At 38.3% G+C, this 288358-nt stretch overlaps 5 protein-coding genes and 1 pseudogene across 10 annotated transcripts in view; 3 read left to right on the forward strand and 3 right to left on the reverse strand.

Annotated features, from left to right (window-relative positions):
* Nucleotides 1–201: 201 nt before the first annotated feature.
* On the reverse strand, nt 202–29974 carry dnai1.2 (dynein, axonemal, intermediate chain 1, paralog 2). The gene is made up of 18 exons (XM_079848041.1): nt 29800–29974; nt 29484–29552; nt 29287–29382; nt 29099–29179; nt 28748–28993; nt 28447–28506; nt 28181–28309; nt 27962–28046; nt 27729–27846; nt 27582–27625; nt 27248–27495; nt 25690–25779; nt 25524–25605; nt 23939–24015; nt 12030–12178; nt 9909–10008; nt 6836–7018; nt 202–481 (listed from the first exon to the last, which is right to left on the reverse strand). The coding sequence occupies exons 1-18, from the start codon at nt 29839–29841 to the stop codon at nt 401–403; spliced, it is 1980 nt and encodes a 659-aa protein (XP_079704167.1). The 5' UTR covers nt 29842–29974; the 3' UTR covers nt 202–400.
* A 1663-nt stretch (nt 29975–31637) lies between these two features.
* stx2a (syntaxin 2a) lies at nt 31638–35770 on the forward strand. Its single transcript, XM_079847194.1, has 9 exons — nt 31638–32084; nt 32346–32411; nt 32554–32653; nt 33025–33099; nt 33261–33334; nt 33430–33538; nt 33918–33991; nt 34076–34213; nt 34457–35770. The coding sequence occupies exons 1-9, from the start codon at nt 32055–32057 to the stop codon at nt 34628–34630; spliced, it is 840 nt and encodes a 279-aa protein (XP_079703320.1). The 5' UTR covers nt 31638–32054; the 3' UTR covers nt 34631–35770.
* A 2035-nt stretch (nt 35771–37805) lies between these two features.
* LOC307144771 (dynein axonemal intermediate chain 1-like) lies at nt 37806–54016 on the reverse strand (annotated as a pseudogene). Its single transcript, XR_013824106.1, has 11 exons — nt 53962–54016; nt 53739–53856; nt 53602–53642; nt 53260–53502; nt 52497–52586; nt 52331–52412; nt 52123–52142; nt 49829–50041; nt 48500–48675; nt 47370–47532; nt 37806–37919 (listed from the first exon to the last, which is right to left on the reverse strand). The product of XR_013824106.1 is annotated as a dynein axonemal intermediate chain 1-like (transcript).
* A 3352-nt stretch (nt 54017–57368) lies between these two features.
* Nucleotides 57369–125465, forward strand: rimbp2a (RIMS binding protein 2a). Of its 5 annotated transcripts, none has more exons than XM_079846798.1 (27): nt 57369–57588; nt 62416–62442; nt 62513–62641; nt 67979–68122; nt 86438–86521; nt 93255–93344; nt 94763–94885; nt 96628–96732; nt 98404–98454; nt 98960–98980; nt 101946–102123; nt 102882–103030; nt 103914–103993; nt 104469–104578; nt 107518–108318; nt 109557–109708; nt 110266–111156; nt 112561–112689; nt 112818–112964; nt 113055–113163; nt 113989–114114; nt 116914–117083; nt 117166–117334; nt 118229–118326; nt 119892–119963; nt 120039–120188; nt 121819–125465. In XM_079846798.1, the coding sequence occupies exons 3-27, from the start codon at nt 62516–62518 to the stop codon at nt 122005–122007; spliced, it is 4464 nt and encodes a 1487-aa protein (XP_079702924.1). In that variant the 5' UTR covers nt 57369–57588; nt 62416–62442; nt 62513–62515; the 3' UTR covers nt 122008–125465. The 5 variants fall into 5 exon arrangements, with proteins under 5 accessions (XP_079702924.1, XP_079702925.1, XP_079702926.1 ...); XM_079846797.1 differs by lacking the exon at nt 57369–57588 and adding an exon at nt 62162–62178 and having other exon boundaries at nt 113055–113178; XM_079846799.1 differs by lacking the exon at nt 113989–114114.
* A 6502-nt stretch (nt 125466–131967) lies between these two features.
* Nucleotides 131968–159793, forward strand: LOC307144969 (transmembrane protein 132D). The gene is made up of 10 exons (XM_079847746.1): nt 131968–132137; nt 132364–132470; nt 136259–137132; nt 145164–145310; nt 147667–147841; nt 149916–150059; nt 154801–155006; nt 156210–156480; nt 156681–156872; nt 158071–159793. The coding sequence occupies exons 2-10, from the start codon at nt 132428–132430 to the stop codon at nt 159487–159489; spliced, it is 3471 nt and encodes a 1156-aa protein (XP_079703872.1). The 5' UTR covers nt 131968–132137; nt 132364–132427; the 3' UTR covers nt 159490–159793.
* Nucleotides 159794–185933: 26140 nt separating this feature from the next.
* Nucleotides 185934–288358, reverse strand: part of LOC307144304 (transmembrane protein 132C) — a 130239-nt gene continuing 27814 nt past the window's right edge. The window contains exons 2-9 of the mRNA XM_079846571.1: nt 273420–274326; nt 239692–239835; nt 213817–214003; nt 202035–202178; nt 194228–194436; nt 189813–190080; nt 187996–188187; nt 185934–187284 (exon numbers count right to left, since the gene is read on the reverse strand). Of these exons, the coding sequence (XP_079702697.1) occupies nt 186166–187284; nt 187996–188187; nt 189813–190080; nt 194228–194436; nt 202035–202178; nt 213817–214003; nt 239692–239835; nt 273420–274326 (3170 nt within the window). The 3' untranslated portion in view covers nt 185934–186165. The remainder of the gene's footprint in view (nt 187285–187995; nt 188188–189812; nt 190081–194227; nt 194437–202034; nt 202179–213816; nt 214004–239691; nt 239836–273419; nt 274327–288358) is intronic.

Raw genomic sequence — 288358 nt, forward strand, 5'->3', positions numbered from 1 at the left:
TCTGCAGGTACATGAGCGCTGGACGGCCGCTGACGGCCTGGAGTTCGCATCTGCGAAAGCGCCTCAACAGATCGTAAAATAGGCATTAAGATTATATATTAGTTACATACTTGAGGTCTAAATAACTACATTCTTGCCTAAAAAACTCTTAAAACTACATTTCGTGACACAAACAATAGTATTTATTAAAAATATGGTGGATTTGCTCGACCGACATGATAGTCGCTGCAAGTAGAGCGAAACAAACGGTAAGAGTGCTGTTACTGCGCGAATATTGCACGGTTGGAAAAGGCTCTCAGCCAATCAGATTCAAGAAACAGAAAGAACCGTTGTATAAATATATATATATTTGCAGTCGTCCTGGTCTCACTCTGCCTCAGTTCTAATGACTCTTGCCAAGTTATCTCAGCGAGCTCAACAGTTGCTCCATCTTTGCTATTTCCACCTCCGGTCCCTTCGGCAACTCCTGACCCTTCTTCTCCTGCAGAGCCAAAGAGAAAAATGAAGAGAATGAGATGAGTCAGCTGCTGGTAGTGAGAGAACTGACCCAGGGGTGCCAGTAACAATCACAAACACTTCTCAGTGTGAAGCTCTCATTTAAACGTTTCCATCTCGACTGGGCTGAGGTAATGAGAGAGGTGTTAGCAAGGTGTTATTTCCTCTGTGTGCTGTGGCGGAAAAAAACCCCCGTTAACGCCACCATCAGAGACCCGCTTTAATCTCACATGACATTTGTCTGAGATGATTACAGTGACACATTGTTTCCTCGGAGGAGAATAATCAAACATCACTATGTATGCTGACCATACCAACACCGTAATGAACTAAACCAGACTAGACCAGCTTCTCAACAGAGAAATTCACTTGCACTAATTAAACACTCTACAGTTCCTGTCAATCATTAGGCAAAATTTCAGCAATCATGAGTCTGGTAATCACTTCAAGAACATCTGCTAAATTTGCTCAGCAGAATGCTAATGTTCAGATATCCACAGATCTGTAGTGGAGGGATCTTCAATGAGCTCTAATAAGTAGCTCAAGGTTACAGCTATTCATAGAATCCATCAAATCCTAACCAGGAAGCGCTGTTAGGGAAATACATTTGAGAGAGTGAGATATGTCAATCAAAGGGACTTAAGCATTTAGGGAATAACAGGATGTTTTTTTGCTCCAGAGAACTTGTCTTCATGCTAGTCTTTGCCTTAGTTTCAACAGAGGAAAATATACAATATATAACGGGAAAAAAAGGAAAAAAACAAAAAGACCTTCAGACCATCTTTGTTGACCTCATTAGCTTGGAAAATGTTCAGCCTTGAGGTGCACAAATATGTATAAACTCAGAAAAATGCTTTTTTTTCCAGCAAATGTCTTAACTTGTGTAACTATTGGAATAAGCATAAAATATTCAACAACTAAGACACTGAACAATATCAAAAGTAGCAGTCAGTATTCTGGTGTGGTCACCAGATGCTGTTGGGAGTCTCTGGTGACCCAAAATGAAACAAAGTAAAATAAAAAATTATAAAAAAGGTTCCCTTCAACTAAATGACATTTACTAAACAGGGCAAATTAGTGTGAGAGCATGCCTTTTTTTGGTGTTAAATCATGGCACAAATACCAGTAAATTGACTAGCGCAAACCTTAGTCAATCACCTTGCGTGATTCATTCAAAATTACTTCTCCCATAAATTTTGCATCTGCAAGGAAAACTCCTACAAATGAAAATGAAAAAAGGTCAGCTGCAAAAATAACTGTCCACGCCTTTGCAGTGCAAATTTTTCACTGCGTGTCGTTCGTAAATCCTGACAATAGTTTTTTAAAGGCAAGAGAAGGTTTGCTCTGGCGTTCTCAGTAAATCTGGCCCTAAATGCCTTTGTTGACACTTGCTAGCTCTACAAACAAACAAAAATAAATAAAATTGAAATGATATCTGGTTAAATGTTACTGTGGGAAAAAAGTCACACTCAGGCTGTTCGGGGTCTCCCCGGACCCCACATTAGAAATGAATGGGGAAACGATAAAATCAATAATTTTTTTTAGTGTGTCAAATACACACATCTGCAGTTCTCATGCCTCCTGCAGCAGGACTATGGCATGTTCACACAGGTGATCAGGGACCCTAAGCATCTTTCTTCTGGTGTTTTTCAGAGTCAGTAAAAAAGTTCTCTTTAGTGTCCTAAGTTACGGGAACTGTGAATTGTCTAGCGCATGTGAATTGTTATGTCTTATGGACTGTTCCACAGGCGCATTTACAATAACTGTTCACGGTTCACTGAACAAGCATGTTCTAAATACATTGTTCAAGCCCTTTCCAATAAAGATCTGTAAAGCTTATTTGTATTTTACAAAATGATCTTTAAAATACAGTATTCTGTAAAAGGGACGTTTCTTTTTCTTTTTTCTCTTAGTTTATATGCATAGATGAAAGAGACTTTAATTTTTTATTTTTTAACTTACAGACCCCCAAATGGTTGTGTGTGTGTAATGTATACAGTATAAACAGCTCTTCATTAATTCTAATACAGAAATTACTTATGAAGTTGCACAAATGAGTCTCATTTCCTAATGAATGTGGCATCTGAAGTAGATTATTGTGAATCAGCAGAGAGTTCTTATGTAAGTGAAGAGGAAGATTTTATTGCTATTAAGTGGCTCTCTTGCCAAGAGGACTTCTAATGTTTATTGTAATTGTGGTCAATGTCTGATGCAAAACTGCAGAGTTTTCTGAGAAGTGGCTGACTGTTAAGACTGTTGTGGACTGAAATAGATTAGAAAATAAATCAGCAGCTGAGACAGCAAACTGTGGGCTCAGGAAAGAATACTGACCCGACTATACATGCGGTGAATCTAAAACAGTCTGTAAATAGAGAACTGACTACAGGATTATTATGGATACTGTGATTGATAAGTCACCGGCACAAAGAGACATGGTGGAAAAAAAGCATTTTGAAGGCTCATGTGAGGTGAGATATGTGTCGTTAATATAGTGTCCTGACCTGGGAAACAGCTGACTGATTCTATTGAGTTTGGAACATGCTGCTCTCAGTCACCGTTTCAGACGCCACCGCATGGGTCCTACCATTGCTTTAACATGTAGACAGGTATACATGTCTGGCTTCAGTGAGCATTGACCAATACTCACATTAGCACAACTGGAAACCTGAAAAGGTCAAGCACTTTATAGTCTAGATGGGAAGTGCCCAAAAAGTGAAAGTGAGGAGCATTTATGGGTACAAGTCGGGAACCGGCCTACCTTACATATTTCAAGGGTGCTGAGTCCAAAAAAACTGGTTCCCACGCGAAATTTTGAGTTTTTTACCTTCTAATTTGCATATCAAAATGGCCGCCAAATTGCCTATCTTGCTCAGTCGTTGGACCATTTTCCCCTAGTTTTTTTGTAAGTAGGCAATCAAGATGAGGAAATTAAGTTTCTAGATCGATAGTCAAGGGTCAGAGCAAAGATATAATGGAGGCTCACTGCCTTTTTTATGTATATATTTATGCAAAATACCAACTTTTAAGGTGAAATTAAGCATTATTTGTGTCATTTTTTAAGGCCGACATACATATTCAATCAATATCACTCTTAAATGTTCCCAGTGTATATATGATATGTGATGTATTCCATATTACATAGTAACTAAGAAAAACACCATTGCAAGTTTTTTTATGCAAATTAAGGCGAGACACTACAGGTGAATAGGGTAACATTTTTAACTAGCAGATATCACCATGAAACTTTCACAGTTGATTACCTACATTAAGATGAGAAAAAAAATGTATTACAAGTTTTCTGTAATTTAATGTTTAAATATGCAAATTAGGCAATATCTAATCAAATGTGCACTAATTTGCATATATTTAAAACAACGAAATCTGAGTATTGGATAAAGCCAGGTTAAAAATGATTTTTTCATTGTGTTCACATATTAGATGGGAAAAAAAAATACAGAGGGATTTATGGATATCTACTTTTGTTATCCTGTAAATCAGAAAATACTGTCAATAGCCTTAAAAAAAATGATTTTCGCCATGTTTTTTGGAATAAAATGTTATATAAATCAGGCTAGGAATAATATATTTACAAATCCCTCTGTAAATGTCTTCATAATATAACTAGGTACAAGACTGGAAAGTTTGGTGTATAGGTGCTACTGAAGTGGAGCGTCATCCATGTGGTTTCCTTAGTCTGCTTCCGAAGCCTTCACCGGCCCCAAGCAGAAACCAAACTTTTGTACTTGTACCTAGTTATAGTTATATTATGTTATATTATGAAGACATTTACAGAGGGATTTGTAAATATATTATTCCTAGCCTGATTTATATAACATTTTATTCCAAAAAACATGGCGAAAATCATTTTTTTAAGGCTATTGACAGTATTTTCTGATTTACAGGATAACAAAAGTAGATATCCATAAATCCCTCTGTATTTTTTTTCCCATCTAACATGTGAACACAATGAGTTTTTTTTTTTAACCTGGCTTTATCCAATACTCAGATTTCGTTGTTTTAAATCTATGCAAATTAGTGCATATTTGATTAGATATGGCCTAATTTGCATATTTAAACATTAAATTACAGAAAACTTGTAATACATTTTGTTTCTCATCTTAATGTAGTTAATCAACTGTGAAAGTTTCATGGTGATATCTGCTAGTTAAAAATGTTACCCTATTCACCAGTAGTGTCTCGCCTTAATTTGCATAAAAAAACTTGCAATGGTGTTTTTCTTAGTTATTATGTAATATGGAATACATCACATATCATATATACACTGGGAACATTTAAGAGTGATATTGATTGAATATGTATGCCGGCCTTAAAAAAATTACACAAATAATGCTTAATTTCACCTTAAAAGTTGGTATTTTGCATATATATACATAAAAAAGGCAGTGAGCCTCCATTATATCTTTGCTCTGACCCTTGACTATCGATCTAGAAACTTAATTTCCTCATCTTGATTGCCTACTTACAAAAAAACTAGGGGAAAATGGCCCAACGACTGAGCAAGATAGGCAATTTGGCGGCCATTTTGATATGCAAATTAGAAGGTAAAAAACTCAAAATTTCGCTTGGGAACCAGTTTTTTTGGACTCAGCACCCTTGAAATATGTAAGGTAGGCCGGTTCCCGACTTGTACCCATAAATGCTCCTCACTTCTTATAGAAGGCCATTTTTCAAAAATCCGTCTAGACTCTAGACTATTATCCAAATAATCAATATCATCACAGTCCTTCACAAAGGTCTGTATTATAGAATTTGTTTTTGTTTCCTTTATTTTGTGATACTATTTTGAAGTATTTGATTTGTATTAAGGTGAAGTGTGTCATCCCCCCTCTATTTGTGCTCATGAAGAAACATATATATATATAAGATATTTCAAATAATTTCATAAAAATAAAATATATATTTCAAATAATTTATCCTACCTAAATATTTTGATATCCAGCGACAACTATAAGTAATCCATTCATATTGACTTATAGAATGTAAACTGGCCCTGGTTTGCCTTCAAAACTGGCAATATATAACCAAAAGCATCGTAAGCACAAGTACATCACGGAATCCTTTGGCTCTAATGGTCTACAATTTACTCAGACTTACAATGTGTTTGGGAAATGAAGTATAGGTTGATTTAGCAGTTTTGACTATCTGAATTGAACAGTTTTGAATATTTGCATATATTTGCTCTTCCCCAGTGTAGAACTTAGTCTTTGGGGGTTGGGATCATCTGTAATATAGTGAGGAACTGACTAGTTCACCTGAACAATAGAAAATGGGAGTAAACTGTTTGGAAACAATTATTAGCATTTTTTTTGCAGTTTAGTTTTGTGCAAAAATAATTACTAATATCAGATGCAAATAAGCCTCTTGATGAGGCAAAACAGAAATTTATGTCAGTTTTAAATTCATTAGCCCAGCCATCTAAGATCAGCCACTGCATCAGGGGAGTAAGTGTGCTCTTTCAGAGGTAATAATGACATTAGGCTGAGGAAAGCTGGTGCATTACTGATGCTCAAAAGTCATATTAAAACACATTGCACTCCAGCAGGTAAGTACAGCCATGGCAGCTTCTTACTTATCAAAAGCATTAGAGGACAGCAACTCAACCTGTGACACTGCATCATTAGAATGAACCATTTCAGTCAATCAAATATAATCACAAACAGAACATGTCCACACTAAGCACTGGCATTGATTGAAATCTCTAAACAACAATTTAAACATTTCACAAGTCGAGCTGTCACAGACGACAGTTTGTCTGTGAGGCCAACATTTTTTAATTACGAGCTGCCATTGTTATTTACTATCTTACTTAATAAGCTAAAGGGCTCGATACATGATCAGTCAATGGATTGGTTTCTTTAGATGCAGAATGGAAATTATGAAGAACACAAAAGATGATAAAATGTGAAAAAGGGGCTGCATGTATTAAAGACAGACTACAGCAAATACAGAAAGTGGGAAATCTCATCAGGATAATTAGGTCAAATATAGCAAGAGGTCAAGTTTTCGCTAGGAAACAGTTAGCCCCCAAATCCCAAAAATATTTTTGAACAGTAGTGTACATTATATATTTAAGGTGAAATGTATAATTTCTTGGTTGCTGAAATGTGCAGAGACAATTGGAAGTGTAAATTCAAAATGTCTGATTCAACCAATGGTGTGAGTTTGGGGGTGGAGCTACCTGATTACCAGTCACAAAGATGCAGATATAGCAATTCAGCACATGAAGTATTATTCAGCAAAGCAGTGATTGAAACAGCACTGATCGATTAAGCATGTGATTTCATTGGAGGCCTATACATAATATTAGTGCTTCACTTACCTTAGGCTTCTTGCGGAGGTTGGGCGAGAGCTTGAGGCTGATGACATGGCCGCGGTCATCACCCACGATGATGATGGGATTGACAGGATTGAATTCAATGTGCAAGAGCCTGGTCTTCTTGGACACCACTTTTTGTTGGCAGAGAGCCTCATATTTGTTGATGCTGAGGTCGAACACATGAACCTGAGAGAAAAAAAGAAGAGGAACAGGAAGATTTAGTCTTTGTCATTAATATATGTGGCATCAGTTTATGTTTTGATGTTTTCAGTGTGAAGCAGACATTAGCACCTCTATAATTTATTCTCTTGCTTTGGCTCTGAGTGTCAGAAAGTCTAAGATGCATTTGAGTTTGTGTGTGCGCGCTTGCATTTCAATATATTCATATGTATAAGCACAAGAATGCGTGTGACTGTGGAGGTGTAAGAATGCAGACCATCTGCTGTGGAGGATCGTATTAATTGTGTGATAGTACTGTATGTATAGCGAGGTAGTATAAATATGGAATAATAGATATATTTGTATCATTAAATAAATTATTAAAATATATTGAAATGTATATGTCTCTCAGAAATGCGGATTAAGAATAAGTCTCTCTGAGGATGACAGTGCCCTAGGCGACAGATGAAGTCTGTGGATGATAGTATTTCATCTTCTGCAATATTCACTAGGAAAAATCCAAATGATACAGAGAGAGGAGGGAGTGAGGGATGGGTGATTATAATTCCCATCATCCTCATTGTCATTCATCATCTATCATGCTGCCCACCTAAGCATGGTCTCTGCTCTGGCAGATGAAAGACAAGAGATGGGAGATTGGAGAAACAGAAAACAGGTTTAGATACTCATTAGTAAATATTTGTCAAGCAGATTGGCTCATAATTAGTCAGCGAGTGCGAATCTATCTTAACAGACCGATGATATTCTGGGCAGCTGACGCAGCGATGCAGAGGACACACACCACGTCAGGACTAATGATGCCATCTGTAACTGCAGGAGTAACACCAAATCTAACACAACATATTTGGAGCAAAGAGCTTGAAGGAAGGAAGCCCCATTAGCAATTGAGCATTTTGGTCCGTGTTCTGTCATTTCAAGATATGTCAGCAATGTTTATTTTTGTAGGTTTGCCTGTAATTAATGTCTTTATGGCATTTAGAAATAGCTGAGACAGCCCACTGGCAGCAGAGAACTGGGGCTTCATTTATAAAACGTGCATACGCACAGATTTGATCTTAGAGTGTGCGAACACTAAAATCCAGACAACGTTCAGATTTGTAAAAACGGTCTTTGACGTGGAAAAGTGCTTAGCGCCACGTCCGGTCCCGGTTGTGGCAGAGAGTCAAAGTACTGCAGCCTCGCCATTCTCAAGAAAAGGATTTGGACGTTGTCTGTTGCTCTTTCAGTATATGCTAATGAAATTAATTAGGGGGCGTTTGAAACCATTCAAACCATTCAGGTGCACACAATGTCAAGATCATTTGCGATTTCTAGATTTCACATCATTTTTGTGCTTATACTCATTTCTCTGAATCACAAGTACACACATTTGTAATTTATCTTAGATCAAATGTAGGACAGTTTTACAAATAAGGCCGCAGGGCCCATACCAATACTAGTGCTATACTGGCATACATCAAATCACACAGAAGGAAGTCCAAAGCAAGCCAGATCAGGTAGGATTACATTTAAAGTCAATGTCAGGGCAATAGAGCAGATGGTAGCACACATGATGCTCGTGACATATATTGAGCTGTTGTCATTATGTAATGGTTATGTAATCCTTTCATTCTTTTACAAAAATTAGGCTTTTTTTTTACTATATTTAGTTAGTTTCCATTGGAGGACAGATATCTACTATTCTAAGTGGAGGACATTTCTGCATTTTTTATTACATTAATGATAATAGCAACAGTAACAGTTTCTGTCAGGACCTGACTAATATAGCCCCCTCCCTCCATGTTCATATTATAATTATTATTATTATTATTATTATTATTATTATTATTATCATATCGATTAAAAATTTTACTTTTGGTTTTATGTTTTTTTAAATGAATGAGTATATGTTTGTTTACCATTATTGTTTGTTTCTAGAATACGACAACCCGACACATTTTTTTTCTACATAACAATCTAAAACAGCACAGGATATTCTTCCAGCCATTAATAAATACAAATAAATGAATTAAAGTAAGTAAATAAATAAACACACTGTACTATTGGAATGGCTGTAAAGCAGCATTCGAGTTGTTTGGTTTTGCTGGGGAACAGAGTGTGGTCTTTATTGGATCACGCTCTAATGGGCTTCCTGTAGAGGGCAGGTGTAATTTAGCTTGTCGGAGTAAAGGTCCTTGCACACTGAGTCCGAAAATTTCACATGCGTTTTTTCGCATTCGTGATTCAGTGGCTCTGAAATGTCAAAACACCACGACATGGTGTTGCAACACAGTGTTAGCAAATAACAGCAAAAGCCACCATGGCACGGCAGTTCAAACCATTCAAGATGACAGGTGACAGGTGATGCCTGAAGCAGCCTTAGACAAGTGCTTGAGACCAGCTGTGTGTTTTGAAACTAATTGCTAATGATGGGCCACAGGATAGATGTCGTGGTTTTTGTCTCGCACAAGCAGAGTGTGAGTGTTTGTGTGTGCTGGAGCTTACAGGTGCAGTCAAGCACTATTGGAAAGACGTCCCACTGTCAGCCTGCCACTGTGTTTTATTAGCAATCATTAAATTCCCTCATAAGGGGGCGTGTGTGTGAATATCCCGTGTGTGAATCACACACTCCAAAGTTGACTGTTGATTTTTATGCACAATTGACAGACAATAAGACGTGCACTGTGTGCCATGACAGTTACGAAGTTTAACTCACTGAAACTGAGACCGGTTGGAAATCGGTTGCTTCTGGAGGAGGTGTTAGTGAGGCTAGTAAAGGGGCCTTCTAATACTTGTTATTATTAGAACAAGCGAACGGATGGATGGATTATTATTTTTTGTTATTAGCATTAAAATATGATTTGAAGCCACACTTTACCCATTGTGTTTGTATTTGAGTAGTCAGTTGGCTGTTTACCTTTCCATCGTTGGTGATAGCAGCAAAGATAGTGGAGGAGTATGGAGCCCAGGCCACATCTGTCACTGAAGTTTTCAGTTCAAAAGTGAAAATGGGAGACCTGTGAAAGACATGCATAGACATGTATGAAGAATACTTCAGACAAGCTACTATTCAGTCAAAACAAAACTTTAACAGAAACTACATTGCTCCCATTCTGAATTCATCTGTTCAAATGTTGTCAGTTGTCAGTAACTGATGTCTAAAGAAGTGAAATATAACAGTGAGACATCTTTAAAAACCTCATCAGGACTTCCCCGGGCAAGACTGTCACAATCAGTAAGAAAAAAGAGAAGGGGGTCTGAATCAATAGTTCCACATAATGCCAATAAAAGGAGTCTGCTTCTCATTTTGAGGTGACAAATGAATTTATCTCCTGGCGTTTGTCTGAGCCCCAGACCTGACAGTACTCTTTATATCATATCTGAGATCTTCATTTTTAAGATTCTTTGATCATTTGAAAAATAAACAGCATTCATTTGAAATAGAAATGTATTTTCTGTCACTTTTGATCAATATAATGCAGTAGTGTAAGTGCTTTAACAATAATACACGCTTATAAACCCCCTGGAATACCTTGCCCTATAGACTTTCATTGTAAATATTTGTTTGATTTTACAAACTGAAGGGGAAAGTAAACATTGTTGTCTGTGAAAAGAATGAAGTCACAGATGTTGAACAATCTTTTGTGAAATCTGTTGTCTATCCAGGTTTGTTTTACTGCCATAGAGCTTTACATCCCGAAGTATTCAATTATTTTAATGGCAGAATAAGCTATTAGAAATGTGTTCATATGACAGAAGTTGAGTATGATTGGAAAAGTAAACCGAAATGTCAATTTCTATTAAATGAACACATTTCTAATTGCTTGATCTGCAATTGGAGATCGATAGACAACAGACAGATTTCCATTGCTGACCTAGGTAAGACCTGTTGTAAAGCACAAGAGCTCTCTGCTGGCAGTTTAGAGATACTGCATATAAAAACACCACTTAAAAGGATAGTTCACCCAAAAATTAAAATTGTATCATCATTTACACACCTTCAAGTTCCAAGAGTTTCTTTCTTCTGTTGAACACAAAAGAGTATATATTTTTTCCTACAATGGAAGTCAGTGGCTACCGTCAAATGTTTGATTAACAACATTCTTTAAAGTATCCTCTTTTGTGTTCAACAGAAGACAGAATCTCATGCAGGTTTGGAACAACACAGAACAACACAAAAATTATACTTTTTTTATATACAGTACATATGCAACTAAAACCGCCAGTAGGTGGTGTTAGTAAGTGATTCAAGTGTGAATGTTGCTGGGAGAAGCAACTGTTTTGTTTTGTTGCTATATTTAATTGTCAAAATAGAGCAAAACCGTTAAAATGACAATATTGTGTCTAAAAAATTGCTTATTAAACTGTTGTATAAAATTAACATCACATTTGCAATCGTGCTAAAATCATGAAAATATATTGGGGCTTGTGTTAAATTGCTTAACTACTTTATGTTATAAATATAAAAAAACAACTGAACTCTGTAACAGAAGAAATGTATTCTTCAACAGAAGAAATGTAACCAATAAGGTTACATTTATTAGCATTAGTTAACTACATTAGTTAACATGAAATAATAATGATCTGCACTTCTACAGCATTTATTAATCTTTGTTAATGTTAATTTCAACATTTACTAATTCATTATTAAAATCAGAAGTTGTATTTGTTAACATTAGACATGCACTGTGAAGTAACATGAACAAACAATGAACAGCTGGATTTTTATTAACTAACATTAACAAAGATGAACAAATACAGTAACAAATGTATTGCTCATGGTTAGTTAATGTTAGTTAATACATTTACTAATGATAACAAATGAGACCTTATTGTAAAGTGTTATCAAGAACTCATACAGGGACAATTCATATCTTTTGAGGGGCTTTCTTTATTTATTTTGGTGGCATTTCTGACCTTGTAAAGCACTACTTTATACCAATGCCAGCCTAGCTGGCTTGTTGTGAAGCTTAATGGAGAGCTACTGCCAAAATTATGCTGCCAGTAGATATAGTGCTGTAGGGACTAGTGCTCCTACTTAATTGTCTGATCCCATATTTTCACCATCCAGTCCCAGCCAGAGGAAATGAAGACATTGGGATGAAAGGGATTCCACCTCACACGACTAACTGTCATGAAGTGTGCATCATACATCTCCAGAAACTTGCTAGAATAGTATTTGGAGCCCTGTGAAAGACAAACATACACTTATTATTGGTTACATTTACATTTAAAAAAAAATTACTGATTTGTACAGTGGGACACTTGCAGACGTAGTGACATTAAAAATATTTTTCCTTTAAAACATCAGTGAATCCACAGTGACTTAGATTAGATTTAGATTAAAAACTAGCTCACCTTTACACCATCTGGAATTTTTTTTGTTTCTGGTTTACTTGGCTTGCTTATTGTAGTCCATCATATCCGAAGATTAATCTTTTATCTCTTCTTTCAAGGCTATCATTTGAGTTGTACCAGTCCAATTGGAGATGCACATGATTTACTGCATTGCGGTGCAAATATGGCAGGAAAAAGATCTAAGCATGTTTTAACATCCTTTTTTGTATAGTATCCCCTTTAGTGGAGAACTATACCATCACAACAGAGCTGGTATGATCAGCAGCAGTACTTTCTTTGGGTTTTGGATTCAACTTCTATTTCTTAAACAATGTTTTCTGCTTTTTCTGACAATCTGCCAAGCGCCAACCATGTACCAATGTAACTGGCCATACATTTCTTAGTAAATCATGATACTTCCTAACAATATGCCCAAACCAGAGCAGTTGTTACTGTTTTACAATGGCCTCTAAAAGTTTTGGCAGTGACATAAATTGTGTGTTTTGCAAAGTTTGCATCTTCAGTTGTGTGCATCAAAAAGGCCTAACATTCAAGGAAATTGCTGCAAAGAATATTGCACCTTAAAGAACGTTGCTGCAAAGAATATTGCACTCATCAAGAACTTCAAGGAGAGAGGTTCAACTGCAGTGAGGAAGGCGTCTGGACGTCATAGGGCCCTATTTCAACTATCTAAGTGCATGGTCTAAAGCGCAGGTCGCAATTCCACTTAGGGTGAGTCCAAATCCACTTTTGCTAGTTTAACGACAAGAAAAATGTGCCACGCGCGGCGCATGGTTTAAAAGGGTTATCCCTATTCTCTTAATGAGTAATGGGTGTGTTTTGGGCGTAACGTGAAATAAACCAACCAGAGTATCATCTCCCATTCCCTTTAAAAGCCAGTTGCGCTCGCGCCTTGGCGGATTGCTATTTACATGACAAAATTTGCTGACTGAACGCGTCTCCAGAGCGCAAACGGATCTGCTTGTGGACAAGGTTAGAGCGCGCAAGCAGACCATCTATGGGACAAGCTGAATTCCACCATATCTTTATGTACACAATATTAATCTTTTACATTGTAATCCTTTTATTTTTAATATTTGGCTAGTTTGTGTTTTGTGCACATTACTAACACGCTCCTTAAATAACAAAAAAAATATTGTGCCATTGACTTTAGATCAGGTTTTTGTTGGTCAATGGCGCAGTCTATTTCAGTTGCCTCAAAATAGCATTGCGCCAACAATGCGCCTGAACACACCTCGTTTTCAGACCAGCACGCCCAAAGTCGCCCATGGGCGCATAAATAGGCGCAAATGCATTTGCTATTTAAACAATGTGGCGCAGGACGTGAAAATGATAACTGCGTTGGGCTGAAACTAGCAAAAAACACTTGCGTCACGCTTGGCTAGGGCCCCTAGAGTGTCCACCAGGAACAAGAATCGTCTCCTCCTGAGGTTTCAGCAACGAAATTATGTCACCACCAGTGTAGAGCTTGCTCAGTATTAGTAGCAGGTAGGTGTGAGTGCATCTGCATGCACAGTGAGGCGAAGACTTTTGGACAACAGTCTGGTGTCAAGAAGGGCAGCTAACTTCTCTACAAGACAAAAATCAAGGATAAACTGAAATTCTGCAGAAGTACTAGGATTGGACAGCAGAAGACTGGTGCAAAGATATTTTCTCTGATGAAGCCCCCTTCCGACTGTTTGGTACATCTGGAAAAAATCGATTGTCCTGAGGCAAGGCAAGGCAAGTTTATTTATATAGCACATTTCATACACAATGGCAATTCAAAGTGCTTTACATAGAAGAAATTAAAATAATAAAAAGAAATAAGAATAATTAAAACAGTTTAGAAAAATAAAATAAAATACAGTACAGTACAAACAGTCGGACGAACAGCGGCACAGTGCTCATTCAGTAAATGCATAGCTAAACAGAAGTGTTTTGAGTCTGGATTTGAATGTGACTACTGTATGAGCACATCTGATGTCCTCTGGAAGCTGGTTCCAGCTGCGGCTGGCATAATAGCTAAAAGCAGACTCGCCATGCTTAGAGTGAACCCTTGGTATTTCTAGCTGATATGATCCTAATGATCTGAGTGATATGTTGGGTTTATATTCAGTGAGCATATCTGCAATATATTGAGGTCCTAGGCCATTGAATGATTTATATACCAGTAATAATACTTTAAAATCAATCCTAAATTTAACTGGGAGCCAGTGTAAAGACCTGAGGACTGGTGTGATATGTTCATATTTTCTGGTTCTGCTCAGAATCCTGGCGGCAGCGTTCTGTATGAGCTGCAACTGTCTTATGGTCTTTTTGGGAAGGCCAGTGAGGAGTCCATTACAATAATCCACCCTGCTGGTGATGAAAGCATGAACAAGTTTCTCTAAGTCTTGTCTGGAAACAAAGCATCTTATTCTTGCAATATTTTTGAGATGATAGTATGCTGATTTAGTTATTGCTTTGACATGACTACTGAAACTAAGGTCTGACTCTAGTGTCACACCAAGATTCCTGACTTGATGTTTAGTTGTTTGACCCCTAGAGTGAAGGTATGCGTTCACCTTGAGAACTTCATCTTTGTTTCCAAACGCAATGACTTCAGTTTTGTCTTTGTTTAACTGAAGAAAGTTTTGACACATCCAACTGTTGACTTCATCAATGCATTGGCACAGGGAGTCAATGGGGCTGTAGTCATTAGGCGATAGGGCTAAGTAGATCTGTGTGTCGTCTGCATAGCTGTGGTGAGCAATTTGGTTCTTTCTCATTATTTGGCTCATTGGGAGCATATACTGTACAGGTTGAACAGGAGTGGCGCAAGAATTGAGCCTTGAGGGACTCCACATGTCATGGATGTCCACTCAGACTTATGGTCTCCTATACTCACATTATAACATCTCCCATCTAAGTATGACCTGAACCATTTTAGGACTATCCCAGAAAGCCCCACCCAGTTTTCCAGCCTGTCAAGAAGTATGTTATGATCGACAGTGTCAAATGCAGCACTGAGGTCGAGTAGTACCAGCACTGATAATTTGCCTGTATCAGTATTTAAGCGAATATCGTTTATTATCTTTATGAGCGCTGTCTCTGTGCTGTGGTGCGGTCGGAAACCAGATTGAAAATTGTCAAAGGATCCATTCAAGCTCAAGAATTTGTTCAGCTGATTGAAGACAACTTTTTCAATGATCTTGCCTATGAAAGGAAGATTTGAGATCGGTCTATAGTTGCTTAATATGGTCTTATCCATATTGCTCTTTTTCAGGAGGGGCTTGACAACTGCAGTTTTCAGGGAGTTTGGAAAACTCCCAGAGAGAAGTGAGGCATTTACCACTTCTAGAAGATCTGCTTCTAAACTGTTTAACACACTTTTGAAAAAAGATGTGGGAAGTGTGTCAAGGGCGCAGGTTGATGTTTTAAGGTGCTGTACGGTTTCTTCCAAAATTTTGCCATCAATTTCTTTGAAATCAGACATAGTGACTACTTTCTCAGGTGGTCTGATCTGTCTGACCTCAGTGCAACTCAAGGATGTGCTGATCACCTTTCTGATATTATTGATTTTCTCAGAGAAGAAAGAAGCAAACTCACTGCACTTGTTGTCTGAGAGCATTTCACTGGGAATCTGGCTTGGGGGGTTTGTCAGTCTCTCTACAGTAGCAAAAAGAGTGCGTGTGTTGTTTAAATGGCTGTTTATAATATTTGAGAAGAAAGTCTGTCTAGCTTTGCCTAGTTCCATATTGAAAGCATGAAGGCTGTCTTTGTAGATGTTATAATGGACTACAAGTTTTGTCTTCCGCCACATGCGCTCTGCTTTTCTACATTGTCTTTTCATATTTTGCACTGCTGTTGAGTTTCTCCAAGGTGCTTTTTGTCTGCCACTCTTCTTCCTGACTTTCACAGGAGCAATATCATCAATTACACTTTTAACTTTTGAGTTAAAAGAATCAAGGAGAAAATCAACAGAGTCTGCAGATATGCTTGGTGTTAAGGATATAGCCTTCATAAATAGTACACTAGTGTTCTCATTTAAGCATCTCTTCTTGACAGACACAGATCTAGCTTCAGTGGCAGGAGAGATCAATATATCAAAGAAAATTCAGAAATGATCAGACAGTGCTACATCCTTAATAACAATCAGTGAAATGTTTAGACCCTTACTGATAAGTAAATCTAGAGTGTGCCCACGATTGTGTGTGGGTCCATGTACATGCTGAGTCAGATCAAAAGTTTTTAAAACAGTTTTGATTTCTTTTGCCATATTGTTTTCTGCACTATCTATGTGGATGTTAAAATCTCCAGCAATGGCAAAACAGTCAAACTCTGAGGTAATTGTTGATAACAGTTCTGTAAAGTCCTCAGCAAAGGCTGGAGAGTATTTTGGAGGCCTGTAAATAATGATAAGTAAAATGCGTGGAGCACCTTTTAGCACAATACCCAGATATTCGAAAGAAGGGTAATTCCCAAATGATATTTGCTTACATTGATAGATATCTTTAAAAAGAGCAGCTAGACCCCCACCTCTCTTAACAGCTCTGCAGACACTCATAAAAGTAAAGTTAGGAGGGGCTGTTTCATTGAGGATTGTTGCACTGCAGCTGTCTTCTAGCCAGGTTTCATTTAGAAGCATAAAATCCAGGTTGTTTGTGGTTATTAAGTCGTTGACTAGAAGTGATTTATTTTTAAGTGAACGAATGTTTAAAAGTGCTAACTTAATAGTCTTACTTTTTGTCCCCACATCAATCTTAGTTTGACGTGTAATAGGCACCAGATTAGTTGGGTTTGCTGTACGGCTATTTAAGGCCTTAGACTTTCTATCTTGTAATAGAACAGCAATAGAGAAAGATACAGGCACACTGGGTTCCCGCTTGTTCTGTAAACATTTGAGAAAGTTACTGTTATCATAGCGGGGACCCAACACATATCACTGAGGGCTGGTATCAGTTGTTTTTGGTTCACCTCGAGCAGATGGAGGAGGGTGTGGGTCCTGGCGTTGTGGCAGAGGCCGAAGAGCTCTCACAGGAGGGGGAGGGCGAGCTGGGCCCGCAGGCTTTGGTGGTAGCGGTGCCTGTCGTTTTTTGGTTGGTATCTGGGGGCTTGGTTGGTATCTGGGGGCTTGCAGCAAAAGAGTGGGATAGTTTGGTTCCAGCATACACCAGTTCTTCCATTTTCTGTGAGAAGCACAGAAGTGGCGATGCTGGAGAGAGGGGAAAAGTGTCTGGTGAAAGGGCCTGTTGCTCTGGTGTTATCGGAGGCTGTGATATGCTTCCCTGGCTGTTTTCCAGGAAGTCGTCCTTGGGTGCTGAATCTTCGAGCAGTTCTAATATGTCTGTCTGTGGTGAGCTCTGTGGGCAGGGCTCAGCTGAGATTGAGTCCGTGAGCAGAGGTTGTTGTGGCGGAGTGGTGTTATCATTGTCCTTGTGTGATATGTCAACCGCATGTCCATTTTGCTGCTGAAGTGAAGTCCTGTGGTCATTCATACTGTGTCCAGGTGTGTGTGTGCCGTTCAGATTGAGTGGATTGGCACACACTGCAGAAGGATGATTGAGGGAGAAGTAGATATTGTCCTTTAACACTCTTGAACCAAGTTTGTTTGGGTGATGGCCATCCCAATGAAAAAGTTGTCTCTGACTCCAGAAAAGATTGAAATTGTCAATGAAGTTTACTCCTTTTATATTGCAGTTTTTTTGCAGCCATGTATTTAGCCCAAGCAACCGTGAAAACCTGTTTGTTCCTCTTGCTGGTAGTGGTCCACTGATGAATGTTTGAACTTTCAGTCTTTTAAGTGTTTCAAAAAGTTAATTGAAATCCTTCTTAAGGAGTTCTGACTGCTCTTTATGAATATCATTCTTCCCCACATGAATGATGAGTCGATTTGCAGTCTTATGTTTCATCAGAATGTTCTGAAGTTCTCTGTTTATATCAGAAGTTGTTGCTTGTGGAAGGCAGCACATAGTTGTATCCCTGCAGCTAATGTTTCTGATTATGGAGTCCCCCACTATCAGAGTCCTGGGCTCGGCTACGCTCTGAGCTGAGTGCCGCTGTCTGCTCGACCTTGAGCGCCAGTTAGCATCAGTGTTAGCTACTGGCCCATTCAGTCTGTTTTCGATCACATTCATCACGTTTGGGGATTCCTCATTTACATTCATTAGTACTTCAAATCTGTTCACAAGATGTATAGGCGGTGATAGGAGACCAGTGTTTGCAATCCTTGTCAGAGCTGTATCTGGGGTAGAGGATGCTACTGTGGCAATATGTGATGCTCGTGACAATCTGATGTCTCGAGTGCCTTTGGGTCTCGCTCCCTGTTTGTGCCATCGATTTGTAAGTCGATCGGCTTGTTTCTCTACCTGTCGAGGAGCACTAGTTTCATGGGACTCACTGGTATGCTGAGGGTGTCCATGACGAAGCTCTGTTGTGTGCTCCGTCTGGTTTGGTGGTCCCGTAAGTAACTTTGTTTCAAGAACTGCAATGCTTTGTAAAAGTCTGTGGCAGTTGGTGCAGCAAGTAGGTTCTTGAACCAGAAGAGGCATTTTCTCTTATCCTTGTAGGCAGTTGTGTTTTCCTTTCCCGGAATATAAGCTGGTCGGGTAAAAGAATTCTGCGTTTTTGTAGTAATCCAAACTTTGTCGTATGAGCACTGTGCTGATTTGCTGAAGTTAAAATTAGGTGATAAAAGGAAATAAAATATAAAAATATAGGAGATAAAATGTAAAAGCGATAGAGCAAAGTGCGGAGCAGTAAGCAAGGGCGGAGGCACATCTTCTCGAACAGAGAAGAAAAGGTGAATCCTACCATGAGTCCAGTGTCATCCCAACAGTGAATTAGAATTAGTGACCATCCGTGTGTGGGGTTGCTTTTCATCCAAGGGAGTGCCGGGCTCTTAATTCCATAGAGCAGGGGTTTTCAAATTGTGGGTTGCAGAGTGGGAAAAGTTGGGTCGCGCAAAGTCTCTTGGCTGCAGCTAAATTTACGTTTCCGTGATTGACACACACACAAACAGTTGAGGTTTTAGCCCTAGTCTAGGGCTGCATGATATACCAACATTAAATAGAAATTGTGATATTGCTTAGTGCGATTTTCAGCTGCGTGTTTTGAGACACAGGTGTGCGACTTGTAATAGCAGTGTTTTCAGGGTCTCAGAGTGACTCATTATTAAGTGGCTCGGTCCACATTTTTAATGACAAGTAGAAGTAACTCCAATCACAATTAGTGTGTCGTTTCGTTCCTTAGTGTGCATTTGGCTACCTACAAACACATATGGAAACTGTCTGTAAAAAGTATTTCACATGTACATGAAACCCTTCCGGTTCTACTCGCACCGCTCCAAACGGGATTCAAACTGCCGTTTTCCGGCATGGGAGGCGGGCGCACTGACAAGGACGGAAAATGGCAGCCTCTAGAGTCAGTCGCTAGTGTGCCTCTTGAGGCCAGGGCAGGGAGGTTTACTGGCACAGCTCTTACTAGCTGGCCTCCATTACACTCACCCCCCTAAACCTTACTCCCATCCGGGTCACGGCACCAATGTAACCCATCCGGTTCTACTCGCACCGTTCCTTTTTGTAGCAGTAAATGAAGAGATGTCATATCGATCAAAAGTTCAGTATGGAGTACCACAAGGCTCAGTACTAGGGCCGTTGCTGTTCACTCTGTAAATGCTACCCTTAGGAGATATCATTAGGAAGCATGGCATTAGTTTTCACTGTTATGCTGATGATACTCAGCTCTATATTTCTTCACACCCTGACTTACCAATTCACAAAATTAACGGAATGCATAGCTGATATAAAACATTGGATGACTAGTAATTTCCTACTACTTAATTCTGAAAAAACAGAGATTCTAATTATTGGACAAAAAACTTCCTCACGTAATAACCTAGAATACTGTCTAACACTTGATGGCTGCTCTGTCAAGTCTTTGTCGTCGGTTAGGAACCTGGGTGTGCTCTTTGATACCAATCTTTCATTTGAAAGTCACGTGTCTAGTATCTGTAAAACCGCATTTTTCCATCTTAAAAATATATCTAAATTATGTAATATGCTCTCAATGACAAATGCGGAACAGTTAGTTCATGCGTTCTTGACATCAAGGCTAGATTATTGTAATGCTCTTATGAGTGGTTGCCCTGCACGCTTAATAAACAAATTACAGCTGGTCCAAAACGCAGCAGCTCGAGTTCTTACCAGAACCAGTAAGTATGACCATATTAACCCCGTTCTGTCAACACTGCATTGGCTCCCTATCAAACATTGTATAAATTTCTAAATATTGCTGATTACTTACAAAGCACTAAATGGTTTAGCTCCGCAGTACTTGAGCAAGCTTTTAACGCATTATAGTCCTTCACGTCTGTTGCGATCTCAAAATTCTGGCCAGTTGAGAATAACTAGAATATCAAAATCGACTGCTGGCGGTAGATCCTTTTCTTATTTAGCACCAAAACTTTGGAACAGTCTTCCTAACATTGTCCGGGAAGCAGACACACTCTTTCAGTTCAAAGCTAGACTAAAAACACATCTCTTTGACCTAGCATACACATAACACATTATAGACTTCTATTATTCAATATTAGGCTGCATAGATTAGGTCAGCCGGAACCAGGAACACTTCCCAAAAATCCTGATTTACTCGTTACATCTTAAGAAGAATGGCGTCTACACTAATATTAGTCTCTCTGTTTATCCCGAGGTTTACCGCAGTCCGCCAGATCCAGGCCATGTCCAGATCTGATGAAGGACCTGCGCCTGGACGCGACGACAACGCAGTCCTAAAGTGTCAACTAGTCTCTCCCCTGTGAAGGACACCTTCCCTTCCCTTTACCTCTGTACAAATGAAGCATTGTCGGGATAATTCCAGTTAGCGTGGCTACGCGGAAGCGATGAAAATTCTGTATTATAAATTTTAAGGCCAGACAGGTGGTTTGTTGAGGGTTGGTTTGTATGGAAGGACTACACGCCTGCGCACATATATTCAAACACGCATACCTATAGACTGAACTCGCCATCAGCGTTCTCACAGGTTCGCGTTTGTAAAGTTTGCGTAGAGAGAACTTAAGAGTTTTCGGCGTCATGTAAGCGGGACGTTAACTTTATTCTAAAGCTGCTATAAAGCCAAAACAATCTCTGTTACTTTAATTTCCTATTAATAATTTGTTACATTTATATAGCGCTTTTTCTGAGACCTCAAAGCGCTTTACATAGAAGGGGGAATCTCCTCAACCACCACCAATGTGCAGCATCCACCTGGATGATGCGACGGCAGCCATATTGCGCCAGAACGCCCACCACACACCAGCTTACTGGTGGAGAGGAGACAGTGATGAAGCCAATCAGTATATGGGGATGATTAGGAGGCCATGATGGACAGAGGCCAAGGGGCAAATTTGGCCAGGATGCCGGGATTACACCCCTACTCTTTTTTCGAAGGACATCCTGGGATTTTTAATGACCACAGAGAGTCAGGACCTCGGTTTAACGTCTCATTCGAAGGACGGTGCTCTTTTGGCAGTATAGTGTCCCCGTCACTACACTGGGGCATTAGGACCCACACAGACCAGAGGGTGAGCACCCCCTGCTGGCCTCACTAACACCTCTTCCAGCAGCAACCTGGTTTTTCTCAGGAGGTCTCCCATCCAGGTACTAACCAGGCTCAGCCCTGCTTAGCTTCAGTGGGCAGCCAGTCTTGGGCTACAGGGTGATATGGCTGCTTTATTATCACTGTAAAGCTGCTTTGAAACAATCTACATTGTTAAAAGCGCTATATAAATGAAGATGACTTGACTTGACTCCTAACGGGATTCAAACTGGCGTTTTCCGGCATGGTAGGCTAACAAGGATGGAAAATCGCAGCCTCTAGCGTGCCTCTTGAGGCCAGGGCAGGGAGGTTTACTCGCACAGCTCTTACTAGCTGGCCTCCATTACATACACACACAGAACGAGCATGAGAGCATTTTCTGCGCTGAACACCGCAATGATTTCAACAACATTCACAGCACAGATTATAGCAGATCATAATCAGACTGGAGCATGTTTCCAGTTTTTATGGACATATCGAAATTTTACAGTTAAACTATATTTAAAAAAATATAATTTTTTATTAAGTACTCGATTTCTGTCATATCAAACTTTTGATTAAAAATTAAGCTTACAGTAATGTAAAACATTTTTTCTAATCTCAAATATTTTGGTGGGTCTTGAGATAAATTATACTTGTCTAGGTTGGTCCTGGAATGGAAAAGTTTGGGAACCCCTGCCACAAAGAATCTGTGGTCAATCCACAAAAAAGTGAGTGGACAAGCAGAAGCCCACAAATTGTGATCAAATTCAAGTGCTAATAAGGCAAGAATGGATCACCATCAATCAGAATTTGGCCCAGAAGCTGATATTCAGCATGCCAGAGCAAATTGCAGAGGTTATAAAGATGAAGAATCAACACTGTAAATATTGACTCTTTTTTTGCCAATAAAAGCTTTAAAAACTTATGAAATGCTTATAATTATTTTCCAGTATACCATTGAAACATGTGAAAAAATTATCTACAAATACTGACCTTTGCAAAACAAAATTTGTCACTGACAATACTTTTTGCCATGGCTGTACAACAGGACAGCAGGTTTTAGTAAGTATCAGAATACAGCAGAAAGCAACATCAGATAGCGTTCTGATAGTGAGTCGCTTTAGTTGACCTGTGCTGAACGGATTTTGTAGAGACATGCCATTTTTATATGAAGGCCAAAAAGTAGAAAGTGCGCCTTGGTGCTTTGACCTTAAATCTCTCATTAAAGTTGGGCATTGTGGGAATGTGTGATAGCACAGTCTGCTTACAGACAGAGAAGGTCTGCTAATGTCAGGGAGAAGATAAATCATAAATCCTTCAGCGTCTGTATAGCTTTAAGGGCTTTTGCATTAGCATGCCACATAGAACCTTATTTCCGTAATTCATGCACATGGCAAATACCTCTGGTTTGATAAGTGGAATTAACAGAAAATTGTCAGAAAATAAAAAATGCTAATTTTAAGGTTAGGGTGTAACTAACTGTATAAACAAACAATAGAAGTCTATGGAATGTCCCCATTTAGATAGCTAATTAAACGTGTGTGAGTGTGTTTTGTAGAAGTGGAGGGATGTTGGAGTCAGTAGGAGTGAAATTTAAAAGGAGAACATGTGTTTGCATGTGATGTTTGTAATTTAGAACAAAATAAGTTATCTGGCCTGTCAAAATGAATAGTTTGAATGCTAGTCTACCCCTTGCCGGCAGAGTGAAAAATACAAATAAAGAAAGAGAGACAGAGACAGAATGTTATTAGCTGGTGCCGCCCGTTCTGCTGTGATAACGGTGCAGAGACAGACAGCCAATAAGAACACTTCCTCTCTGTTTGAGGACAGGGGTATTATATAAACAGTGACGGCCCAGCGGGAGACAACCACCACAAACACAACAAGCTACTGTACTACTCCCAGATTCAAACACAGAAGAATAATGAGATGACTCAAGACTGAAGATCTTCAGAGAACAAGATGTTCACAGGGCATTTGTTCACAGTTCACAGTTAATGCGGAATATATATATATATATATATATATATTTATGTATGGAATATAAATTACCTTGTGAATCTTTCCAGCTTCAGTGGCAACAAGAAAATGGTAGTCCTTTTGTTTATGAAAGTCCAAAGATGTTCCAGCTAGAACCACAAACAAATTATCTTCAGTGAGGATAATACATTAATGCATCTCCATTTTTAATCTCCGTTTTTAAACGAAAAGGCAGTAGTGTGGACGGGGCCTTAGAAGGTTGTGGTTTAAAAATAAACATTCTGACATTAGAGGGTTGTATCGGTCAAAGAAGCCCCAAGAAGGTTGTGGTTTAAAAATAAACATTCTGACATAAACATCTGTCAGCTACACTGTTTACTTCTGAATATTATATTTTATTCACGGCCATCATTTGTAGTAACCTATTCACAAACTGTTTGCTCAAGTGTAGCATTTTTTCGGAGTTCACTGTCACCTACGCTGTTTACTTCTGTATATTATATCTATCTATAAATTACGGGAACATCTTTCTGTCTGTGTGTGAGTGTGTGTTTGTGTGTTATTTGCATCTCTAGAACCGTTAGTCCGATGGATTTCAAACTTGACAGGTGTCTTGCTACGGGGATGAGTAAGTGCAGTGCCAAGTTTGACGTTGTTTGGATTAGAAATGCAAAAGATATTGTTAAATATATATCGGTAAAAGAAACAAAAAAAACAACTGATTTTGCACGGGCACTTTGCACTGCTCCCTGAATCGACGTGCTTATTCATTTGTGGATGTTAACTGAATCTTTAAGTCAGCTATGCTGTTTACTTCTGAATATTATATTTCATTCTGGTGCACTTAAAGTTATCGCTGCTGTGTAATAGTAGCCTATGCTATGTATTCACCAACTAAACATATCCTATTCAATGTGTTCACAGTCTCTTTCACGGGCATCATTTGTAGTAGCCTATTCACAAACTGTTTGCTCAAGCGTAGTGTTTTCTCAGCGTTCACTGTGTGCTTTCTACCATGCACAAATAAAAATGTCACTGATTTTTTGCTGTGTAATTGTAACAATGAGCACTCAAACACACCAAACCAAACAATTACTAAAAACACACACAAAAACTGATTTTGCACAGGCATTTTGCACTAGTTTATTCAATTCGCCATTTTAACAGTTTCTTTCTGTTCTGTCTAATTTCTAAAAAACAATCTGAAAATAAATGGAACTGATGAGAAGCTAAAACCAGATTCAAACATTTAACTTAAGTCATTTACATTCTTTTCATGGTGAAATTGAATTATTATCTCAGCAGGCGAAATATCACCATGAATGAAGCACTGTCATACAAAATGTAAATGCTAATGTGCAGGCCGGTGGGAAAAACATCTTAACATCTAATATTATGTGCATAAAATTAGTGAATTATTGCTGATTTCTGTGTCTGTGATTACATTTCTTGTACTAAATTGTAAATATAGTCACAGCTGAAGGGGTTGAAGGCACAACATATAGCACAGCCTTTGTCCTTATACTGAGAGAAAAACCCCTCTCACATCATCATCACATTTTTTATCAACATAATTGTCCTCAAATTGGTTGTGTGAAGAAGAATGAATGTATTAAACACTTAAAAGGTGTAATGTCTGGTGTAATGTGGTTCATACCTGTAGCAATGACATCCTTAAGGTCATCAGGAACTTTGTCCGTGGCTGGGAGTTTGATGATGTCTGTGAAGACTAGTTCATGCTGAAATCCAAATGATTGGCATCAATTAACCTCTTACAAAAATGACTTGTTTTAGAATCAACTATTAGATATTTCCTTCTGTACCTTTACCAGAGTCCAAGATACCACTCGTCCATCAGCGGACACAGAGATGAAGTTGTGATTACTGTCCAAATCGTCTTTCTGCCACTTCACCTATAATGAAGACAATGAAACACAAAAACTAAATCCCACAACAAGCGCTGGATAAAAATCTGTATCTATTTTTAAGTGCACTAACATTCAAAAGTTTGGGGTCGGTAAGATATTTTATTGTTTTTGAAAGAAGCCTCTTATGCTCACCAAGGCTATATTTATTTAATCAAAAATACAGTAAAACTATAATATTATGAAATTATGAAAAATATGAAACAGCCATTAATAGCCACTATTCCAGTCTCCAGCATCACATGATCCTTCTGAAATCATTTTAATATACTGATTTGGTGGAAATATAATTAATGTTGGAAACAGTTGTACTACTTAATATTTTTGTGGAAGTATTCTTTGATGAATTGAAAGTTCAAAATCTAACTGATCCTAAACATTTGAACAGTAGCTTCAAAAATAGTGTATATTGTGTAACCATTATGCAACCATAAATGGGCAATTCCATGCAAAGGTCACCCTTACCATGGGAAAAAAAATTGGACACACACAAACAGACATGTTCTTAAAATGTTCACCTTAGGTCTATACTTATTGTATGTAACCACACTCATTATATTATTTATAGATATTTGCTGTTTTGTTACATCATATATAAGGTGTGTGCCAAGCAGTTTTTAAAATGGCTGTGTTCTACTGTTTGCAAAAAAGGGAATACCGGTAGATAGTTTTCAACTAAATTGTATCATTTGGCAATTTCCTGATTAACAAGAGTACGACAGAGCATTGTGTACACTTAGCATTAACAGCAAAGCTCTATAAGCCTCTTGTTAAATGTGTCTGTGAATTCCAGGGCCAAGTAACTTCCATAACGTTTTAGAGGATAAGTTTATGCTACACATACAATGTTGATGCAAAAATGTCCAAACGTTTCAGTGCAATGTTTACTTTTAAATGTAACTTGTGTATAAATGTAACATGCAATGAACATTTTGTGCCCTTTTGTTACTTGTAAACACTTTAATTTTACATTATGGGCGTGACGTTACAGACGTAACATTACATGAAAAAAAATTCTAAAATCAAAGAAAATTCATACAAAGAAAATTCTAAAATCAAACCCACATCTGATATTCAAAATGTAGTATGCTGAATTGTATAAGGGACATTTAAAAAAAACTTATTTAGTGTAAAATTCAATCTGAAGAGTATATTAAAAATTGCAGTTTGATATTTATTTGTTTATTTGTGGCACAAGTCAAGTCGAGTGCACTTATTTTTCTGGCTGTGTACGATTTTGGTAAGTATAGGTCATCCAGGATTTCTATGCATACAGAAAATTTGCACACTACACAGTATACAATACTGCACTGGATATAACAGAACAAGTAAGAATAGTATTCTATTCTGACCGTTATATTGAATATACAGCTCCATTGTCATATCATACAGTAGGTAATGAATAATGATGGTTTACTGATATTATTTTATCCATGAAATATATCCTCATCCATACCTGCATCACAGCGCCTCTGTGTTTCCCGGAGCTGGCTGTGCTGTTATAAATGGGCTGATCACTCTTTTTCTTCAGGTTGTACACTGCAACACAACCGTCATGCAAACCCACAGCCACTAGGTAGGACAGTTGTTCATGGATGTCTACACACATTACACCTGAGGTTGTGTTGAAGATGAATTCTGGGTAACTGGAGTTCTTCAGGGTGTAAAAGAGAAGCATGCCACGCTCCTCTTGGGTAAATTCATCTTGAGGGGTAAGATAAAACACATTTCAAATGCTTACAAATGATTACTTGTCTAAGGTTTACTTTCAAAGTAAATAGTAAACTTACATGACCCAAGACCAACAGCGAACAAATCACTGTATTTAGGATTCCTAGAAATGAACAAATACAGATGTCATTAAAAGAAGTGCTTTTTATTTTACTCAAAAAAACACTAAATGGCTGCATTTTGTTTGAATAAAGTATGAAACTCACCAGCAGAGGGCAGTCACAGACAGTCCTTTAGCTTTATCATACTGGAGTTTCCACAGCGGGAGAAGAGTGCCCTTCTCTCCTCGAAATTCATCAGCTGCATCCTCAAAGTACATGAAATCTGAGATTTGGATATAAGCTGTTTACATCAGAATATTGCTCTCTTTTTGAACACTTTTTAATATCTGTCGATCTGTCAGATATCCACAATAAAAATAAATATTTTTCATAATTACCTTGTGCAACCTCATCAAATATATTCTGATTCACCATACGCTCAATGATCTTGGCCGCATGAGCTAGTTGGGTTAAGTCATCACTCTATAAGCACAACATGTTTTTCCCCCCTTTAACTCAATCCTTCAAACAAATCAATCACACTATTGAACTAAATAAACATATGCCATGTTCTTGATTAGTGTGTATGTATTTGGTTACAATCTGTGTCTAGCTACCTGAGTCTCTGCTTGAATCATTTTCTTCTTGTTTTTGTCCTCCTCCTTATTTAGGACCTGGCCTTCTTGCTTCTCTTTACTTTTCTCTCGCCTCTTAAGTTCCTCAACGTAAAAGTCATAGATCTCCCACTGCAAAAAGAGCAGTGTTTGCTGATATTTTACAAATCCATATTCACCGTAATATAAACATAGTGCTGGTTTACTGCAGGTGTAGCACAAAAAAGTTGCTCAAAATCATTTACCAGCAAAGGCAAAGATTTTCTCACCTGATTGGCTGTAGCCGAGAAGTTTGCACGAGGAGGAGGCTCTGTTTGACAACTTATATCCTGCAAAACATAATTTTGATTAAAAAAAAAAACAAAAACAAAAAACAGTGGCTTTTGCATAAACTGAAAATGCAGAAACCCTAACAAAGTCTTTCTATAGTCTTACAAGCTATGAGCAATCCCCATTTTGCCCTGGTAAAACCTGTACAGCAAATCACTTTTGATAAAAACCATCTACTAAATGACTATGTGGTAATAAGCAGATGGCATATATAAAAGTTCAGTAACGTAACCCTCTCACTCTTGGAGGGTTGTTTAGTGTCTGAGAGGCTCTCTCGTTGAAGTTGAACTGGTTGGTGAGTTTCCGCTCTTTCTCTCCACCTTTGGCTACATTGTCTAGCTTCTCGGCTCCTTTGCCATCTTCCCTTTCAGCTTGTTTAGCCATCAATCTCCGACCTTCATCAGATTCCTTGTGAACAAGATTCCCTTCTAGTTCAAAGTGAATAGCCATCTGATCTACAAAGATGATAGGTTTATAGCAACCCTCCTGAAAAGACAACAGATTTTAGTGATTTGTTCGGCTGATGACAGGAAATCATCATGGTTAAGGATCACAATTTCAAAAAGTTGTAGAGATGCAGCAGTATTTTACTTTGAAACCGTATCTGACAACGTTCTGTGGAGCATTTGGATTGTTTGCTGTTAGTACTCTGGTAATCTCTTCATTGAGCTCCTTATGAACACAAGAAACAGAAACATGTATAAATAATTATCCCAACATCACTATTGTGACATCATGTTGGCAGGGTCAGACCACAGGTCCTCTCCAGGTTTACACACTTCCTCAGTTAAGTCCAGCTGGTCCGGAGGCTTCACAAGAGTCTTCCCTGGCATCCATTCTTCTCCTTCAGCTGTGTCTGTTGCTTCCTCCTCATCCTACATGACAAAAGAGGTTTGAAAGCCCAATATCCTTTTGAAAGATATGTAACAACGAATTCAGTTCTACATGGATGAAAAGTGATTTGAAAGCTAACTACCTTCTTCTTTCCAGCAGCTTTGACAACCTTTGCCACAGGTGCCTTTGGCTGGGTGTTAACATTTGTTGCCTGCATTTTAAGAGAGAAAATATCAACCTTATGGTCTTGACACCAGTGCATAAACTAATGTTGGCTTAAGGTTGGCTTAAGGCTATCCCAAAGGTTTAAAATGAAAATGTTAAAGTTATAGATAGAAAGTGATGATTAAGCCAGAAAATGTAGTCTCGTAATAATAATAAACGACAAAGCTGTAAACTTTAAATAGTAGATAACAATTAACGTTAGTTAGGCATTCGCTATAACATCGGTAACATACCTGTTTAGATTTCACTGTCCCAACTTTGTGAGGAACGGACATTTTTTTGTTTCACAATAAGATCTGTTATGCAGTCGAAAATACTCTGAAACTTGAGGAGCTTTTTAAAACGTAAAAATAAAGTTGCGTTTAAAATGACAAAACAAGTGTTCCCTTCTTTGAAACTGCAAACGGTAGCGCGTGTGCGCGTGTATACAGACGTTGTCATGGCAGCGTCGTCTGGCTGACGTGACATTTATGCATGTCAGCCAGTGAGTGAGACAGTTCCCCCAAAGCCATTGGAAGGCAAACCCATAAAATACCGCAGTGAAGCCATTGATATCCATTAAAAAAAACGGCCTCTTGTCTCCTTCCCTGCATACTGCCAAAGCCAGCGTTATAGCTTTAGCCGTTACGCTTTTTTGGCTAAAGATTGCAGGTTTGCCTTCCAGTGAGTGAGTAGCACGCACGCCAAATGAATTTCCGCGTCTGACCAGAAGATGACGCCCGCAGGTGACTCTTTTTTATTTTTTTACACATAAAGTACAGTGGATTATATCACAAAAATCACGGCAATAAAGTACATTTTCAAACAAGATACAATAAACAGGAATAGTTTGGCTGTTCTGTTTTACATTAATAAATAAATGTCAACTTAAGAAAATAAGGTAACACTTTATTTTACAGTGTCCTTGTTACATATGTTACATGTACTTACCATAGTAATAACAGTAAATTATGCATAATTACATGCAACTAACCCTCAACCAAACCCTAATCCTACCCTAACCCTATAATAAGTACATGTAGTTAATTAATATTACTCAGTAGGCTACTTAAATATATAATTACACTGTAACAATGAAGTGTAACCGAAAATATTTACAAGCGCTTATAATGAAAGAAACCGTCATTCTTTTCATCAATAGTGGTTTTAATCAGTAATCAACTTTACATTTATAAAGACGAAACTGGCCAGTTAGCAGTTTTAACAGGCTATCAATCTCATTTGATTAAATCAAATCAAAAACAGTAAGTACATTAATTATTTCTAAAATAAAAAAGTTTGCTATATATGCATTAAAATAATAAGTATAACTATTATTTAAATAACTCCTTTGCATGTCGGATTCAAAGAACAAGTGTGATGTTTCAACGTTAGAATTATAGAATGTGCACTGTGACGAGGTATCCAACTTAAATTTTGAAAGAAAAGAGTTACAGGGATAGTAATTATGAAGAATTTTATAATGAAGTTATTTCAACTTGTTAGGTAACATAAACTTATTAATGCCACCCCATATCTTAATAATAAGAGAAAAAGGGATAATTTATTTTCCACTTTAAAAAGCTTTGGGATGATAGCTAATTTGGATTCTTCTAATCCAAAAATTGTTACATTTGATAGTGTATCAATTGCAGTTGCAGTTTCAGGACCGCATTTCTAGGACCTTAGTTTTTTGTGACAGCGCCACCTAGCCAATTGTACGCCACCAGACATTATTCAAACCTGAAACAAAGAGGTGCAAAGACTATAGTCTAGAGTAGACCACTGAAAGGATGTTTTAAAACACGTGCATTCAATTATTAAATTAATTATATTATATTATATTATATTATATTTTCATCTAATTTTTAACGTAATATATTAAGAGCGTTATTAGGGGTTGGTTGGAACAATATCAATTTCATTTAAATAATTAAAACAGTAAATAATTTCTAATAATACAAATACAGAATTGAATTAACAGTAAGTGCTATGATACAGGATTATAGCTAAGCTAGGCCTTAAAAAAAGAGAGGGTCCTAGAAATGCTGTCCTCAAAATGCAGCCTTCGGTAATGCAGGATCATGACTCTGCCACAAGAAATAAGCAATGCTTTTGTGTTATGAAAAGTAACCTCTACTCACACTGATTTCATTTTTTATTTTATTTTTACCTTGAAGACTAAACTCGTATGATTAGCCTAATCCGGAAGCACGTACAATAGAAAATTAGAATGATTTATTCATCGCGTCTAAATGTACGGAAGTAAACAGGCGGGGCTTTATTACCTGCCCTTGGTTTTGTGAAAGTCCGACTCGTTATTCCGCCTTTTTATTCTTTTGTATAGTTCATGTACACTTCATCTGAACTGTTCAGACCGATTTTGTGAATTATTTCAACTGATTCTTTGAAAATATTCAACTTAAAAGAACGATTTGTTCAACTTCAAACCAACGAGTCATTCTGTCATACTGTGTCATAACGGGTTAGAAACTACTTTGAAGCTGATATGAAGGACCGTCTGGGCGATTTAACAGCTGTAAGACTCAAATTATTTCCTTAATTCGTGTTATTTAGATGTCAAATATTAATGATAACAATTTACGTTTCACTTACTTTCACTATCGTAAATACAGAGCTTGATTTCATTATTCGCATGCGTGCTTGTATTGGCTTATATCAAGTTTTCTATTAAAACAAAGTTTGGATACGTTGAAAATATTTAAAGCGAGTGGTTTATACGACAGAAAAGACCCAGCTGTCTCTGTGACTTCTTTTTATTTGTTTTGAATGTAACTAGCGCTGCAATGACACCATCATCGCTCCAGTGGAGTCCAATGCTTTCCTAGAGGACTTCCTTCCTAAGGTTTGTATCATGGGGTTTGTATGCGTGCACTTGTGTTTAAACATCTATAGCTGCTTTTAATAGGTGTAGAGCCATGTCTATCTTTACATTATAACTGAAAACGTGAAGAACCATTTAGTCACGTTTTTTTTAACGGAAACAGGTTGGTGAGGTTCAAAAACTTATCGAGAGAATTTCCCTCTTTGTTGGAGAAGTGAAGCTGAGGCAAAGTACCATTCTGACAGAAATCAACCCACCGACGTGTGAGTAGCCTACATTGCACATTGTTTTTGTCTTTACAGCTGTAAGTGCATTAAGCACCTAAAGTTAGGTGTCTAAGAGGGGTTCCCACAGTTATAGTAAATTAGGAAATAGGAAATTCTTTAAAATGATGATAATTTCCAGGTCATGAAAAGTTACACTCAGATACAAAATATTAAATAGAATCTCTATTAATGATTTAAAAAAAAAAAAAAAAAAAAAAAAAAAAAAAAACTAATTCATTAATCAGGAAATTCATTGTTCTAAAGGCATGGGAAGCCTGAATATTTACTATTAAACAACAGTGTTTTGTCAGTTCACTTTTTCTCTGTGTTCATCTCTACCATATTTTTGTGTCTAATCTCATTAACAGATGTGAGAGATGAAATTGAGCAGTTTAGCCATGACATCAAGCAGACTGCAGATTTAATACGGGATAAACTAAAAGGTAATTGAATTTAAATTATAATTTTTTGGGGGGTGCAGAATTAATGTAATCAGGCATGTACTGGCCATCAGGAACACCTGGCGAAACAAGGAATATAATCTTTTATAATCTAAATCTTTTGTTTCACATTAAAAAACTTTATTATTTGATTGTTCTTGTAGATTTAGAAGGAACATTTTCAGATAATGAAAATGCAAACACCATCTCTGTCTACTGTCGCATCCAAAGTACTCAGGTGAGATGTAAACCTCTACTGAATTATAAATTCAGTATTATCCTTTAGCTGTTTGTTTTAGTATTTTTTTTCTAATTTATGTTGTTCATTTATAGCACACAGTACTTTCATTGCGGTTTGCAGAAATAATGAGCATGTACAACCAAGAACTGTTATCTTTCCGAACAAAGAGTAAAGAGCGGATACAAAGACAGCTGGAGATCAGTGAGTGAACTAATACATTTACTTGACAATGCATTAACACATAAATGTCTTTTGTCACCACAGCCCATTGCTATTTGTATATTTCCACTCTATTTCTACCAGTAGTATGTAGCCTTGAAATGTAATTGGTAACCCTACTTATTTTTATTACATTATTTTAGAATCAATCATAAATGTTCACAAGTTTGGGGGCAGTAATTTCAAAAATCCATTCTTTTTTCGGCAAGGGTGCATTAAATTGATCTAAAGGCACAATAAAGACATACAGTATATAATGCTTCAAGAGATTTCTGTTTTTAAAATACATGTTCTATTGATCTGACCCCAAACTTTTCAATGGGAGTTTACTATATAGAAATCAGACTTGTTATTTTTCAAGGTGGTAGATTCATCACTGAAGAGGAGACAGAGGTTTTACTGCAAAGTAACAACACTGCTTTCTTTACCTCAAATGTAAGTTTCAGTGTTAACATACAGCTGAATGCACTTTTACACATAAGCTTCCTTAAATGTTAATGTAACTCTTTGTATGTATAGATCAACTCCAGCTCCTGCATCACGGGACGTGCTCTGAATGAAATTGAGTCACGGCATAAGGACATTCTCTGTCTGGAGGCCAGCATTCGAGAGCTGCAAAATATGTTTTTGGATATAGCTGTGTTAGTCAACAGTCAGGTACTGTCAGCTTGCCGGAGAGTTAAATAAATGATCTGGAACAAAATGGTGCAAAAAAGCCTTACACAGTTAAAAATGAAAGTTTCAGTGCTTTATCTAACATGAATAGCTGTTTAACACCACTGAAATATCAGTTATCAAATATCATTTAATTATCAGAATAATGTACATGAAAGAGTTATGGGATTTTGACTTTGGTATATCATAATTTAAAGGTTTTTTTTTTTGTTTACTTTTTTATAGGGTGAAATGGCAAACAACATAGCAAAGACTGTGATGAAAGCTGGAAACTATGTTGATCAAGGGAAAGTGAACATGGAACAAGCTGTTGATTACAAGACATCTTGGCGTATAAGATTGCCTCCCTTGCCTTCATTCAAGCACAAAGCAAAACCGAGAACCGACAAGGGCTCTTGAAGGAATCTTGAACTTTGAACATATGCTACTTGAAGGTGCTTTTGTGTTTATGAAAATGAGAGATTCATGCACCTTGTGCCTTTACTTGAAAAATTCCTACTTGTCACAGATCGTTGCACTCCCTGAATTTTTTTCTGATCAGATCCTTTTGATCTGTCTATTGGATTTTCTCAGCCCATTTATAAAAAATGGTTCTCATTTGGTTAATGATTAAGCTTGCTCTCAGATAGCACTAGCAGGCATTTTCTGATGCAATATGACTAAATGTCAATAGGTATGTTTACATGCACTCATTTTCTTCAGGCTGAATGAATCCAATCCAATTTCAGATTGTGAAAGTTCTGTTTATATGTGCAGTGGCCAGTCAACACGTTTAGAACCAGAGAAAGCCACCGCAATGTCACTGGAGCTACCCCGAGCACAATTGCCGTTTTTGCTTTGTCAGAAGAGCTTTTTAGCAAATATTCAGTAAATATTCAGTCTGCTTCACTTACTAGTTTGTAAGACATAAATGTAAACATCACGCCACTGCACGTCTGCAAGGAATTTTTAAATCCGATTTAAAAAAATGTTCAGTAGCTTCTGTTGATTCGATTATTTCAAGTCTACACCATCCTCTTTCAATCCAATTGAAATTTAATTTGGATTGAGCTCAGTTGGATTGATTGAGGTGTTTACACAAAGGCTTTTCAGTCTGATTGAGCCATCAATCCGATCATAAACAGATTATTTGGGTGCATGTTATTTGTAGCTTATGTAAAAGCCCAGTTAGAGTCTCCTACATTTAACTTTTGTTTTCTTGTGTTTACTTTTATTAGTATGTGTCACCTAGTTGGTGACTATTGCTTTTGTGTAACTCATAGTTCACCCAAAAATTTAAATTCTTTCATCATTTCTTCGCCTTAATGTCATTTTATGAATTACTTTCTTCTGTGGAACAAATGTTTTTTGTTCATACAATGAAATAGGGTCCAAAACATCATTGATAGATTATTGATGTAAAATATAAACAACTGCAGCTATGCCATTTCAAAATCCAAATGATGGGTCATCAATCTTAAAACCTATCTGATATTTTCAGTCCTGTATTAGATATTTAACCAAAATTAAATGCATTTTGTGTAGAATACTACAGAATGGACTTGCAGGTGTTTACAGTTTTTCTTAATTGCTTTGGCTCTTTTTTTCTCAAAACAATAAGTTCAGATCTCTGATGTTTTGAATTTATTATTAACTTAAAGGGGGGGTACAATGGTGTTTCATGTATTCAGAGTTGTTTACAGTGTTAAAGAGATAGATTCTCATGCTAAACATGGGCAAAGTTTTAAAAAAATATTTTGGACGAATAACGGAGAATTTCTATGCTGAAAATCTTACTTCCGGGTTGGTACAAGTTTCGGCTGGTTTTTTTTAGATCGTGGATCTAATGACGTAGATCAGAGTGGAACTCCTTATATGAGCATTTCTCTCGGAAAAGCTCGCCCGCGAGCACGTCGACTAGAGGAGAGCGAGACCGCGCACATCAACGCGCTTCAACAGGAAATCATCGGCAGCGCTGACAAAAGTGTGTATTTGGATGTGAGGGAAAGCTTACCGTGTTCAGTTTTCCAAAGAACCCAGTGTTACAGGAACAGTGGATGCAGTTTGTTTTTCCGGGGCAGCAACGGAGTGTAGGAAGTGCGGTTGTGTGTTCTGGTCGTTTCAGTGACGAATGTTTTATTAACAAGGCTCAGGTCGACGCTGGATTTGCAAATCGTTTGCTATTAAAACGTGGAGCGGTCCCAGTGATAAAAGACCCCATTCATGTAAGTACAACTGGATCAGATTTCTGTCTTTTGCTGGAAATCAAGAACTACCGCTTAACTCTATAGCTCCGCCTCCAGGACCTCGGCTTTTTCCGGAGAGAATCGGAAAGCTGTATTTTTCTTTTCTAAATATAATAAAACTAAACACTTTTTTGAGATATTAAGGATGCACTACTACTCTATAGGTACTCAAGATTAACATGAGATTAGGTGAAACTGTGCATGTTATGTACCCTTTAAGCAAAATGAATGTGCTTTGGCACATGTTTTTTGTGCAATTAATTACATTTGTCTACAATTTTCACAATAACTAAATGTACATGGCTTGTTGATCCAAACTGTTGAATTGATTCTCAATAAAACTGTCAAACTCTTCACAACTTCTAAACATTATTTTATCGTGTGAGCCATCACATGCAAAATGATCCATTCACTTATCAAAATCTGTCAGACATGCATGTATATTCCATAAATATCTGACATGGAATGTTTGTAATATCTGCTAAATTAGCAAATGGCCTGCCATTGTAATGAAATAGGAATCACAATTTTTACGAATCAACCAATCATTTTTCGAAAGCATTAATATGGAGTCTGCCCAGCACAATCACCTAGCCTGGCAAGCCAGACCTACATCAAGATGTTAGGTCTGGCAACTCACCATTGGCAAACAAATGGTGAGTTCAGGTGGTTTTGGGTGATGAAAGTGAACAATGGTAATGGTAAAAGTCATTTAAAGTAAGAACTCTTCAAAGCAGAAACCTTCTTCATGCACTTGAGTCAAAGTCTTCCTCCAACACCAAAACACATTGTGTCCTTGATCTGTGAACATAAGAGATTTGAAAAGTATAGGGCGCACTTGATTACACAGGCTCAAATGATCAGGAGGACCCTTGGGTGACAAATAATGACAGCAGCAGTAGGGCTTTGAAGCGCTGAGCTTCACAGGTCACAGATCAGAGCAGTGTCTTCTGGGGCTGACAGCTAATCTGAGAGAGGCTGTCTCTGTGTCAGTGATGAGAAGACTCCATCTCTGCTACGGGACTGTCCACCGACACAGAGGTGGCCATAGTGTGTAACATCCAGGTAGCTCTGCTCATACTGTGTCTGATATGTCCCTCCAGTCGGGAGAGCGTCCCGGTACGCAGAGGAATTAATAGGGGGACTTTCTGACAGCATGAGAGAATTTCTTTTTAAACAGTATGCGGTTTACATATTTCACCCACGGATTAGGCAACATGGTTTGTCTGAATCTGAATTGTGCTGCTTTTTGTCTGAAAGAGGAATTTTAATACAAAATGCATATGAAAATATTGAGAGAAAAATTAAATAAAGAGTAAATGGAGAAATGAATGTGTAATAAATACAAATTAAATATCCATACAAGTTTGTCTTTTTTTTTTTTCTTCAAAAAAGCTCAACAGTTGCTCCATCTTTGCTATTTCCACCTCCAGCCCACTCGGCAACTCCTGACCCTTCTTCTCCTGCAGAGCCAAAGAGAAAAATGAAGAGAATGAGATGAGTCAGCTGCTGGTAGTGAGAGAACTGACCCAGGGGTGCCAGTAACAATCACAAACACTTCTCAGTGTGAAGCTCTCATTTAAACGTTTCCATCTCGACTGGGCTGAGGTAATGAGAGAGGTGTTAGCAAGGTGTTATTTCCTGTTTTGCTGTAGCGAACTCGCTCTATTCTCACATTACATTTGTCTGACATTCCTATTACTGACCATATCAACACCGTAATGAACTAAACCAGACTAGACCAGCTTCTCAACAGAGAAATTCACTTGCACTAATTAAACACTCTTCAGTTCCTGTCAATCATTAGGTAAAATTTCAACAATCATGAGTCAGGTAATCACTGCAAGAACATCTGCTAAATTTGCTCAGCAGAATGCTAATGTTCAGATATCCACAGAGCTGTAGTGGAGGGATCTCCAATGAGCTCTAATAAGTAGCTCAAGGTTACAGCTATTCATAGAATCCATCAAATCCTAACCAGGGAGCGCTGTTAGGGAAATAAATTTGAGAGAGAGTGAGATGTCTCAATCAAAGGGACTTAAGCAGATGTTTTTTACTCCAGAGAAATGCTAGTCTTTGCTTTAGTTTCTGTTTGAATTTAACAGAGGAAATAATATAACAAAAAAAAGACCTTCAGACTGTCTTTATAATAATAAACTTTATTTTCTAAAGCGCCTTTAAAAGTTAAATCTCAAAGCACTTCACAAAAATAAAAAATAAAAGAGAAATACAACAATATAAAAGAAAAGCATTCATAAAAGAGAAGTACATTCAATACATATACAATACAAATATAAAATGTTATCAAAAGAGTTTCATAAGTAAATGGTATAGAAAAAAAAAAGTTAATCAAATAAAAGCTACCCTAAAAGAGTATGGAAGCTTTAAAAAAAAAAAAACACTTTAAAAACGCTTGCCTAATCTAAGAGGGCAGAGAGTTCCATAGTTTTGGAGCAAATGAAGAGAAGGCCCTATCACCCATAGGGACAGTTAAAAGACCAGCTTCGGAGGAGCGGAGATCACGCGTTGGGATGAACGGGATTAAAAGTTCTGACAAATATTGAGGATCCAGGCCATGCAAAGCCTTATAAGAAAGCATGAGAATTTTAAAATCAACACGAAACCTGACAGGGAGCCAGTGTAAGGATTCCAAAATAGGAGTGATGTGATCCCTATTCTATTCCTGGTCCCAGTCAGGATTCTGGCAGCAGAATTTTGAACAAACTGTAATTTGTTTAGAGTAGCTTTTGAAACCCCGGCAAGTACAGCGTTGCAATAATCAATGCGAGAAAATACAAAAATGTTCATTCATTTTTCAGCCACCGGAAATGACAACATAGGACGTAGTCTGGCAATGTTTCTAAGATGAAAAAAATATGTTTTGACTGTATTCTGGATATCAGGATAAAAAGTTAATTTAGCATCAAATATCATCCCCAATTTTTTTTTATTTTTTTTTACTCTAAATTAGAGCCATCCACATTTAAAATTAAAGACCCAGTTTTAAGTAGCTCGTGGGGTGAACCGATGAGTATAACCTTAGTTTTGTCACTGTTTAGACAAAGAAAATTGAGACTTTTACATTTTTTATCTCAGAAATACATTAAGACAGAAAGGCAACAGCCACATTATTATCAGGTTTTGAATGTATATAAATCTGAGTATCATCTGCGTAAAAATGAAAGTTAAGACCAAGTGATCTTAAAAGTTGACCAAGTGGAAAAATGTAAATGTAAAAGAGTAAAGGGCCCAAAATTGATCCTTGAGGAACACCAGATTTCACCACACCAACCTCAGACCTGCAACCACCCATAACAACAAACTGCTTTCGATCTGAAAGGTATGACTTAGGCAAAACCAATTTAGTGCAGTATCAGAAACATCAAAGAGAGTCTCTAAGCGGTTGATTAAAAGAGAGTGATCTACTGTGTCAAAAGCAGCACTGAGATCAAGAAGGATCAAAACTGAAAGACAGCCAGAATCCGAAGCAATTAACAAATCATTTGTGACCTTTACTAATGCAGTTTCAGTGCTGTGGAATTTACGGAAGCCAGATTGAAGGGGTTCAAAAAGATTGTCTGCAGTAAGATGAGAGTGCAATTGAGAAGCAACAATTCGCCCTAAAAGTTTAGCAAGGAAAGGAAAATTGGAAATGGGATGAAAGTTATTAAGATTATTAACGTCTGTGTTAGCTTTTTTAGGTACAGGGGTTACAGCAGAGCACAGGGAGTCATTTATAATATTCAGAACAATAGGAAATAAAGAAGCAAAACATGACTGAAACAGACAAGTCGGTATAGGATCAACAATGGAAGTGGCAGCTTTCATTTGTGAAACCTCATTGCTAAGAGAATGAATGTCCAGTGTAGAGAAATTTGAGAGAGAGATACCTGAAAAATCTGAAGTATTTAAAGGAGAAACAGACAGAGGAGTAGTGATAATGCATTTACAAATACACTCAATCTTCGAGCTGAAGAAATCAAGGAACATTACAAAGTTGAAGCAGGGACATATTTGAGCAGTTTGTTAATGGAATGAAACAATTGTCTAGGGTTATTGATATCATTAGCTTAAAAAAATGATGTATACACATACCTAATACTTTTGTTCAGCAAGGGTGCATGAATTGATCAAAAGTGACATGCAGTAAAGACATTTATAAAGTTACAAAAAAATTATATATTTCAGATAAATGCTATTCTTTTGAACTTTGTTCATCAAAGAATCCTGAAAAATATTAAGCAGCACAACAGTTTTCAACACTGATAATAAGAAGAAACATTTCTTGAGCATTCAATCACATATTAGAATGATTTCTGAAGGATCATGTGACACTGAAGACTGGAGTAATGGATGCTGATATAAATATATTTAAAAAAATATCAAAATAGAAAACATTTTAAATTCTACATTTATTTCACAAATATTTCAAAATAAAATAAATGCAGGCATTGTGTGAGCATAAGAGACCTCTTCAAAAACATCTTATACACAAAAAATAAAAAAATACATAAAATAAAAATCTTAGCGAGCCCAAACTTTGGAACAGTAGTGTAGATTTGGAACCTGAATTATTCATTTGACTTTGTTCACTCTGGAATCACTGCAAAGCTTCAAAGACCTTCAGTCATGTAATTTATTTCTCTCCATCTATTTGTTCTGAAAGCCCTTTTCCCACAGTACATTCCTTCTGACTGATTTGTATTCTGGAATTACAATGTTTATTGCCTGGCAAACAAATGATATTTAAATTTACGTTCAATACACTACGTTAATGTGTTCCCGAAACATTCTCATCAAAAGTCACTTAGTTAAACTGAGCCATTCAGTAACTGGGTTGAACTGCAGTGGGTTGTGCGTGTGTTGTAAATGAATGTCTGAAGCAGTCACAAAGATGCAGATTTAGCAATTCAGCACATGAAGTATTCAGCACAGCAGTGATTGAAACAGCACTGATCGATAAAGCATGTGATTTCTAGCCTGGTTAAAACCAGACCATTCTCAGTAGTAACTGAGTTATGGTCTGGCAAAGCTTCATTAATAACTCATTTCCAAAGGGGCGTCACCAACGGACGTCGCTCAAATGCCTCTGGGCGCAGTTGGATAAACCTAAAACCAATCAGAGCGATCGTCATCGTGTAAAGCCATATGCTGCGTCCCAATTCGCCTAAGTTACACTACGCCATAAAAGTATGTACTCTTTTTGTGAAAAAAATGTATTTACTTTTGAATGTGTAGCAAAAAAGTAGGCAAGCTTTGGGACATACTACTTCGTCATCTTTATCGGACGGGTCTGTCGCGTGCATCCTGTCACGTAAACTGCCCTGTCAATCATCTTGTCACAGTTAAAATCCTCTATTAAATCGAATTTAATTTCCTACCGTTTCGGAGAGAAATGTAGTAGCACGTTCATCTGCCAGTGGGTCTTTCATGGAGACTGTGTCACGGTTCATGAATCGGCTGTCTCATGCTGATGTGTCTGTGTGAATGTAATTGTGTGGGTGTGGTTACTCGTTGTGTTGATTAGTGTCTCCAGCTGTCATCAATCTCAGTTCCCTTTATATGCCCAGTAATTTCCCTCTCATGTTGTCAGATCGTTGTGGTTGTTCCTCGGTGTGTGTCCTGTTCCTGTGCCTCGTCTGCTAAGATTCTTCGTTCTGGATTTCGTCAGTTCTTCGTGTCGTTTGATGTTCCACGGTTCCTGGTTGTCTTCACTCGAGCACGCAGTTCACCGCACCACCACCGGATCGCCATCTCGTCCCTGCTTCATCACCACCTGAGTGTTTGTCCCCGGCCTGTGTCTTTTTCTGACCATCTTTAATAAACTGAGTTTTACTTGCAATTTGCATCCTCCTGTTATTTCATCACAGAACGATCTGACCAGATCATGGATGCAGCAAGCCCGTCCCAGATCAACGATTTCATCGCTCACAGTATCTCACGTATGGACCAGCAAGAGGAGAGCATCTCGGGCACAGGTCGGGCGGTGCAAGCACTCGTGAAGCAGGTGTCCGAGCTCACCCAACAGGTACAACTTCTACGGACTCCCACTGCGCCCCCCACGCCGTCCGTTCCCCCACCACCAGCGCCTGCTGCAGCAGACAGCCCAGAGCCACGCCTACCCACACCCGAGGGTTATTCCGGCGAGCCGGAATTTTGCAGAGCGTTCCTCACGAGATGTTCCATGCATTTCGCTCTACAGCCACGCACGTTCCGGAGCGAACAGGCTAAGGTGGCATTTGTGTTGACCCTGCTGTCAGGGAGAGCAGCGCTTTGGGGAACGGCGGTGTGGGAGAACGGAGACAACTGCTGCACCTCGTTCCTGGCACTCTCCGAGGAGATGAGGAGAGTATTCGATCGTGCAGTGGCGGGTAAGGAGGCGGCCAGATTACTCGCCGAACTGCGACAGGGAGAAGGCTCGGTGGCGGACTTTTCTATCCGGTTCCGCACCCTGGCCGCAGAGTGCCGTTGGAACGAGGAGGCGCAGTGGGATATGTTCCTGCATGGGCTGGCTGACCGCGTTCAACAGGAGATTTATGCCCTGGACTTACCCGAGACCCTCAATGGATTGGTGGAACTGGCTTTAAGAGTTGACGCTCGTCTGAATCGTGTGACCAGATTAACGCGTACCAGTCGCCCACAGCCCAGCACGGAGGACCATCAACCCGGCGGCGCGAGCGCGGTCAGCCCCACATTCGACCATGAGCCCATGCAGGTGGGGAGAGCTCGGCTTTCCCGGGAGGAGAGGGAAAGGCGGAGATCCCAAGGACTCTGTCTTTACTGTGGCCGGGCGGGCCATTACATCCATGCCTGCCCGGTAAAAGGGCAAGCCCGATAGTAAGTATGAGGCTACTATCGGGTGGGATCTCCGCCGAGAAGACCTCATCACCATCATCGACCCTCCTCCCGGTAAGACTGAGATGGCGAACATCGACGCACAGCACCAGCGCACTACTGGATTCGGGAGCAGAGGGTAATTTCATGGACTTTAAACTTGCACTGAAGCTTCAGATTCCCATCACTCCTCTCTCACGTCACATTACTGTCAACGCACTCAATGGTCAAGAACTCCCCCGGATTACTCATTCTACTGAAAACATCACCCTCATCACTTCGGGCAATCATACGGAACTCATTTCATTTCACCTCATGGACTCACCACTTGCACCAGTGGTTTTGGGACACCCGTGGCTGTCCAAACACAATCCCCGTGTCGACTGGAGCACTAACACTGTTTCCACTTGGAGTAACCACTGTCATGAGTCTTGTTTACTGTCTGCCTGTCCTTCTGTGTCTGGTTCTGTGTTTCAGAGTGAGGCAGCGGATTTGTCAAACGTGCCCGCGGAGTACCTCGACCTGAAGGAGGTGTTCAGTAAGTCTCGTGCTGCTTCTCTTCCTCCGCATCGTTCCTATGACTGTGCGATAGATCTACTGCCAGGTAAATCTCCGCCTAAGGGCAAACTTTACTCTCTTTCTGTTCCCGAGAGGGAGGCCATGGAGAAATATATTTCTGATTCTCTAGCCTCTGGGTTCATCCAACCTTCCTCTTCTCCTGCGGGGGCGGGGTTCTTTTTCGTTGGGAAGAAGGATGGTTCTCTGCGACCTTGCATTGATTACCGAGAGCTGAACAACATCACGGTAAAGAATTCTTATCCTTTGCCGTTGATGTCTTCAGCTTTTGAGAGGTTGCAGGGAGCATCTATTTTCACGAAACTGGACTTACGTAATGCATATCATTTGGTTCGCATCAGGAAGGGGGATGAATGGAAAACCGCTTTTAATACCCCTAGAGGACACTTTGAATATTTGGTTATGCCTTTCGGGCTTTCCAACAGTCCAGCGGTTTTCCAGGCACTCGTTAATGACGTGTTGAGAGACATGGTTGATCGGTTCATATATGTTTACCTGGATGACATATTGATTTTTTCTTCGTCTCTCCAGGAACACGTTCAACACGTCAGACGAGTGCTCCAGAGATTGTTAGAGAATGGGCTTTTTGTCAAGGCGGAGAAATGCGCGTTTCATGCACAGTCTGTTCCCTTCCTAGGGTACATCATCTCTTCTGAGGGAGTGCGCATGGATCCTGACAAGGTTAAGGCTGTGGTAGATTGGCCAAGTCCAGATTCCCGTAAGGCCCTACAGCGGTTTCTGGGATTCGCCAATTTTTACCGGCGTTTTATTCGCAATTTCAGCCAACTAGTCGCACCTCTGACCGCCTTGACCTCCCCCCGAACGACGTTCAGGTGGTCGAACACTGCCGAGGCAGTGTTCACCAAACTTAAGAGTCGCTTCGTTTCGGCTCCCATTCTTGTCACCCCTGATCCCACACGTCAGTTCGTGGTGGAGGTCGACGCGTCAGAGGTGGGAGTAGGAGCAGTTCTTTCACAACGCGCTTCCTCAGACGACAAGATGCATCCCTGCGCGTTTTTTTCTCATCGACTGTCGCCTGCCGAACGTAATTATGACATTGGTAACAGAGAGTTGTTGGCGGTCAAGTTAGCGTTGGAGGAGTGGCGTCATTGGTTAGAGGGTTCGGGGGTACCCTTTATCGTTTGGACCGATCATAAGAATCTTGAATACATCAGATCTGCTAAAAGACTCAACTCCAGGCAGGCTCGGTGGGCTCTTTTTTTCGGACGTTTTGATTTTGTTCTCTCGTACCGCCCGGGTTCCAAAAACATCAAACCCGATTCTTTATCTCGTATTTTTGATCCTTCCGAACGCCCGGTGACTCCCGAGTGTATTTTACCTGAGAAGATTGTCGTCTCCACTCTAGTATGGGAGGTCGAATCGAGGGTCAAGACAGCCCTAGAAGGGGTAACGCCTCCGCCTGGTTGCCCACCGGGTCGTTTGTTTGTTCCGGAGGGGTTACGGTCCGACGTTATTCGATGGGGTCATTGCTCCAACGTGGCTTGTCATCCAGGAGTGACGCGAACCAGTTTTTTAGTTAAACAACGATTCTGGTGGCCATTAATGGCTCGCGACATTCACGATTTTGTATTGGCTTGTTCAGTCTGTGCCACTGGTAAGACATCTAACCAACCCCCAGATGGGCTACTTCGACCTCTGTCTGTCCCTTCAAGACCCTGGTCCCATATCGCTCTAGATTTTGTCACCGCCCTCCCGCCCTCCAAGGGCATGACGGTTGTTTTAACCGTAGTGGACCGGTTCTCGAAGGCGGCACATTTCATCCCCTTGCCCAAATTACCTTCAGCCAAGGAGACAGCGGTCACAGTCATAGATCACGTCTTTCGGTTACATGGCCTCCCGATGGACGTGGTCTCTGACAGAGGTTCCCAATTCGTATCCAAATTTTGGCGAGAATTTTGTAAGTTACTGGGGGCCACGGTCAGTCTGTCCTCGGGCTATCACCCCCAGAGCAATGGTCAGTCTGAACGAGCCAACCAGGACCTCGAGAGAATGTTGCGATGTTTGGTTGCCAAGAATCCGTCGTCCTGGAGCCAACAGCTTTCTATGGTGGAGTACGCCCACAATTCGTTACCAGTGTCATCCACGGGCCTCTCGCCTTTTAAGTGTAGTTTAGGTTACCAGCCACCAATTTTTCCTAGTCTGGAATCCGAGGTCGCGGTCCCCTCCGCTCACGCATTCGTCCAGAGGTGTCGCCATACTTGGACTAGAGCCCGTGAGACTCTACTCCAAGCAGGGGGGCGCATGAAGGCCAAGGCCGATCGCCACCGGTCAAAGCCTCCCGTTTACGTCGTGGGTCAAAAAGTGTGGCTTTCTACAAAGAATATTCCGCTCCGCTCCGTGTCTAACAAGTTAGCTCCCAAATTCATTGGCCCGTTTCCTGTCACCAAAATTATTAGTCCGGTGACAGTCCGACTCAAACTCCCTCCTGCGTACAGGAGAATTCATCCCGCCTTCCATGTATCCAAAATCAAGCCTGTGTTTTATTCTCACTTTAATCCGCCTGCCCCGGTTCCCCCCCCGCCGCGACTCGTAGATGGGGAACCAACTTATTCGGTACATCGCATTCTGGACTCGAGACGGAGGGGACGCGGATTTCAGTACTTGGTGGACTGGGAGGGTTACGGTCCGGAGGAGAGAAGTTGGGTACCTGCTAGAGACATTCTGGATCACTCCCTTATCGATGATTACAATCGACAGGTAAGGGTGTCTGGGAACGCCAGGCGGCGTTCCTAGGAGAGGGGGTACTGTCACGGTTCATGAATCGGCTGTCTCATGCTGATGTGTCTGTGTGAATGTAATTGTGTGGGTGTGGTTACTCGTTGTGTTGATTAGTGTCTCCAGCTGTCATCAATCTCAGTTCCCTTTATATGCCCAGTAATTTCCCTCTCATGTTGTCAGATCGTTGTGGTTGTTCCTCGGTGTGTGTCCTGTTCCTGTGCCTCGTCTGCTAAGATTCTTCGTTCTGGATTTCGTCAGTTCTTCGTGTCGTTTGATGTTCCACGGTTCCTGGTTGTCTTCACTCGAGCACGCAGTTCACCGCACCACCACCGGATCGCCATCTCGTCCCTGCTTCATCACCACCTGAGTGTTTGTCCCCGGCCTGTGTCTTTTTCTGACCATCTTTAATAAACTGAGTTTTACTTGCAATTTGCATCCTCCTGTTATTTCATCACAGACTGTCCTCATGTGTTTGCAATTTGAATATAATAATGCATTTAAAAGTTGCTGCGCTTCACCAACGGACGTCGCTCAATGGGCGCAATTGGATAGACCTAAAACCAATCAGAGCGATCGTCATCATGTAAAGCCCGCCCCAACGTTTCTGATTGGTGCCGCGATTTCAACAGATTAGAAATGGGCTTGAATGAGCTCTTTGCCAGACTACTTGCAGAGCAAATCTAAATTTGCCGGAAGTTGTCTGGGTTTTCCCAGGCTATGTGATTTCATTGGAGGCCTATACATAATATTAGTGCATCACTTACCTTAGGTTTCTTGCGGAGGTTGGGCAAGAGCTTGAGGCTGATGACATGGCCGCGGTCATCGCCCACGATGATGATGGGATTGACAGGATTGAATTCGATTTTCACAGGCCTTTTCTTCCTTGACATCACTATTTGTTGGCAGAGAGCCTCATATTTGTTGACACTGAGGTCGAACACATGAAAGAAATAGAAGAAGAGCAGGAAGTTGTAGTCTTTGTCATTTATGTAGTGTGAAGCACCTCTATAATGTATTCTCTTGCTTTGGCTCTGAGTGTCAGCAAGCAAGATAATATATGTAAAATGTAAATAATTTAAATATAAATTAAATATAAATGATATATATATTTATTTATATTTAACTTTTAATACATATAAAGTATATTTGCTGTTGTGCATCTGTCACATTTAGAATGACTTTCCCTTGAGGATGACAGAAGGAAGTCCAAAGCAAGCCAGATCAGGTAGGATTACATTTAAAGTCAATGTCAGAGCAATAGAGCAGATGGTAGCACACATGATGCTCGTGACATAGCCTTTATTGAGCTGTTGTCATTATGTAAGTTCAAATTAGGCCTGTTATGTCCTGAACCCTTTTCTCTTTGTTCTTTTACAAAAATTAGGCTAAAAATGTTTTATTTTATTTTTTTATCTTTATTTACTTTCTTACTTACTTATTTACTTACAACAGACACTCTAGTTTCCATGGGAGGATAGATATCTACTATTTTAAGAGCAGGAAATTATTATTTTTGATTGCACTAATGATCACAATAACAGTTATTTAGTTTCTGGCAGGACCTGACTGACATTTAACTTTTGGTTTTATGTTTTTTTGTTTAAATTGACTGTATGTATGTTTTACTCGCACAAGCAGAATGTGAGTGTTTGTGTGTGCTGCAGCTTGATGCAGTCAAGCACCGTTGGAAAGACGTCCCACTGTCAGCCTGCTACTGTGTTTCATTAGCAATCATTATCATGAAAAATGTGCTTTAAGTGGAAGTATCCAGAAAGTTTCTATTTTAAGGTGAGGGATTATTAAATGTATTATTAATGTTATTATATTTTTTACTTTTTTGTTATTATTATAATATATATATATATATTTTTTTTTATCATATTGTGGATTTTACCATTGTGTTTGTATTAGAGGGGTCGGTTGGGTGTTTATCTTTCTATCAGTGGTGATAGCAGCAAAGACAGTGGAGGAGTATGGAGCCAAGGCCACATCTGTCACATCAGCTCTCAGGTCAAAGGTGAACACAGGAGACCTGAAAGAGACATGTATTGTTACTGGAATAGTAGAATACTTCAGATGAGCTAGTACTCACTCAAAACAATATAACAGTGAGACATTTTTTAAAACCTCATCAGGACTTCCCCGGGGCAAGACTGTCACAATCAGTAAGAAAAAAGAGAAGGGGGTCTGAATCAATAGTTCCACATAATCCAAATGAAAGGAGTCTGCTTCTCATTTTGAGGTGACAGATGAATTTATCTCCTGGCGTTTGTCTGAGCACCAGACCTGACAATACTCTTTATATCACTGCCCATGTCTGTACAGGGAGCCGCCTGCCACTCTCTTAGAGCTGTTAACATGAGACTAAGTTGATCAATTATCAACTTAACAGATCAAATAACATATTTATTTTAGTAAGGGAAAATTAAAACACATGGAAAATTAAATTATATATATTTATTCCTGTGATGGCAAAGCTGAATTTTCAGTGTCCATGACTCTAGTCTTCAGTGTTACATGATACTTCAGAAATCAATCTAATATGCTGATTTTGTGCTCAAGTAAAAAAATTCATTCGGTTGAAACGGTTATACTACCACATATTTTTGTGGAAGCTGTGATTTTTCTAGATTATTTAATGGGAAAAAACATGTATTTGAAATAGAAATCTTTTGTAACATTATACATTTCTTTACTAGAGATCAATTTAATGCATCCTTGGTGAGTTCAACTATTCATTTCTTTCAAGAAAATAAAACTTTTGAATGGTAATGTGAGTGCTTTAACAATACAACAAGCTTCTATACAACTTGCCCCAGACTTTCATTGCAAATGCAGTCATGTAAACAATCTATGTTTAATTTCACAAACTGAGGGGCAAGTCAAAATTGTTGTCTGTGGTGTCACAGGATGCTGAAAAGTCTACAGTAAAATCTTTTCGGTCAACTTGTAATATATGAACACACTTGTAATTGCTTATCCTGCCATTGCAGATCCTACGAACACTTCAGAAGGTAAAGCTCTATCCACCTTTTTTTTTTTTTTTATGCAAGAGTGGCATAGTCATTTGTAAATTGAATGTGTCTGGCTACTAACATATACACAAAATGTGCAGTCAAGAGATTCATTCATTATTATTAACTCAAAGTTGTCTTTTTGCGGAACATAGACAGTCTAATTGATTTGTCAAATTTACAATTAAGACATTTTAAATTAAGACAACTGAAGGATAAGTTGGAAAAGGCTGCTGTAGATATAGTGCTACAGGGAATAAGTGCTTATACTTAATTCTCTCATCCCAAATTTTCACCATCCAGTCCAAGCCGCAGGAGATGAAGACGTTGGAATAGAAGGGATTCCACCTCACACATTGGACACTCATGAGGAAGTGTGCATCATATGCCTCTAAGAAAGTGCTAGAAATGTATTTAGAGCCCTGTGAAAGACAAACAAACTCATTATTGGTTAAATTACCATGAAGAAAAATGCTGTTTTATACAACAACACTCTTGTTCATGTTATACTGCTTAATTATCTGTTGGTGCTGCTCTGGATATTGTTTGCACGACCAAGCACGATCCATCAAGTTTAAAGCATAAATCCTGCAGCATCCGTTTAGCTATTTTTAATTAAAAATATATACGTATGCATATATATAAAACTTAAAAAAGAAAATCTGCAAGCATCTGTTTAGCTTTAATGGCTGTTGCATGTCACATAGATGTTTATTTTTTATAATTCATGCACATGGCAAATGCCACTGTTTTGATAAGAGGAATTAAATTAAAAGCACTGTGTGTGTGTGTGTGTGTGTGTGTGTGTGTGTGTGTGTGTGTGAGAGTGTGTGTAAAAAGTAAATAAAGTAGAAAGTTTTCTTTTAAAGGTCCCATTCCATGGATTATTTTTATTATTTTATAATGTTTCCAGGGGTGCCCTTATAATGTTAGTATGTTTTTTAGATCAAAAATTGTTATAATTTAGAAATAAAAGGCATATTTCCTAGCCTGATTTCATTCCCTGGTTTGAACACTGTTTGAAGGGGCGTGTCTGCTGTGAGACTTCAGTGTAAACGCCCACTGCTGTGATTGGCTGACATGCTTGCATATGAAATATCTGGCATTACATGTGGAACTATCTGGAAAACTTTTACTATTACAGCTATTATACGTTTTTACTATTACAGCTATCTGGATTAACGAATCGTGAGAAGTTTTTTAAGTATTTAGATCTATTCCCATCACATAAAAGGTCGCAGTGATGAGCATTGAGCAGATGACAGTCTGTTGATCGCGTGAAAGATCTTATCATTGCAACGCAGTTTCTGCACTCTCACTAATGATTTCACCAATGCAAACATGAGGTATATAAATACAGTAAGAGCTTCGTTGTGAAGTGTAACAGCGTCATTGATTTCATAACGAGTTTTGGCAAGAGTCCAGATAAACTCGCGCTGTGTCACCGACAGCAGCTTGGGCGATTGGAAAGGGATTGTTCTTTGATCGCTTTCTGTATATTAATCACAGTTTAAGTAAGATTATTTTCATCCTACTAAGAGAAACGAATGATGTGAAGAGTGATCGCTACTTCCATATTAAATCACTACTTACCGCTTGCTGGAATATAGTTGAAATTGTCCCCTTCGTCAGTATGAAACGCTGAGAGAAGCCTGCTTGATATTATTCCAGGTTAGAAAAACAGTCCGTGGTGAAATGGACAGAGCAAACTAACAACTTCGAATTAAACTTTTGCGGTATCCGATTATAGATAAACATCAACCACGTCTGTTGACATTTCGCCATCAATACGCCTGTGTTCCTGTGGGCGGAGGTTACGGTTCTAGTGACATCACTAAAGAAGGAAGTAGAGGGGTGTAGTCCAATCCAGCCGTTTTTTGTAGTCAACTTCTGTTAAATAAAATATCTCGCTTGGCATTGAACTTTGAGCTTTATAATTTTACAGATATTATTTATACTCTAACAACAACATTACACACTAACTAAAGTTTGAAACATGGGATCACATAGAACGGGACCTTTAAGGTCAGGGTGTGGGTTAAGGTTAGGTTACAGTATTTATAACTAATTAATTAATAGAAGTCTATGGAATATCCCCATTTAGATAACTAAGTAAACGTGTGTGAATGTGTTTTGTAGAAGTGGAGGGATGTTGGGAGTCAGTAGGAGTGAAAATTTTAAAGAAGAACATGTGTTTGCCTGTGATGTTTGTAATTTAGAACAAAACAAGTTATACAGACCAACGCGTGGTATGAGATGAGAAACAAAACTGTGTGGTGTCTCAAAATAAATAGTTTAAATGCAAAATGACTCAAGACTTCAGATATTCACAGGGCATTTGTTAATGCGATATATACAGTATATATACTGTATATAAAAGCAATGTTTGGCTGAATGATTGTATGACTGTCCTTGGTGTAAACGATCATATTGGATGTGATGGTATACGACTAACAAGAAAAAAACAGTCATATTGTTTATGAATGTCCAAAGATGTTCCAACTAGAACCACAGAGAAAATATCTTCAGTGAGGATAATACATTAGTGCATGCGATTTTTACACCATTAGCACCTTTATTGCATTTGACATTTTAACTGTTTCTTTCTGTTCTATGTGATTTCTAAAAACAGATATGAACATAAATGGAACTGATTAGAAGCTTGCTTGAGAAGTATGTGTTTATAACAAATAAAGTAATGTGGTTCATACCTGTAGCAATGACATCCTTAAGGTCATCAGGAACTTTGTCCATGGCTGGGAGTTTGATGATGTCTGTGAAGACTAGTTCATGCTGAAGTCCAAATGATTGGCATCAATTAACCTCTTACAAAAAGGACTTGTTTTAGAACCAACACTTAGATATTTCCTTCTGTACCTCTCTTAGTGTTCAAGACACCACTCGTCCATCAGCGGACACAGAGATGAAGTTGTGATTACTGTCCAAATCGTCTTTCTGCCACTTTACCTGTAACGAAGACAATGAAACACAGAGCCAAGACTTTTTTTTATCAACCAACAATCACAAAAACTATTCAAGCACTGAATAATAAATCTGTATTTATTTAAATACATTACCATTCAAAAGTTGACAACACATGAGAACTGGGGTTGGTAATATATTTTAATGTTTAAAAAGCCTCTTATGCTCACCAAGGCTGCATTGATTTGATCAAAAGTACAGTTAAATATTATATTTAAATAGCCATCACTTCAGTGTCACATGATCCTTCAGAAATCAATATTAATATTAATTTGCTGATTTGGTGCTTGAGAAACATTTATTTTTATTATCAGTGTTGGAAACAGTTGTGCTGCTTATCAGTTGTTTGTGGAAACTATGATAAAAAAAAAAATTCTTTGATTAAAATAATCTGTCAAAAAAAATTTTTGTTTGAACAGTATAGTGTATACAAGTATATTTAAAAAAATAGTGCATACTGCACAAACACAGTATACAGTACTGCATATACTTCATATTACAGAACTAGTAAGAGTAGTATTCATATTACAGAACTAGCAAGAGTAGTATTCTATTCCGACCATTGTATTGAACATACAGCTCCATTTGGTCATGATGGTTTACTGTTATTATTTTACCCATGACTCCATGGTCATATCCTCATCCATATCTGCATCACAGGGCTTTTGTGTTTCCCGGAGCTGGCTGTGCTGTTATAAATGGGCTGATCACTCTTTTCCAGCAGGCTGTACACTGCGACACAGCCATTATTCAAACCCACAGCCACCAGGTCGGACAGTTGTTTGTGGATGTCTATGCACATTAAGCATAGAGTCTGTGTTAAAGATGAATTCTGGGTAAGTGTGCATCTTCCGGGTGTAAAAGAGAAGCATGCCCCCACGATCCTCATGAGTATATCCATCTTGAGGGGTAAGATAAAACACACTTCAGAGTCATTTAGCTTACAAATGATTCCTTGTCTAAGGTTTTCTCTCAGAGTAAGAGTAAATAGTAAACTTACATGACCCAAGACCAACAGCGAACAAATCATTGTATTCAGTAGGCTACTCCTAAAAATTAACGAATACAAACGTCACTCAAAGAAGTGCTTCCCATTTTACTCAAAAAAACATTGTTTTAATAAAGTATGAAACTCACCAGCAGAGGGCAGTCACAGACAGTCCTTTGGCTTTATCATACTGGAATTTCCAAAGCGGGAGAAGAGTGCCCTTCTCTCCTCGAAATTCATCAGCTGCATCCTCAAAGTACATGAAATCTGAGATTTGGATATAAAGCTTTTAAACATTTTTAATGTATGTCCATCCGTCAGAAATCCAAAATAAATGGTGTAGCAGTGAAAATAAATGTTTTCTCTAAATACCATCTGTAATGTCTATGTCTCCATGTATATTTTGAACCACTGCATGGTCCATCATCTTGACTGCATGAGCTAGTTGGAATATGCCATGTTTCTGGAAGCACAAGAGGGAATTTTTTTCCCTTTTAACTAACCTTTTAAACAAATAAATCACACTCTAAACTTAATAAGACAAATCATTTTCTTGATCACTTTTGAACAAAAGAAATAGAAACATGGATAAATAATCATCCCAACATCACTATAATGTGACATAATGTTGACCACAGACCACAGGTCCTCTTCAGGTTTACGCACTTTATAGGTAAAATTCTGAAGACCTGAGGCCTCCTCCTACAGGACAAAAGACAATTCCTTGAAAAAGATATGTGACAAAGCATTAATTACTAACTGGATAAAAAGTCTGAAATAAATAAGACAAGAAACATGTATAGGCCTAAATAATCATCCCAACATCACTATAATGTGACATTAGGAGTGAGATCACAGGTCCGAAGGTTTACGCACTTCCTCACTTGAATCCTGCCAGTACCATCTTCTCCCTTAGCTGTGCACTGTAAAAAATAATATTAATTTAAAGGAATTTGTACTGTTTTATTTTACAGATATTTCCTGTATTTTTGAAATACAAACAATTTCTAAAATGACAGAAATACTGTAAATTTTCCAATGTAAAATAACAAGAAAACCATTTAACAAAATAATCATAAAATGCTATTTTTTTTAAAGAAATTGTGTTTTTTCACATAGAAATACTGTTAAGACATTAGCAAATTTATCAAAACTTCACAAATATATATATATTTTGTCTAATAAATGACCTGTTGTAGACCTTTTACCGGAATGAACAGAGAGAAAGAAACAGTGCAGCACAGCCAACATTTATTTACCTTATTCTTAACCATAGACTGTAAAGATTGCATTTTATTGTATGAAGTCGGTTTTTGCCAAATCATTCTAAGCTATAGTTACTCTGTGTGAACCGAGCAGTTGACTTGAATGAAGGGCGAAAATAGTGCAGTGCCAAGTTTGACGTTGTTTGGATTAGAAATGCAAAAGATATAGTTAAATATATATCGGTAAAAGAAACACACACTGGCATTTGCCGCTCTAGCCGTTGGCCACTCCCCCTCTCACACTGCACACTGAGTGAGCACAGCCCAGGACCAGAGACAGAGAGGGTCGAAGAAAGCAGCGGAGCTTAAGTAGCGTTTTCACGGAGTTCACTGTGTAGCCTGCTCCCTGAATCGTGTAGTTCAATTTTCCACATTTATTGTATATCATTATGTCAGTATCAGTATTTGCTTTCTACCATGCACAAATAAAAATGTCACTGAACTTTTGCGGTGTAATTGTAACAATGAGCACTCAAATACACCAAACCAACAATTACTAAAAATACACACAAAAACTGATTTTGCACTAGTTTCGTTCGTTCAAAATGCCAAAACATTCAAAACACAGCGCTGAGTGTTTTCCTTTGGAACTATTTTTGTCTGAAATAGAACACAAACAGTCAATATTGTGTCTAAAAATGAAAGTAGCCTAACTTAATATTTACAAGTTAACAACTTATTATTTATTTCTTATTTATTGAACAATAAATTCAATGTAACATTTGCAATCGTGATGATATTCAGCAGAACAGCTTCCTTATTTGTGTTTTGTTAACTATATCATATGTTATAAATAAAAATAACTTTTTTTTTTTTTTTACCGCAGTATGTTTCTTGTGTGTGCTGTTATGCTATTTTGCTTTCATTTCTCCACGAAAGTCTCTCACTGAGACGGGCAGCGAGCCTCCCTCAACAATGCAACCTTGTTAGCAGAAATACACTATCCCTCATCAATCGCTGTTTACATTGAATGTAATAAAATCAAAATCATTCTCGTGTTTCGATGCTTCCCTAGTTATTTTTTGTCATTAAAGTTAAGTAAAATTCTCTTTCACTTGCGCCTTCAAAACATCCACTTGTCCTAGACAAGCGTTAATGTCGAGGCCATCTATACATCTATTTTCTTTGGATTACGAATTTGCATTAGCTGTAATATCATTAACATAACGTACCAGTTCAGATTTCACTGCTGCTTTTTGAGGAACGGACATTTTTCCTTTTTGCTTATTTTACCTTATCAATTTACAAAACAATTACTCCTCTGAAACGGCTAACGGTTGTAACCATAGATATACATAGTATGCAAACAACATAGACCTTATTAACAGCAACACCATCTTTGATTTTTAACAGGAATGAAAGCAAGGTTTTGAGGGATAGACATACATCTCCTCAGGGTTGTACTGTTATTTAATGTTTTTTGGATTGTTCTGCTGACAAAACACAAAATATCTTTCCAAGAAATTTTTGTAGACAAAAAATTCCCGACAACTAGCCTAGAAATCTAAACGCACCCTAGCGGCAGCAAAATTTATTTTGCAGCCAGGGTAGTCTAGCAACTCTCCGTTGACTTTCAGAGCTGTAAAAACCTAAATTGGGTCAGGCCAATCACATCGTGTATAGAGTAGGCGGGGCGGGCTTAACATAATGACGACAGAGTTGCGACGGTTCCCTGCTACTTGAAAACAAAGAAGAGCTGCTGCTGGAGAATAGTCTTTCGAATCGGCTTTGGCCGCGACTCTGGAGGACTTGGAGTTAAGTTTTTCTTTAAGAAAAGAGCAAAGAACGGCACTTAAGTCATTCTTTAAAAAGGAAGATGTGTTCATAGTTTTGCCGGCCAGATTCAAAAGTTGAATCTATCAACTAATGTTAGTTCCGCTGTTGGGAAAACGCTCTGGGGTGCGTTTCCCGAAAGCATCGTTGGCCAACTATGGTCGCAAGTTCCGTCGTTACCAATAGAGTTCAATGGACATTGCGATGAACTTGCGACCATAGTTGGCCAACGATGCTTTCGGGAAACGCACCCCTGGTTGGTTGTAGCGCTATCCTATTGTGTGCAGAGTGAATTTGAAAGACAGCCATTTATCCCGCCCCTCGGATTGAGCCGTGTCTATGGTGAGTTGCCAGACCTAACATCTTGATGTAGGTCTGGCTTGGCAGGCTACCCGACAACATGAGCCATGTAAAATTATTAGTGATCTATAGGAGCTTTATACAGCTTTTTAAAGTGGATGCCATTGTGTAGAATACTGCAGAACTGACTTGCAGGTGTTTAAACATAATATCAGACAAGTGAGAACAATCCATTGCAAAGGAGCTAAAAGTCTGTTGGTTTTCCTTATTCCTTCATTGCTCATTTTGACTCATCTCTGTCCATCTTTACTCTGCCATATGGTCAATCAGCAAGTAGTGACTGTTGTGGAAGCGGCAGGAGGGGAAGATGACTCTGTGTCTCTGCTGTTTGTGTTATGAAAAGCAGGTTTATTCTGCATCTTTCAGCGTAGATACACACCATGGAGAACAGGCAGTCTCTCTATGCTACTCTCATTTCTGACATTTTCTCACATTCACACCCTGTTAAACCTTGGAGAAAATGTCAAGGTCTTACTTGCACTCGACTCTACTGTACTGGTAACAGAATGTAACAGAACACACGGTTTTCCTCCGCACTGAGTTGGGCTGCTCTCAAAAGGGCCTCAGTAAGAGAAGAAGAGAGAACCAGCAGACATCAAAGGTAAGGAAAGGGAAAATACACCCATGAATGGGTGTGTATGTGTGTGTATATATATATATGAACTGTGGAAAAGTTTTAGGCGCGTTAGTATTTTCACAAAAAACGACAAATATCAGTTTACATGTCCAAATATTCCTTTTGCCATTAATTGTAATAATCCAGTGAGATTTTTGTATGCACAAGGGTGTCAACAGCCGGTATGATCCACACAGAGGTCTGATCTCACCATCATCGAGTCTGTCTGTGATTACATGAAAAAACTGAGGCAGACTAAATCCAGAAGAACTGTGGCAACATCTCCAAGATCCTTGAAGAAACCAATACCTGCAAAGCTACCTGAAAAACTATGTGCAAATGTACCTAGGACAAAAGCAGTTTTATATGCAAAAGGTGGTCAAACCAAATATTGATTTGATTCAGTTAATAGAAATTAAGTGAAAAATAAAATATATTTATGACATTATTTTGAAAGCAACCTCACTTCACAGCATTTTTTTCACAAGTACCTTACTGTAGTTTTGCAGGAAGGTTTCTTCAAGCGTCTTGGAGACGTTGCCACAGTTCTTCTGGATTTAGTCTGTCTCAGTTTTGTTGTTTCTTGTAATCAGACAGACTCAATGATGGTGAGATCAGATCTCTGTGTGGAGCATCAGCTGTTGTCAGACTCCTTGTGCATACAACATTTCACTAGATTATTACAATTAATGGCAAAAGGAAAATTTTAAAGGGATACTTCACCGATTTTTCATATTAAACTATGTTATTCCCTTAACTAAGACGAGTTGATACATACCTCTCTTGTCGCAGTGCGTGCACTCAATCGCTCTGGCGCGCGGCGACACTTTGATAGCACTTAGTTTAGCCCAGTTCATTCATTAGGATCCAGACAGAGATGAAGCTAGAAGCGACCAAACACCTCCACGTTTTCACTATTTAAATACAGTTACACGAGTAGTTACACGACCAAGTATGGCGACAAAATAAAACGCGGCGCTTTTCTAAGCGGGTAAAAAGGATAACTATAATGTGTGGCGGAATAGCACTTGGGACTCGGGAGCACTTCGACTCGGCGCAGTAAAAAGTCACGTTGGTTCTAATGACAGAAGTGAGAGGGAGAGTCTAATGACAGAAGTGAGAGGGAGAGGGGGAGAGGATTTTTCAGGCGTGACTTTTTACTGCGCCGAGTCGAAGTGCTCCCAGTGCTATTCCGCCACACATTATAGTTATCCTTTTTACCCGCTTAGAAAAGCGCCAGGTTTTATTTTGTCGCCATACTTGGTCGTGTAACTACTCGTGTAACTGTATTTAAATAGTGAAAACGTGGAGGTGTTTGGTCGCTTCTAGCTTCATCTCTGTCTGGATCCTAATGAATGAACTGGGCTAAACTAAGTGCTATAAAAGTGTCGCCGCACGCCAGAGCGATTGAGTGCACGCACTGAGACGAGAGAGTTATGCATCAACTCGTCTTAGTTAAGGGAATAACATAGTTTAATATGAAAAATCGGTGAAGTATCCCTTTAAGTCAGTTAATGCAGTGTATAAATGGTAAATAGTGATTAATTTAGAGGTTATTCAGGAATGTAAATGCTAGATCATGGATGTATTTAGTCTCGGACTGTACTAAGGCCTCATCACTGTCCTGGGTCACCTGTCACCTCTAATACAGTAGCTGCTCTGTCTGAGTAGGTGACGTATCAGTCTCAAATTCAATGCTGTCCGTGGTGACGTGATGAAATACAGGCAGAAGTAATGTGTCTCAGTAGGGGTCTTGGGAGCAGGGCAGAGGGCAAGAGCAGCTGTTTTCTTGTCACGAAGCAGCTGGGATCTCCCTGTCCTTCCTCACACCTAGCCACCTCCATTCATATTTATATCAATGAGTGCAGAGTTCTGAATAGCATTCTAGCATACTAGTCTACTCTTTCTATTTCTTTCTGCCACGTCACTAGCAGAAATACAAGTAATATAATTAAAATAAAGCTGAAATAAAATAAAATATAAATATTAGATGAAAAACTGAAATTAGAAATGTTGCCTTGGCAACTCAAGTAAAATAACTTACTAAAAGCCTACTAAAACTAAAGCTGAAATCAAATAAAATTAAAACTAAAGACATTTAAAAAAATCCATATATTAATAAATACTATAATAGTAGCCTAGCCTATTATATTATATATACAGTATAATTCTAAAATAACGCTGTTGCCTGTTCCAGACAGATCTCATTAGTGGTGGGTAGTGTTTTTTTCCTGAGACTTTACATGTTACTCTAGTGGGAGGCGACAAGTTACTTTTATGAGTGAGTCGAATCATTCATTCATTCAACAGATTCTAGAGTGGTGCAGGTATGACATCACTTTGTTGGCCAAAACGCGGGAACGAGTTCCATCGTCCCGAAGTCAATGGGTTTTTTGAATGGGGTTTTGGTTAAATGGTTGAAATAAAGTCTGTGGTGAACACAAGCTCAAGACACTTTCAAAATCAGTATTACCCCACTCTTGATTTTTTTAAGCTGTTACATGTCTTGAAAAATGCGGTTGCTAAAAATTGGCTAAATGGGACTACAGAGGCTGTCAAGGAGATTAAACGTCATCACGCTGAAAAGATAAGCTCAGTATATTAGATAAAAACTGAGCGTTGTCGGAAGCTTAGTGATGGTGACGTTGAAATAGTGGGACTGTGGTGTAGTTTGTTTATAGTCTACCTTTAGCTTTTTACTTCTGGCGACTGTACTTAGGCTTCAAAATTCATAAAAGTTGTGTTCATCTGTGATAATTATCTTGATGGACAAAATGTGCAAGTATCATAAACTTTTTTGTCGAGGGAACCAGCGTTATGCTAACTGCCGGTTGGCCACTTGGCCTACAAAGTGAAGTCATACTTGCACCACTCTATGAACAAAACAAGAGAGTTAATGGGTGTGTCTCAAAATCAGCTCTCTAGTTCAGTAGTCAGGGCACGGATCAGAAAGTCGGCCATTTTAAGACGTAGACGCTGATTGTACCGTGGATGCGTAGATTTACTTCACATAATCTGCAAAAGTCGTTCACAGCCATGTTCACTCCGGTATTTCGCTCGATGGTTTTGTTTTCGCATCATACATGTGTTTACAGTGGAAGTTAGATGCGGCTGAGCATGCGCATAACACACGCCATAACCAAACGTTATGTGATTGGCTTACGGGTAACCAATGATTTTAAACTTCAGACAAGCGCCCCCCGCGAGAAAGAAAATGCTTTTCAATTATGCCATGCCAGACTCTGTCTACGAAGCAAAGCGAAGTAGCAGAGTTTGGTATTACCAGGCTACAAAACTACGAGTTCACAATATGATTAGCGAAAGTGGCTTACCGGAAATCCAAGTGTACATCGGAGTAGACTCGGGGCCTGTCCCAAATGGCACCCTAAGCACTCGCGGTCTTCCGCAGTTTTGTGATGTAACGCAGCTGTGACCATAGTATGGCTGTGACTGCTGGGAAGAAGTCTGCTTTGGAGCTTGCATCAGTACGGACTCAGCAAAAGTGCGCATTTAGGGCGCATATTGACCGCAGAGGGGGGCGCTCGCGAGCACCCTTCTGAAACCTAAAATTACAAATGGGACACCCTATGGTCTCATCAGAGGAAGGCCCTGTCCCAAATGGCGCACTTCATGAGGACTTTCGGTCTCGTGGACTTAAATTGCGCGTGCTCGCCGAGTCTACGAGTCCATAGGTCATCCCATTCAGCATTTTAACGCTCTGAAGTGTGCTCAGCAGCGCCCCCTTTGTACCCTTGAAGCGGTCTTCCATGAAGCCCGCATAGATGCAGGCTCCACACACTTTAACTACCCAGGAATCCTTGCGAAAGGCCAATCAGACAACGGATGGGAGGAGATTTCGCTCATGGACAATTGTTGACATGGTTGAGAAGAAAATATTATTTCCGGCGTGACGATCGAGTCTGTCCCAAAAATACCTCTCAATGCGCCCTCGTGGACTCGCGCCAAGGGCCCTATAGGTCTGCACTACATGACGTCACCAAAGTGTGGACTCTACAAGTCTGGAGTGTGCCATTTGGGACAGGGGGCCAATGTCTAATAAGGGGAGAACTTCCACTCTCAGTAAACTTCCGGCTTCTGAACTGGTTGCAGTTCCACTCTGTTTCCATATGAGGGCGCTCACAGGACGAGTGCAGAATGAATGGAGGTCTATGGAGCTATACCCCTCAAAATCCACTTTTCTCAGGATATAATTTTTTGTCTAGTAATTTGAATGTTGTATTCGAAAGGAGATGCAAAGAAATTACACATTGCTGGGTGTTAGATTTTTTAGAGTCACTTATTTGCTTTAAAAAGGCTTTTAAAATGTCAATGACGTTACAATTGACATATTATCTCTTCTGACTGCCGTTATCAATCTCTCTTTATTTAAAAAAAAAAAAAAAAAAGTTATTTAAACAATATTGTGGAGTTTTTCTTTTGCCATTTGAGCAAAGGGGAACGCAAAAATATTTAATGTAGGCCAGGCCTACTCTCTCGAAGTTTACCCGACTAACGACTTCCGCTTGAAACCCGGACATACGAAAAGGGTCAATCAAATATATCACAACACACTCTGTAAGGAAACTAATTTAATTTAAAAAATGTTAAAGATAAAATAATAAACTTGTGGGGAACTCTTCATACACCCACTAAAAATAATCTTCTTGAGACCAGCTGGTTAAAATTAATTGCAAAAATGGCGAACAAAACGGGTTGGTTCTGAGAAAATGTCTACCGTTATTTACATTGACAGTATATTAATATTTTGTTTTGACGTTAAATATCTTATTCAATGAATTTGATACTTTACAGTTTGGGAAGTGTGACCAACGCGTCCAGGTACTTTTTTAAAGCATCATACTTTATATTTGTGCTTGTGCAAATTTTTAACCAATTCACTGTGTGGTAGGAGATGCGAGGTCAAAGGACTGATGTAGAGCGGCTTCTCAGACAGTCACAGACTGAACTGCTGTGGATCCAGCGACAGCTGTCACTCATAGCAGCACGAGATGCCATTCATCCCTGTGCGCAAAATAAGGTGAGTAATCCTGGCTCGATGGTGTTTTATGCCCCCAATGGCTCCTTAGAGGCAGCTAACCCTACCCTCAACCTTAAACCTACCCATCCCTTCGCTGCCTGGAAGGCGACGTTGGGGGCATAAAACACCAAAGACCGTAATCCTGTTACATTTACACATGAATTTTAAGATTTATCATATGCAGTAGTTGTAGTAACAATGATGGTTCTTGTGCACAAGGTGGCGCCATCCTGCTATATTTATATTTACACAACCTCACATCCTCATCTACCAATCAGAGTAAAGAATCTGTACTGTAGCCAATGCAGAGTGTGTTTGTGTCATGTGAGAAAATTACAGGTGATTCATGCAGACAGAGGGTGTGGATGCAATGTACTGTCCTATCAGGATCTTCTTGGAAGTGCAGCCTGGTCCGGGTAGTTCCCTCCCTTGAGACTAGACATGCCATCTTAAACTGATGCATTTGTAGAGGACTGCCCCAGTGCAGAGGGATTGGGTGGGGGGGAAGAGGGCAGGCAGCAGTACAGGAGCAGCTGGGGTTGCTTGGCAACAGAGAAGAGGAGACTGTAACACATTCTGTATTGGGAATCTGTTTCCTTTTTTCTTTTTTTTTGTGTGCCTCCAACGTGACCTGTTTCCTCAGCGCAAAGAGTGGCTAATGGTCAGGATGTGCCTACCACACTGTCTAAGTAATCCCTTTTAATACCCCTGTGTGCCTTAAAATCTGATGTAACTGTGTAATTTTCCGAGAGGGTGAACTTAATTTCCCTTGTCTAGTGTGGTTGCGGGATGAATGGAGCGAAACTCCACTGTTTTTTTTCCTCCTTTCTGTTCCTTGAGATAACACAAACAAATCGCAGTAGGATGAGATAGCAATACCAACATGTATGTTTCCAAGTGGCATATGTAGAACAAGATGAATTGCATAAAGACAGAGAAGTGAAAGTAGAGGACACATGTGTTGATTGCGAAGATATAAAGTCTCCATATTTCATATTTTACAAATGAACATGAGTCTTTGAGAGATAGACAGTCTGCTTGCATTCTGCAAGTGAACGGCATCTTGTGGTGCTATCCCAAAGAGGTACAAAATCACTTTCCCAGTTACCTTTACCTTGACTGTTCTCTGTTGGTGGAATAACCTGCCTAACTTACCCCGAGCAGCTAGTATTTTCAAGAAATGGCTAAAGATGCATATTTTTCGTAACACTTACTATTCTATTCTATTCTATTCTATTCTATTCTATTCTATTCTATTCTATTCTATTTCTGTCTATTTTTTTTCTATTTAATAAAAAAAAAAAAAACCTTGCTATGTGCACTGTGCTAGACTAACTGGGAATTGTCACAGCACTTACATATTGTTGCCCTATTGTTGGTTTGATGGCTTCTATTGTCCTCATTTGTAAGTTGGTATGGATAAAAGCGTCTGCTAAATGATTAAATGTAAATGTTTCAAGGTTGTGTCATGTCTAGGTTTGTTGCTATGAAATTTGCAGTTTAACCCATTAGACATAGTGTATGTCTACTACTTAAATGTGAAAAATGAAATATGCTGTTCACCTTAAGGCTCGTGAAAAAAAGAGAGAGAAAAAACCCTGGAGGAATGTCTTGCTACAAATAGTTTGAATCATATCGGAGGTGTCATAGTTGTAATGTAATAATAATAATACAGAGGTAGAGGATGAACTTAGGTGCAGGGTTTTTGTCACACAGGTAAGAGAGGGTTTCTGTGGAAAGGTTTAGAGAAACACTGTTTACAAATATAAAAAAGACAAAGAAACATAATAGTAATCAATTTAATACATTAAAAAGGGAATAATAAAAAGTAGCAATTTACAAAAAATCATAAAGTAAAAAAAATAAAAAATAATATATATGCTTTTTAAAATGATTTTTTTATATAATTTTTTACATCCACCAGCTGGTGTGCCCATGATCTCCATCTGCTTTATCTCACCATAAACTGCATTTCCCATAACCCTTTGCCTGGACTCATTAGGCTATATGTCATTACTTTCAGCTGTGTCTCATTTACCTTGTTAACTGCCTTTATAAGCCTTGTGTTTTCAGACGTTCGTTGCAAAGTCTTGTATGTATCAACACCGCAATGTTTCTTTGGTCTCCTGCCTGTTTCTTTGATTATTCTTGTCTGCCCTGTTGATATTGTTTGGATGTTTTGACCAATTGCCTGTTTTTATGGATTACAATTCTGGATTGCCCCAAATAAAGGCTGCACGTGGATCCTCAACCCAAAATTCTTGGAGCAGTTCATGGCAATAATATTTTACACATATTTTATATATAGCTGCCACAAGGGGATCATCATTTTTGTTTGAAAACCCCTGATATAGACAGTTATTAAATATAAATACAGATTAATCTCACACAAAAAAACACAAAATAGCTAACATTTGTAATAGCCAATTTTGATAATAATTACAAAAAAGAATACACATAGCGATACTAAAAATTATAAGATGCATTGAATTGGCACTTGCAGCATAAGAAATGCATGAAAAAAGCAAATGATTTACACATCAGTGATGGGAGTGGCTCTACACTTCACTGCTCTCCATGTGTGAGTGTGCAAGTGTAGGATAGAGAGAGAGAAAGCCTGTGTGCATACTGAATGAGAGCAGGAGAGCGTCTCGGGGAGCATGCGCATTTCTTTATGAGCGTGTGTGTGTGTGTGTGACGGAGAGAGGAGTAAGAAAGGGAACGCACCATTCTGTTGCACCAGTCCTAGAGAGCATGGAGATGCTCTCACACTGTCTGTCTCCTGTTCCAGCTCAGGGCCTCTGCAGAGACTCGCACGCATGAGCACAGAGCCACACACAAACACACACCGCAGACGTGTCGTCACTGCCACTCCTGGCAGCCAGTGATATAACGGAGTGGGAGCGCTAAGGAGGAGAAAGATAGGTGGAAGTGGCTACCGTTAAGGTACAGTGCACACACAGATCATATTTGTTATGAATGAGATCAGTAGCAAAGCAAATGTGTGTGAAATGCCGTGCTGTTATGTCTACATGCCGCTCCTCTATGGCTTTGAACGGAGCGTGCGCTGGATCGTTACAGCTCTGGAATACTGCAAAGCAAGACGAGAGAATATGGCATGATCCAGATGTGCCAGGAGACATTTGACCTGGCAGCATCTGGAATCAGGTGGTGGATTGTGATGATGTCTTGCTGCTTGGTCCAGAGGCTGCAAACACGCGGATATCCTGAGTAGCTGGTCAAGGTCATGGTTAGGTGTAGATATGCACATTAGATCATACATTAGGTGTCCATGTGCTGTTTTTTTCCCCATTCCTATCTCAGTTGTCATGGTCCCATGGCAGTCGGCACACAGCTGGAGTGAGAAGTCTCTCTTCAGTTCATTTTCCAAATGAATCCTGGACATGTCTCTCTGTGGGGAGGGTTGACGGTCGACTTGATTTGTTGGTCCAATGGCTCATTAGCTCCCTGGTTAATGCTTCCATCCCACTTGCAGGGCTTTTGACTTGTTGTTATATATGATAAGTTGAATATATTGAGCTGTTTGGTTTGCCAGTCCTTGTTCTCGTAACACTGCTGGCTCTGGCTGGGTTGGTACTGATGGGGCAATAGGTTGACTGGCTGTGACTGTGTCTGCTAATGTAGTGTAGCATGCAAACCAGCTGGAGAACTGGCACACGTGACCGTGCGATTGGTAGTATTTCTATTGTGATACAGCAGACTGTTCTATGAGATTATGCAAGATCCCTCAGTAAAATCCACACAGACACTCATGCACACACAAAACAGATGCGAGAGCTTTGAAACACATGAAAGTCCTATGTGTGATTGGCAACTGCTGTGTTTTTGGCATTGATTCTACAGCCCAAAAGATCGGCAGTTGAAGAGTTTAACTAGAAGTCTTGAAATTACACCCACAGCAGCAGTTTCATTTAGGGCTGCCCTTAACTAAAGAATTTCTAGTAGACTAGTAGTCGTTCATTTAAGCAATTATTCTACTAGTTTCAGGGCTGAGAAAGATAATATTATATGTAACATAGCTAATATTTTAATAATTTATTAATAAACTGGTGTTTTCTGAGTCAGTGTCAGCTGCAAATTTGACAGTGCTGACTCGTCATCTCCACAGTATAGTGGATGTGCAGAGAGAAATGCATGTTAAGTTAAACCATGCAGTAAGTGTGGTACTAACTCTGTACTAATACAGATATGGTATGGAAAAAAATACTAAGGAAGTCAATGGGGCCCATAAATTGTTTGGTTACTGACTAAATATATATCCATATTAGTACAGAGTTAATACCGCGCTTACTGCATGATTTAACTTTATATATTTTATAATATATTTTTCAAAATATCTTCTTTTGTGTTCAGCAGAAGAATGAAATTCATACAGGTTTGGAGGAAATGATGACAGAATTTTCATTTTTGGGTGAACTATCCCTTTAAGGTGAGGCCATGTTTGAGTTTTTTTATTTTTTATTTTTTTGGTGACCAACTGACTAATTAAAATTTGGTCCACTAAGCCTCTTCGTGTCAACTAACTTTTGGTCGACAATTAGGGGGCAGCCCTAGTTTCATTTACCCACTTTTAAAGATGTTACTTACACTGATCATTTCAATATGAATTTGAGATGTTTGTTGCTTGTCTTAAAATTTAAAGGTGAACTGTGTAATTTTTGCAGCACTAACAAAAATAATGAACCGTCTGATAGCTCAACTCCAAACTCACACAACTGACTGAGCCAAATTAACAGAACAACATCTGAAAATGAGTGTTTACATTTAATAGAGGTATCAGTGTACAAGTGACTTACTTAGGGTGTATTCACACCAGGAAAGTCCGTTAGTTCACTTGCTTTGGTCCGGACCAAATACAATGTTGATTTTTTGTTTTGTTTGGTGTGGTTCGCTTTCACACTGCCCTTTTTGCAAGTGAACCAAAATTTGTAAACAAAACCACACGTGAGCTAATGTCATCCATTCATTGTACAGAAATTCGAACCATACCAGAGTTCGTTTGGAACAGGGCCGAGACCACCTCTTCAGCTGGGTCTCGGTACGGTTGTTTGGTCCGCACCCGAGTGCGATTGCTGTAATCACACCTGCCCAAAAGATCCGCACCAAGGGGGGAAACGAATTTGAGTTCGAATCAATTGAACCAAACAAGACAGGTATAAATACACCCTTACTCAACACTTCTGGTATAGGTGTTGGGAATCATTTAATAATCGAACAAATGACACTTCACCTCTAACATGCAGGAACATATGCACTCTGTTCACCCCCAAAGTTTGCTTGGTAAGTCACTGCCCTGTCTGTCCTCTTCCCCTGCAGCTGAAGCAGGAGGTCCAGCCGTTGCACCTGGCGTCTTACAGAGCCCACCATGTAAATCGCTGCCGCCTCCTAGAGGACAAGAACAGAGCTCTTAAACTAGAGCTAGCCACTCTCAGACAGCAGAAACAGCAGCATCGATCCCTGGTAAGTCAGTTTGGGGTGTGGTTTTGTTGCTTATTCATCCAGGTTTTGGCAATAATCACACTTTTGGATTTCAGCATGTTGTCTGAAGCTCCTCTGCCCTGGTGAAAAGTTTAATGAGTTAAAGCAACAGTTGTTTTCTGTAAGGCAAAATGCACAGGAAGTCCCTGAATTGTCTGCTGTGTTCCAAGTGCTGTGATGCTGGAACTGTTGCCCTGGCAACAAGCCCACTGGTGAGCGAGGACAGGTTGGTAATGGAAAACTGACAGACCATAATAATGGCTTTTGTTACAAGCCTCAGTTGCAACAGATCAATTTCGTCCCGCTGAATGGAGATGGGAAGTGACATGCACAAATTTAAATGAGCTTGAGCACCGCTGAGAAAGTTTGCCGTACTTTAGAACACGCTTTAGAACTGTACCATAAATTAAGCAGTTGCAATGAAGCAAAGGGTTTTTACCTGAAAATGAAAAGTCTGTCATTACTTACCTCATATTGTTCCAAACCTGTATGACGTTCTTCCTTGTAACGCTAAAGAAAACGTCTCCTGATAATCTTCCCCTCCAGGGGGCTGTTCACCATTAAAACCGTATTTTTTAGTGAACTGAACTTGGATATCAGTCTGATTTGTTCAAATCATTCAATTTGAACTTTATTAATTGATTCATTGAAAAGATCTGACTCCAAAAAACTATTCGTTCATGAACTGGGCATCACTATTTCTCATATGATCTTTCAAAGGAGAGCTTTTCTGGATTTTTGTTAATAGCGGCGGCTTACACTACCGTTCAAAAGTTTGGGCTCAGGAAGATTTATTTTTAAAGGCCATCGCCTGGGGCTCGGGAGCAGCTGCTCAAGATGTGTTCAAGAGAGCCTGCCTTGGAAAATGGGGCATGCTGGAGTTTCTACCTTGCCCTAAACAAACAGGCAGGCTGGGCTAAGACTTGAGGGTGTCGTACACCACCTGAATCAAGAACTTGATCCTCTGAAGGTCCCACTTCCATATATCATGCTAGGTGACCTTCCGCTCTATTGCTCCCACTTCATACAGGCACCCTGTTTCTTCATTGCTACAACACTTGCTTGCTCGTTCTTAATACACTGAAGCACTCACTTCTTCTTGCACTAGCCTCGACCTTTCCCTCTCACTGGCAGTGTTGCAACAGGTTGGTGTTGAACTTCCGAGTCCAGCCCTGCCCTGTGCTACAGTCCCGAAGAGGCTTAGCTTTAGTTTCTGCCTGTTGGACTGCCTCAGCTGCCTTCCACTTCCTCCCTGTCCTCGCCACGATGTCTGATGTCTAGCATCCTTCTTCTCCTAACCTGAAGCGGAACTTGTCCATCACCTTCCTTTTCTTCAACACTAAAGACCCGGATTGTAACGTATTAAAATAGAAAACAGTTGTTTTAAATTGTAATAATATTTTATAATATAAAGAGACTGGACATGAAAACATTTTATTGACCCCACACTTTTGTAAAATTTCGAGCTTTTCTCACAAAATGATATGTTATGTTATGGCTCTAGAAGACTTAAAATTTAGTACATAAGTCATATGGACAAATGTAATTATATTATTATAATACTTTTTTGTCATTTTGGAGTTTGATGTGGAGTCCCATTTACTTTCATTTTATTGAAAAGAGTGGCCAGGATATTAACAAGATGAAAGAGGAAAAATTTCCCTTTAAATACAACTTTGCACTTAAAACCTGTCATGGTTGAAATATTTCAAGTAGTGTTATTTTTATGTGACTGGCAGTTACTTAAACAGTGAATGTAACAGCACCACAGTAGGCAAATATACCATCAATTATTTATCTTAAATTTTTTATTATTAATAGGCAGGGGAAACTATGTACATAGGTCTGTGTGAGTATTAGAGCAAACGGTTACAACATGGCTGTGATAAAGAAAACAATAAAAGGAGAAGAGAATAAAAACAGTCTTTAATAACAATCTAACAAGGACCACGCAGAAGAATAACAGGAATATACTAGAAAAACACAACCACTTAAAGGGTTAGTTCACCCCAAATTTTTTTCATTATTTACTAACCCTCATGTCATTCCAAACCTGTAAGACTTTCATTCATCTTCAGAATACAAATGAAGATATTTTTAATTGAATCTGTGAGATTTTTGTCCCTCCATTGACATCCTATGCAACCATCACTTTGACACTTCAAAAAGTTCCTAAAAAGATCATAAAACTAATCCATATGAATCAAGCTGGTTAGACTCTATTGCTTTATATGGCGAACAGAAATATCGGAGATATTTCTTAAATTAAATTTTTTAATCATATTTCTTAAAAAAAAATCTTCATTTGTGTTCTGAAGATAAATGAAAGTCTTATGGGTTTGGAGTGACATGAGGGTGAGTAAATGATGACAGAATTTTCATTTTTGTGCGAGCTAACCCTTTAATCTAGCCTGACTTCGTCATACTCATATTCTAGTCAGAATGTGAGTCTGAGACTGCTCCATAGAGATTTGATTATGGGGCGTGTCTCAACCGAACCAGGAAAAAAAAAACTCTGCACTCAATTGGATAGACCTACAAGCAATCAGAGCAACGGAGTAAATGACGCATGTTCTTCATTCATATTTTCAACCAACAAAATGTCGCGGCTCTCTGTTCCTCTTTTAAAATGAATGCGCTGTGGATATCTATAACAGACGCGATGGCGGAATCTACACATGATGTTTCATAAACAAAGTTCGGGAGAAGCACGTACAAATAATCAATCCAATATCAACTTGTCATCAAACAATACCATGTCTAACGTTACCCTATATCAGCATGAGGAAGCATATTCACTCTGTCAACTTACCTAACACTCCTTGACAGTTTTTCAGCATCCCTCCACCACCCCGAATCCTCACTCTTGTCTTGTTCTCTCACAACCAGGAACACGGGGGAGTATGGCTACCGAGCCCACAGCCCTCGGACAGCACGTCATATACGCATTTAGTCTATCTGACTTATTTGTGTGAACTCGTGAAATCTTATATATGCATTTATTCTATCTGACTTATTTGTAAATGTGAACTCGTGAAATCTCAATTCTCCAGCTGTACTCGTCTTTGTTGTAAACTAATTCAAATCAAGCACTCTTTGGTGACGTAGGTGATTACGTTACCGTTGCTCATCTGTCCATCATCGTATAAAGCCCGCCCTGACAATTTGATTGGTCCGAACAATTTTTGTTCGGGCATAATAGCTCCTCAACGGAGCGAGTCCAGACCGAACTTCCCGACCAAAAAATATTGTGGGCGGGGTTCGGGCTGGCACCCAGGCTACCTTTAATCATAAACGACACGTAACCAAGAACTGAGGAAACTAAGGGTTTAAAATACATAGGGAGCAATGAGATAACTAAATGAATGGTGAAGGTAATCAGTAACTATAGAAACAAACAAGGATCAAGAACATAGGCAAACAGGCAAAGGGAGAACCAAACTAAGGCTACGTCTACATTAATCCGGATACATTTGAAAACGGCGTTTTCATTTAAAAAAGCTCTCCTTCCACACTAGCGTTTTCAGGCATTTTCCAACGTTTCAGTGTGGATGAGAAACTTTTGGAAAACGCCTGAAATCACTAAATTCAGCTTACCGCGCATGCGTAAAACCTCACAAAAATAAAGAATAAAATTATCACGCAATTCTTCTGACAGGATAATTTTATTTATCAAAATATCTCATAATTCACTGATGCGTTCAGGTCGCAATCAGTCACCATATGTTACCATAGAGTGTGCAAAGTAACATATTTTAGCAACAGTGTGAAAGTGAATAGCACATACTGTAACAGGCACAGTACCGGGTATAAACATGAATAGCCTATCTATTGGTACAATATGCGTCACATGACTAAACTTACGTCATTGGTTTTAAATACCTCCGTTTTGACAGTCCACACTACAACACGAAAACAGCGTTTTCAAATGTATCCACTTTGGAAAGCGTTTTTGAAAAGGTTTGTTTTCATTAATAAAACGCTGTATCAGTGTGGATGGAAGGCCAAAACGGAGAGAAAAAGATGCATTTTCAAACGAAAACGTATTAGTGTGGACATGGCCTAAAACACACTGAAACTGAGGGTACATTCCCTTGTAAAAAAAAAAGAAGAAAATACTAAAATGTATTTGAAAAACATTTCTTTTGGCTAAGTATACTACAAATACATTTACATATTACATACTTAATAAAAATACCCTGCAATTGTACCTTTAGTTTACTAAACTAAACTGGTATACTTAAAGACTGTTAAATTGGAACAACTAATTTGTACTAAATGCACTTTAATTGTGCAAAAATAGTCCAACTAAAGATATACTTAGTATTCTTGATTGTGCTAAAGTGGAACTATTGCGAGTAAAGTATACTTAAGGGACACTTTAAATATCTTGCATTTTTAAGACTGATATTTTACAGAGATCTTACAATCCTTATTAATAATGATATTAAAAAACATTTTAGGCTAAATATTAAGAATTGTGCATTATACAATAAAGAAATACTCCAGATAAAGTTTAATTATAATTTTATATCAGCAAGTCGTGATATGTCAATAAATATGTTAATGGATATTTAGTATGAAATAAATGTATTTTAAATAGATTTTGGTATAGTTTTTTTTTTTTACTAGGGTTTACATGACAACAATGTACACAAAAATGGAAAAGTGTTTTCTTTGGACAGATCTCCATTCACAAGGATCCACGAAAACTACTAAAAACGCTGAATTATGCATGCCAGGCCAGTAGTTGGCGATGTCACTTTGTAAAGAAAAACAATGCGCCTGCGCACATGCGCTTTCTTTCACAGAGCACTCGCGCCAAAGGAGCATGCATATAGACTGAACTCATAATATGCATGTGCATGCCATCACCGTTTTCACAGATTTGTGTTTAAGTTTAAACGGAGACGATAACTGTATAGTTTTCAAAAACTTGCTCTTTTAAATCCGTTTTCAAAAGTTTGCATTTTCATGCCCCAAAACGCTGTTGTTGTGTAAATGAACGGCCAACGCGCATAAAAAGTGTTCTGTTTTTAGTTGAAAACGGTGTCATGTAAACAGCCCCTAAAACAAACCAAAGCATATACCTGACACACTTATATACATATTAAATAAATAACAAACATTGCATATTTTCCAATATAGTGGGTTTGTGTTTTGCTTTGAGAGTTTGTTCATTTAAATAATCTTTTGAAGTAAACTTAAAAAAAAAAAATCTGATTTTCTGTGCTTTTTTATTGCAAACCTGCCTCGGGTCCTTTAACTGAAACAGAGAATCTCAAGGAGAGAAGGGAACGTCAAGTCTGCCAAGGCTGGCATTGGTTCAGTTTCTAAATGATCACACCTCTTCATTTATTAGCTTCAGTTGTGATAGTGGTGAACCAGACAAATATGCCGTGACAGTCGTTGCAGTGCGAGTCCTGTGGCTGGTTGCCAGGCGACCATCTCTGACGGACAGCGAGTAGAGTGAACCTGTGGTGAGGAATGACCTTCTGTCTCTAGAGGAAGTCTCATGCTTAGGAACTGCCCACCCTATCTCTATGGCAATGCCTGTCCTGCGAAGAAAGGCAGGCCATGGAAAAGCCTGGCTGTAGTGTAATTGGTTTCATGATAATAACATTCATGAGTATAATGACAAAAGCAGATAATTAATACAGAGTAATAGTGGTCCGGAGAGAGACGCTTCTACTTAATTAGCTGAGCCATAGTATATTTCAGAAGAGAATTCAGATGAGTGAAAGGAGTATGCAGTGTTTTTCTGTAAGGATGTTGCCAGAGAGTTAAATCAGAAGGGTTGGGCCTTGACTTGGGTTGCCATTGCCATGTACCCTAATAGAATTAGACTCAGAAAGTGATCTTTTAGCAGGGCCATGCTGCTTGCTTAACTGTATTTTCCTCTCCATTGCATCGACCGCTGGAGTCATTTGGAGCAGGAGGTCCACTCCATTCCAGATCCCTGTCTCAGAAGTTAGACCAGGGCAGGAAGCATCAGCTCCTGCTGTATAAGTGCCTACTCAATGCTTGTCGTTAATACCAATTGTGTGTTGAAACCCGAACACCAATAAACTTAGGAATGAACATTTCAGAATGTAGGCTGATATTTGTTTGAGTAGTCTCTGAAATAAAAAATACTGTACTTCAAGTTAGATTTTGAGGTGCACCGAAAATAAAATTCTGGCTAATACAGATGTGTCGACAATTATTATTAACAAATGATAAATAAAACTTAAAAAACTAAAATCAATTGTTTGTGAATTTAGGCATTGCATCATTATATTGTACAATGTGAAAAATGTATATTCATTTTGAGATTCGCGAAAGATTACATTTAACAGTTTTATTGAATTATTGTTTTTAAATATTAACTTAGATGACTAGTGAGAGTTTAAGATGACTGCAAAGATAATATTTATGTAAAAATAGGGGTAATGGTAGCCTAGAAATCTAGACGCACCCTAGCGGCAGAAAAATGTATTTTGCAGCCAGGGTAGTCTAGCAGCTCTCCGTTGACTTTCGAGCTGGAAAAAACTCTAGTCAGGCCAATCAAATCGTGTATAGAGTCGGTGGGCGGGCTTAACATAATGACGGCAGAGTTGTGACGGTTCTGCGTGAATTCCATAGACTGTAAAAAAATATTTATGTAGTGTCCGTGACGTCACCCGTAGGTTTCTGAAGACTGTTTTTGAAGCCTAAAATGGGCGTAGCCGACCATCGCCATCTTGGGAATCCACCTGTCACTCAAAAGTGGACACACCCTTAATTATGCAGAAATTTGAGTTGTAAAAAATGAGTTATAAATGAGTTATAAAAAAATTCACCCCCTTCACAGTTGTCATGAAGGGCAAAATTAGCTGTATAGACCAAAGCCACTTTTTGCTCCAGGCTGTAAACATGTTTTTTTCTGCTGTAAAGTTGGGCATTTCAACATGGGGGAGATGAAACTCACTTTTGCAGCCTGCCTCAAGCGGCCAGTTGATGAATTGCCGTTTACTTCACTTCCGTGTTGGTTTCAAGAGAGAGACAGGGAGTTTGCCGCTTGGTGAATTCCCTGCTACTTGAAAACAAAGAATTGCGGCTGCTGCTGGCGAACAGCGGTCTTTTGAATCTGCTTTGGCCGCGACTCTGGAGGACTTGGAGTTAAGCTTTTCTTTGAGAAAAGAACAAAGAACGGCACTTAAGTCATTCTTAAAAAAGGAAGATGAGTTCGTAGTTTTGCCGACCAGATACGGCAAAAGTTTAATCTATCAACTAGCTCCGCTGGTGGGAAAACGCTCTGGTCGGTTGTAGCGCTATCCTATTGCATGCAGAGGGAATTTGAAAGACAACCGTTTATCCCGCCCCTCGGATTGAGCCGTGCCAATGGTGAGTTGCCAGACCTAACATCTTGATGTAGGTCTGGCTTGCCTGTCTAGGGTAATGGCCATGTACAATTAAATATCCAATATAAATAGATACTTATCAATTAAAACATCTCTAGTAACTGATATGGTACCTATATCTTTAGTTAGATTTTAAAGGGGTCATGACATGATAAATCAAATTTGCCTTGTTCTTTTGACATATGAGATGTCTTTGTACCATTAAAACATCCTGCAAGCTTCATAGCTTAAAATATCCTCCTCGTTGTAAACAAAGCATATATTTAATCAAGAAAAAATGTCTCATTTTGATATTGTGGGATTTGTGATGTCACACGGGCAAATACATTGCCTCCAGAACAAGTAATTGACAAATAATTTTACATCACCACACCATAGACCCTGCCCACTAGCGTTAAGTTGCTTGACGGCTAACACTTGCCAACACCAGATGCAAGCGTTATGTCGCGTGAAAAGCAAATAAAACCCATTATAATCACTGACGCTGTCTACACTGGATACAGTAGAAGCACATTCACTTTCTGATGTACTCTCTATCCGCTTGAGTCTGTCGACGAGGACAAATGGAAGAGTAAATGGAAGCATAAAGGAGCGTTCACTTTACGCTTCCTGTTTAAACCGCTCATTCGCTCATTTCTGTAGAGACTTCAGAACGATTCCAGCGTCAAGAACAAGTGATGCTTTAATTTAATGGCATCATGGATCGCGTCGGAGGATTATATGTTTGTTCTGAGAATATGACTGCAGGTTGTTTTGTAAACGAGGTGCAGTGTAATAGAGAGTTTGCAAAGAAACTTTTCGTTGAGAGATGAATCAGTCAGCTGTATAGACCTTATTTAGAGCAGCACCGTGACAGGTATGACAGCGAGGCTGCGAGGAAAAGACTTACATAAACTCTTAGATCTCTTATAAATTTACATTGTCTACTGAAATTTCTTGGAAAGATATTGTTGCAGTGTTTTGTCAGCAGAACAATCCAAAAACATCTATCCCTCACAGCCTCGCTTTCATTCCCGTTAAAAATCAAAGATGGCACTGCTTTGAATAAGGTCTATTGGATATGACAGCAGCTACATTGCAAACCGTAAGTAAACAATTTTCATAATGCTTTGTTTGTCTGTAAATCACGGTTTTGTAGGGATAATGTTACACTTACTCACATGAGGGAGTGTTGATACCGTTTCCTGTTTTTTGTTTTTTTTTGTTTTTGTGTGCAAAAAGCTTTATTAACATTATAAGTGAACCTCAAGGAACATATTAAAATAAATGTCATGACCCCTTTAAATATGATAAATGTGTTTAAACGAGCAGAATTTCTGTCAGGACCACTATCGTCGAATACGATTGACAATTAGCATATGTTTGGATTGCCGGTATGGTTCTGTTCTGGGCAAGAACTCCCTGCGCATCCATGCAGCCTAGCATGGATAAGAGCAGGGAGAGCAGCAATAACCCCCCTTAGGGTAAGCAGAACAGAACCAACATGAATGTATTGCAGATATCATTAATGTCAATATTTTAATATACAACATAATTCAAGAATTTAGTCTGATTTAAGGGGAATCAGAATGCCAATTCCTGACTGACGAGAGGAGGAGCTGGGGATGGAGGAGGGTAATTTGCTCCTGAGAAAGGCGATAGCTTCTGATAATACTGAAGGAGCTTATAGGTACGTGGATCAGCTGAGAGTCAGCTTATGCGAGCTTGACTAACGTGACATGCCAGAACTGACGCTACGCTTGATTTAAAACCTAAAAATTACAGTTTTGTTAATCACATGCCTAATTTCCTAAAACCCACTGCATTATGTGGAAGTCATATATTATGAGCATGATTGGCCATGGGGAACAATATTGTGACCTCGGTTCTCTTAAAGCAATTTTCACAATTGATTTCTGCATGCCAGTTGCCAAAACAAAATGAATCACTGCCCGTAACCTAAAACCTGGGATTAATATTTATTTCCTGCTGCTTGTAAATTCATATTTTTAGTCGTGCCTCTGTGACTGTGAGGCACAACAAGTGAGCGTAAAAACAACAAAACACCTTCAGGGAAGATAGTCTGTTTAGTTTCTGGAGCGAATATCCCTTCTCTTTCCCTTCTGCTGTCTGTTTGCAGTATATAATTGAAGCATCCCAAAAAGACATTTACAGTCAAGGGGGTTTAAATAAATCAGATCTTTGCTACATTCAAACGTGAATGGGTATTTTATCTATTCAGTCTGTCTAAAATTATTATTTACTTCTAGTATTCACTTCTTTGTAAGGAAGCATCTATCAAGAATATAAAAGTAAATGTAAATAGTAACTTTAACTTTCCCAAATCTTCCAGACCTCTCTGGAGAGTGACTCCTATACTGTTCACTTTTCCATGCTATGAAATATCTGCTTCTTTTCTTCTTAAGAAAGATTAAAGATGGCGATTGACTTCTAGAAACTATTACATTTATATTTATATATATATATATATATATATATATATATACATATATATATTTATCAACATGGACAGTGACCACTGAAATTGGACCGTGACCCAATGTAGTAAATACCTTTTACTTTTCCTTACCTGCCAATAGCAAGTGAATTGAGATAATTTTACAAAGACTATACATTTTTCAGACCAGCCATGAAACTGTTTTTTGAATTATTTACATTAAAAAAAAATTATTTATATTTTTGGTATTATTTAGCTGTTTTTTTTTTCATTCACATTAGAGACAAAGAGCAGATGTCATTTTGTCACTTGCTGCATCTTATACAAGAGCTTCAGATTTGTATCTGTCACAGTCACGTCTTTAGTTAAATTTTCTCGTTCTGTTTAATTTCTTTTGTCATGGTTTTCTTTGTCTCTGTTTTGCCTGTGTTCTACTTAATGATTAGTTGTCATGGTTTCTGATTAGTGACTAACCTGTTCCTTGTTCTGTTAATGACATTCCCTCAGTTCTGTGTTCCGCATTAACGTTTATGCCAGGGTTCCTCAAATCCGGCCCTGAGGGCCACTGCCCTGCAGAGTTCAGCTCAAACCCTGATCAAACTCCCCTACCTGTAACTCTGTAGACCTCGATTATCTTGTTCAGATGTCTTTGATTAGGAACTTGGAGCTAAAATCTGCATGGCAGTGGCCCTCCAGGGCCAGATTTGAGTAACCCTGGTTTTTGGTTTATGTGTAGTCTTATAGCTCTTTGTGTTTATTAAAGTCTATTTTCACTGTTCATTCTGCGTCATGCTGTTACAAGTTGTTTTAGGTGGGTTTTTGCTCGTGTTCTGGTTCTGTTCTGTTTCTGCTCATTATTAGTTGCTTAGTTACCGACTATGTTCTTCACCTGTCTGTAGTTAAGTTGCTTGTTATCTTGTTTCCTGCTTTAGTTCACCCATGTGTATACAGCACTGAGTTTGTATCCTTAGAGTACGTTTACGCGACAACGATATGCTTAAAACAGAGACATTTTTCCTTTTAATTTTCCGCATACAGATGACACCATTGTCAAAACGATCCCCATTCACACGGATCCGTGAAAACAACTAAAAACGCTGTATTCTGCTGCCAGGCCATTAGATGGCGAAGAAACACTATAGACTGATCATGTAATACGCATGTGCATGACGTCATCATCTTCAGAGATTCGCGTTTTTGTTGTTTACACAGAGACTGTTTTCAAAAACTTGCACTTTGAAACCTGTTTTTAGTTGAAAACGGTGTCGTGTAAAAGCCCCTTATTTTTCCATTCTTTAATATTTTAATATTGATAAAAAAATAACTGCACTTAAACCCTTATTTTCATATAGCCTATTTTTTAACCATTTGCTGACAGATGCATTATTCTTGTTGATTTACTTCATGCTCACTCTGACAGTATCCTTGTATCTCTACATATTTGTATTATTTAAGGTGCTTGTTTTCACTGTTTCTGTAATGTATATGCATTCCCTTTAACTGGAAATCTATATAGGCCACCCCCATACATGTAGAATCCCACAATTTCATCGGCGCTTTGAAAGCTTTGTGGTATAATGCTTCATATCCATTACACTCCTATTTCTATGTGGTGTATTAACCTCACTCTTAGAGCGAGCCGGAAGCCACATTCTGCCTCATTTTACCTAGTCATGTTCGCAAGCAGAGGTATCAGTCTGACTGCAGGGTTTCTCAGATGTGGGACTCCCTTAAAGCAGTGCAGATTACAGCAGACGGCAAAGGAAAGAGGTTGTTACCTATAATATTTATATATTGTGTGGTGTGGAGCTCTACTTATGGGGTTGTGAGGTTCATGTTAAAGATTTTTCCTAATTATCTCCACCTTCCTGTGTCCGCTTCAGTTCTGCATGGAGGTTTGGTACCGGTGGGGAGGGGTTAATGGTTTTAGGAGTTGCCGCCCACTCAACAGCCTATTTCCATCATTCCCCCTCCCACTTCCTCTCTCCTCCACCCGCACTCAGCATCAGTCACTCAGGGAGGACCGTAGCGTATGGTGGGGGAGCACTGTACCTCTGCTTCTGCAGCATGCAGCAGGCCTTGTAAAGAGAGAAGGAGATCGAGAAAGAGAGAGAGCTGCCGCTACCGCTGTCTGTCATTTGCACGCCCAGAGGAATCAAGACGGAGGAGGAGAGGAAGAGTGCAGTAGGGAAAGGAAATAATATTTTCTGAGTAGGTTTAGAGCCTTTGGAACTGGGAACTGAGACGGTAAATATTTCCTCTTCTCATTTCTCCTCTTGCTGCAATTCTCTGTTTCTCTCACTTTCCTTCCTCTGCCTGCAGCTTGGCTGTGGGGATTCCAGTGTGTGTTTCTGCATGAGGAGCTGTGCAGCATAGTAAATCCTCTCTCTCTCACTCGCTCTCTCTCTCTCTCTGTATACATGCTCATAGCTGGGTATTACCCCAGTTCATGCATCATGTATTTTCATGCTTTTAGATGCATGATGAAGGATGATGCAAGAACGCAAGTTTTGATTCTTCTGAAGCATGTTATCAGATCAGGGCTGCATGTATGTATTAAAAAGCCACCTGTTCTTGTCTTGAATGTGCACATCTAGATGCATTCAATTACTTTTCTGCATTTCCATGAATTCAGGCAGAAGGTCGGAGATTTTCTAAACTGTGATCTGTGTTTTTTTCTTTCTTTAAGTTGTCCTGGGTCAGACTTTTTAGGCAGCCAGTGGCCTCCCTGCATCTTGCCGGTTGTCATGGTTACAGCAAATCCCGCGCCTTAGCTGAGTGACACTTGCTGTTCAATAGTTATTGACTTATTTAAAAATATCCCATGCCCTGTGTTCTCCTTCTGGTCCTCTTACGGGCATGGTCCTTCAATCCACTCAGACAGTCATGTGAATGAATACATTATTTGCTGTTTGCAAGAATATGTCAGGCAGCACATTATCTCAGTTAAGCGTGTCTGCGTATGCTGCTATACCTTTTAAAGTGGATATTATTACATGCATACTTAGAGCAAGAGCCATAATTGTCTTTCTAAATGTACATCATTAGTATTGCATTGTATATTCCCTTTGGAAATGTAAAGTCCTCTGTCTTTGACTTAATTAAGTGGCTCTTTACTTCAGGACATTTGCAAGAGTTATCATGCAAAAAAAAGATCTTCCTAAGACATTAAGCTACTGTAAATTCAAAGTCAGTCAGGATGTTCTCTATGCCTGGAGTCTGAGCCAGATTCATCACTGTTTCTTTTTTAGGATAGTGGGGAGACAGGCTTAAATGACAGTACTCTAATACTCAGTTAACAAGCTATCTTGCCATCATAATGATTCAAAGTGCTCCATTTCCAGTGAGAATACACATAAATGTTAAAGTCCCTCTGCAGTCAATAATTGTATCCGTTAAAACTAATCTTTGATAATCACAATGCCATATTTAAATGTTTTTTCTTGTGAAAATAATTCCTTCATGCCTTAAAATAGCTTGAATGTAATTGCTTCATTTGATGCAGATACATGAATATGCAAATTAGTCCCCGCCTCCACTCACTCACAGCAGCTCAGACTATCTGATCCACTCGGCCAACTGCAGTAAACGCTACACAATGGCAAGTGGAAATATTGGTTTATTTCAGCTGTTCATTTTAAACAAGAAATTGATTTAAAAGAAGAAGAGAAAGAGAGAATTATACAGGCAGGTCCGGTACTACGGGGGTGCATGAGTGTGCTGAACACCCTCAAACAAAAGCAAGAGCACCCTCAGTTGATACTGTAATATCATATTGACGAAACAGGTTTGGTAAACGCTCCAGTGCGTATATGTGTTTGCGCTCTGGAGAATGTCAAATGTTTCTATTTACAACAAATTATTGCAGCGGTGAGCAATGTAGCCAATAGCAGACATATGTGTTGATCTCTTGAGCTCAGTGGCCAATCAGTTTAGTCAATTAATTTCAGTTCAGCGCTGAACTGCACTGCACACTTGCGAAACCTCTCATTAACAAAGTGTAGACAATGTAATTAAGAGATTCATTGTGCAGTGTAGACAACTTTATTGATTATTATGGATCTTTGTGAGATTGCAAACCTTTGGCTTGACTACATTATCAAACCCAAAACGCTAATAATGTGTTGCTAATATTACACAAACCATGTTCCGGTTTGCAGAGTCAGACAGCTGCCTTCTAAAAATCAGCATCCCTAGAAATAAGGATAGCACGTTGACAGGATTGGTTACATTTTTGTGATGGTAGGAATTAGGGGGGTAGGGAGTTTTTGAGACACTGCAAGGAGAAAATACTCAGCAATGGTGTTGACTGATGAATTTGTGCATGATTTGTCTTAAAGGGCACTTATTATGACTCTTTTCACAAGATGTAAAATAAGTCTCTGATGTCCCCAGAGTGTGTATGTGAAGTTTTAGCTCAAAATACCCAACAGATACATTTTTACAGCATGTTTAAATTGTCATTTTTTGGGGCTCAGAAAAACGTGCTGTTTTAGTGTGTGCCCTTTAAATGCAAATAAGCTGCTGCTGCACGGCACAGGGGCGGAGCCTCACGAGCTCGCGCTCAGAGCCAGGACAATCTCATCTGATAATATCAGAACAGAAACTCTCAGTTGCGGTGTTCATTTCGACTTGGAGTCAGACAATAATGCCCACAGAGCCAGAGAATATATGCTTTATGGAGATAGAACAGGTATAGTTTAGTTTAATTATGGTTATAACTTATTTGTCATCTGCTTTTATCCACTATTAATACAAGCCTGCTGTAGCAGACCCTGTCCGAATGATGACCAAAATATACTGATGAGTTCAATAAAGTTTATTGTACATCACACAAAAGATGAAGTGTTAGTTTTACTCCAGAGAATCACAGTAAGAGCTGAATAAAAACAGAAGTAAGCATTAAAGTCTTATCCATAAACTCTTTCTCTCTCCCTTTCATTATCATGGAACATACACAGTGATCATTATCATTATCATGGAACATACACACACTCGTTACAACTAACAGTAAACAAATATATACACACCTTTTCAGTGGGTGCTTAATAAACTGGTAAACCTTAAATCTGTAAAACGATTCCATGAGCTGTCATAAAGTGCGCGCTCTCACTTTCATTTCTGCTGTGGTCAGTAACGTTAGTCCTGTCGCTCTGAAGACCGTAAGCTGGATCACAAACAGTACAGATCCATCCTCGAGTAACAACAAGAGTAAATGAAGACTGCTATGTTCATTTTTACATCCATCAACAACACACCTCAATCGCTTAGGAGACATTCTTGTCTACAGCTGCTCAAGCGTCGAAACAATGGCGGACTCTGTGTCCAGCTCACTCAGGGTGGGTCTATGCTCAAACTGTAGTGTCAATCAACAGTCGTGGGAGGGGCCTGTGCAAAGTGACGTCACATTGCCCCGAATCTGAGAACAGCTTGTTCTGAGACAGTGCTTATGATTTATGGGGATTATAAAAAAAGCACTGGGTGGATTTTTATCATTATAGGGTGGTTGTGTGTGTACACACACTGCCAACACACATTTATGTTCAAACACCATGTAAAAGTGAATTTTGCATAATAGGTGCCCTTTAAAGCATATTAAAAACACCACATAGACAAATAAACCATGTTTAAAATCTTGATTTTCACCACAGGGGGTCTTAATAATACATGAAAGAGTCATAAAACCTAGAAACTAGCTAGCATTTTTGCACTTCTGATTCCATCGTTCTGAAGTCAGTATTTTTTAGAATGGGTTGTTTTGTAAATGCCTGAAATAAGATCTGTGGTTAACACAAGCTCAAGATATTTACATGTTATATTCATCTACAGATCATACATCTGTAATGTGTTTATCATCAGATATTTTGAAGAACTGTTTTTGTCCATACAATGAAAGTCAATGGGGTCCAAAACAACATTGAACCCAACTGACTTAGTTTTATCGAATGGACAATTTTTTTTTCTCAAAATAGAATGAACCATCCCTTTAAAGGTTTGTTCAAAACCTTAGCAAGCTAAAAACACAGATTCACTGATAACCAATTCAGAGGCTTCTTGGTACGAAGAGTCTCGGGACAGCAGGATGCTGAGCCAAGAATAAATCAATCACCATGTTGACATCCTGAGCACTGTGGCATCATTATCACACCTCATGTATATATCTCTGGGGTTCATTAGTATCATGATTGTGATCATGAAGAAAGTGTCATGAGAAAGATTAGAATGCAACGATTAAGTCTTTCTGTGGCATTTGACACTGAGCTCTCTGAAATTGATGTTTCTTTCATTTCTTACCTTTAACCTTCTAGTCAAGTAGTCGACTAAACGATACTGCTGCTTCTAATCGACTTTTTTTGTTGTTGTTGTTGCACATTTATGTTTTGGTTTTATATTTTTACAAAGGCTATATTCAAATTACCATCATGTTAATGTTGCGTTTTAAGTGTATATCTGTAGCGGAAAACTAAATTTTATTTTACCTCAGAATTTGCTGCTTTAGTTTTCTCTGTCACTTGCAGCGGGCTAAAGGAAAATATCCACTGGGAAGATGAGCAAGGTTAAAGAGTATTTTGACTTGGAAGAAAACTAAAAAGGTTTTGTGTAGAATATGTCAAATTTTCATTGTTTTATGTCAACAATTAAGCTTGCATATAGGTTTGTTATACTACCAGTAATGAGGGTCAATACCGGTATGAAATTTGATACTGGTTTAAAGGGGATTAAGTAGGCTATTTCAATTGTATCACTTCTATACAGATCGTTTTTTTCACTAGTCTTCTTAGACTAGTCGACTGCAAAATTTCCATTTAAACATATAAGACAGACATATACAAATTGATAAAGCCATTGATGTGGGTAATGGAGGCATAATGGTATCTTTTAATGATAGGGCAGATGGAAAGGTGAAACCCGAGATTTCCTTCCCATAGAGATGCACTTCCTCCCTGGTGAAATGTACCATGTCATGGTGATTCCTTTCAGGGTTTCCTGTTACACATTATCCATTTTGTATTTGCACAGTCTTGGACTATTTTCCAAGTGAAGGGAGTTTGCTGTACCCTGTGAGTTTCGTTTAACAGCGAATTGTGAATGAATGCCAAATAGGCTGCTTGTTCTCACGGTTAACTTGCTACCTGGATGAGTAGGTTTCTATAGCAACTACAGAGTCCCCTCCCCCACTGTAAAACGCACACGAGCACGCAATGCGTAGCACTTTGACTGCTCTCTCCGACTTACCAGAGGTGATGCTGTCATTTTGCCATTCGAGCAGCGGGAGGATTTACCATTCAGTGTTAATAGCTCAAGATAAATGATCAGCGTTTTCTCATTCATCTCATTTAATGGGAGGCATTGTCTTGTTATAACGAAGTTGGATTGGGTGAAAAATCCCTCAGTTTAGCAAAGCTCAGCTGTGTAACATGTTGACACAGATGAAACGGTTGTTACTTCCACACCACTAGGTTTGAGCTCCCAGCTGTTCCTTCTCTGCCCCAGTCTCAAGAGCCCTAATGCTACGCATGACTGCTTTAAAACACCCATCGTTAGGCGTCGAACACTCTCACACACATCCAGACCTTTCTTTCTGGAACATGCCCTATCTTACTAGTATTCTAGTATTCTTAAAGTATTACTGCCCTCGAATTAAGTTACTGGGATTAGCTCATGATTCTCTTATCATGAATCTGCTGAGCATCAGGAGAGCTCATCTAATATTGTCTTAAATGTTTCAGACCATTCCTAGATGTTCAGGAACTCTTTAAATAAGCATTATAAGTTACACACAGCTGAATTGTGAGTCATTTTTGCATCACTTGCAGATTAATGATTGTTTTCAAATGGGTTTCCCAAACTTTTTTATTGTAAACAATTAGACATGACTGAACGCATTAATTGTACAACATCTGATATGTATATGGTGCATCTGTTCTTATCTTTTCATTTGTACCAGAGTAAATATGGCATCTTCCCTGATTAAAGGGTTAGTTCACCCAAAAATGAAAATTCTGCCATCATTTACTCACCCTTATGTTGTTCCAAACCTGTATGAGTTTCTTTCATCTGTTGAACTAAAAAGAAGATATTTTAAAGAATGACGGTAAAGAACAGACAGTTGACGGTAGCCATTGACTTCCATAGTAGGAAAAAAAATTCTATGGAAGTCAATGGCTACTGTCAACTGTCTGGTCACCAACATTTTTCAAAATAGCTTCTTTTGTGTTCAACAGAAGAATGAAACTCATACAGGTTTGGAACAACATGAGGGTGAGCAAATTATGACAGAATTTAAATTTTGGGGTGAACTATCCCTTTAAGGCCCTTTATAGTATCTGGAAGCTGCTTCAATGCATTCATTTTTGTTAAATGACAATACTCTGATCATCTTCCTTATGTTCTGTCATAAAATATGTATTTAAATCCTTTCAATTAAATCGGTTATTATTGGTCACATCCCTTTGTTCTTGTTCTTCATCCTTTTAGGAGTCAGAGGTCAACGATCGGAGGAAAAGGTGTCAGATCCTTGAGAGAGAAGTGAAGAACAAGGCATTAGCATGTAAGACTTTGGTGAGTACCGGCACAAGCTACGCAGTGCATAATGTAATGGCTGATAATGTCTGAAAATATGTGTTCTCTCCTGTTGCACTCCATAACCATAAACCACAACTGACACTGATCTGTACACTTTAAAGATTGTTCTAGCTGTTTTCTTGGGTATTTTTTTTCTGTAATGCCTGTCCTTGCTAAAGCTTTTAATGCTTTCAACAAAGCACACCCAATCCTGTTGCTCTAGAGCACCTTTGCCTTTGCTAGTCTCTTTTCTCTTTTTCAAACTTATTTCAGGCAGGTTTTTTGAACCCACCAATCTTCAATTAAAGGTGCAGTATGTTATTTCGTCGTTGCTGAACATTTTTGATATTTGAAATCAACCCAAACAAACACACCCCTCTCTTCATTCCTTCACCTCCAAAGCTCACTCTCAATCCTAACCGCCCTGCTCCAAGTCGGTCTTGGACCCCGATCGCTGGTAACACTGCATTGTCTAGCAGTCATCAGCCTCCACAGCTCTCACTAGCTGGCCTCCATTACACACGCAGTGCAAGAGTGGATGTCTATTTATCGCAGCAGAAGCGCAACAAAAAATAATGCTTCACGAAAAATAAAGTGAGGATGATGAACGAACGACAAGGAAGCACAAAAAATGAACATACATACACAAGAGTAAATACAAACAAGAGTTCGTTGTTAGTTGCCAACAGCACAGCAGCTCCAGACAAACAATGACACAAACCAATGTTACTCACGTAGGGAGCGAAATCAAAGCAACCTTCGCAACTCTTTTCGGGCCTTCTCGCTTAGCTCTCTCCAGTGCTGAAAGGCTTTTCTAATCCTAAAGCTCTTTCCTGATCATAACCCTTCTTTTCCCAGTTATATTCTTATGAGCTTTTCTCTTTTGTAATGTCTCTCAGCCATCTCTCTTTCTACAGTCTTTTTTCAAATCTCCCTCTTGCTTGTACTCTCTCATCCACCGTCATACGCCCCCTAATGCTGATTGGCTACATGTTGGTTATTGTGTCTAGTTGTGTCGGTCCGACCAACTTTCAAACAGCGTTTTTCAAATATCGCTTACTTATTTTTTTATTTATTTTATTTGAAAATGTTACTGCTAAATATTCAAAAAGTATTTTATTTAGATTATTATTATTATTATTATTATTATTATTATTATTATTATTATTATTATTTAAAATAATTGTATTATTTATTACTGACATTGAGGAATTATTGTTGGTGGATTAATACACCCCAATATTCAGATTCAAAGCATAACCTTGATGTGTCACAGTACTTTAGTCATGTTACAGTAAATTTGGAATTTATATACAGTACTTAATCATTAATCATTTGAATAGATTTGTCCGTATCCTGCAAGGTTTGCATAATGATTTAAAAAATAAATGATTTATATTCCCTCATAAAGGATTTTGACACAGAAACCTTTCAAACACTGCTGGTTGAGCTGTTAAAGCCATGGACTACATGAGGAAAGCCAGTGATTTTAAATATTTGATTTCACATGTGTAAAGGGCACATAAGTTACCCAGCAGCAACTGCTGTATGAATGAAGCTACCACACACCACCTCCTTAGTGGAGATCCATTGGGTGTTTAATGGAAAAGCACAGGAATAGCATGTTTGATCTTAAACCACATACTGCTTGGTGGCAAACGCTCAAATGTGCTTTTAAAATTCCCTGAAATTTATCCTTCAATGTCAACTATGTTAATTTGATAATGCTGCTCAAAACCCTTGTGCTGCTATCAAAGTACTGTAGTACCACGGCGCTAGTCCAAGAGTTTATTCATTCTAATAATTTTTATGAGCTGGGGGTGTTAATTAGCATGCTTCATGAGAAGCGTGTTTTGCGTCTTGTAGAGATGACATGTCAAGAGGTCACGGAGATGGTCGCTCTGAATAACAAACAGCTGTCTAATAGGATCAAATCTGTCTAATGAGCATTTTTTCCATAATTGAATGCCAAGTATCTAAACTGCCTTATTTGTTTATTGTGGTATATACATCAGTGCAGTGACAGCATTCTGACAGGCTAAGGGAGGATGCGGTCTCCCTCCCGACCTCCTGTAGCTGTCATGGAAACCACCTGCTCTCAGCGGGAGAGAAGCCTGAGCTTTCACAGCAGGATCAGAGGCTAAGATTTCTGTTTGTTACAGGTACAGACTGGAGATGTCACCTAAGATTGGCAGATCTGCCACTATAAGCTGCATGTTAAAGAACTGAATGTGTATTGGCTAAATGAAATGTGCACAGAACAAACTCCTTTTAGTAAGATTGAGTCCATGTATAGTGAGCCAGTGCCAGTACCCTGGTACAGCAATGGATATTTGGGTAGTTGACATTAAATACTTTTGGGAAGTTTTTTTGCCACTTTCTACAAAAATGGTATGTTTTGGTTTCTCATGACTTTGTCTAAAGCATTCAAGGCATGTTGCCCTATGTGAGCACTGTTAAGCCCTATTCGCACTGGATTAGTATTACCTGGTAACCTCTAGCCATTTGTAATAATTGCAGAGGTTGTCTGTGATCTTAATCCCGTGCGAATCGGCCATGTCTGTAATTTGTAAAGTAAAAATTCCCCCGCAAATGACCTACCATATTTCGCTGAACACAGAGGTCCTGTAATAACATTAGTCCTGTGCGAATTGGCATGTCTGTGATTTGGCGGGGTCGTATATAATTTTTTTAAGGTTTTTGTTTCCTGTGCGCCTTTTTATCCAAGAATGGAGGCTGTATTGGAGTGTTTTGATAGTATTTTGGGCACTGGGTCATATCGCTATAACTACACCATACAACTGTAATTTGCAGAAAGAGAAAGCTGAAAATCATCAGAAGAGAGAAAAAGAATGATTAGATGGAGATGGATGACATAGCAACATGCGGTACAGAACATTTTTCTGTTCATGATACAGCTAGACCTATAATGACAAGACATGTCCCAAGCAATAGCCTATTGACATCATATCCAGGAGATAAGTCAGTAAATTCGAGTAAAATCACAGACTTTTCTTATCCTGTGCAAATGCGCCACACGAATCTGGGTGGGTAATTTCTAAATCACACGAGGTCCCCAGATAATACTAATCCAGTGCGAATAGGGCTTTAGATGTTTGATAAACAAATAAAATTAACCTAGCATGACAAATAAATAATCTCAGTTCATGACCCACAGATTTCCTGCCCCCTAAAGTCTCTGTTTCTCCTGTTAAAGGGGTGATATAATGTCCCTTTTTACAAGATGTAAAATAAGTGTCTGATGTCCCCAGAGTGTGTATGTGAAATTTTTGCTAGAAATACCTCACAGATAATTTTTTATAGCATGTTAAAATTGTCCTTTTTTGAGGGTGAGTAAAAACACGTCGTTTTGTGTGTGGGCTCTTTAAATGCAAATGAGCCGCTCCCGGCACAGAGAGCAGAGCCATATAGAGCCCTTTGTTACGAGGCGGGATTTATGTACATTTTGGGGTTCATGATGTCACTAACCCGGGAGGAAGCTCGTGTAGTCCCTACCAGCCGTTTGTTGTAGTCCTGAAAAAGTGATTTCCGTAAAAGAAAATATCTCCCTTTGCTTTGAACTTTGAGCGTCGTAACTTTGCAAATGTTGTTTATGCTCAAACAGCAACATTACACTCTAACTAAAGTTAAAAAAGTGAAATCATAATCAACCACCCTTTAATACTGTATGTCTGTGGTTGTATAACAACACCCACACACCCTATATACAGTACATCTATAATGCTGCAGTGGTTGGCCATGTAAAGAGCCTCATCTCAGTGAATGTTTTGGAAGGATGAGCAAAGCTTTTCTGAGCAGCTGCAAAACCAGGGGCCAAACCGGAGGGTGGGGATCGGGCAGCCGTGTCTGCTTGAATTAGTCCATTCTTGTGGCACGCTTTCGCTCTCTCTCTTCCCAAGAAGACCGCCTCTTTTTTTTGCCGTTCTGCTGCTTGATCCATCCGTATGGAAATCGAAAGCAGAATTCCTGGGTATGAAACGTGCCGCTGCTTTCACTTACATCCCTGTGAGAGTTTCTGTTGATAATCCCATGGTAGTTTAATCTTTGCTACATTAAAGCTGTGTTTAATCAGCTGTGACTGCGCAGAGAACATAACTGCACATTTTTAACTCTAGGTTTCAATGTGCAGCCAGTTCAGTGGTCTCTTAAAGGTCCCTTGAGCAGAGGTTAAGGACTGTCCTTTCATATGAGGTAATAGAACATGATGGCTGAAATGTTCCCAAATGTATATGCGGATATGCTACACGTGATCTCATGGGAGGTGTGCAGTGGTCACCGTTGAGTGTGCGCTGCCCTCGTGTGCAGTAGCTGTCATGTCCTGGGTGACACTGTGGTTGACAGACAGGGCTTCTGACAAGAAAGTTCAAATGCTCCTCTAGTTGCTGTTGAGCAAACCTGCCACCTGATATACTTTGAGATGTGAGCCAGCTAGGAAGGGACAGGATGCTGAGTCAGAGACGCTCACAGAGTTCAGTCAGGGTGTGGCACTTTGAAAACGTCAAGAGATGGATGGCTATGTTAAACAGTCAAATTATGTGTTTGAAATGACTTTCCAAGCTTGTTCTTGTGCATTTATTAGTTGATAAAGTGTGATGAGATACAAGTTGCATGTTTAGATGTGAGATGATTTGCCTTTCTCTTTTCTTTCTCATTGTTTGTTGCCTTTTTCTACCTTTTCTAAATATTGCTTAACGCCAATGTGTGTAGTGTTTTACATTTTCAAATGCTGTCCTAACTTAATACATAGAGACATCTATAAGTAAGCTATCTGTAGGTTGATTCCCTCATAAAGGGTAAATAGGTGCTCTGTAGATTTCAAAATATTTAGGTTTGTTTGAACCAGCCCACATAAAAATTTTGGCTCAGTGTTGTGAGTTTGGGGCATGGCTATCAGTTTAACTATCTGACCAATTGCAGAGAGTGGGAGTGTTTGGGAAACCTGTTTGAGAACACTTAATATTTTTGCAGTTTCATGTTGTGATGCTTGTGGCAAAATAAATTATACACTTCAAAAACTGCATAAATTACTTTAATTCAATTAAAAAGTTAATCTACCAGCAAATTGAATCCTGGTCTGTGGCAATTGCTGCATGGTGCCATTCTCCATGAAGTATTGATTAATTTTTCGTACACGCCGTGTTAGAGGTTTTGAGATTTTTGTGGCTCTTTAAGCACAGTCAGTTATGGGTGGCAAAATGAGCACCCATCTTCAGTCCCTACAGGCAAAAGAGATTTGTGTTTTATCACTGAGAGCATCACCCAGTGTTTGTATGTTCTCTAAGCAGTCACATATATACATCCTGAAAGGATTTCTATATTGATCTAACTTTTCTTTTGGATGAAATGGCCAGGTGTCTCGGTCCAAAATTGTATTTCTCTGCAGTTTCACTTCTCATTGGTACTGTCAGTTGTTAGATAGATAGATAGATAAACACAGTCAGTTATATCTTAAGTGAATGTAAACAGTAGGGTGAAAACCAGATATGTCAGTATTTTGGAGCAGTGTATTATGTCTTAAAGGGACAGCAACCTAGTATACAGTACCTGCTGTCTGTGTTATTAATGCTAATCAAACAACAAAAGACAAAAAGAAAATCACTCACTGCTCTTCATTGAATAACTTTTGTATCTTTTAATAAGAATCAAGTTATATTTAATTCATACATTGAAAACTATGCAGCGTTTTATTTTTACATTTGATTGACATCTGTAGTATTTCTTACTACGGGCCCTTTTTTAACGATCTAAGCGCATTGTCTAAAGCACGGTGCAAGTGCACTTAGCTAGTTTAATGACGGGAAAAATGGTCAGTGCGCCCGGCGCATGGTCTAAAAGTGTTGTCCGTATTCTCTTAATGAGTAATGTAGTGTGTTTTGGCCGTAACATCCAATAAAGCAATCAGAGTCTCATCTCCCATTCCCTTTAAAAGCCAGTTGCGCTCGTGCCATGGCGGATTCGCTATTTACATGGTGGAATTTTCAAGCAGAAAAACTGAACGCTTCTCCAGAGAGAAAACGGATCTGCTCGTGTGTGAGGTTAAAGCGTGCAAGAAGACCATCTACGGGACAAGCCAGTTTCCACCATATCTTTATGAACAATATAATAATCTTTTACATTGTAATCCTTTTATTATTTATATTTATTATGTTTGTGTTGCAAGTCCCTGTGTGTGTATTAAGCAGAGTGTACGTGCGTTGTGCACCCGCCTATAGGAGCATATTACTAATGTGCCCTTTAAATAACAAAAAAAATACTGCGCCCTTGACTTTAGACCAGGTTTTTTTTGGTCAATTTCAGTTGCCTCATAATAGCAACGAGCCAACAATGCACCTGAACACACCTCGTTTTCAGACCAGCATGGGTGAACAGATGAGCGTAAATGCAGTACGTGGCGCAGGATGTGAAAATTACAAAAACACTAGCAGAAAACACTTGCGTAGCGCCTGGCACCGCATTGTGCCGGGTGTATGATAGGGCCCTACATGTTAAAGAAACCTACTGTGCCTGAAAAATTTATTTACTTTGGATCTTTGTTCTATTGTACTTGTCCTTTCTACTTATTTTTAACAAAATAACAATATCATGATATACCGTTATTGTGAAGTAAAATGTCTCATATTGTGAAATAACATTTTGGTCATAATAAAATTTTGGCCATATATTATGTATAGAATGAGCTGACTCCTTTTTTTCTTTTTTATCTTGACAGAAGAATGAGCTTCAGGATGCTTTGTTGGAGAGAAAACGGCTCAATCGTGAGCTGCTTAGTCACATCCTGAAGGCTGCACAGTACGAGAAGGTAAGAGATGGTCATCACGTGCCAGCCGAGCTCATCATATCAATGGCTGCTCATTACATGGCTCTTCTAAGAACATCTGCCCGAAGGGCTCTTCTCTGCATCTCATCGGAAGTATTGATCTTATCGTGTCCCTGTCTGGTCAATATATCTGCCTTGTTTGTTTTGACCAGATTTATCTAATTGAAACTGGATGGGGTTTTGCCTGTATGCATTTATTATGGTTTGAAATCGGCCTCCATGATGTGACAAACGTGTCCGCATGCAAATTGGAGATCATCAGAAAGTGAAAGATTGAAACTCTATCATAGTGTGAAGGAAATCCAGTGACACCCGAACAGGGGTATCAATGTAAGCAGTGAATCTGCTGAGGAGTGGATATCGTACTAACACAGGACCGCTGAGAGTGGCAGTCCATGGCACTCATTGTGTTAATAGTGTCAATTTCACCGGTGCTTTTTGCCAAGCTGACGGGCCATGGTTTGGCAGTCTCCCTCCGAATAATCCACAGACTGTTCCTCTCCTCTAACAACAAAAAGGGGCCATCTGTCACAACCCCAGACAAGCGTCTGAGATAAAATGTCTTCTGTTTAATCAGGTAGTGTTGTCCGCTCCCATTCCCATTCCCAATGATCAAAGACTCATTTCCCAGCATTCAGCGGTGCTAACAAGGCAGAAGAGAGTAGGTAAATAACCCCAAGTGGGACGGGTCAGTTTGTCACACGCTTCAGCACCAGGCGCAATCTCATATACCGATCTTAGATCGATATGAGATGTGAATCAACCTCCCCATTTCTCTGAGACTCTGAGCCGGATGAAATGTGTCCTAATAAATGAGACAGAGTATGGGTGTGTGCCAGCCACAAGTGTGTGATATATTGTGTGGTGAATTTTGATTGGTGGATGGGGTTCTTGTTTGACTGTGTCCTGAGTTGACCCTCTTCTGCACTCATCAGGTGATTGGTTGTTTCTCTGAGCTCTGCCAGCATCGTGAGTCAATGTAAAAGTCAAATGCATTTCTGAACACTGAATCTTTATTTTTAGAACTGTTGCCTTAGATACAAATCACCTGCATTTTTATTATTTAGCTCACAGTGCCGTAGCGTTATGTTTCAAGCCTCAAAGAATCACTGCACCTTTTATGAGAGTGAAAAAAGCTACTAAAATAATCTATCAAAAAGATTAATTCTGTGCTCTCACGGTCCATTGTAAAATGCATCCAAGCATTGATGCAGAGTCAGCCGTTTTGCTTCCCTTTGTTGTGGCCATTATTAAATGTCCAACAGCTGAAGTCTGGCCAAGGTTCCTCTTTTAACTCTGCTTTTCATTGTTTAAGTGACATTATTGTAAGTTTAGCTGGACTTTTGGGGCTTTAGACAGCTCATGTATCCTCATCTCTCCCCAACTCTTTATCTCTGTAGGTAAAGTCAGACTATGATCAGCTCAGAAAGGCCTTTGGTTGTGTGAGTCAAGAGAGAGACTTGGCCAGGCAGGAGAAGGCTCAGCTCCAAGACAAACTGGAGAACCTTGAGCGAGTCCTAAAGGTAAGATCATTGTTGCATATTGACCAAGGATTGATTATCGATTCAAGTCCAACCAGGATACAATTAATCTTTCAAATGTTATTAAATATCTTTAATATTAAGAATACTACTCATTTTAGAAGAGTTTAGAGATTGCCTTGGCTTGCACTGACCAAAATACTATAAACTGAATGCTTATCATATAATTAAAATCCTTTTTCCCCATGACGGCTTTTATCATATCTAGTAAACCAATCGATAATGTTTACGATCAACTTTCATAATGTTAGGGTCTTGCTTTTAAAGGAAAAAACGATATCGGCTGAGATAATTATGTTTCATATATCGGACTTGTTTCTGCCGGCATCATGTTGCTGACTTATTGTTCAATGAAAAGTGTTCCTGCACTTGTCGGCTTATTGACTGCTTGTGTCATGTATCTTGAAAGGAAAAAAGCTCTTATAACAAGAAATCGACTGCTCATCTTTAAAGGGATAAATATGTATTTATCTCTCCTACCTTTCTTATTATTGACTATGTGATAAATGAGGTGAGATGAGAAAAAGTAGAAGTAGAGTTGAGTAGAAAACTGTTTTCTGTAAAATGTCAGAATTCCTTTTGATGTTGTCTGAAGATTTCTCTCTTGCTCCTCAGAAATGCATAATCATTCCAGTCAAAGCAGCAGGACTGTAATAAAAGATTTTCTTTTAAAGAAAAAAATAGCTTCTTGAATTTCCGTCTGAAATGTTTCATTTGAACTGTCCACTGGGCAAACCATCTATTTTAAATCTTAACAGGATAGTCTCCCCCGAAAAGGATAATTCTGTCACCGTTTACTGACCCTCGTGTTTTTTCCATTTTTTAAAAATTTTTGGTCAGTCATTCTTCAAAATATCTGCTTTTGTGTTGTTGTTTTTTTTGCAGAAGAAAGAAAGTCGTACAGGTTTGGAATGACATGAGTGTGAGCCAGTGATGACAGAATTTTCATTTTTGGGTAAACTATCCCTTTAACATATGTTGATATGACTCATGTAATTCATGCTTTGATGCTTTCTAGTTTATTAAATGTTCATTTGAACATTTTCAAAATTGTAAGAGTAGTTTCCTGTCCTCAGAAGCTCTTCAGCTGCTCATAATTGAATGATTATGCAAAGCATCGAGTTGAATGGGCATGCGAGTGCGCAAGGTGTGTGTATGCGTTGTGCTTAAAACACTTCCACCAAGGTCACCAAAGAAAAGAGGCTTTAATTCTCTTGAAGAGGATGGAGGTGCAGACAGTGAGAGAAAAGATGGATCTTAGACCTTATAAGCTTCTTCAAGTTTTTAAGCCTCACAACACATCTGATATGTTTCAGTCCAATTCCTGTCCGGTTTAACTTCATCTTAAATAAAGGAGAAAGAAACTTGAACCCAAGCGGTCTATTACAGTAGTCATCGTGTGTTGTTTTTTTATTCATCAGTTTTTATTCTCGGTTTTCTGCATTTTCACAGAACATGTTGTATTTACCAAGCGCTTCCCGTCAATGGCTGTTGGTGTCATCACTCACTGTCACTATTGCGCTTAATGTGTCTGTTAAAGTGCCTGTGTGGTTATTCATGATGTTGTTTCCCAGATCTTTGTCCAGAGCCTGAAAACAGCAGGTCAGAACAGTGATTAATTGTTTTGTTCTACAATGTATGTTTAAGAAAGCAGGGGTTTCTACAAACACGTCCTAATTCTAACACGATCCCCTTTTTTCTCTTTCTGTTTTTCTATTTCTCAGCATATGCGAGAGGCTGCGGATCGGCGGCAGCAACTGGAGGCAGAGCATGAGCAGGCCCTGGTGTTCCTCAACTCCAGACAGCAGGAGATCAGCCTTCTGCAGAAGGTAAGAACCTCAGTGGTCCTCAAACCGGTCTGTGCACACACACACACACACACACACACACACACACACACACACACACACACACACACACACACACACACACACACACACACACACACACACACACACACACAGTATGGGTGTTTCTTAAACTACGGCCACTTATATGTTCCAGAGGGTGATTTTTATTTATTTAACTTTTCCAATTCCTTTTATTGATTTTAATGGTTTATACTCATCCCAGACATAAACATTTAATTTTAAAGTGTGATTGTTTTTTTTTTTTACAATAGACTATTTACAATTTAATTGTGTACACTATTGTTAAAAAGTTTAGGGTCTGTAAAATTTATTTTTGAAAGAAGTCTCTCATGTTGAGCAAGACTGCATTTATTTGACAAACAAAATACAGGAACATTTTGAAATATTGTTACAATTTAAAATGACTCTTTTCTATTTTAATATATTTTTAAATGTAATTTATTCCTGTGATGGCAAATCTGAATTTGTCAGCCATTACTCCAGTCTTCAGTGATATCAGTGTCACATGGCAACATTTTATTTAGTTAATATCAATGTTGGAATCAGTTGTGCGCCTTAATAGTTTTATAGAAAATGTAATTCATTTTGTTCAATACAATTGTTTTTCACCAATTGCAGCAATTTCCAACCCAACCAACAATTTTTCTATTAATAAAGTTCAACAAGTTAGTGTACTAAAGAAAAATCAAGGTAAATATTAGTAAACAGAATATTTAATATATACTGTATATATAATATCCAACCAAGCTGTGATTTTGTAATTTATGGAGATATGTGAAAATGAATATTTAACTGTCAATTTATGTTAAAAATTCTTTAAACATCTAGCTATAAAATTAGCCATAGCTAAACAAAGGAGTAAGACATTTTATTCCAAAAATGTTTTAAATGTAAGCTTTTCACAGCACAGATCACTATGTCCAACCAGTTCAATTCTTTTATAATAGTTATTTATTATATCTAAGGATTATGACATGCCGTACTTCCTTTCCAGTCTTTCTGCAGAAGTTGACGTAAGGATAAGAAAATAGTCTGATGTGGAAGCAGTAGATATTCTGGCTTAGTAGGGCTGGATAAAATCAGTGCAATCACATGATACGATCATGGCTGCTTTCCTTTGTGTCTGCGGCCTTTCAGGAAGGAGCAGCGACAGGCAAACAAAGCAATTAGAGCCGACAGCAGACACCGCATCAGTGCAGATCCCTGGGGAGGGGTTCAACAGAGCTTTCACCTCTCTAACATACACAACACAGACATATATGCACAAATGACTTACTGATACAACTTGCATGGCAATCATAGCTTGTCTATGTATCTCTCAATTTCCTGCTTGCCTACAAACACACAGTTTTCACTGTAATTTTACTCACTTATGAGTAACTGCTGTAAACCCTGACTCCCATTTTTGCCCTTCAGATACTGAATTTCCCCTCTGGGATCAATAAATCTGTCTGAAATTAGATGAAGTAGCTTTGCCAAAGAAATCTTGGCGAATCTTTCAGAATCAGTCTGAGATTATAATGTCCTACTGACGTTGCAGTTACTTTCTGAGGTTTGAGTTTGTCGGGTTTTGAGTGAATGGAATCGCATTTGTACTGCTAAACTAAATGCGCTATCTCTTATTTTCAGGTTCAAGCTGAAACTGAGAAAGAGCGTGAAGAAGTGGTGCATCTGCTAGAGGTAAAATTTAATCTACTTCCTTTCGTTCTGTCCTTTGGCATCCTTCTATGAAAGCCTAATTTACACTCATAGCATGGTCAGCAGAGTCTGCCTTTCGTGCAAAAAGGACCTGTCTAGCCCAATTATCTGATAAGTTTAGAAGGGACAGGTTCAGCCTGTCTGGATCCCTCTTGTGTTTGATAAAAGACCACCATGTCTGACAGTCGGGCCGGTCTGAGAAGCTTCTACTTGTCTCGTACTGTCAGCTTAATCTGAGGAGAGCTTATGTATGTTCCCTACGGGGCGTCCTTCCAGTGGTTCCTAATTTTTATGACCTTCATAATTTTTGCCTCTTCCCATCTTTAATATTGTTTTATACCCTGCAATTTTGTCTCAAGACATTTAGTTCATCTTTTTTTTCCATAGTTGAATATTATGTTATATTATTTAGTTTTGTGTTATTTTTCATCTCTGACCCCTGTCATTCTGATTTATATTTATTTGTTTTCCCTTTGTGTTTAAACAGAGCCATATGGACAAAATGCAGGTACACACACTCTCACTCATGTAGAGATTTTTTTTGCAACCTTCCATATCAGTTTTTTTCTCATTAGAGACATACAAACAACATGGACGACGGCACCCCTTACGAAAAATAAGTTTATTCAAGTGTGCTATTAGTATACTTCTTTAAAACTAAAAACAAGAAAGTATTATTTCATCTACTTTTTATATACTTCTCAGAAATATACTTTATGTACTTAGAAATTTACTTAAAATTGCACTTAAGTATACTTGATTTATACTGACAGAAAAGTCTAAACATATTTGGCCTATACTTGTACTCAATCTTTTGATCGAGATATACCTAAAAGTATAATTAAGTATTCTAAGTATACTTGGCTTGTAGTTGTGTTTATTATTTTGATTGAGTAGCCTATTAAATACTTTTTCCCACATAGTTTTACATAGGCTACTGTCTTATAATCTTACATGGTTTGAAAATATTAATTTATAAAGAAAACAGATTTTTTTTGTCACAATTTACTCTTTCCACACCCATATATTTTGAATTTACTCTTACTATTTACTGCAAATAGCACACAAAAGCACTATAAACACTATAAAGTTTTCTGAGACCATAGTCATAGCTTTGTGTTAAGAATTGACTGAAATGTAAGTCACTATTAACTGATTACCTTCCAGTAAGAACAACATTAGGGGTGAGTAAATAATGACAGAATTTCCATTTTTGGGTGACCTGTCCCTTTAAAATCATTGCATTATTGTGTGCCAGTTGAGTATCTGCGCTGCTACACTCATCTGTGTGGCCATGAATTGTTGCTGTTGAAGAGTTAAGAGTTTAACAAACAAAATGAACTTTTCCTGTGGCTGTGACAGGCTGTTGCATCAGGTCTTTTGTTGTTGGTGTAAAACTATGACTTGGTGAAATTATGGCTGCTTTTCCACCGTCGGGCCGAACGGTTCTAAGAATGGTCAGGAACGGTTACAGTTATATTTCCACTTGAGCTTGGTTCGGCACAGCACAATTACAAACCGTTTTCTCTTTTTTGGCTAACCGTGCTGGTAGAATGTGTCGCCACTCAGGATTGGTCACTTTGTCTGTTGCCTGCCCTGGCTGCCAGTTTCTTTGTAGCTGGTTAAGTGCACTATTTGAGTGAAATTATCGCAAGTTAATGATAACATTAAAATAAATATCTGATCATCCTCCATAACGCAGTCGCTGTTTACATCTCATATCGTCTGTGAGTCTTGCATTACCAAGGCAATGACTGACGCATTTGTATTACACTCCAAAGATCTCTGTTATCAGCCCTGCAGGGGAAAATGAAACCATATCCGTACCGGCTGGGCCAGATTGGCACAAAATAGAACAGTTAAGCAATGAGAACATTTGGCCAGACAGTGGAAAAGTTTAAGTATTATGATCCGTTAGATAATACTCTTAACCTGTGTGTGTGTGCGTGTGTGTTTTCTTTCTTTCTTTATTTATTTATTTATTTAAACCTCTTTATGCCTTTGGCACTAAAAAGTGCTCTCACTGCATGCTTTGATGCAGTTGCTGTGTTAAGCCATTATTCATTTGCTTTCCTGATAATATGCATTAAATTAAATTAATTAATCTTAAGTGTCTATTCACAAGCAGATAATTTGTCGTTCTTGTTTTTTTTTTTTTTTTTATGTGTCATATTTATAAACTATAGATATTTTTGTAGCTCAGTGGTTCTCAACCAGTGGTTAGTGATCCAGAATGGTTCGCAAGAAGAAAAACAATGCTAAATGCAAATGCAGCTAAGTCTATATCTGTTCATAATCACAGAACACATTTTTTGCATTCCACTGCACTGCATTTCCATATTTTTTCTATGTAACCATGCACTAGACGAATGCATTTGAACGCTGTGCTCGCGTTTCATGCCTTATGCAGCGTCTTGTGCATGACGCAGCGTTCTAAATTCAGTGTACTCAAGTTAAAAGTTACATTTGAAAAATAAAGTGACTGATATTATTTTTGTTCATTTCACTACCCTGCATCTCACCCTTTTAACCACTAAAGTGTGTTGTTTCAATGATCCTTAAAGCAACACTAAGAAACATTTTTTACCTTAAAATAATGTTTCCAAAATCGTATCAGTGGTTCATCAAGTCGTAACAGGGTGAAAGGCACTTCTGGATTCGCTTTGCAGCCCTATATCTGCTATAACCGCACTATGGAAGTTTGCCAAACCGGGTCGCGTTTCTGTAGTTTGAATGAGACATAAGAAACTACAAATTTGACTTGCTTTATGTCACGCATTACAATAATCATTATTTAGTTTTTCTTCGTTTCTGATGTGGCAATACATCATACTTTCATGAAATCATGCAGCATACTCTACCTTGTCTGTGGACATCGTTCATTCAAAGCCGGTGCTGGATAAACAGCGAGCGAGCGTGCGACAGTAGCTGCGGGCAGAGAAATTATTTACGACAGCGGTAATGGACAATTCCGCTTCCAACCTGTAGGGCGACCGAAGAGGAAAAGTTCCTTAGTGTTGCTTTAAGGATATCAGATTAAATAGGCTTATTAACTTCTAAAAGGGGAAAAACAATTCCCATATCATGTTCTTATTGTCACAGGCTGTGCATTCAATCAAACTTTACAGCATTTTGTCGCCAATGTATTCAATGCTGGGTAATATGTCTAATAGCAGGGATTTTGCTAATGATACAGTATTTGGCCCAGTGTTTGTTCCATGTGCTAGGCTGGTAAATCACACTTCTGCTGTGTATGTGTTTACAAAATTGTCTGTTTTCCTGTCAATAATTTTGCATATTGTTGGGTGTAATTTTGTGTAATATTGCTGGTTCCTGAAGCCAAACCATTTGAGAACCACTGCTACAGTTCATTGTATTTCTCCTGTGTATTTATTCCTATGTATGATATAAGCAATTTGATTTAATCTTTTGAGTAATTCTTTCCTGTGTATTCCTTACTCTGTCCCTCAAAGGTCAAGGTTCATGACTTAGAGCAGAAATGCCGGACACAGAGTGAGCAGTGCAATATTTTGTCAAAAAAGCTGGAGAAATATCACCTGGGGTCAGACACGGAGGATACGCTCGACATTGACTCACAGGAGAAAAACTTGAGCAACAGTTACAACAACCTGCAGCACCAGGCAGAAAAAAGTGAGCAAAGCATTGTTTTAAACAGTTGGAGGTGTATCACTCCCCCCCCCCAATTTTTCTTTTTCAAAAATAAAATAAAAACACACGCACACACACACACACACACACACACACACGAACCATAGTAATTTCACAAAATCATGGGAAGTTTTGATAACATTTTTCTATCCGTTCTGGCCTTCCTGTAATGTCTCTAATTTAAATGAAAATGTCTTTTCAGATGTGTTTGTATTAGCATGTTTTTTTTTTAACGTTTCTTTCTTTTAAAGTGCCTTGGAGAAGTATGTACAGTAAACAACATTGAATATATTTATTTCCATGGTGTGTATTCATACTGTCACAGCATGTGTAGTCCAGAGCAAGATGCATGACGCAGAATGAAATATACAAGGAAACTTAAACACTTGGAGAACTTCAGAAAAAACACTACACATCAAACATAGATGTTAATGCGGAACACATAACTGAGAAAACTGAAGGCTTAAATACACTGAAGCTGTGAATCAAAGAAACAGGGAACAGGTATGCACTATCAGAAACCATAGTAACAAATTACTAGAACTCAGGCAAAACAGTGACAAGGAAAACTAAGACAAAGAACCCCCCCCCCCCCCCCCCCCCGAGGGGGAAATCTATTCTTTTTAATTGTCTTCTCATCTAATGTTTTTTCCACAGCCTTATTTAAATCCATTTGTTCAGATCCCTCTTATTGTTCAATGATCAAAGTCATTGATTTCCATTATAACTCATGCTTGCAGGTGATGAGAGATCTGACGGAACTCCACTGGTCTCAGATTTGTCCATAGTACAGCAACACAAGATTGACAAGCCAGAGCAGCTGTCGGTCAAACCCACCGTCCAAACCCAGAGTCGCTCCAGCAGCCCCATGCAAGCATCCCTCTCAGAGGTTTGTCTCCCTCAGCCAACCACTCATCACAGCTACACGGTGATCATTCGGTTAACCGATTGCCACGAGCAGATAGCAGTATCTGTTTATCTGCCTGTATTTTACTCAAGAGAGAAGAAATGTGCTCATTTCATGCTTTTATAATTGGCCTCTCTCTCTATAATTAGATACATAAATGACCTCATATCAGATATTTGGGTGGAAGACTGTCTGATGCTTTAGGAAAGAAATTCAATTGTTTACTGTATGTGTAAACTAAATCACACATTTAAGCATCTAAAGTCTCAGGGGAATATGGACTAAAAAGATACATTTAACAATTAATTGTGAAAAATGTAATTGTTTTAATGTTAAAATATTTACTTTTGTCCCGACTATAAAGCATTTAAATTATTAAATTGTTTATTTTCCCAATAAACTGTAAACGCTATGACTTGATGCTTCTATAAAAACATTGTGCTGTTTGTTTGAGCGTCTCAGCCAGCCTGACACAGCCAAATTGGCTCAACCAATGGCGTGAGTTCTTGACCAATGGCAAAACCTGTTAAAAACAGTCATTGTTTTTGCAGTTCCGTTTGGTGATGCAATCACCACCATAGAAATTACGCACTTCAGCTTTATATTTTCCCTGGCTATGTGATTGACATCAATGCAAATAGGTAATAATCATCTCCGCTCTGTGCACTTAATCATACATGAATCAGACCATCCATGAACACATGCATGCACTGTGCACATTGGGAGCAGGATTGTAAATAAAAGGATGTTATGTAATGATCCTCACACAAACACTCTCATAGTACATTGCCATAGTACATTTATCTTGTGATGTGTGGAATTTAAAGATAAAGATCAAGTGTGTCAGCTGATTTCCTCTGTCCAGATGGATAATGAGGTGAGACCAGCTCCAAGAACCAAGGCAAGATACACAGGTCAGGTCCGCCTCTGCACTGCCCGCTACAGGTACTTTTCTTACCACTTACCCTCTATATTCAGTATATACAAGTACTGTTCAAAAGTTTGGGGACAGGTATGAAAGCGAGGCTGTGAGGGATAGACTTACTTTTTTAGACTTACTTAGACTTACATCTGCTGTAAAAAGCTATATAAAGCTCCTAGATCACTTATAATTTTCCACAGCTTATTTTGTCGGGAGCTTTTTGTCTACTGAAATATTTTGGAAAGATATTTTTGCAGTGTTTCATCAGCTTTGTAATTCAGCTTTGCCATCACAGGAATAAATTATATTTTAAAATATATTAAAATAGAAAACAGTCTTAATGTTCAGTGTACAAAAGCATTACAAATCTTACTGACTTTCTGAGCAGTAGTGAAAGGTATGTATTACACACATACTTGTACATATACATATATGTGTGTTTGTATTTTACTGTTTTCTTTGTTTTCTTTCCCGCTCACTGTCTGGTGTTTTGGTCAGTTATAATCCCTATGATGGACCTAATGAGCATCCTGAAGCAGAGCTCCCTCTTGTGGCAGGGAAATACTTGTACGTATATGGGAACATGGATGATGATGGATTTTATGAAGGTAATTGATTTATGATGTGAGAGGTGTAATTAATGTTGAAAATTAAGAGTTTAAATTAAGAAAATACCTGGGGTCTGATGTATAAACGTTGTGTATGCACAAAATGGGTATAGAAATGTGCGTAGGCAATTTTCCACACACCAAGGACGTTTCCTCCAAGGAGGCAAGGGAGGCAGGCAGTGCCTCCTCAGAAAATAGGATGAGAAAATAATTCATATTACAAAAATAAAACAGCACAAATATTACAAAATTTGACACTAAAAAGTGTATAAATCACTGTCCAACAGCGACACCAGCAGGTAAAGTTACAGCAGGACACCACGTATCTCGTGCCTCCCCTGAGCCTATTGACATTTAACAGACCCCCTAAAGCGTGCGGTAGGGGGTAATTGTGCTCGAATGTAGGAAAGTCACATGAGAGGAGGCAATGCCTACATCGCACTGTGATTGGTTGTGATTGGTTTGTGCTATAAATCCTGCCTCTTGTTTTTGTGCGTGTTCCGTGTTCGCGAATCAGTCTGAATTAACAAAATTATTGCGTTAATGGGAAGACTAATTAAAAAGAAAGTAAACAGCTCAGCCACTTCACCGCTTTGTCACTTCAAAATCAAAATTGCACTTAAACCGGAGAGTTGCTTGGCCTCCTCTCACTATAGAGACATATAACATCCAACATCCAACCTCACTCCGCCTGGATAGCAGTTCTCAGTAGTTGGGCTCCAGACGAGCCTCCTTGGAAGAGTGTGGAGCACAGTTAGGCCTCCTCTTGCTTTAGAGAGTCGTCATGCTGAGGCGTCCGTTCTTAGAGCTCAGCTAGGCAGTGGGAATGAGTTACAGGCTCTCTGTAAGCCTTCTTGGTACTCCTGGGTTGGGAATGTTGTTAGGCCTCCGCTTGCCTGAGCTGCTGGCCCTATTATGTAGCTTCCTTGACAGGTGTAGGACGTAGTGCTGAGGCCTCCATCCCATGAGCTCAGCCAGGGGCTAAGCTGCTAGGCTCTCTGTGAGCCTCCTTGGCTACTGCACTTAAACCGGATCGCAATAGAGTAATCCTCTGCTCCCCTGACTCTACCTGGATAGCAATTCTGAGTTGTTGCTCTCTCTGTGAGCTTCCTTGGGAAACTGTCCTAGGAGTAGAATGTGGTTAGGCATCATGCTGAGGCCTCTGTTCTCAGAGCTCCATTCAGTGACGAGATTCCCTTAAAGGTATTCTCAGGAATACATAACCCTTGAGCTCTGCCTGTGGACTGAGTTTCTTTTTTGACTCAGCCCTGCAGGGAAGGGAGGATGATTTTTAAAAATAATAATAATTTATTAAAAGAAAAATGATTTTTAAATAAGTGTGGGTTTTCCTACATCTACATCTTGCCTAATGTTTTGGTCATCACATTAAAAATAACATTTAAATATGATATTTGAGTTTTGAAGTGCTGGAAAAAGATGTGTTACGTACTTGAAAGCATTTTACTATTCCGGCCAAACTTTCATGGTTACAGTTAGTGTTACTACATTAAATCCATGGTGAATGTTGCTGATCTGTGGACTTAAAGCCTATAACTAGTTCATTCAAGGCACAATGTTTCTCCTGGTTTCCACGCCAGCGCTGTTTGATCTAATAGAGATCTACGGTTAATAACAGATAAATTTGAATGCTTCTCACTAGATCTCGCAGTGATGTTATTACTTCTGTGGCAAATTCAAATGCTTTCTTTACTGGATCTTAGTGCTGTGTAGTAACAGTGTTGCTTGATCAAGATCGGATCTCGCTGCACTGACATTGGTCCAAACTGAGCGTGAAGCACAAAATAATGAGTAGTAGTTTTCGTTCCGTTTTCATTACGTTTGCCATTTGATGTTGGGCAACGTTGTGGTGGTCGCGCCATCTTTATCTTCGCAGTCCACTTACAAATCACGTTCGAATGGAATGCGCACCTTCAGTCAACATTATGTGGAGAGCGCAGTTCATGGTTGCATAGCAACGACAGACGCCACGGGAGCGCAAGCTCTTTGGAAAGGAGGAGAAAGCGACACAGCCGCGCTTTCCACGCGTTTTTAGATGCGATATGTGAACAGCCCCTAAGATCTACGGGCGATGGGCGCGCATTTTAATGAAAATATTGAGCGCTATATCGAACATTTTTTATATCGTTACCGACAATGGTGTAACGTCGATAAATACTGATACCGTTTTATCTCCCAGCCCTAGCCCAAGCCTGGACTTTCTCTAATAGAGTATGCAGCTCTAGCTTTGGCCGTAGGGATATAGTCATGAGCCGCTGGTGTGTACCTCAGGGATGGATACACCTTTAGAGTATTTGACTTTAATGTGAGCCGATGAGGCACACATCCCTTCAGCATGGCGGAGTGGGCATTCATTCACCAAAGTGTCCTTGAGGGGACACAGTGCCAGTTCCCATTCGAAGGGGAACGTCTCAGGTTACGCATGTAACCATGGTTCCCTGAGAAGGGGAACGAGACACTGCGTCTCCTTGCTTCAGGTATTCCTGTGCATGTCTCCTTCAGATAAAGAAGTGGATGACCTGTTCTAAAGGTGCCCATTTTATACTCCCAGCCGCATCATTAGTAGCCAATATCAAGTTCATTGTCCTGTTTTCACATGTGCTTCAGACACTGGCCATGCCCAAAGTGTCCTCTAGGTGTCTCGTTTCACTTCTCAGGGAACCATGCTTACATGCGTGACCTGAGATGTTTACACATGAGGCCCCAGATCTATAATCATCCAACATCTAAAAAAAATCCTAACAACTTATTTGCTAATGGACACTAGAGGATAAATAAGACATAGATAAGTGAATTTAATCAGTAAGCATTACCTGACAGTGTGTATTATAATGACATGCTTACAAAATTCATCACAATTACATTTTATGTAATGAGATCTGTTGCAGCTTATAAGATCTTTCTTTTTGTCTTTGTTCCAGGAGAGCTGTTAGATGGGCAGCGTGGCCTGGTTCCCTCTAATTTTGTGGAGTTTGTCCAGGACAAGGAAAAGCCATCTATTGACGGAGAAGAGGAGCAGGGCAGGCTGGAGCAGAGCTGTCTGAGCCTGACTGCCATAGATGGAGCTGCTCCTCTGGACAGCCTTAGCAGTGATGCCCTCGGCCACTGCAGCAACGGGACAGGCACTCTGGACGGAGAGGAGCTGGGCGACAACATCGTGCCTTACCCTAGGAAGATCAACCTGATCAAACAGCTGGCAAGAAGTGTGATAGTGGCCTGGGAAGCGCCTCTGGTGCCCCTCGGTTGGGGCAACATCAACGGCTACAATATCTTAGTGGATGGGGAAGTACGTTCCTCTGTGCCATTTGGGGGCAGGACCAAACTGCTTCTTGAGAAGCTAGACTTGGCTGCTTGTACCTACCGTGTGTCGGTACAGAGCGTGACAGACAGGGGTCTTTCCGATGAGTTGCGCTGCACCTTGCTGGTGGGCCGCAATGTTGTGGTGGCCCCCACTGGCCTGCGCATGGACGACATCTTGCGGGACTCCGCTGAACTTTCGTGGCTGCCCAGTAATAGTAACTACTCACATGTTGTGCACTTAGATGGTGTGGAGCATGCTGTGGTCAAGCCGTGCTCTTACAAACTGCGTTTTGTGAACCTGAAGGCCGCCACAGTGTACAAGGTAAAAGTGTTGGCCAAACCTCACCAGGTGCCCTGGCACATGCCCCTGGAGCAGAGAGAGAAGAGAGAGGCTGGGGTGGAGTTCTGCACCCAGGCTGCAGGCAAGTTTCAACTCTAATATTGTTCAGATATTGCGCCAATGTTGAGCGATTGAGATGCATAGGATGACTTTTGTTTTTTAGATTAGATTGTGATCCACAAATTCATATCAGATCCAATTTGATTTATTTGTGATTCATTTGAGTGTATTTCATTTATAAGGTATTATTTAATGTTACTCTGATATTGCTGTTTTTTAACTATTTATTTAAAGAACCTGCTGATATGTGTCGTTCGTTCGTAAATTAAACTACACTGTTGCGCTGTTTGTGTTTGATTTACTAAAAAGAACCAGTTCAAAAGAGTCATTTGTTTGTGAATCAGACTAACATGTTTTGCTGTGTGTTTTGGATTCACTTGAAAGAACCAGTTCATAAGAGTCATTTGATAGTGAATTGAACAACAATATTCAACCTACACTATATGTTTCTTACTCACTTAAAAAAAAACGAGTAAATTGTTCTTGAGGTGGACTAGAATAGTTGTGTTGAATGCTTGATTTTGCAGCCTGTGAGAATAACTAAAAAGAAAGTCCATTATTTTTGCAGTATAGGCTACAGTTTTTGATTGCATCACATTCAATACATACAGTGAAAACACATTCATAGCTCTGGTAAAATGAGCAGTAGGGGAGCAGGATTGCTTGGAACACTATTACGGGGAACCTTCTAGCTTAGTACATTAGGAAAATAATCTTGTTCTTTTTTTTTTAACATTAACAGGTTCTAAAGTGTACAGTAGAGTTAGCTCAGTAGAATGCAGTTGCAGAAAGTGCTGCTGAACAAACAGATTTTCCCACAGCCACTGAAAATAGGCAAAGAGTAAAATACTGATCTTGGCATTACAAGAATCGACATCCGGATTTATTAAATGAAGATCAGAAAATCAGTATTTTTACCCACTAAGGCTGACACTCACATCTGACCTAAACAGAGCAAACACAGTCTTCCCTGAGATAGACAGAAAACAGCTATTTTTGTTGTTCTTTGTTGCACAACACTCCACTTAACATAGTCGAAGGCAACAGAAAAAGATTTAGTGAGGCTAATTGGATTAATTAATTAGCTGAGATACTTGGAAGTAATATATGCCCTTGTGCCATTATTCAGCTGTGGAGCTGTTGGAATGACCATATTACTGTAAACTTGAGCTCAAGCAAATTAATCCAGTGAACACAATCCTTTCTAAATATCATGCATTTATTACTGTAAATATCTGGTTGCTGTCTGTCCCTCCCCAGGACCCCCTCTGCCTCCTCAAGAAGTCCAGGTCCAGTGTGGACACGCCCCAGGGGTCCTTCAAGTGCGTTGGAAGCCCCCTCTAATGACACCTATGGGAACCTCCAATGGTGCAAGTGTCATTGGCTATGCAGTGTGCACTAAGGGTCAGAGGGTAAGTATGTGTGCATCAGCACTTCAGCAGTCATATCAGTGGTGACATTTACATTATGTGACAGAACAGTTCTTGGCTGCATGGAGGCTAAAAGTCATCAAGACCTATTTTTATCAAAAAGTCATAATGATGCCCCCTGTTGGTGGAGAAGGGTGGTTCCAAACATTTGAATTCGTTGTTTCTGGTGTTTTTGTGTAATGAATTTTAAAGGTCTTTCTTTTATGTTATTTGGGTGATTAATGAGAATGTTGATTCTAAACTTTTGTCCAGTCAAATTAGTGAAATTTTGTTGGAAAAAAGGTCCATTGTCTATTGTCAGTAGTGCACTAGTGTTGTACAAAGCACGGCTCACACAGAAGTTACTTTCAAAGCAATCAGCTTTCTGTTGCTCAACGCAGCAAATTTGCTGGATCAACTTAATCCCTCGAAATCTGCATGGGGAAATCTTTCCTAATTGTGTGGATTCCTACTGAAATTACTGGATTTCGCCCATGAAAAATGAACTGAACCATGGTAAATGTGACTGCACCTTAATGCTAAAACTAATGCCGTTTCAGATCGCTGAGGTGTTGTATCCAATGGCAGACTATGTGGCAGTAGAGCTGAACCGTCTACAGTGCTTGGAGGCCCGTGAAGTTATCGTCAGGACTTTATCAGCACAAGGGGAATCTCAAGACTCCCATGTCGCCGTCATTCCAAACCACCTGCTGGTGCCTCCTCCTAAAGCCCTCCCTCCTTCTCACCACATGCAGTCCTCTCTCCCACCCCAGCAGTCCCAAACGATGCCTCCCCATCCCCAAATACGGTCCCTTCCACCTCACCCTGGACCTCAACCACCCAGCCATCTCCAACCCCTCACCGTTCGACCCAACCAGCCCCCATCTCACCTCCATCCCCACCGTATGCCCCATCCCACACAGCCCTCTCCACCCCACCTCCAGCTTTTACAACCACACCCAATCCCTCAACCTCAGCACACCATGCAAATGCCCCAGCCTCAATCGTCCATGCCCATGCCCCAACCCCAGCAGCCCATGCCTATGCCTCAACCCCAGCAGCCCATGGCCATGCTCCAACCCCAGCCGCCCATACCCATGCTCCATCCCCAGCCAGCTATCCCGATGCCCCAGCCTCACATTCCTCAACTGGCCCTTCCCCAATCCCAAAGACCACTAAGTGCCAGAGAGCTGGAAACCAAAGAGCCAGGGCCAGGAATGATTAATCATGGAGGGGGCCCACCTCAGCCATGGGAGCCCGGATGCTCCCCATCAGGCATGCCCACAGGCCTGCCACACGGACACACCCTGGATGCCCCGCCCTGCCCGAACCGCCGTTCCCCGTCACCTCAAAGGATCCTCCCTCAGCCCAGGGGTACGCTTATTCCTGACACTGTGGCCAAGGCTATTGCCAGAGAGGCAGCCCAAAGAGTGGCTGCAGAGAGTGGACGGGTGAGTCAAGTCAGCAAAAAGCATGTAATGTACAGTGGTTGCAAACCAACCTTAACCCTAGAATGCATGACCCAAAAAAACCTACATGAATAATGGGGGTCAAAACGACCCATGTTGGAGTCATTTTTTAATTATTATTTTTATTATTATTATTATATATTTTATTTATTTTTTAATTTATACTTTTATTTAAATTTTATTTAGATTTTTATATTCTTAGTTAGTTAACCCAAATAATAAAATTCTGTCATCATTTACTCATGTCATTCCAAACCCAAAGATATTTTTTTAATGAAACCTGTGTGGTTTCTGTCCTTCCATTGAAACTCCAGGTTACCAAAACTTAGAAGATCCAAAAAGGCGTTGTAAAATGAACTCATATGAATCGAACGGTAAGCCAAATATTGTAAGGAGAAATTACAGCTTTATATATAATGAACAAATTTAATTTAGAATTTTATTTACATCTAAACAATGATCGACACACACATATATAGAGCACATCACATTTGGTAAACACAAAAACTCAAACGTGTATGCATGATGCACAAGAACCAATGACTAGGTGTGACACACACACACAAACATCTGTGTTTACCAAATGTGTTGCACTTTATGTATGTGTGTTTGAATAGAAGCCTAGTTACATGTGTTCATCGTAAAAAGTGACCAAAGTCTATATATTGATCAAATATTTACCAAAGTCTTATGGGTTTGGAACCACAAGAGAGTGATTAAATGATCATTTTTGGGTGAACTATCGCTTTAAGTGTAATTAATTTATTATATATTTACAGTGTATACTTAACAGTATTATGAATATGATTATATGCATGTTTAAATGTTTCTGTTATGTTCTTTTCCATGTACATACACAATAAAACAGTAATTAAATATACCTAATAACTATAACTAACTTGTTTATGTGAGAAATTTGAATTTACTGGCAACTTTTAATTTATAGATTATTTTGTTTATAGATTATTTAGCAAATCTATAATAATTTATTTATAGATTATTTTGTGGATAGACAAATGTGATACATTTTTTTATTATTATTATTATTGACAAAAAACCCATGGTAAGTTAGAATAGGATGTCATTTTGACCCCCTTTATGAAGACTTGGGGTAGTTTTTCTGATCCTATGAACACATATAGTTTTGCTGAGGCTCAATATTTATGAGGAATACATCAAATATCAATTAATCAAAATAATCAAATAACAACACCCTATCGGGTCAATTTGACCTGTGTATGCATTCTAGGGTTAATATGTGCAAATGAGAACTCTTTAAAAGGGTTCATGAACATACAGAAGATTAGATATTTTGTCAGTACTTAACCTCAGCGTTACTGTCAGATCTCTTTATTAAGACTTCTGAAAGTACTTTAATATATTTAGATGGAGAGGAGAAGCCAGGGCTTTTACTCTCAAAATTCAGATGAGGAAGAGGATGAGGAAAGCTATCAGGCCTGCAGAAGAGGAGCATCTGTGGATGACTTCCTCAGGGGCTCAGAGCTGGGCAGGCAGGTATGGCAGTTGAAGTGATTGCCTTACCATACAACCACAGGCATAAGAGGCGAATGTCAGCATTGAATGCTTTGGTTTGTTGTATTAGCTTTGGATTGTCATTTTCTCTCACAATCTGCATTTCACAGTCTCATTACAGTCACAGCGAGGAGTATCATACGGACAGCAGTCGAGGCTCGGACCTCTCAGACATCATGGAAGAGGACGAGGAGGAGTTGTATTCTGAAATGCAGCACGAAGAAGGCAGGCGACGAAACTCCCACAATGCACTTAAGGTATCGCAGAAAGCAAAAGACATCTCACAATATCCCAATGACATCCTGGTTTGCATGGCTGTAACTACTTTGCTTTCTTCCCGATTCAAGACCGGTGGCAGCACTCAATCTTCGAGTCAGCTGGATCGGGACTCATACCGGAAGCCATCTCACCGAGGTCCTCAACCTCAGCGCCGACCCCTCACGGTCCCATCCATTGGTCAGTGCTCTCCTAGTAAGAGACAGGTCCAGCTCCTAGTCCAAGACTTGCTTTCAGGGCCTGTCTGTCCTCCTGCTCCACATTGTCTCTTTTTGAACTGTTAAACGTCCATAAGCTTGTCAATGTGTACCAGACCACCACTGTGTGTTCCAACCATAACCATATCCTGTTGCTTTCAGCCATTATAACCCTTTCTGAATCTTTACGTCTCTCTTAAGGGCTGCGTCCGAAATCTAAAAAATGCTGGCTCTGCCGGCAGCAATATAGAGGTAGGAAGGCAACAAGGCATGTCCGAATCCAGTGATCGTGTCTCATCCAGTCTTTTGGGATACCTTCATCTGATACATTTTTGAAGGCAGCATAGATAATATCCCACAATCCTGTGCGTTCAGTTCTGTGACAGTTGAGCTTCTAAATAAAAAAGTTGCGGTTGGTGGTCAGTTTGTGTATAAATGTATGTTTTTGACCAACCTTTTCCACTTTTGATGTCATTTCTAGTGAGAAGTTAATATTGTTGTAATTAAATATTTGTTTAGTTACCACCAGAGCTCTCTCTATTTTGTTGTAGATCGTTAAACTGTTATGCTGCTTCAAAAAAGTGCGTCCGAAATCACAAGTTTCGGGAGGTACCTTCATACGCAAATGCTGCCTGCAAAGTCATTGCCTGATAGGGCAGCAAGGCAACAAGTCAGCTGCCTAAGCTTTCGGACGCAGCCAAGGTTTCCCATAGAGATGCCAGTGTAGTTAGGTGTCTCCAGCCTGGGGAGGTTGACGCGGAAAAGCCTTCGCATGGTATAACGACTCTTTGATTGGTGTTTCCCTCAGAGATAACCACTGAGAGTAACAGTGAAGGGAACCTCTCTCCCGTCAAGGAGGATGTTTACTATGGCAGTGTAGCGCGGCACAGGACATGTTCCTCCCGGAGGCACGGGGGACGCAGGCCGCCTTATGGTACGTGTTGAAGCTGCAGCATTTAGAGTGGGGTCCGAGGAGAAAGAAAATGGCCAAACGCATGAAACTGCACTGGACTGCACCAAGATGGAAGCTTGTGTTGGAAGTGGTGCTGTAAGATAGCCATTAGCAACATGTTTGCACAGAGAATGCTCCTCCCCCTTTGCACTGCCCCACCAATGGATGCCTGCCAAACCTCCCTCTTTTCAACCTGACCACTCTCATTCTTTTACTTTGGCCATGCATGACTGAATGGTGAAAGTTAAAGGGTGGCATCTCACGCCGAACGAATGCCATCAAATATGTACATAATGGTTGACCAGGAAGAGAACGCAAACGGTTCCTTGGCATCGACTGCAAAGGCAACTGTGTGGAATGCACATTGGGCATGTTGGAATCACAATCTAGCACAGCTCCGTAGATGCGTCAGGGAGAAAAGGAAACAGGTGTAGTTTTATCCGGGACTAATTTGCCCCATCTGATGGGTCTTTCTCAGATCCAGATCTCTGCATGGTTACAGTAGCTCAGACTGCGTGCTCCCTCTCTCTCTCTCTCTCTGTCTGTGTGTGCGCCTGTCAGGAGCTTCATGTTTGGCTTGCTGTTCATCTGTAATTGGCTGCCATATGGGTGTTTCACTCCCAATCGCCACATACCCACACACACAGGCAAACACACACAGTGACACACATCATGGCCATCATATTACTGTAAGAAATGTCTGTTTCTTTCAACCCACCCAAGATGTGTTTGGCAAATAAATGGATTGTGCAAGTATGGAGCGTAATTTCACTCCATTGGACTGAATTGCATGCTTATTCACACTTTCCATTATTATACACGGAGATAATAATATTTATACTGTTTGTTACTTGCTTCAAAATATCCTCTGGATCCTTTAAAAAGTCTTGTAAGCTTATACCATCAAGTCATGCCTACTGTGTATGGTGCTGCATTACAGGACCAGGTGTAATATTGATAATATGATAATATATATATGAATATATCAGGTTGATTGTGACACATTTTGCTATTGAGATTAATGAATTCAGTCAGAATGTTTTTTTAAATTAATACTTTTATTTAGAAAGGATGCATTAAACTGTTTAATAGTGACAGTAAAGCAGGTGTAAAGAGTACCTGAAAACCACACTGGAGTAAAAGTACATATACCTTACGGTGAAAATGACTCCATTACAAGTTTCAAGTCACCAATTCCAATATGACTCGAGTAAATGTCTTAGAGGATCTGATTTTAACAGTACTTAAAGGGATAGTTCACCCAAAAATTCTGTCATCATTTACTCACCCTCAAGTTGTTCCAAACCTAAATGAGTTTCTTTCTTCCGCTGAACACAAAATATGTTTTGTATATTGTTTTGTAAATTTAGTATATTCTTGATTTGAGGGTGAACAATTGATTTTGAACAATTTGAGGGTGAGTAAATGATGACAGACATATTTTTAAATTATATATATATATATATATATAAAAGAAGATATTTGTGGGTGAATTATCCCTTTAGGTATTTTACTTGTATGAGTAAACTCATATACAGTACCTCGTGTAGCTGAATGTAGGCTCAAAGATGCACTAGTCCTCAACTCCTAAGAGATATGTCAGTGAAAACAAGAAACAGATGATTTGTGAGGAGAGCAATCACGTTTCTTTTTCTAAAATCAAAATAAAACTGAACACCTACTGTAAATATTGCAATAAATCAAGGTCGACAACAGCCACTTAAACGTCCACTTAACCTCTTAAACATCTACAAACACTAAAGTCTCAGTTAAGCTCAAGTGCTCATGAAGGAGCATACTGTAAGTAAACCAATATCCTTTAAAATGTTCTTTTCAATATAACGAATAAATAAAATAATGTTAGGTAAAAATAAATATTCAAAGCCTACTTGTACTGGACGTGCTGGTTTCCTCACCCCATAAATGAAACACCTGCAATTCACGACTACCATGCGTTTGCATTCATTGTAAAGTAACCTTGTTGACAAGTTTGGGTGAACAAGGGCAAATCACACAAGATATAGTATCTTCAATGCCCTGTAGATGGTGATATCGCTTCTTTTGTAGCAGTAATAAACTGCTGCTGACAATGTTAGGTGCCATGCAAAATGTAACAAGTAATTGCATTGCTCATTACAAATGTATTGGAGTAAAAGTACAAATTCTTATTCAAAAATGTAGTCAAGTAGGGAGTAAAAGTTGTTTTATATAAACTACAAAGTAGCCAAAGATATACTTAAGTACAGTAACTAATTACATTTACTCAAATACTTTACACCACAGCAGTAAAGACATTTTTCTTACAAAAGATTTATATTATAAATTATATTATAAGTAAATGCTGTTCTTTTGAATGTACTATTCATCATCAAAGAATGCTGATATCTTTTATCAGTTTCAACAAAAAAATATTAAGCAGCTCAACCTCTTTTTATAATTTATTTACAATAATTATTCATTGTGATTATATATCACAATTTTAATGACTTTTTTAGATTTTTTTTTCCCCTTCAGTTTGGTCAAATGGACCTTCAAAGTGACAAATGTTTTTTTTATGAGCATGCCTTCAAATATTAATAAAAATAATACATTTTATCTCAATTAATATAAGTAGCATAACAGTAAATGTACAATAATTAGAAAAATCGTTAAATAAAAAAAAATGTTTTATATCACACTGCAGAACACGGCTTTCCAATTATCCATGTATAAGGATAATATGGTGCCACTTAAATCTGTCTACTAGACAACTTGTTTTTTTACCTATCTTTCTCATTGTAGATGGATACAGGGACCGATGCCGGCGTTCTCCTCCGTACTATGATGAATCTGAGCAGGAGGAGCCGTTTCGAATCTTTGTGGCCCTCTTCGACTATGACCCTCTCTCCATGTCCCCTAACCCTGACGCAGCGGATGAGGAACTCCCTTTTAAAGAGGGTCAGATAATAAAGGTACTGCTCAGATGGATGATTAATGATCAGTTGTTAAATGGCCCTTCCATTGTTTCAGCATCCCTCTGTCTGTGTGTCTAAGGTGTATGGCGATAAGGATAATGATGGCTTTTATCGTGGGGAGATCCGAGGTAGGTCTGGACTTATTCCCTGTAACATGGTGTCGGAAATCCGTGCTGAGGATGATGAGACTATGGAGCAGCTCATGAAACAAGGATTTCTCCCTCTCAATACCCCTGTGGACAGAATTGGTTGGTGTTTTTCCTGTCACAGTTATCTAAACTTATTATAATGACAAAAATATTAAAGATTTGCAAACTTATTGTTACAAGGTTTTGGGTCGGTACGATTTTGTAATGTTTTTAAAATAAGTCTCTTTTTCTCACCAATGCTGCATTTATTTGATACAGTTAAAACATAATATTGTGAAATATTATTACAAATTAAAATAGTTGTGCTGCTTAATATTTTTTGTGAACACTGTGATACATTTTTTCCTTTATTCTTTGATGAATATAAAGTTCAAAATAACAGCATTTATTTGAAACAGAATTTGTCACTTTTGTTAAACTGAATACATTCTTGCTAAATAAAGGCTTGTTCACACCAAGGATGATAACTATAATGATAACTGTATTAGCGTACCCACCAGCACACGAAAACGCTCTGTTTATCATGAGCAAGTTGTGTCATTTGCCACTTTACATGCTTGAGCTCTTTAAAGAAGGATAGATTCTGATTTGGCAATGTCAATTCAATCATTCCTCAGCTGGAAAAAATCATTCTGAAAGTGATTTCAAATGATATTCTTACTTGTGTCGTTATCATTATAGTTGTGGTGTGGACTTCCCTATTCTCATACAATTAAAACAATTATTAAAACTTTATAGTCATCATCATTATAATTATTGTACTTGATGTGAACGGCCCTTAAAAGTATACATGTATTTAAAAACATCTTACTGACCACAAACTTTTTTTGTTTGTTTTTTTTGTACTTTGTTAGATTATATTGAATACATGGCTACATTTATGGTCATCAGTGCAGAGCATTCTACCAGTAACTGGATCATGCTAACCAGTCAAATGTTATTTTATACATAGCCTGCCTATCCCACAAAGAAACTGATTCTCTCTCCCGTCAGAACAAAACAGGAGAGGTCGCCACCCAGTGGCCACAAGAAGAATGGTTGCCCTGTACGACTACGACCCCAGAGAGAGCTCCCCAAATGTGGATGTTGAGGTGTTAAACACACACTCCAATATATATATATAAAGTATCTCACAAAAGTGAGTACACCCCTCACATTTCAGCAAACATTTTAGTGTATCTTCTCAAGGGACAATACTATAGAAATGAAACTTGGATATATTTTAGAGTAGTCAATGTGCTGCTTGTATAGCAGTATATATTTACTGTCCTCTGAAAATAACTCAACACACAGCCATTATTGACAAAATAGCTGGAAACAAAAGTGAGTACACCCTAAGTGACCATGTCAAAACTGTGTCCAAAGTGTCCACCATTGTTATCGAGCACTGCCTTAATCCTCCTGGGCATGAAATTCACCAGAGCTGCACATGTTGTTGCTGGGATCCTCTTCCACTCCTTCATAATGACATCATGGAGCTGCTGGATGTTAGACACATGGTGCTTCTCCACCTTCCACTTGAGGACGCCCCACAGGTGCTCAATAGGGATCAGGTCTGGAGACATACTTGGCCACTCCACATTCACCTTCAGCTTCCTCAGCAAGGCAGTTGTCATCTTGGCGGTGTGTTTGGGGTCGTTATCATGTCGTTCGGCCCTGTTTCTGAAGGGAGGGCATCGTGTTCTGCTTCAGAATGTCACAGTACATGTTGGAATCCACGTTTCCCTCAATGAAGCTCAGCTCCCCAGTACCAGCAGCGCTCATGTAGCCCCAGACCATGATGCTACCACCGCCATGCTCGACTGTAGGCAATACACAATTTTCTTGGTACTCCTTACCAGGGCGTCGCCACACATGCTGGACACCATCTGAGCCAAACAAGTTTATCTTAATCTCATCAGACCACAGGACATGGTTCCAGTAATTCATGCTCTTGGACAGGTTGCTTTCAGCAAACTGTTTGCTGGCTTTCTTGTGAGCCAGCTTCAGAAGAGGCTTCCTTCTGGGATGACGGCCGTGCAAACTGTTCCAAGTGGAACCCGTCTTGGAAAACCTCTGTATAACCCTGGCCTGTACTGTAACTAAGTTTCAGGGTGTTACCGATCTTCTTATAGCCTAGGTCAACTTTGTGGAGAGCAACAATTCTAATTCTCAAATCCTTAGAGAGTTCTTTGCCATGAGGTGTCATGTTGAACATCCAGTGGTCAGTATGAGAGAATTGTAATTAAAGCACAAATTGTAACTGCTCTAATAAAAGATACACACATTTATATGGTCCTGTCAAGCAGACAAAAACATGGACATGATGAATAGGACATAGGTGGCTTTGCATGGTTAAACGACGTACAGCTATTATCACTTAGGGTGTGCTCACTTTTGTTGCCAGCTATTTTGACAATAATGGCTGTATGTTGAGTTATTTTCAGAGGACAGTAAATATACTGCTATACAAGCAGCACATTGACTACTCTAAAATATATCCAAGTTTCATTTCTATAGTATTGTCCCTTGAGAAGATATACTAAAATGTTTGCTGAAATGTGAGAGGTGTACTCACTTTTGTGAGATACTGTACATATATATATATATAGTCAGGTTTTCAATCTGCTGAATGTGCATTTGTGAATAGTTGCTGATCATGTGCTTTCTGTGGCAGGCTGAACTGACGTTCTGTGCTGGTGACATCATTGCTGTTTTTGGGGATATAGATGAAGATGGCTTCTATTATGTAAGTATCGTTGTGCTGACCACTCACTCTGTTTTATTCTGAGCCTACGGCATTGTACGTTTTTCTGACTCTCAGGGTGAGCTGAATGGACATCGGGGCTTGGTTCCATCCAACTTTCTTGAAGAAGTGCCTGATGACGTGGAGGTCTATCTGACGGACACTCCCTCCCAGCACGGTCAGGACGAGCCCAATCCGGTACCGGCTCCGCGCCCAGAGGCCAAACGGGTACACCATCGCCGTTCTCAGCGCTAGGCCCTGTGTCCATTCATCCTCCGTTTGAGTTTCGGTCCACTCGCCGTCTCTGTGTTTTCTTGTGCTTGTTTGTTTTTTCGTTATGTGACCGTGGTGGTGGTTTCCAGTCCAACCTTTCTTGCTCTAGGAAAGGGAGAAGCAAAGCCCACTGCAAACAGAGCCTTTTTTTTGAGAACATAGAGAGACAGGTACGAACGTGACTCTTTTAAGAGAGCGAATGTTCGTAGAGCCGCCAGAGGACTTGTGGAAAAGGCCAAATTCTGTTCCTGCACCGGACTTTGAATAAAGCATAAAGCATCTTTGCACTGAAACACAAAACCCTACTTAAGTGAAGCTGTTTGCATTAGTCAAAGTGCTTTGTGAAGTCCATAGGGTCCGTGGCTCATGATTTGTGACCCTGTTAAAAGACTGATTTGGAAACTCACGTAGTTGACGCATGCCTGTTTTTTGTTGTTGTTTTTTTTCGGTTTTTTTTTTCAGAACAGACCTGTAGCTTTTATATAAAAGTAAACTACATTACCCCAAATGTTGTATTTCTTTGAAGAGGCTTTGTTTCTTTTTGTATATTGCACATTGTCAAAAAAAAACCTATATTTTTCAGATCATATGAACTAGCAGAACATATAAATATTACTCATTCTCATCTCTTCCAGAGAGACTAAAATGATAACAGTCATGATGTAATTACAATAAATCAAAATAAATGAAAAACTGAGACAAATATGTATTTTTTGCTAGTGGACATTTATATTCATTTATGTGTACGTGGTGGTGTTGTTTTTTTTCTCCTCATAATTGATGTTTTGGATTTTTTTTTATGATGTCGCTGCTTTCTAATTTCCGTTTTTCCCCACCGGCTTTGCCAAAAAAGAAAAAAGCTGAGGAATATTGTTCATTTCCCACCCTAGCAGACTTTGGTCTTGCTAGGTAAGTTAAGCAACTGGCGATACCAGTGATCAGTCTCATGCAAGGGATTTTATGCAGATTTTTTATGGACTTTCTACGGCTAAATTATCTATTTGGAGTTTTCTATCATATTGCTTTTATATGTAGCATATGAGCAAGTTGATTTATTTATACGTTTTCATCTAAAGATGAGGTTTGTTTCAGGTTTATCTGCTTAATAATTTTCATTTATTCAGATTATTTATTTTCCTTTTTCTATCTTCAAAAACACAGACTTTTCTGCTTAATATGCCAGTGCACTAGACTTGTATGGTATCTGCAGTTGGTTTCCGTGCTGTGTGTCTATTTTGATGCTTTAATAGAATATAAGATCCCTTGACTTTTAGAGGTTTCTAATAACAATTCAAACAGAAATTAAATTAAGGACTATTTCTTATCTTTCTTATAGCAGCCAAGAAAAAAAATTAATAACACAGTTGAGTTAATTCAGGAACCAGCCATATTATCTGCCTTTTCTCTAGAGTTCCAATCTGTGAGTAGTAATATGATTTTTGCTCTTACTTTCTTGGCACATTTCAAATCATTTGTTTTAAAACTCTGCTGCTCTGCTACTGAGAAGAAGGCAGATGATAAGGCAAACGATAGACTTGCTGTGTAATATCCCACAATTTTCCCTTCCCCATGGATGTTTCATTAGGTGCCTGTGGAAAGTACAGTGCCAGCTCCGGCCCCTGGAAGACCTGCCTCTCCCACTGTGCGTCCTTTGCTTCCTGTTGGCCCAGTCAGGCAGCTGAGCCCAGCCAGGGGTCCACGAGACCTGGCGTCTAAAAAGAAAAAAGGTCTGCTCTCTAAGGGGAAGAAACTGCTCCAAAAGTTCTCAAAGTAAAAGTATGAGTTTGATTTCAATTTCATAGGACTACAACAGCATACAGATTTCTATCTCAAAAGGGAAACAGCCAATCCCCAATGTGTCAATAAAAACTAGGATTTAAAAAAACAAAAAAAACAAAACAAAGAGAAAACTTTCCCATTAACATGCCACGTACACATTATGAAATAGATCTAATATCCAGATGAAAAGGAATGACATATATAAAGATGTCACTCACATGTCAGTGAGTTTGCTAATTGGCTGTCAGAATAAAAGCATCTTTCCATACTGTGATGTAGAGGACAAAAAGATGTTATATTTAAAGAATTAGCCTACTTCAGTTGCTATTTCCATTTTTAAAATCAAAGTGCTGGATTTTGAGCAAAATATTTAATCTCAGATTTTAATGTTTGGTATTGCATTTAGTGATGAATATAGAAACGGTTCAAAAAGCACTTCAAATATGGCCTGACGTTGTGCGTCAAATAGCAGTATATGCTAACCTCCAAACCATATCAAGTGCATTAGTCCGAAATACAAAAAGGACTACAATAAAATAATATATTTCCATTTAAAACCATTTTAGAAAGATGGGCAATGTGCAAAAACGCATTACTGACCAGGACAGTCTATGAGCAAATCCTTTTAAACATTGCTGTGGCCTTCATCTAAACTCAGTAAGTACAGTATATTACCTACATCTGATGTCTCCATACATCAGTCTTTGCCAAGTATTCTCTCTTTTGCTTGCTCCCTATCCCGTGGTTATCACGAGAATGACTCTGAAGTTATAAAAATACAATGGAAAGTTTCTGTGTTTGCCTTTCAAATCGCACAATCTGTGTGTGTTTTGGTGAATGGAGTGTGTCCCCTCTGCATCCATGTTCGTGCAACCCCTTAAACTTAAAAGGGACAAATGTTGTTATAAACTTTTGTGATAATGTGACGTGCTGCTAATTACAAGTTGTTTTCTGTTCCTTTCTAAAGTCAATAAGGGTGGTTCCGTCTTCTCAAGAAGAAACATTTAAGCAAATATTGTGTCTTGGTGTCTCCTTAAAGGGATAGTTCGCCCAAAAAATGAAAAAATTGTCATCATTTACTCACCCTCAAGTTGTTCCAAACCTGCATGTGAACCTTTCTTCTGTTGAACACGAAATAAGATATTTTGAAGAATGTTGGTAACTCATACAGGTTTGGAACAAGTAAGTGATGACAAAAAAAGTAGCGTTAGTTCTGGCAGGTCACGTTAGTCAAGCTCGCGTCAGCTGATCCACGAATACGACGTCTATTACTGTATACATATATAAGCTCCTTCAGTATTATCAGCAGCTATCGCCTTTCTCAGGAGCAAATTACCCTCCTCCATCCCCAGCTCCTCCTCTCGTCAGTCAGGATTCTGATTCCCCTTGAATCAGACTAAATTCTCGAATTATGTTGTATATGAAAATATTGACATTAATGATATCTGCAATTCATGTTGGTTCTGTTCTGTTTACCCTAAGGGGGGTTATTGCTGCTCTCCCTGCTCTTATCCATGCTAGGCTGCATGGATGCGCAGGGAGTTCTTGCACAGAACAGAACCATACCGCCAATCCAAACTGTATGCTAACTGTCAATCGTATCTGACGATAGTGATCTTGACAAAATTTTCATTTCTGGTGAACTATCCTTTAAATTCCACTTTCTGAAGGCTAGTTTACACAGAACACGTTTTTTTTACAATGGAAATTTTTTTCCAGTGTTACATATTAAATTATGCTAATGAGCGTCGCGTTTTTAAAACGTTGCATCAGGTTAAAAGACGAAAACCCGGGAATTAAAAAAACATTTTTTTTTTTAAAATTTAGTTTTAAACGCAAGAACGTGTTCTGTGTGAACGGCCCTTAAAGGGTTTTCACCCCAGAATTAAAATTTTGTCATAACTCACTCACTCATTAAATTTTTTCTGTGGAACATGAAAATCTTTTTTTGTCATACAATTGAGGTCAATGATAACCAAAACTGTTTTCTTCACAACATTTTTCAAAATATTGTCTTTTATGTTCTGCAGAAGAAAGAAAGTCGCAAAGGTTTGGAACAACATGTGGGTGAGTAAATGATGACAGAAATTTCATTTTTGGGTGAACTATCCCTTTAACACTGGTTTACACAAATAGGTTGGGCTGATATAATGAGATCATCTATAGGCCTAAATGGCATATCCTTGCTGCTTGTTATCATTGGCTGTTTTTCCTGGGGTCTTTGCTTGCTGTGGTAGATACATCTTTTTGTTATAGTCTCTTTGCTGAGGACCATATAATACACATTCTCAGCTACCAAAATACAGGTTAAATACCCTCAGGCAAAACTACCTATGATGGCTCAGCTGTCTCAAGCTATAATAGTAGTTTACATTAAGGGCAAATTATTTTGCATTAACACAAAACATCTTGTCCCACAACTGGAAATGCGAAGTTGTGCCAACATTTGGTGGAATCTCAATAATGTGGCCGCTTAGGTTTAGATTGCACTCTTGAATGGTTTGATCCAGGGTACTTACTGTGTGTTGAAAAAAAAAAAAGAAAAAAAGTTTTTGAAATCTTTAAAGATTATCTTAAAGCTGCAGTCCGTAGTATTCCCTCTTTGTCGCCATGTCTGTTTGAAATCTGCAATTGCAGGTATTCACAGAATTATCAACTTTACATGGGTTGTGCCTCGGCACGGCACAGCGCGGATGAATCCAATGTTTTGAGGAGAATGTTCGGCTGACAGTCGCCGCGCCGGTGTGGATCCTGTCATTCGGAATCACAGATTCTACTTTTTGGAAGTATGACCAACATAAGAATTTTCACCATAAAATGTCATCTGAACAAGTAAGTAGGCTAACATCCACTTTTGTTCTGACCAACTAAGGGGAAAAAAAGCATTGCAGTAAATTGCGCTGATTAAATCTAACGATCGCTTATGTCTTACCTGTCCAGCAGAAAAAAAGCCGTCTCTGCGTCAGTTCTGAACCCCTTCAAAACACGGAGTTCATGCCACCTTTCAAAAGCCCTTCCGATATTTATCCTTGTGTTCGCATGGGCCCGGTTGCAGTCTCTTTTTTTCTGTAGCCACTCCGACGTCTTTTGCGTTTTACAACGGGTGAATCTCCAGTTGTCACTGGTGATTGTCGTTTGAACCTTTCTGGATCCGCCATCAAATTGAAAAGTTTAATTATATCAAGTGCTGTGAGAAAAGGCTATAAATCTCCACCTCCAACATCCTCACACGCAATATAGCCTACTAGCCGAGACACCTTCTTTATGTGTACAGATTTGACGTAATGACGGCGGAAATCCACCAGTACCACTGGAATTAAAAACATTATTACAAGCTTACCGTTTTGAATCGAGCTAAGGCAAGCAGATAGTTTTGAGCACTGGCTGTTTATGTACTTGCTCAAAAATGTATTTTGGATCATTTTTAACCCAAAAAAGTTACGGACTGCAGCTTTAAATGTATTTAAGCATTTTAATATAGCCTATATATATATATATAATGACATTCATTTGGGGTGAATTAAGTTTATTTATTGTATAGAAGAAAAACATGGAAGGTTCTAATTAATTAAATGATAATAATAATAATAATAATAATAAAAAGTTGGATAGCCAAAAAGGAATGTATGAAATGTTCAGCTGCTTGTATAGCTTGCAACATCATTTTGCCAAAAGAAAAATAAATAAAAGAGATTACATATATTTTCATTTAACAGAAATATCTCTATTATTATCATGAATCCCGAGTGTTCGTTGTAACTGGATGATGTGTTCATTTCTCGGTTACTCTTTTGTACTCCATTTGTAGATAATTTATAAATGTTTATACTTAATTTACAGACTTTTTTAGTGCTTTCAAATTTAATATTCAACAGTGTAAGTGTTATCCATGGTGTCTTCAAGAAAAGATGCTCAAGTCGGCAATTCTGTGTTCGCTCTGTGAATTAAAGAGAGAAAAAAGGACTCGTTGGTCTACTGATATGGACAATTGTGTGGCTGTGCATGTGTAGAATTGTGTAAAATATACATTTTCTATGAAAATAAATGTGATATTTTTCAATATCGGACTTGAACTTTTCATGGCAAATCACATAGCACGTCTCCCAACAGCAAACACAACAATTAATACAGCAACAACCCAGTAGGTGGCAGCAGTGGCTTCAATATCTCAGTACTTCCCATCAGGCTTCATGGATAAGGTGAGTGAATTAATATTGCTGCGTTTTTGGGTGAAGATTGATGTTGACAGGCAATATTCAACTCTGTCAACATCCGAGAGCTGCATTTATCACACTTAATGACGGGTTATAATCATCTAGTTTATCAATTTCTGAGGTGTCATCCTCCTTAGGATCAAACTGGTGTTACTCAACAACACTAATGTTTAAAAATGCAAAGCGCGTAGTAAACAAACATGGTGAGTTAAAGGAATTCACCAAGTCCAAAGCTATTCCATGACTTTTCCATATTTTTGGAAAATTGTTGCTGCTTTTTTCATACAACAACAGTGACCAGCAGAGTCTATCAAGCACCAAAACAGCTAAATAAATAATAATAATTTTTAAAAATGTAAAAGTATTTATATATAGGGGTATAAAGGTGCACATTAAGAAAAATGTGCTTTTCACTACTCCCATAGTGTGTGATTGCAGAAAAAAAAAATGCTTGAATTGAACATTGATGGAGCAACAGATTTTGTTTAAAAATCTTATAATTGTGTGAGGTGGCAAGTTTGGCCTTTTACCCCACACATGGGGTAAGGATCACCAGCATGGGGCAAAAGGCACACAGTATTGATATAAACACTTTAGCTAAAATATTATGTTTTTAATACTAAGTTAATATCTGTTCAAAACAATAACTTTAGCAAAGTTTGTACTCTTTTCTGTTCATGTTGATAAATAAAATAATTCAATTTTGTTCAATAAATATACTGTCATTAAAATGTTCATTTTAGAAAATACAGAAACATTTTTTTTAAGTAGATCCTGAAAGCATTGAAAATAATTGAATACGAATGTAATGTATTAACAATAAAATATATTTTAATAATATAATATTAATAATATTCCATGCTATCATTATAAATGTATTTTTTATTGTGCCTTTAGCCCTAACAGCCTTTAGCCTTTTACCCCAAATGAGAATGTTTTGGAAAGTGCTGCGGCAAGTTTTTGTGCCATATAGTGGTTTAGAGGAAAATCAAATCAAATGTGCCTTTTACCCTGGTGCGCCTTTAGCCCTGTTGTACCCTATATGATTTGTCATATGATTAATTGTCTTCTGAAGTCTTACAATAACTTTGTGAGACCAAAATTAAAAAATTTATTAAATTTAGATTAAAATAATATAATCTTAAAAAAATAACATCATAAACATTTGCCACACTATTTAGTTTATCTATGTCCATATTCGAAAAATGCTGCGTTGATGACAAAACGCATTGAACCTTGCATGTGAAGTAACTAAATAAGAAGCGTCATTTTTATATTGTGAACAACAGGCAATAGCTGACCCTCAGGGGACGGCAAGATTATGAATAACTCTGACTTATACTTTCCCCCACTACTTTTATAGAGCTATTTTATTTTGGGTGAATTGAACTTTTGTTATATGGACCTTTTTTTTTTTTTACATTACTACTTTTTTGTTCCATGGGGGAAAAAAAAACCACTTTGAAGTTTGGAAACAACATAAGGGTGAAAAAGTAATAAGAGAACTCTGATTTTTAGTTGAACTATCCCTTTAAAAAGACCGCTGAGAGGAAAAGAAAGTGCTTGAGCCTGCTGCAGAGGTTTCAGTGGAATATGCTGTACCGAAATTCAAGAGGATGAAGTGAGGGCCAGCCCTGCCTAGAGGAAAAAAAGGAGGAGAGCGAGAAATGATTATGCTCGTATATCACCGCGCTAGGCTTCTCTTGCTCTTGGCTCGGCTCTCCTTCCTTTCAGGAGTGAGCTGTAATGATCCCGGGGGGCCCTGGGCCAATGGATGTTTAAAATTCTCTCCGGCTTTGACCTCTCGATCAACGCCTTCTTTTAACAAGGGCCCTGAGCTGGGACACAGGCGCCCATTCATCTTCCTGCTGCTTTTTCGTGAATATTTCAGAGGCTGTAAAGCAGCTTCTTTTCAGAGAGCATTGTCTAACTGACCCCTGAATGACAGAGGTGTGTTCAATGCAGGTAACTCATTGGGATAGGTCAGGGTTGGACACAATGGCGCACATTTTTCATGAATATGTTTTGACTGAGTCGTCTGTGACGGAAGAGTCTCCTTAAATGAACCACAGTGCCCATGCTGAGACTACACTGTACCACTGAATACACTGAAGCAGTGCTTGAGGCTTTGTTCGCAATTAATGTCCTCTACAGCTCTACTCGGAGGAAAACGCCTGCCTCATGCCACCTAAGATCTGATCGGGAATTTGCAGGGCTGACCTTTTATAAAACTAGAATAACTTTCAGCAAATTTGTGTCTGTGTAATGGAAGCAAGCCGAGCTCACGACCCCTTCCTGATGGAAGGTGTAGAACGACATTGCAGGTTAGCAGTAACTTATCTCTCCATCCTGTATGGAGCAGAGTGATATACATCCACGACACGCACTGCAGAGCGCATTCATTCATCACCTGCATAGAAATTCAACTCACACTGAGCGAGAGCGCCTCTGCTCAACTTTATCCATAGATCAACGTCACAAAGGCTTTGACTGAGGCTCCCAAACTCCATACTTTTCCAAGGGGTTTCCACTGCTCCGATTGACAGACGCCATTTGCCAAAAGTGATACATTTGTTGTTTTATGACTATTGCCTCAAACTTGGGTGATTTTTTAGCATAGCACTAGGGCTGGGAAAAAAATCGATTTGATTTCAAAATCGAGTTGGTAGGTCAAATCGATTCATATTTTTAGATTTTTTTCTCCCCCTCTTCAGTATAGTGTACAATACATTTTGCATTCGCCAAATCTTCCTTCAGGGTTTCCGTAGCACGCTCCCTGCGGCGCAGCCCTCGATGCTTCACGACATCACGACAAAAAGACTAGCATGTTTAATTTTTTAACGGTCCTCCACGACGACAGCGCGTGAGTGAGTGAGGGAGAGTGAGTGAGAGCGTGTGTTCGCGAGTGAGTGAGTGAGCGAGTTTGTGTGACTGTGTGTGTGTGTGTGTGTGTGTGTGAGAGAGAGAGAGAGAGAGAGAGAGCGTGCGTGTGTGTGTGTGTGTGTGTGTGTGTGTGCGCGCGTGCGTAAGTGAGCTTATATGTGCGAGTGAATGAGTGTGTGTGAGACGGCTCGCGATGACTGGTCGGAAAGTCATTTTTAGGAGTCAAAATCGTGTAATCTGACACAGTGACTATATCGTAACAGACAAACAAATCGTGTAAACCCATGGAAACCCAATCGAATCGAATCGTAAATCGAGTTTTTTAGGGGAAAAAATCGCCCAGCTCTACATAGCACTGAAATACAACTTCTTTTTTTTTTCTTAAAGAGGCTGAGCAGCGGTTTTTACCAAATTCTGCACCCGTCTGTATAGCGCATAAATTTTTTTTTTAAAAAAGAGTAAAAAGAGCAAGTTTTCTTACAGCATATTGGCGGTGACATCTCAGAATGTGATTTATGTGTGAAGGGTGGTGTATAATCATTTAGCGACATGGAGTCGGTCATGGGGTTGGTAAGATTGATATACATGTGGCCATTGTGGTATATTTCATTTTCTAAGTAGGTTTACTGTCATTCTGTGTTACTGTGGCAACCTATCATCACACGATCCTCATCAAGATAAAAAGCTCAAGTAAATTGTAGTGCAGCTGATGCGCTTTGTTCACGTAAACAAAAATCTTAATGGAATAGGTCATCAAAATGGGTCAAACTCACTGGCGGGTCGGTTTACTGACCACCATTTCATATTATTGCTACTAAGCTGTTGTTCACCTTTGAGTATCACGGCTGTGGTCTGTCTCACACTGCTAACATCTGGACAACTGAGCAGATGGGGCTGATATGATAACAGAATGTAAACTGGGCCATGGGGGAAAATTCATTTTCAAAAGCATTCCAGCAAAGGCATCACAACTGGAGGGATCTATTAGTACTGAATTGATTAAAATCCAGATGAAATGCAGCTGCATGTTGAAATTCACAAGATAAATGCATAATATCCATTGCATAACTTTGTACCTTTGCACAAAGTGGTGACTTTTAAATCGAGCCTCTTACACAGTATTTGGCATGGGCTGCCTTTTGATTTATTCTTTGCATTAACGGTTGGTACTCTATGTCCTTGCAGAGGAATTTGTGGCACTTATCAAAAGGCAGGACATAAAATTGTGCTTCGTACTGGTGAAAGACGCCATCAAGCACTACAAAGCAGCAAAGGTACAGGTTATACTGTGTGTTCTGACTGACAGGAGATTGATGACGTTCCCTTTAGTGAGATCTTCTTTAGTCAGAAATCACAGGGAGTTTATTCATTCACACTGACTCTGAATACAAAGTGAAAAGCTAACGTATACCTCTTGGGGAATATATAACCTAACATGTCATAATGATGCATTGACTTCTACCTAAGGTATTTCAATATGTGACTAAAGCTGTATGAGAAATAGTTGTCACACGGGTAAGTTGTTTCAAGGGCTATACATCAGTGACTAAGCATTTGAGTCAAACATCCAATTACTCAGCAGTGGTTTTGTAGGCCTATAATGTTTTCAAAAACCTAGTTCAAACTCTTATAAAATGATATATAAGATTTATTTATATAAATGTCAGGTTGCTGTCACATGTATGAATTTAAATGTTCAAAATGTATTAACGACAATATTTGTAGTGTAAGTTTTAATTTTTATCTCCATTGATTTATCTCATTGATTTCTGCTGTTTAATTAGCCCAATTGTTTCCCAGATTCACCCTCAAATGTTTGAATTTTCATGAAAATAAAAGCTAAATATAAACATTAGTCTATATATAACAAATATAACAAAGTATGACTTTTAAGCATTTAAATGATTTTGTCTTATTGTTTCTCAACTGGCTGAAGTTCAGTTCTATCTCTAAAATGCTGTTCAGGCTCATCTCTGAGGTCATCGATGGAGCGCGAATGTCACGTGACGTCGTGCTTTCCAATAGGAGTAGTAGAACTAGGGTGTTTAAAAAAGAAAAATCGTCAATTATATTTAAAATAGCCTAAATAGATCCTCGTCGTCAAACATAGCCTAATAAAAAGGTCGCAGTAACCATGAGAGTCATGACAAAAAAACGTTTTAGACAAATTGGCAAGGCTGGGCAGCTATTCAATACTGTTCCATTGTGATAACTTCGTGTAACAAAATGCCCGTGAACTGTATTTCTTTCCTGGCACCAACAATGGAAACGTTACAACTTAAGGTAGGCTATGTGTCTCCTTTCCAGTAGGCCTATACACGAATTAGCCTCGGTCAGTCCAAAATTTGCAAAAGTACAACAAGTAACACTTATTTGTTTTAATAAACCACTTAAAGCAAACTTTTACTTGTATTTTACTTACGCTGCGCTGGCCTGTCCATGTTTTCCTGTGCGTACTGCACAGCTGAAGTGTGTTCCAATCCAGACACATTTGTTTAGCCTACGACTACTTTGACCGTCAACAGGGGCCGCTTGCGCGCTACACCACAACAGTCATCTGAAGAGACTGAAGTGTTTGTGTGTGAGCTGCACAATACAACTGCAAGTAGGCTACGTCTTGAACAACCATCCGGACACAAAGTTTAAGTTATTAAATATTTACATATTTTTAATCTTATACCCCACAGTTCACTCTTGGATCATTTACGCAACAGTAGCCTATATTACCATGCAACACGTAGCCTATTTATAACGTTATTCATGTAGGCTTCTTTATTTCTAACAATAAGTAAACATTGCTTAGGCTGTAAAATGATTTAAATGGACTGTCGCTCGTTTAAACATCATCTTTTAAGTAGGATTTTGCTGATTGTTCGTCCACATGACAGTGAAGAGAGCATTGACAGGCGAGATTGAGACACCATAAAGCCACATGTAACCTATTTCATTTGCTGGGGATTACGCTCGTGACATCTAATCGTTCAGACTCATATGAACGTGAGGTCCAGAAACAGCAGCTCGTGAATCGGTGCAGCGCAAATCTTGAACTTTTACACGTTTTTTTATTTATTTCAAACTCATCAGTGAGCCAGTTTTAACCTTGTCTACCGTGACAACTGTTTTTACTTTCCATGTCATGTGAGGGCACCATGGTCACTTTCTTTCTTTGATTTTGGAAATAGTTTTAAACCTTACATGAGCTTTTTTTCTTCTTTATTTTTTTACTGTTATTATTATTATTATTATTTTTTTAGGAATGCATTAGAGCAATAAAGTCATTTAAGCTCCAGTTTGGACTGGTTTGTGCAGACGAGCACAATGTTGGTGATGGTTATAGCGTTGTGCCTATCCTGTGCAGAAGGTAAGACCCTTCACATCGTCATTTCTTGCTGCTGGACATTTCTACATAATTTCATATACTATATCCTGTATCAGAATATCCAGGTAGAGATGGACTTTATTGCAGTTGTTCGGCCACAGATAGCCATGTCTTCTAATTTATCATGGATGATTTCAGAATCTGTGAGAGTATGAAAGACCTCTGAATAAGTTTGCATTAATATCAGTTATTTGCATATTTTAATTGCAGCCTGAATTGTGAACTTTATTGGAGGTAACTTTTTGTAAGTGCACTTCAGCAAGCATCAGCTGAGCACATTAATATAAATATTACTTAAGCTTCATGGCTATAAATATGACTTTGCATAAGAAGTAAATATGGATTTAATTACAATTTGCTTATATAATTAACTGCATAATGCAAATAGCTGCTTAGTTATTACTTTAAGTGGATTATTTTATAGTGGAATTCAGACTTTATCACAGTTGTTTTGAAGTCTGCGCCATGGTTTTTAATAGTGAAACTGAGAGTAGGGAATTTTTCTTCAATTGTCTTGATTTACATTGAATAAACCCCTACTTGGAAAGCTCCTAATTTGAAAATGATATGCTGTTGAGTTTTTAGTAATGCCAAAAGCAGCAATTTAGAAATGAGAGAGTCTGACAAATAGGCTTGTCATCAGTGCAGAGGCTCAGTCCTAGTTTGAGCTGTGCAAACTCAGTCATGTTTGGCCTAATGTTCTTAGACACTGCACTGACACTAGTCCTTTCCCCCCCCTCGGGCTCAGCCATTAACCTACTTTGAAACACCACTTTCACACATGAGATTCCTAGTCTGATATTCAAATATGTTGTTTATTTGACTTTTATTTTTTTCTATACAAGTCAGTTAATTGGATGACAGTAGGACGGTTTATCACATGGATTAATGCTGAAACAAGACATTTACCAGTAGGTTATTTATTTATTTACTGAACTTTATTGTCAGTTAGATTTGTGATAGTTACCTAAAACATAAATTAAGGTAGATTTGACTACTGACAGAAGTGAGGGGTTGGTTATCTATAAATTCATACTGTATTTTTTTCACCCCAATGATCTGCTCTAAGAACTATACATCATGAACCATGTTTAAATGTCTCTGCTCAGTGTTTTAACCTTATTTATATATGTGACCCTGGATCACAAAACCAGTCACATGTCGCACGGGTATATTTGTGGCAATTGCCAACAATACATTGTATGGGTCAAAATGATACATTTTTCTTTTCTGCCAAAAATCTTTAGGATATTAAGTAAAGATCATGTTCCATGAAGATATTTAGTAAATTTCCTACCGTAAATATATAAAACATTTATTTTTGTGAGTGAATACAGCACAATCGCAAACATAAATTGACAACTTTAGAGGTGATTTTCTCAATGTTTAGATTTTGTTGCACCCTCAGATTCCAGATTTTCTAATAGTTGTATCTCGGCCAAATATTGTCCTATCCTGACAAACCATACATCAATGGAAAGCGTATTTGTTCAGCTTTCAGATGATGTATAAATCTCAATTGCAAAAAATGTACCCATGTGACTGGTTTTGTGGTCCAGGGTCACATATGTTCTTTTTTTAATTGGAAGTTGACAACCTTCAAGTGTCATCCTGGGAGTTATGCATGGGAGCTTTTATACAAGTGCAAACATTTTTTCACAATCTCTGGTTACCCCTTTCAGTCATTAGTCATTTTTGTCACTTTTATTTAGCACTTTATTTCGATAAAATATTTTCTAGTTTATTATATTACTACTGTATATATATGAAGAGTTCAGATGCAAAAGCCTCTAAGTGCCATCTGAAATTTTCTTCTTGAATGATCATTTTTAACAAGCTCATATATTTAAGTTCAGTAATTTCACTTAAATAGCAATGAAAATGACCTATTAATTGTCATTTAAGTGAAACTACTGAACTTAATTATTGATAAAAATGATCATTCTAGAAGAAAATTTCAGATGGCACTTAGAGGCTTTTGCATCTGAACTCTTCATACATACATACATATATATATATATATATATATATATATATATATATATATATATATATATATATATATATATATATATATATATATATATATATAGCATACTGTCTGCTTTTAGAGCGTAAAACAGTAATGGCTATACTACAAAATCAGGTCTCTGACATGATATGTGCTGTGACAGATGGGTTTGACTCTGCTATGCTCAGATTAAGAGAAAACAGAGTGTGAAAAATCAAATCAATCAAAAATGTAATAAAAAAAACCCTGAAGCCTTTTTCTCAGATTAAGTGTTATTGTAGTTAACACTAGCCTCTTGTCGGATACCCTATATAATGGAAACACAATATGTGCATTATTTCAGCAGAATATATTTAAATACAAATATAATCAAGGTTTTCTCAAATTGTTGTGATTTGTTGTTGCTCCACTAAAAAGATTTTCTTTTAAGAATAGCAATCACATTTGCGTATGACACAAAGACCAGCATTTGACAAGCTCCTCCAAAAACGCACAGCATGTCAAGATCAACCTTCAGCTTTTCAATGCTGCACTTTAGCAATCAGAAGGCAGTGTAGCCCCTTCTGCCTGTCAAAAGGTAAAGGTTGAAGCATAAGCAAGATGAGTGATTTGACAAGCTGCTTGTCCGGACACACAGTACACTTGATCAGAGTGATGTTGACTATTTTTGCCTCCCCCTGCGTTGCTTTATTCCAAATCATCTCCAAGAGGGGAAATGTTGTTTTTATTGCTATTGAAGTAACAAAAAAACATTTTGTGGGCTTGACATCTATGGAAATATTTTCTGAAAAGATTATAGACTAGCACATTGGGGAGAGGTTCAAACAGCAACAGAATGATAGGTTTTTGCTGACAGGTTTAGACCAATCGTTTTATATATATATATATATATATATATATATATATATATATATATATATATATATATATATATATATATATATATATATATATATATATATATATATATAAAATATATATTTTTTTTTACTCTGAATTTGAATGAGGGAGGAATGCCATATAGCAAATGACTTCTTCGAAATACAACTCTGCAATGTAGCAATTGCAAGATCACTGAGGTATAGCTGTCTAGAAACATAAAAAACATTTTGATAGCATATTTACCAAGCATAATATTATGTGAAAATAACCTTGCTTTTACAGTGTTTTTGAATGAAAGATTTTAAGAGTACAGATTCCTATAGAACAGTCATTCACAACCGCTGAATTCAAAAATGCATTTCAGATCTGTTTTGATAGAGTTGTAGATAGGAAGAAATGCAAATAATAAAATAATCATACAAAATAAGGATAGCAAAATAGATATGCTTTATTAACTCAAATGAGTATTTTTTCATCTAAATTAGGCACATGCCAACATTGACAGGTTGTGTGATTTGCCCTCATCCTCTAAAACCATGAAGAAAACTATGAATGGTATAAGGTATGGCCTCAAACGCAATGGAGATAAACATGATTTGTGCCAACCAAAATGTTTTTGTGCAGAGAATTATTGGCAAAAAAACCATTGAAATTCACGTTGTATGATAAACAATTATGGTATTGGTGTTGACGTCACTTGATGTCTAATCAGGTCTCTTAAACAAAACCAGTTTAAAACCACTTATTTGAATACGCACTCTAGAGGCCAGTAGGGTCATGTGATGTGTACAACATTTACCATTAATAAAAACCATTAATTCTTCATAAGTATGTATTTCTGTCATGCTAATCTAATTTGATTCATTGTGTCCTCAAGGAATGAAGGTTGTGGAATTGTCAGATGACCCAAGTTCACTGTCCCCTCTCGCTGTTCTTCCAAGTGTGAACTATCAAATCATCAATGCAGACTATCTTCTTCTCAGAGAGACAAGTCAGGATGTAATGGACAACTCCAGCTTGCGGGCACAAAGGCAACCTTTCATCCTCACTGGACTGAATGGCCAGCCGGCAATCAATGTCAGCTATGGTCCCATGTCTTTGGAGCAGTCTATACCACTGCATATGATCCACACTGGCCCCAGGATCCGACCGTTTATACTGGCCCGTCAAGTACGGTCATCTACACCTGCCTTGTATGTGTTGTTTTATGCGACCGGAAATAGGGATGATATAAGTGAGGGGCCGATCCAAAACGTCCCAGGACAGAATGAAGTAGGGTATGTTTGTGTTACAGCATACGCCTTCTGGGAATCCAGGGAGGTCAAGGACAGCTGCTCCATCTCAGCAGATGGTGGCTTCTGCTTGGTGCACCTGAAGCCTGAGCCAGCGTGGTTCAACCCTGGAGGTGGCAGGTCGAGCTGGGAGCAGAGAGGTGATCAAAGAGGAAATGTTGCTGAACTTTACTATCAGATTAGACCCAGTCCCAGTGGACAGTGTGTCCCGCAAGAGAGCAAAATAAGAAGGGGTCCACAGCATGGTGACTTGGGACGGCAGATCTATGGAGCCTCCATGAAGAGGATTGGGACTGTAAACCTCCTGCGATCACCTCCAGGAAACCCCACGTTTATGCGCTTGCGTCTCGGAGGAGCCGTAATCATCCAGACGTCCTCGAAACCACTGAAGACCACAGACACCGCCACTTTCTACGTATTCCTATCAAGTACATCACCGGTTGAACATTTCATACTCAGGTAGGTTTATTTCATCTTAATATCTGCAAATTTATTTAAAGGGATAGTCACCTAAAAATCATTTACTCGACTTCTTGTTGTTTGTTTGTTGATCTATCCCTCTAATGAGAATGGGTGCATGCATTTTGAAGTAAAGAAGATTATATATACAAAATATAGCAAAATCAAATGTCTGGTAGATTTAACCTGACTTTCAGGCTATAATCATTTCACTGCTGCTATCTGGAATTCTGCCACAAATCTGTACACACAATGCAATGTAAAGCAATTGGATTTACTCTGTTCAGGATTATATGGTTTTCTCAGAAGGCACAACAAATGTCAACTGTTTTCCTGGAAGAGACTTTGGGTCAGATGAAGAGGAGTTGCATTGGGGATTGAGATGTCCCATTTGGAATAGAAGTGTGGCACGGTGCCAACAGATGTGTCAAACGCCCAAGACGCTTAGCTCGAATTTAACAAGTATGCAACACTACAGTCATGCCAGTTTATAGCCGGCAGAATGTAACGGTCCCACTCAGTATACAGATTACCCAAATGTAATAACCTTGTGCCGGCTCAATTCACTTTTCCAACTGGAGGAGTTTCAAAGGCACTCTTCCATAAATGGCAAAATAATGGGGAAATTATTTGGCTGCATTCATTTCTTAACATTGCATTGTTTGTGTGGCTTCTCTCCCCATAAATAATGCATCAACTTAATGGAGCAAGAAAACAAATACCTAATAACTACTTGAGTCCTTTGGGCAGAAGTGAACATATTACAGCGAGAGCTCTATCGTACCAAAACACACTGCAATCAAATTTTCCTAAGTCTAACTCCACATCAATGGAGAAAGAACAAATAAATGAGTGAAATTGCTTTTACAGGCAGTTTTTCTTGACCAAAGGTATTTTTCATTTTCTTAGAAGTTTGTTTGCATTTGTTTTGAAGGCAAATTAAACTGTGGGGAAGCATTTTCCTCAAGAACTGATGAGGTAAATTGTATTCTGACCCATATTGTAAGGCACTAGTCCAAATAGAGTAGTTGAATTTAGATTTTCTTTAGACAATATGGTTAGACTGATTTGATACTTGGGGTGCTTTCACACTTGGTTCAATTGCCTGGTCTGAACTCGAGTTCGATTGCTCCCCCTCCCCCTGTCCCTGCTGGATTGTGTTCACATTATATTATTTGGGTCCGAACTGAACATGGTGTGTTTGCATGGTCAAAGCAGCAGCTCTTTACCCCTGTTGCATGGTAATGACAATGCAGGAGAAGGCGAAAAAATGCATAGCATTGCTCACCTCACATTTATATTTTGGCTTTGCAAACCTTTGGCTTTGCACATAACGGCACTTGCGTCTATCTGCCACGAATGTACTGCAAATATTCTTAAGAACGCGGGAGTCCATTTCTGCTAAAGGCGAGCACATATACATTCTCTCTGTTTGCAGTGCGCCAGTCACGCTTTTCAGGAAAATGAGTGAGACGCACACAAACACAAGTTTAGTGAATCAGACGTCATCAATAGAGGTTCACATCAACAGCGAACTGTACCGGAGTTCACATGAACCTCTTTGATGCGGACTTGGGAACAGTTCGTGGGTGTTCACTCGAGTTCGGAAATCATCCATACTCTGGCCAAAAGTTTGAGTGTGAAATCTCCCTTTGAATTGTGCTGGTTATTTTGGGTAGTTGAGAAATCCTACTTCTGAGATATACATTTGACCGGCAGCTGAGCACCATAGACCACCTGAGCCCCCAATATCCTTGCGGCTCTTCGCTCGGTTCTGATAGGGTTTACTTTGCCCCCGGCCTTGGCTCAAATGGACATTCGCTTTCAGTGTTAGCAGTAAAGTGAGGTAAAGGCTGGAATCCCGAAGAGATTGATTTTATCCGGGGAAAAATCTCTGCCCCACTTCACTACTCTCTCCAAGATTGAGTCCAGACCCCTGAGGTTATGATATATAATCCACACGCTGATTGAAAATTAGTGAAGTCTTTAACCCTTCAGAGATTTTCTATCTTTTTACCAGAAAGTTATTTCAACTGGAGGCTATCAGGACTACATAGTCTAGCTCAAACTTCCATCAGACATCACAAGTTATGGAGTGCCTTGTCCTGCAGCTCAACAAACAGGATTTCTAATACAAAAAAATATATAAAAACAAATGGGAAAATCATTTTTATTTACAATTATTTTACACCACACAGGATACACACAGTTATTTATTGTTGTTTATTAGATACGTCTTTCTTCTATCAAAACTATTATATTCTATTTTAGTATATTCTGCCACTTAAATCATTCATCTATAAATAAAATATTTTTTAAAATAGAAAGATTGATTAATGAATGCAATGAAGTGGTTATTTTTCTGTTCTGCTTAATGTATTATTCATATATATATCTATATAGAAATGTTTTGTTTCTACCATATATTTCAATAGACAAACTATTGACCCAAGCATTATGTAATATGTATTATAAAATATTACCTAATAATGAATGTTATTATGAAATCGTTCCATTTCTATTCTGTTGTCTGCTCATTAAATTACATTTTATAAATGTTTTGTTTTTCATTTTTGCATTAAAAATATGCATTAATATTTCTTATAAAAATATTTCTCATTAATGAAAATTATTAGGTAAATGTAATCAAAATATTATATATATATATATATATATATATATATATATATATATATATATATATATATATATATATATATATATTTAACTAACTATTAATCTGTTATGCATTAGTTAATATTTGTATTATACTGAATTAATATTTCTTATTAATTTATGTGATGAAGTGATTCTATTCTACTGGTTAACAGATCATTAATGTACATTTATGTACTGTAGATAAATGTTTTGTTTCATTCATATATTTGAATAGACACAACAAAATCTGCCATTCTATGAATCTGTTAAGCATTGCATTTCACATATAATATTACCTATTCTATTCTATTCTATTCTATTCTATTCTATTCTATTCTATTCTATTCTATTCCATTCTATTCCATTCTATTCTGTATATTATCCTGCAGGCAGCACCATGCAGCTCCACATCAATATTCGTCTGTCTTTGATTTTGTGTCAGAGATTTATTCCATCAAGATCCTCATTATAGATTTGACTGAATTCTTTTGTCACTCATGCATACAGTGTTTCTTTCCCTGGTGCACTCTCTCTCTATCTCTCTCTCTTTCTTTCTTTTTCTCTCTCTCTGTATTGCAGTTTCTTTTTCCCCCCTTACTCTTATTTTCCTCTCAAGCTTTCATTGTTTCTCTTCATTTCCCTGGAATTAAAAATGTTTGGATTATCCAACCGAGGGCGTCATCTGTCTCTAAAAAAATTGCATGCCTGCCCTGAAGATGATGACAATACAAAATGGGTCAAGACAGACTCTGATCCCTCTCCCTTAAGTCCCAGGGGTTGATAGACTGCCGCTATCCTAGAGATTTACATGCGACGTGAACTGATATCAGCAGTGATATCAAGTGTTTCTGCTCAATACCAGATAAAAGCCCATCACATGACGTGTATTTATCGCACCATGCATTCTGTGAGATAATCAGGAACACTTTACAATAAGGTTCATTATTTAACATTAGTTAATGTATTAATTAACATGAACTAACAATGAGCAATACATTTGTTACAGTATTTATTCATCTTTGTAAATATTAGTTAATAACAATACAGCTGTTCATTGTTTGTTCAAGTTCACAGGGCATTAACTAATGTTAACAAATACAACTTCTGATTTGAATAATGTATTAGTAAATGTTGAAATTAATATTAACTAAGATTAATAAATGCTGAAGAAGTATTGTTCATTCTTAGTTCATGTTAACTAAGGTAGTTATCTAAGGAACCTTATTGTGAAGTGTTACCATTTAAATGCACATCTGCATGTGTCAATAAACGCACAGGCTCATTGTGCACATTGCTAATGAATCATATCCGCTGCATGACAATCTGTTGTTTTTGAGGCAGAATTGAAGTGTGTGGCGTGAAACAGAAAGAAAAGAAATGGATGAGGGGTTGAGGAAAGATAATGCAGTGTGTCACGACACTGTCAGTCGCTCTCATTCTACTTCTCCCACCGTGACCTGTTTCCTCTTTGGCCCCACTTCCCAAGACGCCTGACTCCAGCACATGTCTGGGAGATTCTCACGTGGCAAGATTCCACGGTCTCTAAGTCCCATCAGTGGAGAGGAGGGACCGACGAACTGTCTGGCTGGTGGCTAAAGCCGAGAGATACAGGGAAAAAAACAGAGGAGAAAAGAAGCATTTGGCTCTGTCTTTAAACTGAATGGTGGACGTGGTTGTGTTGGCCCAAGCCAAAGGAGAGAGAGAGATTAAATTCTCTAGAGCGGCATACTCGCTCTACACCCTTGATGAATACAACATTGTTAAATGTGCAATCGCGCTTTCTGCAACAGAGATTGAGCCAAGATTTATAACTGGCAAGTGAAACAGGGAATTGAGAGCCGTGCCGGCTGACCTCAACCCGTGGTGAGCAGGTCTTACGAACAAGATTTATATCTCCTTCGACAACCATTAACGTGTTTGTACATGTTGTTTGTTTGTTTATTTATTTTCTATATAAATGTGGCCATGAGTCAGGTTGAATGGAAAGGGATGTCAGTGCAGATGGGCTTGAGATGTGTTGATATTCTGTCCATCAGATTTTTCCACCTCAACCTTTCAATGCGCAGGTCAGCCTTTTTTTTTTTTTCTTTTTTTTTAGGTACATAAAAAGGTGGATTGGCCTAATTTGAATCTGAAAAGTAAGACTGATTAGGTCTAACTAATTTCTAGTCTTAACTTAGTGGCTATGTTTATGCAGAGGTCATAATTATTTAATTAAACAAATTAATTTTGTTTACACCTGGTCGAGTTTGTACAGCATCTTATCCAGAAGTAATAAATTCAGATTTTTTTGATAAATATCCTTTAAAAAACAAAGCCAAATATACAGGTCTGCTCATGGATGTTGAGATTATTTGATAAATTGTGCTTCAAATCTTAAAAATTTTGCTAATCTGGAAATTTTTAGCAAATTGAATCCTCAAAAGTTCATTACACTACCGTCTAAAAGTTTGGATCAGTAAAGGTTTTTTTTAATTTATTTTTTTACAGTGACAACCCCCTTGACCTGCAAGACATATACATATATATATACATATATATATACATATATATAATAATTTTTTTTTTTTTTTTTTTTTTTAATGAAAACAATTAAACAGAGGCATCAGTAAACTTTTATAGACAGTTTATTAACACACATTTAAGTAAAGTCTGTGGAAACATTTACAAAGTTATTCAACCCCCAAAAGTCAAATTTTGTGCAGAATCTTTTAACCTCCAATAAACGTTGCCTGTAAGTGCTTAGAAGCTTCTGTCACCTCTCTACTGCAATCTTGGCCCATTCCTTGCTTGAAAAGGCTTCCAGATCACTGATAATCTCTGGTTTTCACGTTACCACTGCTTTCTTCAAATTCCATCAAGACTGTACAGGCCACTTAAGAAAATTCTACGACTGATCCCTGAACCAAGCTTAAAGGGATACTTCACCTCTGGAAAGATGAATGTGTATTTAAAATAGGTCATTTATGTAGAAGAAATGTGAAGACATTTTTTAATTTGGAGCTTTCTAGACTGAGAAAAGCCAGAAAATGTATTTTTGGCTCATGTGGATGAAAGACAACAACTCCCAGAATGCACTTGCTTCGCTGCCCTAGGAGGCCACGCCTACTGGTAAGAGAGCGCAGTTTAAAACAAGGTTAGGCTACCAGTGAGTCTCCGTGATGAGTCTGCCTGGGATTTCGGGATCGCCCACAAGTCCGGGAAAAGGAGGATGGAGGAGGATACTTACTCAGCTTTCTCCTACTACTCAGCTTTCTCCTACTATTCAGCTTTCTCCACAGAACAAGAGCCTGCTAGCTTAGCTTCCAAAGAAAGACGGCTGACTGTGTGTACATTCTGTGAGTGAGATCCCACCCTCTATGGGCGGGCTGAAAACATGCGGAACAGCTCCTTCTACTGGCTGTAGTCTTTAGCCTCTGGACAGAAAATCCTCCGATGACGCAAAATGACGATTTTTGCGTCATCGGAGGATTTTTTCCAGACAAAAAATACATAAATCTCTCCTCTCAGGGGGATATGAGGGTGGAAAGCATGGTAATTCGAAAATACTACAGGTTTTCTACTAATACAAAGCTTAATGCTAAATCCTGAAGTATCCCTTTAAGTAGATTTGGATGTATACTTTGGGATGGCTGTCTTGCAGGAAAGTCGATTGATCATCAAGCTTCAGTCTCTGCACCGAAGGCATCGCCATCTTTGCCAAAATGGCTTGATGCTTCAAAGAATTCATGATGTCTTTCATACAGTCAAGATTTCCACTACCTGCAACAGCAAAGCATCCCATATCAAGATGGGACCACCTCCATGTTTGACCTTGGAGATGGTGTTCTTCTGCTCATAAGCTTTGCCTTTTTTTGCATCAGACATACTGCTGATCCATGGGTCCAAAAAGTTCCAGTTTGGTCACATCACTCCATAAAACATTATTCCAAAACTCCACAGGTAGGCTATATCCAAATTAATTTTAGCATATTCAATTTGGCCTTTTATGTTCTTCTTCCAGAGTGGCCTTCGGCAAGACGTCCCAACATGAAGGCCATGCTTGTCTAGTGTTCTTATACTCTGCACTGAAATGTTTTTTTCCTCCTGTCATCAGACCATCTTGCAAATCTTTGGCAGTAATTTGAGGATTTTTCTCAGTTGCTCTGATCAAACAGTTTATTCCCCTTAATGATATTGTGTTTTTTTCTTCAACACCCACAAAGGTTTTCTGGTTCAACAAATTTTAAACTTGTAAATAAGGCTGCCTAGGAACTTTTAGTGTTTTTGGAAATCTTATTTTTGCCATAGACTTGCTAAAAACATAGGTTTTGTGAGAGCTCTTTCGACTTGGCCATATTTGCTACTCAGATTAAGCACATGCATGGGCTAAATGTATGTATATGTGTAACAGCACAAGCTATCTCAGTTTTGTTATAGAGTTTCCAAAGGCTTAATTGTGTTTCATACCATAGAAATAATGGACTTCAAAACAGCAGCTTTGAATAGGGGTTGAATAATGATGACATAGCTGTATTACAAAAAAGCCTATATATCTCAAAAGCATTACATTACATATTGACATTATCACTTTTAATTTGCTACTAATCTGTTATAGATGCAATTTAAAAAAAAACGGTATCTTTAAAAAAAAGCTTAAATTTGTAAAATTATTACAGTCTCTGGGGGGTTGAACAATTTTGATTGCTACTGTATAAGGTTAGAAAATATGTTTTCATCAAATCTGTTCAAAGAAGACTCCAGAAAAAAAATATCACAGTTTTAAGTATTGAAATATTAAGCAGCACAACTGTTTTCAACATTGATGATAATAAGAAATATTTCTTGAGCATTAAATCAGCATATTAGAATGATTTCTAAAGGATCATTTGACACTGAATACTGGAGTTATGATGCTGAAAATTCAGCTTTGCATCACATGAATGAATTCAATTTTAAATAAATTAACATGTAAAACAGGTATTTCAAATTGTAATAATGTTTCACAATATTACTGTTTTTACTGTATTTTTGACCAAATAAATGCAGCCTTGTTGAGCGGAAGTTATTTTAAAAACATAAAAAAACTTGTATCAACCCCAAACGTTTTAATAAATATGGCTGTATTTTTGATTAAAAAAAAGATTCTTCTTACTGACCTTAAACTTGAATGGTGGTGTAACTGTACCTGTGTAATTGTAAACACAATTTCATTTCCTAGTTTTTGCCTAATGCAAGTTGTGTAGCACCAGCCAGTAAGATTGCAACTGACTATTTCAGCCAGCTGTTTTCATTTTTGTGTGCAATATGCTTCAGGCGTTCATTAAGCAGACTGTGAGCGTCTGAGACCTTTCCATTGATGTCATCCGTGTGTTTGTGTGTCCTTTCTAACAGAGCCACATCCAGAAAAGGCATGTCATTCAGCACAGCCAGACCCAGCGACGCACACCTGTGGGACATCACTCTGGAACCTGGGAGAGGAAGTGACACCCAAACCATCTCCGTGTCCTGCCAGAAGAAACGCACATTTGCTAGCAAAAGGCAAGCCCTCGCTGCATCACCCTCGTCGTTCTTAGAAACCACTCAGCCGCAGACTCTCGCTAGCTCACATTTCAAAGGCATTTCATCGCTAAAAAGCTTTTTCTGCCCTTGCACATTGCCAGATGGGGTCTGTTTCCTCTGAAACTGTGAGAGTTAAGTGACAGATTGCAAAATTAGTTTTTGACAAAAAACCCCACTCTTCTAATTTCTTTCCCCCCTCATTGTTCAGGTACTAACAGATGTTCAGGCAACCTGTTCGCCTTTCGCAGGATGGTATTTTGAATGAAAATTAAAAACCTTCTCTTTCTGGTTAAAAAGGTGCAGTTTAACTGCATTTAACCTGTACAGACACTTAGCTTCAGAGGAAAACTCGCCACATTGCTATTTCATGATTAATGTCACACATCAATTCTGTAACGTAGGTATTCATGTGGATAGCGACTGAAAATAACTTCATAAAAATGTGATATCTTTTCATCACCTCAGCTGCTGGTATCCACAGAAAACACACAACTCCTCCACTGTTATTAAGAAGAATGAGCTTTGAGTTCATATTACCTCTGTGTATCTAAGCAGGTGAGCGATTGGCTTGGATTTCATATAAAGAGTTCTGAGTGTTTTTGGATCCAATTCAAATGCGTCTTGAAAACTGTGAGCATCTTGTTAATAAGAGCCTCCATCTGGGTTTCATATTTCTCTTGGTCTCATTGATTCTTGTTCGGTGTCCATGGCAATGGGTTGTCATTATTATTGCAGATTATAGTGTGTGTCATGTACTATACTATAGCAGCATACTGTATATGCATGTACTAGTTCTATAGATAGCATCTTGTAACAGACTGCACATTAAGAATTTGTTTTGTCAATATTGAAGTTCTAAGATGTTGATCCAGGAACATGTGGTACTTGGTGAAATCACGTTCACCTTCTCGGTCCGCCCTGACATTTATTGTAGATGGTTTCAGATTTACAGGAATCAAAAGGGATATCACTCTTATAAATACTTGATTTATTAGTTAATTTTATTATTTTTAAAGACCCCATTCAATTGAAATTGGAGTTTTATTCAATGTATGTTAACTTTGAAGTCATCTAATGTACTGCATTAAGTTGGCAAAATAATCTTGTTGCAGATTTTGAAGCACTGTTTAAAAGTTTGGGGTCGATGAGATTTTTTACAGTGTTTTTGAAAGAAGTCTCTCACGCTCAACAAGGCTGCATTTATTTGGTCAAAAATAGAGTAAAAACTGAAATATTTTGAAGCATTATTACAATTTAAAATAACTGTTTTCAATATAGTTGAAAATAGAATGTAATTTATTCCTGTAATTGTAAAGCTGAATTTTTTTCAGCATCATTACTCGAGTCTTTAGTGTCACATGATCCCTCAGAAATCATTCTGATATGCTGATTTGGTGCATGCATTTATTTGTACTAGAAATCATTTATAACATTATAAATGTCTTTACTGTCACTTTTGATTATTTTAATGCATCCTTGCTGAAAAAAAAAAACATTTAATTTTTAAACAGTTACTGACCCCAAAATTTGCAACAATAATGGACTAAAATGATTGATAACTCATCTTGCGCTTATATGTATCAGTATTGTACAATCCTGCCTCACCTTCTCGTTTTAACAGGAAATTAGTACAGAATCAAAATCTCCTGAGCTAAATCCATTTCAATCGTTCACTGAATCTATATGATGTTGATTTATATCGTCTTTTACACTGTTTTGAAATTATAATAGATCAAACCTTTTACAACATGGGCGTTGTCACCAGCTGCCCTTCAGCAAGCGATATCTCCTGACTACTTTCTCCTACTTTAACCCTTATTTCCACGTTTTACAGCGACAACCCACTTTACTTTAATCATTTAAGACAATAATATAAAGGTATGGGGAGTTTTGAATCAAATCTCTAAGGATGTGTCCACTCTGAGGAAAAGCTTTTTACCCCTTTATGATGCTTTAAAATATTCCTTTACTGTGACAGTTACTGCATGCCATATAGAAATGCATGAACTATAAGTTGTACAAACGTTGAATTTTTGCCTTTCTGTTAGTTATATAAAAGCACTTTATCAAAGCAAATTCCAGCTGAAAGACCTGTTGTGAGATGAATCATGCTCCTGTGATGAACCTACTGATACTCTCATTAGAATGCTGAGTGTTTTAATGCTACTGAAGTGGATGAGATGCTCCATCTCTCCTGATAACTGATTGTGCTTTCATTATTAAGATTCCACACCATCCTCTTTGACTCAATATGTCTCTGTTGTCCCAGGAAGCGAATTTAAACCAATTGTTGCAGAGATTGGGAACTGACTGTGTTCTGATGTTTTATTTACAGAGGTCTGCTGGAGGTCTTGCAACTTGACTTTGAGACGGAGGAGCAAAGTGACCAGTTAGAGAGCCAGATGATCACGTGGCGACTGGAGCTGCCTGGAAACATGATACGGGATGAAGGGACCATGAGGATTTACACTATTCAGAGAGACTATGTGGGAATAGCACCTCTGATCACGGTTGGGAATGTTTGTTTTTACCTTTGATCAACTTTTATTATTACATGGAACCTTTTTAGAAATTATTGCATGATCTCTCTATACAATGACAGTTTATAGTGCAGGATCCCCCCACAGTTATAGAAAACCTGGAGTTATCTGGGAATTAAATTTTCTGTTATACAGAGAAAACATAAATAGAAATATATATTTATAAAAAAAAAAAAAAAATTTTTTTTTATACAAACTATCATTGTTTGGAAAGATCTATGTAAAGTTATTTTAAAATTGTGAAAAACAAAACTTGGAATAACACGAGGGTGAATAAGTGAGAGAATTGTCATTTTTGGGTGATCTAATCCCTTTTCTATTGTTTTGTGAGGTCAACATTTTGCAAGGATGTCTGTGAAACGTGGACATGAAATCACATTGGTGTGACAAGTATTTGTCATGCTTTGTGTAAAATCCTTTGACTATAAAGCTACAATGGCAGCCCTTATAAATGATTTATGTGTCTTTGTTCTGTCTGTGTGTTTTTGTGAGTGTGTACGTGTATTAATTGTTCAGAGGCGCAGTGCCACTTCTTTCACCCTTTGATCTCTTCCTATCGTCACCCCTACAGTTGGTCAAACTACTGCAGAATATACCCTAACGAAACTGACATTCGTTTTATGAGGACATGCACATAATTCCCAAAGCCATCCACATGCAGTCCTTAATTGCAAGTTCAACAGCATTCATTAAAATATAAAAATATAGCTTTTTTTAGACAAATAAAACTAAAAGAGATTGTGACTATTCAATAATATCAAGCGTCCATTATACGGCTAGCTGCCAAATCTGTTTACTGGAACGGTCTATTTCACAGCATGACCCTGTCTCTGAAATAACACCGCCATAAGAGTGTGGGATTTTGCCGGTAACTTTTCAAATCAAAGTCAGCATCTGTTGTGTTGCGTTTTGAGGATGCTTGTGGACATCTGTTGGGTCTAGAAGTTAAATCTACGCTCAAACCCAATCATCCTAGTGTGTTCGTCATCACAGTGGCACACTGTAAGATAATCATTAGGGTATTAAACTCAGACAGAGCTTGTCTGATCCATGATTGTTGCCTTGACATTTTTGACCCGTTTAAGATTTTACTCACCACCAAAAGGAGATTAAGCTTATTAAATGATGAGAGTGCTTGTTTTTAGTATTAGCCTATGTATTTATTTTTAAAGTGCGTCCGGTTTCTTCCATATGTACAAACTTCAGTGCTAATTAGGCATGGGGCACTGTGAGATGTATTAGTGGGATAGACTGGTTTATATATAATTTTTTATTTTTATTTTATTTTTTTAGATGCTTTAATTAGTGTGCTTTTAAACAGTTTGCACAGTGAAACTCTCTCTCTTCAAATTTAACTCCTTTAAAGCACTACAGCCATACATATTCAGATGGACGTCTTTGGTCTTTGGTTGTATTCTGGACTCAACTGGGATTATTTTTGCTGTCTAGTTGGGCCAGTGATTCTGACTTTTTTCTACCCTGACAACATTTTCTTGATCCCAACAACAAAAATGGTTTCCATTTTTTTTTTTTTTTTAGCAAAGTATTTGCTACAAATATTTATACATATTTTCTTTTTGTTGTAAATATTACTTTTTATTTACAAACACAATTTCAGTAAACTGGAAATTATACATTATATAAAATAAAACCATAAATTCATAAACACTTTTGTTGGAAAACTATGCCAAACATTACTGATTGGTATGTAGTTTTCATTCTATTTCATTTCACTTCATGATTCTTACAGGTCATATTTTTGCATATTCAACAAAATCTCATAGTTTAGATATCTACTGTAGATCATGTTGTTATGACAATTCAGCAGAATTTGAAACAACAGTGGGTTGTGGGTAATACTTTTTTTTGATGGTCCCTTTCAAACATTCTGTTGACTATAATTAGCGTTGCAATAATAAATAAAAAATATGTAACCCAACAATGTAGAATACATGACAGATATCAAAAATTTGCAACTTTTTTTTTTTTTTCTTCACGTCTTTAGTGCTACAGTAATTGAGTGCTCTTTGTTGTGCTTTTCCAGGACACGGAGCTCCTCAACACAGCAGTGCTCACTGGTAAGAGGGTTTCTGTGCCTGTGAAAGTTTTGGGCGTTGAGGCTGATGGCTCCATCACGGACATCACTAACTCTTCTCGCTGCAGGTCTTCAGACCAGGATGTCCTGAAGGTAATGCATGTCAAGGTCAGGCCACTTTTGACAGCTTCAGCAATCTCACACTCTCTGTGCTTCATATTAGCAGCCTTACTGTGCTTCTGAATTACATGTGTATTAGAACTGGAAGAGCACAGAAGAGAGGGGTCAGTGGAGTCGGCTTAGATGGCCACCACTTCCTAGTTCATCACCAAAAAAGAGAAAACCAGTAGGGAGACAGACGTTGACCCGAAAGCCCTCAGTGAACTTAAGTGCACATCTGTGCTTCAGACACCTGTCTTTTTCCCCCTGCGTATTATGAAGTGCTTGAGCCCTTTTTTATTGCCAGGTCATTCTCTGGGGCAGTTCTTGGTTTTGAAAAAAAGGGGTTTTGCCTCAGGACCAATAACTTGTATTGTACACAATACTGAAATTGTTTATCATACAAAAGTAATCCAAAATCTCTGTACATTCAAAGAAATGTATTAAATGACCCCTATTATGGATTTTTGAAAATGACCTTTCATGTAGTGTGTAACATAGCTCTAAGTGAATGAAAACATCCTGCAAAGTTTTAAATTTAAAAGTGCACCGTATATAAAGTTGTCTTTCAAAAGTAAGAGTCGACTATGAGTCAATGAAATGAATTGTTTTTCAAACGAGTCATAAGCCTTTTCGTTCGGACGTCAAGATGAAACATTAGCATATTGCCCGCCCACTTATTGCACGCGCAGACACCAGGGAAAACTTGAACCTCAAACCCGCAGCTGATTCCTGTGGATACTGGATAGCATCATGTCGAGAAGACGCTGTGCTCTACAATGTGAAGATAAAGCCAGTTTTTTGTGAGCATGTGAAGAATCAGTGGTTAAAATTAATCTTTAACATGATATCACAGCAGTATAATCCTAAACTTTTGCTGTGTTCCCTTTATTTCACTGACGACTGCTTCTCAAATCTCGGAGTTCAATGCAGGATTCGCAAACCGCTTGCTCTTAAAAGATGGTGTTCAAAATACTTAGTTTTGAGTTTTATTATGTGTAGGTCTCCTGCTAATTGGCTAACTCACGTTATCACTGTCTTACTTAAATACTTCTGCTAATCAGTTTGTTGGCCACTATTACCTATAACTGTGTCTATTAATGCAGATTGTGTGTCATTCTCACTACTTTGAGGAAAGATTAAGCATGGAGCCAGATTTGTTTACCAACGTTTATGTTACATCAGTCATTCACGCTAGAGCTCGGCTAATGTAATGCATACATGCACTGTTATTGATACAGTTTCCACGTGTTCACTGCAATAAATTAGAAAAATACTCTGTATATAAATGAGTACAGGTAAAATAATCGGTTTGTTGATGGACATGCACTTACTAATGCTGATGGTGAGGAATTACAGTTGCAACATCTCATAATGTACCTCAAACTGAGTAGTGTATCACCATGAAACGTCCTGCTTGAGTCGTCCTTGCGATGGAGATTCGGGTTGAAAAACGCGGTAAACAAATCACAACAGACTGAGCTGTCTGGCCAATCAGAGCAGAGTAGCTCGCGGAAAGGCGGGATTTAGAGAGATTGATTCATCTGACGAGTCGTTTGAGAATCATTGAAAATGTGGTGATGTGCATTTGTATATTATGAGGAGATTAAACAGTTTTTTGACCTTTGATGCATGTAAATCTGTTGAAGGACACTCCAAAACAACATTAGGAAACTTTAAAATAGCATAATAGGGGCACTTTAATATTACCATAGTCTACATATGCCCAACAATATGCAGAATTATCAGCATGACACATGCTGAATAGGAAAATTAACTAAATATCTTTTTTCATGGTTTCATTCTCTGTTACATTCTCTCTGTTTGTCCTTTTTGCAAGGGATCCCATATTTAATGTATTCTCTTTGACTTTGTTTGATTGAGTTTGAGTGGAAAACAAACCTCGCCAGATGAGAGCCTAAGCCTTAGTCGTAGCCTTAGCCCTCATTGAACTTGTTTTTTTTTTTTTTATTCTCATCTGTGCCCTCGATAACAGCCTTCTTTTTTGCATGCTTTTATTCTCATCTGTGCCCTCGATAACAGCCTTCTTTTTTGCATGCTTATAATGAAGAGTTTGAGCTCTTTTTTACTATTGCTGGATCATTCTCTGGAGTTTTTCCACCTAAAACACTGGCGCTTTCACTGTGAGTTTCTGAAGATATAAAAACGAATCTCCAGTGCCCCCATGAGCTTGTCTTTTCAGGGTTAAGCCTTAAAACATAAATGGAGGGACTCACTGACTTATTCATTGGTAAAAGACAGACAAGGAATGACTGCACACATGCACACAAACCCATGCACTGTCATGTGTCCTTATTACACATGCACACCTTAAATGCACCCACCCCATGAATAAATGAATTTGCCTTGAACACAAAGGGGATGTGCAGGAGTCTCTTTTTTGTTGTCTTGAAAAGATTTTTATGGCACAGAGTTCAGACCACGTGCCCTGTGGTTTATAAATTAGTCTTCGAAGTACTGGGGATGAATGAAACAGTGATGCAACAGTGCTCATATATTTTCCTAATGAGACAGAACAATGTACACAGGGCCCATTACCTTATACCACACTGACGCTCATGTCTGCATTACCATAAAGCATCTTTATCTTTTTATATTTATTTACATTTATTCCTTTAGCAGGTGTTATATGCCTCACCACAATAATTTATCCAGTAATATAAGACTCTGCAAGTTCTACAATACAACGTTCTAATATTAGGTGTCATGAGGCTTCAGGGAAACAATAAAGTGATTTTTTTTCTGACTGTAGAAGTTTGGAGGGGAACATTGACTTGTAAAAATTGATTTCGTGATATAGGAAGCTATTGTCAGCTAGTGGAGAAACACAAAGAGAGCTGTGAACGTAAACCCATTTATTGATTGATTTATTGAAGACGAATTTCTTGTTTAACTGTGAATGCTGGAAGCCCGGACAACAGAAGCTGTGCAGCATGCTTTTGCAGATTTTATAGGAGGCATCACGAAGCGCTCATAGCAAAGGAAAGCTGGTCAAAAATCAGTAATGGCATCCAGATAAACCAAGGAATTGTTGAGTCTAGTTGAATGTGGTGATGCACATTCATCACAACACCTTGTGATGACAAGGAGCTCTAAGGATAGTTCACCCAAAAATGAACATTTTGTCATGATGGAGCTATTGAATTTGTTTTTTGAAACCTGTCAAACTACACTAAACACGAATGAACTTAAAGGTCCCATATTGTCAAAACTGAAATTTCCTGGCTTTTTTCATGATAACAGAGGTCTAGGGGTATGTAAGTACCATATAAGTTACAAAACAGTCAATCCACAGACAAATGCACACAGCGTGCATAAAGTAGCTGTGCCTTTTCACGAGCCGTTGTGACTGCTTCGTCAATCAGGCACAGTTCAATGCCGCTTTTTCAAAGTAGCTAACGTTACTCATCAAAGATGCTGTAGTCCACATATTGTTCGGTTCGACCTCAAATTTGCAACCCGTAAATAAACTTCTTACACATTTTTTGTTACATTATGGAGCCAGCATAGTCTGAAAGTTTTTAAACGGATATGTAACACTAACTTGTTGCTAAGTTGATGCTGGCGTGTTGTTTTCTACAGTCTATGGTTGCCAAAAGCTTTGATAGGAAAACGAACAACATATTTTGTCTTATTTCCAACAGATATTCAAATTTACAGACACCGCCCCTGTTGTTTTTATTGAGTTAAAGATGGTGAGATTGAGTTTACTCAGTCTCTGTGTCTTTTGTTTTGCTAACAGAAACGTACGTTTGGTGTAACTTAATGTTATTTCAAAAGTCTGAGTTTGTTTACAGACAGTTTAAATTAGCGTTAACGTTAAATCTGCGTGCAGCATTGATGTAATGGTAATTATAATACCGTCAATTTCCTAAAATAATTGCCTAAGTCATTTTTTGACAAAAAGGATTTTTTTTTTTGCACAATCTCCTCATGATGCTTGCCACCTCTGGTAAAATCGCCCCCACATACTTAGTTGAACAGATCATGCAATTCTACCGCTGTAGTATAATGGCCTATGTCAAGAGTGTGACTTAGACCGTTTTATTTTGCCTGAGTCAAAAGACAATGAGACTTAGGCAATTTTACAAGCTTTTCAAGATGGCAGCTGCATCAAGAAGAAAGAAAATCTACTCAACCTTTTTTGTGTTTTCTGAGAAACCTGAAAAAATGACTTGGGCAATTATTTTAGGAAGGTGACGATACTCTTACAATAACGGCGAAAGTAAAAAAAACAAAAAAAACTTAAATTCCATTCTGAAACATCCTTTTGTACACACATTTGAGGAGGTGGTTGGTTGTCTCCTGTCGTCGCCAATTCGGAGTCTGAGTCCGGCTCAAACATGCAAGGCCGGATAACATTTTTACTTTGCAATGTCCATCATTACAGGTGTTTTATTTACCTTGTGAGTGAGCATCACCAAGCCACAGCAGGCTACAGCATACATGACCCTAGTTACCTGTGGTTGGCCTGTTCGTGCATCACTCAGAAAACAACAGGCCAATCAGAAGAGAGGCTCATGAATATTAATTCGGCAGACCAAAATCGACCTGTTCTTAGCAGAGCTCCTGAGAAAGGAGCTGTAAAAATATATATTCAGATGTTTTTGGTACTTATACTGCAAATATATATTCTTAAGGACATCAAAACCTAAAATAAAACTCCAGAAAAGTGTAAAATATGGGACCTTTAAAATGATATTTCCACACACAGGTGTCTGAGAAGTGTGATGCTGTGTATGTCAACGGCAAGGAGACGCGTGGGAGAGTTCGGGCGATGGTGAACTTCACCTACAGTTACCTGAGCACACAGCTGGAGGTGAGCGTGTGGATGCCTCGACTCCCCCTGCAGATGGAGATATCCGATCCAGAGCTCAGCCAGATCAAAGGCTGGAGAGTTCCTGTCACAGGGAACAAAAGGCAAGTGACGAGTATAATTCCAATCTGACACAATGTCCCAACAAACTTCATAAGGTTTACATAGTTGGTATTTTTTGTCAACATTTAACCATTTTAGAACCACTTAGCGGTTGATCAAATGTACAATAACATACATATATGTACATCTAAATACATTTAAATTGTGACAAATATTAGTAAGTAACATATTTAAATCTGTATCAGAGAATTTAATAAGTGAAATAAGTAGATGATTTGTTAATAAATATAATTTATTTGTATTTCAACAGTCAGGAATTCAGGAAGTAGTTTACTTTTATTTCCCCATAATAGTATGATTATAAATATTTGAGTGCAATTCCTATTTTGAATTATCTCAGATATTTAAAGCTTAAAACCCTGCTTTTATAGATAGATAGATAGATAGATAGATAGATAGATAGATAGATAGATAGATAGATAGATAGATAGATAGATAGATAGGTAAATGTATTTTCTTAAAAAAGGGGTTTAATTATTAACATTTATTTTGTTTATTGTGTTTTTTAATGTGTAATTTATATTGTAACTAGCTCTTGAATTTTGAGTTCTTTAATTGCGGTGTGATTTTTAGTTCCTCAAACTAGCTCAGAACTTTTATTTGATATTAATATTAATATTGGCTGCTCATATGGACTTTTTCCACTTTAAAGCTGCTCCGAAGGGTTCTTATTAGAATAGAGAATGTTTTCCGCAGAGATATCCTGGCAGTTTTCATTACACCTTCATTGTAAGGTAGAGATGAGAGATTATTATAAATTGATTATAAATAATTATCAATAAATAAATATGGGTTATTTCCTTAAATTTGACAAATGTAAAAAAAAAAATATATTATTAAGATTTATTTTATTGTCTTTTGTTTTTGGTGTTGTTAATAGTTTTTTAATGCGTAATTTATATTGTGAATAGTTCTTGAATTTTGAATTCTTGAGTTGCGGTGGGATTTTTATTTTCTCGTTTTCTTTTCTTTTTTTTTACTAGCACTTTTTTTTCTGATTACTATAGAGAATGTTTTCCACAGAGATATCCTGGGAGTTTTTTATGACATTGCAGAGACTTTCATTATAATGTAGAGATGAGCGATTGCTGAGCCTAGTCAAATAGCAGATAGCAGGAAAAAATATATTGAGAGCAGGAGAGTGAGGGAAAGAGTTGTTCATCTTTTCTCTGCATGTTTCTCAGGGTGAGCTGGGAAACAGAGGAAGAGGATGAGAGGAAGGGCCGAGGCTGCATGCTGCAGTATCAGCACAGTTTGATTCGAGTGCTTACGGTCTTCACCGCAGACTCGCCAGATCCAAGCAGCCCATCTCCCACATACTTCCTCGGCTCTGATTGGCAGGCGGATGTGACGCGGCTGGTGCGCTACTTTCTGAGAGTTGAGGATACGAGTGTTGCACGCCTGCAGGCAGGAAGTGTTCTGACAGGCAAGGCTGTGGGAGTCACCACTGTGCAGGTAATGCTGATAATGACAGAGCCGCCCGCTGCTGTCAGTGTTACACCATGCTCATTATTCATTAAGACAATAAAGTTTAGTGTGTGTTTATTATCAGTGACAATACAGACAGCTTGTAGATGAATTGCTTGGGGGTTTTTTTATCGTAAAACAAATAAATGTCATACAATGTCATGCTAGGTTTGGTTTATGTTGTCCAGGTGATGTCTCCATTGTCCGACTCGGTTCTGGCTGAGAGGATGATCCGGGTTCTGGATGATAAAGTCAGTATAACAGAGCTGGGTGTGCAGCTGGTCTCTGGCCTTTCCCTGAACCTCCAGCTCAGCCCAGGAAGCAACAGGGCCATCGTTGCCAAGACAACTACACAGGAGATCATACACTACCCCAAGCAGGTAATTCATGTAGCTACATTGGCTGTCGATCTTATTAATGGAACAATATGCTGATCAATCAAAATGCAAATAATTAGAGTTGACAAGTAAAAATGTAATATAATAATATGTCAATATATTGTTGTCTATCGTGTCTACACCAGACGCGAGCGACGCTACAAAAACACAACAAATTCCAGACAGTAACATGATGCCCCGCTTTATTTCTGACATAGAAGGACAAATTAATTTGCAACGGTCAATTTGTCGCTTCTAGTGATGGCTTAGACACACGTCCAGTGTAGACACATTGTTAGGTATAAGGAACAAGAGAACACTGGGTTCAGCAATGCTCTAAATTCCTTTATATGGCTGCTAGTCCCAGTGCCATGTCTGATTGGCATAACATGGTCCAATCAATATCAAACTATTAGTACTCAGCGAGAGGCCTCATTTGTCTTGTGATGGGCTTTGCAAGCAGTGCTCCTCAGGCAACGCATAATGTATTTCACTCCAGAATATAGGACAGTTCTGTGGCATTTGCTTATACTGTATAAGCCAGAGAATTTCAATTAAAGTTCCAAGAGGTCCAGTCTGAATATTAAAAGATAAGATCAGATGTTTTATCAGGCTATTATTATTTTTACATTTAGATACATATGTAAGGCAGAAGGCCATACCGTATGGGGGTTCAGAGTTTTCCTGTTTTTATGCTTAAATTAAGTATCTACAAAAAACAAATATTATATATTAGAGGATGTAGCGCCGATAGATCATTACCATAAACAACCTATATAATTTAAAACAGTTACTCCAGTTGGAACCAAGCCATGGTCTGGAACTGGACCACGGGCCGCTATTTGAGGACCCCTGGTATAAGCCAACAGCTCTGGGCTATTGTGCCACAGCTCGTTGCTGTAAATACTCTACACTGTGCACTGGTGGCTAAGCAAATTGAGTTTTGAACACAAGCACATAAATATTGATCCATTTGGATAAATGGACCTCCATGCATGGAGTTTTTTAGGCCATATACTACATCCTGCCAAAGGGCTACTTAATTTGAAATGAACATGGTTGTGTCTCTGAGATACTGTGCAAGCTGTCATGCTAACTGGGAATTATTTCCAAGTTTACCAGCTTTGATGGTTTCAACTTTGATTAGCCTGTTCCAATTTTATGCAACGTTTAAGTAATATTTTTTAACTTTATACAACAGGAGGCGGTGGTTGGCTGCTGGCTGAAATTCAGTGATGGTTCCCAGACTCCTCTTGATCTGTACGATCCCAGTGGTTATTCTCTCACTATTTCTTCATTGGACACAAGGGTAGCATCTGTGCGGAAGACACCTGGGTCTGTCTTTGTTGTGGTCGCTGAAGCCGAGGGACAGGGCTTACTGGTCAGAGCAGAGCTTGCTATCTGTGAGGCCTGTCAGAAATCCAAACGCAAGAGCAAACTAGCTGTGGGTGGAGGCATGGTGAAGGTGAAATTCCCGCCGGATGAACAGCTTGCAGGGACTGGCAAAAAAGAGAGCGACCAGGCCAATGATGAGAACAACTCCAAATTGGTCCTTACATCCGCTCTGAACATGCTTCAACACACCATTATCCAAGAGAGCTCCACAAGTGCGATCAAAACGGCGACCAAATCCAATCTTCAAGAAGCAATAGGAGGTGGCGTATCCACGATTAAGTCGATAAACACTATGGATAAAAATCTCATTACCAAGCCCGTCGCAGACAGAGCGCTAGTCACCATAAGCCCCAGAAGTCCAATAAAGAATGGATATGGAAACCTTCTTGAGACCCCCGACTTCCCGTTACCACCGGAGGAACCCAAGCGAGAACCACCCCTAGTGGAGAGCGATCTGATACAGATGTTTAGCGTGTTTACTGACATAGAAGTCTGCATCTACACGCTAGTAGGACTAGTTTGCTTGGCCGTTATAAGCGTCTTGCTTCACTGTGCCACTAGCAGTGCGAGATCACGCAGCAAGAAGTCTCCGCTTCAGTGCCAGGGTCAATCCCAGCACAGACATCACTGGGTACGCCTGGGTACAGTTGCAGAGCAAAGCAGAGCTGCGCCGATTGCAACTACCTCCAAGCAGGACATGCAGGCTGCTGTGGAGATGCAAAGAGCCATTCAGATGCAGAATAGCAAAGGCCCGGAGATGAACCAGTCGAGGGAGATCCCAGCCATTGCAGGTGAGGAGAGAACTGCAACTCTGGGACGAAGGACCAACACACTTCCTCTAAAGCGGGATCCGATGGCTCATATGGCTCCAATGGCTGTCAGATCAGCCACCCTGCTGGCAAGGCCCGTTCGTAGCGAACCTCTACATTCTCCCACAAGTAAAAGGAATCAAGTCCAGTTCACAACCTTCGCTACTCTAGACATCAAAAATCTGGCTGCCCTCAAGAAGAGCGGCCAGAACTTCAGCTGGGACAGCCAACCGGCTGGAGGTTTTCAGGCTGCCAGTATCGGCCAGGGTGGGTTAAATGGCAAGACCGAAAGAGTCAATCATGTACATTTTTCCAGCCCAGTGGAAGTGTTCGGTCAGACACCGGAATCCACAGAGTCCAATGGCTTTCTTCCAGAAGGTCCATGGCCTGTGGCTACACCAGTGTCAAAAGTGTGACACAGGACAAGGTTGTTTATACAAAAGCTCTATTAGCCTCATTCATGAAACACAAGCATTCTGTGTAAATTGTCTAGAAATCCATTCTTACATAAATTGCTGCATTGAACTGAATACGACAGTTTATATGCGAATGTTTTATGAACAATTTAACATAGAAATGGTTTTTCACAAATAAGGTCCTGCTTATGTGTATGCGTGTCTGAAAGGTTTCTCTAAATTTGATGTAAATATTTCTGCAAAGTTTTTACTTTCCTGCTTTTGTATATTTGTATTATTATTAAAATCATTAGAAGCAGATCACAACAAATATATAAAAAAAAAATATATATATATAGCCTATATAATATAAAACTGCTGATAATATATTATGAAATTTGTTCTATATTGTGAATCCCTTATTGTGTTTAAACAAGCAAATACATGTAATTAAATAGAAATGTATAACGATTGAAATGTTATAAAAATACAAACTTGTATAATATTGAGCTTATTTAATAATAAATAAGAATAAATTTCATTTTTACTTCTGAGTATAACTGCACTGCCAATCATAGCCCCAATTTTCAATGTTAACTATAGTTTTTTTGCTTTTATGAATTTATCAAATAAAGTGTCTAACTGTGAAGATTTATATTGTTGTAATTGTCTTTAATGACACATTGATTTGTGCTCACATCCTCTATGCATGTTGACGCTGACGCATAGGATTCCTCTTTGTATTAATATGTGTTTTCATCCATTTTATCATTGCAACAGTACAGCTCCTTATAATGCTCCACACGCCTCCTGATTGTTTCCTGGTTCAGAGGCCTTTATCTAGTCTTTGACCCGTGCTGTGGTTCAGTTCATCATTGACAGCTTGGAGTGAAAAGAAGAAAATCTCTGCTGCAAACATACCTCTCTGGTTTATTGTGAGACCACCAACCCCAGCTTTGCAATGACTGCCATCGTCCTCCTCAGCAAAAGAACCGCTATCTCTCACCAAGTGAACTGTGCTTCAAATCTTGAAATTGCGTTCCCCTCATTGCATGTGGAGAAATAGCTTGGACTGGGCACATCAGGACTGTTGTAGATTTGTAGATTAGAGGGAGCCATCTCCAAAATAGCCCCACATTTCTTCCACAGTAGTGAACAGTGACATTGGAAGTACAGCACCAAACATGTTACCTTTGTGTTATGCATCTAATTTCACTGCATAATTAGCATTTAATAATTATTCTATATCGCAAGCCAAATGAAATGTTAAAGTTTTACATTAGGAGTTGTTCTTCACCAAAACTGGCTTGCAGTTCTGTGCTAATGGGGATAGTGTAGAGAAATTTCTTTACTTTTAGCAGGGAGTAAAACATATTTGTAAAATGTTAATGTAACAGTATATTTAATTGCTGCAAATCACGATGATTATATAATATTATTGTCAGTTTTCCAATTTAGTCCGTGTTTAATTAATATTTAGTATTTACTGGGTCTTTTCAGCTCATGAAAATATTAAAGGACAAGTTCGGTATTTTACACTTAAAGCCCTGTTTACATATCGTTTCTGATGAAATAAAACGGTTAAGATTAAAATTTGGACAAATGCTGCTGTCCCGAGAATTTTAGGTTTCTTGTGAGGTACGGTAGGCTATTACTCCGCCGCCGGAAACTGAAGTGGGGTTGTTTTCTTCTTCTTCTTCGTGTTTTTTTTTTTTTTACGGCGGATCGCAAACAATGAAATGCCAGTGGTTTGCTTGCAAAGGTGCATTATCGTCACCAACTGGGCTGGAGTGTCTATAATTCAAGCTCTCAACGGAAGAATCTACGGGTGTGAGACGTTTGGAAAAATAGGTCCACAGTTTTACAACGAATGGTAAAACACCTGTTGGAAAGCATCTTTTGCAGCGATTTTTGTGTGAGCATATCAGTGAACACCCCTGACCACTCGGTGAGTTTCACGTCTTTGTAAACGAAAGTTTAATGCGTTTTAGGAAGGACTGTTTCAGTGCACCTATACAACCAGTCTACTGGTGGGGGGGAAAGCGAAAGAAACCTAAAATTCTCGGGACAGCAGCATTTGTCCAAAATTTAATCTTAACCGTTCTATTTCATCAGAAACTATCTGTAAACAGGACTTTAAGTGTAAAATACCGAACTTGTCCTTTAATACATTTCATTTTAAATCAAATATACTTTGACCTCAACTAATAGTGTAAAATATGAAGCACAACCAGTTTGAGAAGCACTACTATAGTGCTTGAAAGAGGTGAACTTTCTTTCCCCCCAAAAATTCATGCACTAATTCTGACCGTCTAGTTCCTAACTACTTAGAACTCATTTTCCAGGAATACGATGAGCGTGGCACAGCGAAATACATATTTGTGTGTAGGATGTTTTAAATAACAGCTACGTCTGTGCTATCATTTCAACCATCAACTAATCCAGAGCGTCGGATATTCTATTGACAGATTTGCAGGATTGAGGTCATTGTGTTGCTGGATTAACATGCATCAGTGGATCTCCCTCTTCTCTGCCCGCATTTACCGATGTGGGCCAAACACAGTGGATCTGCCCTTAGCTCCTTTCACATCTCACTTGTATTTAATTCTGGTCAAAGGCAGTATGTCAAGCCAGTGCAACTGCACTTTTTCAAGTACATTTCAAAGTGTTTTGGATTTATTTGAGATAATGCTAGAACCATGTTTTTTTTTTATCTGAATTTACTCATAGATTTAACTTAAGTCATAATAGATTGCAAGTCAAAGATAGAAAATTATAGATATAAATGTCTTTTTCAGTGTTAGCCGTAGTCTTTACCACTGCACGACAAAAACCAAAACCTGTGGTTGTAAACATTCCGGCCTCACTTCACACTTCGTCAGTGTGTGCTGGAGCCATCATCGACGACCAGATGATCAAGTGCAAAAGCACTGAGAGTGGAGGACTTGGCATCCCCTTACAGAGGAACTGTAACGTATAAAAGCAGGCGCAACGGCAATCTTCCACAAGTTCATGTGGGAGGAGGATAAATGATAAACTAAGGAAGAAGAGAAAGATTGATTTTTAATAGAAACATTGAGGCAGGATTGAATTTGGTGGGATATCAGTTCTTCACACAAAAAAAGTGATGTGTGGAAAAGAAAGTTTAGAGGTTACTACTCTGCAGCAAAGTCATCATTATTATCTGTTGCTTATTCACAAAATTTATAGTAGAGGTATTGTAACACATCATTTATTGATAGTAATGTTTTGAGAGCATGGCTTCCCATAAAAGATAAAAATTATGATACAATTATGATTGGTAACCAGAAGGTTGCTGATTTGATTGTGCTCTGCAATTTTTGAAAATAGACATTCAGAAGGGCTTCAACAACCTTGGCATAGCGGAACATTTTAAGTTACTGTTATGTCAGAAGCACATTTTAAAGGTATTTGGTTTTGAAACCATCTTTTTGAAAATTTCAAAACTTTTATAAGGAATATAAACGTGGAATTGTGAGAAAAAAAGTTCTTCTTAGGCTGATTGATTTGTACATTATGTTTAATTGGAGAATAAGTGAGGCCTCGGGTTAGCTGACTTTGCTCTTTGTTTGAGAAAAAGATCTGGAAGTGGTCTGTACGATTGGCTGTCCGATAGATTTGTCTGAAGTATTCAAATATTTGAGAAGAAATCTCTTTTCTCCAGTTTAAGATATTTAGAGGCTGTTGAACTGCTTGGGCTTGAAAGATTTTTACAGTGTCTGAAATATATTCCCCAGAGCTACTGACAAACTCTGAGAAGAGCATTGCAAGTTCAACAAATCTCACTTGAAAGTACAGATGAAGCATTTCTGTGCTTTTTGAAAAGAATATGAAGTCAGCCTGTATTCACTTAGCCCCATGCGTATTTAATCTAATTCTTTTTGCTGAGTCATCATGTTGTGGTTTTTTAAGATTGCACTTAGTGTTTTTAGGAGGCTGTTAGAAAGAACTGCAAATTCTAAGCAGAAGCGATTTCAGAACAGTATTTGCAAATATTGAAAAGATTAACAGCAAAGGACTGGATATCTACAGCAGAGCTTTTACAGTAACGCCACGGGAGGCCTGATGCTGCCCAATTCTCTGTAATTGCCAGTATATGCGCTTTCAGCTCTGTGAATAGAGCTGGACAATTTTGTTTTATCTAATTTGTCGAGGAACACATTACTGTTTTGCTCTAGTAGTCAAGTGAATCAATGAAAGGTAAAACCGTAGTAACATGTCAAATCCAGTATGAAAAGCTGCAGTTAAGATACAATTGGGAAAAAAAAGGGTAGTCTGGAGTGTCAGAATGTCATGCATTCATTAAAGCACTTCCTTAATATTCTGACTTGGTTGAACTCATTTCTGCAATTGCCTGATTTGAGGCAATGTCGGAAATGTGGAATTAGCTTTTGTCTTCGGCTGTTTTAATTTGATTGGACACAAGAGAAGCAGGTTGGGAGGTCGAGGGATTAAGGCAGAGTAGCTCAGGGGTCTGTGAAAAGACGCAAGTCTTATGAGAATGAATGAATAAGGCGAAAGACTATCAAAAAGCTGGATGTTGCTATATTTTTGGACACATTTTCTCTTACAGCTTGCACAGTTTGTTTGGAGGCCGTCTCTTGTTTTGCGTCTGGCAAGTGCTGCTGCTTATTGCTTTGATCCGTGACAGCCAGTTATTTCTCTTCTGTTTCTGAGTGCTGTCACCCGGTGACTCTAGACCTCCGGACCAACACACGCTGTCTCCAACAAACATTAGGCCAGTTGTAAACACATAGTTCCCTCTCCCTCCCGCTCTCTTTTAGTCTCTCTGACACATAACTTCACCCTTTTTGCATGACTTTTTTTTTCGCACAGTGACTTTCATGTGTCCTGAGAGAGCAGGGATAATTGAAACACTTTTTGGTTTTTGCTCATTTATTCAGAAAATGTTTAGACTACAGCTTTGCCTCAGACTTCTCTAAAAAGTCAGCAGCCAGAACTCGTCAAATCAGTTTATAACTTAATCCAGTCTAATACAATTAAACTACAAGACAATCACAAGAAAGCTTAAATTGATGTTTGCAGCCCATTTTACTACTGTAATGTGATATACAACATATCAGAATATATATATATATATATATATATATATATATATATATATATATATATATATATATATATATATATATATATATATATATACCAGTCAAATGATGATCCATGAGAAATCATTCTAATATGCTGATTTGGTGCTCAAGAAACATTTATTATTAATAGTGTAGAAAACAGTTTTTGCTGCTTAATATTTTGTGGAAACCATGATATAATCCTTCCTGAAGTATCATTGTCATTTTCAACATTGATGATGATTTTAATTGAGCACCAAAGATTTTGAATGATTTCTGAAGGATCATGTGACACTGAAGACTGGAGTAATGATAATAGAAATTCAGGTTTACAATCACAGGAATAATATATATTACAATAATACAATATAATAATACATTTTAAATATAATAACAGAAAACAATTATTGTAAATTAAATTTAAAATATTACCGTTTTGATTGTATTTGTATCAAATAAATGCAGCCTTGGTGAGCTTAAGAGACTTCTTTCAAAAAATAAAACAAATATTATTGACCAATAGGCCTAGTGTATTGATTGGTTAAAACAATGTCTAAAGTTGCTGCCTTAAACACCCAAATTGATTGTAATTAAAAATGTAAGTAATTTCACCTTAAATTATATTAAACTGAAAATTAGCTGAATCTTGAATTATACATACACACACACACACATACACATATATATATATATATATATATATATATATTTTTTTTTTTTTTTTTTTTTTTTTTTACTGTGTATTCAGTAGCCCGGATAGCCCAAGTGACGTTGTCGGAAAGGGAAAACCATTTCAGAAAAAGAGCAAAGTACATCTTGATTAAAGATTATGAAGTAAATTTTTTTTTTCTCATACCTTTGGGATAACATGCACAGATGAACTGTTTACAAAAAAGCCCAGGAACATGCATTAATAAAGTAAATAAGGTCATGTTGACTTTAAAGGTGCTTAGCAACATTTCGTTCAAAATGAGTTTGTTTGTTGTTTCAAAAGGATTTTACATTCAAGATGATAAAATGATGTCGATTTATAGATAGCAGGAAAAATCTAGGCCCCTATTCCATCCGTCTTCGTATGCCTCCCTTTTGTTAATAATTATAATAAATTATAAATAATTGTGTGTGTGTATAATTCATCTGGCTCCAGAAGTGAGTAGTTTGTAGCGTGCAGGGAGACAAAATAATGATATGACTACACAGATCAAACCAGGTATTAAAGAGCTGTCACATGAAACGGGAGCACCTGCTGCGAGAGGATGTTTGTGACAACAGGAGGAGGCCTGCAGAAAAGAGACAGAAGGGGGGTTAGGTGTTGACAGGATCCAGTGTTGACTCAAACACTTATAAAGAATTCAACTCTTTCAACTCGCGTTGTGCAATCGTTCAGCGGCGGTTGCAAAACATCTCCTGCATCATGCTAAATGTGCCGTGGCGGCAAATCGATCACACAACCGGCAATGATTTCACCTACTTTCGTGCACAGTCCAGGATCTCACTGTTCTAAATGAGGGGGATTCTTGTCGGAGACTCTTCTAATTTTGAACAATCCAAAAGCATTGTATATTATTAGAAAAAAAAGTCAAATTATTGTCCTGACACAACATGGCTTTTTTTGTTTATCAAATTTTTCATAATTTATCCAAATTGTTGGAAAGATCTTAAATGTACATCAGTGTTTAGCCCAAGATTTCAAAGTCGTTGTTTTGAGAATATTCTCATTATAGGCCATTTACGAGAATTAAAATCATAAAGTTTGAAGAATTAAGTTGTAACATGACTTTAAAGTATAATATTTGGAATATATTCCCCTAATGCTGTGACTTTTCTCTTAAAGGTTTTATTTTATTTCTACATTTTTTTATTAAAACAGCACTTTACAAGTGACACTGCAGATCCTCATCTTCTTGGGATACATTTTGATTGTTTATACACTTTGTGTGGTTATAATTATTTCTGTTTACCATGTTGAACAGGTAAAGTAGTGGGTTACATTTTATTTCGATGGTCCACTTTAGACATTCTACTAAGTAACTTTGCAACAACATGTCATCTATGTCTCACTCATTAACTACATGTCAACTAACCCTCATTAGAGTATTAGTAGATTGTTTGGTTGACATGTACTTGCAAAATTACTTATAGTTGAATGTTTGTTGGGGGAGCATCAAAATAAAGTGTTAGCAGATGTTAAGCTGATAGTCTAATAGTCTAATGACTGATTGTTGGAATGTAGTTGCAAAGTTACTAAGTAGAATGTCTAAAGTGGACTATCGAAATAAAGTGTTACAGAGAACATTATTCAGTGTTGCCAAATTGGATAGACGGTTTCCAGCCTAGAAGCTCACCAAAACCCTCCCACTCCAAGAAAAACTTGCCCAAAACTTTAACTGCCAAAATAATGTGATAGAAATATTAGGTTTAAGAGTTCACTCCTGTTAGACATCAAGTTTCATAGAATTGCAATTTTAGCTGATAACAAAATGATAAAGTGGTATTTTAACCCAGGATCATTTGTATGAGTAAGAATTGTACCTAAGCTAATGAATTCCTTCCCAGATAGCAAATGACATCTGGTCCAGTTGTGGCCCACATCACCCACATTCTTCTGGCCCACATACCGCATGGAATTACGGCAATGACTCCTATATGCCATATTTGGCCCAGATGAGGCCCGGATATGTATATGCTATCTGGGTTGTGGTGCACAACAGAAATTAGTAAGTTCTTGTTTTTTGGGTGAGCGAGTGCTGGTGATGATGGTGCGAATGCCCACTGATACCTTTAGCTCAGGGCAAGTGTGGAAGACCTCTCTCCTGCTTTAAACTTCTAGATGGCATGACACAAGCGTTTTCTGTCAATGCTATCGGCCCCGTGCGGCCAAGGCCACTATCTGTGTGTGAAGCTGAGCAGATGATTTATGCCCCGTCTACTGCAATGCATCCGCTCACCGATTTTCCCATTAGAGCTGTTTCCAGTACCACATGAAAAACGCATCTACTCTCAAGATTTTTAGTGCTTAATGCTTAAGATTCCCTCGTTTTCACAACATTAAGAATGGCCCAATCCCATAATTGCCTAATCGATGGCCGTCACTTCCTTTGTCTTTGAAACGCCATCGCCAATCTCTCCTCCATGTCAAAGGTTTGGCCTCGAGCTCGGTACTCAATCAGTGACTGTCTTTCAGATATCATTCTCTACTCTACAGAGCACACGTTCATTCTGCTGCACTGCAGCTCTGGCGTCAGCTGCTGATCAATGAGGTGCCAGATAAATGCTGGTGACACAGTTGGCACCCTGGTCTCTCCAATGATATTCATTGTCTGTGTTTTAGTAGTTGATAGTATTGTTACAGAATGTGACTTTCACATTCTGTATAGCACATCATTTACTTATCATTTTGTGCAGATGCAAGTTGTGATATTAAGCTTATCTTGTGTATATATCACAAATTTAGGCTGTATTGTGTTTGGTAAAGTTAATTAACCTGCAATAAAGGTCATTCATTTTTCAGCTGTGAAAATGATTGACTATGATTAGATTATTTGACGCAATCATATTTAGACTTATTCACAAAACGTATTAATGCATTGGTAATGTCATGTGGTGATGATCTTTTTTCCCTCCCCATATTTGGCCCACTTAATCATTGTTGTTGTGACCCAGAAACACATTTTGAGTATGCACTGAATGAAAAATATAATTATTGTTTCTCCAAACAGTTGTCAAGATAGTGAATGATTTAAATTTGTGGCAGTGTAAAAAGTTTTTGAGAAAATGACCTCAAAAGATTCCAAACAATTTTCAGACATTTTTTTTTTTTTAATGAAAGAATTAGATTTATTCAAACATACATTCAATTATTGAATATGTTAAGTAGAAATAAATGCATTCATAATATAGCCAATTCATCTGGTGACGTTGTTCAAAAACTGATCATGAGAGATGATACATTTTGGTAAGTTGTAATCTTTTTCAACATGTATTTTGATGTTCATTTATGTTTTTTTCGTGCTGTAACAATGTACTATAAATGGTATAGTAAAGAGGAAGAGGTGATCAGTTCATGCTTGTTCTGTGCTGCTATTAAAACAGGCAGTTACAGCATCACACTACATTATGAAAATGTACTTCTTTATAGACTGGTTTTAATAACAACAATACATTCAAAATTAGGGTTTTGTGTTGCTCATCAACATGTTTCTCCACAAATGGCTTCTGACTCAAAATGGAGGGAGTGCATCACATTTTCGTCTGCAGAATTTTTTTATTAAATTCAGTTAGCCTAATTATTGGCATAATACACATTGTCATAAAAAAGAAACATTAGTATATTAACGTTTTCGTGAGTAATTTCGTTGACAAGATTAACTATCGTTGGTACATTACCATCTACTCTAGGACTCTCACACACTCCTCTCAAAACACAACCGCTTGACCTTGATGCGCTTTGCTCCCTTGTTGAAATAATTCTTGGTATTTCCAGTGCTGATTGGGAGGGTGTTCAAAAAGTGCACTCAAGAATCAAGCTAAAAAGCTTGATTCTTTTTAGAACTGCCTGTTTTGCTTATTTGAGCAATGCATCAAAGATACAACCACTTCATTAGCATGCAGCTATAAGACCGGTCTCCCTTTTTTTGAAAACTATACATCAAGTGTGCATGCCATTTGTTTGCCGCACATCCATTTTGTACAGTGCCTTGAAAATCATCCATTTCATTCCTAGCTATTCTCTTGGTAGCACTCCAAGTGAAGAAGTTTGGTGGCCTTTGGCAGGCATGTGTGAAATGTGAAAATGAGACATCTTGATGGCAATCAGTCTGAAGTGTTTGGTATATAATAAGCTGGAGAGCAGGGTGACGAGATGGATGTAGAATGCATGGGCAATGGTGGAAAGGCGATGAGAATCAATGATGCACCAGGGCTGGAGTCTCATTACAGGCTGCAGTGTGGCAGAGCTAGGAGACGTCACAAATCATACAGGATTGTGTTGGCTGATCAAGGAGGCCTTGTGCTGGGTTGGCCGCAGCAGGGGGTCTGCCGACTGAGGCATCTGAAGTTATGACACCCACTGGGGACACACAGACAGGTGTCTAACTGTCGCAGGAACTTTCTGCGACAGCAGTGGAGGATGGGGATGGTTTTGCACTTGAGGAACCAGAGATGGTGTGTGGATAATGAAAGCATTACGATGCCCAGGGCAAAATCTGTTTGTCTTACAGACAGTTCTAGGCCTTTTGAAGAGGTTTGAATGACATAATGTAATGAGCATAATTTAGATATTTCAAGGTGACGGAATGCATCATGCCTAATGGAGGAGGCCGATGCATTTTTATCTGGAGTCATTCATGAGATCCACTTAAGATTCCTACATATCCATAAACCATTTAAATGCACTGAATACGACACAGTAACTGGATGGAAGATGAAATGACTCAATTCTGAATATGTCACATGATGGTCAATTAAATGTCACAGCATTCCTAATGGAACCCAGTGGTGCTACATCTAGAACCATCTTTTTAAAAAAGTAAATGACAGGGTGTGTTTTTCACTTATTTGGCCCTATACATCTCTGGATTCTTTGAACAAACAACTGATTCCTATATTTCAAATGCTTAAATGCTTATGAAAATGGGTCTCACGCTGTCTTTTTCCATTTCTCTCCTTCTTTTTAGGTCCCTTTCGTGTCTCTGTGCCTCCCTCTCTCTTTATGGACATACAATCATAATTTGTTCAGAAGTAGTTCAGACCATTAACTCATTTGAAATTCATCCTTTTTCCCTTTCACACTAACAAATTACCATGAATACAAAATTATATACTCAAATGCAACAGGCAAAATAGCCTGGCTACAGCAATCAGTCTTCTGCTGTTGTGAAAAGGCATTTAGATGAATGCAGCAGCAAAGCGGATGAAGCAGTTGGAATGGTTAAAATATCAGTGATGCTATGTTTGAGTTGAGTTTGGAGAAGACATGTAGACTGTTTTAAAAAAAAAAAGTTCCCACTTTAGGTGTCTTTACACTTAAATTAATAATGTGATACAATGCACTTATTGTGTACATAGATGTTTTACATGTACTTTTACATACTTATATTTAAAAAATATCTGCATTTAATTACATATATAATTAATTAATTAATTTAAATAAATAAAAACTGTTGAACCCTTACACATTAACCCAACCTTAAATCTACCCCTATCACCAAACCTGTCCTAATCTTACCCGTATCCCACATCAACAGCAGCACAAGTGTTTTACAATACAACATCAACACAAGTACTTTGTACATATTTAAAAAAAAAAGTAAGAACATAGTAGTTAAGGACCATAAACCATAAAGTGTGACCAATATACACAGTATATGTGTTTTGTTTAATGCCAGTATTAAGCAATTTTTGAATAAACAACATGACTGAAAGTATATCATTACGACACCTATTGGTGTTTTTTAACCCAAGTGTCAAGTAAAAATGGACACACAGTGTCTCAATCAGGTTTTAAAGCATTGGACTAGAATCTGGTGTTAGGACAAACATATTTACATAGTATAGCCATACTTATATTTTGCACAGGGCTCCTGAGACGTATACCCATAATAACGTACATACCCATGGCAAATATCCAGAGGGTTTAACTATATACAGCCAGCCAATCCCATTGCTGCTTTAGATGGCATTAGTACAGTAGCATATAAAGGTCAGTTGCTTAAATTATCCCTGACAGTATTGCTGAACTGCATTTATACTTAGGCATTCATAATGTTTATTGTCACAAAGTTATTATGATGTAATCTTTAATAAATTTGTTACATGTAAATTTTATACCATTCATTTGTAAGTTGCTTTCTGGTAAATGAATAAAAGTAAATCTAAACACCACGGGTATTACACACTGCCAGGCAATGACACATAACACCTTCAGTTCACTCATGAGCAATATGGCATTTGCTCCATTAAATGTTACAGCATATATGCCACAGTCAAACTTTATGTTGCGTAAGCTAGCCTATCTTGAAGCAAGTGCAGACAGGAACTACTCTTGTCACTCTGAGACCTTCCCTACTGGGAGACCAGTGTCTCCAAAGGCCTAAAGGTCTTACCTGCAGGCAAGGCTTGCTGATGATTAGCATAAGTACCACAGCCTCCTCTTTCTGCATGCATTGGCCCTGGCTTCATTACCACACACCTTTGTAGTAGGAGCCTCCGCCAGCTCATGCATGCAGGCACCCCATGGGGAGCAGCAACTTAAATGATCTGCATGCATGGTAATTAGGTTATTTTCTCCTCTGTCAAACATGAGAGTGGCTGACAGGGAGCATAAAAGCAAAAAAACAAACAAACAGGCACACACAAACACACACACACACACACACACACACACACACACATAGGCTGTCAAACCTCAAAGGTACAAATTAGTTGCATTTCACAGGTAAATACTTTTGAGAACCTCACCGAGTGCGTGAGAGAATTGAGATGTGTCTGAAAAGTCGTTTTGCATAAGAGGAAGTTAGGGTTGCAAATTGAACTAGCTCCAAGACGAAAAAAAAAAAAAAAAAAAAAAACATCTTACTGAATATACATATACTTTTGCCGTAAATTGAATAGTAAAAGTACTGTCTTATGGTATGTTTCTCTTCTCTGACATTGATGTACAGCATTGAGTTATATTGGCCAAACTGATTCTTCCGGTCAAAAGTCTCAGTTTGCAAACTTACTGTATTCATATGTATTTTAAAGGAGACATATCATGCTTTTAAATCGTTCCTTTTTACATATAAATCATACATTTGTAGTCTATATAAAGCGGGACTGCAATGCTTGGGTCTGAATTCCTCATTATTATAGCTCCACAGGCCCCTTTTCTACCCCTTTTCTGATGTGCGTCTGAGAGCAACTCGTTTTGGTGCGGTCTCTTTAAATACAATTGAGACACTTCATACCCCGCCCCCTCTCCAGGATGCAGAGGTTCAACTCCACCCCGTTCGGCCATTTTTGTAGTTTGATAGCCGAGATACGATTATCTAGCGGCACAGAAACTTTTTATTCACACGTTATTAACAAAATGTCAACAACGGAAGACTTGTCCAGCCAGCCTTACATGTTCGAGCCAGAGTCGGAGCCGGAGCGAGATGAAAATGAAGACGACGAACCTGCAGAACAACGTCTTCATATGGATGTATCGCAATGGTGTGTTACTGTATTTACACATGAAACTTTGGTCTTCCGACCTTTTACCACCGTGTCGATTTATTTTGATTAATATGTGCGAGGGAGAGAGAGCAAGACAGCGTCTAGTTTGGAGACGGTGTCTTGTTTACACTTTCGCCTGGCTCCGACGAGAGAGAGAGTGCGTGCGCGCGACCGGGTCTCTCTCTCTCTGCTCGTTCTTTCAGTTAAACATGCGCCCTGTCACAATCTACATTAGACGGTGTAATGAAGCGTGTGGGTTACTACATCCAACAACCGAACATTTTAACTTACCCTCTCGTAACTTCTGCATCTTTTAGCTTGGACTACAAAATTTCAGCGAGAAATAAAAATGGCGGATTGCTCGAAGTGTTGGGCTGGAAGTCAATGTCCTTATTTGGCAGTTCCGCTGCAAATACTGTGACGTAATAGTTCACAAAACGTCATAGATAACAGAAAAATCTGAACAGGTTGAAAAATAAGGCCAAAACAGAATATAAAGATATCAACGAAGCACCTGAAGAGAATAATTTCAACTTTGCTGTACTTCTAAACACTCCAAATATACAACAAAATGCATTTAAGGGCTAAAAAAGTGGATTTAGCATGATATGTCCCCTTTAAAGAATTTTTTGTAAATATTGTGTAAAATTAAAATTTCAGCAATTATTTTTATAATTCACTGCCATACACAGTGGGGTCCAAATATCTAAGAAAATATTGAAAATGTAGGGTTTTTCTTTTCATTTTAACCAGACAATAAACTATGCAAATCCACTTCCACCTAACAGACAAAAAAAGGTAATTGTAAGATAAAATAACAAATGAGCAATTAAAATCCTAATGTGAGATATTAAGTCAATTACCTTTGGGGAGAAATGGGCTTCCATAGGATTTAAAAAAAAGAAAAGAAAATGATGTAAAATAAAACAGAACTATTTAGGATTCTACAGTATTTCTAGATCACTAATCAAATGATCAAAATTTGGTTTTACATAAACTCGTTCATGTACTGCAGCTCGAATGCTGCTGTCATTAAATGATGTTTTATCAGCAAAGTTCTGGAGGAGCACGTTCAGATAATCAACTCAATTAGAGTGATAGGAGTTGGGCCTATATATATTGTGGTAGATTTTTCTCTATTTCGCACCTGACCTAAGTCTACCTGGGTCTCGTCTACAATCGACGTCCCCGAACGCCTACAGTCGACGTTAGTTTCCTATATTTATACTCCAGCGCGTCTACACATCGATGTCGGCTGAGTCTAACCCTATACCCTAGCGTGTCTACACATCGACGTCGGCCTAGTCTAACCCTATACTCTAGTGCGTCTACACATCGACGTCGACTGAGTGGTCTAATCCTATACTCTAACTTGTTCCCCTAACTAACTTGCTGTGCAGCAATAATAAACAGACAGACTTCAGCAGATGTCCTTTAAATCAGCAGTTCTCAGAGAATCTCCCCCAAGAAGAAGCACGGCCAGAGGATCTCAGACAAATTTCAGAGAGAATCCCACCAGCAAATGGAATACATCAGGTTTTATAAAGACAGACACAACAAATAAGATCAAGTGACTAACTGCGTGTAAGCTCTATCAATATGATTGGTTCAATTGGTAAAGCAAGCCCCCACCTTTTTACCTTCTGTTACTGGCATAAGCAAAAATATCTCGAATCATCAAAAAACATTTTAATATATCATGACATAATACAGACAGTATATTTTTGATTTTGTCATGATCAGCACTTGAGAATTTTCCATAACACAAATAGACAAAGAACAGAACGTTAATCCATCTAATTATATTTAAAAGGCATTAAAAGGTTCATTTGAAATAAATAAGTTATTAAATAATAAAAGGTTTTTAAACAAAGTAAAACAATGAAAAATAATTACATTAAAAATACAATTAAACTTCTGATTCTTTTTTTTTTTTTTTTATAATAAAAATGCAAAATACAATCATTTCAGGTATTTGGACCCAAATACTCCGCACTGTAGATTTTCTCAGTCATTAACCATATCAGTGACCACTAATTGAGAGGCATTCTGTGCAGTTGGATACGACCGAGCTCGTGTCAGGGAATTTTTTTTATCTCTCTTCCATTTATGCAGTTCCTGGAACAGCAGCATCCAGCTTTCCAAAGGGTCATTCAGACTCTGAGGGTCTCCGTCCTCAAAAGCCGGATTAGCTCTGACCTAATGAGTTGTGCAGGCCAGAGAGCTCCCGTCTGCTCCTCTAATCCACAGCCAGGGGAGCGCCACTGCAACTGGCTCAGTAAAGCAGCACCCGACGGCAGCGTTAGGCTCTCATACACAGCTTGAATACCTGTACACCCCATTATTTGCCCGGCCTAATGTCTTTGTTTATTTCTGTGAGGCTATTATGGAAAATGCCACTGAAAATGTGTGACATTTACTAAATTAGTTTTCTTCCGCAGTGTTACTGTTCGAGCACAAAAGGCTAAAGACAAAGTTTTAAACATAATCCCTCGGAGGAATGTAGCATTAGAGCCGTAATGCTTCTGATATCAGCATTTGCATCTCATAGGATATGAATACCAAAGAACTCGTACTCGAGTTCGTGTTTGTTATATGCTCTGAGCTCTTTTGGCAAATTTCGAAATGCAAGCCAGCATTTGATGACACGCATTTGATGCGGCGCTTAGTCCTCCGCAGAGTTGACCTTTTGTAACCCTCGACGCGCAACAATGCCTTGCTGGGGCACCAAATACATTAATATTCTTTGTATGGAAACAGAGCCAACCTGCAGTGAAGCCATCGCATTGTTTTAAAAGACCAGTGGTAGTCTGTTTCGAATGCCACGGCAGGACATGGGGCTGAGGCCAGGTCACCCCCTGCCAGATACAGTCTGGAGCGCAGTACCCATCAGCTCTCTTCTCCACCACACACAAACATCCTCACAAAATATCCATCTCCCCTACTCCCTCATCCCACGCATTTCAGTGCAGCATTTACTTGGGACACGGAGCGGAGACGTGACTGGGTTGTGAATGACGGAGCCGCCCGATGTCCTGAAACTGCCTCAGAAACAAATGAGTGACTTGTTCGGCACTATATTGATCATGAGTGTCTGCTCGTCTCTCATTGTAATAAAGAGAAGGGTCAAATGGTTTATTTGTTAATTTGAGGTGACAAGATGAACTGTCTTCTGCTGATTTATGAGAGGATAATCATTTTAAAAATCACCCGGCGAGCTCATCGTTTTTGATAATTTTTCTTCATCCAGTACTTTCAGCCCCCTCTCGGATCCTATTATGCTTGAAGCCTGCAAATTGCGTATCTAATTGAGTCCTACTCTGTTTTCTAGGCAGACTTTATGCAGACAGTCAAGGACCTAGGCTGCAATCGAAAACCAGGCAAAATGTGCAAAAATACAAATAACTAATTTCACTCATCCAGCTTTAGTTAAAAATCTACTCACGTAACAGAGCTTGGTCTCAGTTAAGGGACCATCTGTCTTTTTTGTTTTTTTTTACCTTGTCTGAGTCGATTGGTAATTGCATGCTGTTTACTGATTTCTGTCTCTGCACTGCTGGTGACCCCAGCCCCCGCCCCAAGCACCGCCTGGACGGTCCTGTGCTGCAACGATGATGATGATGATGATGGCCCACCCCCCCAGTGATTAAACCGCGTGAACATCTGCGCATGCTCACGATGTCAACAGCTGTGCCCTGCTCTCCTCTCGTACCCTGCTCTCCTCCTCCACCCTTAAAAGGCTGATCACGCCCCAACTAGTGTTGCGATTGTTAACTAAAACAAAAACTATTACAAACACTTTTCGGCAATTTAAATAAAGCTGAAACTAAATAAAATCTAAAATAATATTTTAAAAAAATATATTTTTAATTAAAAATATAAAAAAACCTAACTAAAATAACTAAGTTTAAAGTCACCATGGAATCAAAATGGACAATTATATGGTACATTGCAGTGTTTATTATAATCTTTTTTATTATAAAATGATTGATTGTGCAAACGGTGTGGGGGCGAACACTTTTTTTTTTTTTTTTTTTTTCTCATTTGAGAAGCCGTTTCACAGATGGGAAGAAAAGACTATTGTTTCATGCCAATTATAAGTTGAAGTAATAACATTACTCAAACCAAACCAAAAATAAAACTATATAAATATATTTAAAAACTACTAAAAGTGACAAAAGCAAAATGACTAAAACAACTAAAATGAGTATGAAAACTGAAAAAAGTGCTGATTTAAAATATGAATGAAAACTATGTTATGTAAATGATACAAAAATAACACAACTCAGCTGCAACAAAAGTCCACACACTCCTTCGGATGCGCACAAAACTTTTGATGTTTTACACTTTTCCCCCTGCGCACCACAGAATACATACAGTATATATAAAAGGCGAGAGTAGAAAAATCCCAGGATATAGGGATTGACGCACAAATCCTCTGCGAGATTTAAAAAGATAAAACTTTGTCGGGGGTTAAGCCGGGACTTCCTCGCTCTCGTGCGGATGCTGGATTCTCACTGTAGAGGATTAGGGGCAGAATGCGCGAGAATACACCTGGAGACCTGCTGAAATGATAGAGGGACTTGTAGCAAGGCTGCTGTAGCTCAGAGTTAATGGTGGGAAGAGAGGATGAGGAGGAATAAGGCGCACACAGCTGTCACTGCGGCCTCTTTCGTCTCCAGGGCTGCATGGACGTTTCATGTGCTGCTGGCATCTTGATCTCTTTATGGATGTCATATTGCTCCACACTGTGTGCATGTGCTTGTAAGAGGGAGATGGAGAAATGTTGGAGGGTGATGCATGTCAGAGAGTTTGTTGTAGGAGTTAACATTGCTGGTTTTAGCAGAAAAGTTTGCGTGTGTGTGAGTGACAAACCGACATAAGAACATTGTTTCACACTGCTGTGCTGAATATGTGCATGAAAATGAAGGGAAGGATAGGCACGATCTAAATGTAGCTTATAACAACACAATAGTAGGAAAAGGGGACAATACGCATTAAAACTCAACAAGAAAACAGCCTACAAAAGGATGAAATCCGACTAACACAAAGGCAGGAGGGTGTGTGTGTGCTGTTAGACATGCCTATGATCAAGGGACAAATTCTGCATCCTAAATCTTCAACTTTTTTCCACTATTCTGCCACAGGGTGCATTTAGTGATTGAAAATAGCTGCAAATTATTTCCATACTATATAGGTCTTGAATTCAGTTAATAACTTTTGGTTCAGTACTTTTATATATAGAAATACTACAATTTTAATTATAATTCATCATAATATTCATCCATTCAAAAGTTTGGTGCCAGTAAGTTTTTAAAAAAGAAAAGAAATTAATGATTTTCTCAAGGATTTTTTAAAAGTAAGGATGCATTAAATAGATCAAAAGTGACAGTAAAGAAATTTCAGTTTCAAAATATTTCTATTTCAAATAAATGCTGTTCTTTTGAACTTTCAATTCGTGAAAGAATCCTAAAAAAAAAAAATCACAAAAACATTAATGATATAATAAGATGAAATGTTTGTTGAGCGCTAAATCGTCATTAGAATGATTTCTGAAGGATCGTGTGACACTGAAAACTGGAGTAATGATGCTGAAATTTCAGCTTTGCCATCACAGGAATAGATTTCCATATTTCTTATTAATACAGAAATCCGATATTTACAATATTTCACAATAATATTGTACAACATTACTGTTTTTAATATAATAATAACAACAACAATACTGTGTTTTTGATCAAATAAATGCAAAAATTAAGCATAAAAGCTTCTTTATAAAATATTTAAAAAACCTTACTGACCCATACTTTAGAATGGTATATAAAATATACTGTATAAAATAGTACATTCCCAGGAGAATTGTGTCCCCCCAAATACTTTTATGATTCATGTCTTGTCAACTATGCAAATTAGATTAATGATTAATGAGATTAATGTCTTTTAAATGGTCATAAATCGCATTATATAAGCCAAAAGCTATAAAATTGTCATTAAACAATTGTTGTTGTTGTTTTTTTCCGTAAGCTGGCAAGCTAACTGGTAGCTTAGCTACCACAGCTACAAAATCAATGGCAATAATTGGGAATGCTTTCTCCTGGTGTTGTAGACCTGTAGTATGATGTGGGAATGCACACTATAAATCAGAGTGCATTATGTGTCTAAATAAGCCAACACTCCATAGAGAAAAGGGGAGCGATTTTGGACTCATCAAAGAATGTGGGACACACACACACACACACACACACACACACACACACACACACACACACACACACACACACACACACACACACACACACACACACACACACACACACACACACACACACACACACACACACACACAGCCATTACAGGAAAAAATGAGCAAAGAATGTGTGAGAGAGCCTACTGAACATTTTTATGTGAGCACAAGCCATTTTACATATGATTTCTCTTAAAGCGCCTTTAGAAGTGTTTTTTCCTGAATAACAGCAATTATCTCATGCACAGCTTGACAGGAGTGACAACAAAACCTTGGCTAATGTGAATGTGAAGACGTGATGTTTTTCAACATCTCTCTCTTTCTCTGGGATCAAAAAAAAAAAAACTTGAACTCAGACTTTTTTTCAAGAACTAATGCACAAGCAGGGGCGACAAACTAGACTTTTGAGTGCTACTTGCCCACGTAAAATGATAACCATCAAAATGGTTAAGTGCTTTGGGTGGCTGCCAGGGTGTTTCTACAGTATGTAGTTGCTAAGGTGTTCTGTGGTTTCTAGGTGGCTTATTTGATTAGGCCAGTAGTTAGCAGTTGTAGCATGTAGGTATCCGTGTCATTTCAATGTACATACTAATCGAGCAATATTACATACTATAGCACTATTTTTGATGTACTGTAATATAAAATGATTTTGGAGAACTGTAGGGATGGTTTGCTGCAAGGTTTGATTTTCCCTCAAGAGAACCTAAAGGTTTGGTGGTTTTGGGAGCATTAATGCCGAATTAAGATTCTCCTGATACCTCAGTTATAGACTTGCTTGGCTTTACAACAAAAAAGGAAAGAAAAAAAGAAAAAAGACTTAGATTTATAGAGTGAGACTGAAGGGTTGTGGAGAAAAAAATCTTTTGACTGAGGTGAGGTATCTTGAAGACTGATTAATTCAGAGCCGCCAGAGCATATCTGAGTCATGGTCTCGCTCTCATTATCTGTATTCATAAAACAGTGTTACGCAGCATATTTTAAGGCGAGACATGCTGTGCAGAATTATACAGATTTGATTGAGTGCATATGAAAAAAAAAATCCTTCATCTGTAGACTTTGAATCATGAGTCACGCTCATGTGAAAACAATGAGACTGTAATTCTCAAGGCCTCGATTAGTAATTCATATCTACATGGGAAACTATTTGGGGCATGTTGTCACAGGCGGACAATTACAGTGGAAATGTTTTTGGTATAGCGGAGACTTCAAGGTATCTGTCTATACGTAAATTGGCTTTGAAAAATAAACCCACTGTGAGAACAATTCAGTGCAGTGAAAAGTGAAACTCCCTTATATTTATACACACTTTGATGAACATATATCCAAGCTTTATTCCTGGCTACAGTCGCTTGCTTGTTATCTACACTTGTACAAAGCCACGGGAAGAGACAGCAGGGAAGTGACCCTTGCTATTTACCTCAGTATCTGCTTCCAAGCTGACAAGCGGCGGCACTTTGAGGAGCACTGACATGGAAACAAATAAATGTTTTTATTTGAGAGCGCCTATCATGAGCGTTGGGTCTAACAGCGGGACAGGTTGGCTTTGGCAGAGTAATGGACCTGCCAGCCTTTTCCCATGTGTTCCTGATGGCAACCTCTCCACCCTTACCTGCAAACTCCATTTCCCGAAAAGCCGCTTTCATTTAGACAGCAGCGTTGACACAAGAGTCAGACAGAAAGAAATAAGAGCGTGTTTTGAGTCAAGAGCTAATGGCTTCAGTTTTTACAGCTCCTCAAAGTGAGGTCCTTTGTGTTGCCACTAGAAGGTGATGTGATTTATTGGCCATCCCTGGGGTACGGTTATGGAGCTGAGTAAGTGACACAGATAATCGGATTTGTTAGTGTGGTCCATTAAATACCGAGCCACCTTCTTCTGCCACAGGCCTATGCGTATACATGTAGGTGCGCTAACAATTTATGTTCCTTTAAAATAATTGCTCTGCAGACAGTGTGTACTGGAGACTTGTTTCATGGTCTGATAATTCGATTGCAGTTGCACAGTGCGTTCAAACAATCCTGTCACACTCAATATAAATATGTATGGTCTCAAGGCATTGAATAGAGAAATGGTTGATTTAATAGTCAACGAGTGTCCATACCACCCTGGCAGGGGGCTTTCCTCGTATTCCCTAACTGATCTGCTGCGCATATAAACTTTTCATTAATTTCGTCTGCATTTGCCAATTATCAATGTATGGGAGCTGTGTATGTCTATTGTGTTTTCTTTGGACCAATAGCATGATGGGAGTATGATATTGGTTTTAACAGTTCAATAAACATGATATTTAGACATATTATTTCGGTCTACTTTGTATATTTTTGCTCCACCAACACTGTTTCAAACTTAGAGCAGAATCAACAAACCACATGTCTCAGAGCAACACAGTAGCGGTGTTTTGTTCCTGAACGAATCAGTGTTGCTGAATGAATCGGTTGAGTAAATAATTCAAATGGCTCACTCAAACCATAGACAGTGTAAGAAGTGGACAGAGCCATCTCATTGGAACTCAATTGAGACAAGTGAAGCCCATTTTTAGCGATTTTTTAGGACTTCCGCTCCTGACGCGCAGACTCAAACCGACTCAAACAGAGCTTGACGACGTAGATGTGACGTGAGCAACCCGTCTGTCTTCTAGTGGCTGTGCCGAGAGAAATCTGAATCATTCCCTTCCGAAACTTGCAGAGACGGAGAGTGTGAGTAGGAGGTGTCCATGAGCTTGGAGTAGGAGAAACTTTTGCTAGGTATTCTGATTAATTATTTTGTAATTTTGCCTCCCCGATTGCCCGCGAGCTTTTCCTCCCGTCCATACGGTAATCTCTCTACTGTGCGACAGAGAGTCGCGTGGTTATCACGCAATCGTTAGCCTACTTTTACAAAAACTGCTTCTACGGGGCCATAACATAAGCTACAAGGTAATGGAGCATTTTATACATTGTCGTGTTTCTTTAGAAATAAATAATGGACAAATGGAGTCTTCAAACGCCTCAGATGTAAAGTTATTCGCTGTCAAAGTGACGCCAAAATGAATGGGAGTCAATGGAATGCTAACAGCAGGTGAAGTTCTGCTACAAGATGGTGGCACGCGGCCGGCTTCAACTTCCGGTCGACTTCCGTTCCACTTGACTCAAACAGACAGACTTTTTTTTGTTCCTGAATGAATCAGGGGTTATTGAATGAATCAATTGGTTGGTTGGTATTAAACTGTATATTTACAGTTCAAAATGAAGAGGAGGTATTTGGACTTCTCTTAATGCACTTATGCAATAAAATGAACTGCGACTTAGATACTTCCCTGGGCCACTGCATGTTGGTGTCTTAGCAGACAATGCAACTTAATGACTGAAATTGTACTACTGTACAGCTCTGATTATCACATAATCCTTTTTCAGCATTCGCTCATTTTCAACTGTCAAGAGACATCCATATGAGAGATTTGCACTATACAACCTAACCAAAACAACAACAACAAAAAAACCTATGATAAAAAAACTGTTCTATCATCTTGGTAATATATTGCTGACAGAGATGGCTTGTAGTAATGGTTCAGCTAGAGGAATGGAGCAACATTTGGTGTGTACTCTCTCGTCGTCTCCTGTATGCTTTGCTCTATCAACTCCTTTACTATGGTCTGTCACGCTGTTACAAGTCGAAAAGTGAGAAGCTCCTCTTTGAACAGCACATAAAAGCAGGCCAGAGACAGTTTGTTGTTGTTATACACATTAGACACGGCAAAACATCCAGAATATATGGAGCATGCGCTACTGTGCAAAAGCCGATGTTGAAGTCATGGACTCTAATCTGTGCAAAAATGGCCAGTACGACAACGTCCACAGTCCCAACATGACTGATAGATCATAAATCAGCACTGACAGACATTTACGAGATAGTCTCGAAAGATTTATTGTAGCTAAAGTTATAGACATGAGTAAACCGGTTAGTGGAAAATGAAGTAGGCCTACTGTATATATTGGGTGTTTTACATTACTGTGTTCATTTTTATAAAGCACGCATATTTGTTTGCACGTCGGAAGGTTTGACCGTCTTCATCTGTTGAGAGTGCTGGTATTATCTGACAACTCTGTTGACATTTACAGCAACGCCAACCTTGTTAACTAGCAGAAGGCAAGACTACAGCAAGATGTTGTTTGTGAAAACTCGGCTAACAGGAGGTTGAGAGGTCTTGTTAGTTTCTTACACTTTGTTTCATAAAATCTGAAGAGCTCAAGAAAGGAAAGAAAGAAACATTTCATGCAGATAATAACCAGCTTATGACATTAGCCGTATTAATATACACTCCTGACAGACACCAGCTAATGTCATGATTTAATTTAGAGTGTTCTTGTGTAATTCCTCCGAGACGCAGAGAACAGAGACCCAAATACCAAAATATCAGCTAAGATAAAAGGAGAAAACAGACCCAATTCCAGAAGCATCCCTCTGGGGGTTAAGTGTGCAGCCTCTCAATTTGGATCTCAAAAAGGCTTGTCCCGCCGGGAACGATATTAAGCGCGTGCACGTACGCATGTATGATTTCCACTAATGAGCTTGTATTGTTTCAGTCGCCACCTTGGATAAAGCTGTGCGCTGAATGTCATGCCTTTGAAAAAAGGAAAATAAGCCATGGCTCTTTGGCGTGTTGACATCGTCGTCCATTAATTTGTTTACGTTCTAGTTATAATAATGAAAGACAAATGAACAGGACTTGTCGGGGAATATCAATACGCAGTGAAACCTTCTCTGAAAATACATGTGTCAAAAATGTACTCAAGTGGCAGGTCAAACGTTCGTGGAGATGGATGGGGTGGATCCACGCTTCTTTGTCCCGTGTTATGAAGAAGGTGTTAATTGTCATATCACTGTCAGTTAAATGAGTACAATCATTTAGCTTGAAGGGTTACATGGTAATGTCACATTAACATGGAGTATAAAGCCTCGCCGCACTAATCATTAATTAGTCTGGCCTGTCTCAGAGGGGAGGGAGCAGCACCATCCAGCATTGGGATCCTGCCTGTATAGTCTAGCACTAATGAGCCTTTAATGTGCAGGACAGAAGAAATGGATTACATCTCACATCCAGAGCTACTGTGTCTGCAATAACCTTTGAATTGATACATGGTACTCAGATGCTGCATCAACACTTCTCGTTCAAGCCTGTGGTTTACTGCGGTGCAATGGGGTAAAAATTATAGTCTGCTCTGAGAACATTTATTATATGCAGCAAGGTTGAGTCGAAACATTGTATTTGCACACTTACAGTATAGTTCAGCAGTTTTAAACACGTAACCTTTATTTGGAGACTTGGGTCATGCGCCTGTCAAGGAGAATGACCATCAAAACCTGCATGACCCCTTGAGGCAGCTGGGGTGAGAAATTAGTGCCATCAACTGGTAGAAAGTGGAAAAGCAGGATGTGATGTTTTATTTAATATGCAAATAGAAAATAGTGGTGTAATGCAAAAATTAAAATATGGTTTTCATGGTCATAGGCAGGGCTTTACAGCTCATAAAACAGACTACAATTTAAAAATATTCTCAGACGCTTTGCATCTAAAAAGTAACTCAAATGCTACATAACAAACAGAGACTGATTACATACAAGGGAGACATTTTTCAAGAGTACTGACTTGATAGGATCACTGACTGGCATCTTGAACACTGGAAGAACCTCCTTATGTATGATTATTCCTCTGTGGTCTTCAAGAATATGTTTGCATTTCATAAAATAAAAGGCAAGCAGGGAAAAGCAGAGATAATTAATAAAATGTATAGTATTAATTAGACTTTATTCTAATTAACACAGTCTTAAATGAGACATTTGCATGATCCAGATGGACAGATTTTTTGGAGATCATCGGATGTCATGCCAACACACCTGGATGAGGAATTAGTCGGTACACACTATCGTAGAGAATGGTTTATGAAATCAATTGTGTTAAGGGTAATTGAGTATTGATTACGTCCTTTATGATGGTTAGAAATGGTTCACAAATATAGATTGAGTGTTTGACTAATCAATTTATTCACATATTCTGTGGTTTTCTTACCAAAGTATGCATGTCTCTCCGCTGCATCGATCACATTACGTCAGGATTGCACCCACAAACTCATCAGATCCAGTTAACTGTATCCTAATTATTAGGCTAATCAGTGGATCATTCATTTAGGTAGGTTAGATATTTCTTTTTCTATGGGGAAAAACTAAGTAGAATGGAACTAAAAGCAAAAAAAAAAAAGAAAAGAAAAAGAAAACAAAATGCTATAGCACACGTACATAAGCAATTGGAGTGCATACCATCTATCATTCTAATACTGTAAACAACATATTATACAATATTGATAACACTACCTACAACAATACAATTTGCTCAACAGCTCTCAAAGAGAAATGGAGGGTCATTGATCTGCCTGTTTTCCCAGAAGTTTTCCTCTGTTCATTCAAACCGTTGGTGGAAAAAGTTCCAAAATAGACATTTTTTCGTCCATACTTTGAATTCACATGCTTTTACAAATGGGAGTCAGTCTTTTGAGAAATACAGTAGACGCACTAACACGGACAAGAATAGAGATGTATAAAAATATGTAAAACCCTACAAAATGTATTCTCACTCATCGTCAGAGCCAGTCAACATTCAACTCATGGAAATGCTTTTCATTAAGTTTAAATGTCAGCTCTTTGTGTGTGTGTGTGTGTGTGTGTGTGTGTTTTTTTTTTTTGTTTTTTTTGGGGGATATTCACTCACAGAAAGGTACCACCATCAACCAGGCTTTAGTGTGATAAACCAAGAAAACAAAAACAAAAAAACAAACATATATATATATATATTTCAAAATAGAATGGAATATCCTCTTCTTCGAAAAAAAGAAAATATAGACATCTCAATTGAAACATTTCTCATAATCCAATGTTTTCACATTCTCAGTGGTTTCACAACCATCTCTGTTTTCCTTCTTTCCTGATGATGAACCCTCATGACAGTTGCCATGGAAACAAGACCAGATGAATGGCTTGCCTTTTCATGGTGAGATATGAGTTTGTCTGAGTGCAGTAGAGTCAGGCCAACCCCCCACCCGACCACCACCTTATCCAGAAGGCATATGGGTGAGCTACGCTTTTGTCTGAAAAATACATAAATAACTTCAAGCCAACTATGCGATATTCTTAGTAGCATTTTCGTTTAACCTTTCCATATAATTTCGGAGCTCTTTGGAGTCCCCGAGCTCGATGTCTGGGCAAACCCATTTGATGTCGTTCTGACCAATGAGAAGTGGACTTATGGATGGGCAGCCATTGCTGGGCTTGCTATGGCTGAAAGTGGTGAACTTGACTCGTTTCCGTTTGGTAGTGGGCGAGTTTATAGACTCGCTCTTGTGATCTCTTCCAGTGCACACTGAGTCAGAGGCCGACCTGTGGACCTGGCCTTGCACGCTCTTCTGAGAGGAAAGGCCATTGAGGAGCTGGCTACCTTCCTCCAGGCCCAGCCCAGAGTCCATGGTCCCGCCCAGCTCCTCTTGATCAAGACACAAACCCGCTTGGCTTTCCAAAAGCTCTGCGTCATGGCCCAACCAAACCCAGTCGTGGGCGTGAGTCATGGTCTCCTGGCCCTCCAACGGGAGCTGCTTGTTGCGATACTTCAGGGCATAGGAGACGCAATTGATTAGGAATACCAAGATGGCCAGGCAGAAGACACCTAGCAGGGCGTACATGCCTATTTCCAGATCTGTGAGCCCGCGGCGAGTCTGCAGCAAGTCCTCCTCCGTGTTATGCCCAGGTGGAAGATCTGCTTGAGCTGGGAATTCTGAGAAATCAACCGGAATATCACCAGCTGAGAGCCTGTCACCGCTTGCTTTTCCTGGAATGGAGGTTTTGATGGTGGTAGCGCCTCGGTTCATGATTCCAGCCTCCATGTCTGAGATTGAACCTCCGTAGTATGGGGCATTGGGCCTGTATCTCCTGTCGCTCGCACTGTTTCCTGTTTCATCGGGACGGCCGAACTTCACATGGACGTTCGCGTTGCCTGCGGCCAGAAGTGTGCGGCGCTTGGTTTTTAGGCATGATTCGGGTCCATACATCTCCAGGCGGACCAACATGCCTTGCCCTTCACCCTTAGCCACCACCACAGGCCACCTCCAGGTGGTGCTTTTTCTCACCAATACCACCTTGTCGTCTAGCGAGGTGGCTGTTAGGACGAAATGTGCAGGGTTATAGAGGTCAAGAGGGGTCATTGAGCCATCGCTGAACTGAAGCCACGCGCTGACAAGGGACTCCTGAGAGAGAAACACAACATGAACAAATGCTCTCAGTAATGCCAATTTTCTTGTTTCAAGTATGCATGATATTTATCTCTAATGCAGGATGGTTCAAATGCTTTAAAAGTTCCCAAAATCACATTTCAAACAGATGCACTGATCAGTGGGAGATTCAACCAATTTGCCCGTTTTATGTCTATCAATGTGGAAGAGTGAGGAAACCCCTGCCGATGCAGAGGATTAGTGAAATTAGCCTAATCAGAAATGGTTTTTAACGTGAGATGACTCAGAATAAGTGGGCAGCCTCGAACAGCATGATCCACTAACAAACCGCAGCTCCTCATCAACATGCGGCCCGTGTCAAACAACTTTGTCCGTAATGACAGTATTTATAGTGATTGCACCTGCTCGTGGATAAAACAACCCTACATTTCTGAGAAATGGACATGGAAGTATGCAATATTGTGACCTAAAAACCTCAAAATTGCATGGAGTTGAAATTTCCAATGAGATTTCAAAGAGGAAGGAGTTACCCAGGATTTAGAAATAGAAACCAATTGATCAGCTAAATGAATGAATTAATAATATATAAAGAAATAATCAATACATTTATTGTTCAATCTATTGATAATGATTAATCACTAATAAAAACAATGATAATATCTAATAAATAATAATAATAATATTTTATTATTATTACATTTTAATTAAATCGTTTAATTACACTACCTGATTAGCATTGTGCATGGTCTCCTGTGTGGTAGCTGTGGCAACAATGGCTCTGTTGCTTCCTGGGCTGAGCTGGAGGTTCAGGGAAAGGCCAGAGACCAGCTGCACACCCAGCTCTGTTATACTGACTTTATCATCCAGAACCCGGACCATCCTCTCAGCCAGAACCGAGTCGGACAATGGAGACATCACCTGGTAAAAACATAGACAGAAATGCTTCTGATAACATTGTAAAACAACTAAAAGTTCTCTCCTAGTTTCTCATACAAACTTAGTGACATAACAAAATGAGCATGCTTTGTACAATTTCAAAAATCTCAGTGGCAGCTGTCCGCCCTCTGCCATATGGCAATATCTGATGCACAGGCAAGCAAATTACTTCGATATGAAATGTGATGAGAAGACTTCTAATCTGGATCAATTAATAGCAAAGCAGCCACCTCTATATTTCCGCATTCATTATGTTATGATGAAGTGTCGGAAGCCATTTACTTCCGATCTGTAAGTGGGACTTCCACTGTCACTTGCACTTGCTTCTCACCATCATTTGCAAACCGTTTTTCAATCTAAAATGCAGCCATGCTTAGGTAGAGAAATTATTCTTATTCTGTTTTTATATTCCACTCTTATTCCGAGCGCATTCCTAATTTTCCATTTGAATTGAGAGATTTATTAATTAGACATAAAATAAGAATAATCAAGGGGAGCCTCGGGCCTTACCCAATATTGCATAAGACGCTGCCCTAGTGCTCTACTTTTTATAAAATAAAAGTTAGTGCTTGCTACGCTACTTCAACAAATCTTTTCTTCCAAATAGTCTACTTTGCTCTTTTTTTGAAACCACACGTATTTGCCCTCTTCTAATTGCAATGAATTAGTCATTCAATTTAGTTTTAATGAACTGCACAGATAGGTGGGCCCCTTTTGAAATGTATTTGTGAGTTTGGTCTAATAGCAAGGTAGACAATTGGTCATTTGGCCATAGTTAAGTGCTGGGTTTTTGATTTCGGAGATGCTGATCTATTAAGCAGCACTAGTTTTCAGACTCCAAGTATTCCATCTCACCATTACTAGGCTTTTTATCTGATTTTAATTTTCAGCAAATGGATCAAATCGAAGCACTCTCCACCTATGGCTCCTATGGCACCTATGCCGTATTTCTTTTGCTGTCAGATAGCACTCCAATGGCGCTTTCAGCTCATCAAGCAGGTGTATTATGTGTGAAAGTATATGTGACATCTATAAGAAAAAATTTGAGATTTTTACATACCAACACTTAATTAGTCGGTCTTAATAAAGGAGATTATAGTTTGTGATAGGAGCTGTGAGATGTGCAGATAAGACGGCACACAAGCTGTGACAGTGTGAGAGATGCTGTCTATTTCTCGTCTGACAGCGTACACGTGTCACATCACAACTTGGACTGATTCACCTCTCATCCGCATGGAGAGATTGACAAATGACAGCCTGGCTTTTCCAACAAAAACAAGAACGTCCTCAGATTTTATTCATGCAGTATAAACACAAAGGAATTGCGGCTTAGTCAGCTGTAACTGTTACTTTTGTTCCTCCAACATGATCAGCTCTGGTCATGGTGTGTTGAATAAATTACATAATACGCTATAACTGAATCATAATCATAATAAATGAATCATGGATCAAATTTTAATAATGCTGAAAATCCAAAGATTATTGGATTATATACAACCACTTTCACAGACATCTGTTTTTTTTTGTACAGTGTAGGTTTCGTTTTATGGTACATGATGGTACTCTTTTAGAGATAAGATCACACATATTTTCTTCCTGTCTCTTACCTGAACTTTGGTGGTGCCAGTGTTCAGACCGATCAGGACCTGTTCTTCTGACAGCTTGGCCACGCGTTCATCCCCCACCCTTAATGAGTCCCTCACCAGCTCTGTCACGTCCACCTGCCAATCACTCCCCAAGAGGAAGTCTGACTGGCCCTGCCACTCCTCTGGCTCGGCCTCAAAGTGTGTGAGGACACGGACAGTGGTGCTCTGGTACTGTGGACCACAGCTCCGGTCCTTCTTGGCTCCTTCATCCCCATCATCCTCTCCAGACCTGTAGTAAAGGCAGCAACCAATATTAAGTGTTACATCCCATTCTCAATTCAATTAAATGCTATTCTAGTACAATCAACTCATTTAAAATTCATAAAAATAAGAAGCTAAAAAATGTCAGATATAAAAAGAAACATAAAACATATATTTAAATCAAGTGGAAAATAAAATAAATAAATAAATAAATAACATTGATAAATTAAATGGTTAGAAACAAAGATGCTATACACTAAAAATCTTCTGTGTGTGTGGTCCTGGTAAATGTCCCCATGAGTATGGTAATACCAGAACTCTGGATTTACAATATTATTTTCTTGATTTTAAATGGTAATGATAAATCAATAAAACAGCCTGTAGGCTATACAATCACTTAAGCTTACATTTACCTCAAAACAAGCTATTCAATGTCCATAAACTCAAATAACTATTACACTTTCTTTTTTTTTGTTTTTTACTTAACCTTTCAGTGGTCTTCATTATGTAATGTGTTTGAATGGCCTAAATCTGTCATGAAAACAAGTTATTTCATTTTATTGTCATTTAAATGTTTCTATTTCACCAAACAAACTGGAGTAGAAACAATTCTGTTATTAAAAAGTTGATATAAAACCTGCTTGATGTGCAAATTAAATGTTTGTTCAAATCAGTTTTAACGATTTGAGTGTTAATTATTAAATAAGTACAATTCATTTATTTTTCGGATTTCAGCCAAGTGGATCCTGAATTTTCAGTTTCGGCCCAGAATTTTCATTTCGGTGCATGTCTATGGAAAGTCCCTATAAAACATGGATACCCAACGTGTGTGTGTGTGTATGTGTGTGCATGTCTGTGTGTAGAGCAGTGATGCTCAACCTCTTGTAAAGGGGCGAGTTGCTTTAAAAGGCTGTAAACATGAACCCTATTCACATTACATTAATGCATTTCCTCTCCTCACACAAAAAGTCCAGACCAGGTGAATGGCGGGGCAGCTCTGACTGTTCCATTATTTTTAATGAGTCAAAACCATCCAAAATAAAAAACAACAGCAGTGGCAGGTTAACACAGTGGCTCTGACCGGTGGGGAGGCCACGCTCCTTTAGACATTTACGCAACGATGCCTGACCAATGGCAGAAACAGTATGACATTTACAGAACACAGGTGTATAAACAGGGCAGGCGGCACTCAGCTGAGGAATGTCAGGTCACAGGAGGTCTCAGGATTAATGAGCTCCAGTCTTACAACAAAACTGCATGCCTACCGCTCTCACAGAGGTAATCAAAATGCTACCTGAGACAGACATGACCTCGAACCAAGGGCACATATGATACAGCCAGGGTGCCAAATGTTCAACACGAATGTGAGTAAATATGGGCTTTTTGATGAATACAACTCACCAGCCAGCTGGCCATTATCTTAAAGGGACAGCTCACCTTAAATGAAAACGATGTAAACGATGGCTTTGTTCTTACATGAGGGGGTTTGGCATCATGACGGCTTTATTTTCCAGGTGGACCGTTAAAGAATGCAACACACTTGAATTCAACCGGAAAATCCGGAAATCCTGGAGAATTCAACCAATCAGATGTTGACTTCAAAATTCCTGAAGTGTTTCCCATTTTATGTGCCTTATGGATCAGATGTTCAGCCAACGATACGTGGCTGTGACGTCTGAGGATGCGACTTCACTCTTAAAAATAAAGTTTCCAAAAGGGGTTTTTCGCAGCGATGCAGCAGAACCACCATTTTTGGTTCCCCAAAGACCCTTTAAGTGAACAGTTCTTAAAAGAACATTTTTTTTCAAAATTGTAAAGAACATTTAAAATTCTTAAGAACCTTATTCCACTATAAAGAAAATTTTGTTGAATTGAAAGATTCTATGAATGTTAAAGATTCTTCATGGAACCATTGATGCCAAGTTGAAAATGATGCTAAGAGTCTTTCCTCATTCAAGTAGATAGGGGCTGGATTTGCATGTCTATTGCATGTCTATTTTTCTTGCATAGGAAAAAGCTGCCCAGGGGCGTTACGAAGATGGCCGCTGATTGAACTTGCCTTAAAGAATTTTATGCAAGAAAAAAGTCACAAGGACAAAAATGTATATATTTTTAATGAAAATAATGTAAAATACAGTTTCATGGCCATTAAGAAAAATTTATGAGTGCTAAACTTTCTCAGTTCACTCAAAAAGCTATTTTTGTTATAGAGAAAGCTCAGAATGATGAAATTCCTGATGGACTGGTTCAAGAGGAGGTTTGGTCAGAGAATACATTTGTATCTTCGTAATGATAACATGGAAAAGCGATCGGTGCGCAATCCACGGATTCGATTCCTGACCACCACACATTACTGATGACATCCAAACAACTTATAGCCACACTTATTCCTCAGACTCATCAATGCCTCAAGTTTTCTACTGCTCATTCCATCTGTCTTCCGTCATCCTCTTCTCACTTATCATGCATGAGTCAATCCGGCAGGATTGTTTCTGGCGGAAGAGTAATTAAAAATTATCTTGTGGATATCCGCAGCGTACGGCAACATTAACCTGCATATTGTCTGATGCTAGTGCATCAGAGGCAGGTGTGCCTGAAGACGACCCAGCGGTAATTAAAAAGTCAGCGTCCGCATCCTCCCCGCACCTCCATCATGCGTTCCGAAGGGAGCGCCGCTACATGTCTGGTGTTACCAAGAAACAACAGAGCATGAAAACAGCTGAGGGGAGGGAGAGACTGGGCAGGTGAGCTGGAACATTATTGGTGCTGTGCAATATTGAGAGATTATTAGAGTAAATGTAAAAAATGGTTATGTTTTCAAATTACCAGCAGAACCATATTGCATAAGATGTGTGGGATGTGCAGGATATTTTCTGCTCAGTTAAAGATTATAAAACTTGATAGAATGTAGTTTCCAGGCTATTTTCATCTCAATTATAATTTATAGAAGTTATATAATAATCTCTGAATTAAAAGAGGCATTTAAAAATACACTTCAGGATAGAAATGCAAAGCTGAAGGAGCTACAAAAAATAAGGAATAATGCAGGGCAGACTTTTCCACACTTTACAGTCAACTTTAGGCTATATTATGGTTTTCGTATTAGTAAGGTATTAGAAATATTTGTATCGACTGTCACTGATGTGTAAATGTAGGCTGCCATACATTCATGTGTTCAAATAAATTCAACTGTTTAAGTTCTGGAGAGGGTTTTGAAAATTACAATATATATGCTTCAATAGTACAATAGACTCTTATCTCAAAATATAAAAGGAAAATGTGATTCCTTGAAACAAAGGGCTCATTTACATTACATTGCTCAAGTGAACCAATTGCGATTTTTTTCCTCCCAAGTGGCACAGATCGGATATGACCCACGAACGTGTTAGCAGGAAAAAAGCACTTGGATTCAGATATTCTCAGATCAGTTTCAGGCTTAATTTATACGAGGAAATATATCTGATATGAATTGAACATGAATTGGAACTCGCGAGAGTTCTAAAGAGAGTTCTAAAGAGCAGTTCTTCAAACTGCTTCTTTGCGTCGAAATGAGCCAGTTGAGGTGGTTCGGGCATCTGGTAAGGATGCCCCCTGAGTGCCTCCTTAGGAAGGTGTTTCAGGTACGTCCAGCTGGGAGGAGGCCTTGGGGAAGACCGAGGACTAGGTGGAGAGATTATATCTCCACATTGGCCTGGGAACGCCTTGGGACACGTAAAGCAGCGGACAGATCGGATATTACCTTCAATGCGAGTCGTACGCCACTGAAAAAACGACGGTGGTGAATGACATCATCTCAGGTTGACACCAACTGCAATCACACAACTCTTTTCAATGCCAAGGCTGCAACAAGGCCTCTCCTCTTTTTTCTCCACCTTAAGAGACCAATGTTTTGCTGACCTTTAAAGATGGTGCAGAAAGCAAAAGCTTGTATTATCATTTTGTTGGCGTCCATTGCAAAATTGCGCCATTTTTACTTCCTTTTCGGCCTAGCTTTTCTGTGTCAGTATGTCTACCTAGGGTTGTTTCGCTTGGTGTATAGTGTAAATGCAGATATCAGATATGGGTCACTTTTAAAAGATGATGTAAACTGGTCGTCAAAAAAATTGGATATAGTCAACAAATCGGAATTGGGCATCAGGACCTGCAGTGTAAATGCGGCCATAAACATCGCTAACCTCTGGTTGACAGCATCTAAAGGAACTCTCCAGCCCCTGATCTGGCTGAGCTCTGGATCAGACATCTCGATCTGCAGGGGGAGTCGAGGCATCCACACGCTCATCTCCAGCTGAGCGCTGAGGTAACTGTAGGTGAAGTTCACCATCATTCGTACTCTCCCACGCGTCTCCTTGCCGTTGACGTACACATAATCGCACCTTTCGGACACCTAAGGAGGAGGAATACAAATCAGACAGCAGACAAACAAAGCATTTAAGCAACACTGTATTCAAAGCAGCACTAAATTAAAGAAAATTGCAGCTCTGGCCAAGGTATCAGCCTACTTTTCGCTCCAATTTCCTGGCGACCATTTCAAATTTTGAAAGCGCAAAAAAAATTAGGCCTCTTCTTGTGCTGATCAGTGCAATATGTGAAAAACAGTCTGGCCTTTGTGCGTTTTGTGCCGCTGTTATTCGCTTTCATTCTGCGCTTTAATGAGGAAGATGAGAGATTGGACAGGCTTTGACTGGCCTGTCCAAGTATTTATTTCTGACTACAGTCAGCGGGGGAGTCGTTGTCGTTGATAATGAGAGTGTTTGGATGTCTATATTTCTCAGACTTTGGGTTGAAAGGAGCTAAGCAGATGGAGAGACGGAAGAAGACAGAAAAAAAGCTGAGTGGTCAAGTCTTTCTACAGCAGCAAAGTAATTCATTTGCAGAACATCTATTGCTCTTAGCCAATACTTATGATACCTGGCAGATAAAATCGTATCTCATCCAATCAACCTGAGGGCTTCTTTAATAACAACAGATGTGGAAGTGGACCAATGGCATGGCTTGGTTTCTGGGCAACTGCCCATCAGCTCAAAATCCAAGATCACAAGAGTGTCAGTTGTTTGTGAGATTTCCCTAATGTTGTGCCATTTTCTAGAGCATCATACTTGTTACATCTTAATACCAGACTGCTATTTAGCAGCTGCAATAAGTAGCCAAGCTTTCATCAACTGCTCAGACTCTCTCAGGAAATATATAAATATAAACTCCAACTTTTCTTTTTGAATAGACAAACAGAAAATCTGAACTCAAAGACATCAAGTCCGTGGTGCATTTATTTAACTTTAGTTTTCAGTAACCATTATACAGCGTGCACCGAACCCTGTGAAATTAATAAGTCATTCTGTGACAATGGCTACAACATAATTATATCTGTGAACTCAAAATAGCATTGACTTTTATGACATAATTGTGAAAAGGTGGATTTAACATAAATGCCAAATACATCAATTATTTAAATTACAAGGTTGTTTAGGTTGGACCACACTTGGAATTAAACGGGTTTCAAAATCCCATAAAATGTAGATGTAGGATGACGAATGTTTGTGCCTTGAGCACCAAATCAGCATATTAGAATGATTTCTGAAGGATCATGTGACACTGAAGACTGGAGTAACGGCTGCTATAAATTCAGCTTTGCCATCACAAGAATAAATTACATTTTAAAATATATTAATATATAAACCAGTTATTTCAAAATAAATGTCACATAAGTCACATAAAAGATTATCCTTGACATTTTGAACGATAGTGTACAATAATTACAGTGAGGAAAATAAGTATTTGAACACCCAGCTATTTTGCAAGTTCTCCCACTTGGAAATCATGGAGGGGTCTGAAATTGTCATCGTAGGTGCATGTCCACTGTGAGAGACATAATCTAAAAAAAAAAATCCAGAAATCACAATGTATGATTTTTTAACTATTTATTTGTATGATACAGCTGCAAATAAGTATTTGAACACCTGTCTATCAGCTAGAATTCTGACCCTCAAAGACCTGTTAGTCTGCCTTTAAAATGTCCACCTCCACTCCATTTATTATCCTAAATTAGATGCACCTGTTTGAGGTTGTTAGCTGCATAAAGACACCTGTCCACCCCATACAATCAGTAAGAATCCAACTACTAACATGGCCAAGACCAAAGAGGTTTGAAATCATGCATGGCACGGAAGGTTCCCCTGCTTAAACCAGCACATGTCAAGGCCCGTCTTAAGTTTGCCAATGACCATTTGGATGATCCAGAGGAGTCATGGGAGAAAGTCATGTGGTCAGATGAGACCCAAATAGAACTTTTTGGTCATAATTCCACTAAACGTGTTTGGAGGAAGAAGAATGATGAGTACCATCCCAAGAACACCATCCCTACTGTGAAGCATGGGGGTGGTAGCATCATGCTTTGGGGGTGTTTTTCTGCACATGGGACAGGGCGACTGCAATGTATTAAGGAGAGGATGACCGGGGCCATGTATTGCGAGATTTTGGGGAACAACCTCCTTCCCTCAGTTAGAGCATTGAAGATGGGTCGAGGCTGGGTCTTCCAACATGACAATGACCCGAAGCACACAGCCAGGATAACCAAGGAGTGGCTCTGTAAGAAGCATATCAAGGTTCTGGCGTGGCCTAGCCAGTCTCCAGACCTAAACCCAATAGAGAATCTTTGGAGGGAGCTCAAACTCCGTGTTTCTCAGCGACAGCCCAGAAACCTGACTGATCTAGAGAAGATCTGTGTGGAGGAGTGGGCCAAAATCCCTCCTGCAGTGTGTGCAAACCTGGTGAAAAACTACAGGAAACGTTTGACCTCTGTAATTGCAAACAAAGGCTACTGTACTAAATATTAACATTGATTTTCTCAGGTGTTCAAATACTTATTTGCAGCTGTATCATACAAATAAATAGTTAAAAAATCATACATTGTGATTTCTGGATTTTTTTTTTTAGATTATGTCTCTCACAGTGGACATGCACCTACGATGACAATTTCAGACCCCTCCATGATTTCTAAGTGGAAGAACTTGCAAAATAGCAGGGTGTTCAAATACTTATTTTCCTCACTGTAGGTTGTGCACAGATGATCTTTTACTGTACTGAAAAATACATATTCTTTGCATCTACCTTGGTCAGTAGTAGAGAATAATTTTTTATGAGGTCAAAAGTAAAATGTAAAATATAATATTAAAATAAAAATAAATAAATAAATAAATAAATACACTGTGATTTGAGGGGCCAATTCTTCTTGTTGATCAATTTAAGTTCTCAAATGCACTTACATATTTAATTTGTAAACTTAAACTGCCACTGGTGGAATTTGGATGTAATTAGATAAACACATGGATCATGCATGGACAACATCTGTCAATGTTAGATGTATCCCTGCTGTGAGCTGTTTCATAAAACAGTGGGGACCAAATCCACTATGGCAAAAAGTGACTAAAAGTAAATGACGCCTAGGCTTCATACTGCAGTGAACCTAAATAGTGCTATAATTCCCCACAGCAATTATATCTGTTAAACACCCTTTAAATCTGTTAAACTGTCTGGATCTGCCCATATAAATGACAAAATGGAACAATATGCAGTTTTACATCGACAATTGTATTCTTTACTTCCTTACTTACAGATTGTAAATCTCCCACAACAGCCTGAGAGCCAGAGAGCCTTAGATATGCTCTGGTGGCCCATGAAGGGTATGCTTTGGGTGTACAGGGCACTGTACATGAGGCGTCTAACTTCACTGCAACATGCCCTTCCCATGAGTGTCTGTAAGCATCATAACTAGCAGGTATGGCAGGGCATTAATCAGGAACATTAAGACTGCTGAATAGAGGGACACTTACAGAGGACGTCAAGATCCCCGCAGGGAACTGAGTTGGGTACTTAATGACCCATACAGACAGGCACACAGAGAGACTGGACTTTGCTGCATGACGCAAGCGCTGTCCCCTTCTGTCCGTCTATGTCTGACTGAAATAATTAGCAGAGTGCATCTTGAGCTCTAGACCATCCCTGCAAGGTGAACACAATGTTTGGGATTAAATAGCAAAAAATAGATATGCTAAACTTAACTGCAGTTTTTAGTGGCACAAATCAGAGTAGCTTTTCCAATTGAGACAAGGTACATAGCTTTTTTTGTCGCTCACAGTAACGATTTTCACAGTAACTTTACAGCTAAGCAAACCGATAATAATCAAATGCATTCAAATGAAGTCTAATTCAAATGAACTGTGGTTCAATTAAATAAACGTAACAAAATTAAACATTGATTGATTTGAGAAAAAAATAATATATTTTTTTTAATATATAATATATTATAATATTATGTCATATTATATCAAATGAATGTTGGATTCAAAATAATATGTATTGTTTTAACTGAACAGGTACAAAAACAACACTGATTCATTTGAGAAAATATTTTAAAATGGTTTACATTTCAAATATAGATTTTTACTGAATATATTTAACACTGATGTGTTTCACTCCATCAATACTCACAGTCATATTTCTTCAATGTAATTTGCTGATTTGTGTTATGTTTTCAGAAGAATAGTTTGACTGTACTTTTCTGCAAGGGCAAAATTCATTAACTTCAACAGTTGCTGGCTTTTTTTTTTTTTTGGTTGAATCTTAATTGAGCTAATAAGAATTTCCACACACTGTTCCTCTGAATCTGAGCCTAGTTGAGCCAAACCCATATCTGAAAGGACAAATCATAGTCTAAGAGATTCATGTGTAATGTGTTAACTGCATTTCGCCTTTGTAGTGAAGTTGAACTACCTTTAATATAAATAGCTAGTAAAATAACAAGCCTTAAGTAGGTTTTCAAACACTGGGTGAAATGCACTTCCCTTGACACACGCATTTGCATGAACACACATCTAAATTAATCTGCTCCAGCTCTTCAACATCTCCATAACTATCCTCACTTCTGTCTCTGTATTTTCCTCTCTCATTACTCTCTCAGTCTGTCCATATATCTGTTTGTGCAGAAGATCACAGTAAAATAGCCACAGACAAGGTTTTTTTTTAACTTGAAATTGTTAACCTAGAGTCTTTTTAAACCTTGGGTAAATGTAGTTTTGGGTTATTTTGTTTAACATTTGGCATTGTTGGTCTGGTCTGTATGGAGAAGAAAAGCATGAACCTTCAGCTAAACATTTCCTTTTGAGTTCCAAAAAGTAAGTCATACTGTACAGGTTTGGAAAAACATGATGGTGAGTAAATGGTGATATCATGTTGAATGTGGCCAAAAGTGATGTCTGAGTGTAATACTAATTTATGCGTTCCACGTTTCAATTGTATCATTTGTCATGACGCAATGAAACGGAAGTCATTTTTGTCCAAGTGGTCATACCAAGCTTGTACACATTATTCCCAGTCTATACTTTAATAAATGACTATGTGACAGGTATTAGCTAGATTATTAGATGTTATTTTGTGGGTTTTCATGAAAATGGCCAGATGGAAGGAGCTCTCCTGTGCAACCAAACAGTATATTTAAAAAAAAGACTAAGGGCCCTATCTTGCACCCAGCGCAATTGACTTTGTACACCGACGCATGTATCATTCCTATTTTGAACCCAACGCACAGCGGACTTTTCCCTCCGCAGACACACGTCAGTAAATTAGGCACTCCCGGTTCAGCGAAAAGAGGAGGCGTGTTCCGGCGCAAACGTTCCCTGGTGCTATTTTGCAGTTTCAGAAAACAATTTCGTCACAGACCAGGAAAAACCTAGTCAAAAGTCAATGGCGCGTTTTTCAGATGCTATTTTAAGGGCGCATGCTTGGCCATAATATAGCGTGTGCACAACGCGCATACACTTTGCTTCTCTTATACACAGACTCAGCAGTTCCCATTTTTGCAAACCATACATAATTACAAGGAAAAATATTACCACACGAGGGAAATCATTGTGGTGTCCATGAAGATGTGAAAAAACCCCCCCAAAAAACATCTAATAATATAGCTAATACCTGCCACATAGTCATTTATTAAAGTATAGACTGGGAATAATGACTAAAGAAAAGAAGAAACAATGAGTAAAGAAACAATTTAATAGTTTAATCTGCTGCTGCAAAAAACACCCTGCATTTGACAAAGAAAATAAGGACTGGAGTATGGAAGATTGGAATGCAAATATGTGACCCGCGCTGACAAAATGATTCGGAATGTGCACGGGCTAATTTTGAGCTACAGGCAAAACAAGTGAAAAATGTCAATTAGAGGTTTTCACAAAAATGAGGCTTCATTAAGCCCTCGTATACCGATCCTAATGCTCCAAATAGTATTTAAACATAAAAGTATCTTTATTTGTACGTTTTCTGAGAGGAGTACCTTTCCTTTGTCCATGAAAAATGCTCGCTTCTCGACGACTAGCGCTTCCACTCACAAGTTTGGTATCGTTTTAAAGCGCAGCATTCCAACTTTGTGAATATTCATAGCGAATTCTCGATGGCATGAGTCTGAACCAATGAAATGTGATTTTCAAACTCATGCTGATGTAAACAAAATCTTACTCGCACTGACTGCGAGGAAAAACATCTGATGTGTAATATAATACTAGATCCGTGTGGTACAGTCTGTCTTAAAATATAGGTTATATATGTTATATAATTATGTTAATCAAACAATTGTAGTATCATGGGAAAAAAAAAGGTTTTGACTTGGTGTGTGCCAAATTTGGTGTTATTACCTGGGATTTTAAGGTATGGTTGCTAGGTGATTTTGTTTTGGAACCTTCAGAAAACTTTAACTAGATTTTTCTCAAAATTGACTTTGCTGACTCTATCACCTTCAAACAGGTTTAGCTCATTCGTTTTTGTCTGATTACAACAATTCATACATCATTTTGAAGGTTTTCTTAATAGAGAATGTGATTTTAACAATAACACATTTTTGACTCATTTTGCCAGCATGGGTCACACATGTGGATGCCATTCACCATCTCCATTGAACAATGACAAGGTTTTTTAGTTTATGATTGCTAAACAACTCACTATGATGTACATGCACTGTATGAACTCTATTTGTATCATTGAATCATTTTCCTATTATCACTGTAAATTTGCTTTGAAACAATCTGTACTGTATAAAGCACTAGGCCTATATAAATAAAGGTGACTTGGCCTATGACACTACAATTCATGGTGTTCGTATCAGTGACAAAACATGTAAAATATACAATGGCAAAGTGTCTTCAGATGTTCTGAATCCAGGGCACCAGTGCCCGTATGTGTGTGTCAGCTATGGTGGGGAAGGAGAAGGATTCCTCTCAAGAGGTCAGTGTTTCAGTGTAGGGTGCTCATCAGATAATTAAACCCGGAGGGAGTAAATCCGCACACATTGTCATTTTCTCCCTCATAAAATGCTCTCATATTTGTTCCCAAATGGCTGAAAGTGGAAGGCACAAGCTTGTTCAGAAAAGCTTGAATTTAACATCCCTTTGATTTTCTGCCTCTGGCTTAACAACCGACAAATGACATTTCTTTAGAGCAGCGGAATGTATAGTGCTTTAAATCAAATCTAATATAGCTGTTTTAATACACTATGTGTAGAGTCTTCTCTTTTGTTATCCTGGTTACAAAATTATACTCGTGTGTCCGCAGGTTCTTTCAGCTTGTGTCTTTTGATGAAAACAATCTAAAATACAAAAGTGCTTTACAATAAATCACACCATACACCACATCCCAAGGTCTCACTAATTTATATATATATATATATATATATAAATAAAATTGCCTATACAATCAGAACGAGAAGAGGCCTATGTATATAGCCATCTCACCTATGTTCCTCGCCTGGTTACTATGGGGGGGAGTACTCTGTGTTTGGGCCAGATTCTGAGCTTGGAGCCCTGCCCTCGGACAGCACGCCAATTACGCATACTTTTACACAATCATATTATTTGTAAGTGTGAACTGGTGAAAGAAGCTGAAGAAACACACATCCACACATTTTTTTCATGTAAGTGACCTGTGCATGTCCCTACCCACCTTAACCACGTCCTCGTCCGTCGAGCGACATTCCACCGACTCGGTCACATCGGTCACAGTACCTTCGGTTCCAACGGTGACCACCTTCACTGGCATGGCAACAGTCTTCCCAGTGAGCACAGCGGTGTTAAGGATCTCTGTCTCCTGCACACATAGGGCAGATCAATCAGACTGCGTTAACTCAGGAAAATTCACCAGTAATTATTCACGATAATTCGTCATTCTGTCAGCTCCAGCTCTTCAGCGCCAACATTGAGTCGCGCTATTAACCCAGTGAGTCATATCATTCAATTAGAGTCATCAGCTCTCGAGAGTCTCGGACTGAGATGGAGAGGTCTGTTTAGAGCCAAACAACACATCCTGTTTTTATGAAACTGATCCACTCTTAGATAATATTCACATGAAAAACACCCAGGAATACATTTCACTATGAAGCCAGTTCAAAAAGAAAGAAAAAATATTTTCACACACATTCAGAAGAAAAATGAGTACTTGCCCATGCAAAAACTCTCTGCTATGACAACTGTGGGTGATTGCTAGGGTGTTGCTATGTGGTCACAAAAATGTTCTGAGTAGTTTTAACATGTTCTTTGGGGTTGCTAGGAATGTTCAGAGTGGTCTGCAGGATTTGTTTAGTGTCCTTTTTATCAAACAGGCAAAAATAGTATTTCTGATTAATGAGGAAAAACAACAACAACATACAGTACATTTATATTTATTACATGTTATATTTATATACAAAAAATATGCAAAAAATATTTATATACATATTAAATAAAATATAAAATAAAATAAATGCATTAAAAAAGCTAAATGATTAATAATAATTAACAATTTAACATAATAGTACTAACCTAGATCCTTAACCTTACGTATGGGCAATAGAAATAGTGATGATTGCCTAAGGAAGCACCAGTAGTAAAGATTTAAAATGATGCTTAAATATCAATACCACTGTGGGAAGTTCCTGAAATATACATAACAACGTCAGACGGAAAACAAATCTAATTTTCCCAGAAATATCCTGTAATTATGGAGAAATTACAGCTAATTAACATTTTCTGCAAATCAATTCTCTGATTATAATTTTATCTAAAGCACATCCATGTGTTCAATCTACTGTTTAAACAAACCAAAGGATGGGTAATTTAAGCCTGACTTGTGTTTTTCCTGCTGGCTGGGGCTATGGGTGAGGAGACGGCTCACAACTGCCCTTATCAAAAACCATGTGGCACTTTGAGATGGATAAACCAAAATAAAGAAGCCCTCTGCCAAGGTTGTGTTCTTCATCATAGGGTCTCTTCTTCTATTTGTCACAGCTCTCACCATTTTCCTTTAGAGAAAACAGATAACATTATTTAATCCTGAACTGTGGATAATGAAATTTCAAGCTTGTTAATAAGACTGAGGTCCTCTGTTTCTCTTTTTCTTTTTCTTCTCCAGGCTGATCCTACTTCAGGCTTCACTTGGCAGCTGATTCTTATTTCAATCATTTTCACTTTAATGCACCACAATTGTGAGGATAAACGAGCCACTTCCTTTCTTTCCCTTTATGTGTTTCATCTGATCATTATTTTCTATCTAACACAGGCTGTGCTGTCTACTTCTGAAGTAGAATTTGAATACGCCGTTTCCCTTGATTTCAAAATTATGTAAATGTGCAACAGGAATGTAGTCTGAGCAGCACAAGCTTGGTATTCAAACCTTACGCTCAGACATTTTGACAGGGAGTTATCACCTGTGTTTGATTTGCTGTCAAAAAATTAATTTATCAAGACCAGGAAAATGACTCTGATAAATATTCAACGGGATGGGATGGGTGAAGTGTTTACAATTTGCTCTCCCCCTTTCACTCACTCCCCACTCAGAGGAATTCAAAGAACTCAGCGACAGTGTTCGGCAGACAAAGTGCTTTCAAATGTCTTTCAATGTGTCCATTCACAGGCTGTTAAAACCGAACAATTTAATTTTCAGTCAAGCCTGAAGATTACGGCGTGAATTAAAAACAGATTTCCAGAGTAAAACAGGCAAAGCGGTGGAAAGCCTCTCATTGTGATGCCACGGACTCGGATGGGTGGCTTTTTCTGTAAAAAAAACAAAGCTAAGGTGAGTTCAGTTCAGCGAGGGAGGACAATTTTAAACCACACAGGTCAAATCCATTGACCCTTGAGAAATACATACCTGCCTCCACCATCTGACTCACACTGCAATAGCACAAACAAAACTTTTTTGCTCAGGGAAATATCAACAAAAAATATTCATATTTGCAACTTATACCCAAAGATTCTAACACTTTGTTAAAAAAAAAGAAAAGAAAAAGAAAAGCAACTTTTTATCCACCATCAAAATGATGTGTATTTGAATGTTTGGACAGGTACACAAGGATTACAGTACAACCCTACCCTTCCAATATTCCAAAAAGTAATATAGACCTGACTCTCCAAATTTATAAATGCACATATAGTAAGAAGCAAATCTTAATCCAGTTCAGTCACATGAAAGTCCCATAAGTCTGTGTTAAATTTCCACAGGCTTGTGAAGAAAATGATGTTTTAAGACCTGACAAAAAAAAAAAAAAAAAAAACTTTTTAACAGCATACTACTTCTTGAATTAATTAAAAAATATATATATTTTAATTTCTAATATTTTGTGATATTAAGTGTAACTTTATATAAAATATTAATGCATTATTTTTATTATGTACATACACACATTTACTTATTATTAGGTGTGTGTGTGTAATATTGTGTGTATATATATATATATATATATATATATACACACACACACACACACACATATACAGTATATACATATACATACATACTGTGTATATATATATATATGTTTATATATATATATATATATATATATATATATATATATATATATATATATATATATATATATATATATAAACAATACTATAAATGAAATAAAAATCCATTATAAAGGGCATGATGTTGGGACTGCAAGGTTGGCAAGCGCCACAATGCAAAGTATAGTTTTCTCACGCTTTTGACATTGGCTTGAAAATTAAGGAAGATTTACTCTGACAGCAGGACTGATATGTGTGGTATGAGAACCAGCAGAACTAATATACCACTAGTTCACGTCCACCTACACTCACAGTCCTCCCCCCAGTCATGATGCTCCAGTTGTTGAAACACACCATCCCTCTCCTTCCCCCAACCCCATCTCTGGAGCTCCTATGAGCTTCTGTTCCAGACGGAGGGCGATGAATCCAAGCACAATGTGTTATTCATGCAGTCTTGTCATCCGCTGCTGCCTGGCTTGTCGGTAAACATTGTTCCCTGGACCGCTGACTGATTAGTGTTAAATATGCGTGGATGCTGGGTTTCAAGAACAGGCTGGGCTGGCGTACGCTCTCCTAGAGACCATCTCTACGGGAGGGCAGTGCTTCTACAACACACACTTACTCTTAAATGGCTTCACACTATCTTGAGAAAGAGAAAGAAAGAGGAGGAGGTAAATCGATAAAAGGCCATTATACTTTTTGGGCAGCATTTGTAGGGTCTAAAGAGGTATTGCAGGTCAGGGAACGGAGGGTTAATATCAGCACAGGTGATTGGTTCAGATTGTGGTGGACCTACGCCGGCTCACACGGGGTCTAACGCTCAAGGACAGGCAGCGCTGAATGCATTGGCACCCCATGTGGATCCTCACAGCTGATGCCGCAGACATGCCATTACAGAGCCATCGATCGACAGCTGTTTTTCTTTTCAAGACCGCAGGTCCTCCCAGCTCTTCGGTAGCAAGGGCTGAAGCCTTTTTGCCTCTGAGAGTCTTGCTGACAAAGCCTCTGATAAAATGGCACAACAGTGGAGACAAACAGGGAGCAAAGAGGAAGATGGCTATTGATTTCAGTAATAGCGCCAAGAGATGAAGCAAACGCTTAGCTGCCGTTGAACATATTACAGCCACTGGGTCAGCCAAGCATCCCTCTGCAGCCGCTAGCATGAGGATAATCACAGTTTTGTGCTACCGTTTTCACATCAAACCATGATCCAAGGCCTCTCCACCTCACTGCTTGGTTAAATACGCATTCTTTCTAGGAATTACGAGACCCATTATGAACAGAGGACACGAGCATAAAATGGATATCTCCTCTACCATTGCTAAATTGTAAATGCTGCATTATTCATGACATTGCATGTTCATAGAAACAATATGATTTAGCCAAGTAGAAATTGTTCCTGGATCAAGATTTTTTTGTTGGTCCTGGAACAACATTCTTATCAAACAATTATAGGCAAAACACATTCCCTAACCCTTAGCTACCCTTAAAACATATGAGCTACCCTCATTCATATGAACGCTGTTCAAGCCCTAACCTTGGCCCCAAACATCAAATTGTGGTGATAAGATGACAGGAAGCTTGTTCCAGGAACATTTCCTCCTTGAATCATGCCAAACACAAAGGGAGGGAGCAGTATTTCATCTCAGTAATAATACCTTTCCACTGCACCAACAAGACAACTTCTACTGCTTGGTAACTAGAGACCAACATATTAAAAAAGCATTTTTTAGGACCAATATGTGTGTGTGTTTAAGCATATGCAAAACTAATAATGCTATAGTACTTAGGCTACGTTTACATTAATCCGGCATTTTCATAAAGTTTCTCATCCACACTGAAATGTCAAAAAAAACGGCTTACTGCACATGTACATTTTCTGTCATCTTTGCGACTGTGATATGAAGAGTGTGCAAAGTAACATTTTAGCAACTGTGTGAAAGTGAATAGCACATAACAGGCACAATACCAGTATAAACATGAATATCTACTGGTACAATAGGCATCACATGACTAATCATGAGTCGGCGTTTTCAAATACCTCCGTTTTCACAGTCCGCACTACAATGAGAAACGGCGTTTTCAAATTTATCCACTTTGGAGAGCATTTTCAAAAAGCTTTGTTTTCATTCATAAAAACGTCATCTCAATGTGGACGGAAGGCCAAAACGGAGAGAAAAAGATGCGTTTTCAAACAAAAACGTATTAGTGTGGACAAGACCTTAGTAATTTTGGCAAATACTACAAAAATAAGTACTTTACCATTTGAAGGGAGGCGATTCAATATTGCGAGACTCGATACTGAAGAGCAATAACTGATGAATTTTTTTTTAAATCGGTTTAACTAATTATCTGTCTATTTCTACTGCAACCTGCAGCTCTTTAGTAGCCTGACTTCGTCATACTCATATTCTAGGCAGAATGTGAGTCTGATACTGCTCCATAGGGCTTTGATTATGAGGCGTGTCTTAACCAAAAAAACTCGCCACTCAATTGGATAGACCTACAACCAATCAGAGCAACGCAGTAAGTGACGTATGTTGAGCGACGCATAGTTGTCAACAGAGCTCAACTGCACACATGCAGGAAGTAGTAGTAAAGTAATGAGTAAAGTAATAATAAAGCACTCCATGAGTGCGACCAAAGGAGAAACCACAATGACCACAGGGTTTTCATTGCGTCCCATCTTCTTAGCGACCATCGGAGTCAGCTGATAAATTAAACTTTTGCCGAATCCCGTAGGAAGGACGGCAAACACATCTTTCCGATCGACAAATGCCTTGATTGCGGTTCTCTGTTCTTCATTTAAAATTAATGCGCTGTCGATTTCTTTTATAACAGACGCGATAGCGGAATCTAAACATCTCAATTCTCCTGCTGCAGTCATCTTTGCAGTCATCAACCCGAGCGCTCTTTGGTGACGTGGGTGATTACGTAACCGCACATCATCAGTCCATCATCGATTAAAGCCCGCCCTGGCAATTTGATTGGCTCGGCCTTCTGGGAGCCGAGCATAATTACTCCTCAACGGATCGAGTCCAGACCGAACTTCCCGACCAAAAAATGTTGTGGGCGGGGTTCGGGCTGGCACCCAGGCTAGCTCTTAAGGGTTTGTGAGTTAATATTGAAACAGTACAGCCATATAGGAACTTGGATGAACTCCTTCACCACTATTTTAAATTAACACTTGCTAAAAACTCAAACTTAGATGCAATCGCCATCTAACATTGCCTCTCTCATTTCCTGCAACTCTGGGACAGTGAAATGTGGAAGTACAGATTCCATATGCCCTGAGTTGTGTGCAGGCCTCTAGGTGAGGGATAATGAATACATAGGCAGTTTCAGATAAGTGTGATAAGGCGGCAACAGTCGTGTGCCCAGTGGCGGTGAAGAGAAAGGGAGGGAGAGAGTGAGATGCTGATAGTAATGAGGTAGCGTGCAGCGAGGACCATCGATCCCCACGGCTCACTGGCAGGGCACAGGTTTACCGAGGCCAACCGCCGCACACAAAAACACGCTTCTGTCTGCATCTTAATCTCTCAGCAGTCACAAATCAACTTGCATTTCTTTTAGACAACTGCACAATTTTTTTCTATCTTTTTCTCTTTGTGTTCTTGCACGTGCTACACAGTCCTGTGCTGCAGGGGGTTCTAGAGAAACACTTGTATCAACAGTAAATAAAGCAATAATACAGAAAAATCTCAAATACTGGGGAACGGTGAGCACTCTTTCAAACTGCAGAGTTTAAATGACTTTTCTCAAAGACATTCTCATAATAAATTGTTTGGATCACAGTGTAAAAGTATAAATTCCTTGTTTTGTGCTCAGATAAAAGGTCGCTGGTCTCAGACAAAGATCAGAAATGTCAAAAATGCATTCTAAAGATCACGACTGCTGAAAAGAAGAGATGAGCTAGTTTAAGCTGGTTAATGCAGGTTTGGTTGGTAGACCAGCCTCAATGGACATGTTTCCTTTCTGTGTTGTTCAGTAGAGATGTGGAACTCGAATTTGGACTCAGACTTGAGTACAACTTTTCGCAGACTTGGACTTGTCACTGAATCAGATGTATTTTTACTCAGAAAATTTCACCGAATCCTTGGACTTGGAAGGACTCTGGAAAAATTTTCAAGGACAGTTGACGCAATTGTCACTGGCCAGATTGGGTCAGTACTGCATTGTCACGAAAGTCAATCATTCGTATGTGTTTTTAAGTCTTGCCTATTTATACATTCAATTCGATGCTTGTAAGCTGTCTAAGACGAGTTTCTGTGTGCACACACTCACGCTTACAGAAAGCGCTCACCGATCAGTCAGTGCGTGAATGCTGAATTAAGCTCTCTTTCATATCTTACTGTGCGTTGGTGTATTGTGCCCTAGCAAAATATGAATCAACTTAAAAACATAGATCCATACAATAAACTTCCAATAATGCAATTTGTTGACCATAACTGCATTCAAAAATAAAATAGTTTTAAGTTGGCTCTGAGTTATGGAAATTACATGTAGAACCTTTATACACAGTGCATGCCATTGTAAATACTGTAGGTCTGTCCCCTCACCACTGCATTTTCAACTGTATTGTTTAGTTGGACTCGGACTCGATTAGGACTCAGGGCCATTTTGGACTCAGAAGTGACTCGGACTCGACTGGTTAAAGACTCGCACTCGACTGACACGACTAAGGTGGACTCAAACCCAACACTACATAACAGTGAAGCACTTTACAGTTTGAACTATGGACAAAATAAATTCCAGCCAATTACTTTGGAACTAATTTTTGGGCAATTGACACAACAAGCAATTGACACAGCGTTGTACAATGATTTGCTTCTTGCTACTACAAAAGGAAGAGACATCAATACCTTTCGTTAATTTTTCTGGATGAGAAAAACTGTACAACTGTCAACATATAAGAGTACACTAGACTAGCATACAAATGTACAGTATGAAAAAGGATATATATATTTTTTAATTTAGATTATTATTAAAATTTCTTTCTATTAATATTTAATGAATTTAGATTTGCTAAATAATAAATTATTAGTGTATTTAAAGATGAACTTTAAGTGAGCATTAGATAAATAAGAGAAATGATAATGCACAATTAAATTTCCAATAAAGTTCCGATATATAGTGCATCCTAATTATCAGCAACAAAAGAACCACTAGCAGACAGTTATCCATGTAAATTTGATGAGTCGTTCAAAAATGTTGCCTGATATATGGCCTACAGCTTGTAGAGAACACAAAGGAAAAGGAATTACCTTGTCCTGTAGGAGGTTTACAGAGGACACTGTTCAAACAGACTTGAAGGAAGACAAACAGCAGGCTAGCAATGCTCAGAGAACAGAGAAACCCATGAGCTGTGAAGTAAAGCCTGACACACACTGAAACTCAAGACTAAGGCCAAGAGGCTACGAAGAACCAAACAAAACAAATACTGGAAGGAAAAAAAAAAAAAAAATCAGAAGAAGGGTTTGAAGGGAGATGCCTCTGACTTGGCAATTTATTTGATTTTCCTTTTCTCTGAACAAACTCTCAGAGCACTGAGAGAAAACAGGGTGGCAAACGAGAATGAGAGCGCTTTCAATAGTCAACAGAAAACAAGCTCAGTGGGGACCCAAATTTTCCTTCGAGAGGGCTGAACGGCCAATTACAAGGAGCTTAAGTAAACTTGGTTCAAAAGTTGTGAGGTATAGAACCAGAGAGGGAGGAAGACAGACAAACACACACATTATAAAGGGAGAAAGCGAGCGAGAGCAAGCACACACGCTGATGCATCCTAATGAGCCAGAACAGATTTCCTGCATTTTGAGGGTATCATGCACTGCCAAATCCTATTAGGGCATCTCCTCATTCAAAAAGTTGAAAGTGATGTGATTACATTGATCCCCTCCTGCTGTGTAACACAACAATCTGCTCTCCCAGCATTCCGAGAGAGCTCAAGACAAATGCGCTCCGTCAGAGGGCCAGACAACACAAGTGATTGGTGGCTGCTGTCTCGCTGTCTGCGGCCGTGATTGTTGTGTGAAATGCACTGGTGTCGAGCTCAGGCTGTAAGGGCATCATTTTTACAACGTTATTACATCATTCTCCGCCTTCGCCACTACTGTATGGCTGGACTATGTTTACGTTAATGGCTGATGGCGCTTGTTTGGCCATCGAGTGGGGAGCGGGGCTGTCCTCTCTAATGAAGCCGAAGAGACAGCTGGAAGGCCAGAATTAGCCGGTGTCCGCGAGAGGGGAAAAAGCGAATTCTAACGGAGCAGAAGCCTCCGATGGGACGGATTAGAGTCTCTTGCCTTTGTTAACGTATGCCATTGTTCCTGTCACACCAATCTGCGTAGTTCCTCTACATTAGACAGGTAGCGAGAGGGAGAGAGGATCGCCGAGCTCTGGGTGATTAAAGCTGACCGCTGACTCTGCTGCCGGCTTAACGAAGTCTTGATTAAGTTTAACAAGGTGTGGTGATGGCAATGTCATCGTTATGGACAAGGGGAAAAGCTGCCGTCGGCTGTGTGTGTGTGTGTGTGTGTGTGTGTGTGAGAACGCCGCACTGTGAGACGCAATTAAAACGCTTTGCAAAAGAGGCAGGTTGATATAATTCAAGGTGCTATGCAAAAAAAAAGAGCCAAAGTGAAAGTCGGGAGAAAGAAGAAAGATAAAACGCTTTAGCTAATGAGAGTGGGCATTCAGATTTCATCTGTTTGTGAGGTAACAGAAAATAGACCAACCTTTTCACATCAAAATTAAATCATCTTCTTCATAGCGGCCTATTGAAAAGAAGCCGATGAAGAGCAGACGTGTAGCCCATCTCTAATCAAAAACTATTTTTCTCCTTGGCTCAGCCTCTCGCTTTATTTAAAAAGATGAAACTCGCACTCAATTTTTTTTCTCATTTGTGGTATATAGATGGCACACAAAGCACAAAATCCCCTGAAATCAACAAAAATGTAGCAATATATAAATAATCTATATACTGCATATCATTGCTTGTGCATTTCAATAGTTTAGCGAATGAAAGTGTACATAATATCATCACACAGCAGTAGGGGCTTCGTATTTAGTAGGGACACAAGGGACATGTCCCTACCAATACCCAGCGACTACTAAATTGTGCCTGGCAATAATTTTATCCGACTGTCGTGATTAAAGTGAAATGTAAAAAATGAATGAAAAGTGTCTATTACAGCATTACATGTAGATCTGCTAAGGTTGCATCAAAGATTTCTTTCCATGTTTTTTGTTAGTTTTTTTTTGCAGCATTGAGCATTAAAACCAAGGCATTTATAATTAGCCACAGGTGCAGAAGAAATTAGCAGAAAACTCTAGAGATCAGTGTGCGCTGAACAGGTGCAGATACGATGTACTGTAAGTACTTCATTCATAGTGCAGTGTAGTCAGCTTCGTTGATCATAATGGGGGGTTTTGCGAGACTGGCTAAAGTCATTGACGGTTTCAGTGATGGGGAATGTTCTTTGCTCGCTTTCTGTACATAATTTATTCCCAATTTGAATAACTGTTTGGTTTATCAGGTAAAATAAGCACTGTTTTTCAGTGTAAAGATAGCTGCTTTGATAATTTTATTGGTAACAGCTGGCATCTCATTATTCAGAATTGAATAATTGGTGCTCTGTGGACTACTTTTATGACCCCACCAATGTCAAAATCAAACATACGCCCAGCAGTATTATGCTGTCCGTGTTCTACTTTAAGCTACATCAACGTGTGTAGGATTTAATGGATACATGGCAATAGAGTCCAACTTAAGTATGACTGTGTCTATAGTAGATACCTGTGCCACTGGTTTTAATATAACAAAGATTAATGTCCATTTGACAAGAGACTCATTTTGTGTCCAGACCGGATGCCACTGGTAGTCAATACACAGTATGGAAAAAATGTGATTCTGTTTGTCCAAGTTAAAAACACTTGGAGATAGGCAAACAGTTAACTGAAGTTTGCCATAAGCCTTTGGGACACTTTTTGCCATTAAGATGACTTGGAAAAAGTGTCCCAATCAACCTGAATTCATCCTTTATATACTTGAATATATTTTAAAATGTAATTTATTATTGTGATGGCAAATTAGCCATTACTTCAGTCTTCAGTATCGCATGATGATCCTTTAGAAATCATTTAATCATGCTTATTATCAATGTTGAATTATCAACAGTTGTGCGGTTTCATATTTCTTTTCAGGATTCTTTGATAATTAGAAAGTTCAAAAGAATATTAATTATTTGAAATAGAAATATTTTGTAACATTATAAATGACTTTATTGTCACTTTTGATCAATTTAATGCGCCATATTTATTCATGCTGAATAAAACAAAATGTTTTCCATTGCCTCATTGTCTAGCTTTGTTTGTGTCAACCTGCTGTCAGTAAGTCAAGTGTTTGTATTGTTTATTTTTTATGTTCCATGGGATAATAATCTGCACATGGGTTCAATCAACTCACCAACATTGAATAACACACACACACACACACACACACACACACACACACACACACACACACACACACACACACACACACACACACACACACACACACACACACACACACACACACACACACTTCTCCAGCTGTGACTGCTCAGGCAACACATAGCTTGAAACAATTCTTATTATCTTGGTAGTTAACATTATTTGTTTGAGGCCACACACAGTTTCCTCTAATTTTAAATGAAATACTTTTGGTTCCGACCCAATTACCCGTCTTTAAGCAAATTGTACGCTCAATTAAGCAAATTAGAGCTAATTAAAGTGTTAGTCATACTGTTGCTTTAAAAGACACATCAACATTTCCTGTCTTTCCAGTGTGACGCATTTATATTATGCCTGAAAGCAGCAATAATTTATAATATTATGCAAACAGTAACAATAAAAAGACAAAAGAACAGCATTACATTTTTGGACTTGTTTAGAATGAAAGACATGAGTTGATCAGAACTCACCATAGCCAATGGCACGATGCCGCCAAGGTCATGTGGTGCCAGACGGATGAGGGTCTGGATCTCGTCTGAAAGGGTCCGAGAGATGGGGTACTCAATCTGCCATGTCACTGAGCGACTTCCCAGAGGATCCAACAACCCGTTGACCTCCAGATCCACCTGTAAAACCTTCTGGAAACCGGCCTCCACCCTAACATAGAAAAAAGAAATGGTCACGACTCACGAGTAATATCAAAATGTTTGAATGCAAGCTTAAAGGCATATTTTTGTGCATGCTGCCAATGGATGAAAGGGCAGTCAAGCGGCCGTTTATCGACCCTTTTGTTTTTGTACACCTGGTGTGTGTAGGATGTAGAATGCGACGTATGTGGGTGTGAGTGTGTGGTGGTTTACTCTCATTATTTTAGTTCAACAAAAACGCATCCCAGCAGCAACCAAAAAAAAAAAAAAAAAAAAAAAAAGACAGCAAAAAAGCAATTTACTTTTGGTCCAGCGCCACAGCATTTTCAGAAAAGATTTCCAAAGCAGAGCATAACATTGTCTCTACTGATTGCGATGCAAACAAAGCTGAAAAACAATGAATAAAACCAAAGCTTTTTGATTTGCCCAGGCCTGGTTTTGATCAGCCTGGCTGCTCCGGCCTCACAGTACTTAGTTAAAACAAAACGGCATATAAAAAATTCCTAATATCAAAATACAAATGTGGAATATGGAACTGCAATTGAATTCGCACCTGGTTGCATGACAGGAACACACACACAAAAAAAACATTCTTTTTCTCAGATTTTTTTCCCCCTCAGAATCAGAACAGTATACAAGGTCCCTCTACAAATAATTCACACATCCACAAAAAAGTAAGGTCACCGTGTTATTCTCAATGCTGTCAATTCTCAATTCTTAATTTCATCAATACGGGGGAGAAATATAATTTATGCTTTTTGGTTAACATTACACACAACTTTCAGAAAGAAAGACTCTTTCTCTAACACACACTTCGGTCAAGGTTAACAAGGTTACAGCTTGCCCCATTGAATTGAGCTACTTTTAAACTGTTCCCATGAGAGAGATAATTTTTTTGTCCAGCAGTTTGAAGTTTGACATATCACACAAATTAGATTTGAATGCCAGAACTTCTGACCAACCAACAGCCAATCTTCTGCTAATCAAAACGATTTGATGGTAAGATGGATGCTACTTTTTATGGAAGCAGACAGGCCAACTGTGGTTATGATTACAATGTAGTAAATGTATCGAATGTGAATCAAAACTGTAAGTAAAAAGATTTATAATGTTGCAAAAGACATTTCAAATGAATGCTGTTCTTTTGAACTTTCTATTCATCAAAGAATCCTGGACTTTTTTAATAACTTTTTTAACTTTGATTTTAATAAAAGAGTCTTGATCACCAAATCAGCATATCAGAATGATTTCTGAAGGATCATGTGACACTGAAGACTGGAGTAATGATGCTGAAAATTCAGCTTTGCAATCACAGGAATAAATTACATTTTAAAATATATTAAAATACAAAGCAGATATTTTTAAATTTATTATAATATTAATGTTAAATTAATTACAATTATATAAATTTCACAATATTACTGTCTTACTGTATAATAAATGGTAATCATAAATGGTAATCATAGGAGACTTTTTCCAAAAACATAAAAAAAAAACATTTTTTTATAATGATGATTAAAAAAAACACACATTTTGTGTTTTGATACTGGACTGGTTTTATTGGTCATTGGGCTGGTTTTTGATTAGTCTTCGCAACTCTGACTTGATGTGTATGAATCTGAGAAAGAGGCAGAGAGATATGATATTTTTTTTTCCTTTTTTTTATTACATAATTACAGTTCAACTGAACCTTCAGGAAAACAAAAGAAAACAAAACATCTTCCTCCTGTCACCAGCAGTTCTAATAAGTTTCATTCCAAAAATCCCTGGATTCTCTGATTTCAATGTCATGGAAACCGTGACGGCAGGATATCTTTAATAAGCAAATCTGGATGATCATATCAGTTTTCACACGTTCTAATCTGTGACTTAACATAATAAAGGGGCTGCACACTGCCAGTTTCTACCAGATCGCACATGGTGTAAGTTAATTTGATTTCTAGATTCCTTAAAGAGACATTATCTGTAAGTAGCAGAAAAGTGAACTTAAGACTAGAAAAGGCTTTTGTACAAGACTTAAAGTCAAGTTATAAATCCTTAAAGGAATCATTTCGCTCCAAACCTGTATGATTTTTCTCTTCTGCAGACCACAAAAGGAGCTGTTAGAAAGGATGTTCATGTTGTTTTGCATACAATGACAGTGTAATTGACAAAAATGCCTCATAAAAGTATTATAACAGTGTTTCACACTTTTGCACTATATTCAAAATCTTCTGAAGTCAAAATAAAGTCTCTGTTCACAGAAAATATTCTGTAACACTTTAGTTTAGGGTTCAATTCTCACTATTAACTAGTTGCATAATAGCATGCATATTGGCTATTTATTAGCACTTATAAAGCACATATTAATGCCTTATTCTGCATGACTATATTCTACATCCCTTCATCAATACCTAAACTTAACAACCACCATACTAACTATTAATAAGCAATAATTAGGAGCTTATTGAGGCAAAAGTCACAGTTAATAGTTAGTTAATAGTGAGAATTGGACCCTAATCTAAAGTGTGTCCAAATATTCCTATTGCTGTGGATATCTTAACTCTGTAAACAATGTATTTGGAGCGTAGTGCACAAGTAATTTTTTGAAATATGAAAGTTGATCACCATTTACTTTCATTGTATGGAAAACAGCATTGTAAACATCCTGCTAAACAACTTATTTTGTGTTCCATGAAGAAAGCACATCAAATGGACAACATGTGGATGAATAAATTATACCAATATAACTTTTTGGGTTGACTATTCCTTTTACAACTACAGATACATAACAATGACTGACCCTTAGAAAATGCTGTCTCAACTACTGCAAAAACAAAAGGTCTTGCATTGCCAAAAATTGACGCTTACAAGCAGGCACTTGATAAAGCACATGTCATGATCACACAAAAAGGCTATTTAAAGTAAGTAGCATTTTTTGTTCTAATGTGGTGTTGCTGTAGGAAGATGGGCAGCTGAAAGGCTCTGGTGTTAGAGAGGCATTTTGTGAGAAACACAGCTGACAGCTTTGTTGCACTTAAAAATAAATGTATCCATCTTGCAAACACTGGTTTCCATGACCTCAATGAATACTCTGAAGAGCCCTGTTAGATCAAACACTGTAATGGGTCATTGGCAGTTTTCTCATTCAACGCTGAAAGAATCAAACCCGCACAGGATTATGACTGCCGTTATGGCTCAAATGTAGGGTCAATATGTATCCAGTAGAGGGCGAAGTGCAGTATCTCTTCACCAAGGTGAACCTTTCCACATCATCAAAAGCTAATGCTGATTGATTCATATCTTTTTGTTAGCAGATGGAATCTGGGAAATTCTCTGTATTTTTTGCAGCTGATTTTGTGGGATAATTTGCAAAATGGATTTAAAAATGGTGAGATGTGTTAAACCAAGCATATTGGTAGCAGATGTAGCCAAAATGTTGAGGAAACAAACATAAGTGGCAGTCAATTTTATGAATGATGGGGGATCCTGCGGAAACTGCAAAATTTACGGTGGAATTCTGAGTGTACGACTTAGTTTAGTGTGCATTCTCTACCTGTTTATAGACTATACTGAGTGAGTTTCCGACAATCTTATGCTATGCAGTAGAGGTTATAAGGGCAGCAAATATAAAAATCATCTCAGACACAGAGAGCGAAAAAATGAAGCCTGAATACATATTTTCAAACCACAAAAAGAGTACTTTGTGAAAACAGGAATGTAAAGTGGATCGTCTCAGCGAGAGTTTCTCTGTGAAGTCACGACAGGTGCTCAAATGCTCATTGCTAGGATGAATGGATTGTTATGTCAAAACATATCAAAATGCAGAGAAAGCCAGGGGAGCGCTATTCGTCAAGATAGACTCGCACCTAAACGTCAGAAGGAGTGAAATTCTGCCGGAATGTATAGGTCTGATGACAAAGGGCTTGGCTACAGGAGGTGGAGAATTAATATTTAAAGTGGAGTATGTGAAATCCCAATCTTTCAAAAGGGTTCTTCGACTGAATTTTCCGAAAAAGAAGCTCTTCAAAGAGACCGCGTGCCTCCCTCATTTTACACAACCATGTAAAAATGGCGTGAGAGAGAAAGAGAGAAGGAAAAAAGGGTAGAAAATGGAAATAGCTTTCATTGTGGAGACTCTAGGGTGGATATATTCATGCACAGTGGTGATCTGCTTAGCACTGACAACAATGATACATCAAACGAATGGAATCAATTTTACTACAAAGCCGCTGTGGTTGGCACCTCACGGCTCGGGGAAATAAAAGTCAAAGCCGGGGAAGTAATGGCAGTTGGCGCGTCAGCTTTGAGTAAAGCTGTGTTGGAATTTCATTTCACAGGTTGCAGAAGAGGCTGAGTGAAAGAGCCACGCCAAAGACGAGCCCTCGCCCTCCTGCTGGAGGATTTGCCAGCCGCCTCTTCCACTCATTTCCCTCTCGAAGGCAACGCTGGACACTCAGAACCCCCAACAGGCTAAGCATGAAACTCAATCACAGTGCTGGCATGGGGGCCCTGACCTGCATCATGCTCACTAAAGAACTTTATGGTCTAAAGATGGAGTTCACATGGTCAGAACAAAAGAGGAGAATAAGAGAGAAAGGAGAGGATCAGCCTACAGAAAGTAGTTAATAGAGCCTATATTTGTGTGTGGAGGAAAACAGTGGTGCATTTATAAAGTATTAGACTGCTTAAAAAACTGTGCTACAGAATCAGTTGCTAAGGTTTACATGGTTCGTAGCGTCAACTCTTCTAAAGATATTTAAGAATTCTGTATATAATTGCAGGTAATTGAGATTTCCCAGAATGTCTGACAAAATGATCACTTTTGATGAATGCTGATCTATCCACCCCAAACATATAAAAAAAAGCAGTCGCAAGTGTAAAGAAGTGGTTACAAGCAAACAAGAGAGTAACATCAGTTGATGTGAACTGCCGGTATGCAATAATAATCCCTGGTTTTGGTCGTAAACGAATCATTGTTTTTAAACAAAACTCTTACATGAACAAATCTTAAAAGTGAAAAAAAAATCTTCTAAGCGAACAGAACTATGTTTCCCAAAAGCATTGTAAGCCCAGGTAGATTGTAGAAACCATTGACAACAATGGTCTTTACAATCATCTTAGGTTTGCAATGCTTCTGGAAACTGTAGCCCAGAACTTTTAAACAAATGAATCTATTAAATGAACAAATATTTTAAGCAAATTAATCTTTTAAATGAACAAATCTTTTTTTAATCCTTTGTAAATATCATGACTGATTTGGTTGATTTTACGTGCAATTAAAGACGTTTTTGAGTGCTTTATTGAAAACGTCTCGGGTTGCATATGTAACCCCGGTTCCCTGAGAAGTGAACGAGACGCTGCGTCAGCAACTGATGCAGCGTGGATTTCCCTATGAAAGGGAACAACTTGACACATAGCTAAAAGTTTTTGTATAGGTGTATTGAAGTGTGTGTGGAAGCAAGAACATATGAGTATGTGCATGCTCATGGGTTTGTCAATAATAGATCACAAGTACCATAGCATTGTCTTTTAGACCTTAAGATGTCATCTTACTTATATACTTTTGCTGTAATCCAGAAAAGCAATTCTCAACAAACAACGCTGTCAAGCAGACAAGTGCAGAGTGCAGACAGTTCACAAACCTCTACTTTTTAGTGTTAAACTATTCTGTAGGAACGTTATCAGGAGGATTCATATGCAAAATATATACTTGCACCACGAAAAAGCTGAAAAGTAGAAGTGATGGGAATCTAAGTGTATAATTTATAAGAATAAAAAATGTAAAATTTAAATGTGCAGTGTCTGCAATATAAAAAAATAAAAAAATAAAAATAAAAGAAATTCCATTAAGCAACCACTGAGCAGGCTGATAAATAGTCTAATTGTGGCATAGACCTAAAAAGCACATATAAGATACAAAGTGTTCAAGTGATAAATTTAGGTTTGCTTTTATTGTACAGTGGGTTACAAAGCTTAGCAAGACGTTAACTAGTGATGATCCAATATTAACATTTTGATAAGATGATCATTTGTTTCAAATTATGGCCAGTTAACGATAAATGAACAACATTGAAATTAAATAAAAAATAAAGCTGCCATTTACAGTTATCTGTCATGACATCGTAATCTTTTTTAATTGATTTAGATCAAATATAGTACAAAATTAAAAACTAAAAAGCTAAAAGTGAAAAAAAAATTGTTTTAAAGAAGAACTTTAAGAAGATGGCAATGTTAATCTACATGTAAATAAAAGGGCCACTTTAAATTTATATATTGTTATATATTCTTGCGCCGTCTTGTTATAATCAGCGCGTTCCTCAATCCGCAGCGGCAAGCAGAGAGCACGTCAGAATACAGAGGCCTGTGTGTGTGTTCATCTCAGCCTCATTGGTCTGTCTCTACTCGTCAATGTCAGAATATTTGAAATGACCAATCAAATCAAAGTAGGCGGACTTTATGTTCACAGAATTTTAGCAGCGTGACTCGACGCTTCAGTTTACAGTCAAGTGCGAGATAAGATGTAAGTAGCTAACAGCGTAAAAAATAAGCCCAAATGTAAATTCACAGTTGATTTACAGAGAAAATTCCTGTGTTTTCATTTCGGTCGGGATCCGTGTAAAGCAGAATGCATGAACTGCAGAGCTGGCACGTACGTGTCAAATAAAGGTGCTAGCGACCTGGAAGCCCACATAAAGAAAGTATAGGCTACAAGAGAACATCAGGAGGATTGAATTTTTTTTATTTTTTTTACTGAAATAGTGTAATAGATTTTTTTATTTTAGCAGTAGATTTTTAATCTATGCTATGGCGATGAAAAGAAATAGTCTTTTTTTTAATTTTTAATAGTATTCTATTTTTGCGGGCCAAACATTGAATGGAAAGGATGTATTACTTTATGTATTAAAGTACAATAACATAGTTGCAAGGTTGTAAAGGCATTTGTCAAGTATTTTTTGATGCATTCACCCCAACCACGCCCCCACCCCTTAACCACGCCTCCCCAAACCACACCCCCGCCCATCAACCACACCCCCGTCCTGTTTTCTGAAAACTAAAATATGGTCACCCTAATGTACGTAGCACATGGTGATCATATGCGTGAGTCGGCGAATACCAGAAAACGCAACGGACCAACTTAATTTCTGCACAGAATGCTATATTTTAAAGCGATATGGAGGAGATTATGAGAAGAAATGGTTAGAGATTAGGAGGAAACTGCGGCTTTACAGAGCTCAACGGCTCTGGCCGAGCTGTGATATAAACTAAATGCTATTGGCTTTTTTAAAAATGGGGATGGGTAGTTCGATATGTCCCGCCCTGTCTTCCTGTTTCAGTGGAAATTACGTCAACACACTGAATAATGTGCGTCGAAAAGGCCCTGCTTGAAATTATGGATGAGCAGCATCTAATGCAAAATACCACTGACAAGTGACAGAAAAAACAGGCAACCTTGGCTGTCTGCGACCCACGATCTCATGAACCTTGAGGGAGTGATGTAATATTCATTGCACTCTGCAAGTTGATTTGCTAGGTGTTGCTTCCGCAGGAACGCAAGAGGTTTAATAAGAATGTGAAGCTGTTGGACCGAATGGAAGCTGAGGAAAATGGCTGCCCTTGGGTGAGACATCCAGCTGGGAACATCATTTAAATCCATTAGCCAGATATCATCAGACTTACCCACTCACTTAGTACCTACGTTATCACTGCAGCAGGCATGAAGTGGAATGGGAAGCACAGAGTGAAATGGATGCCCAAGACGGCAGTATTTCACACTGAATTACCTGAACCAAGCCTGGGTAGATGGGCGGCTCACAAAGCCTCCTCAACACGCAGCAGTATCTCGTGTCCCAGGCTCAACTTTGAAGTACAAATAATCATATATGTGCTAGATACAGCTGGGTTTAGGAGAGTTCTGCTCAAAAAAAAAAAAAAAGAGAAAATGAAACAAACAGAAACCTCACAGTAAATCAGTGTTGATCAGGTGGTGAGACATACCGAATGATAAACAAGATTAATGAATAGTGGCTAAACTACCAAAAGAAATTGCATCTGCTAGTGTTTATGTGCAGGTACATTTCTTTCTCAACAGCCTCATTGATTAATACAAAAACTGAAGCCATTCAGCAGCACACATCTGCTGCCTCATGGGCATAGTAGCATATACGACCATGGAAAACACAATAATCGAAAAAAAAAAAAAAGGCCATATGAGGAATAATTTTCATTATACTACAGTGATGGATCAGAGCAGTCATTATTGCCACTAATTCATGCTCTGCATAAGCCAATATAATTAAGTGTGTGAAAATGCAATCACATGGGATTCGTGTAAGTGCTAAGCACACATGCACAAGGCAAGCTAATGTCTTCATACTTGCGAGAATCACACTAACACTCTGGTTCCTAGACAGCACTTCGTTTGATTTAACTTGATTAACTTCCTTGCCATATGTTTCCTATTATTTTTTCACCATTAAGCTCCATCGCTCTCCTTCCAGTCATGAAACATGATATCATTCGGTTCTTTCAGAATGTGGGATGAATCCAAATGATCTGAGTTCTGTTTTCTGACTGATGAATTTCCCATCTCTCATACGCTGCGCGGACTAGACGTCAATCTGTAATTGGAAGCTCTCAAGCGTAACATACTCAGACTAATTAAAAGAACCAGAGCTAATTGCAAAACACACAATATTGCGTAGTCCCCAAACAGATTGTCCCTGATACAAGTCATTACAAGGGTCATACACATATACAAACACCCAGACTCCATGGATCCTTCACTCTCAGAAAAAAAGGTACAAAAGCTGTCACTGTGGCGGTACCTTTTCAAAAGGTACACTTTTGTACCTAAAGAGTGCATATTAGTCCCTCAAAGCCGGTACATATTGGTACCAAAAGTGTACATATTAGTTCCAAAAGTGTACATATTAGTACCTAAATGGTACATTTTAGAACCTTTTTGAAGGGTACTGTCCCAGTGATAGCTTTTGTACCTTTTTTTCTGAGAGTGTTTGCTGCATATGCAGATATATGCATATGCATTTGCATATGATTTTATTACTTATGTTGGGTGTTTGGGAACCACTGGTCTGGTCACTGTTTGCAGTCTCAACTAGCGTTGTCATTGTTCCCAATTATATCTCTAAAAATAATTTACATGAAAGACTATGCAAAAACATCCATTAAGTGACTACAGTAGTTTAATCAAAAGGGTCAAGGTTTGGCTGAATAGCATGAAAATGGATGGTAGATGCCATAACAACACTGTGAAATCTTTCTCCAATGACAGCCATTTAAAAGTAGGCACATATTTTAATTACATTCAGCAAGGTTGCATTAAATTGACAAAAAGTGACAGAAAAGACCGTTGCAATGTAACAAAAAATTTCTTCTCAAAATAGATTTATTGCCATTTTGTGCAAATACAACGTCTTGTATAAAAATGAAATAAACCACAGCTCTGTTTTTCTCCCCAATTCCCCGTTAAAAGATTTCTATCTCAAATAAATTCGGTTCTTTTGAACATTCATTCAAGAACCCTAATTTTTTTTCACAGTTTCACAAAAATATTAAGCAGCTGTTTTCAAGATTGATGTTAATAAGAAATGTTACTTGAGCACCAAATCAGCATTTTAGAATGATTTCTGAAGGATCATGTGTATGGAAGTAAAATAATGGCAAATGTTTTTGAAACAAAAAAGCCTGTTGAATTGCACTACTGGTCTTCATCAACAACACGCACTTTTGCACCACCTGCTGGTGAGATGGACTAACAGCAGATGGAGAGTATGCTCGGTAATCTACTGCTTTTCCTGCAGTTCCTGGATGTCAACATAGAATTTTCTGTCGAATTTGAACCACTGAATTTGTGGAAGCAAACTTGCAAAGCGAAATAAAATGGACTGAAAATTGCCTGTTGAATATTATAGGTTGTATTTTTAAACAGTTTGAATATTTTGGAAGTGAAATACGAAAGGTGAATATGGATTATTGAATTTTTAATAATGAAAATGTGTTTGAAATGTTTTGAATTGAAATATTCACAGCTTAAATATTCAACCATGCTGAATTTCAGCCCATAAAAATGCAAGCCCTAAAAATACAATGCATTAAAATGCAAGCATGGTTATTATCAAACAAATGCAGCTTTGGTGAGCATAAAGGACCTCTTTTAAAAAATCTAATTGACCCCAAACTTTTGAACAGTAAAATAAATTTTAATATGTTGTCTATTTAATACATTGGTGCTCACACAGGATCAGGTCAGGTTTAAAGTTTTTAAACTTTTAAAAACAAGACTTTTGCATTCTGTTGCGTTCAATTGCAATACATCCAGCTGTTTTTGAATGCAAGAACATGTCCTGTGTGCATATGGAATTACCTTTGTGACAATAATAATGTACAGAAGGAAAGCACGACACTGATCAGGCATTTTCTGGGGCCTTCTTGGAGAGAAGAGCACCAGGTGACGAAGAAGTTCCACTTCAATGCATAGGCATGTCGCGTGGACAATGCTCTAGCGGAAGTGATGGTAGCCACCACCGGAGGTGGTAGGGTACTCAAATCTGCCTCATCCCGTCCAGAAGCCACACATGTAGGTTCCATATATCGGGACGAGGGTGCCAGAGGGTGCCCCGTCTCTGAGAAAGGAGGTCCTTTGCCAATTGGCCAGGGATCCGTGCTGTCGCGAGGAGTACTAGTTCGGAGAACCAGGTCCGGGTGGGCCAATGAGGCGCAACCAATATGACCTGCTCCTCATCCTCCCTGATCTTGCACAGGGTCTGTGCAAGAAGGCTCACTGGGGGAAACGAGCGTGCCGAGCATGCCCTCAGTCAGGGAGCAAAACAGGCTGCAATGGGAAGAGTCGTGGGAGGCAAACAGATCTACCTGTGCGTCGCCAAACTATTCCCAAATCAGCTGAACCGTCTGGGGATGGAGTCTCCATTCTCCAGGAAGAGGCTGAAACCATGAGAGCTCGTCGGCTGCACGATTCAGGTCTCCTGGGATATAAATGGCTCGAATCGACCTCAGATGCTTCTGACTCCATAGGAGGAGGTGGAGGGCGAGTTGCGACATACGGCAGGAGGGTAGACCACCTTGTTGGATGATGTACGCTACTGTCTCTGTATTGTCTGAGCGGACTAGTATGTGTTGGTTCTTGAGCAACGCACGGAAGCGGTGCAGAGCCAAGCGTACCGCCATCAACTCTTGGCCTCAAACTGTCTCAGGCAAGTCAGCAGTGACTGCGCGCACGCACTTGCTCGTAAGCTGCGCGCACATGGCAGCCGAGTCGATTTCCATACCGAAAAAAGAGATCCTCTGCACGGGGGAGAGTTTGCTCTTTTCCCAGTTGACCCGAAGGCCCAGGTGGGCTAGGTGCAGGAGCACTAGGTCCCTGTGTTCGCAAACCTGGTCTTGAGAGTGAGCTAGGATCAACCAGTCATCGAGATAGTTCAGGATGTGAACCCCGTGTAGCCGTAGCGGCACAAGGACTGCCTCGACGACCTATGTGAAGACGCGAGGAGACAGGGCTAGCCTGAATGGGAGAACCGCATACTGATATGCCCGCCCCTCGAAAGAAAACCGAAGAAACGGTCTGTGTTGAGGAAAAATGGAGACATGAAAGTAGGCGTCCTTCAGGTTGAACGCTGCAAACCAATCCTGCGGCTGAACACATTCGAAAATGCGTTTGGCCGTGAGCATCTTGAACAGAAGCCTGAGAAGGGATCGGTTCAAGAAGCGCAGGTTCAGGATTGGCCGTAACCCACCGGTTTTCTTGGGTACAATGAAGCAGGGGCTGTAGAAGCCAGACTTCATTTCGGCTGGAGGGACAGTCTCGATTGCACCCTTCAACAGTAGGCATGACAGGGGCACCCTCCTGTGACCTCCTCCTGCTCGGGGCCGGTGAAGGCTGCCTAAGGAAGGCTGCGGGAAGCAGACTAAGGACACCGCACGGACGGATGACCGTCGGTGCAGAAGGGCCCCAGTATCCTTCTGGGTGGTTTAAAACTGTTGGGCACAGTCCTCAACCACACCGCCGAAGAGCCCAGCCTGGGACATGGGGAATCTGAGAAAACGTGTTCTCAGACTCTCGCACATCAACCTGGCTCAGCCCTAATGGCGTCACCTGGCCCAGGGATCATGCAGTGACTTACATCGAGCAAGGTCGGTATAGTGCGCAGCGGATCGACCAGCCCGGACATGGGAGGCATAGCGTCCCTACGCCAGTGAAGGCAGAGAACTCCCGCGGGCAGCGATAAGTGGTGTCCTGATGCACTTCCGGTGCCCAGGCACCGCGCCCAGGAACGCCTACAGCCACTCAAACCGATGCTTTCAGCTGCCCGGAAAAGCATGGCCGTCAGCTCTGGATCTGACTCGGCTAACGCTGGCACTCCCGAGGGAGGCAACGCAGTCGAATCCTCATTTCCAAAGGAATCAAGGGGATGGCAGAGGGGACTCTACACACACGGAGATCATTGAATCTCGATCTAAACATCGCGATAGTCATGTTCCCGCAATGAAAACATGACTCATCCACGAGCGCTGCCAAGCGTGATTAAGCCCAACACGCCAAACAGTGCTCGTGACCGTTAGGGAGATGGATCACACACCCACATCCAGAAAACACACCGGCGAGCCGTCTTGAAAAAGACGTGCCACGTGCAGCTCTTTTAGAGAGAGGAAAAAGCTCAGCAGAGTGCTGAAGGCACGAAAACTCAGGGCGTGTAAACGAAAACTTCAGAAACGTAAATGAAAACTCTGGAAGGCATTTGTAAGTTCAGATCAGCGAAAGAAAGATGTGAAAACAGTTAGCAAAACATGCAGTGTATTAAAAACGATTTTTTTCTTCAGTTTCACAGATATTTTATTCAGTTTCAATTTATATTTGCATTAGTTTCTTGAAAAGTTACGTTCATTATTATTGGCACAAAGGTAATTCCATATGTGAATACCTTCTTTACTCGTTCTGCACTGCCTGTTCTCTGTAAATGTGGTTTGGCATGTTGCCTGTTAGAAGGTGGTACTTCATGCTTGAATTACTCAAATGGAAAATATCTTATTATGGACTTATACAGGTCAAGAGGAACATTTAATTACATTATTTACCCCCCCGAAAAAATCACTACATTAATGTGTGTAAAGCCCAACATTAAAAGTCTACCTGACTGGCTGTGATTAAGTCACACAGAATTTTAGCAATCATCATTACAGATAAATTACTAAAACATTTGTCTTTTCTTTTACATATTTTAAATTTAGAATATTAATATAATGTTTTAATTATTTTGAATTAAAATTTGTAAATATTTTGAATTAAATTTTTTATTATTTAAAAATGCAACCACATACCAATTTGTCTTGTACGTTGAACACACTTCCAAAGCACTGGGATGTTTCCAAATGCCATACAAGACACTTAAGATATCTCTTCGTCTCGTGAGGTGTGACCTTCCTTGATTCATCAGCTGTTTGGTGGAAAAAATGGAGTGTCTCACATTCAGAGTGGGACTGTTTCTTCCCTGATTAATATGCTCATTCAAAGTCAAATGTAATTTGGGGCTGTGTCTTTTTACATATGCAGATTTCTGCAGCACAGCCACACTGCAACACCGTATTCATAAGTTCATTAGGAATGTGTACGTAACAGTAGCACAGCTTGTACAATTTAACCCAAATTGATGGATTGTTCTCCGGGTATGCTAATAGTGGCCAGAGGCATTGTTATGGAACGCAACACCCGTGCTCACGGGGCTGGAGGGTGTGTTCCTTTTATCTCCCCTGAGAGGAAACAGACAGTCAATAGAGCATCCAGGATGAGCAACAGCACCCCCAGCAAAGAGAGAAAGACATTTTAATATATTACAGTGTGCATGTTTTATTACAGGAAATGAGCTCAGGCTGGCGATGAGGAGCACACAAGGCCATGTTTATTTTAAGAACTGCGCAGAACAGAACATCAAAAAACGTTCCTATATTTCAGTGCAAATATCATTACTATAATAGCACACAACATCTTTTTCAAGCTACCCTTAAATCAGAATATGCATGTGTGGAGATACTTGCATAAATGTATACCCACGACTTTGCCTTTTTAGGCGTTGTGTCCTCCCCGTTTTAAGGGAACAGCCCAGCTCTCATTTACACAAATCCTCCAAAACTGACATTCAATCAATGACAGGGCTTATGGGACAAGGCCACAGGACAGTAAATTAGGTTTAAATCAAACAGCCCAAAGTGCAATTCAGGCCAAGTCACAACTTCTCCGTCCTGCAGATGAAGGAATTTTAATCACCAGTTTGAACGTCAGTAAAAAATTTAACTGTCAGAGCAATATCCTGAGAAGATATGTTTGATTGGAACACAGCCATAATCTCAGCAATAAATATACAGGCAAAAAGTCACACGAGAACATGACTGTGATTGGTTGATATCAGGATAATGGCGGTGTTGGAAACCGATCTGTAAATCTGCAATAAACAAGGGGGTCTATAAAACTGAAAGAATGCTGAAATGGTCAAAGCGGACAGCCTAATTACAAAGCTAACAACTCAACCACTCAGAAGTAATCACTTTTGTTCACAATCTGAACTTGAAATTACCTGAAATGATCAATAATATCTAATGATTAATGAATAATTATAGGTAACACTTTAGAATAATGTTCCGTCATTAATGAATAACTACACGAACAACTGAGTAACACAATATTAACATTTTAACTGCTATTAACACTAGTAATGACCAACATATTAACAAATATTTCAGAAGGAATTGCTCATTTGGAACAGTATTCAAAAGTGAAAAGCATAGCGCTCTAGTAATGACTGAAGTTTTGGGGATTTTGTAAGGTTTTGGATGGTAATTCCTTCATGCGGATTTTGTAAAACTTGAGTCATTACTAGTTACCATGATCTTCACTTTAGAATTGCTCATTTGGAACAGTATTCAAAAGTGAAAAGCATAACTCTCTAGTAATGACTGAAGTTTTGGGGATTTTGTAAGGTTTTGGATGGTGATTCCTTCAGGTGGATTTTGTAAAACTTGAGTCATTACTAGTTACCATGAATTTCACTTTAGAATACTGATCCAAATAATTAGTAATTCATTTAAAAGGACGTAGTAACACTTGAGTCATTACTACCCAAACCTTACAAAAACCTCAAAAGCTTACAATGACTTCAGACAATATTCGAGAGTTATCATGCTTTTCACTTTAGAATACTGATCCAAATAATTATTAATTCCTTCTGAAGGATTTGGTAATACTTGTGTCGTTACTAGTGGGTTACTATGATCTTTACTTTTGAATTAATAATACATTTTGCAGTATTCGCATTTATTATGAACCTAGTTCTTAGTCATCTGGGAGGTACAAAGTTTCTTGATTAATAGTAGTTACTAGAACACTGTAAAAAAAATTCTAACCCTCCCAAATCAAAAATTTCAAGTGACTGATAACATCTACATTTTTCAATTGGCCTAAGTGAAATTCTGTAAATTATAAAATTTAATTTACAGATTTTCACTTGGGCCAATTGAAATTTACAGAATTTCACTTGGGCCAATTGAAAAATTTAGATGTTATCGGTCACTTGAAATTTTTGATTTGGGAGGGTTAGAAATTTTTTACAGTGAAGGTTAGCATTGCATTACTCATTTGTTTCTGTGTAGTTTAAAGTATTTTACAGTAACAGTATTCTAAAGTGTTGCCTTATTTATTACTGCATTATCATCAGTGCTGTGCATCATCCAGAACTAAATGTATAATGTCTTTTCAATTTAGTTTCTCAATTCCTAAATTTGAACTGAGAACAGGATGCAGAATTACAATTGAAATCTGAATGTAAGAAAGTAGAGTAATCATGATTTGATATTCAAAGAAATTCATACAACAGATATTTAAAAAGAAAAGCAAAGTTTGTCGGGACAAACTATGAATGTTTCTTAAAGTCCCCCGGTAGTCAATTTTATCCCTTAAAACTCATCTTTGATCATCAAAATGACATAGGTAAATGTTTTTTCCTTGAAAGAAAATTCTTCATGACTTAATAGCGTGAATGTAACTACACCCTTGCCTTATTTAGTATCCGCGGTATATTTTATATGACCAGGTATTTAATAAATAGCATGTTAAGATAACTTCTAATATAAATAGTATTTGCTGCATGTGTGAAACATCTGTGAAAGTGTGTAAACACAGAACTGGGGTGGAAAAAAACTAAACTCAGAGAGGGAACATTGCCTACTGTATATGTTTCAGAAGTTCAACACGTCACTGGTCAAGGCAGGCTTTAATATATCTGCAGGCGACATGATATTTTTCATCTCTGAACATTCCAACATGCACACAACAAACTAATTACCAATATGCATTTACACATTAATTCTCTGTAATCTGGCTTCTGCCCTTGCCTTCTGTAATCATCCTTGCATTATTTATACCCATACCTACACACACACTAATGCTGAGATGACAAGCACTCATCCTCGATAAAAAGGGGGATTTGTAAAGCATGGCAACACGCACGCAATCATTGGATGGATTTAAAGCATCGATCACGCGTTATTTAATTTGTGTGAGTGGCGTATGAATCTTAAATGCCTTGCTTGGCCTTGAGCAGTTATGTAATCATAAACGAGTCATAACGGTTGCCAGGCACAAGGCTTCGGAATAAATTAAAAATGGGGGGAAAATGTATTTACAGGCTCTGTCATCATTAATGAAAAACAGAAAATGGCCCTCCCACCCCTTAACATAATGGAACGGTCTAAATCGCTTACTATGATTTATTTTGGCTCCCCACCCCCAACCTCAATCGATACGGGGGATAACGCAGATTTCTACGGTATCCTCTCCCTCTCTCCACAGAGATATTGGCCACATTTGAAATCTCCTTTCCATTCTTGTTCCTAAACCAGCTCTCTTACTGTAGAGCGTCTGCCCCTCTCTAGCTTTATCGGGCAAAGAAACACCAGGGTTGGTAGCAGCTTTGCCAGCTGAGTGCCTGGAGACAGTAAAGAGGGTTGTCAGTGAGGCCGGGCTGGCCTCATGTGATAAGACGTAGTGTACAAATCCATGGTGGCAATTTAATCCGAACCATCCTGCAGCGCTTCATATCACTAACACCAACTACTGTAAGAAGTGCCGCGGTCTCTGTATTCTATCATAAACACAGACACACAGCAAGACCCCATTTGGAGAAAAATAAGACCCCTCTGTTCTTAAAGGGCATTCAACTTTTGACATACTCAGAGGACATGGTGCTGCAGGAATTCAATGTCAACAGTGATGATCCTTCTCCAAGAAAGGGCTTTTACATCATTGTGAAACAATAACAACACACAGTGGCAATTTGGAAAGTAAAGAATCATACTGAGATGGAGCCATGGCCTAGTGGTAAACACATACTCCAGATATGTTGAGCTCTGATGCTCATATGAGAGATGTAGGTTTGAATCTTGCCAGCATCTAGTACCAAAACAAGTGGTCAAGGTTTGGCAGGTGATGTTTTAACTACACCATCTTGGCTGCAATAAAACATCTTTATTGACATATACAATGACAGCCATTCAAAAATGATGAAAATTCAGCTTTGCATCACAGCAATAAATTATATTGATGTTTTTACTCCACCAACCTTTGAACGGTAGTGTATAAAATATAATAGTATGGCAGTTTTGATTTCTGAAAGTGTGAACGGTATGTTTTCATAGCAGGTCCATGACCTCTTTATCTCAAGAGATCAATAAAATTGTGATTCAACATGATGTGACCTCTTTAAAAGACCTCATATATTAAGTAACATGTAGAACTGTGCTGAGAAAAGTTCAGAGCCGTCTCTAACAGCTAGAAGTTTCCCAGAAAGATTACTGTCAAGAATCCAGAAAAACACATGTCTGTGTCATCAGAGATGTCAAACTGCAAAACAGAGACATGCTGTAAACTACACCAAAAAATAAACTACACCAAAAAAAAATTTTTTTTACTGTATCAAAGACAGCCTTGACATCGCAGGATTATCTGAGAAATAGCCAAGAACTCACAGCGCCTTAAAAACTGTCCATATGAGGTGCGTAGTCTAAAAATCTGCACACTATCAATGAAAGAAAAGAAAAATTGCGAGATAAAACCACTGCTTTAATGGCAAACATTTCAGTCACGTGACCTTTCTCAATGCCAAGTTGTGGTTTTATCTAACAATTTTATTTTTTTCAAGATTGCAGGAGTATCAAAATGTAGTAGTGGTGATTTTGATTTATTCATGTGACTCAAATCATTTGATTCTGTTCACCGATTCAGTCAGTAACATTTTCTATATGTTTCATCTAAACTAAACTGTCTTCTTACCATATAACTTAAAGAATTTTGCTCAAATAGCTTTCAACATGTATTATACACCTACCTGGCTTCAGAAGGAAGTGTACAATAATTGTTACCTGTCCTAAAAGATGATTAAAAAACAAACACACACACACACAAAACCAAAGATTAGTTTCCCACCAAAACACTGCTATATCAGAAACACTTTATACTTGTCCTTGTTGCCCTTTATGTGACTGGGGTATCTGACAGCGCAATGAGAGAGTTTGTTACAAGCAGATACTAACAGAACTCAATAGTGCACTGACCTGTGGGGTGAAGCCTCGGACAAAGCAAAGCAACCTAAGTGCATGTGTGTGTGTTTGTGCACGCATGAGGAGAAAGGAACTTCACTAGTGTCCTTGGCACATTAATGAGGTAGAAAGACAGAGGGTGAGAGGAGAGGTCACATCAGGGTCAACTCTGGATCAGCAACCCGATTAAGTGGTCCAGACACACTGCTTTAATGAAATCAACCAGAGAAAAGGCCAACGGCAACCAGAGGAGCTGCTTTAGAAATCACAGCACAGCCTTATATTTATTCAGAAACGGTTTAGTGAGATTGGCTTTGTATGAAGAAGCCTGATTCTTTCATTAAAATACCCTTGCCTTGTGAATGGCTGATGGGCGTGTGTTTGTTCCTGCATAAGTTTTTCTTTCACTGTCCCTCATCATGAATTCACCGGGTTCGAGATTTCTTATCTAAACAGAGGCAGGCGGCTGACAGATGGATGCTGACAAGCATGTTTCGAATTTAAATCCAACACCTCTGGGGAAAGGGTGTAGTTTGCATTCAAGCCAAACTATGTCTGATGTCTTTAAGGTGTTGAACATCATCTCTGTGAGAGAAGTGCATGGGCAATCAATTGCATTTGGCTGGTGCAGGGAGGGAAAACAAGTTGTTTAAAGAAATAGAAGACAACGAAGAAGAAGAAAGGGATAATAACTTTCCCCAATATGTTAAAGTTTGGGTGGTTAGCATGGTTTAAATACACATTTTGCTGGCTGCAAGAAAGCATCTTTATCTTTTAAAAATTTTGTAAGAATATATGAAGTAAGAGTATATATTTATAAATAAAATGGTAGTTTGTGTGAGTGTGTGTGTATATATACTGTATACACACACACACATTTAGCAACACAACTCAGCATATTAGATTGACTTCTGAAGGATCATATGACATTGAAGACTGAAGTAATGCTTTATTTTAAAATAATATACATACAAATGTATTTTATAATTGGATTAATATTTTTCTAGATATTACTGGTTTTACTGTTCTACTGTCATAGAAATGCAGCCTTGGTGAGCATAAGAGACTTCTTCGTAAACATTAAAAAAAATCTTACTGACCATAAACTTTTTAACAGTACTATTTATATGAATAAACTCTCAATGTCAGCTGAGCAACTGTGGCCAGGATTGATGGGAATTATGATGTATAGCCTTCTACAGCCTTTATAAAAAAAAAAAACTAAAAAACAAACAAAACAAAAACAAAGGAGAAACCATTAAAAGTTGTCCCGGAACAGACATTAAAACATGCCTGACCTGTCAAACATGCTCTGATGGGTGTGTAGTGCATCCGACAAGGAAAGAGAAAGAGTGAGAGCGGGGAGCGTCAGTCTGTTCACCTGAGACTCCACCTCTCCATCGATCCAGCGACAGGCTGAGAGAAGAAAGGACAAACTCAAAACAAAAGACAAGATGGCTCAATCTAATCCCCACTGTGGCACTCCAAAGAAAAGAATAAATAAGTCGATGAAAGAGTATCTTGTTAGTTTTATGCTGGGAATCATCCCCGGCTCTCTGCGCCACTGACGGTATGGGGGATTATAGCCTGCCCCATTGAGCAGAGTCCCAACCCCAGGATTAGACGTCTTGCTGTGCCGCTTCAAGCACCTCGATAAGTGGCGTTCCCACTGCTAAATCAATACCAGCACAAAACAGCAAGCAACACGTCCAGACACGGCACTCAAGGCCCAATTACAGCCTCTTTAACCATGGAAACATGAGCAAGCGAACTGAACTTCTGGACCAAAAACAAAGTATTTTGGGATAAGGAAAAAAATTCAACACGTTCTTCACTAGCGAAGAGGACCTCTAATAAAGATAAAGATAAAGATAGCTTGTTACTTTAGGGATGGGGCAGGGCTGGGGATTCCGCATGAAAAATTCACTGGAAGCACATCTGCTCATTCCAGGAGTAACTGATCCTCTCATTTCACACACCGTTTGAGAGGAATATGAAAAAGAAAAATTTCCTCCACAGTCAAGCTGGATGAGAGAGACAGAAGATGTGCAAGAAAGAGAGAGAGAGAGAGAGAGAGAGAGAGAGAGTGTGTGTGTGTGTGTGTGTGTGTGTGTGTGTGTGAGAGAGAGAGAGAGAGAGAGAGAGAGATAGAGAGAGAGAGAAAGTGTGTGTGTGTGTGTGTGTGTGAGAGAGTGTGAGAGAGAGAGAGAGAGAGAGAGAGAGAGAGAGAGAGAGAGAGAGCGCTCTCCAGCTCTCTCTCCAGCGAGCTCAACCCTGGCTGCCCGGTACGTGAGGTCCTGTCACGACCAAAGAGCCTCCAGCAGGACAGAGCTGCCAACTGGATAAACATTGGAAGATTAGACATTTTTACTGCTATGTTTATTTTCATGTAATTTTTATTTTCTTTTTATTATTATTTATTTATTTTTATTGTATAGTGTTATGAATGCTTTGGCAATGTAAAGATTTCTTTCACCATGCCAATAAAGCTATTTGAATCTTGAATCTTGAATCTTGAGAGAGAGAGAGAGAGAGAGAGAGAGAGAGAGAGAGAGAGAGAGAGAGAGAGAGAGAGAGAGAGAGAGAGAGAGAGAGAGAGAGAGAGAGAGAGAGAGAGAGAGAGAGAGAGAGAGAGAGAGAGAGAGAGAGAGAGAGCAAAATTTAACCTTCATTTAATGTTTGGGTCTGAATCTGATGAAAAAACTGTTAAAAACAGATGGTTTGCCTGTCCTAGCTAATCTAAGCTGGTCTATCTCTCCCAGTCTGACCAATGGCTAAAAAAGCTCAAAATAATACATATATGCTCAACTCTGAAGAAAAGTGTTACATGATTTATGTTTGAGGTTTTAAAAACCTCAGATCATATATATAATACAAATTATTATTATTATTATTTTGTTGAAAGAATTAGAATGATTTCTGAAGGATCATGGGACACTGAAGACTTGAGAAATGGCTGCTGTAAATTGCCATACAGGTATAAATTACATTTTAAATATATTAAATTGTGTTATGTATTATTTGTAAAATGTAATATATTTTTCACAACGTTACTGTTTTAACTGTATTTTTAATCAAATAAATGCAGCCTTGGTGAGCATAAGAGGCTTGTCTGTAATGAAACAGTCAGTTTAATTTAGTATGGTTTGGTACGATTTTTTTTCATAAACCCTTATTGTTATTCTGGTTGAAACTCTCTTCACATCCAGATAGGAATCAATAACAGAAGTGGATGTAATTTAACCACTTAAATTAAAAATTAAGAATAATTTTACATATATCTTCTGTGGAAGTCTCAGGACCAAAAAACATTTTCGTCCAATCATTGCATTTGGTCCGAATGTGTGCTTTGAGACATGAGGTAATTTAACGCCGGCTTTGGAGACGCCGTGAAAGCAGTGTGGGATCTAATGCTTTCAAAGCTAGCTTGCTATTTGCTAGCCTCTATGACATTGCCTACCCTACCTTTAATTCTTGAAGTAAATCTTCAATAATAGCTACCTACTATAAGTCTGAAGAATACACAAAAAATTACTGAAACATTTCAAAATGACTGATTATTTTTACACATTCGGCATAGGGGTCTCTGGAACCCCATATGAAAAAGAAGAGAACATGAGGCTTAAAGCAAGACATAGAGTGTATCCATAAAAGCTCAGATCTGTTATTTGTCTGCTTTGATTTGGCAATGTACAGTACACGTTCAAACATTGCAGTGCTGCTTTGCTTGATAGAGACGTCTTGAGGACTTGTGATATTCCCTGAAGAAACTAACATAATTTCTTTTTTCTGCTTCTTCTTAATCATCTCCAGCTTGAGACGACTATCAACTTCACATCTTTATCTGTGCGACGCTCCAGTATAATTGCTCTCATATGAGTCATCAGAGGCTCTGGTAGTTTGTCATGCCATGTACTATAACGCAAGCATGTTCAAACGCAAAATGGATAATTCTACCATTTATCCTGTAGTCCTTTAATTAAGCAGAACAAAATACTGGTTTACCACCGCTTCAATTATCACCTACACAGTGACTGATTGCAAATTCTTACAAATTGACTAAATCATAAGAACTTTAAATTCTAATTAAATTGTAAAACAGTGGAGTAATTGTAACTTTCATTCCTGAATTTTTTTTTTTGCTGTCAACCCAAAACAAAGTTGCTTTGGATAAAAGCGTCTGCTGAACAATTCAATGTAAATGTTAAACACCTTTATTAAACTCAAACTCAAATACATAAACATTAGGGCTGCCTCCTAATAATTGACCAAGCTTAGCCCACCAAATATTAATTAGCCTGTGAGAACGTTAACACGTGGTAATCATGTTGATCATTCGTCAACCTCATATATGGCTTATCATTTGAAACATGTAGTAGCCTAACATTAGCCACTAACATGGCTGCCCTCTCTAACGTTAAATGTGCGCTGTTATTAGGCGCATATCCAAGTGTTTGTGCGGAAGCTAAATTACAGTAGTACCCCTTAACGTGTATTTCTCTCTATAGGTGCATCCACTTTATTTGTGCGCTTGAGCACTTCATTTATATTTCAAAGGCTCATTATTATGGTTTTGTTAGCAAAGTTACACATTCTTTCTCAGCCCTGAAACTCCAAACATTTACCGATGTATCAGCATATACATTTAAGTAATTACATTAATATCATAAACATGCAACTAGTCGACTAATGGCGAGAATATTTTATTTTCTCGGGGGCAGCCCTAATACTCTGTTCAAAAACCTAGTGAGCTGCCAAGTCATTTTATAGTCCCTATGAAATAGCAGTTTCCTGTCCTGTGTTGGCATATTTCAAACAGATTAATAAACTCTAGAAATCATCAATATTTATATAGACTATTTTACTCCATATTACCCAAATAGCTTTTTATACCCAACATTGCAATTATTTGTTTTACGCAGTTTCTGCCTTTGTAGAGCATTTCAAATCAGTCACATATTAGGTTACATTTGTAGCTGCCTATGTTGGTAGTAGTTAGACAACAGGATAGCCCACTTGATTTTGGAACAGAGCTCCTGTCTTAACAACTTTGCAGAGGAAATATGATTTAAGCTTTTGTCAGAGTGTGTAAAGACTAATTAGTGATATAGCAGAGAGTTGGAGAAATCAAGGAAGTATAACTCATTACCATACCAATCTGCCCCCTGTGGACTGGAGCTAGCACATGTTCCTGTACCTCTCTCACTATCATCTCCTGACCTCTAAAGAAAAAGATGAGAAACGGTTATCGGGAAAACATCCCCACCTCCTGTACTCTAAGGAAACCTCCTTTACAAAGTTTTATGGACAGGTTTGAAAGCAGAGCGTAACTTTACCCGTAAGCTCTTAAGGTGAAATGTGGGTTTATAGGGATATTCTGACTTTTTTTCCTTCCGAGAAGTGAGTTTTATTTAAATTTTGGTGGGTGTTTGTCCAGATTTTAAGTGGTCAAAAGGATTACAGTGAGTGCTTTTGAAGCAGTTGTAAACTACAGCTCCCTTGTGCACGAATCATAAAACTTTAAAAGCCCCTGTAAACCCAAAATGTAATTTTTTCAGTTGCCGGGGACAAAAATTACAATTAGGTAAAGCATGTCAGAGTAACAAGAATATCTTCTCGAAACACCCACACATTAGGTGGGATAGGAATTTCAATGAGCGAGCATAATCAAATAACTGTACATTATTGGAATATGATTTATATAAAATTCTACAGGCGAGGAAAGAAAATTCTGTTAATGTTCATCATTTCTCTCTTTAGGCTGAAAATGAGTGCATGAAAGCTCAGAGCTCTGTCGATACCACTTACCACCCCACACTGTGTGGCCATTATATGAACTGACACATTTGAAAGTAATGGATTTGCAGGCTTAAATCAGACTTAAATAACATAGATATTTTATATCCCTGTCTCATTCAGGCAGCAAAACAAACTTTATTTTTTTAATCAGGGGTTGGAATGGGGCGTGTTTGTGGGATTAATTTGCATATGTAAATGTCACCAAAGAGAGGTAGTGGAAGAGTTGAGGGACCTAAAAGAGCTGAGATTACAGCTGTCAGTCAACGACTTTCTAATCTCTCTGAGTGAAAAAATAAATAAAAACGGTTAAAATTTCTGGACCAAGAATATAAACATAAACCGCAGTTTGCATTACAGAAAATAGATACAACCACCACGCAATGTGAAAGGATCTAGGTTTTATACCAGTCCTGGTGGGAGATTAAATATAAAACAATTCGATTGTTTTAATTTATTTTTGCATCTCTATTTTGTACCTCAATTTACAGTAAGTGACAGCAGTAAACCATTTACTCACCCTCATGTCGTTCCAAACCCACAAGAATTATTTTCATTTGAACTGAGGGGTTTAATCCAAGTCTTCAGAAGTGACGTGATCGCTTTATTTGACAAACAGATTTAATTCAGGATTCATCAGGGTTTGGAACAACATGAGTATGAGTAATTGATGACAGAATTGTCATTTATTGGTAAACTATCCCTTTAAGCAGATCAACAAACACTAAATACAACTATTAAAACACACTTATTTATATAACCAAGGCAAAGGTGTATTATGTACAGCAGCAAACTAAATATTTCACAATAAACAAATAAGTGACTAAAATGAATTAGACTTCTGATAAAAAAAACAAGTCCCTACAAAGGTAAAGTAGCTTGTTAGGGAAAAAGTTGAACTTTGAAATTATTTCAAGTACTGTAGCGCTTCTAAGAAATGTAGTAGCGCTTCTGTAGAAATGCACAAAACATGCTGCAAGTACCAGAGGGCCTGTATATGAAAAGAGCAGAAGAGTTTAGAAGAAGAGTCATTAGGCAGAGATGCTTATATTTGATAACTAAATGCCAAAGGGCTGTATGGTGCAGGTCATAGTATATGCGTATGCGTTTGAATCTTTCTTGGCCAAAACTTTTCGAAGAGAGCAAAATTGTGAGAAAAGAAAAAAAACTTTTCGTTTGCAGTGTTTTTGCCTGAAGCATTGATCTTAAACTTTGAACTTCTGGGTCATTCAAGTAACCAGCAGCCTTCTGATGATGACGTCTTTGATACCAATAGAACAAACAGATTTAAGGGTTACTGACCTTTTTCCGAAGTTGGCTTCCTTCCTACGGCAGTGCAGAGTGACCACTCTGTGTCCCTCACTCCTGACGTCTTGACTAACTGTCCACTGAACCGGGTTACTGGCCCTCGCCCCCAGAAACGCCACACCATCCTTCAACTTGACTCTGTTAGAAACATCAAAAGGATCATACAGTATATGTAATGTGTTTTTTTTTTTTAAATGAAAGAAAAAAAAAGTTTATGGATCATCTTTAATTTATTTATGTTCCTTTGTGTGAAATACTTAATACATTTACTTTAAAAATATATATAACATGTATATACCTTTATAACATATTGCATTTCCCATGACACACCTCTTGGAAACTGGATGATTAACAAAAAGTGTTTCCTGTTCTTGAACAGATTGCAGTTGTTTTGCCTTATGCATTATACAGACAAAGGGAGAGATAACCAAAAGCTCATGTAATACACTGTAGGCTACAGATGTGCTTGTATAACCTCAAAATCGGTTTGAGTCATTGCGTTCTGCTTTCTACAAAAGATCTCGTCTATTATATATGGAATATGATACATCCCAAAATTAATTCTGTCATTATTTACTCAATCTCATGGAACACAAAAGGTAAAAATGTAAATAATTTGCTCATTTACTATAATTCACTCTTTTGCCTGCAATTACAATGGGGACTGGAGATTTCAAAATTCAAAAAGGACATACACAAGCATTATATAAGTATCATCATAATTGTAGTCCATTCGAATTGTGAACTATATTCAAAATCTTCTGAAGTCATTTGATAGCTTTGTTTGACTACAGATCGAAATTTAAGACGATATTCACTGATAATCTTCACCTTCAGGGAACTGTTAACCACTGCTAATGGGACTGTGTCATTGAGTTTCTCAAGAAACTGATCAATCTAAATCACGAACGAATCCTTGTGAACCAGATCAGCCAAATTACTGAAAAGATCCAAATTAAAAGAACATTTTATTTATGTCACATAATTACATTCTTATTCACAGAAAGAATCTTGTAAACACTTTGTTCTTCTCCTGATACAAATACAGCTCAGCACTTAGATATCACCGCCTTATGCCACGTCAAATTCAACCTTGAAATGTTTTTTTTTTTTTTGCTATTGATCCATTAGCTTGGTGAAATTACAGATACATCTTTAAATTGTTATTGTCTTTAGTTATTATTTTGGAATACATGTAAAACTGCTTAAAAACACTAACTTTAGAACATTAGTACAACATAGTAAATAGAACATTAATTACATAGTTAAGGTAAAAATACAAAATAGAATCTCTTTTTATGTTATGTATGCTTAACCAAGAAAATGTGACAAAATTAACTGGGACATTAATTTACATTTGCTATATACAGAATATACTTTGAAGCTTAACAACCCCTGTCATCATTAACATTATATTGAAGAGAGTGGCCAGAATATTCTTTAATATATCTTCTTTTTTGTTCCATGAAAGAAGAAAAAAAAGAGAAAAACTATCCCTTACTATCCCCTACTGGGTGAACTATCCCTATTGTTTGCAGTGGTAATGGTATTGGCACAGTGTATCCTTGTGCATGTCCCACTTGTTCTAAACATCCAACACCTGCATTCAGCCAATCAAAGACAGGATGCTGAAGACGGGCTGCAGTGCAATTCAAATGCAGAAAATAATGGAATTGATGTTATCGCTAAGACCCAGACCAAATGCAATTAGAAACAGTCCTGACGATTGCTTTTTTCTCCTTCCATATCTATTTGTTTAGCTTTCTTTTCTATCCTTCTTTCTTCCAGTATTTGTATCTAAAATAAAATACCTAATTGGCTCATAAAGCCAAGTGTTGTAATATACCAACCAGCATTCAGGAATGTGCAATAAAAGCTCCACTGGTGGTAACAAATGCAATTGGAGATTAGTTTGAATAAACAACACACACACACACAACACACAAACACACAAAAAAACGAATTCCCTTTGTAAAAAAACAACATCTTTCCTTTTAAAATACCTCTTAAATATGGAATGTCTTTATATTTAAAGCTCACTCTGTGCCTCAACTGACAGTGACTAAATGTACCACTTCTGAAACATTTAGTGTGTATATCTGTTTGTAGTGTTGAATATTGAAAACATAGCTGAACACTTTACATAGTAGTGCAAAAGACTGAGGCACGTGCACCTTCTATATTCTCTTGCTCTTGCTCTAAACGCTCTTGTGTATCATTCAGATTGCTTACACTGTGAAGCGTTTTTTTCACGTTTATTCTGAACATCATGGGTCCTATACTTGCTTAAATACAGAAACACACATTATGTTTTATAAAAGCAATATACATTTAAAATTCAAAAGGGGTCTGTCTTGGGACAAAGGATAAAATCCTGTTTCTCGAGAAAGACTTCATTAAGATTCACTATGAATTGAATCAGCCTTAAATCACATTTTTGATAGAAGAATGGAAGCCCATCTCACAAATAATACAGGTAATCTTACTTTTAATTAGATGCATCAGCAGTTTTTATACTCCTGAATGTGCGTTAAATGAGCTAAGCCTGAAAAATAGTTTCTTGAGCACCAGCATGTTAGAATGATTTCAGAAGGATCAAGTGACTGAAGACTTGAATAATGGTTGTTGAAAATTCAGCTCTGCCATCACTGGAATAAATAACATTTTAAAATATATCAAAATACAGAATAAGCATTTTAAATTGTAATAATATTTCACATTATTACGTTTTTTACTATATGTTGATACAATATATAGCCTTGGTGAGCCTTTCTCTATTCAAGTAGATGAGAGCTGTACTAGCATGACTGGAAATGGACCAAGTTGGCTACCGTACGACCCTTCAAAAAAATGTCCCCTTTCCTTCAAAAGGCCCAATAACTTCATTCATATACTCATGCAGCAGCGCTAAATCAGCGCAGATTGTGTCTGTTTAAACTGAACTGTGGGTGGTTAATCAATAAGATGCAGGTGTTTGTTCGCCCCTTTGTGTCCTATCTGATCTGTTCATGTAATACTTGGCATTTACATAATGAAGATGATTTTGTTCTCAGTTTAATTGTTTTTTGATTGATCAAAATGAAAATCCAATATACTCAACACAGAGACATATTCAAAGAGACACAAATCTCTAATAGTTCATCTAAAAACCTACAAAAAGTGCTGTTGCAAGCAGCATGAGAAGGCATTGAGGGTTAATTAGGGAATGGAAGATTTAAATGAGATTGGTTTGGCTAATATGATTTCTGGAGCGCAATAAAGGCTGCAAAGCAATTTAAAGAGAGATGTTCTTTCCCCTCACATCAGCACATGGGTGCCAGCTCATTAATTCTAAAACAACCTGAGTATCAATTAAAGTAGTATTTACCAATGTGATAGAAGTGTCAGCGCTCGCGAGATGGCTGGAGAAGCGAGGAGCGGAGAGAGCGGAGGGAGATGGATTGTAATATCAGATAGAGGAGATCTGTTGAAATCCTGACAGTTCGTCAACCCCATGGCAGTTCTCCAAAATAACATGAGTAAATTCCCCAGATTCTCTGACATAATAAAAGTGAGGGATGCACATGCTCGGACGATTACGGTATTAATCACAAATCACATTCCGTGACAGTTTTCGGAGCTAGGGTTGTGTGTTTCTCCTGTGTACAGGCTGCATTCAGCCAGCCTTAACTCTCCCTGCAGATGTCCGTGATCTATATTGACCGCGCTGATTAAATCAACATTGACTAAGAATTGAGTAAGTAATTGTTTTTTCTTCCATGTTGTCCACTGAGATCAGGGATGGAATATCTGATTGTGGAGAGAGAGAGAGAGATCAGTACGTAAGGGATAAATGTACAGTCAGTCTGTCATTACCACAAAATAATACCACAAAAGAATCTTTATGAGTGAGTCATTTGAACCATTCAACTGATTTGCTCACAAATGCTGATTCATTCATTAACGAAAAACAGTAAGTGACCAACTTTCAAAGCGAGTCATTGAATAATTCATTTCAACCGATTTGTTCAAAAATGTAGATTCAGGAACGAAACAAGTGAATGTCTTTCCTGAATAATTCACTCTTTTTTTTTTTTTACCAAAACACTGAATCATTCAGCACATGAAACATTATGCGAAACACAACTACTGTGCTGCTCAAAGATGCACAATGGCTCTGATGTGGCTAACCATAATTATTTATGTTGTTTGAGCAAAAACAGACAGAGAAACCAGCAAGATTGAGTTTAAAAATGCAAATGACTCAATATTAACTTCCTTTTTTAACTTTTATAAATGTAATATAAAATACTCGTGTTGGCTCCTTATTCCAATAACTACAAACTAAGTAGTTCCACACACAAGAGGGTCTTTTGAGGTGCTTTTTGGTTTTTCCTTCCTTTCTTACATACTTGTCCATTGAAGTGTTATATACATTTGATTCTAATTGGTCCGTTATGGCATAATGTGGGCAGATATTAAAGAAATATCACATATTGCACACATAATACCATGACTTACCAATCAGAATCAAGTATTCCAGAAATGCAGTGTAATGATATTTTTTTCAGTATATCAGGATTGATTTAATCCTGCAGGGGTCTCGCTAGACTGAGTCAATAGTGAGCTTTTTGGCAAAATGCTCATCCCTAAAGCTGCATTATGAAAAGTAGACATGCATTATAGTAGAAAGACGGGTGAAAAGAGATGATGCCAAACATTGACTCAAATTTAACACCTTCATAAGTCTTTTTACCCCCTGAGCTGCATATAAACCCCCTGTGTGTGAGAGGAATCATTTATGATACATTACACAAACACATTTATTCCAGGCCAGCACAGATAGCCTGGGGTGACAATTACTCCAACACCACCAAATCAGCATTTAATTGCTATAAAAGGCCATATTAGCAAACATTGTGTTAAGTAGGCTAGTTCACAAAAGACATGGAGAGAGAGAGAGAGGGGGAAATAAATGGGGGTGAGGGGAGAGGAAGACGGGATAATTAATCAAATTAAATTTGTAGAAATGCTCTGGTGTTATTTGGCAGAAGATTGTATTGAATTGTTTATTGCTTTTTACTTTTTAAAAATTGGCAACATTTGCACGGTCACCAGGGTTGAGAGCCATTCAGAACTGAATTCAATAAATGGCAATTCAATTCCTGATTTGAATTGATTAGAATTGAGGTAACAAAGATATAAAATTATGATTGTAATTTGAATTTCAAGAGGTAAATTAAAAAAATATGTGTTAAATGTTGTTTTTCTGTATGAATTAACCAAAAACATGTTAGCATACACAATACTGAGGTATTTTCAGAAACATCAGACTGTATTAATAATCACTGTTTGAAATGACAATCATAGACATTTATAATCAAATCTAAAGAAAAAAATAAAAAAATAAAAATGACCCACACACTCACCGGCCACTTGATTAGGCACACCTTGCAAGTACCGGATTAGGCCCCGATCACACCTAATAATAGTATAGCCTATATAATTTGTAAATAATATAACATTTTAAATGACTAAATACATACTATATAAACACACACAAATTTTGAAGTATAATTTTGAAGAATTTTGCCCAACTCTTGGCTACTAATCTGCTAGAAAACCATCATATTCTTCTAAAAGTTCATCTTCAATGGGTGTGTTTTGCTGAGATGTAATGACAGGATGTTGAAGACTGACATAAAGAATGAGTACATTAACCTGTTTTGCAACAGAGAAGAAAATTTAAAAAAAAGGCCTACATAAAGATCCCCAGCTTGATGGCAGACAGCGGGTGAATGGACTGACTGAAAGGAGGGGGAGGAGGTCACATCACAAGCTCCTGTCTTAAGACTGACAGACAGGCACTTGAGTGCTTTTCAATACCAATGGGGACTGGCTAGTGTCCCAGTGTGCAAGACCAGGCACAATGTACCAGGCTCTCCCCCGCAGCTACATATAACATCGGCTCGATTACAGACGTTCCTGCCACTCAAGCTTTGAGCCATTACCTGCCAGTGAGCCAGGCGTACTTTACAAGAAAGGCTTATACTCATTCCCAACAGGTGCTGCAGCCTTAGATCTTCCTGAGCTATGATGAGACATCCGCACACGTCAAAGGAAGAATGATATCAGAGAAGTAAAATGTCAAGCCTTGCATTTGAAAGAGGTTCGGAGTGGGTTAACTGGCTTTTTCCCTACAATGTGTTTGCTGACGTGGTTCATGTCAAGTGTTTACAATCCAATTAAAAGACAACAAGCTTAAGACAGTAAGCTTGCACTAAAATTGACAGAAATTGTCAATATTTGGACAGAAATGTACTACTCTTTCAATGTAGATCAGTGCGTTACATTTTTGTAATTTTTGACATATCAAAGACAGCATAAGAGGAGGAGAAATTAGGCTAGGTTTACTAGCCAAAAAAAATATTTCTGGTGTGATTTAAGCTGGAAAAACAACATTCATAATGCCAGAATTTACTGCTAACTTAAAATGTTATCTAAACAAACAGTTTATGTCTAACAGGAACTGTACTTTTTTGCCTGTTTCTTACACAGAAAACAGCTACTTGGGAGAATTACCAGTTAAAGAGACTTTAAATTCACATTTCCATAACCCGTATTTCCATAAGGCTTTACTTCTAAATAAAGTCAAGACCTTGGTGTTGCTAGCACAATAGGAACACTTTTACACTTTAGATGCATCTGCACTTCAAAAGACATCTGTAAATAGTACAACTAATTTACAATGACAAAATCATAACATATACGGTACATGACAGTAACATAAAAAAGCAGTAAATAATGGAAATAAAATTAATGGGAGAGAAAAAGAAAGAGAAAGAAGGAAAAAAAAAATTAAAACCCTCACAGCTATCTGGTTTAGCGAAGGGTGTCAAATCAGCTCCTGGACAAAACTGACCTTTAAGAGAGGTATTTGAACAAGACACCACCTCACCAGTCTCACTATGATGGAAGCAAGGCACTCATACAAAGTAGGGTGACCATACGTCCTCTTTAACCAGGACATGTCTGGCCAGGATTTCGAGATCGCCCAAAATGTCCGGGATTCGGCTTTTGCTTTCTACAGTCACCGTTCATTATGTTTAAATTATTACATTATTTGACACTGACACGTACGTGCCAGCTTTGCAGGTCATGCATTCTGCTTCACACGGATCCCGGCCGAGACGAAAACACAGGAACTTTCTTAGCAATGCTAAAACGCACATCAACTGATCACTTGTTTAGCATTCATGTAAACACTACATTCAGATTCACCAATTGGAATTAATTCAGTCCTATTGAATCAAAAGGTGTGCATGTAAACAAAATTAATGGCGACGATAGAAAGCAAAAGCCGAATCCCGGATATTTTGGGCGATCTCGAAATCCCGGCCGGACATGTCCTGGAAAAAGAGGACGTATGGTCACCCTAATATAAAGTGTTGGATTTTTCCCCTTAACAATCGAGAAGATGCAAATTAGTATAGATGAACAAAAATAAACTGGATGTTCTGTGTTGATTAGTGAATGTGATGTACAGTAAGGTAGCATGTAAGCACGTGTTCAGCAGCCAAAATGAAAAAAGAAATGTTCATTTCTGCAATTAATTTGGACTGTTTACAATGTAAAAAGAATCAAGAATCAGTCATATCCATTACCATGCTAAACACTCAGAGATTTGTCATGACAGAAGTATATACAGTCATGTAAAAAATAAAGTATACCCTTTTGAATGTTTTGAGGACAAAAAAAAAAAAAAAAAAAAATCACCTGGTCCTTGGCAAGTACTTTGAAGTCCTCTGTTCCTTTGAAGTCAATAATTCTACAGTGAGGAAGATTATTCACAAGTGGAAAACATTCAAGACAGTTACCAATCTCCCCAGAAGGGGACTTCCCAGCAAATCCACCCCAAGGTCAGACCGTGCAATGCTCAGAGAAACTGCAAAAAACCCAAGAGCTACTGTACATCTCAGACTCTACAGGCCTCAGTTAGCATCTTAAATGTTAAAGTTCATGACAGTGGAATTAGACAAAGACTGAACAAGTCTGGCTTGTTTGGAAGGGTTGACAGGAGAAAGCTTCTCTCTAAAAAGAACATGGCAGCACAGCTTATGTATGCAAAGTTGCATCTGAACAAGCCATAAGACTTCTGGAACAATGACCTTTGGACAGACGAGACCAAAGTGGAGATGTTTGGCCATAATGCACTTCACCACGTCTGGCGAAAACTAAACACAGCATATCAGCACAAACACCTCATGCCAACTGTCCATCATGCTGATTTTTGGCTTGTTTTGCAGCCACAGGACCTGGGCACCTTGCAGTCATTGAGTCGACCATGAACACCTCAATGAACTGAAGCAATGTTGTAACGAAGAGCGGGCCAACATTCCTCCAGAACGATGTGAGACTGATAAAGTCATACAGAAAGTTATTACTTCAAGTTATTGCTGCTAAAGGTGGTTCTACAAGCAATTAAATCATAGGGTGTACTTAGTTTGTCAAACATGGCGTCTCCATTTTGGCTTAATTTTTGTTAAATAAACAATGATACAGTGTAATATGCCATGTGTTGTTGTTCATCTGAGGTTGTATTTAACTAATTTTAAGACCTGCAAAAGACCAGACGAATTTTTATTATATCCTGATATGTAAAACCATAGAATTCAAAAGAGTGATTTACATTCTATAAAAAGATTTACATTCATATAGTTAAATACAATTTATATATATATATATATATATATATATATATATATATATATATATATATATATATATATATATATATATATATATTGTATTTAACTATATGAATGTAAATCTTTTTATGTAAGGTATGCACAGCACGTTTGCATGAATATTACCAAAGGGAAAACTGCTTCTCCTGCACAGATTTTTCCACAACGGCAAGAAATTCATTTGCATTTTAAAACACTGTCTATGTGAAAAAAGAAGACTTTAATGGTTTCATTTAAACAGGTAACAGGGTTTGAATGAACTAAGCAAAAAATAAATAAATAAATATATATATATATATATTCAAAAGAGTTAAAATTTCATTCATTCTCCACAGTCTTTAATTTTCCTCTGGCTTAATCGGTGAGGCGCACACAAACTAAACATTCTGCTCCCAACCAAGTCCTGCATGCCCACAGGTGAAAATTGTCTGGGCTGTTCCAGGCCTATATGACCTCCTGCAACCTACAGCAGAAGAGAATTACAGAATAAAGAAATTGTCCAAGGCCAGGCAAAATGAAATAAAATGAACAATATCTGGCATTTGCCTGCTCGAGATCCAGAAAGTTGGAGGCAATCAGAGCTGTGATAAGTGTACTTGGAGAGATGCATGGATAAGGAAGCTAATTTAATTAATGAGTCTAGTTCCCCTCTTTTCATTACCACCCTCGTTAAATGTATTGGTGCATGACAACATGGCAAATGGGAAATGAGATTAACGCTGTCAGATTCATAGCCCTCACCAGACTAAGCTAATCTCTACGCGGGCATTTAGCATTTCCTTGTCTTACACTCAAACACAATCTCGCAAGGAACACACACATGTAGTCCCATACCCTTTTTCCCTCTCTGCACTGAAATAATGAGGCGGTGATTAGCTGGGGTCTCTGCTGGGATAGAGGTGAGGCTAATATCTGGACCTGGAGCTCTGCTCCCACACTTCTGTAAAGCTCTGATAGAGACACATGCTGGGCTCAAGCCAAGCACATCCACCTTATCAGCCTCCCTGAAATACGACTAGAAATACTAATTGAGGCTGATTGACATAGTACATCAACAAAAAGGTCTAAAACAGGACAGAATGAAGAAATGCGATGGGTCTCATTCACTAATAATTGTGTACAAAAGCAGCTACACTAGAGTTTACGCTACATCACAGAGTGCTGTGAATCCACTGATTTCAATGGGGATAGTGTGTCAGAAGGAAGCATTCCCACTATTTTCAAACTTTTTATGCGTGCAGAAAAGGTTCTTATGCAGATTTTCACAGAGATTCACAACAGGTGTGCACGCACATAAATGACTTCTAACCATCGTTCTAATATTGAATTCAGATTATTTGAAATGAGGGAGCTCATACCTGCAGATTGTAATTAGCCCAAACCAAGGTGGGAAATTAATTTGGGCCCTCCAGCCACAGTGAAGTTGTTCTGCTTGGCTTCCTTTCCGACTTCATTTGAAAAAACTAAATCAAGATTATCCAAAGAAAATGTATGAGAAAAAGAGAACATAACATGAAATGTTGCGTTAGCAAATTTATAGAAATTAGGAAAAAGTATTGTAATTTTACTTCTGTAGCACAAAATAAAATAAATAATATACTTTAGAAACATTGTTTTTCCATTTCCATTTATTTCACAGTGCACATGTATTACTATAAGAATATATGACTGTCTTATGGGTGGTAATAATAATAATAATAATAATAATAATGCATTATTATTACATTCATACTGTTTGGCTTCTTAAAACAGTAGTGTGAATTTAATGTGGAGTGAGACATTTTCCCAACTAAAAAGAGGTTTCACTCCACTTTAAAGTCCAGGTACAAGTCAATGTGAATGTGTTTTACTCTTTCAATTTGGGCATTAAAAATGGACATGTTTTTTTGTTTTTGTTTTTGTTTTTAACTCTTAAAGGGCACCAGATTAATGCATTTAGCTTAAAAAAGTACACATTTTTCAAATGTACAAAAATACCACTAGACATACCACCTGTGTCTCACAAAATCCTGTTATATATATATATATACAGTATATATATATATATTTATATATATAAACTCTTTATATTGACTGAAGGCATGCGTTTATGCATGGTTAGTGAATGAGGCGTTAATCCTTAAGAATTCTTCTCCATTAATCCTTAAGAATGAGGAATAAGGTCCTTTTGAGAATTCAAAAGGAGGCTCTTAATTACTGAGCTTAAGAATATCACGGTATGGAGCCTTTGAAGTAGCAAGGCGGATGAGTGTACAGTACAGCTGGATCGTACTCATGAAATTAAGTCCTTATCAGGCATCATCCCCTGCTATTTGCCCTAATGCTGTAATGAATGTAGTGCGATACAGCACCCTAATCCACAGAAAATAAGATTCGACCTCATATCGAATCGGTCTCGGGTACCCGGCTACAAGAACAGAAGTTTGATGGCTTACATTGCTGGGATTCCCATCCATTAATAGCACGATCATGTCGATACAGATCTCTGGAATTGTACCGGTGGTTCATCTTGTGACATCTTCTGGCCATCATTTGCTAGAAAAGTGGAAATGTCTATAAAATGGAGTGATTGAACAACTCCCTGGTGAGACTGCTATTAGCAACTTCCCTGAGAGAGAAGCGCTGTCACCCGCCTCACCAAGCGCATCTGTGTTTACCATCAGACTAACTCAACCCTGCCATGCCTGGGGAGCCAAGCTAATGGAGCCCATTAATGAGTCTGATGCAGCAAAGCACGCCGCTCCTTCTAATCAATGAAAGGAAAGTGCACTAGTGTTTCTCAGATTTGTCACAGAGACAGGGAGGAGGAGTGGCTCTCTGAGCGCCGCTGAAGACAGATGGCAGAGCGGGAGTCCCAGAAATGGATGTGCTGCACCGGCATGAGTCGAGGATAAAGGCAAAAGTGCATGATGTGCAAGACGCCACCAAGAACTGTGGTCTTATCTGATCATCAAGATAATCGTAACACTGATTGTTGGTATTTGAAGATTTTGTAACAACTAATCAATAAAATTCAAATTGATCATGAATGTATGTGTGTGTGTGTGTGTGTGTGTGTGTGTGGTGTATGTGTATATGTATGTATGTATGTATGTATGTATGTATGTGTGTATATATATATATATCCTTCAATGATATCGTTTTTTTCCCTCCCACAGAATAAGAGCGTTTGTAAGTCTATCCAAGTTGAGATGTTTCGTAACTCTTTAGATGTCGAGGCCTGCAACTATCGATCAATTGTACTCTTGGTAAGATAAGATAAAAATTACATACAACACAGTTATGTCCATGAATGAATAGTATGAATATGAGTACATTTATGAATATGTGCAATACATTGTGTGCAGAAATGTTTATAAATAATTATATATATATATATATATATATATATATATATATATATATATTATAATAATATTGTTTATATAATATTTATTGATAAAGAATATTTATAATATTTATAATTTATATTTGCTATTAAACAAATTCAATTTAGGTTGACAATTAACCATATTTTAATGTAATTGTACATGTAAAGCAATTTTTATAAGAATAGTAACTTTACTGGGATCACAAAAAAGAAACTTACAAAAAAAAAGAAATGAAAGTTTGTGTTCCTGCTGAACATCTAGGGTTTGGGTTTTACTGTATTAATATCATTAATAATTAAGTGATTTAACCTATCTTGCCCTAACTTACTTTTATTTTAAACATTTCTGCACACAATGTATAGCACATATTCATACATTTTTTTCATACTATTCATTCATGGACATACTGTGTTGTATGTAATTTTTATTCACTTTATCAAGAGTACAATTGATCGATAGTTGCAGGCCTCGACATCTGAATAGACTGAATAGACTTCCAAACGCTCTTATTCTGTGGGAGGGAAAAAAAAACACTATAATTGAAGGACAGCAAGCTGGAGCTTCCTTAGACACTAAATACGAATATCAAATGGAATAATTGAATTTTCACTTTAGCCTCATATGAATTATTTCACAGCCACGTCTAATTTCCTCTTTAAGCGCTTATGTATTATTCCTCGGAATCGCTACTCTGTGACTGTCCAATTGCCTCACACAGCAAAACGAACGTGGCTGCAAGGACACGAGCGCAACTTTGAACCTTGTGGTGATTAAAATCTTCTCTGACAATGACAGTTCAAGTGTGTTCGGCTCGGGCAGCTTAATGATTCTTCTCTGATCATAACCTTACCCGCATGGCCCTTATAGAGCAGAATCAGATTAACATAACTATATATAAAACTCCACAAGTCATCAGTGCAGTCTTGGCACACCAGCACTACTGGCAGTCCACAGCTGATAATGAGATACTATAAAATGCCCTGTAAATCCTGCATCTTGTGTTAAAGATGGTTACATAGGAGCATGCAAGATCCATCTTTGCAAAGATTGTATGCCCTCTTGCTAATCAGAGATGGGATGAGTCAATTATATGAGCTGTCTTTGTACAAGCGGCATCAAATTTGACCATATTCATGCCAGCATTTAACAGGACAGTTGATGAAAAAAAATAAATAAATAATTCTCATTATTTATTCCCGCAAATGTCATTCCAAATCTATGCTGTAATCTTTCTGTGGTACACAAGATAAGTTTAAGAATTTTATAAATCCCCCCCCCCCCCCCCCGAAAGGTCCTAGTGATCACGCTTGTCATCTTGTACTCAAAGAAAAGAAATTTGCATCGACATGAGTGTGTGTAAAATATGTGTATTACATTATATTATATTATATTATATTATATTATATTATATTTAGAATATATTGTATTATTCAACAATACGCATACATTTTTTATTCAATATTGACCCTTCTGATGAGTGGAAATTCAGTTCCAAGTGAGGAAATTAAAGAGGAAAAACAATACAATTTGGCAGGGTAAATGAAAGACAAGTTAACAAGCATTTAATTTCTCTCTTTTTTCCCTTCTTTCCGTTTGAAGATATTAAACAAGCCTGGCAAACCCTCTGACAGTCAACAGCGAGTTCAAGGGACAAGACAGAGATGGAGGAAAAAAACAGCACAATGTCAAGTGAGCAAAAAATGCAGGAGATTTCAAATGAGAGGAGGATGTGATCCATCTACATACTGAGATCACAGTGAGCTTGAAACAGACTTCCACTGACTCCAAGACCACAAGGAGAGGTGATGCAGGTGGCACGGCCTTCACAGCTGACTCATTTCCCTCATCCTCTCTTTACAGTTCATTCTAAACCCAGCCGACGGTTTTACAGAGAGTGTCCTCGGAGATGAGTTTCGATTAACCTTTCAATACAAAAGTAATCTCGGCTACCTATTCAGCCTTTTCAATTGCAATTTTTCTATCTGTAAAATAATCAACAGTTGAAAGGGGGGAGAGTGGCTGCAAGTACACAAAATCGTGCCTGGTAAAGCGATGCCGTTGTTGAGACGCTTGTGCTGAATGTAGAGTGGATGGAGCAGGGTGCAAACAGCACTAAAGATGAGGACTACAATACGGCATGTTGTCCATCACTTATGGGTCCTTAGAGTTGTAAAACAAGACAGGTTTTTTTGCTGCTGGCATGAGGTAAGATACAGAACTAAAGGTGACAATGTTTTCACTGTCTCTCAGAGATCACAAAGTTCCAAAACGCAAGCAGCATTTTAAGGCATCATAGGGGTGTTCTCAATGTAACACATGTTAACACATGCGATTATTTTTTGTCCAAACTATTAGCCTAAATTCAGTTGCTATTAATTTTTAGATATAATTATTAACACTCAAATAACAAATTGTATGCAAACATGAAAACTGCACATAAGGCAGTTTTTGCATTAACTTTTAAATATAATTATATGTTTTTACTACAATTCATTGTTGGAATATTATCATTTAGCCTACACAGTGACAGTAATATTCATGACAGATTTATTTAAACATTCATTAAAGACATCACTAACAGGTTAAGTTAAATATGAATATATAGGCTAATATAGTGCATATTTTTAGTGAAAGAGTTCATTTCTCTAACAAGCTGTGGACACTGAATGACTTGCCTGAGGTAAATGTAATGCTACGTGACTTGTTTACAAGCTGTTTTATTGATGTCTATCCGCCGTTGAAACACTGATTGAGATATTACGCGAGATATGATACGTTTCAGTAAGCTGTACTGTATCTTTCAACATACCTTCAGATGTTCATTCATGTTTATTGCAGCCTTGATGAGCATGAGAGACTTCTTTCAAAAACATGAACAATATTATATACAATATTGTATGATACATTATCTATACATACATAATGTACATGTACAATGTACATACATTTTATATGCATGTGTATATAAAACTTAGCAACATTTAGCAACATAAATATAGCAACATTTTAGGCTACACTGCTGCCTATGTGGAGTGTTCTACAGTCACTTACGCGGTTTCATATCAGTTGGTGTACTGTCTCAGTGTGACAGAAGACAGCACGGCACTTCACTAGGTTTTTGAAACGGAGCATTTATTATCACAAGAACATTAACCCAACAGCAGATACAACGTAGGCGTCTGACATTTCAAAACAGTCTCCAAGTCTTGTATTGACCCCGACTCAAGCTTTGCTGACAGATGCCAGCTGCAGCTCTGACAAGTGTGTGGATAAGGAATAGAAAAATGCATTCCTACAGGCAAACACGTGCTGATGTTTTTGCAGAGAAACTTTAGCTGAAGTGATGATCGATTCCTTGTGATTGAAACCGTCTGACGGTCTTATTAATGGTGCATTAGAGCACCCAGCGCTAGAAGCAGAACCATCATCGAACAGATGTTGAATGAGTGACGCTTTCAAGAGGTCACAGATATTGTCATGACAACGTCTGTTCGGTCCAGTTCACGTAACCTCCATTATGGCAACAGATGTGAACGGGCATCACATGTTGGCACAGACTTGTGTTGAAAGTTGCAATTAAGTATGACAAAACAAAGATTTGCAACAGAGATAACTAAAAAGTCATCACCAAGCCAAACAGTGAGTGAACAAAGGCCACCACAACATCTGCTCGGGTAAATATGAAATCATGCTATTACCAAAATGGCATGAGATGTGTGGAAAAGTAATAAAATGTTGCTGGAGAAGGAAAAGAAAAGATAATTTAACTGCTTTTTTAGAAATCGGCGCTAAGCTAACCTGCCTCATCTTTGTGTTATTTTAACCTATTTTCCTCCTCTCCAAGGAATGAAATGACAGGAAATGTAAACAGTTTTAAAATAGAAGGTTTTTCATGGTCATTCTGTAATTAAACCAGACCAGCACAGAGAGAGTGGGAAGAGAGAGGAACGATGCCAAATTATTCACTGATAGAAAAAAATAAGTGAAATAAGACGACGACAACAATGAGGATGAAGAAATAATTGAAAGTCTTTCATGACACAAACTACTGAACCAGTGCAAAGAGGACTCAATGCCAAAATAGTGTGTTAAGCCTGTCTAACCTGCCTGTAAGACCCCCATGATGCAATAATTTAGATTCTCGGCAACTTGAATGCTGCAGAATATCAGATGGGAGTAAAAACTCAAGGACGATAGAAAATGTAACCATGTGGAGAAGCAGTTAGTCCTCATTCAAACATGATTTTGTGCAATATTAAGTATCTAAAATGTTGTTGAAAGCACATATCTAACTCTAAAGTCTAAGTCTGTCTTAAAAGTCTTGACCATGTTACATGCTCATTCCCATACGAAGGAAAAATCTTATGGGAATGAGCTAAACAGGTGGTGGTGGTGGTGGGGGGTGTATTAGTTGGTCATTTTTGTAGGACAAACAAACTAATATGTTTCCTTGCCAGGGGAATAGCAAACATACAGCTTTTCCATGCTCTTACATGAGTTGTGGGACAGCTGCCCAGTAAATCATTTCAGAAATGAGGTCACAACCAGGCAGGAAGTGGTGCGAGTTCTACTCTAATCAGTGCCACTTCAGGCCAATCCTATATACATATATCGGCCACCTATGCTAACTTAAGTCTTTCCCGACCTTGGTTTTATGCCAAGCCGATCAAAAATTAAAATTCATGTATGAGATTCTGGGTAAGGTGGATCATCCTTTAAAGATCCAATATTTAGATGGGTTTTGGAGAGTTGATGGGGATAATCACCAACGGCTACAGGAGAGATTACAGAATGACCAATGAGATGAACAAACCAACTAAATAGTCTACAGAAGGTCTATTTGTGTGCCAGAGCCTTCATTCTAGAGCAACGGAGCACTCATTTTATGAAGAAAAGTGTGTGACTGCTTTTAAGACATAACTTTGTGACGGAGGATTAAATATGATTTAGTTGTAGAGTGTTTCGGCATTTCGGAGAGCAAACAGCAAAGCATTGCAGGAGATTATGGCAAATCTGATTACCATTATTTTACTTGTTCCGCTTATGCAAAATTTCATTTGGAAAAAGTCTTTAACCTTGACTTCTGACAGCACTTCAGAGAGGAAAGAAATGTCAAAGAAAAAGAAAAAGCGTTTCAAAGCAGAGACCAATTTACATCAATGCTAAGAAGATGCAAATGACAAATCAACAGACAGAGATATGCAAATAACGTTGATCTAAAGTCATTACCACAACAATTAGTCTCCGCAATCATCAAAATATTTCAATAAGGATGGTTACATCTCATTGACTATTCATTATGTTCTCTAATTAGATCATAAATTGTAAAGATATACGACCATGAGCCTTTGACAGATACTTCTGGTGAGAAAACAGTACAGCAGAATTGCATTGATAAGTGCTAAAACTTCTGAAATAATTAAAATAAATGTTGTTTGTTAAGCAATATGTACTCAGAAACTCAATGCTCCTTATTCTTTATTTATATAGAATTCACCCGGTGACCCAAGGTCCTTGTTCTTGCCTTGTGTGCCTTGAAAAAAAATGAAGCTGAAGATAACAGACGCAATTCTGCAGAAAATTCATAAAATTAGATGAAAAAGCATTTTGAGACAACACAATTTAAGCCATTATTGTTTGCTAAAGTTAAATTGCTTAGTGTCATTTGTTCAACACCTCCGCAATCTGCCATGAAAGTTGATTCAGTGTTGGGTGATTCTCTTACATGCTCTGACAATGGAGCGATGCCAAAAACACTTTAGTATGCCCTCAAAATAAAAGCCTTCTAAACTTAACCAAACTGCCTGAAGTGTGTTTATTTTTTCTCTATCTTTTTCTCATGCGCTTAAATTACAAGTTTAATTTCCTTTTGCTGACGGCTACAACTTTCTTGGCATACCTGTGAAGCTTAATAAAACCCAAAGCACACTCCATCTTTTAAAGCATAATTTGCTAATAATGTTCCTTGCACACTGTATAATATAAACATCACTTGTACTTGAAGAACAACAGGGATTTCTGGGTAAATTATCCTAAATGGCACAGGGCCAAAATGTCCCTTCCCCTTGATCTGATGAAATAAACAGCGGTTGGTTGTGCATCCTGCTTATGACGGAGGGGAATGATTTTTTTTTTTTTGTAAATCTCTGGACGCATATATTTGTTATATTCCATTTTATTATCTGTTAATGGCTCAGTGGTGCTGGGACTAAATCAATTTGAGCTGATCTTTAAAAGCCAGCGCATCAGTGAGCACATTAGCCTGATTTGCACTTCATTATGTGCACTGATGGGCAGTGCTGAACAATCACATCAGCAGGTGCAGAGCAGAGTAGAGGGAACCCAGGCAGGTAGAACAGCGAGTGTGTGTGTGAGTGTGTGTGTGTGTGTGTGTGTTGCACAAATAATTGCCTTTAGAAGAAAATGCAAAAGGCAGAGAGCTATAGCGGATATTCCCCTATTCTTTTCACCACTAAAAGAGTAAAAGAGTGCTTGAAAACAGAAAAACACATTTAAAAAATTGTTTGCTTTTCTGAAATGTGTCATCCTTTCTGCGTGCTTGCAATTCTTCGAGGATTGCTTTGGGATTTGCTATCTGGAGCTGTTGTGATGGTTTTAGATTTCTTGATGATTTGCCAGGTAAACTTTTATAAGGAAAAACTAGATAAGTATGTGCATCAGGTTCAACATCTCCATTCCTAGATAATTTCCTCATTCCCTTCCAAAATGTGTTATTGCGTTCTGTTATTATTCTCCGTAGAGCACCTTACAGGAATGAGGTTAAAATTGTCATTTAAAAAACAAACTGAAATGCACTTTTGGTATTTTAACATCAACTGTTGGTTGTATCTAAATCAGTCTAATTCGGATTCAGATGCAATCCTCTATAAAAATTAAAAAAAATAAACCTTGTGAAAAGATAGATTGGGTTAAAATTCACTATCAGCAAATATTTAATGTTGATATCTGGGAAGCATAATGTTGAGCTAAAAATGCACTTAATAAATAATATAAGGAGTGTTTATCCAATTTATATCTTGCGTTTGGTTTAGGTTGTCATTCACCAAATCTTATTTTAATCTTTTGGGGAAAATTATATGAATGCACATTGATAAATCATGCAAATGAGGCAATAATCCTTAAAATAATCTCTTAATTGAGCGGTTCATTTTGTAAAACCCTGAAAATAATTAGTAATGGGTTTTTTGTATAGTGGTTTTCCATTTAGTAAAAGGTCTGGTTAACAAGATTTGAAGAGCCTTTCCATTGTCTTCTACACACAAAATAAAACATTTAAAATTACATTAAGAAACACTTACATCATTTTTTTTCTTCATGTTTTTCCCTTCACTTGAACACATGGGTTAATATGAATTTTAGCGATCTGGTCTAGTATCTAGACAGCAATTTACATTTTTAAAGCACACAATGGTTTAAAAACTCACATTTGCGAGCGTGAATGTATGTAATTTTATGTAATAGAACAAAATGTGAAAGTCTCTTAAAGTGATGTAAACCACAGACCTAATTTTACTAGTAAAACGAAAACGCCTATTCCAAAACCCATTAGAAATTCCAGAGGGAATCAGCCTTCTGGGTTAGCCCACAAATTTACGCAATGACAAAACATCTCTGTAGCAAAAACTTCTATATTTTACAGAAACTGTTCCATTTGTGTCAAACACCCAAGTTATATTCAGGTGAAGAATTCATGTTTGGAGGTCACAATGGATGCAAGCATAAGTATTAGAACCACTATCTAAACAACCTTCAGATTCTGCCAAAAAGACAATGTTTCTAGACAACTCATTCCCACAGTGACCACCTATAAACTCCTATTATCACATTAGACAAGTGTGTGTGTGTTATGGGTCTGGAAGCAACTTTGCGATCGTTGTCTGTGTGGATCTACTTGCGAGTGCTGGAGGACGACATGTCGACATCCCCTCTCTGGTGGGTCACAGTAGTCTGATCTCTCTCTCCCCAGGGGCCGACCTCTCTGCTGAGAAAGGCATTAGACGATGGCCCATGGGCAGCTGTGGGTTTTAACAAGGTAGCTGGCTTCATTTTAGCATGTGTTGCTTATTCGCTGCTGAAATGCTCTCAGCACAGCTTATGTTTGACATATTTCCCCCTCTGCTACTGCATATTTACAGAGGCCATTGAAAACTCCTCAAAGGCATGACAGGCAATGTGCGAGAGTATATTTGTAGACTTCAGCTTTTCTGTAATCCTGAGGTCTCTGCCTAACTTCATGCCCTTGGAATAAAAATTAAAAAACACACGGGTAAAACAGCTCCTCCAATATATCAAAACATACCTCGGTATCACTTACAATACTCACACAGCATTAAAATAGCCCTTGGATGTACTACTACTTTTAATATTTCTTTAGACTTGCTCTGAAGTGACTTAGTATTAAAGTGCTTTTTCATGAAACATCAAACCGAATCTCCTCTTAGTTTTTCATATAAGCTGTTTTCTGTGGGAAATTCTGAGAATATTTCAATAAAACCACATCTGATGATCCAAAATCAGTTATGAATCTGTGTCGCTCATAGGTATGATGAAAATTCGTGCTTTATACTTTCTCATGAACTCGCTACAAACAAGATAGACAGAAGAGATGTTTATTCAAACTTCAAGAGCAAAAATAGCATTATAGTTGGTACATTTCTATGAATGCGTTCAAACTGTCAATTGAAATGAAATGATTCAAATTATTTATTTTTGTCAGCGCATAATATTGTCCTTGGCTGCCATTTTTCATACATTAAAAGGAATATACAAATTAAATGTGCATGTTCCTTTTATAACATTTCTGTATCACATAATACTCACATAGTATTAAAATTGCCCATGGATGTATTATGGCTTTTAATATTTTTTGGACTTACTCTGAAGTGCTTTTTCAAGAAACATCAAACTCCTCTTGAGTAAGCTCCTCTTACTTTGTCATGCACTACTACAGGTTATTGTCTGTGATACTATTTTAGTGGAGTACAATTGGACCACATCTAATGGTCCAAAACAGTTCAGTCTAATGTGTAGCCCGTAGGTAAAAAGGCATGATGAATCGCACCACACAGGATTAATCTTTCTCATTAATGCCGCGCTGTGAACTGGAGCTACGCATGACCGCACAGGAGGCGTAGAGGGTCTATGTTTAAACATGGAAGGCACTTGTTCAGGATTACATCGGCTACAGCTCCTTTTATGGCCAGAAAACCACCTATATGTCCATGCGGAGTCAGGCTATTGGGATATGAGTATTTTTTTTTTGTTTATTATTAGTTTCTAATTGGAAAAGCATGGGAAGAAGCCATTTTTGCACTACTGTTCTAACTGATACAGCTTCTCTCATTGTAATATCTGAAATGTTACGGTAAAGAAAGATGCTACCGAATCTCAAGTTACCATATAGAAACATTCAGAAGAAATGCAAAAAATAAAAAATTAACAAAAGCAAAAGAGCAAAATCATTCAACAGTAGCAACAATTTTGCATTTCTCATGCAAAAAAGATGTTTGTGTACATTTTCTATGGATCGTAGTAAAGCTGCACAATTAATTGTTAAAAGATCAAGATCTCAATTCAAACACCAACGCCATCTTATTCATAAATGACAACGATTCGGCTGTGTCTAAATGTCTATTAACCCTTTGACAAGTACGATCACAGCGAACATTCAGAACTGTTGGCACTGCTGCTGATCCAGAGAGAGAGTTTGTCATGTATAGGCATGAACCATTGTATGTGGTTCGTCTCTAATTCAGTGCATATGTCTGTTCACTTTTCAGAGTGCCGTCAGTCAAATCTATTCCACTTTAAGAATGCCCTAATAAAGTAAACTCCATTCCACGTTTTAGCTACAGCCTTAACGTCCACACAGCTGCTTCCTCAAATCCATTCCATTCTTGCAGTTGTTAAAAATACAATACAATACTTCCCTGAAGTAAGGTGACGGCGTCCCGTCAATGAAGCTACTATCACTACCTCAATCACACATAGATGTTCTATAGTTGTCTTTTGAGCATAAAATATTTAGTACTTCTATTACTACCTCAATCACACTTGATGTTCTGCTGTTGTCTTTTGAGCATATAATCTATTTCTCGGCTGCGCAGCATATACCTGACACGACTCCCAAGTTGCTCTTTGTAGAAATGAAGTTTTATTCACAGCCGGGAGATCACGGCCACAACAACCAAGTGAGTCTCCTGAATAGAAAGATACATGTACATTTATATCATACAGTTGAGTAAAAATCAGTGTCACTCAAGTCTTCTTCACTGTGATTTGTTCTGGTGATTGGTTTGTAATGATCTGATCTAGTCATATGACTGTTAGTTCTACAGGGTGGGCCATTTATATGGATACACTGTAATAACATGGGAATGGTTGGTGATATTAAAGTCCTGTTTGTGGCACATTAGTATATGTGAGGGGGCAAACTCCTCAAGATGGGTGGTATAATAATGGGTGGTACTAATGTGCCACAAACAGGACTTTAATATCACCAACCATTCCCATGTTATTACGGTGTATCCATATAAATGGCCCACCCTGTACTGTGTTAAGCACTTTTTGGTTAAAGGGGTCATATAATTCCATTTTTGTACAAGCTAATATGATTCTTTAGGGTCTAAATTAAAAGTTTGTAATATACTTTAATTAAAAATTCTCATTAGTATTGTAAGAAAACACTCATTTTACCTTGTCAAAAACAGCTCTGTTTTCAGCACGCCGTTTAAGTGCATGTGTCTTTAAATGATGAGCTTTGCTCACCCCCGCCCCTCTGTTCTGTGTGTACACCGTTTGTAATAACACAATAACCATAACGCGTTGTTCATTATAAACGTGGGATTATGAATTATATTGAGAACGTCGTACATAGAAAACATGCCGTAATGTACCCTGAGTGTAAACAGCCGCATTCATCGTGAAGCGTGCAGCAAGCGATTTGCAAAGATTAATAAATATAATAATATAAAGGTTAATAAAACGTTACACTCACTTCTTCTTCTGGAGGTGCAGCAGGAGCACGAATAGTTGGTACCGATCCTTTTTTCAGGAGCAGCTTCTTAGCAAAACCAGCTTTATACTGACCTCGTTTGTAAAGCAGTCTGGTGTGAGAAATGATTTGTGCAAACATGAAAGCATTGACGTTGATCGTGGGGAATATTCCCTTCAAAAACAAAACTCAGCCACTGCATCTTCAGTGGTTCGGATTTAGGAACATCAAAATTACTGCTGTGTTCCTTATTGCACCCAAGAACAGAACACCACAATCGCTTAGACGCCATTCTGCTCATAGACAGTGCTCCTCCAGCGTATCAACAATGATGGCGCCGGTCCACGCGGACTATGATTGACGGCTCGCTCACGAGCGAGGGCGGGTCTGTGTTGAAACGCTGCTGTCAATCAACAATCGTGGGAGGGGCGTCCGACCGTGTGACGTCACACGGTCGAACGGCTTGATTTGAGACGGGGGAAAACATATAAGAAGATTTAAAAAAAAAACACTGGATGGATTTTTATCATTTTATGATGGTTGTGCACTATCAACACACATTTCAGTACAATCAACTTGTAAAAGTGCATGTACCATTATATGACCCCTTTAAGTATATATGGCCTTTGACCTGAGCATCCTTAGTCTGCGTTTCTCTGTACATTTAATGTTGAAAATACCCATTACATAAAACATTTCTATCACAGTGCATACGATGGACACTTTACTATCCCATAAGGCCACAGGAGAAGATTTGTGAATGGCAGTGAAGCGACGCAACTGACACTGGTAGGTCACATGATAATTAAAACATAGTGAATGTAGTACGTCTAGATTACATTCATACTACATAGAACATACTTTTTTAGCAGTTGTGAAGTTATTGCTTATTCAAAATAAGTACCTACTCAAGAGTAGTTTTCTGCAGAACCAGCTGGCAAGGTCTGAAACCATGTCATGCTAATCACATTCAATACAAGTTTTTGACCGTTCTTGTCATCTGATTTGTATAATTCCTCGGGTTCTAAAACATAATTTGAATCAGGTGCTAAAACAATCCAAACAAAGTGTGTAAATAAACAATGATATCAGTGAATTCCCCAAAGAGAGCCTGTCACAAGTTTATCAATGATAATTTTTCATTCTTATTCTGAAAACAGTAAAATCCTGACAGGTTCATGTTAGTAAATATGTCGGCTTTATTTACTAACCTGAACCAGTCAGGATTTTACTGTTTTCAGAAATAAGAATGAAAAATTATCATTGATAAACTTGGGACAGGCTCTCTTTGGGGAATTCACTGATATCATTGTTTATTTAACAGTACACACAGTACAAATCCTGACAGGTTCATGTTAGTAAATAAAGCTGACAGTGCAAGAATCCCAGGAGACATTCAGAAAGAAAGAAAAAAACAGGGACTGTGAGAAGCAGAAGTGGCTATAACTGTATAGCCACTGTATACTTCACAGAGAATTTTGAGTTCTGGTGAAGGTTCCAGAGATCAGCAGTCACAGACAATTTTGGGTTTCTCATTCTTATACAAGAGTCTACAGATTTTGAAAAGTCTACAGAAGCGAGTAGGGCTCACTTTAATTTGTTATGGCTTTGTATCTAGACCTTATAAATAGCCCTTTTTAACACTTTTGCAACCACAGAGATTAAACCATCATGTGGTCATCAATGCATGTCCTGTTATCTGATGATTCTGGGATTATTGGACCTGACAAAAGATCCCCACGAGCTGATCAAGAGCTTAGCCACCCAACTACACACTCTTCCAGAAGCTTCTGAGGGCTTTGCTCCAAATCGCATGCTTAAAGCGAGAGATAAAGGCCAAACCTCCCAAACAGGCTCAGTGGAGCTGATGGCCAGAATGAGGTCATTCCCGAGCCTTCACCCAGCACACTTCACCAATACCCATCTAGGGAAACATCTTTCATTATTAAAGTCTTCCAATCGTTCTCCCCATCCAGCAGTGATCAAAAAAGGAGTACAGGAGGACCTTAGGTATTGAAACAGATTTTTTCAATGTCTGTAACTCAGTGGTTTAACTTTTTTAGCATATAATATTCCCATATTTATCAACTACAAATTAGTTTAGAAATCTAACACACTACTACTACAAAAAAACAATGTTAAATTAAAATACAAAGGGGTCATCTACTAGATGGCTTGTAGCACTTGTAGAAATTTAGCAAACTTAAAAACAGAGAAAGAGATAGATCTATGGAACTGGCTGAAATGAGTGTTTATAAATAAACATCCAATATCAGCCAATGAATATTCAATATCGACCCATACGGTCAAATTGCATTTATATAAATCTGGTCGATATCAGTAAATTAGTTTTTACTGCAAATAACTAATAAATAGCTGATATATAAGAAATATTACAAATATATAACCAACCATTCAAATAAAAAATATGATGCACACTGTTTTCATGTCTCTTGAGCACAAAATTAGTATTTTAGAATGATTTCTGAAGGATCATGTGACACTGAAGACTGGATTACACGGTGCTGAAAATTCAGCTTGGCCATCACAGGAATAAATTACATTTTCAAATATATTAAAATAGAAAAACGTCTCGGTTACTAATGTAACCCTCGTTCCCTGAAAGAGGGAATGGGAGACGTAACGCGTCGAATAACGGGATAACGTCGAACGTGAGCAACTGATAGGGAACAGTTCATTTAAATTGTAATAATATTTCACAATATTACTGTTTTAATGTATCCTTGTATCATGTATACTTGGTAAGATACTTAGTTCAAAAACCTGAAAAAATATATATTGCCCCCCCCCCCCCCCCAAAAAAAAAGCATTAAAATCTAAAATCAACCTTTTTTTCAAAGTCAAATCGATGTTGTGATCAAGTGAATTTAAGAGGAAAAAATATATAAATAATAGAAACCTTTTTTTTAGTGGTTGTAGTTTTCAGGTGAATGTTGCAAAAGACAGAATAAAGTTTAAATTTAGGCTAGCAAACTTCAAATACCACTATTATGGACAACAATTTCTCTCTTTGGGAATAGGTCTGGTTCTTCAAGTCAGAAAACAAACAGCTTTACTCAACAGTGGCGGCCTGCTGTGAACTGCAGGGAGGAAAAGCGAGAAGCATTGAGCGCAGTGCTGACCATCCACAGCACTCAATGTTAGTAATACTGATCAGGGTTTAGCTTAACGAACTACACAACGAGCCCATCAGAAAGAGGCAAAAACACCCATTCCTCTCAGGACCCCCCAGGTCTGTGCAAAACATGTGATGAGGCGAAGTGAATAATAATTAAGGAAAAGAATCATCCGGTGCCTTCAGTCAAATAATGACAGCCACCGTGCTGAAAGCAGGTTGAGAGATTCATGGATGGGGATGCATTAAAAATCATTACCAAGAAATGTGCGCACTAGGATTATTCGCTGCGGGCAGCCGCTGATTGCTTTGTGAAGGGAGCCTGTGCGACAAGCAAATCAAAATGGAGCTTGAGAGCGAATAAGTTTCCCCTGTGCACAAATCACTAATTACTTATTAATGGCCAGATGAAGAGAGTCAGTGCCTTCAAAGTAAACACGTGCCAGCGACCCTGGAGGAGCAGAAGGAAATTGGGAGGAATTGCTCTGTAAACTGTGATGGCAACTAATCAAGTTCAGTGGCTCTTGCAGCTTTCAATACATCGGTGAATAGACCAATTCAAAGCGCTTTCTCTAAGGGGAAACTGAAAAAAAATGCATAGAATCTGTGTGTGTGTGTGTGTGTGAGAGAGAGAGAGAGAGAGAGAGAGAGAGAGGCAAACAGTGGACGAATGAAACACCATTTCAGAAACATCATGAAGAAACACGTATTTTGTTTATACAATGAAAGAGAATTGGGACCAAGGACAGCTCTGGTCACTGGTCACCAGTGAGATTCATTGTACAGAAAGGCACAGTATATTGGGACCATATATGTTATTTGTTTTAGTTTTTTTCATTTAACATATTGTTCGATACCCCATTTTTACAGTTAGACTACCTTTGCAGTCATCTAACACCTTTAAAAACACCAATTATGTGATAATGTTAAATATTATCTTTAGCAAATCTCAAAATGAAAATCCATTTTTCATACTGTACATAATTTTGTGATCCCTAAATTTATTTTTAAATAAATTATTTAAAGTTTTATTTTTTAGTGTCTTACAGTATTTTTAATATATATAGACAAAATAGAACAGAATTTTACTATCAGCCACAACACAAAAATAATTATTGTCTGATCTATATCGGATAGAATTTTTATTTTGGTGCAGTCCTAGCTTGGACAGTTTATGTGGAAGACATTTGGTGTTCCATACAAAAAAAGAAAGTCATATTGGGTTCACCCTTAAAGGGTTAGTCACCCAAAAATTATCCCATAATGTACTCAGGCTCAAGCCATCCTAGGTGTAGATGACTTTCTTTTTTCAGCCAAATACAATCAGAGTTATCTTAAAAATATATATATCCTGGCTCTTCCAAGCTTTATGATGGGAGTAAATGAAACCATTTTTTTTTTTTTTTTTTTTTGAAGCCCAAGAAAGCGCATCCATCAATCATGAAAGTAATACATATAGCTCCAGGGGGTTAATAAAGGCCTTCTGAAGCAAAGCGATGTGTTTTTGTAAGAAAAATATTCATATTTATAACTTTATAATCGTAATCACTAGCTTCCAGTCTAGTTCCAGCAGAAGGGTGACCTCTGACCCGACGCATGACGTACTGACGAACACGGAAGCACATGAGGATATAGCAAAACAATTTTTTAAAAATTTTTTACAGAGAAAGGTCGGAGGAGCTTGAGTTTGTTGCCCTGCCCTATTTGTTTGAACCGCGAGAGGCATCTACTCTCACCTAAGCTTACGCTATGCCTATAGCGGAACTCGACTCTCTCTTGAACACGCGGACGGCCATTACAGGAAGCTACTGATTACAGTGTATAAAATCATAATTATGGATATTTTTCTTACAAAAACGCATTGCTCATACCGCACAGACAAACGGCAACAAACAGCAACAAACAAGTTGGCCATTGGATTTAGAATTTTATGAAAAATAACTGTCATATTCACACTGCCCCAACAGACACTGACAAACGCTGATTGAACATGTTCGGTCGGATGAAAACAAACCCTATAAAACGGATAGTTCCAGTCCTTGATTCTGATTGGTTGAGCCACGTTCGAAGCCGTTGTAAATTACTCAACAAACATACACCTGTGACCGCATTACTGTTACTATTACTGCGCAACTGCCATTTGTGATTCTTTGTTGCTGCATGTGTTGCTTAGCAACCTGGAACTACATTGCTTGGCGGAGGAATGTTTTATAACGTTATATTTTTTGTTGCTGGTGTTTATTTTCTGAAAAAAATAAATATTAAAATGAATATTTTTATGGAGTAACCGTTTTATAAAAGCAATAAGCCCCTTGAAGCCGTGTTTTACAGTGGATTTAGAACAGCTAAGGGGGTCCGCTCCATGTCATGCCTAACAACGCCCCTTAGCTGTTCTAAATCCACTGTAAAACACGGCTTCAAGGGGCTTATTGCTTAACTGACAAAAACCCTGTAAAACATGGAAGTATTATTCAATCATTTAAGACATTTCTACTTTTATATATGCTTTTTGGAAAAAAAAGGGTTCTTTAAAATTTAGTCCAGAACCCAGAAGCCCATCAAACCTTTTTTCTAAAAGTGTTGGAACAACCCAGGGATGAACAAATGATAACAGAATATTTGGGTAAACTGTCGCTTAAAGAATTAAAGTATTATGTCAAAAATGTATTAAAATACGTATAAATGTATTCTTCTATTTTTCACAGTTTATTAAACAGAGGACAATGGATCTACAGAATTGCTGTACTTGAGTGCAACAGTGTGAAAACTGCATTATGGACGGCCTTTCAATCAGCTATTTAACCGTAAATCTTTTGCTTATTCAAAAAGTAAGTCAAATTATGAGTCCACAAGGCTATTAAAGTGAAATGCAATAATTATATTCACCGTCATTCATTTATTTGACAGTCAAATTCAAGACAGATTCATGTTTATGAACCAGTCAAATGACAGAACCAATCAGCTTTTGGTCATTTGTACTCATCAGAATGGTGTATACGCAATTTGACTAAAATTGGATGAGGAAAAATCTCTCTGCAACAGCAAAATAAGAAAAGGTCCATAAGGAACGATAATTCATTTGCATGTATTAGCATATATTCCACTGGGACATGCAGAAACGTGTAAGATTGTTTAGTCAAAATTACAATACAGCAGGGGCTATTTATCTTTTGAGAGGTTGTTAATTTGTTTGTGAGGGAAGCGTGTTTCCATTTGCATTATGAATCAGGTATAAATCCCATCTCAACATGTTACTGCTCTCCAAACCGCTAATGAGGCAAAAAGCAAGGAAGTGCAAGCTCCAAATACAAAACACTGGCCTAAGAATTAAAACCATGACTTTCAAAGATTGTTGTTCATCACCAATAAACATTACAATCAGGAGTTCTATTCTCAGGGAAAGATTAAAGATGTTGGTTGATTAGAAATTTAAGAATGACTGTATCATGCAATCTGAAAGCTCAATCTTGTTAAATAAAAAAAATAAAAAATAATTCAGAGTATCCGTTTTCTCTGTGATTCCTCTCACTAAAGAGTGGGAAGTGAGAAAAAATGTATGAAAAGGCTTACATTCCTGCTACTTCAATTTTTTTTATTAATTATATTTTATTATAATAACTATAATTTTAATAATTATTTTTTATTTCTATAATGACAATAATAATCACAATTTTATATATTGAACATGTTATATATTATTGAACATTTATCTAAATGTACCTAATTATACTTATTTCATATATATTTTTTTAATTATTAAATAATTTATTTATAGATTTTTATTTACAAATTATTTGCAGTAGCAGTTCACCCATGTAAACCATTTCATCCATATGTGCGGCAAAAAACAGGAAGGAGGACTTGAAAATATCAATCCACCAATTCACTGTACATGGTGTATTTATTTGCAGGCCGTCCTGGAGAAAGTCTGGCAGTTAAAAACGATTCTCAGGAGCTATTCTGTTTTACCCTGATTGTGTTAGGCAAGGAAAAGCTGATCAGGGAGCATTTTTATCCCTATAGGCTGAAGATAAGATGAAGAGATCTGGCTCCAACACCACCAGCGACACAACCAGTTTGAACCGTATTCCGCCGCCCATCGTAACCTCTCCCTCTCCCCAGCACACACACACATACACAACACACATACAAGACACATCAACAGACAGGGACCCTAGAGAAACAGCCATATCAGCAGCGCTCAGCTGGTCACTATTTAAAAAAACTGTTTGGTTGGAACTCCGAGCTGAGAACAGAGCTGTGCCTATCTCCAGGGGTTGAGGGGACTTTGGAGCCATCACAAAGACATTTAGGCATCAAGTAGAGGAAAGGCAAAAAACAAAAAAACAAACCCTTTTATATAGGATCTTATCACCACCCTGTATGAACACAGGAGGAACTACAGAGGAATCACCATCACTGAACAGTTTCCCACAGCACAACATCACCCAAGACATCACAAATGTACTTGCTTTTGAGGACTTAACTTCTTTCTGCATTAATTAAAGCTGGCCTAATAACTCTATTAGAAACTACTGTTTCTAAAGTTAGAGCACCCTTGGAGAACATTTCCAAAAACAACGTATCAGCCAGTAGCTTCTTTATTTATGTCTACATCAAAGGCAATTCATTTCTGAGGTTTTTATTTCTGCATGCTAAGCTTCATTCATTGATCTAGTAAACACCCATTTTCACAAGTGAATTAGATCGCTGCAAACTGGTTTGTATTGAGACTGGAATGCTTAAAGTTCATTAATCACGCATGAGATAGTGGCCGGCTGTAAGCTAATGCTAACCGAGGTTGACAAATTTGCCAAGGCTGTCAGCGTATAACTCAAAGCATAATTTAGATATCAGGCGTGAGAATACAAACAGGAGTGAACATTAATTTCTCTCACGGTCATTTACTCACTAGCACAGAATGTCTTTAGTCGCTTCATCAAATCCGCTTGTTCTAATTAGAGCTCAACACTCAATGAATCAATAAAGAATTTTCTAACTTTTACATACTGGGTTGTAAGGAAAATTAATTTCAAACAATCATATTGTGTAGTTTACACAGCTCTTCCTTGATTAATTATTTTGTATTCAGTTGCATTTACTAATTATAGGGATGGTTCGGAGTAAAATTAGCCTAGGGTCCTTTGCACCATGACCTCGAGCTAAACACCCCCCCAGAAGTCTTTTTTCCCTTGGTCGAACAATATTAAAGTTAGAGCTTATTTAGAGATATCAACCAGATGGCTTAGTGCAGGCGTTAATGGATCCTATGATGTATCTCGTAAATTACCCCACTAATAATGCCCAGAATGGTACCAAACTTCTACAGTAGTACAAATAGGTTCTGTACTCATAAAACGAGGCATTGGAAAGTTTGTAAGTACATCAGGAGTTTATTTAAATAACACTTGCCTGACGGCTCATGCTACTGCTAACCCACACGTTGACGTCACTTCAAAAGTCCTGGCAGAAAGTGATGCGTAAGGATGTAGTGTAACGACAAATAATTTTTTCTGAAGTGTTAACAACTTAGTGTTAACTAATAATTGTTGCAAACTGGTACTACCAACAAAATATTAGTGCATTCCTGGAACTGGGCGTTGTTACACTACATCCTCAACCGTTTGTGATTCTTTGTTGCTGCATGTGTTGCTTAGCAACCTCTTTGGAACTAAATTGCCTGGCGGAGGAATAAACGTGTTATAACCAAGCGTGCCGCACAAGCCCTGAAAAGTGAAGCCAAAACGTCTCGATCGCCCCCCGGTGACTGGTCCTAGTATAGGTCATAAGCCCCGCCTCCCCGTGTTATTCAACGGGACGTGAGACCAACTAAACAATTAAATTACACTTCAAATATATTTTTTCCAAAGTTGGTTTCTTTCATTTGCTGTCGTTTTTATCACGCTGATGTAAGTTCAAGTGTCTGTTTCAAAAATAAGTTGGTTTTTAGTTAGTTACGTGATGCGGTGGTGTAACGTCATGATTGACAGCTGTGATTGACAGGTTCTCTGAGCGAAGTAGTCACTGAAGCACCAACGGACATTTTTTTCGGGATCTTCGGAGGACTGAGGAGATTGTATTTACTTTATTTTAACAAGCCTCTTGTCGTACTGCAATCAATTTTTAAAAAAGTGTGCAGAATGCACTCTCCCTGAGTGCATTCGGCGAGAGTGAGGGCGGAGCGTTGATTTCGCGGCTTTACTTCCTGCTCACTACTGCGCAGGTCTGGTCCCGAGATCGCTACTGCGCAGACTCAAGTTCCAATATGTCAGCGCCATATCGGGACACTGGCGGCTTCAGTTCTCATCAATGGAAGAGAGCGAAGGGGCGTCGTCCATCTTTTTTTACAGTCTATGGTTATAACGTTATATTTTTTGTTGCTGGTGTTTAATTTATTAATAAAATAAATATTAAAATAAATATTTTTATGGAGTAACCGTTTAATAAAAGCAATAAGCTCCTCCGCGTCGTGCCTAACAACACCCTTTAGCTGTTCTAAATCCACTGTAAAACACGGGGCTTATTGCTTAATTTGCTCATCTAGATTTAATTTTATGTATGGGTCAAAATCACTAAGTGCTGTTGGTGTACTCATCAGAATCACTCAGTCATCATGAACATAATGCAAATTAATGAAATTCTGAGGTTTTATAATAAATGAACAAACATTTACACACATATAAGTACAATGATAAATCTCTTGAAATGTGTTTTTTCTCATTTTATACCATTTTCTTTGATTGGATATATGTGATTTTGGCATGTCCCACACGGTGCTCAGCTAACTTCAGTGAGTGTAAAAAGTGGTTAAATGACACAAAATTTGGGGTGCTGTGGGGAAAAGAAAACGCTACAAAGGGGTGCCATGCTTTCAAAACGTTTGGGAACCACTGAAGTAGACTATAGTAATTTCCATGACATTTTAAGACTATTAATTTGTGGGATTTTTCCAGGCCGAGAAGTAGCACTTTTGAAATTATTTGATATTCCCAGGACTTTGGGAGCAGGTGGGATCACATGCAGTGATGATAAACACGGTTTGTGCCAACCACAATGAATTTTGAGAGCATGAAATCATCAAAATTCAAGAGCCATACAGAAACTAAAATTGTCAATTTATTCATCCTGCCTCAGAAGCAGCATGTCCACTCAAACCAAAGTGGATTTAAGACAAGTGGATTTTGTATACAACTTCCCAAAAAAAAAAATTTTGATACTTAGAAATTCCTGGCAAAATTTTCCAGGTGAAATATTTCCAATGCCACAAATAGTTTTAAGGGGTTAACGGTTGGAAGCAAAAAATGGTCGTCAAAGAGTTTTGTTTAGGGTTTTTTGCATTTAGAGAGATATTGTGTAATTATCAAAATGTCAGATCTGTTCTTTTCCATGAAATACTACATGGTGATCAATGGATGTCAAGTCCAGCTATCAAAGTAAAAAAATATTTAAAAGCATTTCTAACAGGGGTCACTCACCTTAAAGTGAAGATCTCTACTGACGAAAGGGTGGAGACAGCGAGGAAGCCTGACACCGTCTCTCTCTGCCTGATGGGTCTTGAGGGAACCATCACCACAAAGTTACTGTCCAAACGCAGCTCAGAGAGCGGCTGGAACAGCCGTACACTGCCGATCCTGCGCATGGGTGTGGGCCCTGAGAAGTAACCGGCCGGACCCAGTTGGCCAGTGCGGATGGAATTGGTCTTGCGGGAGTCCTCAGAGCTGCATTCCCCAGTGTCAGTGGATTGTAGCATGTAATACAGCTCCACGGGTGTGCCTTCAACCAGCTCAGGAGATCTCTGTCGACCTGGTATGACACTAGGGGGACTGAACCAGCTAGGCAGTGGCTCCAGTTCAGCCACACACAGTCCGAGTTCCCCTTTCAGATGACAGGTGCCTCGTACCTCTTGGGTTTCATGGAAGGCAAACATCCTGACACACGGCAACTTGTCCATGGCACTGTAGTCGTCCCAGTCTCGGCCTACTAAGTAGAAGAGAACCTGAACCTTTGGCCAACTGGGATGGATTCGCTCACTGATAATGAAAGTCTGTACTTTCCAATTAAAACTAAAGAGTGGAGAGGAAGTGGATGATGGAGACGTGGATGAAGGGCTGTTGAAGAGTCCCGGGCCCAGAAGCTCCATGGGCACGGGCTGTTCCACATACAACGGTCCGTAACTGGCATTGACCGACGGCATCTTTCTGGCTTGTTGGATAAAGAAAAGTTCTGTACGAACCTGCAAGCTGGAGTTCCTCATGATGTCCTGGTTGGCTTCTTTCAGGAAGAAGGCAGACTCCGCATTTAACACCTGATATCGGACCGGAAGATACGTCGGGATGGCACCAAATCTCTGCAGTCCTTCCATCAGCATCCGGCTGTCAATGACTGCCAAATAATGGAGAAGACAGGAAAGACATCACTCATCCATCTATCAGACAGTAAGAGCTCTAAACCCGACCTAGCAACTTGCATGCTCTAAAGCAAGGATCATTTGTCTCCACGCCCTATTCTGCAATCCCATCTCAAGGCAACTGGACTCTTTTATTGAATGCCTTCAACCAGCAGTTCACTGCAGATATTTGGGGTGATGGAAGGACCCAAGAGGCTCCATTGATTTTGCGTCACAGCGCTAGTCTGAGAGAAAGAGATGCTGGCGATTTGTGACAGCTGGTGGCAGACAAATGTTATTGGTGCTTAAGGCAGACACTACAGCACAGCAGGAAGAGGCTTATATACCATTGTGCAACAAAGTATTTCATGGTTTATTTAAAGGTTTTTGCCAATGAATATAGATTGAGTTTGGGGATTTCTACTTGTTCTACAGCATTTGTATACAGAAAGTTTTTTTTTTTTATTCTTTTAATGTAATAATCACCTATAATAAATCAAATCATCTCATGAATATTGAGTTAATATAGTGGAATCAGTTTGTTTTGTTTCAGGCGAGCCAGATCTTGAGAAGAGTAATGCAAAATGTCAGTAAAGAAAGGTGGGAGTAAAACTTTACTCTAAGACTATTTTCCTGTGGGACTAAAACATTATTCTTTTTGGCAGCAATAAAAAAGGGAAGAGAGAAAGAAAAAGTGAGAAAGATAAAGAGTAAAGACAGAAAAGAAAAAAATCAGAGAAAAAAAAAAAGCACAAAAGATTCACTGAACATTGCGCTAAACCCAGACTGATTAACTCAAGTTGATCCAAGAAATTTCTTTTCAAAAGTGTTACCTAAAAAATGCATTCATTTGCAGACATTGTCTTTCTCTTGGAAACAAGCAGGATTTCACATCTAGCCATTTGGAAGAATCAGATGGGCATTTTGAAAAATGGCAGTAAACCAGCAATTCTTTGTGTCTCTGTCAAACAAAATGTTTACATGCTCAATGTGTACTTAAAATGATAGTGAAACTTCTAGTGAACCTTTGTTCAAACTTACTAAAAATCAAATATTATTCTGTAGAATAAAAAATCTAATATTATTCTGTAGAATAACTTAACAGAATAGTATGAATTGAAGCCATTATAAGATTAAAGCAGATTAAAGAAAGAAGCATGATTATTAAAAAAAAGTAGATATTAGAAATGATATTAACATGTTGGCCAACCATGATAGTTATGATCATGTTATGAAGGATAATATAGGTAAATTATATTATTTTTAGATTGACAAATTGACACTACTTGAATAATTTGGCCATGGTATGGCCATGTTTACGACATATTAACTCAAATGGATCAAATATCCATTATATTACAATATTACGATTATATAAAATAAATATATAAAAGGAAAGCTCCACACACAGGCAGAAGTCCTAGATGTATTAATAGAGCAGAAGGAATAACTAAAATACTAAATAACTAAAATAACTTGTAAATCCATTAATGACTGTTATAAAGAGAACGTGTTAAACTGTTCCATCTCTACTGGATCAGTTAAAGCGCTCCTCTTTTTCTCTGAAATTAGCATATGTTCATAAACTGTATTTAAAGCCTAATTAGCAGGTGAGCCAAGATAATTTGCTTGGGTTAATTCAAATTTTGTGTACACAATTTGGATACAGCTAAGACTTTTTAATTTACAACTGTCAGAAGGACGCCAAGACTGTTCTCTCACTGAAAAGCATCTACCTAAAGGTGCATAATACCACATGTATTTGCAAATATAGATTAAAACAATTGGTCTCAAACATAGTTTGGGGATATGAAGTGAAATCATGCATTAAAAAAAGTGTTAAGACAGGAAAAAAGAGGTGACACTCAAGCTTCTGTCACCATTTTTTAAGTTTCAGACAGCCTTACAATTTTTTCTATACAAAGCACATTTTGAATGATTGCAAGATAACTAGTTAAACACTATACTTAAAGCTGCAGTCCGTAGTTTTTCCTCTTTGTCGCCATCTCTGTTCGAAATCTGCAATTGCAGTTATTCGCGGAATTATCAACTTTACGTGGGTTGTGCCTCTGAGGAGTTCATGTTTTGAGGAGAATGTGCGGCTGTCAGTCACCGCGCCGGTGTGGATCTGGTCTGACCAACTAAGGGGAAAAAGGCATTTCAGTAAATCGCGCTGATTAAATCTAACGATCGCTTATCATAACACGTCAAACTGTGCAAATTATACTTTGTTCTCAAATTGTTAATGTTAACAACATCAGCATTGCGTGACTACATTTAATGCCCTTCCGATATCTATCCTTGTTTTCACATGGGCCCGGTTGCAGTCTCTTTTTTTCTGTAGCCACTCCGAAGTACGAAGTCTTTCGCGTTTTACAATGGGTGAATCTCCAGTTGTCACTGGTGATTGTCGTTTGAACCTTTCTGGATCCGCCATCAAATTGATAAGTTTAATTATATCAAGTGCTGTGAGAAAAGCCTATAGCCTAAATCTCCACCGCCAACATCCTCACACGCAATATAGCCAACTAGCCGATACACCTTCTTTACGTGTACAGGTGTGACGTAATGACGCAAAGACATGCTCGAATTTCCCGCGGAAATCCACCAGTACCACTGGAATTAAAAACATTACCGTTTTGAATCGAGCTAAGGCAAGCAGATAGTTTTAAACACTGGTTATGTACTTGCTCAAAAATTTATTTTGAAAATATACTGATCATTTTTAACCCAAAAAGTTACGGAATGCAGCTTTAAATATTTTGACTAAAAATATGGTGCTTCAATTAGTAATTCATTAGAATACAGACCAGAAAATATATTACAGAATGAAAAATAACTTTCTCTATTCTTAATGATTAATGTGTGGGAGAGTAGATCAACCTTCATTTGAGTTAGTATCTAATTTTATAAAAGGCCAAGGGTTTTCTTTTTATGGTTACATTATTCTTTATAAGCAGACTCTGGTTAGCAGAAGATACTAAAGAATCAAAAGCTGAACTCTAAAGTCATACTCAAATATACACTGGAAAACTTTTTTGCTTGCTTGATGGCCACTCTTACTAGCCTGGGTTTCCCCATGCTGCCTTGAGCGCAGCACGATTTTATTCACGCTGCTAGGCAGCCTGGACACCATGGACCAGATTTTCCCCTCAAAAAGGGAACCAATCACAGAACGGGAAGGGAGCAGCAAGACGATGACGACGTCTATGCGACACACCGAAGCAGTTTGATTATATCTATGGATCCAACATGGCAGGCGCAAAGTTACCTTTCGATGCAGCCTTAGATAGTGTTCTAAGTAGTTTAGTCTTCTTCAGCCATCGTCTTCTTCCTCATCGAATTTCTGTCGCTCTACATCTACTGTCTATGCCAGGGGTCGGCAAGTAACTTTGGCCGAGGGCCAATATTTTTTTTAGCCAGTAGGTGGCGGGCCAGCTACACAGAGTAGGCCTATGGATACAAATTAAATACTCTTATATAGGCCTATAATCGCAGAATATGATGGGTCCGTCACTGTCCGTGGATCATTCGTTCAATCGTTTTTTCAAATTAAAACCAAAAATAAAAAGATGAAAAACGACTTGTTTTTCCATTATTTATTTCCTGAACTAAAATGAAAAAACAAATAACGACGGGTTTTCTGATTGTGCTCAGATCAAAAATAGAAAAAATTTATTACTGGATTAGACTAATTTTAATTTTGATTTTTTATTTTGAATTTAACACCTTAAGCATATATCAAGGAAATAATTTAAAACAGATCAAGTACTATTGTGGTAACAGATTACAGCCATTTTAATAAAGGTGTGAATCATGCCTCATTCGCTTACAGTCCGACTTTGGAACTTTATTCCTTTTTTATTATTATTATTTATTCGGGACACACACATACACACCTAAGGTTTAAGGAGGTCTGTCAATATAAATATTACGCTATTTTAACATTGTAGGCCTACTGTCAGCAGAGAAAAAAATGCCAAAGAAAAAAATTATGAAATATAAATAACATAAATTAAATAGGACAAAAGCAGCCTATCACTCAAATTTCTAAGCAACCTAAACGAAAATCATATTGCCCTACTGACAAATGAAGTAGACTATTTTCTGCCGAACTATTTCAAACATCCTTGCAAAAAAAGAATGTTGTTGGCTGACAATGGTTTCAGTACCAAACAGCTCCTCAGAGCTAGGTGTAGCCTACAGGTGGTCAGAATTAAGTGCGGATACGCTGTCAAAAGGTGTTGGAATGGGCTATTGTCAGTCAGACCGCCCGCTCCGTCCAAAGTACACCAGAGTTCTGACCGCTACAGTCTTTTGACGCGCGAATGGACACAAAGTGGTCAAGCGTAACTAGACGTGGCAGGCGCGAATTTGACGCGCTATTCGCGTCCGGTTTGAACGTACAGTTATACTTTAAAATGTAATCCCGCGCCGCATGATTCCCTATGTGTGTTTCACACAGTATGCGGCGGTGAAATCGCCGCGCGACTACGGCTTTTCTCAAGTATTGGAAGAGTTTTGTGCAGCATTTAGGACTTCCATAATAATCCGGCGGGCCAGAAAATATTGCTGGCGGGCCAGTTTTGGCCCGCGGGCCGCCAGTTGCCGTTCCCTGGTCTATGCTCTACATACGTCATCTGGTATAATTGAAACGATTGGCTATGATCTACTTACAGGCGCATTTGATAGACATTCGTAGCGCCCAATAAACGGCTCTGGGCATTCGTAAACCACGCCTCAAATACGAGAAAATGAACATGTGGTTCCCAGACCACGTCTCAATGAGACGAGGTCTGACGTTAGCCAGGCTACACTCTTACAGTTACTCTACACCACTTCCTTGGTTTTTCCATATCAATTTAGTGAGAGTTAGATGGCTTAGATGAAACTCTGAACAAGTAACTGAAATACATGCTGACATGGTAAGCGGCAATTCGGGAGCCGTTAACTAATTAAGGATATGCTCTGGCATGGAAAACTGTCCCAACTTCAAATTCTGGCCTTCAGGGAAAGTTAACATAGTAAGGTTTTGAGGCATCATAATTGAATTGTCCTTCGCCCGTTTTCTCAGCTGCCAATAAAAAAATGTGTATAATCCTACTGTAAGTGAAGTAGGAGTTTCACAGGATAGTGGCCAACTGCTGAGCTACTAGATAACATTAATAATGCTGATCATTCAGAGTGCCCACACTGCATACATTCAATGAGTAGGTAGCGTTCAGTGTCACCATCACTTAAAGGCAAGTAGGACCACTGCACACATCTTTTAATTGTAGCCACCTAACAGAAAGAAAATCAAGAAGCCAAATCATATCTTAGTCCACTTGAAAAATTAGGTATGTATGTATTAGGTAGATATGGATGTCCAAGACACAATATCACAGTGCGATAGCATTACGGTCAGGCACTGAAAAAAGAAGAAAAAAATGAACCCTAAATAACTAAGGTCAAGCAATGCCAAGGGTTTGGAAAGGATATGGAGCAAACCCAAAAAAACTCAAATCAGTTGAAAATGATTAGCAAATTAAGACATTTTAAATGTACAGTATGACAAGAGAAGAAGCTCATATAAGCATTCTGAGTAATTTGCGTGCAAAACGTAACGAAACGCTTCGTAAACATCAAATTTGATAGTTAAACTTGTGAATGTTAATAAATTGCAATCATTCGTAAATAAATTTTCTATGAAACACTTCTTATATGATACTTTTTTTTCATGACATGTTTGTAGAATAGGTATTAAATAGATTTAAAGGGATAGTTCACCCAAAAATGAAAACTAGCCCATGATTTACTCACCCTAGGTGTTTACGACATTCTTCTTTCAGTTATAATAAAAAATGTCCTGGCTCTTCCAGGCTTTATAATGGGAGTCAATGGGTATATTTTTTTGGAAGTCCATCAAAGCGCACCCATCCATGATAAAAGTGCTCAAAACGGCTCTGGCGGGTTAATAAAGGCCTTCTGAAGTAAAGTGAAAAGAAGTGAACTGGTCGCAAAAGTGTCTACCATTTACAGACTTCTTTAGTATTTGGCACAAACCTTTTATGTCTTTTTTGCAGGTCTTTCACTAATGTACAGTGTAAGAAATAAATATTCATTTGGAGAATATCAACATTACCACTTGCCAGTTATCGATAATGCACATTAGTGTTTTTTATCATATGGCTCATGCCTAAGAACACCCCTTACCCATGGTAAAACCATTGTAATTCACTGCCAATGGTGGATTATTGCTTTAGTTTAAAAGATAACGATTTTAGTCATGCAATTTGTAGTCTGTATCGGATTAAATTTCAGAAGTAATCTAACACTGCACATAATTACAAGCTGAGATAGAGCAAGACAGAGACAGGGAGGAAGACAGAAAATGCACTAGCTATCTAGGCATCGAGCACACGTACTGATTGCATCAGTATAGTGGAGCAGGAATCTCAGCATGTGAGCCTTATCGGAGACGTGTCTGTCGAGCAAAGAGGAGAAAATTAAGCTGATTTCAAAATGTTGGGAGTTGTGAAACAAGCAGAGGGGGAAATTAAAGATTCTGAGCCTACTGAGAGGATGCCACTGACAGACAAATAGCAAAAAGTTTCTGTCACATTAAAAAATGAGAATCTTTCCTTGGCATACTTAAGGTTAAAGAAAGAGGGGTTTTTTGTGTTTTTTTTTTTTGTGTGTGTGTTTTTTTACATTTTAGAACTAGGCAGAGTTGCACCCACCACTTAAACCCCTGGTTTCACAGACAGGGCTTAAGACTAGTCCTAGACTAAAATGTAAGTCTGAGCTGTTTCCACTGAAATAAACTTGCACTGACTGATCTTAAAAATATATCAGTGCCTTTTTAGTTTTAAGATGCACATCGGTAATGTTTTTTTCTAAGCATGTTTATAAAAATTACTTAAATGTCCTAATTGATCTATGGTTTAATCCTGGCTTAGTCTAAGCCCTGTCTGTGAAACCGGGCCAAAAGCTACTTGACATTTTAGATTCAGAGTAAATTAACCCTTATTTTTTCTGTTAACATCAGCACAACAGCTAGTTGTGACCAAACTGCGATCTGCCTCGATTTAGCTCCAAAAATAATAGATCTGTTCAGTCATGACGTGGGTTAGTATAGGTCTACCCAGAAGGCTGATTCACTGCGGGTCAGTATTCCCCATCAGGAAATTTAATTAGGTTTTTAGAACAGTGTTTTTCAATTTAGGAGTAAAACAAGGTCTTACAATACTACTGTTACGGTACGTGGTGGCGTATTGAAAAGCACGATGGAGATGGCCAAGACGAATATCAGTATTCAATATTAAAAACTCACTTAAACACATCATAACATTAACGATAACGGACAAAGACTGAGGGAGAACACAGGGTATGAATGCATGGGAAAACAAAGGGAGCTGATGAGAGAATGACAAGGAACAGGTGAATGAAATGACTAATCAAACAGACTGGGGAAAACTAGGTCACAGGACTAAACCAAAATGAAACATAATGAGGGGGGGAACACAGAACATACATGTTACAACTACTTGAAGAGACTTTCACGTTCTATAAAATAAATTACATAAACTCACATCCTTGTGGTAATTCACACTAACTTTGAAAAGGTTGTGGTTGGTAAGACTTTATGTTTAATGTTTTTGAAAGAAGTCTCTTTGCTCACCAAAAATATCTGTTTCCTATTTTAATGTTTTAAAATGTAACTAATGTAATGGTGGCACATTTTTCTTCATAAATCATTCTTATATGCTTATTTGTTGCTCAAGTAACATTTTGTATTATTATCAATGTTTGAAACAGTTGTGCTGCTTAATATTTTTGTGGAAACTGTGATACAGTTTTTCAGGATTCTTTGACGAATATATAAAACAGCCATTACAGTAGTTATAATGCAAGTCTTTACTGTCACTTTTGTCCATTTTATGCATCAATTTTATGTTGAATAATAGTATTAACTAATTAAAAAATATAATAATAATAATCTTACAGATCCAAAACTGGTAGTGTAGAAAATGTGGAAGTCTCCTGAAGATCTTATTTTACTCATAAATCTAGACTCATAAATCAAAAACTGCAACTATAAAACAAAAATCCTAACTAGCTATTTATCTTCCAAGTACGACTACAAACTGAAGAGCTCTATTGCTTTCTGGAAGATTCTATAAATCTATCTTCCCTCCTTTTCCCCATTCAAACATAATGCAATGAACATTACCATTTTCCATAATGATAATTAAGAAATTTTTAGAGACCCACTAATGGCAGGAAACTCTTGATCTGCATTCGTCATGCCTGGTTACAAAAATATCTTCCACAATCTGCTCAAAGCCACTTTATCGAAAAATTAGCAATCGTGCACTAAGGCTTACAGTGAACTAGTGTCTCCAATGAGACATCTAAACAAACCTAAGAGGCCAAAAACATAAGGATATGTTTTCCTAAGGCTAAGGCTTTTTATAATTACATTACTGCTATCTATTGCTTATTGAGCTTGCGTCTACTGCAGTGTGGGCTGGAAAAAGTAAATTGACTCTGGAAGTCTGATGGCTCGCTTTATTTGGACACTGATCTGAGCACATCACAGTACCTGTGTTATACTAACCGCAGTGGCTTCTTTTGCACTCTCGGAGGGCTGGACTTTTTTTATTTCAAGGTAAAAGGCTTTAAGGATTGGTTTGTCTGGTGAGATTTTTATCCATTCCAACTCTCTCCTAATCACTAGCGTTTGCAATCTCTGTTTGATTCTGTAGCCCTTGACTAAAGGATTCAGTCAGATGCTGAGCCTAGCACCGATGAATTATGGGAGAGGGTGCTTAAAAGGGAAGCAGGCCCTGTGTCATACAGTACAACTTGGAAAATGATGTAATGATATGCAGGTACGCTCTCATTTAGAGTCATACCTCCCGGGGATAACATCGCCTAGACAAATGAAAAAATAAGTGAGAACAGAGGCTGGTGGGAGGAAGTCAAATGAAAATATGAGTGATGACTCAGATTATTAGAATCCAAAGCCTTTAACAATAAAAAATAAAAAAAGACAACCGCAAACCAGCATGAAAATATATGATATTCTTTTATATTTGCATATTTGGTTATCATTCATTCAACGGTGGTGTTTAAAAGCTTTTGTACTGACTTTTTAGGCAAACAGTTGTCAGGGAAACAATCCCTTGATATGACCAATTTGGCCAATGGCAACTAGGCTCGCTTCACTGATGTTATGGTGGCATTTCAAGGCTTTATTTTGTTTGGCCATTGGCTGGGAGTCTAGGCAGGCTGGAGTCAAGAGCAAAAATTATGAACTGAAGCAGCTACACTGAAGGGAGCTGCTAAATACGATTATTTGATTCAAATACAATGAATAAACAGAGTGCGGAGGTGGTAAACATATAAGTCATATATAAATATAGCTCCCAACAAAATACAATTCAGCCCTAGCTAAAAAAACAGCATTATTACTAGAGAAAATATTACTATTTGTGCCAACTGGAACAGCCATTCAAAAATCTACAGATACAGATTCTACCCTTTGAAATGGCTCGATGACAGCAAATTTCCTTTCTAACATATTCCTTATTGAAACAGAGGGTGAAACGTATTGAAGAGCTTGTTCTTTATATATATATATATATATATATATATATATATATATATATATATATATATATATATACAGTACCAGTCAAAAGTTTGGAAACGTTACTATTTTTAATGTTTCTGAAAGAAGTCTCTTATGCTCATCAAACCTGCAGTTAAAAAAAAATAAAATAAAAAAAAACAGTAATATTATGAAATATTATTACAATTTAAAATAATGGTTCTTTTTAATATACTTTAAAATGTAATTTATTTTTGTGATGCAAAGCTGAATTTTCATCAGCAAGTACTCCAGTCTTTGGTGTCTTATGATCCTTCAGAAATCATTCTAATATGCTGATTTATGATCAATGTTGGAAACAGTTGTGCTGCTTAATATTTTTTTTATAACCTGAGATACTTTTTTCAGGATTATTTGATGAATAAAAAGTGAAAAAGAACTGTATTTATTTAGAATAGAAATCTTTTGTAACAATATACACTACCGTTCAAAAGTTTGGGAACAATAACTTTTTTTTTTTAAAGAAATTAGTACTTTAATTCAACAAGGATGCGTTAAATTGATAAAAGGTGATGGTAACGATTTATATTGTTAGAAATGTTTTTTATTTTGAATAAATGCTGTTTTTATGAATAAATGCTGTTAACGTTTTACTCATCAATGAATCCTGAAAAAAGTATTCCAAAAAAATATATTAAACAGCACAACTGTTTCCATCATTGATAATAACTGAGTATCAAATCATCATATTAGAATGATTTCTGAAGGATCATAAGACACTAAAGACTGGAGTACTTGCTGATGAAAATTCAGCTTTGCATCACAAAAATAAATTACATTTTAAAATATATTAAAAAAGAGAACCATTATTTTAAATTGTAATGATATTTCATAATATTACTGTTTTTTTTTTGTTTTTGTTTTTTTTAACTGCAGGCTTGATGAGCATAAGAGACTTCTTTCAAAAACATTAAAAATAGTAACGTTTCCAAACTTTTGACTGGTACTGTATATATATATATATATATATATATATATATATATATATATATATATATATATATATATATATATATAAATGCACACAATACAGCTGAGCAAAATCCTGATTTGAAACTTGATATCAGTATAGCAGGAGACAAGGATACCTAAAATACCTGGAGAGAGTGCTTTGTTATCAGTCATCTCAAAGGCAGCTGTCATGCAAGATTCAGTCTCCAGCAGAATTCTGTTGTACTTGGACTCCAAAGAAAAAGTATAGTCTTGTACATCTTGCCTTTTTGTCCAATTTTGTTTCTTGCTTCAAATAGGTAGCTGTGTCCGAAATCACTCCCTATACCCTCATTCACTATTCCCTGCATTAGTCCGCTAATATAGTTTACTTGAGGGAATTAATGAAAATGAGTGAGTGAATTCGGACATTGAGAGTGCCGGAAGGGCTGCCGCTTTTTCATAGATTGTTAGACAGAAGCGAAAGCCAAAAGCAGGCGTGCTAGTGCGTGCCAGGGCCAGTCGCGTTTCCACTGTCACTTCCGGGGCTTGATTGGGCCTCGTCAGGGCTTCCTAGGGGCCAGCGCTCGCACTGGCCCGACAGTGGAAACGCGGCTAGTGTTGGCCAGACTCCAGTTCGTGGGCATGAGCATGTGGCAAAGAGACTGAATCCCTGAAACGACACTGTTGCTGTTTTAACTGATGACAGCGCTTTGAATGCATTCAGAATGTACTGTGGATATTAAGCGCCAATAAAACCACAACTCTGATTCATGCATGGCAAGATGGCATTTAATTGCATTTTTGATCTCGATGAAAAAACCACATGGGTTTTAAAGTGTCCGATTGAAAATGCTTTAATCATGATCAGCATGACAGCCAAGTTCAATCAATTCTAAATTAATCCAGTGTTGGCAGTAACTAGTACATGTAGCGATGCCACATACCTAACAACTTCACTTTTCATGACAAAAGCACAGCTGGTTTCATAATAATGCTGCTTTTCCAATAACCTACCAGCTACTTTTTCCAGTGTAGCAGGTAGGGGTGTAACGATACCCTCATGTCACAATTCGATACATATCACGATACGATAGTATTGCGATACTCCAAGACATGAAATGTACTGTTGATTAAAATGCTAAATTTGATATTACATTGTGGGTGTAAATTAATAGACTTGTACTTGGTGCTGGTAACCCAATACACAGGACAATGGTGACACCAAAATAAAAATATTCATGATTCTGAAGCTGAAAATACAGAATTATTTTAGACGAATACGCTTGCACTCTGTCACTCACAAGATATATTTAAAAAATGTTGAAAGCATTTTTTACTGGTAACATAAGACATTTGACATTATCAGGACCCACAAATATTCTCCCATTGCATTATTATACATTATATTCAACATTATATATAGTAGTTTAATGTAGTACTGACATTATGAAAACTTTGAACTTTCTCACACAGTAATTTTTATTTTAGGTGAAATATACACAAGACATATTGTCACAATACAAAAATGCAACAAAGTGTATCGTGGATAGAGATATATTGTGACATGATATTGTTAAAACCCTACTAGCAGTATGATGTGACAAAACACTAGATAGTCATAAAATGTTCTCTCTTAAGCCCGGGACACACCAAGCCGACGTCTAAGAACTAGCGACGACAAAAGTGCTTGATCACACCAAAAGGACTAAAGGAGTCTGTCAACTAGCATGCGCATTCTGTAAAGATCTGTCTATTTCAGTAGGTATCAAATAGCTATTTTCGTCATTCAAAAAGGGAAACCGAAACTACGACCACAAACCGTAAACAAAGCAGCGCTTGCTTACCATTTTGAATATCAATCACGCTGTCTGATTACTTTCTTCATTCAAGCAGGCACATGTTATTATGAAAATATTCTTGCATTTGAATGCTCAGGAGAGCATTCATTGACTTCTTTTCTTTGGCATTGCCCGATGGCTAACAAGTGTGACCCGGCCTTTAAACTGTCATCTCTCCACCAACCACCAGGCTCAGGGCTTCTGGGTTGTACATGCTTTTGCCACGCAGCTCAAAGTTCACAATCCTGTGTCTCCCAAGCAGCAACCAAACAATGCTGAAAATTGTTTGTATAAACAAGCATGACGCATCTTATTTAGTTTGAAGCAAAACCTCAAATATATTAAGAAAAAGGATGCAGAGGCACTTGTTCGCTGAGGATGGGTTGGATTGCAGTGAATTGCATGGGTGTTCAACTGGAAATCTATATGAATACTGTATGCAGTGCTGTAGTTGGCTACTTTTCCAGTTCTAATGCCCACAAGTGGAGTGTTTAGTCAGACAAATGACAGACAAGATTTAAAAAAAAAATTGTTTGACTAAAGCAAACACAGTTTACTGATGATGACGTAGTAAACTGATCGATGGTGCACTTGAATGAATTACACAAAAGTTAAACAAAAGCACATTCTATCCATGACTGTTGTCGCGAGCCGCTCTCTCGTTGACATAGCCTATACTACCTGATGATCAGTAGCGGTTAACTAAATAAAATTAAATAAATGCCTATTCATGATAAGGACTTAACTAAAAAAATAACTATTAAATAACAAAATTGTCAGGGTTCTGTCACTTCGGTCCAGTTTGTTCTTGTTCTTTGTTCATGTTTTGTGTGAACACGTGGCTTATGAGTGTTCTCATTAGCTGCGTGATCAAGTCTTGTTTTGTTTGGGTACATGGCTGGTCATCGTGTTTCCTTGTGCTCTCCTGTAGATTGTCCAACCCCACCCATCTTGTTACCTGAATATTGATTCATTTGCCCCACCTGTCCTCCCTTGTTTGCTCCCTATTTATTCTCCTTGTGTTTACAGTCCTGTGCCAGATCGTTGTTGTATGTACATACCATGTTCTCTCTGTGTGGTTTGCCTTCTAGTCAAGTCTGTCTTGTTTTTCCCCTTGGGGTAGTTGATGTTTGTATTTTGTTTTATTTTATTATCATTAAAAGCCCATCAACTCTGCACCTGAGTCCTCGCTCCTTTCACCACCACCCCCATACCTGACAAAAATCAGCTTGAAAATGCTATCTCATGATACATGGGTAAATCTGTTATTCCTTTACAATTTAAAGGTACACTGTGTTATTTCATCAGTTAATTGTGAAAGTCTGAAAGCCTCTGGAAACATTAAATCCTGGAAAGAAGACATTTCTAGAGAAAGAGCGAGTAGAGATTCACGAGTGCACAGGACAAAGTTTGAGCATTATTGCACACCTAAAATCTGATCCAGAGCAATAAGACCACTGTATATTTGAAAGCGCACGTCCAGTTTTGTGCTACAGTACAGTGAAAAAAATCCACCTGCAAGCAGAGAGAATCATTACACGGATGCTCTCTCGCGTTACAATAATGCGCTCTCACATTTGTCATTAAAATAACGCCATA

Source organism: Squalius cephalus (genome assembly GCF_949319135.1).
Source record: "Squalius cephalus genome assembly, chromosome: 17".
Lineage (NCBI taxonomy): Eukaryota > Metazoa > Chordata > Actinopteri > Cypriniformes > Leuciscidae > Squalius > Squalius cephalus.

What these genes read in the sequence shown, in the direction of transcription:
- dnai1.2 (XM_079848041.1), bottom strand. Translation starts at nt 29,841, where the DNA reads ATGTCCGTTCCTCACAAAGTTGGGACAGTGAAATCTAAACAG. An exon ending in TGATTCAAGCAGAGACTCAG is followed by an intron (nt 28,047 to 28,180) that starts GTAGCTAGACAC and finishes TTGTGCTTATAG; the next exon opens with AGTGATGACTTAACCCAACT. An exon ending in CTATCACCAACGATGGAAAG is followed by an intron (nt 7,019 to 9,908) that starts GTAAACAGCCAA and finishes TTTTTCTCTCAG; the next exon opens with GTTCATGTGTTCGACCTCAG.
- stx2a (XM_079847194.1), top strand. Translation starts at nt 32,055, where the DNA reads ATGAAGGACCGTCTGGGCGATTTAACAGCT. An exon ending in AATACGGGATAAACTAAAAG is followed by an intron (nt 33,100 to 33,260) that starts GTAATTGAATTT and finishes TTGTTCTTGTAG; the next exon opens with ATTTAGAAGGAACATTTTCA. An exon ending in GTCGCATCCAAAGTACTCAG is followed by an intron (nt 33,335 to 33,429) that starts GTGAGATGTAAA and finishes GTTCATTTATAG; the next exon opens with CACACAGTACTTTCATTGCG.
- rimbp2a (XM_079846797.1), top strand. Translation starts at nt 62,516, where the DNA reads ATGCGAGGTCAAAGGACTGATGTAGAGCGGCTTCTCAGACAGTCACAG. An exon ending in AACAGCAGCATCGATCCCTG is followed by an intron (nt 68,123 to 86,437) that starts GTAAGTCAGTTT and finishes TCATCCTTTTAG; the next exon opens with GAGTCAGAGGTCAACGATCG. An exon ending in AAGAGGGTCAGATAATAAAG is followed by an intron (nt 117,084 to 117,165) that starts GTACTGCTCAGA and finishes TGTGTGTCTAAG; the next exon opens with GTGTATGGCGATAAGGATAA.
- LOC307144969 (XM_079847746.1), top strand. Translation starts at nt 132,428, where the DNA reads ATGTTGGTGATGGTTATAGCGTTGTGCCTATCCTGTGCAGAAG. An exon ending in GTTGAACATTTCATACTCAG is followed by an intron (nt 137,133 to 145,163) that starts GTAGGTTTATTT and finishes CCTTTCTAACAG; the next exon opens with AGCCACATCCAGAAAAGGCA. An exon ending in CAGACCAGGATGTCCTGAAG is followed by an intron (nt 150,060 to 154,800) that starts GTAATGCATGTC and finishes TTCCACACACAG; the next exon opens with GTGTCTGAGAAGTGTGATGC.